General features: G+C 34.5%; 1 protein-coding gene and 1 long non-coding RNA gene across 2 annotated transcripts; both read right to left on the bottom strand.

Annotated features, from left to right (window-relative positions):
• Nucleotides 1–82,481: 82,481 nt before the first annotated feature.
• Nucleotides 82,482–123,273, bottom strand: LOC144364863 (uncharacterized). Its single transcript, XR_013422963.1, has 3 exons — nt 123,090–123,273; nt 106,065–106,141; nt 82,482–83,682 (listed from the first exon to the last, which is right to left on the bottom strand). It is a non-coding gene; the product is annotated as an uncharacterized LOC144364863 (long non-coding RNA).
• Nucleotides 123,274–135,848: 12,575 nt separating this feature from the next.
• Nucleotides 135,849–282,134, bottom strand: Adamts20 (ADAM metallopeptidase with thrombospondin type 1 motif 20). The gene is made up of 39 exons (XM_078014858.1): nt 281,964–282,134; nt 281,042–281,403; nt 264,777–264,936; nt 250,785–251,044; nt 243,126–243,209; nt 242,296–242,420; nt 240,932–240,972; nt 233,966–234,071; nt 231,892–232,038; nt 229,190–229,331; nt 227,145–227,249; nt 220,812–220,957; nt 219,231–219,412; nt 218,993–219,129; nt 218,430–218,547; nt 215,717–215,812; nt 212,830–212,996; nt 212,549–212,678; nt 207,596–207,722; nt 205,872–206,082; nt 205,554–205,718; nt 204,922–205,086; nt 204,097–204,216; nt 203,350–203,457; nt 202,478–202,642; nt 202,073–202,363; nt 201,153–201,314; nt 199,657–199,833; nt 174,395–174,562; nt 162,792–162,965; nt 162,546–162,716; nt 159,836–160,036; nt 158,986–159,115; nt 158,682–158,776; nt 158,500–158,594; nt 157,836–157,969; nt 151,856–151,947; nt 139,726–139,830; nt 135,849–137,273 (listed from the first exon to the last, which is right to left on the bottom strand). The coding sequence occupies exons 1-39, from the start codon at nt 282,052–282,054 to the stop codon at nt 137,184–137,186; spliced, it is 5,745 nt and encodes a 1,914-aa protein (XP_077870984.1). The 5' UTR covers nt 282,055–282,134; the 3' UTR covers nt 135,849–137,183.
• Nucleotides 282,135–288,358: the final 6,224 nt, after the last annotated feature.

The raw sequence follows: 288,358 nt of genomic DNA, 5'->3' as shown, positions 1-288,358 counted from the left end.
TTGATTCCTGGAGAAACAGTCTACAATATTTTCCTTTCACTCCATTGGAAAGGATTATAATTACATAGAAATCTGTGATAATCTATTAAAGATCTCATGTCACTACTCTACCAAGCACTTAGAATGGAGTAACATTACTCCATACATGGCAATTAGAGTGCAACTAATTAGTGTCACTTACTGTGAGAAGCAACTGATTAATTATGTTTAGACACCGCCGCTGAGAAGAAACTCAGAGCCTCCAGTTCTAAATTGCATGCTCTGCCATTCAGCTAATAGAACATATCTGCTAGCTCCATAGTTACTCAGTATTTAATTCAGATTCACTCTTTGGCTAACACAGGCACCCTTGAAGTTCTTCACTAATGCTATGTTCATGGAACGACTGTACATCAAAATTACAGTGTACTTTTCCCTCTGTCATGTTAGGAGCGTAATTAGTGAGGCAGCTGTGCAGCTACCAACTTCTAGACTCAACTCAGTGGGCACTAATGAATTTCATCGTCATAGAAACAATATCCTAGCACCACTATCACTTCAGCAACTTTCTTCAACGTGGAAAATCAGAATTACTAAGGAATCAAAGAAGAATAAGCACCTTTGTCACTGTCTGCAAGCTATTGTGTCCAGAAAGCATTCTTAAGAATACAAAGCCACATGACAAATTTTACCAATTTCCCATTTACCCTCAAATCTCCAGTTTTGCTTTCCCAAGCTGAATCTGATGATCGTTCCTTCTCTGTCATCTCCATGTTTATGCCACATCAGGGTGGAAAGTGAGACCAGATGGTTATTTGAAAGTGTTTCGGCCTGCTTTGCAGCTGTTCTGAAATTTGTTCCTGAGCTGCTAAGGAGAGAATCCATATTCCATATCTGCTCTATGCAGGGAGCACAGAGCGAAGGTTCAAGGTGAGTATTTATTCCTTTTTTAAAATGCACTGAATTCTGCCCTAGGAAGCAAGGAACAAGTCCCAGAGGTATCATGAAAAATGACCCACAGTAGTAAACAGAGGCTGGTCTACTGCAGTTATGACAAGGAAAAGCCTCTATGGTCAGTCTCTAGGTTGACAACTATTCAACTAGTACAACTTCTCTCTCTTTTAAAATTTGTTCTAATTAGTTATACATGACAGTGGAATGCATTTGGACACATCATACACAAATAAAGTATAACTACTCATTTTGGTTGTACATGATGTAGAATCACACCAGTCGTATATACAAAAGGTAATAATGTCTGATTCATTCTATTGTTCTTTCCACTCCCATACCCCCTTCCTTCCCTTCATGCCCCTCTGCCTAATCCAAAGTACCTCTATTCTTTCCTAGCCCCCTCTCTCTCTTTTAATATTCTCTGCGTTAAGTCTTTCTTTTTCTCAAATACTGTCCAATTCTGAGCTTTTATTAGCTTCCAACTGCACTATCAGTATTATAGGTCATTGATCTCGTACCTCAATATACTTATAAATAATCTGTGAATCTTGTTCAAAGCAGACTCTAGTTCATAATATTTTTGCATTTGGCTCGAGATTCTATCTTTCTACCATGTACCTAGCTCAATGCTTCTAGCTGGCCGACCACATTTTGAGTAACTAGCTTCTAAGTAATCTCCTTGTGTCCAGTTTCTCCCCTTCCAAAATGCTCTTTCATGTAACATTGGATTAATTTCTCTAAAGTGGTAAATTATGAAATGTGCCCTTAGGACTTTCTGTAACAGAATCAGCTGTATCCAACATCAGACCTAATCAATCATAATTTCTCAATGAGGTCCCCGCATCTGCATTTTTAACTATCATTCTGTCGTTCTCATGAGAATTACTATTATAAGGCAGTCTGAACCAGGGTTATTTTTCTTCCTGAAACATTCTGAATGGTCTCTTACTGATTTTAAAATAAAATTCAAAATCACTTACCTTGGCACTTAACATCTTTTCCCCATATCTTCTTTTTGTAGCTTCCACATACTTAGAAGGAGAGAAAATTGACATAATAAAAATGATAATGATAAAAACTGTCATTACTGAGGGTCTATTTATATCTCATTTAACCTATTGCAGTCTTGCCATTTATGTGTGCTAAACATACTTGATTTCATTTCATTATCTTTTAACCCTTCCAGGTAAGTGATATTCCCTCCATTATACAGGTGATAAATCTACATCAGATATGAGGCTAGCTTGAAAAGTGTGAAGAATTCAAATATGTATGTTGTTTGTGGTCTCCCATATTGACTAACTTGAAATATCACTCATATTTGGCTTTATAAATCTTTCATTCTCAAATAATTGCTTGCAATAGTAAATAATTATCATAAGGCTTCTGCATTTTTCTGTTACTAAATATACATGACCATTTTAATACACAAAATGAACATATATGCCAGACAAAAGTAACAGAGTTTTGCTAGGCTGATGAAATAAAATGTTTCTACTTTCCTTTCTGCTTTCTAAACGTCTATTCAATTTCACTTCCAATATTCTATTATCTCAGAATAGCTTTCTAGACTATCTACAATAAATAATACTTGAAAAATATACAGGCAACAAATCCATTATAAAAATGTAAAACCATCTGTGCATTGTTCATCTAACACAGAAACTACTCACATACTTTCTGCTGTCATAGAATATCAACTAATCATAAAGAACTGTTGATAAATTTGAAGTAGTATTTACTGTTGTTTACAAAAGACATTACAAGGAAAATGTAAAAACTATTTTAATTGGCACATGAGACTGAATCTGGCAATATTTTACATTAACACCTTATAAATGGGGTGTATAAATCAACCATCAGATAGCATGTATTAAGAATCCATGTGCATTTGGTGCTATCTGAGTAACAGCATGAATAAAGAAGACACATATCTGTGATCTCCATTCCTAAAATGAAAAGTGGGGTATGGCAGAAGGTGCCCAAGCACAGTTTTATATTTCTTAATGTAATTGTCCCATTTGTCATATGAAGGATTAAAGAAAAGAGAGAAACCAATTTAGCACAAACCATTAAGAATTTTTTTTTTCTCCTAGTGAAGTATCTCTAGACTACTTGGAAAATGACAAATGACTCAATATTAACTGGATATCATCAGCATCAAGTGAAGGATTTTGAATGGTCAGTTAGTAATATGTTCTGATTTTGAGAATAAATTAAGAAAAGCAATCAATCAGAAAGAAAATTTTAATTTTCTTCTTTAACATAATACACGTAAAACAAAAGCATTTTTTTGTAATCAAAGGAGGCATTATCTTCCAAGTATTTTAATGAAAATTCCAACCAAATAAGGCAGAACACATATCTATATGTCTATACATCAAAAATCACAAGTAATATGGTCACATCATATGCCATCTGGGACACAGATGCAAATTATAAGTATCAAGAAGAATAAGAAGAATGGCAAAAACCAAGGGAACAGTTAAAATACTACTTCTATGATTTCTGGTTTAGATTATTTTCTGTCTTCTCATTAGCTATGTTGAGCAGAACAATGAGTGCTGAGAGGCAATATGCTCATTTCTTAAAATATTATACTGCTCCTTGCAGTTCAAATACTCCCTATTTTCCATAGGAACTTCTCTTATGAATCTTTCACCTTATTGAACAAAAGGCAAATGAGGGTTATACTGCTGCTTGAATGGCTGAGGCGTCGTTCATTATTTTTAAAACTTCACAGTGAAACTTTCCAGGTAAAAATGTTTTTAGACATTAACCCATGCTTTAGACTCAAGGATTTCCTATTAGGAAACAAATGATACAGCCCTATGTGGTTTTCCTCTGTATAACTGAGTTTATTTATTCTACAAATTGAGAAATTAGTTATCTTCCAAATTTTCTGTCAGTGACCTCCAATATTCAAGTTGAAATGACATGAGATACTAGAGGCTTCATCCTGTGAAGACTGTCCATTATCCAACAGGCTCCTGGAACCTGAACATGAGTAGTCACCTTTTTTGGTGGTAGCCACCTCTTCTTCTTTTCCAGATCTAGCTCTTCTTAAAAATTCATTTATGATCATTAGAAATGTGTATGCCATGTCACTGGCAGAGGTGACCCAGCTTCATCATTCTCTCGTATTCAAAGTGTTATATTTTCTCTGGACAAAGCTATTAAATTTCATAAGCCAATAAAAATATAGATTTATTCAAAACAATGTTATCAACTTCTGCTTTCCTGTGTGTGCCCTATTGAAATCAGATACTCCCTCTGCTCTCCAACTCCCCCAATTTATAGAAGAGCACCCATCAATTCATCTCTAAATCTTTAGTATTTCTCTTCTGCTCTCCTTCCTTCCCTCCCTCTTTTCTTTTCTTATTTTCTTCATTCATATTCCCTTTAGGTTTAAATACTTTATGATATCTTTCTGTGGAAACTAACACTAACAACTTAATAGCGTGTTGTTCTAGGTTCTTGGGTGTACATGAACTCATAAGAAATCCTATTATATTTAAAGAACCCGAAAGGCTATGAGTCATCAACAATTGCTTTTGATCTGAGCATCATTCTTAAGGGGAGAGTATTCAGGGACTTGCCATTTAAGAAAAAATAGAATTGGAGATTATAATGACCTAGGAAAGGAAATGAAACAAGAGCTTTCTTTGTAATTCTTCCCATATACCAAAAATGCATGTGCATATACCCGTGAATATAATTAGAGGTACAGTGGTCTATATGATACTGATCACAAAATTAACAATAAGTTTCAGCTATTGGAACTGTGGTAGCCATTTCATAGTGTCTAGCAAGAAGTATAATGCTATCTTCACTTTTATTCAGTGCTTGATCAGTTATCATTTCAAATGAAATGAATGAAATGTTATTTCTAGAAGTTTGAAAACACACAGCAGTGACTGAGTAAGAGAATCTGGAAGCAGCAGACCACAGGAGTGATTAACACAAGAGAGACTAAAAGTAACTTGCAACCGTCATTTTACAGTATGAACATCCTCAGGACTGGCATTGATAAAAGTCTTTTTTTTTTAAAAAAAAATCACAATATTATTTGCCTTTTGTTGAGTACATGTAATGGTGCTTTATTTCTTTGGTACATCTCTTTCTTAAACTTAACTTTTCTGTATGTGTTTAGAAGATTTACTTTCAGAATTTTAATGGTTGAAAATTTCTTACCAATCCACTTCCTCCTGTGTCCTCCTCTGTGCTCACTGGTGGACTTCTGTCCCATGGCAGAAGTACAGGGACACTGCAGAGCCAATAACTGCAGCAGCAGGTGGTTTGGCCTAGGTCCTGCTTGGTTAGCTGCTTCTGTTCTCTCCAGCAGCCTCCAAAATCCACAGCAGTCACAGCATTCTCTCATCTTTCAAGAGTGGAGGAGTCCTACCCTGGCCCCGGGGTTCCTGCTAGGAATTTGGATTCAGTCCCCAACCTGTGTATGATATTTTTTGTGTTTGTCACCCTGCAGGAATACCACTCTCAGGATTCAGCAGGCACATAGCTTTTGCCTCCAAGCAGCTCATTTTGGTTTTATTTCTGATTCGCAGAAATTTTGTGCATTTCTGAGTTACAAATATTTTTAGTTTGGGTTTTCATATTTTATTTTACTGTTTCTGGGTGTTTGGATTAGGATGGGGAGATTTTAATGAAGATTTAAAGCACTACCATGACCTGTAACCTTTGAAAAATTCTTTAAACTCAATTTAAATAAATCCAAACCTGTCGCCAAAAACGGTGGCCTGATACTCCAGATGCTGTAATAATTGGTGTGAATCTCTGTGAGGTTTACAGTGAATGACAGAAGTTGTCTCTAATAATTAGAACATATTTTTTTCTTTTTTAATAATCTAGAAAATAGAAAATTCTGGGTCAATATTACTTTATTAGGATCTCTGTGTGTCGCATGCTGCATGCATTCACATTCTTCTAATATCAGAATCTGTTCTATATCACCAGACTTTATTCTTCATGTTTTAATGCAAAGAGTTTCTAAATATGTTGTGTGACTATTTCCCAGATAACAGAAAAATAACCTTCTCTAATAACAGTACAACTTCCTAAGAAACAGAATCAATTCTGAACGGAAAAGTCATCTTGAAAATGATCATGGACTCGAGTTCCTGGAGCAATTGTCCCACTGGTCATTTAGTTGTCGTGAAGTGATGGGAAGTAGTGATCTTCTGCCATGTGATGGGGAAGGGGCAACATGATTGGAACCAAAAGCTGGTAACCTAAAGAAGGAGCCTTAAAAAATCACAGTCTTCTAAACTCAGTGGCAGAAAGTTCAAAGCTGCATTTATGGTTACAAAATAAAACGCGTGTGGTTATCCTCAGACAGAAAACTCCAAAGAATACTCCAAAGGCTCTGTAATTCACTGAACATAAAACCTGCCAAAGGTGGCCAGGGGATTTTTGGCTCCCATGATAATTGCTGGAGCTTTGTCAGCTTGTGTGTCATGTATATGTCATTGTTCTTGCAGAGTGAGCAATTGGTTTCTCAATGCCATCTGGGATTTTTTGGTTAAACACAGATGCAATGCCATAAGGCAAAATACCAATGGTAAGAAATAATAGTTTGTATTTATCATAATGTACCAGCCTAGAACCAGAAGCCAAAACCTGCCTAATATTAAAAAAAATGTGTCTTAATATTTATTGTTTGGTTGTGCTTTTGTTTTGTCTTCTTTTTTGGTATTAGTGGGCCATGTAAGGGTTCAGCAGTCACTCAGTTTTGAGGAGGAAAGGGTGGTAGGATTTTGGAATGAATCAGAAATCGGCACACCTTTTTAAATAGGCTTAACGCATGGATGCGGTAGTCTAAATAATGATTTTGGAAACTCAGTTCACTTTTGATCACATAGCCAAGAACTGATTATTGGCTCGGAGATACAATGATGAACATCACGGACATGAAAAGCCCTGTGTGTGTGTGGCATCCAAACGCCCTGCACTCCTTTAGGGAGGTGACTCAGATGACAGCCTGATCAAGACATTTTAAAAATACAGCATCATAATTGTAATCTTAGGAGGCAGTGTTTCATTTGTTGTTTTCCCAGAGTCAATTAAATTCTGCACTGAAAGAACTCAGATTATTGCTTTTCTATAGGCGTTGATGAGGGTGTATGGAATCATATAATGAAAATCAATCTTAAATATACTTGGTCATTTGACATGTATTTCCCCCACTTAAATAACAGCAACCCATTGACTGAGGGTAGGCAGCGTAGGAGAGGCAGCTGCTGTGTCTAATTCAGAGGATGGTGTTTTTGCAGTCTTTCCATGAGGTCTTCATGTTGACAGCAGGGGCACAATCCTCCAGATGTGCCAAATGCTTAACATATTTTTGTTATTAAAAACTGAAAATTTTCTGCACATTTTTCTGAAGTTTTTCCTTATAGAAAAAGGTAAATTAATAGCTCTGAAGTGGTTAGAGCTAGATGAAGTGGCAGTCGTAATCTTTAGTACCTTAAAGTTTAACTTGAAAAAAATCAGTTTAAAAAATTCTATATGTGTTGATTCTTCTGATATGAATATCTTGATATCTTGAATATAAAAGGTAAGCATAAACAAAGTTCTTTTTTTAATAACTTTTTAAACAGCTCTGGGACATAACTTGATTTTGCTTGGCTTTTTTTTTTTTTTCTTTTTCCTGGTGCTAGGGATCAATCAAACCTAGGACCTCACACATGCTAAGGAAGCATTCTGTCACTAAGCTTTACCTGAATGCTTTATCTCCTCTCTTCCTCAGGTCATCACATTCTTGAATACCTGATTCACAGTCGTCTTGCGCGATATGTAACATTCATCAGAATCCAAGGAAAATTTGGTGATCATTCAATCAGCACATATTCCCAACATCATCATTTTCTGATCTTATTCCTGGACTTGCTTTGTCCCGTGTGGTAGCTACTATTCACATTTGATGGCTGAACATTAGAAACATAGCTAGTTGTAAATAGAGATGTGCTAAGTGTGAGATACCCATCTGATTGCACTTACTTAACCTGAAAATGAATGGAAAATGCCCCACGATTGTTACATATTGACAACATGATAATATTTTGGATATGTTGGGTTAAGTAAAATATATGTTTAAACATCACTTTGCCTGCTTTCTCTTCATTTAAACGTGGCTACTAGAAAATTTAAAGTTAGTTATGTAGCTCACACTATGTTTCTAATAGGTAATGACATTCTACAGTGTTTCACCTCATCCTTCCCTTTAGGTCACCCAGTCACTCAGTTTAGAGTAATGGTTTCTCTAGAGAAATCTTGAGCTCCTGTGATATATGTTGTGCTAAGAAATAGTATAAAAATAAGAAGTTGTGTGTGTGTGTGTGTGTGTGTATGTATGTATGTAACATTATATCACTATGCAAATGGAAACATCTATAAGTTTAGAACAACAACATGGACAGAACCCTCATTGTTGCTGACAATTGTAACTTTTTGGTCAGCACCCTTTTTCTTGCATTCAAAACAATGATCTCTCTTCAATCTCATCATGAATTCCTACTCTCTCTGCCCCAATTCTCAGAAAATGGGCTTACCTCATATGTTTGTGCAAATATTGAGTTCTTTGATATAATTTTTTCCCACACCCCTGCAGGTCACCAGTAGAATTGTTTGTATCTTTGCCCACATCTTTCTCTTACCAGCCAGTCTCTGAATACAAATTTCCTCTTCTATTCCTTTTTCTTACCTGTCCCTGTTCTCATAAGTAGAACCCCTCCTCCAATATACTATACCAGACTTTCTCTGGCTTTGCCAATTTTTCTTATACCACATGAAGCCAGAACCCAACTTACCTTCAGTGTCTCTGCAACATTACTCCTTAATTATCACATGTGTACATTTAATGACATCTACAAACTCTTTTCTGTAAGCCTGTAGCAATGATCAGGCAGTCCTTCTCTGTCTTATCCACTAATAACCTCCTATTGAGTGCTTTTTCTCTTATTCATCCCAAAGAAAATAAACAATACTTGCCCTCTCCAAATTACCATTCTTTAAATTACTCTTCAGTTCTTTTCTTTCCATAAAAGCCAATCTCACTAAAGTCAGTAATGATCACCTAATTGATAAATCAGTCATCAATTTTCAGATCTCTGCTGATCCTTACCTCAACTAACTGTTGAGCACTTACTCCTGTGAAAACACATTTATTTGGTTATTTCTATTAGTCAGCAATTTAGTTTTCAGCTTATCTCAGGGTGTCTTTGTCTTTGCTACAGCTCTAAATGTTGGGGCTCCCCAGATTTTAACATGTTTTGTTTTTCCACGTACACTCACTTTGTGGTCTCACAACCACAAAAATGTCACAAAGGTTAAGTCAGTGTTCTATAATGCATAATTAAATCACATGGGAGAATTTTTAAAACTTTAACGCTTAGGCGCCATCATGGTAACAACTAAATTAGAATTGTTATGTGTTCAAAAGCTTCCCAGATGAATGTATCAATCCGATGAGTCTAAAACCATTGATTCATGTTATTATCTATAATAATAATTCATGTTATTATCTATATACTTTTGTCAAACAATAACACAAAATATTTAATTATTTTTGAACAAATTATTAAAAACATGTTTATTAAAAACATGTAAGAGATTTGGTAGATGAGATGGATAAAGATCTAGAAGTTTAAACTGTGTAATTGAACCATTTAAAATAATTACTGAATTATTTTCATAAGATATGGAAGAAAGATTAATTTTATAAGACCTAAGAAATTTTCCAAAAAATATTTCACTCTCAGATTTTCTCTTTACCTATATACATGTACGTGTGTGTGTGTGTGTGTGTGTGTGTGTTCTTTTTTCTCACCTGTCCCTGTTCTCATAAGCAGAACCCCCTCCTCCAATATACTATACCAGACTCTCTCTGGCTTTGCCAATTTTTCTTATACCCCATTATTCTCATATTCATAAGAAAGGCTGAAGAGCCAATCAAAGCAAATAAAGTTCTTACATTCTGAGGAGAGGGAGGATTAGGATACTCACTTTTTACTGTAATGCATGCTTACATCTGTCTCTCTCACAAAAGCAGCTCTGACTTCCTGGAGGTAATATTTTTTTTTCATGTCGTGTGCTATCATGCTTGCCTATAAGCATGATTTAAATTATTTGTCACCTAATAAACAAATAAATCATATTTCACTTTTACTACCCAGTTACAGTCACGTTCACTGTATGCACTTATTAATTTATTTCTTTTTTTTCTCACAAAACACTTATTGAATATCCTTTGTATGCTTTGCAGTGGAAGATAAACAAATTTTTTCCTGTTTCAATGAATATACAATCTCATATAGTATATGGAAAGAGTCAGACACTATTTGCTAAAAACATAAAAGTACTTATTAAACTAAAATAAACAGTGACTACAATATAATCCCTACTATAATTCAGAATTAGAAAAATATTCAGAATAAGATAAATAAATTTGGTTATTTATTGGAGGGCATGGTGCTTATGAACTTTCTAGATGAAAATGACTATTTCTAGGCATTCAGAAAAATGGTTCTGGAGGTGAGAGCTCAGAATAGAGGGTTGAATTTAACAGGTAAATGTAGAAATTTTCAGATTTAAGTCATATTTAAATCTTTGAGGGCTGGGGATGTGGCTCAAGCAGTAGTGCGCTCGCCTGGCATGCGTGTGGCCCGGGTTCGATCCTCAGCACCACATACCAACAAAGATGTTGTATCCTCCAATAACTAAAAAATAAATATTTAAAATTCTCTCTCTCTCTCTCTCTCTCTCTCTTTAAAAAACATCTTTGACAAAATTATAAAAAATATGAAAATGAGAAGAGAATCAAAGGGAAAGTCCTGGGGGCTATTAACAAGTCAGTACAAAGAAGGGTTTTTCAAAGAAAACAAATGAAAAAGACTGGTCAAAAAGATGAAAGAAGAGCTTGCCAAAATGGCTTCTACTCATTGCTGAAGGCTTAGGTTAATGTCCCCTCTTCAATGAGGTCTGTTACAACACCAAATTAATACACACGCCTCCCAAGTGATTCTCTATTCCTGTCCCTGTTTTTATTTTCTTCCTAAAGACGGAGAAAGGGAAAGAAAGAGGGAAGAAAATAGGGGAACAGAGAAAAACAAAGGGAGGAAAGAAAGGGAAACTGAATGAGCAGTCACTATGTGACAGTAGCTATTTGGGGCACGTGTCTTCATAGATCTCCTGTGGTCAAATCTTTCGATTTACTTAAAGAGAGGATGAGGAGTAGCTCGGTGGTAAAGTGTTTGTCTAGCATGTGTGAGGTCTTGGGTTCAAGCCCAGTACTGAAAGCAAAATTGCTCAAAGAAGCCAGAAATTCAGATATTTACCATATTTTGGTGTTTCTAAAATATGTGTTTTTCAATTTTCACAACTCTGAAATCAAGACGTGTCTTGGAAATGGCAACATCTTATATGAAATTAGAGATGTGACATTTTCTGTTTTAAAATCACAAAACACCATTTGCGTCAAACAATACATTCTGTTGCCTTAGTTAGGAGGTTCCCAACTAAGAAAATTGACCTGAAGTTTTCACACAATGCCTTCTTTGCATCCCTACACCCTCCACCCAGCAATTAAAATGTTATACCTAATTTGTGTTCATACATGAACATTAGGAACAGTGGCCCAGTCTTTATTGTAGTTGTATAGTAAGGGCAGTATTAACTAGAAACAAAACAACCTCTCATTCTTAACTTTTGGACTGCATACAGCGTGTGCCAAATGCTACATATTGCACATATACAGATGATCAGTCTGTGACTTGATTTTAAAAAAGAAAAAGAACAAGGAAAAGGAGAAGGAAGAAGAGAAAAATAAAAGAACCCAAGAAGGAAGGAGAACTATAGGCAAGGTGTCTTTGTCTGGCATTCACATATATGGCTGATGAATAAAATCTTGGTTTATTTTCAGTCTCTTTTCCATTGAGATTATATAAGCTGTCTCTTTATAGCCTTTACCAGATGTTAAGAAATTATATAAATGAGACTTTATATAAATAAATCCCTTTATGCAAAGAAAGTGAGTAATTGAGAGGAAGAGTGGAAGTATATTTTAGGTATTCTAAGATTTCAGGAGAAGAATGAAAAATCTACATGATTTTCCTTCTATTTAGGACAAGGGAGCCCAATAAATACAATTTTTTATGAGGAAAGAAATGTTGTTTCCATCTTGCTTCTTTCTTTTCATATCAAGATCTATTTTTAGTAGAAAACACTAGGTGAGTTCTAGTTGATGCATGGTACTCAGAAAAGAAATGCAAAATGCCTGTTATTACCTTTCTTAAGTACAGGCAACAGTTTTATATTCCCACTTAATATGAAAGAATAAACTCTCCTGCCATTTTGATCTCATAATGTGTTTAATAAAAAGCTCTTAACAGTAAATGGTAGTGTTTGGTTCGTGTGTTGACATAAATCAATTTAAAAACTGCAGGTTACATTTAATAGGTATTTTACATTTTGCAAATAGCACACAGAGAACAGTTCACACATTATTGCTTTTTATTTCATCACATTAATGTCAACAATGAGCTTTGATGTTCTATGATGTTAAATCACCTTTAAGGCCTTAACTTATCAGAGAAAAAATCTAGAAGTCCATTTATATAGAGATGAATAAATATGAGAATGATTTATTGACTGGCAAATTCTACATTCTAAATTTTTAAAATGCAAATATAAAAGCAAGGATTTAAATATAAATGCATTTCTTAAGGGATCAGAATTTTAAGAAATGATATTTTATGTCTTAAAGGTGTTTGGGGTTTTTTTAGTTGTTGTGTTTTTGTTTTTGTTGTTTTTTGAATCCAGGGTGCTTAACCACTTAACCACATTCCCGGCTCTTTTTACTTTGTATTTTGATAGGGTCTCGATAAATTTCTTAGGGTCGAAGTAAGTTGATGAGAAAAGAGTGCAAATTTAAAGGAGTTATATTTTAAGCAATATTTCAATGTAAATAGGAAGAATGACAAAGAATTAAGTATTTTATTACACAGATTAACATATACTCCTTAAATATGTATATCTGAAGACCATGAAAAGAAGATTCAAGGATAAGCAAAGATTAAATTAGATAAGGCCAGGACTTTAGATAACAAAATTGAAATATAGAGTCTATCTTTAATATGATATGGAGTTTTGATTGTAGAATTTATAATGCGATGTATTTGAATTCAAAACCTACTTTGATATATAATTTTCTTTTTTCATATTTTTGGTGAATTACAATTATACATAATGGTGGGATGCATTGTTAGGTATTTTTATATGTACACAATATAATGAATAATTTTGTCAATATAGTTCCCCAGTATTTCTGCTGTTCCTTCCTTCTATTCTGTTGGTCTCCCTTCAAATTTGATGAGATTGCCCGCATACCTTTCTTTTATATTTTTTCCATTCTAGATTGTATTCCTCTTGCTTGTATTTTTGAGCTGCTATTCTAACTGGAATGAGATGAAACATTTTGCTTCATGCTAAAGATGTTGAATATTTTATCTTATGTTTGTATGTTTGCTGTCCAATTATCTTTTAAGAAATATTTGTTTACTTCAATTGCCCATTAATTAATTGGGTTATTTGTTTGTTTCTACTGTTAAGTTCTTTGTGATTTTTATGCATTCTGGAATGCAATCCTCTCTCGGAAGAAAAGCAAGTGAAGATTTTCTCTCACTCTGTGGGTTCTTTACTTTCTTAATTGTTTCCTTTGCTGTACAGAAACCTTTTAATTAGATGCCATCCCATTTGTTAATTCTTGATATTATTTCCTGATCTTTAGGAGTCCTAGTGAAGTAGTCATTGCCTACATCTCTATGTTGGAGTATTGACCCAACATTTTCTTCTTGGAGTTGCATAGCTTCTGGTGTAATTTCAAGGTCTTTGATTCAGTTTGAATTGTCTTTTATACAGGATGAGAGGTAAAGATCTAGTCTCATTCTTTTCCATATGTATAACTGGTTTCCCCAGCACCATTTGATGAAAAGTCCATCTTTTCTTCAATACTTACTTTGGGCAACTTTTTTAAGGAACAGATGACTGTTTCTGTGTGAGTTTGTCTCTGCATATTCTATTCTGTTTCATGGTCTGTTTTTATGTGTGATTTTGTTACTACAGCTCTCTAGTATAATTTTAAGTCAGGTATCATATTGCCTTCAGCATTGCATTTTTGGCTTAGAATTGCTTTGGATATTCTGGGTCTTTTATTTATCAAAATTAATTTTAAGATTTTTTTCTAGTTCTATGTAGAGTGTCATTGGTATTTTGATGGGATTGCATTGACTCTGTATACTGCTTTTGATAGTATGGCCATTTTAAGAATATTAATGCTGCCTATCCATGAGTATGGGAGCTCTTACTATTTTCTAGTGTCTTCTTCAATTACTTTATTCAGGATTCTGTAGTTTTCACTTTCTTGGTTATATTTAATCTTAGGTTGGAATTTTTAAAAATATTTTTAGTTATTGATAGACCTTTATTTTATTTATTTATTTTTATGTGGTGCTGTGGATCAAACCCAGTGCCTCATACATGCTGGACAAGAGCTCTATCTCTGAGCCAAAACCTCAGCCCTGGAAACTTTTTTAGGCTACTGTGAATGAGATTATTTCCTTGATTTCTTTCTCAGAAAATTCATTATTTGTGTATAGCAAAGCTATTGATTTTGTATATTGATTTTTTAATCTGGCATTTTGCTGACTTTGTATATTAGACTAGCAGTCTTTCAGTGGGACTTTCCAGGTCTCCTAAGTATAGGATCAAAACAACTGAAAGTGGTGATTATTTGACTTCTTCTTTTCTTATTTTTATCCCTTTTACCTTCTTCTCTTGACTAATTGCACCAGCTAGAATTTCTAGTACTATATTGAATAGGAATGATTAGAGTATACATCCTTGTCTTGTTCAGGATTTTAAAGAAAATGCTTTCAGTTTTCCCCCATTCACTATGATGTTGACTTTGGTTTTGTTGTATATTGCCCTTATGATAATGAGGTAAGTACCTACTATCCCTAGTTTTTTTTCAGTGTGTTTTTTTTTATAATTAATGTGTGCTGAATTTTGTCAATGTCTTTATCCATCTATTGAGATGACTGTATAATTTTTGTCCTTAGTTCCATTTATATGGTGAATTAGATTTATTGATTGTATGTTAAACCATTTTTGCAAACCTGGAATGAAAACAATTTGGTTATAATGTACAGTCATCTTATCATATTATTGAATATAATTTACTAATATTTTGTTAAGGATTTTTGCACCCCATTTCATTAGGGACATTGGTCTGCAGTTTTCTTTCCTTGATGTGCCCTTATTTGGTTTGGGTGTCAGCATAATCCTGGCTTCACAGAATTAATTTGGAAGCATTCCACCATTTTCTATTTTATGGGATAATTTGAGGAACATTGCCATTAGTTTTTCTTTAAAGGTCTGGCAGAAGTCTGCTGAAATTCTATCTGGTCCTGAACTTTTCTTTGTTGTTATATATTATTACTTCACCAATCTCATTGCTTATTAGTGGTCTGTTTAGATTTTCTGTGTGCTCTTTATTTAATTTTCACAGGGCATGTGTGTCTACAAATGAATCCATTTCTTTGTTCATCTTTCTGTTTCATTGATCCTTTGTATTTTTTATTATCTACTTCATTGATTTTGTTTCTGATCTTAATTATTACCCTCCTTCTACTGTTATACTGGTTTTGAAATTGGTTTGCTCTTGCTCTTCAAGGGCTTTGAGTACATGGTTAAGTTGTTTATTTGGTATCTCTTTGATTTTTGTTTTTAGGCACTGATTCATATAACCTTTCCTCTTAGAGCCACCTTTATAGTGTTCTATAGGTTCTGTTATGTTGTGTCATTATTCTTGTTTGATTTTAAAATTTTTCAAATTTTTCCTGATTTCTTCTATCATTTATTCATCATTCAAAAGTTGATAGTTCATTCTCCATATCTTTACATCGATTTATAGGGATTAATTTTATGTTTATTTCTAATTTCATTCTATATGACCAAATAATATATAAGGAATTTATTTGCATTTGCTAAGAGTTGCTTTTTGTTCTAAGATGTGGTATATTTGGGAGAAGGTTCCATGAACAACTGGAATGAAGTTGAATTGGCTGTTTTTGGATGAAAGATTCTATAGATGTCTATTAAGACCATTTGATTTATAATACTTTTTTAGGTTTGAAGAGTATTTATTAAATTTGTGCCTGGATGACCTACCTATTCATAAGAGAGGTATGTTGAAATCACCCAGTATTATTGTACTATAAGTCAATTATGTAATTAGATGTACTGACATTTGGGGTATAAATATTAGTAATCATTATTATTAGTAGTAATAGTAGTAGTACTGGAGATTGAATCCAGGGGTGCTTATCCACTGAGCCACATTCCCATCCCTCTTTTGTGTTTTAATTGGAGACAGAGTCTCTCTGAGTTGCTGAGGGTCTCAAAAGTTGCTGAGGTTGGCTTTGAACTCGTAATCCTCCTGCCTCAGTCTCCCAAGCCACTGAGTGTACAGGCATGCACCATAGCAGCACGCTCATTATATACTCTTGTTGAACTGTCTCCTTTCATCAGTATAAAGTGAACGTCTTTTTCTCTTCTTGTTAATTATGGCTTAAAGTCTGATTTTAGAATATGTGAGTAGTTACTCCTGCCTGGTTTGGGGCTCTATTTTTCATGACACATGAATTTTCATCCTTTCACTTTCGGCCTGTGGCTCTCTCTGTCTCTAAGGTAAGTGTCTTGCAAATACCATTATACTTTGGCCTTGCTTCCTGCCAGTCTACGTCCTTTAATTGGAGAGTTAGAACCATGTAAATTCAGCATTTTTATAGAGAGGTTTTTTTAAAAAAAATCCTGCCATGTTGATTTATTTCTGATGTTTAATTTGGTCCTGTTTCTCATTTGCTTAACTACTCTTCAAATAAGATTTGCTCATTTGGAAGCACTGGAATTTGTCTTTTATTTTTTCTGTATGTAGTATTTACGTAGGTATTTTTTGTACTGCAGATTAATATTGAATTCTTTTAGTTTCATGAAATTCTTGTAGTTAACATGGAAGATTTTCCCCCTCTTCTTTGATTATGAAGGATAGCTTTGCTGGCAATAGCAACCTTGATTTACAGTTATTTTCTTTGAAAACACATAATTCCAAGCCCTCCTAGAATTTAGTCTTTGCTGAGAAATCAGAAATAATACTGATTGGCTTGCTTCTAAATGTTACCTAATATTTTTCTCTTGAGGCTTTTAAAATTCTGTCCTTTTTCTATGTTTGGCATTTTAATTATAATGTATCATACAGAGGTTCTTTTTTGATCTTCTCTTTTTTTGGTTCTGAATGCCTCTTATAATTGGAAGTTAATCTTATTCCCAAGATTTGGAAATTTTTCTGTTATTATTTCCCTGAAGAGATGATCCATTTCATGAGTGCTGAATCTCACAACCCTCTTGTGATTCTTAAATTTGATTTCTTAATATTGTCTCAAATTTCTAGTATATTCTGGTCCTGGTTACTTATTCTCTTTAGTACTGTTTGAATGTTCAAGGTCACCTACTCTATCTTCTAGCTCTGATTCTGTCTTCTGCATGGTTTACTGTATTAGATTTAAAACTGAACATTTTATTTGATTTCTTGTGCCTTTTATTTCTAAGATTTATTTCCAGTATCTCTTTCTCCTTATTGAATTTCTCATTCATATTCTCTACTGACTTCCTTAATTTGTTAAATTATTTTTCTCTGTTCTCTTAGAATTCATTGATCATTCTTATAATGATTATTTTAAATTACTTATCTGGTATTTCATCCTCTTCAATACCTTTGGAGCTAGTAGCTGTGAATTATGAACTTTAGGAGGTGTCATGTTACCTTTGTTTCTTCATATTTTTTGTTGGGGTTTATGCATCTGTTGGAATGGATTTCTCTTCCACTTTTGTGTGTGGGCCTTTTAAGAGCACAGCCTTCTCTTAGCGAAGTGTTCTGGGATATCAAGTCATTGTGCATTTTTCAATAGATTTCCAAGAGTGTTTTGTAGTTTAATTCCATGATGGTTCTTTGGTGATGACAAGCATATTTTGATAAGTGTATGGTGTCATAGCTTGAGGATTCTACTTGTACTATTGGTATCATAAGAGTAGGGTCCTTCTTAAAGATATGGTCATTGTGCTGTATACAGCAGGGTATGTTGGGGGTAATACTTTGTGATTGTTCTTCTTCACTTAACAACCCTACATATTCTAAAGAGACAGGAAAGCAATCTAGATTGAGAACACTCGAAGATGTAGTTTGGACTGTCTTGTGTTAATCTCTGTTTTTGCTGTAGCGATGTATGACCATGAGTGTGACCTCAGGATATACCTTACTGTTCCTGGTGCCTAGTCATTGATTTGGGGTTTTTATCCACACTACATTTTTGTAGTGAAGTGTCACTGAAGTTTTAGCATGTTTAACTTGTGCATGAGCTTTCCCTTGGCTCGGTTAGGATGTAGTTCAGCAGCAGAGTTTCTATATCTCAGTAGACTCCCAGAACCTCACAGAAAATGGGGAAATAAACAACAGCAACAATAGCAACAAACAATATACACCATGAAAATAAATACTCAAGGTCTATGATGACATATAAAAATACTAATTACCATAAAAAATAGAATGGTAGGGCAGCAATTGCCAACAGTAATAACAATAAATAGCTATAAACTAGATATGGTATTAAAGTAAACAACAGTCCACCTTGACATTCAAAGTACTAATAACTGCAACAACATAAGTGGTGGGAAATTATGTAAATCAAGCAGTTCAAAAAGATGGTAAAAGTCAGTACTTTAAGAGTAATGAAAATATGAGAGGAGAGTAAAGAAGTTTAGAATGTTCAAAATATGAACAGATAGAGCACTAATCTCTAGGATACATAAAGAACTAAAAAAACTTAACACCAAAAAAAAAACCCAAATAATCCAATCAATAAATGGGCCAAGGAACTGAATAGACACTTTTCAGAAGAAGATATACAATCAATCAACAAATATATGAGAAAACGTTCAACATCTCTAGCAATTAGAGAAATGCAAATCAAAATTACTGTAAGATTTCATCTCACCCCAGTCAGAATGGCCTCTATTAAGAATACAAATAATAAGTGTTGGCAAGAATGTCGGGTAAAAGGCATGCTCATACATTGCTGGTGGGACTGCAAATTGGTGCAGCCAATATGGAAAGCAGTATGAAGAATTCTTGGAAAACTGATAATGGAACCACCATTTGACCCAGCTATCCCACTCCTCGATCTATACCCAAATGATTTAAAAACAGCATACTACACGGACACAGCCACATCAATGTTTATAGCAGCACAATTCACAATAGTTAAACTGTGGAACCAACCTAAATGCCCTTCAGTAGATGAATGGCTAAATGTGGTATATATACACAATGGAATATTAGTCAGCATTAAAAGAGAATAAAATCATGGCATTTGCAGGTAAATGGATGGAGTTGGAGAATATAATGCTAAGTCCAACTTAGCCAATCTCAAGAAACCAAATGCTGAATGTTTTCTCTGATTTAAGGATGCTTATGCATAATGTGGTGGGAGCATGAGAGGATTAGATGAATTCTAGATAGGACAAAGGGAAAAGGGGAGCCAGGGAGAGGTTGAGGTATAGGGGTAGGAAAGATGGTAGAATAAGATACACATCATTACCCTAAGTACATGTATGAAGATACAAATGATGTGACTCTGTGTACAACCAGAGATATGAAAAATTAGGCTCTATATGTTTAATATAAATTGTAATGCATTCTGGGGTCATACATAGCAAATTAAAATTTAAAAAATAAAAAAATGAAAAACTATGAACACAGAGAAAGCAGAAGATATGTAACAAGTGATGACTCTAAAGAAGAATGAAAAAATAAATAAGAAAAACAAAATAAGAGAGAAAACAAGTTAATTTATTCCTATTAACAGGAGAAGAAAGGAGAGAAAAAAAAAACAAAGACAAACATACCAAACCAAAATAAACAAACAAACAAAAATTTCTAACCCTGAAAAGACAAAATAAAAAAACAATATTCATAATAATGAGAAAAAAATAAATATGTATATGTAGGTATATTCATGAACCAATCAGCACAGCAAAAACACAAAAGGGGAATTTTTACTGAGAAATTAAAGAATTATCTCTGCTGTGTGTGGTCAAACTGTTGGGTAGTCACCACCTATGCCACTACCTTTCTTTCTGTTTCTTCTTGGGCTATGTAACCCTTAGAGAGAGCAAAGGCTGTGATGGTTAAACACATTCCTTCTTTGTTTTGTTACTGTAGCTATAATGGCCTGAAATTGAAATGGTTTTCAGCTTCTGTTATCACCACTATGTGTTAGTATGAAAAGGCCCGTACTGGAATTCTATTTTTGTCAGTATGGACTAGATCAGTGCCCTTCAAAATTGAGACTCCTGCATAATTCTAAAGGGGAAATCCTTGTGGTTGAGGTTAGATATAATCAGGCCTTTGGGACTTTTTTGGGGTGGTATCTGCTTTGGGAATATTAGATCAACATACATCCAGGTCTGGGCTGATGATTTCTTCTGTATATCTAGATATCAGGGACCTCCTGAATATTATACTTATAGGGCAGGGGAACCAACCTTTAACAGGTCTCTCACTCATGAATATAGCCTTCCATCCCCAAGTGCAATCATTCTCACCTGTTCAGTTTCCCAACCCTGTTCAGCTGGTCACATGAGCCACCAGATGGAAAGGGAAAGAGTTTCACTTCTTCCCTTATCTCTGAGCACAGTCTTCCCTTATCTCCTGGAGCACAGTCTTCTCTGTGCCTGTGTCAATCACATTTTTCTAGGTACACTGCAGGGCCACAATAGGCACTTGCTGGGGTAATGTGGCAGTGTTTGCTGTGATCTTCTGTGCTCCTGAAGCAGCAAGCTTCAGCATGGCCTGTTCAAGATGGCTCTCCACCTCAGCAATCTTCTTGCCAGTTGAGAAACACAGAGCAATTTTCAAACCCCAGCTTGCTGTGCAGCCTCTGGTTCAGTTAACTTCAGGCTGCTTTTCTGTTTCACAAGTTTTTTTTTTTTTTCTGTGCCAAATGAATCTATTGTGTTTCTTTCTCTACTTTTGTTAATTCTCCCCTCTGTAGTGAACCAGTGCTGTCGCTGATGCTACTGCCTTAGCTTCAATGTACTCTTTCTTGTACTTTGTTCAATGCACCTGAATTGTGGGTTTTCTAAGGGTCTCTAGCTGTCCAATATTGAATTTCAGTGTTTCCCTCTTCTACCCACCTTCCTGAGAAGCAGTACTTCTACTACTTGAATTCCAAACCTTAGAACAAGGCAGCCTTCCTCTAATCCACCATCTTGAATCTGCCCCAATAATGTAATCAGACCCATTCTTTTTTTTTTCCCATCTAGAACAGTAAAATATTTATTTCAAAGGGGTGTTGTGAGAATTAAATGAACTAACACCTATATTCTGTTGTACTCAGTTAGCACATAACTAATCAATTGTGGTTTAGTTACAAATAAATATATAGTGCTTTCTTTGTGCAAGATAAATAAAACATAAGCTTTTATTTTGAGAGGGTAAATCTGGGAGGGGAGAGATGTAATAAACAATTACAGTAAAATGTATGCTAAAGAATCAGGAGCCATAAAGGATACACTTGGCCTTGAGGCATCAAAGCTGCTTGAGAAAGGACTGTTTATACCAAAGTAATAAGTAAGAGTCTGTCCAGTTTTTAAAAAGACAAAGATACTCATGGGAATCCAAGGGAATCCGTAGGGTCAATTTCCAGAGAAGCAACATATGAGAGGTTTTAAACTGGTTTATCTTATGTTAAAGGCAATTGTTTCAGAAAGATTAGAGTCTCCCAAGGTGAATCATTCTTAAACTCTGTTGTGAAGTGAGATGTTGCTTGTACAGATAGTAGTTTACAAGTCACTGTTTCATTCATTAACTCAGCAACTATTTACTTATTGAGCACCTATTGCATGTCAGCCTGGAATCTCAGAATATAATCTTGAGTAATTATGCATATAGTTCCAGCCTTTGGGAACCCCAAGTTACAGCAGGGGGAGATGAATATTAATTGGATTCAAATAATTGCCTTCAAAGAGGTTTGATGTTAAGAGGAGTTGGCCATGTTTGATTAATTTGACCTATGTGAAACCCTATGGAAAGATCTATGGAGCTGGAATCCAAAGAGTGAGTAGTGGAGGAAGAGGAGATAATTCTACTTGGAAAGTTTGAAATACAAATGCCTTATCAAACAATGAGTCGGTGATGTGGAAACTTACTGGAGTGATAATTTTAACAATACATGTGTATAAATAAATGAAGACCAACTAAATGAGAACAATTAAAAGGCTATTTATTCCAATGTTGCTATATCAAGGAAATCAGCCGCCATTACTTGCATTTTGGCTGAAACTCAAAGGCAGGAAGAGAGATGAGAAAGCTTGAGAGCAGAAAAAAGGAGAAGGCTTCAGGGATGGTTTGACTGGAGTTGTTGACCTGGGGAAGCTGTGGGCACATGCATTAAGTGCAGGACATTCTATGTGATTGATAAGGGCTTTCTTAGGTTGGTTCTAAGTTGAAAATGTGGACAAAAATGAAAGATGCTATCAGTTATTAATCATATCCTGGACATTTCTGAACCATTGTTACAAGGGTTATTATTTTGCTTTCTGGACTTGTAACTACAAAGAGTAATTGAATTTCCTATAAATTTGACCTATATTTGGGCTAGTTACTGTAGATAAGATGTTAGTTTCTTGGGCTGGTTGCTGCAGGTTGTGGTTTAGGATTTATTTATCTATGGTTTGGCCACTCTCTGTTCATATATTCAGTTCTCACCCCTATTCCTTTTCAAAACTATAAGCCAAATAAAAATGGATATCAAATCCAAAGGGCTCTATGAATCAGCAGAAGTACATGAGTGCTACAATTAACATTGTTTTAAGTATGTAATTTATTAATGCTAAACAAACTAAAATTCAAAATATCAAGAAAGAAATCATTTGAGTCCAACTAGCTGTATGGTGACAATGTGGATCAAAAAATGGAAAACTTATACACCAGGAGAGCAAAAATATTTAGAACAAACATTTTATTATTTTATTCTCCCTACTCTGTTTTTCACAAATTAATGTTTTAATGAAAAGTTTAAGAATAACTTAAAAAATAACAGAGTACATAAAGGCCTAAGAGACACTTGTAATTGCTGCATCCTGACTTAATTTTAATTCAATAACCAAATTGGTTTTTACACAGGCATTTTTTTCTACAAAGTGAAAAATACTGATTTTATTTTTGCCTAGTTTAAAACATTCATCTTTGTTCCACACTCATCTCCAAAGCCATCAGCACAAGCATCAGATTTTCAACTTGTTTCTGAATTCTGTTTTAACACTTCTGGAATGAAAAAAAATTAAATACAAGATGATTTTAGAAATTTCTTTGGATGGATTTGTACTTTCAAGTATCTCTTTCTCTGGATCTAGACTTCAGATACCTTTCTTAAGCCTTCTTCCTACCCTTTCTTCTGACAGTTTTCCCATGTGGTTTCCAGGTTGGTACTAGAAATCTCTCAGCTGTAGAGTTACATCCATGAGGAACTATGTGTTCCATATATGGTTTTTTTCAATAGATTATTTTCTGGGACATCCAGGAGTTTCTACAAAGTGAATAATTTGCCTTTTTTATTTTTTAAGAATCAAATGACTATGTTTGAATGATTATGTTCCTCACAAGGAAATTACTTGGACGTTATCCAGCTAAAATTTAAACTCCATCTAAGAAAACTGAAATGATTAGCATGGAAAGATCATTATGATGATAAAATCCTCAAATTTCAAAACTCATCCAACATATTAAAGATAAAAATAAATTTTCCTAACATACATTATAAGTTATGTCTTCTTGGGTGGTAATGGAGAAATAGTTTCTTAAGTTTGAGCTATTTGAGGCACACAACCTAACCTGTTCTTATTTCTGTGTGAGATAGGCTATACCACCCATGGCAAGAATTCATTCCAGACCACCATGATTAGGTTTGAATTCCCCAAGGAACAGATTCTTTGTGCCAAGGAAATAAATTAGGTAATGTATTATTCTTCCCTTGATTCTAGAGAATGATTCTCTATTTTTTTTCCATTGGAAAAAACTTGATCCTTAAAGTGAAAAATATTGTTGTTGATTTTGTGGAAGTCTACAAATTTACTTAAGGTCCACAGATCTATTGCCACCATGATCAGATCTAAGGACACACTTGGTTCTCCATGATCCAGCTTTGTTCTGTCTTCTACCTGCCCTTCATCTTCAGAACCATCTTGTCTAAAATGGTCCACACATTGTTTTTTCCTTCTCTTAAATTGAAGGAAGTATCCCTCTTCTATTAAAGACCAATTCTTTTTAATGTGAGTGAGGCCTCCTGTCTGGGACTTCATTCCCTTGAGGATATCTTTTAACTCATGCTTCTTCAGCCTTTACCTCAGAGCATCCTGCTCATGAACATATAAATAAGAATTAGTGTAGCAAGTATTTATTTTTTAAAAAATCAGTTCTTTTTATCATCCTTTTACTAATGCTACTCCACAACCAAATTTTTTAAAGGTATAATTTTATTCTCTTACAAAAAATATTGAGTCTCTTCTATTTAACCATGTACTATTGGAGGTTCTGAGTGAAAACAGCTAGAAGAAATTCTGCCCTGGGTTAGGGGGGAGAAGAAAAGAAAAGGGGAGGGGAGGGGAGTTCAGGGGAGGAAATAGAAGGGAAGGGGAGGAAGGAGCTGAAGGGGAAGGAAAAACTGTAAAATAAAGCAAAGGTGAGCAGTGCTTGGTGGTTGATAGAGAATTTAAACTTCAAGCAAGATTTCATCAAGAAGGAAGCTTCTTAAATTGTCTTTTGTTTCTATTTTTTTCAAGGTTTTGTTTTCTTATGTTTTCCTAAACAATAAGGACTAAGTGTTAAATTACACATAGTTCTCAGTTTATGGCACAATATCATTGGTCATCTATGCTTTTACTGCTCCTGATTTATTTCATTTTGTTTTCTTCTCTGTGTCCCTGATTCTCAATTCCCCTGGAGAAAGACTCACTCTGATGTGTTTGGTGTATGTCCTTGGAGGTAACATGGTGGGTAGGAGAAGGTGGAGGAGAGGGAAAATAGGCAAAGACGGAAAAAATGAATATAATCATAATAGTTACTATGTGTAGTTGTTTTAAATTTTTATCCATGATTTTCTACTGTGGATTAACCATCTCTACCTGAGATAGTTAACTTATAAGAGAAAAACATTTATTTAACTAATGGTTCCAGCCCAAGATTGAGTGCACCTTTTGCTTTGGGCCTTTGGTGGTGATGCCATTTAATGTTAGTGGGAACATGTGACAGAACCAACCTGTTATATATCACAAGCCAGGCAGCAAAAGTGATGGAGGAAAAGACTAGGTCTCACAATCTCCCTTGAAGAATGCCCCCAGTGACCTAAATAACTCCTACAAGAAGATACATAGCACCTCCCTATAGAATCATTATTCGAACCATGCCTTTCCATATGGACCACTAAGAGACACTCATCCAAACCATAGCAGAATTTTTTCTGTTCATAAAATTTGTCGTAAAATAAGGCATACAATATATATTGCATATATATGCAAATACATATATGTATAGAGAATAATAATGTTTTAATGAATATTCATGAATTCACAAGAAATATAGAATTAACAGGAAATAGAAATTCATGTACACTCCTTGGATTTATCCCTTTCCCTCCTCAACAGAGGGAATAACTATTCTCAGAGTTATATCAATAATTCCCTTTTCTTTACAGACCTGAGAAACCCTGTGGATATACATAATATACTATTTAGTGTTGCCTGTTTTTAGAAATTTACATTGATTTCTAAGTTATAATAAGATTAGAAAATGAGGTCTATGTGTTATGTATTTGGTGAAGTCATTTCAATGACTTAACACACAGTTAACATTCATAAAATTCCATGTTTTTCTGAAATAATGTACAAGCAGAAATTGTTAGTTCCTCTTGCCATTTTCCAGTTTATTTTTTATTCTGTTTCATTATATATAAAATAAGTAGTATTACTGTTATATTATGGTTTACCTACATTTGTACCAATGTATTTAGCCTCTTTTCTCTTTGTATCCCCAATATTCTATCTGGAGTCTTTTTTTCTTAGGCTTAAAATGTCTTTCTAGTGAGAATCTTTTGGCTTCCACTGTTAAGAAGTCACTCATCAATATAATCATTTTTTAAAAATTATTCCTTTTTGTTTTGATTTTACTATGATTTTTCCAGGTGTATATTTGTTTATATATTTTATTATATAAGTTTCATTGGGTTTCCCATATCTAAAATCAATGATTTTAAACAGTTCTGGGAAACACCCAACTATTATAAAACAAAGATAAAAGAGAAAAAAGAATAAGCCATATTTAAACATCTTCTTCTGGATCTCTAATTCAGTGTATGCTAGAATCAGTTCATTGTCTTCAAATCTTAACTCCCATAGTTTACTTTATTTCTATTTTGTTTTATGAATAACTTCAGGCACAACTTCTAGCTCTGTCTCTAGATTTAACAAGCAGTCTAGCAATCTATAAGTTAAATATTATTTTACAATTAAATTTTTACATTTCTAGAAAATTTTTGTTCTTTTCAAAATTTCTTCATCATTTTAGAGATTGTGTTCTTGCTCATATATGCAAACTTGCCTTTATTTTATTTGACATATTAAATAAGTATATGTCTAATAATTTCAATATTAATATTTGAGCTTCAGATACTCTTTTGTTTTTTCTATTGCCCTTGTTCTCAGTGATTTATTTCCTTCTGTGTTTTGTGATTTGGGGGTGTACTCCATTCATTTTCTTAGACATTTTTAAACTTTAGAAATTGTATTCCTCAAAATAACTTTAGCTAACCATCTTGAAATTGGCCTTACACCAAATCAAAATGACTTTTAAGTGAATTTTAGTCCTGAGCATTCACAGACCACACAGATAGTATTAATTCAGGTCATAAGCTTATTTGAAGGCTGCCTTCTGGCTAGGAATTCTAAAGGAGAATTTTTATTATCCTCTTGAAAGCATTTAAGTATAATAGTGTGATATTTCTCAGTATGTCTTCTGGACAGTTGTTTTATTTTTGATATGGAATATTTTGTTCTCTTGGGCTCCAGATTTATGTAGATGTCTCTGGTAAATATCCTAACTCTGGAAGTATCATGATCCTTATCACTCATTCTTTTTCCTTTCTAGTTATCAGTCTGAAGCTTAAGAATTTGTGAGCTTTATTGAAATACTTAGGGTAAGATTGAACTTTGGTATTTAATTATCTTATACAGTGTTCACTTTTACTTTAAATTGACTTTTGAAGATTCCTTTGCCTTCTAATTCAGCAATGTTTTTTGGAAGTTCTTCACTTTATTTTTTCCTTCTATTTTACTTTTAATTGACACATTATATTTGGACTTATGTATGTGGAAAAGTTTCATAGTTCAGTATACATATGTGATGTATAATAATCCTAACAAGGTAATTAAGCTTTTACAACTTCTCAAATATTGTTATTTTTACTTGTTGGGAAACATCAAATTCTCCTCTAAGTGAGGCAATACAGGAACAGGAAGACAAACACTGCTTGTTCTCATTCATTTGTAGAAGCTAAAAACGTTGATCACAGAAGTAGAAAGTAGAATAGAATTCACTAGAGACTAGGAGCTGTAGAAATAGGGGGACACTGAAGGGTAGTAAATGAGTACCAAAACCCAGTTAGAAAGGAAAGTAGTTCTAATGTCCTTACAGACAATAAGTAATTATGGTCAGTAATGCAAGTAAAGTAAAATATTTTCAAGGCATTTTTATCCATTATTATTTTTTTATAATTGGGAAGTTTATGCAGAGGATTTTTTTTTTTTTTGGTTTAACCTCAGAGTACTATTCTGGTTCTTTCTTGTTTCAGCTAGTCAAAGTTTTAAGGTCAATCCAAAAAGTTTTAGGCTGTAATTCTTTTAAATATTTTCTGACTGGAATGCTTTCCACAAAGGTGCTGAATCATCTGGAAATCCCTATGGGGAAAAAATGAATGTCCACCCTGATCTTTCAATGTGTACTAAAATTAATTGAAGATGGGATATAGGTCTAGATATAAAGCCTAATAGTATAGAACTTTAAAAAGAAAATGTAGGATGTAGGATGCAGAGTATCTATTTTTTTTTTTTACTTTGAGGTTAAAAAAAATACTACAAGGACATATAAAGTGCAAACCATAAAACTGAGAAAAAAGTTTAGATTTAACAAATTTTAAAACTTCTGCTCATAAAAAGACACTAAGAAATCTTTATGATTTCTAACCCTATCTTCATTCCTCCTCCCAAAATGGACTGTGTTACTTAGATGTTTGATAGTGACTATGGGTCAAAATTTCTCACATAAATGAAGTTAATTTATCTAAAATACTCAAAACACAGGGTTTCAGGTTTCCCTCTTTTCCCAACATTCTCCCTAAACACTGCAAGTCAGAGACCTGAGTCACATGACTGTTGCAGATTCAGGCTGACCTTCCAGACCACTCACACCTCATTTTAGGCACAGTCGGTTAACCCATCATTTATCATAAGTAATGACATATTTTGATCTTTCATCTGCCTCATTAATTTGTTTTTTTATTATATAATAGAGTTTTAGAGTGGAACTGAAGATGTTTTTATTGGGCTTCCTTTAAAATGTTGCATGTAATAGATTTCTTATACATCAATTTAAAACCAATGAACTTCAGATATGCAGTACAATAAATAAACTTCAAAACTTAATTTTGACTCAAAAAGAAGACTGTGAAATGTTATAACATGGTACTATATATACAAGTTTTTAAAGCATAAAAATGTTGTATATTGTTTTTAGTACATAATCAATCATGCAATAAAATTATGAGACAGTACATGGAAGTGAAAAATAGTAACTTCAAGATAGTTGTTACATTTGGAGAGGGGAGAATAGAGGGACCTAAGGAACCTCGACTCTACCAGGTTTATATTTGTTTATCAAGATTTGTCCAAAAATGTGGGTGTATGCATAAGTTCTCATAGATTATTTTACAGTCTTGTCATTATGTTTGAAATATTTCAAATATAAAGCAAACAAAACCAAAACATGAATAGAATCATCTAATTTCCCGGTTCAAAACTTTATATACCTTCCAATGCTACTTCAGACTAAATCTAAATTGCCTATTTGTCCAACTATTTTTCAGGGATTTACCAAGTATTTTTCATTGATTTATTTTTAGTTCTTTGAACACATCATACTCTCATGTATCAGAGGTAGTTATGCTGTTTCCCTTTCTGAATTTTTTTCTTTATTTCTTGGCTCTGTGTTACTCCTACTTCACATATCATTTTAGACATGAGTTCTTAGCAAAGTCTCTTTTTTTCCAGTCTAAATTGGTTTTTTCAGTTATATTCTCTTAAAACACTTCAAATATCATTTCAAATGTTACTTTTTTCTTTTTAAGAATTCCAACAATTATATATGGAAGAATATGCACGTGCATGCACGCACTCACACTCACACAAAATCTGTATTCTGCTTCAGACTATAAAGAACAGAAGAACCATAGGCTATAGCATAGCTATAGCCTGTGGTCAATACTGCAGCAGTATCACAGGCTGCTGGAATACAATAGCAGTAAGAAGAGAAGCCTACATGGCAATCTATCATATCCCATACAGATAAGGGTGATCTCTGGTTAACCTAAGCTTTTGTCTCTTAGGAACAGAGATATATCAGGTTGGGGGTTAATATTTATTCCAAGCATGACTCAGGAAGTTAGGGGCATTCATCCTTCCCTCCCTCCTTCCCTGCCCCTTATCTTTTCTCCTTTTTATTCCTTATATATGTATTGAGATCTTACTATATGTTAATACTTGGAAATTTGTTAGCGTAGGAAATCCTACCATATAGGCATCTAATCCAGGTGAAATGGGGGAAATTCTGCAAAGGTCATCCACAGTGTGTATTACTACATCTAAACGAAGTTACAAATACCATTTGAATATAATGAATAAATCATACAGGATTTTCAGTCATCTATATAGATATTTTTTCCTAGGACTGCTTCTTTATTAATTGATTAAAACAAAGTACTTGTGCTTTTGTAAAAAGTCGCTATAACTTTGCAGCAGGCACTCGCTTGTTAGAGATCTTGTAAAAGATGTACCCATTTTGCCTAAGACATCATCAGTGACAAGTGTTTATCACAGTTCAGTTCAATAATGATTAAACAGTTGTGAGTTCCTGGCAATATGAAGTTGTTTAAAAAACAACACAAAAGAATCAGTAAAAGCCTTGCTTTTTAAAAATATCTAAGTACCTTAATGAATTGCTTTGTTTGAAGCCAGATGACCTTAAAAATTGCCTCTAATCTTTACAGTGCACATAGACATAGACCATATCTAATTTCTAACATCAGAACACAATATTGAAAGGCCAAATAAAAGCAATTATGTTTGTATTGGGCCAAAAATATTAATGAACCACTTTTGTTCAATTGTAATACTCTGATTTTCCGAAGATCTGTTATGTTTAGTTAAGAATACTAAACTCTGCTAAAGGGTACTTATCAAGTTGAAACATATCATTTTATACATAATTTAATATATTATTCCTAAAATATTCTTAGAAATAGAGCTTTATAGTAACTTTCCCTCTAAATGGTGACCACTCTTCTATTGATGTTTGAAAAGTATATATTAGATTGAGAAATGTATGTGTGTATGTATATATACACACAGTGTATGTGGGTGTGTTTATATTTAATTTAACTAGAAATATTGAAGCCACTAATATATACCAACTATTTTTCAAAGAATATTTTTCAAAGAATCCTTATAATTTATAAAACTTAACCAGGTGGAAACAATACATGCCCCATAGGATGACAATGTAATAAATAATTCCTACTACTTTAGAGAGAAGTGGAATCTTAGAAATCATCAGAGTTAATATTTCTTCCAGCCAAATAATCATCAAAATCAGAATTTCTAGGTATGCAGCCCCAGGAAACTGCTTTGTTATGTTTTGTTTGGTCTTTAATTTCCTCAGAAGTTTCTGATAACTTTCCAGACTGCAATTATTGACTTCTTTCATTTTATAGAAAAGAATACCGAGACTAAGAAACAATGAGAAAAGCAAGTATGTATTTATATGGGTTTGTCTTTGTGTCTTCTAATCTATTACATTGGTCTTCATATCTATTTTGGTACCAGTACCATGCTGCTTTTGTTTCTATAGCCCAATAGTATACCTCTTTTATTTGAATTTCCAATTAATTCCTAAGATTTGGAAAATTTTCTAATATTATTTCATTGAAAAGAACATGCATCCCTTGGTTTGTATTTCAAAATATTCACCTCCCCTACTGCATTGATTCTTACCTTCCTCATTGATTGTCATATTAGGTCTCCTGATGGTATCCCAGATTTCTTGAGTATTCTGGTGATGGTCTCTTAAAAATCTTTCATTTATAATCAATTTTATATTCAAGATTATATACTTTCATGTATAACCACAAAAATGTCAAGTTATACTCTCTATATATATGATATGTCAAAATATATTCTACTGTCGTAACTAAAAAGAAAAAAGAAAAAATCTTTTAAAATGTTTTTTAAAATCTTAAAACAAAAAGAATATGTACTTTGTCTTCATGGCCTGAAAATCTATCCTCAAAGTGGTCTAGTCTAAAGTGATTGAATATTGATGATTATTTTCATTGATTTTTTAATTTGGTTTATTGAGTTTTCATTTCCAAGATTTCCAATTAGTTTTTCTTCAGGATCTCTCTCTCTTTATTGAAGCGATCTTTCTCTTCCCATATTTTCTCTGTAATTTTACTTCTTACATCTTCCTTTAGCCCACTGAACATTTTAACTATGCTTTCTAAATTCTTTCTTTGACATTTCCTTCACTGTGGTGTCAATGGAGTTAGTCGTGGAGGAGTTATGGGCTGTTCAGTGTGGTTTGCTCCCTTGCTTTTTCACATTGCTTATAAGACGACCCATCTGTTAGGATGGTTATTCCTTCTTGTAAGCAAGAAACTATTTTGTGAGCCTCTTTCTCTTAGGAGTCCTGGGTTTGGTGACTATCCAGGTATTGATATTTTAGCCCAATTTGTGGCCTCTGCTGATTCCAGTATCCGCACATGTTTGGAGACGCCACTGAAACTTATATACTACAAGTCACGTCAGAACGAAGCCACGCACTATTCAACCCTTATGAAAATCAGAAAACTTGTTGATATTGATCTCAACATCCTTTAATCCAGGTGTAACTTGTAGATAAGTTCTGAAATAGGTCAAAAACTCAGCTATTATATATAGTAAAATTGTTGTAATATTCTATGAAGGTTAAGAGGAGAAAGAGAGAGTTTAGGCAAAAGGGAGAGAAGAAGAAGAAAGATATGATAGAAAAATAATAATACACACCAAGATAAAAAGGCGGGGGGAAGATGGATGGTGAGGGGGAAGGTTGAGGCTGTAGCAGACAGTGTAAGAGAGAGAATAGGGGTTACGAGGAACATGTGTAATTGGAGTTAATAAGAAAACAGAATGATTTCAATTTATACTTAAAACCATTAGAAGAAATACATCCTAACGGGTTGAAGGTACAATGTTGGCTATTAGGGTAATTACCATCAATCAAGATAAAGAGAAATATATATGATCAAAGTTGACATCAGAGTAACTTATAGTAAACCACACCAAAAGGAAGACAAGTTCCCGTTGAATCTTGGTTTGGCTTTCATTAGAATGTGGGTCATTGGAAGAAATCCATTATTCTTGGCTTTCGATCCCTCCAGAGGTGCTGGAGTTGAGGAGCCACATCCCTAGTTTCTATGGACCTCCTATCAGACGGTTCTGGTTTGTCAACTCGAGGGCCTTGGCTGACTGCTCAGAGGGTGCAGTGTTGGATCTCTTGGTTGTTTCTGTTGTATGCCATAGGTCAGTAGGCAGGGCTCTGGGTTATAGCTGTGATTGCTGAGGGTCACAGTATACCTGCTCCCCTATACAGGATCATTTTCAAGGTGGCCAGGTGGCTCTCTATAAGCGCAGGTCCTAAGGTTATGAAATTTTCATGGATTACCCCCTGTGGTGCAGAAGCACACCCCCTGACCAGTGCAACTCACTACTGAATAAAGAGACTTGGCTGGTTCCCCTGGGTTCTAGCTTCCACGGCCTCCGGTTGTAAACAGTAGCCACTGTTTTCCTCTCCTGACTTTATGATTGGGGAAGTATCCAGCCAGTGCCTAGACACTCACCACTTGTGATCATGTTGGGGGTACTTTCTCTTTGTGGCCTTGAACCTGGGCAACTTTCTACCTTGACCAAACTTCCTCTGGTTATGATCATTATCTAGGAACTTTCCTTTTAAGTTCCCTAAGGCTCAGGCAATTTCTAGTCCTGACCATCCACTAGCTGCTGCCATAATTTGTGAAAGTCCCTCTATGCCACTGGATATGGAGGCAGCTTCCCCTCAGGATGAGCCCCACAAAGACAATGGCCCTGATCAGTTCTTCTAGGCTCCTTAGGACTCAGGCTACTTCCTGCTGTGTCTCTCCCCAGTGTCAGTGGTCAACAGTAGCAGCAGTTCTTAGGGTTTTGCTTTCTTCTACTTGGGGCACAAACTGCCTTCCCACTTGGATTCAGCTCTCATTTCCTGCCTCTTGGGCTTGCAGGTGACCATTGGTCTCTGCCTGGGTTCCGGTGGATGCTGCATGGCGTGGGTGGAGCACTCCTTTTCTGCCCAGGCTTCTGGGATGCTGGGTGGAGCACTGGGCTCACATGTCTGAGGGAAGGTGTGCTCTACTCCCCTGATTCCTAGGGATGCTGACAGGGTTTCAGTGATTTTTGCCTAGTGGCAATCCCTCTATGAGTTCTTTCCAGATGTATTCTTAAAGAGATCCCTTTCAAGAGGGGCTGCTTCCTCTCTCTGGCTTAATTTGTTGCCATATGCAGGTGGGAAAATGCTGTGTGGACTGGGTGACTGGTCAGCTGTGGAATCCACAAAATGACCTCTGAGCTGGGCATGACTTTCTGTTCACAATTTGGTTTTAAACTGCTTGATCTGCTTCAAGGACCACTGCTGCTCCTATCATGTTTTAATATGGTCTATTTTTCTTTACTAAATGTTGTTCAAGGGGTGACATTAAGAGCGTTTCCTCTCCCTCTTTCTCTCTCTGTTGTCCCTCTTGCCTTCCCTGCCCCTGAGCTGAACTTGAGGTTAGGGAACTCTTCACTTATTTTCTATTCCAGTAACCAATCTTCTAGTCTCTCCAGGTCTCAGACTTTGTCATTTTTGGATCTTAGAGCATTTATTCTGTCAACCGTGTCTCAGGTCTGCTGTTCCTTAACTCTCCTTTCTGTGTTATGGGGAGAACAAGAATCACTGTCTAGTTCCATTCTGCCACCTTCTCATATTATTCTCAATTTATATCGTAAGACCTAGACATAATCAATTGACTTTCTATTCCACAAATAGGAGGAATTTCACTACCTCTCTGAAGATGTCTATATATTTGTAGGAAGTACTTATTTTCATCTTTACTAGTTGGTTGAATTCCTGTTTTCAATAGCTTGGCTTAAAGGCCATTCATAACTCTGCTTATATATTCCTTCTTCTGTTCAGGGTCAGAACATAAGTCTTTTTTGAATAGATTCAAACATCTTATATGCACAAAAATCATTTGTGTGAAACACTGAAGGTCTGGTAAGGTAACAGGACTTGATCATAGCAAGTCCACATTTTATATTACATCTCCATGTTGCTAAAAATCCTTTGGCCATTTCTTAAACTCTTGTTCTAGCTTCTCATCATGCTCTCTCTCCAAGTCTGTACTCCAAATTCACTGATTTGCAATGCATGACAGATGGTTATTTCATTGTGAACTTGCCCCTCCTGCCCCTGACCAACCAACTTGAACGGGTTATTATAATGTTCTCTGTTAGGCAGCTCCTATTCTTAAAGGATAAGAGATTACTTTCAAAATTGGCACAATTATTTTCTTTGGGTTAATCAGTTTTCACAGTGATATTCATTTTTTGGCACTTGGATGCTCAACTTCTAAGGGAAATTTTTAGAGTTGGATTGCTGTATAAAGGGCTATTTTTATATTCATAAATGAACTACTCTTTGAGCATTTGAACCAATTTTATAGTATTTCTCAGGTTAGCATCAAAGAAGCAGGCTCTGGGCTGCCCTAAAACCAAAAAATCTACTTAGTGATCTAGTAGATTGAATTTCAAAATCAGCCTTTTCTCTTTCCACTTATTAAGAATGTAATGAAGTGAAAGTAAACAAGTCTCTGCTTCAACATCAGTTTTCCCATATATAAAACAATGTATCTGTTATAGTATTTTTGTAATATTCAATTAGGCAAGACTCTGAAAACAATTATAAATGTCTTTGTCTTTCAATACATAGAAATTTCCTCTCACCTTACTTTGCATGTTTGCTACCGATTGTATTTTTATTTTAATTTTACCAATGATTAAGTGCATTCAATGTAGAACAAAATATTTTAGATGATGTGATAGAAAGAGTAGAAATAGCATGTGTGAAGTCACATCTGGGTTGACTCTGCTACTTAGCTCTGTGACATTAGATAAATTATTCAACCCTTTTATAAGATTGTTTCTGGCATAGTTATGAAAACACTTCCTATGGTTGTTTTCAGAATTTAATTTTAAAATGGCCCAGAAAAAGTTATCCATGGTTACCAGCTTACTCCCAGGATAAGTAATCCCACCTACCTAATTGAATAGATAGATGGTAGAGACTTTTCCTCTGTGTGTGTAAAGTAGCTGTCACTTAAAACTTGAAGATATGAATTTCATCTGATCTATTAAAATATCAAGTCCATAAAAAAGCATTTAATTTCTATCTTTACTTGATTGTATGTGTATCAGGAACAGGAAACCAAAATCTCTCAAAGATTTAATTTCGCAGTAGAGAAATTCACACAAAATTACAGGAGAATCAATGAATGAGCATCTAAGTGGTGACTCCAATATTTATTTTAGGGCCCTGTCCCTCTGACATATTAGTTTAAAATCTGTGTAATCCCTTACCCCTGTGTTTAACACACTAACAAAGCCACAACAACTGATTAGCCACTTGATTAAATACAGGAAAGAAGACTAAAATGAAATACTTCAAAACAAGCTAGCATTATAAAAATGTTCTCCTTTACTCTATTTGTTGAAGGAAAGCAAAAATTTTCCAGTGGTGACACATATGGACCCCATCTGCTCATTTAGGAATCATTCTTATGGGAAGAACAGAACCCTGCTCTCTGTTTTTGTTAGATAAACATGACCCATTAAATGAGTAAAGCTAAAAATGATTAGTATAGAGAGCCTCCATTCATTGTTGAACTGTTTTAAGAAGGTCTGTGTGCACATGTGCATGCATAAACATGTGTGTGTGTGTGTGTGTGTGTTAGTTTCTTCTTTCTCCTGATCCTCCACTATCAAATGCCATTCATTGTGAGAAACAATAATGTCTTCATCCCTACCTTAGCCTTTGGGACTCTGTCTTGAATCCCCAAAGAGCCTGTAAAGAGTGCCCGTTGTCTGGATGGATGGCGAGCAGGTGTGCAAGTGTTATTCTCATGGGCACTTTATCCTCCAGCTGAAAAGTGCTCAATCTGTTCTCATGTCACTGGTGTAAACCTATAAAATTTGAGAGTGCGGGTTCTACATGTTCATGGAAAATGATTTAGGCCTTGCAATTATGTCTGAAATGATGACGATGAGCTGGATCTCAACATTGGTAGGCTATCAACTTTTAGGTCCTCGAAAAGTTAATAGTCATTAATATCAAAGATGGGTTTATGTTGACAACTTCCTCCCCTGCAATGACAACAAATTAGTTCGGGCCTCAGTTAAAAAAACAAGGTGACCCTGGAAACAAGAACATTAAAACAGATGACAGGAAGAGCTACTATTTATCTCTAAGCAGTAGTCAAAGAAAAACCACCAGGAATTTTCAGAAGTGAGTAGCTTGTTTTGCTTAATTTCAGACCACCTACTGAAACAATGAATTTTTTAAAAATTGCTAAATTGTAAACTTAATTTATTCGTACTCATTTTTATTTCTCTTTTAATAAGGAATCTAAAACTTTCATAAACCAGAAAAACATATACTGTTTCCTGAAGGACAGCACCCCAACCTCTCAGCATATGATTAAAGATACAATATTTGCCAAATATGATTTAATAATTACTGTTACTTCAAGTGGATTTGTGCTTTTTCAGATGTACTAGATTATTTGACTTTAAATTTTACCCATATTTATAACACAGAGAAGCTAACATGAACAATATAAATCACTGTTTGAAGAAGATTTGTTATAAATTAAAATGAGCTTGAATTAAAAATTTACATTGAGTTTATCAGTACAGTGAAGCAGAAAATAAAAATCGATACCAGAAAACTGAAAAACAGCCACAATACACCCTTTTTTGTTCATTTAGCATCTTTTTTTATGTGGTGCTGGGGATCTAACCCAGTACCTCACATGTGCTAGGCAAGCACTATACCACTGAGCTACAACCCCAGCCCAATTATACTCTTTTTAAAAAATAATTATTGGAACAATAATATTTAGGAAAAATGTTTTCAAATAAAAAGTTGTCATACTTAACAGAGTCTGAAGACAACTACCAGAAATTGACTCAGGACTACTTAAACAGAAGGTAATAGAGTAAATGAAATCTAGAATGATGCCCAAATCATGTGGAAGGCTGGAACACTAGGCTCCCAAATCAAGGGGAGGCTGGGTTTGTTAGAACCCCAGACAAATCACTCCACACTGGGCCAGGAGGATAACATGGTTGAGCTGCTGAGTTCTGGATGTCCAACTTGCCTCCCTGATACAGCTGGCGCTGGTCCCTGGACCTCACCGTATTCTACCTTACCCTAAAATGGAATGCTGCATTTACTTCCACTGCCATCAAAGGAATTCTCTGTCATCTCGGTAGAGAGACCCAAGAAAGTATGTAGCAGCTGTTTCAGATTCTACAGTAGAAGACAGTGGAAATAACAAAGGAATAACCATTTTGTCCATGCTAGGATGATATTAAGATCTTCCTTTTACTATAGTTCAGATTTTGAAAGTGATTTCTTCATGAGAAAATGCAACTATTGATTATTCAAACCCAAACCCTCCCATCTTCTCAATAAATGGAGCACCTCAATTCCTTTTTAGGGCATGTGCTCAATTCCATGTTCAGAATTTGGGAGTGATATCTATTCCTCTTCTGTCTCAGTCGAGATACTGATTCAATATTTTACCAGCTATGAACAAAATTTAAAAAAACAATCTCAATACACATCACATATATAATTATGGTCCAGAAGAAAAAATTGCAAAGATGTATGTATGCACATGCACTGCACACACACACACACACACACACATATGTTGTTTATAAGCTTTGTACACAAACCTAAAGACACATGAACGTATAATCTATCTACATAGATATATGTATACATGTATAAACAGACATAGATACATAACAAGCAGTTCCAATCATCATTTTCATAGTTTGTCATAGATAACTGTATAACTTCCCTTTTCTACTTTATATTCCTTTATATATACTCCTTAAATTTGACATACCCTTCAGTTGGTTGGGTATCTAACCTCTTATAGTATTCTTCGACTTTTAGTATCAGAATTGGCAGTGAAAGGAAATATTCACAGAAATAACTGTGGTCTATCCACAGTCTTGCCATCCCTCACTGAATGACAGCAATCCCATCTCCTTTGATGGTAAGAGTCAACAACCTCAACCAGCATAGATATGTGTTTGCCTATTAATTCTTGGTATGAAAAATACCAAAAAAATAAGTTGGGAGTTTTTTTCTATCTGTTAAGTGGAACAATTGTTGCATTACTTGGTGAAGTGTAAATCAACAGAGCCAATAGTCTTGGGAATAGAAAAGAGACATTTTGTGAGTAGGTTATTTGGTATAATAGAGAGAGCTTCCCAATTCATCCTCTTTAATCTGACTTCTACTTTATGTCTACAGAAGAAATAGTACCATTATACTGGTCACTAGTTCAGAACATATATTGTTTCCTGAAGGACAGCACCCCAACCTCCCAGCATTGTCCCCAGATGGTGAGATAAATGAGACTTTTACAAAGCACTCAACCATTCTGCAAGGCCAGCTGCTTGTGGGAAATGGATTCTTCATAAGAACATTAAATTTATGAACATTAGCTCCAGGCTTTGTATCTTTAATTGTAAGTGAGAAAACATGTGGCAGGAGATGTTATGATGGCATATAAAGCATTAGTGAGTCTACAGATAATGCTGAAAAAACTACAGTAGACAAGCAAAACAAACTCAGATTCAGAATACATACCTTCCAACAAGAACCAATTGAATAAGGCACAGGTGGAGTATGCCTTATCAAAATGCTCGGGACCAGCCTGTGTGGGACTTTGAATTTTTTAAAGTATTTACATATAAATAGTGAGACCTCTTGAGGATGAGACCTACCCAAGTCTAAATACAACATTCACTTATGTTTCATGTATACTTGTTTAACTTAGGATTCTCTAGAGGAACAGAACCTACAGGATATGTATATGTACCATTATAAAAGGGAATTTATTAGATTGGCTTACATGATCAGAAGTTTCTGGTCTCACATGGTGTCTGCACCAGAGACCAAGAGGAGGCTGTAGCTTCTCAGTTCAAGCATCAGAACAAGAGGAGCCAATGATGCAGACCCAGTCAAGACTGAAGGCCTAGGAATTCCCTGGAGAATAGCTGGTTGGAGATCACACCACAAGGGTGAAGTGGCTGAAGTCTGATATCCTCATGGGAATGGCAGCAGCAATCACAAATTCACTACCCAAAAAGAATCAACTTTGCCTACCCAGGGCTTCCTCCTTATTCTGTCTTTTGCTCCATCTGGGCCCCAGCCTATTAGAGAGTCCCACCCACATTCATGGTGAGTATCCCCACTAACTTTGTTGTCCCACCTGCCAATCATCTCTGAAAACATCCTTATAGACACATCCAAAAGACTCTTAATCCTAGACATTTCTTAATCTAAACAAGTGGTCCATCCAGATTAACCATCCCAATACCTATACACATCGCCTATAAGTAATTTGATACATTATTAATGTGCTTGTGTTTCAATTATGTCTCCATAGAAAGTCAAGTATGAAATATTTTCATCCATGAAGAAGTATTCCATTATAATCCATTCGTCATTACGTAACTAGTTGCCTTAAGAGAATGGAAACTCAGGATAGTCTACTACTTGCAGACTGGGAATTTAGTTAAATCCATCTTGGTGAAAGCCAGTCTATTTTACTAAGTTCATGCCATTCATTCATCCTTGAGAATATGACCCTTTTAATCAGGGCCCTTTGCTACCAAGAGATATAATAATAGATGAGCTCCTTTGCATTTTGGAAGCAATGTATATTATATGGAGGTGTCCATATAGCACTTTTCCTTTGACCTGAAAACCTGACACTTTTAACTGAGTTCAGAGTAATAGAAGAAACTCCATTAAGTCCAAACTTTGACAAATACAGTTCTGCCACTTAGCTGTTTCTCTGCCAGAAACTCACCAGGCATATATTATCAATGACTAAGAAATAAGGCTCAAGGACATCTACAGAACTTGTCAGCATGTGTGGGTTTTGGGGTGGCCGCTCTCATGTGACACATTATAAGACCATTCAAGGTATTTTTACTCTGTATCTCTTACCAAAGATTCATTAGTCACAGACTTGAGATTTTTATGTGTCCTTGATTTAGACTCTCATCTCTCCTTTCACTTTAAGACAAAAGTGTGATATTTCACGACATTTTAAGATCCAGTCAAATACTCTTCCTTCATTATCTACTATGATTGCACTTTGGTGGAGCTCTAAAGCATTCACAGACTATCTCCAACTAGAGCCAGAATATCATGACAAAACATTTGTAAAATAGGTAAAATTTATTCTTTTCTTAATTAATTTCATGAGTCATCCCACAAAGAATGCTCGGTGAAACCATAGGTGGTGTTGAATTGGGTTGTCAAAGCAGCAGATAGAGGAAGACAAGACGAACACGAAACTGGCTCATGCAAATTATTTGTTTCTGCAGACCAGATTCACAATCACTTCCATTTTTTCCCTTCTGATTGCTCATAAAGTACCATTCAGAATGCTGACTTTGTTGTTATTTAGATTAGAGAGCATCTGGTTCATCTTGGGCACCTTGGATTTTACAGCCATATAATCTTCAATGTCTATGAATGGAAGTTTTTCAAAGGTATCTACCAAAACTTGTAAGGCTGTGCTCCGAAATGCTAGGTGCGCCCGTGTCATTATTCTATTGATCCATAACTCATGCTCCACATGGTCATTTAATCTGCTAAGCTTACTGTGAGAACCATTGTGACCACTGTGTCAAGTATATTTGCCTCAGCCTTATCCAATTGGTACACTTTCTCTTTTATGGACCTCATCAAAACTGACAGCCTTTCAAGACAAAGGTCAAAATGTTATGTTGACACCTCACTGTAATACATCTTGACTTCAGAATGTGAAGAAACTCACTATGTCTCTTTCATAGTACTATAGGGCACAACAGCAACTTCCTCACTTTGAAGGGGACATACTTACATACTCCAGTCCTACAGAGGGATGGTTGGCAAATAATAGCCTGCAGGTCAAATGTAGCCTACCATTAGTTTTAACAGCCTGTGAGCCCTGCCTGAAGGTCTCACTGTTAAGTCATACGTACTTACATAATAACTTCGATTTTTGCCTTTTTACTCTCAAGTTCCAAACTATTTATTAGAAACTGGGATGTACAACCTGTATTTTTTTCCCCACTCTCTGGCATATGCAGATATCTATCGATCTGTCTGTCTAGCTCATACCAAAGCATTTAGAATTCTCTCAAAATTCTATCAGGATAAGTAGGCCTTGATGATGCCCTATAGAATCACAAATTAGAGAAGGATCCTGAAGAGTAAATTACGCGACTGGCAGGTAAAAAGCAGGCTACTTAAGAGAAAAAACACTTGACCATCCCTACCTAAGTTGCATTGATTTGCCACAAGCTGTATTGATTTGCTCAAAAATCATGGCCCAATTAATTTTGGGATAACCTACTGTCATTTTCCTAGTTGAATGTGTCTTTTGTACCATGCAAACTGGAGTTAAAAGATGATATTATAGAGAAATGGGATTGAGGGTATGAGGAAATACTGCAGAATAAAATCTACCAAATCATGCTATCCCCATGTATAAATATACCACAATGAATCCCACTTATGTATATAATTATTATGCACTAATTAAAACAATAACAACAACAATAATAATAAAGAGAGATCAGTAGAGTAGAGCCAACAGATCAGGGAGAAGGAGAAGAGGAGGGAAAGGGAAGGTGTGGAGGAATGAGATTGATCAAATTATGTTATATATATAATATATAATAAATAATAAAATATATAATAAATATAATAAATACTAATATATATAATAAATAATAAAACTTGATATTATAGAGATGGACATCCTTATATCTTTCTAGTCTTGGATTGTGGCTTTAGTCATTATAATTCCATCAAGGGTGTAATACTGGTTTTGATTTGCTCTTTTCATAAGGTAGGTAGCTCAGAGGACTTCCACTTGACCCTTCCTTTCATGAAAGCTCTTGTTACATACAAGGCCAAGTGAGGTCACAAATATTGGGGAAACATACGTTCAAGAATTGAGTGAATAACCACAGTATTGGTTCATAGGAACACTGGGTATGATGAACAATGGGTATGTGATGTATATTGTACTTGCTTCAAAACTCTAATTTCCTAAACACCTCGATTTCTACTTTGGTGGTAGACATCCTGCCTTTTATTTAAGGAACTTTATGTCTTTAAACTAACTTGGGTATGAAAATTAGCTAAGAGACACCAACACTCTCTACTAAAATAGTCCAGATTAGATCTCCCTTTTCCTGAATTGGAAGTATTCTGGTATTATTACTCAAGTAGAACTTCACTAGTTGTGCTAGGCAGAATAACAAATCTGGAAGATGTCTATATCTAGACCACTAGAACTCTGAATATGTTAAATCACATAGCAAAGGAGAATTAAGGTTTCAGATGGAGCTAACATTGCTAATTAACTTATTTTTAAGTAGAAAGATCAATCTGGACTGTAACCAGATGGGCCCTGTGTAATCATAAGAGCCCTTATAAGTGGGAAAGGTAGAAAGATGAGTGGGTCAAGGTATGTGGTGTGATAACAGTTAATCAACCCACTGTTTTGAGGATGGAGTAAGAGGTCATGAGCCAAAGAATGAACTTGTCCTCTGGAAGCCACAAAGAGCAACAAAATGGACTCTGCCCAATCTCCAGAAGGGAGTGCATCTGAGCCAAACCTTGATTTTAACGTAAAGACATTCATTTTAGGCTTTAAAATACAACACTATGAGATAGTTCATGTTGTTTTCTGCCACTGTTTGGTATTTTGTAGTAACAGGTGTAGAGAATTAATAAATTAATAAAATTAATAAGTAACTTGTATTCTATTGACCCATTCCAAATGTTTCTGCAGGTTGAACCTTGTGATTTGCCAGGCTGGCTCTGCAATTTCTCTAGTAATCACACCCTCTTTCTTTAGTATTTCTAGGCCTCTGCCATCTAGGAATCCTGCCACCTTCCTTAAAATCAGGGAGCTCACTTAAATGCAACATCTTCTAAGAACTCAGAAAAAAAACTCACTAAAATGGGATTTTTTTTTAATACTGGTATTTTTTCTCACCAGTGGTGTTTTCAAAACCTAAAGTGAAGAGAGTGACTTCTAGATCCTCCAGAGACATACCTGGGAGGGAATGGTTTATTCCTTATCAACATCAGTTTTTGTATTTATTCCAGAACATTTCACCAAGAAATTGCGACACTGCAACCTGCTTCATATATCACAGTTTTGAATGTGGGTTTAATGAACTGACTAAATATCATTAAAAGTGTATCTCTGGGGGCCTGGGGTTGTGGCTCAGCAGCAGAACACTGAGCCACATAAAAATAAACAAAATAGGGGTATTATGTTCAACTACAACTAAAAAATTAATAATTTTTTTTTAAAAAAAGTATATCTTGGAGGAAATCTGATTTCTCTAATTTTCAGTATCAAAAATGCAAATGAAGATTTTTTTCAAATATATATTTTGCCAATTCCTTAGCAAACTTCCTCTCTTTAAATTCTGTTGGATAGGAATTAGTTTAAAAGTAATCTATTCCACTGGTAACAATGTGCTTTGACTTGTGAGATAAGCACCTTTTAAACTCATAGGACAGATCACTATTTAAAATAACTGAACAATCAAGCTTTCATTGAAACAAAACATATTCTTGAAAAGCTAATGGTACTCACCTAAACTTTTAAAGTCTAGACTTCAAAATTCTTTTTTTTTCCCCTCTTTCTTATAACTGTTTGGAGCACCTCGCTATTGTGTTATTTACTCACTTAAAAGAAGGACAAAGAATTATATCCTTGTTACTTATTAATTATATCCTTGTTAATTATTCCATCTTCCTTAATGTATTTATGAATACATTAAGTTATTTATCTTTGCAATATTTATTACTATCAGTATCTTTGATTCTCTCTTAAACTCATAAGCTATTTGATACTCTTGTGGACATCAGATTCTGTCAAGCTACTGGATTCAGGTCATATATTTCATGTCAAATATTTCATTTCAAACTCTATTTTAAGCCAGACAAAGTCCTCATCTTTTTCTGAAAATCTTTTAAATCTTACAAGAAAAAAGATATATCAACCTACAGAATTTTCAAGATTAATTTCTAGTCAGGTTTTCCTTAAAAGATTTATTTCCTCAAATGAAGAAAGTTCTTAAATTAAAAATATGATGCTTTTGGGGAAAGCTTAGTGGTGAAAATGTGTTAATGGATTAATGGTTGCTTCAGGGGAAGGTGTAATTCACATTCTGAGAGGAGCAGCTGTTCCATGATAAATGAGCGAGGGGTTATGCTTGTGGTTGTGGGTACTAGGTGGAGCGTCTGTCTGATTGACAGCTAGCAAGAGCTGATCAGATGGTGGTTTTTTGTTTGTTTGGTTGGTTGGTTTGGTTGCGTTTCTGTTGCTATCATTTGTTTCTTAATATACTCTAGAACATGGCTATCTATATTAGACTGAAGATCCGGATCATTATGCCCTTCACATACCAGTGGTATTTCAGCTGGTATTAATTTTGTTGTCAAAAATACAGCTGTTGTAAGAAATATTTTGAATTTTTAGTACCATCTGGTGTGCTGAAGGAAGAAACAGTGCTCTGAGCATTGGCATCAATCCACTTTCTAAGTGGGTAATACTGGTACTTTGAAAAGGGGGCTGTCAGAATGGGAGATGAGAGAGTCATTAATCTGTACTGTTTTCATCCTTGTATGGCACTACAAATACTGCAATACACCAAATTCAAATAAACACACTTAGTATGTGTGCATGTTAAATTTTTTAAGAACATTTGATTACTTATATATAACGCTGGCATTGTTAATGGCTCATTTTGGGAAATTTAAATATTGATAAAATAATAAAACTCAAATTGAGAGGACGATGTATCAGGGTTAATCTACACCTTGTTAAGGGAGGTGACAAATTAGTATTAGGCATAGTTAAATTGTTTTTCTCACCAACCACTCTTTTTAAAGTTTATATCTGGTTTTCTATAAATATAAATTTATAATTAAAATACATAAAAGTAGCACTGCATTTGATACATGTATACTTGTGTAATGTTTCGATTGGGTTAAGCTATGTCTTCAAACAATCATTATTTTTTAATGGTGAAAACACTGAAAATCTTTCTTTTCAGCTTTTACAGATATACAGTACAGCATTATCATCTAGAGTCACCCCACTGTCCTTGCAGAACTCCTTACTAGTATCTAAATGCAAATTACCCCAATGTTCTTTATCATCATATATCTTATTCAGATGTTCACTGAACTCACATCTTTCCCCCAAAATAAGTATTCATTGAGTTGGCATAAGTTAAAAACATGCAATAACTTATGACACAATGTATTTTGCTTCAAAGATTTGGGATTTCATTTTTCAGCTTTAGCTCCTGAAAGTTCCCCCAAAGTTAAAAATATAGTAGAAATAAGATATCCTGGCACTTTCCCAGGGCACACATCTAAGTAGAGTGCTAAAATATCATTGGTGTATAATAACATCACAATAAATGTTAGGAAATAAAGAAAATGTGTTTTCCAGAAATCATTATACAAAGACGTATAAGTGGTAGGAGGGAATACTTAAATAGGAAAGTTGAAGTATAAAGTGGTGGAAATCAGGATCTCAAAATAGAGCACCGACATTTGAGAAAACAGCAGAAGCAAGGTCTCTCTTCACTTCCCCTGGCCCTTCTCACATGAAGCAGATCATGAAGAATTCTCTGACCTTCCTCTGAAGTAGATCATAAGGCTCTTCATATGAGAGGTGCCCACTGTATAACCCAGAGGAAAGGAACATTCTCATTTCTGAATGAGGGACACAAAAGAATCTGAGGTGTTGCTGAGTTCTCCCTGTTTATCACCATGACATTATACCCTCCTTGTCCAATCATGTCTCCAAACTATCCATTTCTTCATCAAACTGAGCATAAAAATACGCAGATTTTCCTATTTCTATCAGTCTTTATTTCCTCACAAACTTTCCCGTAGAACTTATTAAGTAAATTTGCATTCTTTTTTCTTGTTAATCTGCCTATATTACAGGTGCCTCAGCCATGAACCTAGTGGCATGTGAGAGAAAGAAATGTTTTCTTCTTTGCAAGGGAGAGAACTGCCCCCCAAAGGCATTTTCATCATCTGATTAAATAGTAACAAAATCTTACTAAAGTCTTTTCCAAGATAGTTGTATTATCTTTTGTTGACAGAGTGAGAGATGATTTGGGGATCAAGGACTAAATTTCTAGAGAGAATAAGCTGAATCATGGTGACTTACATCTGTCCATTCCCCTGCAGCACTCATGTTCTTTTCCAAATAGATAATAAAAAGTACTAAGTGAATGCATTTCTTAAGAAGCAGAAAATGAGAAACTCCCTAGAATGCCTATAGGTTTCAAAATAATTCTAAACTGGAGCCACATTATATAAATTGTGAAGTTTCTATAACACCCAGAGGATAAAGAGAAAAAGTGAAGTTTAACATGCTATGGAGGTTCAGAGGAAGGCAGAATTTTATTCAATTGATCAAATGAACTGAATTAAGGGGAGAATGTCTTAGAAGAGCATTCCAGATAACCTTAAGAAATAGGATTTTAATTGCTGATTTGAGTGAGACAAGATGTCCAGTCCAAAGGAAAATATGAGCTAAGACTCGAACAGAAGAAAGTTTGAGGTATTTTTGAAGCAGCTAATAGTCATTGAGCATGAAGGCCTTGTAAGAAAAAAAATGGGAAATAAAATTGTAAAGTTTGAATGTTACTAAGTAGAACCTGCAAGGGCTTAAGTGGTGAGTTTGACTATTCATTGGGAAACTGGAGGCTTTGAAATAGTATAACAGACAACATCGTCACAGGTGGAAGGACAGGTGTTAGCAAGGGAGAATGAGATAATAGAAGTGGGGAATCCAGTAGGTGGCTACTGCAGTTGTTCCAAGTTGCTGATGGTAAGATGTTGTTGATGAATTTTTTAAATTGAAAACAAAAATTCAGAGACAAATAAAAGCAACATTTTAGAGATTGAAGCACTAATACTTAGCAACAAAGCATCTGTTGAAATTGTAGTGAGATGGGCAAAATCAAAGAATGATGGAAAATCTCCAACGTTACCTAGCATAAAACAATCAGAAAATGAAATTGTCACACAAAAAAATGTCAAGGTGATAACAGGCTGAGAAGACTTTGTTATATCTTAACTTGATTGATCATAATATGACTTCATATCATTTTCTTCCTTGTAGCCTATCTTGGTGGAAGGGGATCTTGGAAAAGTGCCATTTATCAATCAACTGTGTGCCAGTCATCAAGTAAGATGTCTTACATGATCCCTTTTAAATGCCAAAAAAAACCCCTGCAATATAGGTGGTTATCCATCCCTCCTTTAAGACAGTGAAACTGAAGTTCTGACAGGTTAAATTATCTGATCGAAGTGCTATGGAGGTTCAGAACTGAAGGAGGAAATGTAGAACTTGAATTTAATGGTATCTGATTTCACTAAATAGAAGAGCTGTAATCTGATGGATACAGGAGGAGTTGTATCTACAGAGGACAGGCAGACCTTAGGCAGGGAAGTTTATCTTTCTAAACTAAAAAAGGAACTAATAGAGAAATGAGGGAGACCAAGCAATCTTCCTCAAAGACAGATTTGTTCTATGCAGTTAAGATAGCAGACCATAGGCTTCTCATTGATGGTCAGTATTGTTTAAATTTTCCAGTGATTATAGGACTCTGATTTCTGAAATGTTAAATCCTGAAATAATAGAATTGAGACTATTGTATGATATAAAGCAGGCTATTGCTCAATGATTCACATTTTCTGTCACTTCCTTCTACTTAATACATTTTTTTTTTAAATAGGAAGAGATGTTGGAGCAGATTAAATAATTTACTTATGGGTCTTAAATAGCAATGTGTTTATCATTCTCCTCTTTTACTTTACCTACTCTGTCACCACTTACAGTCGTCAGATCTTCAAGGATGCTATATCATACATACCTCCTCCTAGTTATCTTCTGAAGCTCCCTGCATGTCCCAGTTCCTATGCTGTCATCCTCCCCAATCTATGACTGACCTTGAACACATTCTTGCTGTTTTACAAAACTCCCTAGACTGCAGCCTTTGTTACAATTTAAAAGTGTGACACTCTTTCTAAAATCTCTCAATAGACTCTCACTGCACCTTAGATAAAAGACTAAAACCCATAGAATGACCCAAATTAAATTCTGCTAGTCTTTGTGTGGTCAGGCATGGACAGTGGGTATGTCAAAGCCATTTGGGGCTGACTTTCCTATTCAGGATCATGATGTTGGCCACATGAGTAGATTGGGTGGGCGGGGGGGGGGGGACCAATTGCCACCCATTTCACCTGGATTTTTTAACACGTTGTTTTTGTTTACCTTTACTTCATAGGTTTGAAGTCAATTTTTACCTTTTTTGTGTACAGATATGGACATTTTAAATGGAAGTCAAGGGGAAAAGAGTTGTAGTTGGAGTCCTGAAACAGTATTTCTGATTTGCTATTTTAAATTAGAAATCCTCGTTGTTGCTTCAGAGACCTGTGATAAGTTTCAGTCTTTGGTGAGCAAGCATTAGATAGTACTCAAACAAAAGAAGTGGAGGTGATGTTTGCCAGGGGGTGGGTGACTTCCTTCTCTCACCATATTTATCTCTTTGAATGTTTTGAGAGTCATTCAGGCCCTCAGGGTACACAGACTGGAGACAATCATATTCCAGAAACAAATCAACATAAAAGCTTTGCTCAGCTAAGACTTGCATCTGTATCTATCAGACTTTAGAGCTCAGTTTTATAAACAAGGATGTTATAGACTCAGGTTATTTTATTTTATTGTACAGCTTACATCTAACTTGAACCTCAAAGCATGAAAGCATCTCATCTTTTATGTACAAATACTTAAGATATGTACACCCAAAGATGTTTATTTTGCTCCATAGTCAAACTATTTTCTGAGGCCTAAAATCATCAGGACATAAAAATAAACTGTTAGAGAAACAACTGAACAACCCTAAGAGAGGTGGTAAGAAGTGATGGGGACTAACAGAACAACTTAACCAAACTTCAAGCATATTTTGGAAAGAAATCCAACACTGAATTGAATGCAACAGAAGGAGGCCAGAAAAACATTGACTTAATTCATTCTTTAATTGGGCACCACTCTCTCAGGAAAGCCACCACCCTTGCACTTTCTGGGCTGGGCAGAGATGCATGCAACATCCTGTCTGATAATATGCAATATCCCAAACTCTCTTTTCCCCTTAACTTTGTTTTGTGTCTCATTTGTTCTAAATGACTATCCACTGATCTTTTAAATTTAACGTTAGAAACATTTTGATTGATAGCAATAGGTTAATATTATTCCTTTCGTTAAAATTGCATAGCCATAACTCAAAGAAGTCTCTCTAATGATGTTTATTGTAGGCACCAGGGCAGGGCAAAGGGTGCCTGGGCCTTCAGTCTTAAGTTAGGTACATAAGCGGTCACACAGGCTATGGAAAGACACCAGACCTCTTTGTTCAAACCTCAGTTCTAAAGTACACTTGGGCAAGTAAATAGATGGAAAATAAAGTAGTTCCATCTCCAGTACAGAGGAATTGATTTCTACTGATGGTGAATAATTTCAGGGAAATTACAGATAATTTCTCCTTTTGATATCTCAGATATAACAATCCCACCCAACCTTCCATGCTGTTTCTGACTCATTTTCAATCACTACAGTTGAAAGTCCATTAAATAAATATGCAATGAAAATTCAAACCCCTATTTAAAATTTTTAAGTACCTGGGAAAGACAATACATCAGATTACTAACAACAGAGTTGAATTGTGAGATAAATAGGAAATTCTTGGAAAAGAATTTGGAATACACAGACAAGGTATAAAATGAGAAGAAGAAAAAATATGCAACATGGGGTATGTCTCCATTTTCTTCTCTGAAGTATTTCTCCTCTCTAAAACTTTAAGCCCAATTAAGATATAATGAAATGTCCTTAGTTCCTTAGAGTCATTAGAGGTCCTTAGAGAACAAAGAAGAGCTGTGTATGGGGGTTTGAGGGTGCACAGGAAGGAAGAGGAGAAATGACAGCGCCTGTGTCTCATAAAGCCACACATATCTGAATTTCTGCTATCCACCAATTCACTTTGTTTCTTAATGCCAGAAAAATAAGAGACACCTCCAGACAGCGCACACAGAAGACCTTTGTAACAACATCCTAAGAAAGCTCAGACAGGGCTCAGGGACAGAAAAATAAATACAGACGCTTAAGTGCAGTTGGTTTCATCCAGGAACATCAGCTCAGCAGGAACAAGACATGAAAGAGACCTATGGTTCAAAACACGCCACCAAGTATCTAGACTATTTCCTGAAAAGAGCTTCTTGGATATAAATACCATGGAAATACAAATATACATACCTTTTAGTAATGTCATTTCAACTGTTTCTGGACTTTGCTTTGTAATGACTCTGAAAATACAAAACAATTGGGTACAGAGAATTGTTTTTGACTCTTAATGAACATGTGGGTTAACGGGACAGTGCATTACAGTCCCTTACAGGGGTGAACTAATATTCTAAGATGTGATGCTTTTATTGATGACCCGTTCTAATTTTATTTTTTTTTATTTTAACTCATAGTCATTCACAAATTAATGTAGTAAGAAAAAATAAACCATAGCTAAATAAAAACTTGGTCCCCAATTTAAACTGGATTAAATTGGTCTTGTTTAACAAATCTGTCATTAGTTTAGTGATGATAATAAGTGGTTGCAACAGCCTCTTGTATCTTAGTAGGAAATTTGAAGAAAAGATGGCATGAACGCATAATTTTAAAAACCTTGATTTTTCCACAGAGAAGTATATATTGTTAGCACTTTAATATAGTTCCTTTGAGAATTTTTTCTTGTGACTGGGAGTGTAAAGTTTTCTGCATGTTTTTAATATTCAGTCATCCTGATTTGAACAAATAAAAATTTTTAAATATTATGGGTCAATTAGGGAAATTTAATCACTGAGAATATATCAGATCATGTTTAGTAATCATTGTTAATTTTAAAATGTAATAATGTTTTTAAATTGTTTTTAGAGATAAAAAGTGAATGTTAATAGTTGCAATGATATGATTTCTTGAATTTGCTTAAAATTATCCAGAATAGGATAAAATGCTACAGGTTATGAGTTAATAATTATTGGAAATGAATGATAGATACATAAAGGATTATTACCCTATTCTTTAATAAAAAGTTATCATATTTTAAATGAGTTATAGGCCATGAGTTGAGGTTGCAAATATACATATATATAATAATATATACACATATGTATATACAAATATATATATGTAGATATACAAATATATTATTTACCATTTATGTATCATTTATATACATACATATAGGTATATACTTTTTAAGAAATATTTTTATTAGTTATTGATGGAGCTTTATTTATTTATATGTGGTGCTGAGAATCAAACCCAGTGCCTTGCACATGCTAGGCAAGCACTCTACCACTGAGCCACAGCCACAGTCTCACACAGGTATATACTTATATATATAGATATACAAATATGTAATATTTACCTTTTCATTATACACATTCAAAAACACCTTCATTTGACTTAACAAATTATATTTAAATTAAATTTTAAATTTTCTTAAATTTTCTATATCCTTATTTTTTTCAGTTTGACGTATTAAAATCAGGGAGAGGTATGTAAGGTTACTCAAAATAATTATGCTTGGTTAATCGTTTTTCTAAGTATATTTTCCTCTTTATTTTGAATCGAAGTTTAATTCTATTAAAATATGTCATTACCTTTATGTGTATACATTTTATTGACCTATGTCTCTCTAGTTCTCTCTAACTACTTTGTCTTGAGTTTCAACTTTCACATTTATCATTTTTTCTTTTCCTTTGTCTTTGCTTGACAATTCTTGAGCATCTCTTAGTTATTGTTTTGATGGTGGGTGTTCAACATTCTTTGACATTTTACGTCTGACTAAGAAGCATATAGTGTTTTTTGAAATGTGAATATCTTTTCATTTAATTGATATGTACTGAAGTATATTGACTTTTTTCATAACTTTTTTGTTTTAAATTGTATTTCTCATCTTGAGTTTTTTTTGTTTTAAGCTCATTTGTATGTATGTATGGTTTCTTTCTCTCTCTCTCTCTCTCTCTCTCTTACACACACACACACACACACATACACACACACACACACACATAGAACATATGGATCATTTTTGTTTCCTTTTGTTTTTTTTTACAAAATTTGGTAATTATATAAACTGCTTTTAGTTCTACTAGTCGTAAAACTTAGGCATTGTGAAAACATTCTTAAACATTGTTGTATGTATTTGAAAGCCAGTAATGAAAAGATTTAGTTTCACTCCACCCTACAGAATATGAGAAATTCAGCTTTTGGCTTTAATTTTTCCCTTCCCATCCACATCCTGACATTTTCTACTAAAAGGTTTAATTTTTTTAGATAGTTATTAAATTATTTGCAAAAGAGCTCATCTTTCCAATTGCTTTGATTCCGAATTAATTCCTATAGAATGCATAATAACAAAACGTCTTCATGTTATCTACACGTTTTGTTGATTTTCATGTTTGTAATTTTAAATTATAATATCTTTTGTATGAAACATATGATGTACATTTTGTAAGCCATGATATTATAAAGCACAGAACTCCAATCTCACTTCAAAGTTTTTATTCCTAAATCTATAGTACTTATATAGTTTACTTTTTCAAACAACCCTATGAGAAACTATAAAGGGAGGAAACATTCCCTGTTCATTCTATGAGGGTGGAAGTACCCAGATACGAAAGCCACTGAAAGATATTACAAGAAAAGAAAGCCCCATGAAACAATTCCTTTGGTAAATATTTTGATAACTTAAATATAAAATTCTTAAGTTTAGCAAATAAAATCCAGAAATAAGTTTTAAAATATGGTATATCATTATTGATTGGGCTTCATCCAGGGGCTACCAGGCATGTTATCATTTGATAATCAATCAATGAAATACCATATTAAGAAACTAAAGAAGAAAAAAAACATATTACCTTCTCAGCAGATACAGAAAAAAATCATCTGACAAAATTCAACATTCATTCATGAAAAATATTCTCATTAAATTAGGTAGATGAAGCAACTTCCTCAAACTCATGAAGGCTACCTACCATAATCTACAACAGAAACTCAGTGGTCTCTCTTTTAATCAGGAACAAGATAAGAAAGTTGGTTCTCATCTCTTTCATTCCACAATGTACTGGAAGTCCTAGATATATTAGGAAGTTCAACCTAAAACTTTTTTAATCATAAATAATATGATTACTATGCAGAAAATGACAAAAAGCTGCAAGAAATAAAATGAGAATTTAGCAAGTACATAGAATGTAAAATCAATATAAAAACACTATTCCTATGTACTAGCAAAAGTTAGAAGTTAAAAAACTTCTATCTAGAAACGAAACACACACACACACACACACACACACACACATACACACACACACACTTTGGTCTTCACCTCACAACATACCTAGAAATTAGTTACAAATACATCATAGATTTAGATATACAAGCTAAAACTACTAAACTTCTAAGAGAAAACAGAAGAAAATCTTTTGACCTCAAGCAAAGATTTCTTAGTGCACCAAAACACAAACTATAAAAATGAAAATTTATAATTTAAACTTCACCAAATCCTAGAGATTCTGATATTTTTTAAATGGCACTTAAGAAAAATAGAAGCAAGCCACTGTTTCTAAGAAAATGTCATTTCAAAATATATATCTGACAAAACAAATATTCTAAAATGTATAATGGATCTTAGAACTAAATCATATGAAAACAATTCAATGGGCAAACAATTTGAACAGATATTTTTCCAAAAATACATGAAAAGATACTTAATTCTTTAGCTATTAAGAAAATGCAAATTTAACCCCAAGTGGGGTACAATTTCACATCCACTAGATTGGCTAAAATATAAAAGACTGACAATTTTAAATGTTGACAGGGATGAGGAACACCTGGAATTCTCATACATTACTGGTGGGAAATGCAAAGTGGTATTGCCACTTTGTAATACAGATTGACAGTTTCTTGTAAGATTGAATATTCTCTTAGTATATGATCCAGTAATTCAACTCTTGGATATTTATTGAAGAGCATTGAAAACCTTTGCTTACACAAACATGTATTATTGCAATATTTGTAGCAGCTTTATACTAGCCAAAAATTTTTTAAAAAGGACTATCAATTTTTGAAGGGACAAATTATAGTGCTTCACAAAATGCAATACTTATCAATGATCTCTGAATACAAATAATAAGAATCCCAAACGCTTTATGCTAAAGAACAGTACATACTGTATGTTTTCATTTATATGGTACTCTAGGGACAGAAGCTGTTGAGTGGCTTTCAAAGACCAGGGCTGAGAGGAAGGGATCAACCACAAAGGGCATACAGAACTTTTTGCAGCAATAGAAATTCCCTATATCATAAAAATGGCAGTGGTTACACCACTGTGTACATTTGTCAAAACTTACTGAAATGTAAAGTGCTGAATTTTATCACATGTAAATTATAGCTGATTTTTAAAAAGAAACAAGGAGGCAGAATAACAGATTTGCAGACTAAAATTCTATGGGGCAAGTCAAATACAACATGAAGAGCTTGAGTAACTGTACACAGAACTACAGCAATGGAGGCAGAACTAGAAAATAAGAATACCAAAACAACTCATTTATTAATTTTGGAGAAATGCACCAAATATTCATCTAATAGCCACTGTGTATGGATAGCATTGTGCAAGTTAATTGAGATATAATAATTATTTAATCATAGCATTTATCTTCCTGGGCCAGAAAAGTAGTTGAAACACAGACCCATAAGCTAATAATAATGGTTTTAACATGAGGGTAGATATAGAAAATGTTTCAGAAGTGCTGTGTGAGAATAGTGGACAGAGTTGGGACTTAACCTTGGCCTCTTCCCTAATTTAGTAAATAATTCAATAAATATTTACTGCTCTATTGATTCCATTCAAAAGCTTTTCACCTGAATATCTGACTTGTACCTAGCATGGTCCATGTGTTGCTGAAAGGAAAATGCCCCATGAAACAATTCCTTTGGTAAATATTTCATTTTATCTGAAATCATTTGGCACTCCCACTATTAAAATCATGTCATCTTTGTCTCTTATTTAGTAGGACAGAATTGACAGGGAGTGAAGGTGGAAATAAGACATAAGTTGCCCTTGAATGTAAACATCTTAGTTTGCCTTGGCTCTTGGTGCCAGCCGTGGGCCACTTAGCTTCCCCTTCTTGGAAGGGGGAGGATTGGCTGAAGTTGGGTTCCATCAGATTCTTCCCTTTGACCACTGCTCTCAATTCTCCTCCTTTCTTCTTCCCTCTCCTCATCTGTATTACATCCACAGAGCATTTAATGTGGAGTCTGACCACCTTTTTGTCTCTCTGAGAAATGTATCAGTGCTTTTCTCTTTGTGGAATATTCTTCAGAGATTAATTGCTTCCTCTTTTATTGTAAAATTTCTTGGAATGTCAAATGTATTGAGAAGCACAAGGTCTTTAATTCCTTTCTGTCCCAAGGAATTAAGATTCCCAGCAGACTTCAGACTTCTTCCCAAAGAATTCTCTGCTTTGGCAAAAAAAAAAATGCAATTTTTTCAAGTAGTTGAGTGATGATCCAGCAACTCTTATAGCAAACAGGAATCCAATATTTCAAAATCCATATTTTAGACATAAGAAAATTTTAACCTTCCTCACAAAGATACGTTGGAAACTCTTTCTTCCCTCTCTTCAGGTGAAATTTTAATGAGCCCTATAATATTATTTTCTAACTGTTGCTAACCAAAAGTAAACACATGCACAATCCATCTCCCATAAGAATAGCTTTGTACATTTAGTTCCAAACGCAATCAAAGTCCTTTTATTGTTTAATTAATTTCTTTGGTTTTTACATATCCTATTAGCAGGAAGTCCAGTATTCTGCCCACATCTTAATTGTCTAAACTCTCTGGAGACTGTTGTAACAGGCTCCATTTTACTTGCAGCAAGAGAATGCCAATCTGATCAAGTCACCATTTCTGGGTTTTTTTGTTTGTTTGTTTGTTTTGTTTTTTGTTTGTTTTTACTGTGCTATTTTATTCTGAAAATCCTGACAGACAGTGCTTGCCCACTGCTATGCAGGATGATTCTGTTTCCTTACAGCCTAACTGTAAAGGGTGTCCCACACATGAGCTCCAAGGTGCAGCCTTAAGCACTCATCACTTTCAGCTCACATCTTATAAACCTAGAATCCTCATATTCCTTTCCATGCTGGCAACCACATGCATTCCATTGAGCCACTCCCTCCCTATCCTCAGAACTATTAGAGCATCCTTCAGAGGACTCTTGCCTCAGAAATCTCAAAGTGATTTCCTGTCCTCATTTGCACCTTGACATTTCTGGCTATTTTCCTCATTAAGGAAAAAATAAATCATACACACACACAGAGACATACAATCTCTGATGGGAAAATGTCTTTAAATATGCCATTATTAAATTATTAAAATACTTGTATATGATAGGGTATTATACATGTATATATATGCATATGTATACATGCATTTATATATTATAGTGTATTTTATGTACTGTGTATCATATATGTTTGTATGTGTTGGTCTGAGTTCATTAATAGAGTGAAAAATACCTGTTAATTGAATACTATTATGTACCAGCCACTGAAGTCAAGAGTTAATAAAGTATAATCTCCCTTTTCAAGAAATCTGAAAATTAAACAAACATGCAATTAAAATGGTGTAACATAAGTACCATTTCAGAATTACATACACAATATAGATTGTAGGGGCAACATTCAAAGAAGAAATTCATAAGAATAAAGAGGAAGAAGAAATTCAATAGAATCATGTAGCTAGCAACAGATTTCATTCTATAGCTAGTCCATGAATATGGCACCTGATTTCCTTCTGTTGTCTTGGATTCCTGACATCATAGAGTTGTTTCGATTTTTTTGTTTTGTTTTGTTTGCTTTTGATTAGGCTTTATTTATAGCAGTGTAAATCATATTACAGTTTAGTTAAATGCTTGTATCCTTATTTCTGCTATGGAGAAATAACATGAACATATAGTGTATTCTTAGGAAATATGTTTTTATAAAGTTCGAATGAATAGAAAATAGTTTTATTGGCAATTATGACATAGAAAGCCTATTTATTGTACATAAGGGTTTTTTGATGCAAGTGTATCAAATTTAATTAAAACGCCTGGCACAATCAATTTGTAAAATTTGACGAGATTGTTTGTGAATAAATGAACTGAACTCCACTGGACGTACACAATTTAAACAGATTAATTTCAAGCAATGAAATAGAAGATGCCATTAAAAGCTTACCAACCAAGAAAAGCCCAGGACCAGATGGATTCTAAGCCAAGATCTATAAGACCTTCAAAGAAGAATTAACAGCAATACTCCTCAAATTTTTCTGTGAAATAGAAATGGAGGGAGCCCTTCCAAACACATTCTACAAGGCTAATATCACCCTGATACCAAAATCAGGCAAAGACACATCAAAGAAAGAAAGCTTCAGACCAATACCCCTGGTGAACATAGATGCTCAAATTCTGGCAAATCACATATAAAGACATATTAAAAAGATACTGCACCACAATCAAGTGCAGTTCATCCCAGAGATGCAAGGGATGCAATGGGTTCAACATGTGGAAATTAATAAATGTAATTCATCACATCAATAGACTTAAAGACACAAATCATATGATCATCTCAATAGATTCAGAAAAAGCATTTGACAAAACACAGCACCCTTTCATGTTCAGAACACTAGAAAAAAATAGGGATAGTAGGAACATACCTCAATATTGTAAAAGCTATCTATGCTAAACCCAAGGCCATTATAATTATAAATGGAGAAAATTGAAAGCATTCCCTAAAACAACTGGAACAAGACAAAGATACCCTCGATCACCACTTCTATTCAACATAGTCCTGGAAACTCTAGCCTGAGCAATTAGACAGATGAAAGAAATTAAAAGGATATGAATAGGAAAAGAAGAACTCAAACTCTATTTGCTGACATGTTTCTATATTTAGAAGGTCCAAAAATTTCACCAGAAAACTTCTAAAACTAATAAATGAATTCAGCAAAGTAGCAGGATGTAAAATCAACACTCATAAATCAAATGCATTCCTGTACATCAGTGATGAATCCACTGAAAGAGAAATTAGGAAAAATGACTCCATTCACAATATCCTCAAAAAATAAATAAATACTTGGGAAATAATCTAATAAAAGAAGTGAAAGACCTCTACAATGAAAATTACAGAACACTAAAGAAATTGAAGAAGACTTTAGAAGATGGAAAGATCTCTCATGTTCTTGGATAGGCAAAATTAATATTACCAAAATGACCATACTACCAAAAGCATTATATAGATTTAAGGCAATTCCTATTAAGTTTCCCATGACTTTCTTCATAGAAATAGAAAAATCATCATGAAATTTATTTGGAAAAATAAGAGACCCAGAATAGCTAAAGCAATCCTTAGCAAGAAATGTGAAGCAGGAGACCTCACAATATTAGACCTTAAACTATACTACAGAGCCATAGTAATAAAAACAACATGGTATTGACACCAAAACAGACATATAGACCAATGGAACAGAATAGAAAACACAGAGATAAACCCACATAAATACAGTTATCTCATATTAGACAAAGCTGCCAAAAACATTCATTGGAGAAAAGATAGCCTCTTCAACAAATAGTGCTGGAAAAACTGAAAATTCATAAGTGACAAAATAAAATTAAACCCCTATCTCTCACCCTGCACAAAACTCAACCTAAAGTGGATCAAAGACTTAGGCTCCAGAACAGAGACCTTGTACCTAATACAAGAAAAAGTAGGCCCAAAGCTTCACCATGTTGGCTTAGGAACTGACTTCCTTAACAAGATTTCTAAAGCACAAGAAGTAAAATTAAGAATCAATAAATGGGATGGCTTCAAACTAAAAAGCTTCTTCTCAAAAAAGGAAAAAAAATCAATAATGTGAAGAGAAAACCTATAAAATGGGAAAAAAAAATCTTTACCACATGCACCGCAGATAGAGCATTAATCTCCAGGATATATAAAGAACTCAAAAACCTCAACACCAAAAACAAAACAAAACAAAAACAAATAGACAATAGACAGTTGACAGAAGATGATATATAATCAATCAACAAATACATGAAAAAGTGTTCAACATCTCTAGCAATAAGAGAAATGCAAATCAAAACAACTCTAAGATTTTTATCTCTAGTCAGAATAGCAATTATCAAGAATACAAGCAACAATAAATGTTAGCAAGGATGTGGGGGAAAAGTTACACTCATATGTTGCTGGTAGGACTGCAAATTGGTTCAACCATTATGGAAAGCAGTATGGAGATTCCTCAGAAAACTTGGAATGAGACCACCATTTGACCCACTCCTTGGTTTACACCCCAAGGACTTAAAATCGGCATACTATAGTGACACAGTCACATCAAGGTTTATAGCAGCTCAATTCACAGTAGTCAAACTATGGAACCAACCTATCAACAGATGAACAGAGAAAGAAAATGTATAGATACACAATAGAATATTACTTAGCCTTATAGAAGAATAAAATCATGGCATTTGCCAGTAAATGGATGGAGATGGCAAATATCATGCTAAGCAAACTAACCCAATCCAAAAAAAAAAAAAAGGCTGAATGTTTTCTCTGGTATGTGAATGTTAATTGACTATGTGGAGGGCTAGGCAAAAATAGAGATACTTTGGATTTGGCAGAGGGAAATGAAAGAGAGGGGAGGGTAATGGGAGTAGGAGGGATAGTAGAATAAATTGGGCATTAGTATCCTATGTACATACATGATTACATGACTGATGTAATTCTACATCATGTACAACCAGAAGAATGAGAAATTATACTTCATTTATGTATAATATGTCAAAGTGTATTCTACTGTCCTGTATAACTATAGAACAATAAAAAATCAAGTGTTATATGACTTTATAATAATAAACATTGAGAAAGAATTGAGCTTAGACTACTCTTTCTTTCCCTCTTCATATCAACATCCATAATTCCATGTAACACACTTGGAGTGACAAACACAGCCTAAGAAGCAAATGTCATCAACCCTGTGCATGAGCCAACGTGAGATTCTCCCAACAGATTTTGTCTATCATTGAGTTGTTTTGACACATGAAATTTTGATTTAAAAAAAAAAAATGGAAACTTCAGCCGGGCACAGTGCTGGACTCCTGTAATCCCAGCAGCTTGGGAGACTGAGGTAGGAAGATCAAGAGTTCAAAACCAGCCTCAGCAATGGAAAGATGCTAAGCAATTCAGTGAGACCTTGTTTCTAAATAAAACACAAAATAAGGCTAGGGATGTGGTTCAGTGGTCGAGTACCCCTGAGTTCAATCCCAGTATACCCTCTTCCCCCAAAAAAGATATGGAAACTTTGGTATGCTTTAATTTATTTTTTGGAACAAAATAATTGTTATTGATTTTAAATATTTTATTCTATTTCTTAAATTTATCATGTACATTTGAATCAAATGGGGGGAGGAGAAATGGTGGAAAAAGCATTATATCAGTTTCATTACTATTCTTGGCTATTAGGGTGTTCCGGGGCCTTTCCTTCATCAGATGCTGAGCAAGACCAGACATACTGTGGAAGATGTTTAAACCTATACTATTTACATGCAATCAGACATGAGCAAGTCTCAACCACTACACAGACAGAACTTTATACCTGAAACTTAAATGACCATGTTATTTGAGCAAAACTTGGATATAATTTTGAACTGAATAAATAAATTGATGGATGTCAGTGACAGTCTACGTCATCTAGGATGAGTTTAGGCAGGAGTTTGGGCAGAAGTCAGGTTAATTTTGACATCTATGATCCCTGATTTAATGTCTCAAATTTTCAAAACACAGGAATGAGATGTCCTTCACTGATTGTGGTTCCCCTTGAAAACCTCAATCTGATGGGTACCTGTTTTGCAGGAAGGTGCATTTCTGGGAAAAGGAGCCGTGTTCTAGTGACCAGCACTAAGGGAACAACCAGGTGGAGTGGATGTGTATAGACGGCCTTGAGGGGCATGTGTGTGTGCTCCTGTTTACAACAGACATCTGTGTAATTGAGCAACTATTGTGCATCATGCCTATAGGACCTTCAGTAGAACCTCCAGGAAAACCCCAATAAGCAATATTGGTCCAATATTACTTTGAAAAACTTTTAATTTTTTCTTCCAAAAATAAATAAACAAAAGACATTTGACCTTCGTTTTGTTTTAAGGTAACAGCTACCTCGTTAGATAGGGTTGGCTCATTTGTCAGATTGTATTAGTTCAGCTTTACCCTGGGAAGTAATTCATGTAAAATCCCCAAATTAAGCTTGAAGTGAAAGCAACTTCATCCCATATCTAGAAATACTTTCTCAAAGGGAAAAAAAATGATACAATTTATTTTGCCCACCTTTTGGAATTGTATTAGTTCTATTAGTGTTAAAAATTGTAGTTACGTCACTTCTGCTGCTGATAGTGGTTGGGTTCAAACCAGAGTCAGTGGCAGCTGCAAAAATAAGGAAACATCTTGTCTGTTGCCATGAGAGGATTAGTGTAACTAATAGCAAGCCAGCTTTCTGCTAATCACCTCAGGTTTATCATGTCACAAAGTCACATGTCTCTACACGAGCTGTGTCAGCTGAGAAGCTTCCAGCCTAACCAGCAGAGAAAGGCAACCACCAAAGCCATGGGGCTTTCTACATTTAAAGGACAGATAAGAGGGACACTCTCTTCTGAAAGAGCCGTTCCCATCACAGAAGTCCGCGCCATTCCTGCAGCTCTTTCTTGCCTCCTAACCCCCCATCAGAGTCTCTGAAGAGAGATTGGTTAGAGGGTGGCTTCCAACAACCCAGGGCTCCCCTCCAAGAACAGGGCCGTCTGCTCTTCTCACGCCTCCACTGCCAAGTCACAACCCTTAGTCGGGTGCTTTTTAAATGCTGTGAACCCATAATCACAGTAAGGAATTCATGTTCACCCAGATGGGTATGTATATAAAGTGCATTCGTGTGCATACACATATACATAGATCTCCATAGGTATTTTAATATTATAACAGAAGAAAAAAATTATAAAAAAATATTCCTCTCGATACATGCCTTGTACTCTGATAGTTTTTGTTATTCTATTGTTTAATCTTTACATGATCATTGCAGCCTGCCAAGTTGACTTCATGACAACCAAAACATGTAATGACCCTCAGTGTATAAAATGCTGCCAAAATTCATTACTTCTTATGGCCAACCCGTCACCTGAAGAGTGTTCTCAAAACAAGAAGCCAGGGCTGGGAAGAGGGAAGTTAGAGGTAACTGCCAGTTGAGGAAGGCAGACATTTGCCAATTATTTACTATACAGCCTTGGTCACTCAACCTTTCAGTCTCAGTTTCTTCATCTGTTGAATGATCATGATAATAATAAAGTCTTCCATACAGGATCATCATGTGCATGAAATGACATAATACATGCAAAACACTTTGCTGTGAGTCTGAAACATGGTAAGAAGACACCAGTGTTCTTCATGAGTTGTAAAACCCTACTGTATTTATAGTTGGGTTGTATTACTGTATGTCTAACAGGGATTTTCCCAACATGTCCTGATCTGCTTTAAACTCTGTGCCTTTGCTAGAGCCCAAAGTAGGTTAGAACTCAGTCACCTCATTAGTACCTTGCTGGCTGCTAACTGGAGATGCCTAAACAAGGTACTAATGAGATGACCAGGCTGGAACCCAATGTGGGTCCCCATTAAAGGCTATAATGAGGTGACCAGGTTTTAACCTGTACTTGGCCTTATGTCCTGTAAATGTTGGTTTCCAAAGCAGGTGAGAACTTGCTTTTAAAAGACTATTAATATATCAAATCACAAGCCAATTTGAGTTTCTTTTTTTTTTAAGTATCAGAATGAAGGATATAAAGGGAAGAACAGAGCAAGGTTAGTTAGAAACCCAAGGTTAGTTAGAAACTATCCTATGCCAGTTTTCCTGAAGAACTACAGTAGATTGCATTTCACATTATTTAAGTAAACATAGGGACTTTTCCAGTGAATTATTCTCAATTTAATATAATAATATCCTAAAACTCTAGGTCCTAAATTGAATCAAGTAATAAGTGTTTATTGAATAACTAATACAATCACACTAAATTAAGCACTGCAAGAATAACAAGAAAATGCGGTATGATCCCTTTCCTCAAAGTGCTTGCAGTCTGGCTGGAGGAAACTGTTTAAAAGATAGTATATTGATAGAAAGTTTGAAGTATATGAAGGCAACAGGTCAGGAAAAGAGTTCCAGTTACAGTTTCCAAGAGAAGGATACCCCATGCCATGGGGGCCACCTGCAGAAACCCCTAATCAGGAGGCACACGTAGGATAAGACTTTTCATTGTAGTTTTTATGGGAAAAGCAGACAAGGCAGGGTAGTGCAGAGGGTTGGGTAATTTGAATAAGTTTGGCCTCTTTAGGCCATAGACTCATTGATTAGAACTAGGCCCAGGGTGATTGGAGTAGATGGATGGTGGCCCAGAGTTTGAGATCCTGATACAGGACATGACTGGGGTGTGGGCTGTAGGTTGGCTGGTTTGTAGTTGCAATGCGTTCTCCTGGGCAAGTTGTTTACCATCTCTAGGAACTGAGAGTTCTGGCAAGGACAGCTCTTCCTCTCCAGTCAGCAATAGCCCCGATGTCAAAGTATCAGAATTCGGAAACTAAAAGACACAGTCAATTTAGAAACGACCCAAAACTTGGTAAATATTAATAACACAATTTACCACTAATATATGCATTGTATAACAAAAAAAAATTAAAGGATTTAGAGAAATTATTCTTAACCTTGTGATATATTGGCATCACCTGGGGAATTAAAATGGTACTAACATTAAATCTCCGTCTTACATCCTGACTTAATTTGCCTACCAGGAAGCCTGGGAATCACAATGTTGAGGAACTTCGCCCAGGTGATTTTAATTTGTAGTCCGGTTTAAGATCTGACACAGAGCAGGAGTGAGTAGGACAGGTGCAGATGGGGTGCACTTGTACATTTCATGCCCTATAGCCAGCTAGCTTGTGTCTCATCTTTTTCAGTAGAAAAGAGGAAAAGGAGGAGATAGAAATAATAATACAATAGAAAACAATGGATTTAAGATGTACATATTACCTAATACATGTCAGGCCATTTTTAGTTACTTCAAATATATTATCTAATTTTCTCCCTGCAACATAAGAGAAAATAAATAGTAGCCTCATTTTCCTGAAAGGAAACTGAAACTCAAAGAGGTAAATGATTTGTTTAGAATCCACAACTAATAAATTGGTAAATTCATACCTTTTCTCTTCAAAATTAAAATCTATCTAGCTAATGTTTTAGGAAAAAAAAAGAGAATATATCTTTTTTTTTTTTTTTTTTTTGCAGAAAGCTACCCATGAATTACTTGAGGGTCTTCTCTTGGTACAGCAGCCAGGGAGATTTTAGGTTTAAACTTGGGAACTATTCAGGGCTCTCCCACACAATAGATTGCCCAAGGCACATGACCTTTATCTCTGCTCTACTGGGAATATACCTCATAGTAGCTCAGGAGATGGGCGTGACCCTTTGGGAACTGGACATCCCACCTATAACCTTTTTTGGTGAAGAACATTGTATGGAAGGCCTTTGATGTTCCCCAATATAAATAAAGTCATTGTGGGCTCCATTTTGCTTTTTAGGATAGAAGCTGGATCTATATGATCAGCTAGCCCATCTTGCCCCTGCTTTCTGAAAGTATTTTCTGTGTCCTATGGTTTTTTTCATTCTATTTTTCTTAGCTTTTATTTCACAGCCAGACATTCCGCTGAGGGGAACCCCATTTCCATTGCCTGTTTGGGACATGGGTTAGAATTTTTCTCCTAATGACCAATATTTTCCCTAATAACCCAAACATAATATTATTACTTTGTATGCAACTATAAATTGTATTAACCAAATACAAGTTGGATTGAATATCATTATAGCACAATCTGTGAGCCCTGACATAATTGACATTTATAATCGTCCCCATCCCCCAGTATCTCAGTTTCTATTAAGCTTTTGCCCAAGCCCCATCCCATACAGTTAAAGTTAATCTGTGAATGACAGCAGTCGGCATAGGACTGGGTTATACAACCATTGGTATTCCAGTGTTTTATCTTTAGTGATTGGTACAAGAGATGATCATGTGAACAAATCAGAATGATCACATGAAGCCAATAAGAGTGTTTCCACCAAGATTTTAAACATAGATTCTGGAGAGATAATGTATTTCTATCTTATTGACTGTAGGCTCTAAAACACAGAGTGGAGCTTCTTTGAGATCATGTCTAAGGCATGAGAGAATGAGGCCAACAGGAAGAGAGATGCAAATACAAATAGAACCAAGAGATGAAGAAGCTGATATCATTGTTTAAGCGTCTGGATTTAGTCAGGCTTAAATGCAAACATCTCCACCCATGGATTCTACAATTGTATGAGCCAATAAATTTTGTATTTACTTAAGCTGTTTTGAATTGAGTTTCTGTCTCTTTCAACTATCCCTTATGCATTCAGACTTTTCCAAAAAGCACCCATTATTTGGGACACAGGCCTGCTCTGCTTAACCAAGGCATACTCAAAAGTTTGAACTAGAGGGTGCTTTTCTTCTGGTATGGACTACTGCCTTGTTATATGAGCAGATTTTTCAGATCAAAGTTTAAAAGAAGGCTACACTCAAAGTTAAAAATCAATGATAGAATGTTTTTTTAACAGTCTTTTAGAGAAGAGGACTGAGATCTCAATGATAAAGAGTCAATCAGTCAAAATCAATGACTAAGGTAAAGGAAGACTCCAAAGGTGGAGATGACAGATCACTACCCTCCAGAAGTTCAGTGCTTGTGGGGGAAATATGGAATAACCAGAGCGAGAAGGTAAGCTGCCAAGTGAGCCCGTATAAAAGGAATTTAGGGTTACAGGTTATGTATGTTTAAAGAAATGAGCAATAGCTGTTGGATGGAGGTGGACAAAAACACTTGTTATTTTTTAAGGAAGTGTAACCTGACCTGTGCCTTGAAGAATGGAAGATTTACCAGGCAGATTTCCTTTCCCTACAAAGAGAAAATTTCATGTAACATATATTGAATTCTTAGTCCCTACTAGACCAATGGCAGAACTTAATACAGCAGAAAAACCATCTCTTTATCTCTCTGTATCATTATTTTAAATTTTTTATTATCTAAGAGAGACATTTATTAAAAATAATGTCACAAACTATTTGAATCCATCATGGTTCTTGTCCTTAAGGGGTTTTAATGTATTCAGAAATGTCAAATAAACAAGTCATTGTTTTGAATAACAGGAAACATGACCCAAATTAAGGAAAGTCAGAGCAGAATTCTTGGAAAAAGTAGCATCTACACTAACATTTTACTGAGGGCTCAGTAGAAGTTAAAAAAAGTTCTTAAATGAGAAAAAGCACAATATACACGTTTTTCAAGGAAGGTCAAAGTAATGACAGCAAGGTACTTCTGAGAATAGAGAGGACAACATGTGAATTTAAATACTGTAGAGAAGAGAATGCTACAACGATGCCATAGAGCAGCTGTTTCCTAACAACAGAGACCATTGCAGGTCTCTGAGACACATCCATGGAGTTTTTGAAGATAAATAATGTTAAGTAATTTAAATAAATAATGCTAGTACACAATTTGCCTGTAAAAGCTCATTTTCTCATGAGCACATAGTGGAGTTTTCTGCTATACTTTTGAAAGGTCTACATAAAAGAGTGGATCGTTATGTTCCAAATAACAAATCATGATATTACAAAATCATGCATAGGTTAAAAAATTTATTCAAGTTGCAAGACAGGCCAATGTAACTGACATTAAAAATTACATAAATATGGTTTCAGATTTCATGTTGCAACTAATCTCTAAGAAAATACCACTTCTTAAATTTTGGTGTAGAATGCAAGATAAATATTCACTAAAAATTATCTAAGATGGCTATTAAATACTACCTTTCCCAACTGCGTATGTGCATGAGTCTAGGCTTTCTTCATCTCATACACAATCAAAACAACAGCAGATTGAATGCAGAAGCAGAAGGGACAGTCTAGGTAACTTCCATAAAGCCAGACCTTAAAAAAGAGGTTCAAAATTATAGAACAATTATACTCATAACTAATTTGGGGGTAAATAAATATAGTTTGTAATAAAATGCTTATTACTGATATTTTTAAACAAATTAATATTTTATTTTATTTTAAATGTTAACTTTGAATATAGTAAGTAAATAGGTATAACCCTTATTTGCTCTTTGGGATCCTTATTTTTAAGAATGTAAAGGGATTCTAAGACAAAAATATTGAGAGTGACTTCCACAGAGAGTGCCGTAGAATTTGGCTTCAAATCTCTTTGAGATTTTTTTTTTCCTGGACCCTGTGTGATTGGTGAACACTGTATTCTCTCACTTAATGTTGAGTTGTTTCTCCTCTTCCATTCACTAGTGTTCTCCAACTATCTGTTGTTAAAGCCTGGATGAACAAAGGGATCTTGCCTTCACATCACTACTCCACAATAAGACTAGTTCCTTTCATTTCCCATTGATAATGTGTCATGAGTAATAGCTGTTATTAGGACAATTTAAGAGAATCATGTAAGGATCAATAAGCAACAAGATCAAATTCACAAATGTGCCTACCTCTCTGCCAAGCACTCTCAATAAAAACAGAAATTGACTGAGGAGACTATTCTGTTAAACAAGGGATACCCAGGGGGCTTCGCATGTTTTGCATTATGAGAGGAGAAGCTTTAAGGCCACAGAGCACTAGAACATATGAAGACAGCAAAAAGTTATGACTTTTGCTGAACTAAACAATTGGGGAAATGGTTATACTGAATAATTCCTTATATTTAGTGCAAAAAGTCTGATTTCTTCCTTTGCTTTGAAGCTTCTGATAATTTCTGGCTGTTCGCCATCCCCTCGTTTTGATCTTTGGATAAGGATGTTATCACCCAAGCATCTCTCCTTCTAAGATCCACCGGGGAACTCTTTCTGATGGTTTTCACTGGGACTTTCTATTTTATTCTTGGCTACTGAAAATTTTAGGAAAAGGAAGCATCCATTCAGTTACCAAGCTCTAGAATCCTCTGGAGGTAAATGATGTGGACATGGAATCCAGTGGCCCTGAGAGCCAAAAATGAGAGAAATAACAAGGACTCAGAGCAGGCCCTGACTCCTGGCCTGCTCCTGGCCCTTGGCACGCCGCTCCTCCAGTCCCAGCCTCCCTTCACACAGGCAGCTTGTGGGATTGGCTCCCAGGGTCACCAGGTTGCATTTGTTTCCATCTTCCTGGAACTGACTGGAGCCCACCATTTTTTTTTTCCAATTATAAGTTTTGGCAAATTTGATTCCATACTATACGTTAGAGGACATCATTTTTTTCAAGTAAAAAAAATCTCGCTTCTCCTAAATTTTAATTTTTTTTTTAAAAAAAAGGTCTTTTTCATTTTTTTGTTCTTTTCAAATAGCATTATTTTTAAATAGTTGCTTATTTCAGATTAAATCGAGCCTGGTAGAAAAGGATTTTTATTTCTGTTTTATTTGAATTTGCTTGTCAACATCCCTTGAAAGCTATCTATATGGTAATCTTTCAAAAACATTTTTTTCTGCCTGATTTTCCTTATAAAACTATCTTTGTATCAATGTTTTATATTTATTTTATATTTTTCCAATCATTTCTTAAAAATCACTTTTCACTAGTCGATCCTTCAACAGCTGGAAAATTTATTCACAACCGTATATGAAGTACTTGAGTGCCCTCTCTTGTTCACCTCAAAGTAAAACAATTTTATAATCAATGAATTTTTTTCTCTTTTAGTGGAAGCAAATAAAATTAGCTACGTCTAATAATATGATTCAAATTATTTGTCTTCTTTGAAAATTTGAGGTATAAATGCATATTATATTTCATTGAGAAGAAATGGAGTTATTGAAAGGATATCAACTTAAAGTAAAAGACAACTTCTTTTATAAGTAGAATGATAGATTTTAAAATATAACACTGGTAAGAGTTTAATCTTTTTAATTCAGAGCATAAACTGCAAGTAAACTTATAAATAATAAATAATTATCAATAAATAATCATATTCTAATTATTAAAATTTTAATTAAAACAATGTGAAATAAAAACAACACAAATGTAAGTAATTTCTCCTATTGCTGCTAAGTAATATGAAGCCATACAAAAGATATACTATGCTATTAATTTTTTAAAAAGTTCATATTCTATTTCTAAAGCCCTGTCTTTAGGGAGTTATTGAAACAGACAGAAAAACATTGGTTTTTGTGCTTGACATGAAAAGCCAACTTGGTGAAAGATTTCTGGATAAAATGATCTTAGAAGTAATAGGACTAAAATTCATGCAGGGCTCTATGACGGTAACAGGGAATGCTCTCTGCTATAGGTTTAAGAATCCTATGCCATTTCGATTGCAATCCCTGAAAAGTTTGAGTAAGTAAAAAAAGCACTGGGCCCTATGTAGATGTCTTCTGGAATCTCCAATGAGGCAGTTTTCAACCATAAATCCTTCACATCCTATGAAAAATGTTTCCTGAAGGCATGGAGGGAAATGATATTTATTAGAGGGATTTTTGAAAAGAAGAGCACAGCAGAGGTTTCTAAATCTGAGAAGATCTCCCTGCTCAGTTCCCCAGCTCCACGTGTTTTCCATTCTCAAGTGTGCTGGCTGCCAAATAAGGAACCTAAGTGCCACTACCGCTGCACATGTTAAGATTACTTCCACCAGTGACAGAAGTACTGCTAAGCACCCCTATGTGCACACAGGACCCAGTCTCTCAACAGGGGGCTATAGCTGTTTGCAGAGTTGAGGGTCATGTGTTCAAGGACCATGTGATGTCTGATTCCCTCTGAGCCATGCTATGGTGATGCTTCTGGATATTGCCAATACTGCATTTTCCTGAAGAAGTTCTGCTCTTGAGGCGAGAAGTAGATAGATCACCAGTTACTAGAAATTGCTCTGCTCTGATGTTGAGCCTTAATAAGGAAAATCCAAAGACCAACTTGAGTGAGCCTCACAACTCCCCTGAAAGATAGAATCTATTATCATCTTTCTTTTACCCAGAGTGATTAAGTAACTTCATCCACAGCCCATGACCAAATTTACTAGACAGAGGTAAAATCTGAACCCAGTCCAATCAGATCAAGTCTATGCGGATCCTTTTTCTAACCCTTCTCACCACGCAAACTCATACTATTTTTCAATGCTCTGTTCACTAATGACCTTCTCTCAGAAGCTTTCTTGATATTTCTAGTCATCCATTGTCTCTTTCTCTCCTGAACTCCCACATACTATCTTTAGTTTTTCTCTAATGTTAACTTTGTGATAATGTTTTTAATATTTATTACTTATATCTTTGCTCACCAACTAAACAGTAAGTCATCAGGCAGTATATACATATATTTACATACACACACACACATACACATACACACATTTTTTGCAGGAGAGGGTGCTTACAACGTTGGTGGTGAGATATGAAACAGCATTTTAAATAAAGTTATTAGCTTTATATGCTTTTATGAATGCATTCATTCATTCTACTGGTTCTCATTAAGACCATTGATATGGCAGGCCTGTATCTACATACTAGGATTACCAGAGATTGATAAATAAGTCAAACTGATGACACAGTTTTATGACAGAACTATTGGACTATATGCAATGGGATTTCTAAATATGAGTCTGTAATGCACAATATTTATTATTAAAGGTCAGTTACTAGTAGAAAAACAGCTCATTGATGTATTGCTCATTGTTATTGACAGGGAACTCAGAATGAACAGGGTATGTGAGGAGGTTTCTGTGGAACATCATGTTATAAAACTTAGAAGCATTACAGACAAAAAAAAAAAAGGAAGTACATCACTTATACAATAGCAATGGACCAATGTGGGAAAAATGTGGGATTTTCTCATGTTTGAATATGGATAACCATTTGAAATAAGTTTCAGATGATATTGCTATTTTTTTTTTGGCAGAAAGCATGAAAAGACTTGGAATTCTTAACAAGTAAAAATGAACCAGGATCTAGTTCCATTTCACTTAGCCAGAAGATCACATATCCTCCTCCATGGGTTCAATTTTACTGGGAAATGTCCAAATTATTTAGCATCAGTTTCTAGGTAAGGGGTTTTTGTTGTTGTTGTTGTTTGTTTTGTTTTGTTTTGTTTTTGTGTTTTCCCAAAGAATTCTCATTAAGATGCTATTCAGACCTGACCCTGATTATCAGATATATGAATGTAACCTCAAGTTGTTTGACTACTTATGGATGAGATTGGAAAATGACAGGCTGCAGTCAGTCCACAAAGAACTGTATTTGCATTAAGTGACTTGTGATTGTGTGTGGTACCCTACTGCTAGCCCATCTCTATGGATAACTTCTAGCAAATTCAGACTCAAAACAAATAAAGTAACCTGACAGTTCGTAAGGGTGGGAAAGGATGTTGGTTCATATCCCTGAAGACTAATCTCATAGGAAGGCCATATATTATATGAAAAAGAAATGTAACTTAACCTTTCTTTGCCAGAAAAGGCAGCCAAATTTTTTATATTGTTCCAGGAAGAAAATGATCTTTCTGCGATTTCCATTTACTCCTTCCTCACCAAAGCTATGATTTGATTCTTTTGGAGATGGAAATGGTATTGCCACATTTTCATGAAGTGAAGCTTTAAATAAAATACAAAGAAGTTTCAGTGCACAAACCCCCAACCTCTCTCTTCTTTCCCAGATGAGACTCATTGTTGTCTTTAGCTTCTCTTGTTCATGGTTTGGGCTTCCTGATTACTACATCATTTGTTTCTCTGTCTTGTCTGACCCTTCACCACAACACTGAAGTATTCACTGTAATAACATGTGGGCCAAAATGAGCTCATGCTGATTAGCATAGAGTATGTAATTCCATAGGAATTTTATGATAATTGAGCAATAATTCTTATATACCTATTAAACAATTTATCTGGAAAGCATATTAAAGTAACATATTTCCCTGAGGCTTTTAACATTATCAATTTTATTATAACATTATCTATTTTTAAGAATTCTCCCTCCTTGTTGAAGACTTTCAACTTATTAGCTCAATAGCCTTGACAACAAAAGGATAAAAGAGATAGAGATGTTAAAAAATCTATTTTTAGTTTAAATCTAGGTTTATTACCAGCAATATGTGCCTATTGTGCCGCGTACAGCAGCCCAAATAATCCAGAGTCTAATAGATAGATAACAAAACTGAAAGATAATTATTTGCTAAATATACATCTATCATTTTCCCTATCCCAGTCTTCTTTATATATGTATTAAGACACAGATACAGTGTTTAGTTCTGACTAAGCATTTTGTTTTCCTAGTTAGTAGTCTATTGTGGATTTCTGTTTTTTCCTGAATAGGTTGCAGAAGGGGGTCTCTAGTCAGAGTAGGTCTCAGAACAGTGAAAAAGGAATTAATATGCATTTATTCCCAAATATAGAATAAAACAAGTTTTACATACATCCTCTTACTCAATACTGATAACTACCCCCATGAGCTGGTTCGTGTGGCCTCTTAGAAATGAGCAAACTGAGGCTTTCAGAGGATAGTATATCTAATCCACTGTTAATAGTTTTATCTGCTTAATTCCAAACAAAGCTTTATGCAAAAGAAATTCTTACTTTCTCCACTCTACCCTTTTATGGAATCATTGCTACATGCACATACACAAAAATACAAGCATGTGTTTGCACATACTTAGGATACTGCACACTTATACCACAAAGCTTAGGGAAGCCATCCTGAAATGGTAATGCAACTAAGCATCTCAGTTTAGAAATCTTTAATAGGGTAGTTCAGATATCAATGTGATTAACCACCTTGCCCCCCTCCATGATGTTTCTATAGCCCCTCAGGCTAGGTGTGGTCCATATTATTTCTCACTGCCCTTCATGCTCTCATATCATCAGCTTTTTGAATGAGTTGTCAGGGCCACTTGTGAGGATCTTCCTATGGATTCTAATAATAGGTCAATTAGAGAGCCTGATGGTTGGGGAAATGACTTTGGTAACTCCCTCCTGCACAGTATGAGCGCAGCTGATGAAAGAATAGAACATTTGCTTTCTTTTCTTTGTTCATTCTGTTATTTTTTTCTGCAATCCAATGAACCCTTTCTTTCCTAATGAGTTTTCTGCTCAACAGCTTATCAAGTTTGTCTCTTCCAAACTAAACAGATCAAACAAGCCTAGATCGTTGTCAGGAGACAAAGTTAAATCATTTGGGGAGGGAGTAAAAATAGCTCTAACTGAATCTCTACTGGCCTTTGGGGAAATCTAAAATATGTTCATTTTTCTTTCAAATTGGCTGGCTGGCTTCTTTCTTCACTCTCTAGCATGACAGTAAAGTGCATTATTTTTTTTATCAATAGTGTGGCAGTATTGAGATAAGGCAGGGGCAATCCTATTTTCCTCTCCTGGATGAAGACAAGCAAAACAGTGTGGTTTGTCAGGATGGATATTTCTCTACTAAGACAGTCCCCGGCACGGTGCTACATAAATGTTATTAAACTCCACATTAAACAGCCTGTGTGTGTGGGTACTGAGCCCAGAAGTGCCTGACAGCTAATGAATAAACATATACTGCATTTTTAGCAGGGCTTTTTGTAAGGGGCTGTCTGTACTTTTGGTAAAAAGACCCATTTATTTTTTGAAAGAACACATATGCTTATATGGAAACACAAGTAAACCAGGCAGAGTGTTTCCTGAGTTTATAAATAGGTAGATCTCTGATGGATTTGCCTAAAGAATGTCCAAGGGACTCAGCTTCATTCAGTTCAGAGAAATTGCTGCTGCTCCAACCCCACACTCAAGATCAGGTGGCATTTACCCATCCCAGGCCCTCTCCAGGATGCTTATCTCCTTTTCAAAACACATGGACTTTTGAATACAAAGTTCAAAGGACTTTCTAAAGTTCAGTCCATTTGGTCCCTATTTGTAAAGAAAAAAAAAAACAAAAACCAGTAGATATTCCCAACATAGAGTTTGGAACTGAAATGTTCATTCAGAGTGGTGGGGGCCTATGTGTGTGTGTATCCTTATTTGTGTCTGTGGGTTTACATTGTCATAGTGCCTTACAAACATTTAATACCTAGATGGAATACCTTACTGCCACCTTTTAGTGAAGGATGAAGGATGGCTTCTTACTTTTTCATCTCATGTATAATAGTGAATTTATTATACATTTTATAAAGTTTTTCATGATTTGTCTATGGGATCTCAGGCCATCAATAGCCAATGATATAACACAAAAAGCTCCTCATTCTAAATGAGTAAAATAGACATTTTATATATGCAAATAGTATATATTGAACTAATAAAACTAGAAAGACTAGTTTGTGATATAAGGACACATCTGCAATAAATTTTCAAGAATGAAAGCCACTTCTCACCACACTGTGGTGTCTCTGGTTTACCAAAGTGAGAACTATTGTGAATGGCTGGAACTTACATCACCCACCAAGCAACAATGAGGCATTTGAAGGCTGAATGCGTGTAGTGATAGAGACATGCTGAGAAGGAAGTTAAGGGCAGTCAGGTTTGGTGACAGCTCTGTGGGTAACGTCTTGGGCTCATCTTTGCATCATCACCTTGGCACTGGAACAGTGATTAACAACGGTCAGTCTGGGACTTTGAGCCTCTTGATGAACTCTGCTTTAGAACAAAGCCATCCTTCTAAGGAGGAGTTTATTGTGCTATAATGAACTGGAAGAAAGCGGAACGTAAAGGAAGGGAGATACAGGCACTCTGCTGGGAAGCAGGGTTGTTAAAAATAATGAGCAGCCTTTCACTTCCTTCTCTTTATTAACTCTCTGCAAAGGACAACCCGACACTTGATTTTTTAACACAGTCTCCCCTTTTAGTAATAGCCATCAGCAGATTGCTAAAAATGTTTCCACAACATGCTCCATGTGCCATAATACTTGGAACCACACTGCAAAACACTCAGTCTTTTCCTTCCTTTTTTTTTTTTTCCTTTCCCTTTGTACCTCTCAGAATTGGCTTTTCTATTAACTGCCTCTATGCTAAACACAAATTTGTCATCCCTCCCACCTCTAAAGTATACAAAGCTAGCATTTGAGGGGAAAGTTGAAAGCTCATAGCAAAGGGAAAGAAAATGACTTTAAATACCCAGCCTAAAGTTCCATTCATTCCAAGTTTCTCCCTTGAACTGGCCCTGCAGGACGAATTCACGTCCAGGAAACTTTAGGAAAGGTTTCGACACCTAATTGTTGGCATGGTTTTGCCTTCAGATAGGAGAAATCTGAATGAACCAGATGGTTGGTAAAAGGCCAGAATTTTAGTCTTGAAGAGATTTCTAGAATGAATTATGAAGCTAACTACCCAGAGTTAGTACTTTGTTCCCTCAGAGAATGCTGCCTCAGTGCCAAATAACAGAACTGAACTCTTGACTTTTTCCCCTTGTAGTTAACAACTTAAGCCAAGCTTTTGATCAAAGGGAAGGAAGCACAACTGCTAAGACCCAAAGAAACTGTCAGCTTGACCATAAGTCTCTGAAACTGGGGATCCAAGTGACCCAGCCTTCCAGTGATCAGAGGGTGAAAGAGGAAGTAGTGGTATTGGGGCACCTATCAGATTGTCAAGACCCTGTCAGATATTTTATGACATGATTTCACAGAGTCCCCATACTAACCCCAAGAAGTTGTCATTTGTAGCCATGAGTGAATGACACATAGAAAGTTAACATCTATTCACTCACTCGTTTAACAAATATTTATTATACAAATAATCATCATCCAGGCGCAGTCCTGGATGGTGAGGCTACAATGATAAAATGGAGAGAAGCAGCAATTACATTCATAAGGCTCACAGTTTAGTTAGGATGATTGCTAAGTGTATCTATAAACCTGGGAGTGTTACACAAGGGGAAATATAAGGTGCTAAGCAGCTATCGAAAATAGGCCATTTACTCAACCAATCAACACATGACTATTGGAAACACTAAGATACCACTTGGCTTTTGGCTTAAGAAACCAAGTAGTACTCTTATCAAGATATAATCCTACCTCTCCTGAATGCACCCTTGGTTAATACATTACTTACTAATGGCAAAACAAGAGAGAAAGATGTGTATTGTTAAAATAACCACAAATATGAACGCTCACATAGGTAGAGCAAAACCATACTTCAATGAAATATTGGTGTCTATGAATATCTGCTAGAATTTTCTGTGCTAGTAGAAATGTGTTATATCTGTGATATACATGGACATATGGTTAGGAGCACATGAAAATCTCTCCATGTGACTGAGGCACTGAATTATTTTAATTAATTCAAAATTTAATTTTAAGAGTCATTTGTGGTTAGTAACTATCATATTTGAAAACATAGTTATAGGTAATTTCCATGGGGCATGAAGCACTCTGAAACTTGTTTCCTCCCCATTGTATTTGGAGAGGTTTGGGCATGCCAGACTGGGAAGCCTAGGGCAACTTGTTTCTGCTACGGTCATACTGAGACTCCCCATTCCACATATCCCTTGTATTTGGGGGATAGCTCCAAGGAAGACATTAGATGGCTATAAAAAAAACCAAGTCTAATTTAGAGTCCAGTTAGATTCAATCTGAACTAAACCTGGATTTGTTTTTAAACCGAACTATCCTCTTGGTGTTGGTGTTAGTCAATCTGGAGAAATTCAGCATTGGGCCATTTCAGGGAAAAAGAAATTTCTTTCTGGTTCCCTTGCAACAGCTCAAATGTAGAGGAGAACCGGGATCCCAAGGCCAGTCAGAACAGGAAAAAAAAGAGTGGATTAATCTTTAGGTATCTGGTCACATATGTGGAGGTGGATTCAAGTTCTCCTGAGATCAGAGAGGTAGCTATAAGAAAAAGCACCCCTCGTCCCAACACAGTCACATTCACATGCCTTTGGGTGCTGGTGTCTCTTGGTGACTATGTGTTCTTGACACTGTTATTTTGCTAGGAGTCCTAATCAGAGAACAAAGTAAAGAAGAGGTGATTTAAACCTAAAAAAAAAAAAATGGAACTTAATTTGCTTTAGATCCTTTTGTCAAAGCAACTTACTCATTACACGAGTTTGTTTTAAATAAAGAAAGGCTATCTATCAGGCAGTAAATTATAGTAGTCCTGCTGGATATTAATTTATTCAATGACAACATCGACTCCACTGCTGATGACTTCAGCTTCTACTTTTGGTTGGTCCTGTGGCCTCAGAGACATTCTTTCAGCTCTAGACATTTTTCTTAGTAACATAGGTATAGTTTAAATCCCTCTTGGATGGCAATGAATTGACCATTCTTTCTCTCTGCTTCAGTCTCCTGGCTACTACCACCTCAGCCAGCTACTTGACCTCACCACTCCCCCTTCCCCACTGTGAACTGATGCACACTTTTCTGACATGACTGCAGTTCATTACTAATTGGGCATTACTGACAGACTGCTGCCTCCAGGCCTGCCATGGGTCTGGCTGCCACCTCAGGAAGCAACATGAATCAGCATCATGATTATTGCTTGCTTTATTCTTAAGGAAAGGAAAGGAACCAGACCTTTAAAAATATACTACGTGTTGTATTTCAGCATGCTGTCCAGTTGCCAATTCTTCTTTCGAAAATTGGTCCTATGCAAACACTATTTAAAAGAAAGTTGGCTTGGGGTATGACTGATATCAGGTCATTTCATGAGATAATAGTAATAAAAGTTTCATTTATTGGAAGCCAGTAATGTGCTAAGTATATTTATTGAAACATTCATTGTTATATTCAGTTTTCACAATAACCAGTAAACTTTAAAACTTTTTTTTCTGTTTTTTTCAGATGAAGAAATAACATTTATGAGTCTAAACAACCTGTCGAAGGTCACAGTTTGGAAGTCACAATCTCATCTAACTCCTGTAGCCAGTGCTGTTTCCATCCTGGTGGACCAACTTCTGGGGTGCAAGGTTCCAGAGAGGAGATAGAGATGAGAATGAAGAAAGGAATATGTCAAGGTGTATGTCAAGGTGTCTAACTTCACTGGGTCAGTTGAAAGTGATAAAGTGTCTATCTTTCACTACTGATGTCACTTAATTTTGCCTCACACAGTACTAGGCACAAATGAGGCACTTGCTGAATGAAATAAATGTTTAAAAAATCTGTCCTGAAAATATATTTTCGAGTAAGATTTAGACACAAACATTGTACTAAGCTTGTCCTGGAGAGAGCAAGCATGCAAAGGTCTTTCTTTTTGTGGCCTTATTTTTGGGGGTGGGATAGAATAGAAAACAGTAATCATAGCAATGAGCAAAATAATTTCAGATGGTGTCAAAGTGCAAGGGGGAAAAAAAGGCAGTGTAAGGTGACCCAATGCTCTGAGTGCCTATGAAGGCACAGGAGCACTAATTTAGACTCAGTGGTCTGCAGTGTTCTACAAAGAGGCCAACACTCAAGGAACCTTCAAGATCTGTAAGAAGACTGTGCCAAACAAAGGGAGCATCTCACTAAGTGGGGAGTACAGAAAGAAAAATCAAAGGTGCTTCCTGGGGTTTAAATTCAGCAACTGGCAGGACCTTGATGATTTACTGAAATTGGAAGACCTGGAGAAAGCAAATCGTGGAGGGGGAAATGTAAGAGTTTTTTTTTTAATTTACAAAAGGCATTTTTATAATGCTTACTTTTACCAGGTAGACTCTAAATACAATGTCTTATTTCTGCATATTTCTATGAAAAGTCGATCAATTCAATGAATCCATCATTTTCATTTTAAATAAAAAAGATACAAGTTATATTCATAATTATTCTTTTTAAATTAGTTCTATTTTTACCAGTATGAATAATAGAAAAAAATGAAAATCTTTAGAAAATTATTTCTAGTTTTTCAAAATCTGCAGTGTATTTTTTAACTACCAAATTATATTCTTAAGCATATTTTTTAAATAAATGCCATATGCAGCCAAAATTCAAGTTTCTGTGAATCTAATCAAAAAAGGTGCATAAAGGCTTACAATAAAATTTCCATTTTTTTAATGCCAACATGTTCCTTGAACTTGAAGATTATGAATTAGGAAAATATTTCATTTGAAAAACCTAATGATTTTATAAAGTGAGTCCTAGGAAAAACAACATCATAGGCACATTATTACAGTATAATTGTATGGTGAAATTACTATGAAGGTGCAAGATAAGACAATTCTTTATCCTTTGTAGGGAAAAGAGTTAACTTTCTTAGCCTAGTCTTGCAAGAAGAAAGGTTTAGAAGCAAAGATTAGGGCTGTTGGAAGGGAATTCCAGGCCGATACAGGTATAATGTATCAATTGAGAACTTGACTGCTATGTGACTAGAAAATTTAACATCTTCCATCTTAAAAGAAAAATAACAATTCATTTAAAAGTCTTAGGATCTAATCTATTTTGATGTTTTGTTTCATTTCACATAAGTATTTTTGCTCTCCCCGTGTTACCAAATGAGGCCCATTTTGTCCACAATACAGAATGCCCATCACTGAAACAAAACAAGTTTTGCAAAAGAGATTTTACTCATGCAGCACCTGTCCTGAGACAAGGTGGCAGCTCCAAATCTCAAATCCAATTCAAATCCACTTCAAATCCACTTCCCAGTAAATAGACTTTAGTGGTGTTCATGGGATGAAGAAAATAGGGTTACCTAAGGTAGGGGGTGGGGTAAAGATGCCTGGAGTAAGGAAAGGGGTCGTAATGGTGGTCTACACATGCCTGAACAAATTTATAGCTTTTCATTGGCCTTGTTCAGAAAATGGCTGAGTAGGTGTGAGATAGGGTTAGGGTTTTGGCCCTCTGATGTCAGAAAGTTACCCACTGGATAACACTGGACCCAAGTCAAGGGTAGGTGTTTTTAACCAGTTTGAGATAGGCTAAAGCAACCTTTGAATTTCTAAGAAAATACTGAAGCAAATACGACAATAAGTCAGAGATGTTACCAATAGCAACACCAATGGAGAAATACTGCTTAGCTCTCTGACTCCCAAAATTGGCAATAAAAGCAAGTAACTGAAAACAAAAGAAGCTAGATGGTTTATTCAGGTTTTCCCCTGGATTCACCAATTTTAAAACAACTTCTCAACATCAGAAATAACAGCAAAATTTTAAATGTTGATTGACTTATAAAGCCATTATTTATTACCTCAACACTATTCTGAAGATATTAGTTGAAAATTATAAAGATAACTATCTAAGTAGTTGGAAGAATAATCGTGCATTTGTCAGAGTTCTAATACTTGTATAAACAAAATAACTGGGCCATCCACTGAAGCATTTATTATTTAAGGAGATATTTTAGTGCTTTCAGCACTATCTCCTATAAATATGTCATTTTAGCATAAATGCCTTGTAATTTATAATTTTCATGTTCTTGGAGATTCTTATAAGTTAAAAGCATCTTCTGTAGCAAATTAAATTTGAACATAAAGTATGTCTCAACTAGTTCTTTGACCTAATTATTTACTCTTCACAAGTGCCTATGAATACTGACTTCATTCAAAGATGATTATAAAATCTAAACATTTTAAAATGTGAAGGCTGTATAACTTGGCAAATTTGTACTGACTAGTCAGTTTAATAATTTTTTAAAAATTTCGTTAATGATGGTACTCTAGATATCTAACTTCCCTTCTATACTAGATTCAGCTGTTAACCATTGTTTATAGCCTTTGATGATTTCTCCTCTTAATCCTAATTGTGAAGGCAGTAGATTATGCAAATTACTAACAAATCTCCTACTGATAAGCTATGCAAATGAAGCACCAAGTGAGTGGCTATATTCTTTTATCATTAATCAGTTGATTTAACTCTCCTAAAAAATGCAAGATGACATGATTGACCCCAACTTGCAAGCCTCCAAAGAGTCGTTTATGTTGTCAATAATGCAGCCAAGAAAGCAAATGCATATTATTTGCATTTAGTTTTTAAAAGCCTGGAAGTTTTCAGTTGTCTTTGCAAGGGCTCCAGATTCTAGCCTCTCTCTGTTATATCTGCACCATCTATAATATCATTAGAATCCTAAGCAAACCCTGAGGAGGGGGAGTTGGACTTACTCAGTATGCAAAGCAACAATAGATGAGTTTTCCAGACAAGAGTTCTGAGAAAGAAAACCTGTTGGGAAAGAAAAGAGGGAAAGGTTTCAAGTATTGTTTGTTTTCTTTTCCAACTTGGCTTTTCCACACTCCTTTTTCTGAGAAGCCATTTGTATGTACAAATCACTTGGGTTTATTTTTAAAACCCACACACAGAGAGATGTTGTTTTGTTGTGGTTACATCCTGGTCAGTAGAGGCCCAAAGCTTCCCATCGTGAGAGGAAATGAAGGCTGGCTGGATCTTTAAGGAATCTCTTAATGCGCGTGGCTCCTTTCATCTCATGCCTGCGATCGCTGTGATTCAGTCCCTGGTTTATTTGCAAAGGTAGCTTACCGAGAAAATTGAACACAGGCTAGGAGGTGAGCACCACAAATGGAACAAAGTTGGCATGTTTATTAAGAAGAAAAAGGACAAAGCAATTTCTTCCCTCACATGAAGAAAACCAATCTGCTATGTTGCAGGAGTCCTACGACTAGTAGAACCAAGGCACTTGGATGGGACCACAGAACATCAAGATAGATCAGATTCCAAAGTTGACAAATAAAAAATTTTGAGGTGCATATGCCCAGAGAAGACCAAATTTTCCAGTTGTGTGGCAGACTACGTTCTCCAACAGTTTCATGTTTTTGTGCCTATGTTGACCTGGAAGGCCCTTCCTGTAGCTGGAAGGACTGCCTGAGAAGAAAAGACATTTTCTTCCAAGACTGAGCTAAGACTCTCCTCAGCCTTGATTCCCTCCTCCTAAAGGGCAGAGGGTTGTCTTTTCTGGCCACCTCTGGTAGCTCTTGCTGCATGATAGTGTTACTGTTGGACAGCCTGGCCTCCAGATTAAATTAGAATGAGCTTCTTGAGTTGGAGATCTGTGTAGATACTTGAAGAATCGAGGAACCATGGTCTATCCAGGTATCCAAATTTGGGTTCAGAAAACTAGATCATTCTAAGACTGGTTTGAATCTCTCCCTCTAATGATACACTTTCTGCCACTTAGAACTACTGACCAAGTGCAAACTTGTCAACCCTGAATGGGAATTGAACCACTTTAGTACTCGATATGGGAAAGGGAGAGATAATATTATCAGACAAAGACAAGTTATGTGAAAATTTTTCAATAAACTCACTGTGGTTAATCTGAATTGTCAACTTGATTGGATTCAGAGATGCTCAAGATTAAGAGGTTTCTGGGTGTGTCAAGGAGGGTGCTTCTAGGAATCATTGACCCTGACACGAGGGACAGCAAACTGAGGGAAAGACCCACCCTAAATGTGGATAGCACAGTCCTATATGTTAGGGGCCTGGACAGAACAAAAAGGTGAAAGATCAAGGAGGCAGCAGCAGAGAGGATCCCCATCCTTCTTTGGAGTGGGTTCCATTGCTGCTGTGTTGGCATGAGGACATGAGACTCCAACTTCTTTACTCTTCAGAGCAGGTTCTCACTGGTGACTCTCCAGGGAGTTTCCAGGTTTTCTGTCCTGGACCAGGACAGCATCATTGGTTCCTCTGGTTCTGAGGCTCCAGCTTCTTAGACTGAGCAGCTACTGGTTCCTCCAGTTCTCCAGCTTTCCATCATTGTCAGTCTGATATATATATATATATATATATATATATATATATATATATATATATATATAGAGAGAGAGAGAGAGAGAGAGAGAGAGAGAGAGAGAGAGAGACAGATAGAGAGAAATGATTTTATATATATATCACCTGTTGGTTCTGTTTCTCTGAGAACCCTAACAACTAACAACTCACTATCAGCCCTTGTCAATTTTAGAGTATTCTTTGAAGCTACAGATTCCTACCTTGCTTGTTTTATTCAATAATTTAAAATGACGTTCCCATTATGATATAAAACCAATTTTTCTTGCTGTATTTTTAGGGTTTTTTTGTTGTTGTTTTACTTTTTACATACATGACAGCAGAGTGCTTTATTGCTTTCTGACCAGTACTTCCACAAATTGCCTAAGAAACCATTAAAGTTCTGAGTTTTTTAAAGAGATTATTTTAAAGAGATTATTCTTCTTTGAAGAAATGTGTTTTAAACCCATATGAGACATGCTAATCTTGCATCATGGTCTAATACCCATATTTAGGTATATGCAAGAATATTTAACAATTGGAAATAAAACTTTAATATAGTATTTTTCAATAAATAATTTTAAAATATTCCGTCACTCTCTTTTGTCAGTAGTTTAAAAAGATGTCCCTGTCTGAACTATAAGACAGAAATCTTGCCTCTTGCCTTATTAAACTGATAGTCATTAGATTCACTTGTAGTTTTTGACTGCCAGCAAGAGTCTGGGTATGCTGAGTCTATACCCAGACAGCCTGAAACTTGGACCCACCCAGCATTCTGTTATCATCACCATCTGGCCAATCTCCCCTTATCACCCATATTGATGCTGAGCCCCACTCCCCACCCCTGCCAGCATCAGGAGATGTGCACACAGATACAAATGCCCCTCCTATTTGAGACCACTCTGCATCTAGCTAGGGTGACCCTCATTTGCAGAATGCTCTAAGCCCCAATATGTACTTTATAGACATTTGGGTTCCATACAGTAAACCATTTACCATCTGGTACTGATGCCTTATATTTCAACTTTTTAATGAAAGATATGTTCATAGTAGTGGTGAACATCAGCTCTGCCTAGAAGGTTCTGGTCTTTATAGATGACTAACAGTAAAAGTCTAATTTTCTTCAACTAGCCAAATAGCCATCTGGTACTTATACCATAATTTATAGGAACTTGGTTTTGACATGAGGTCAGAAAGAGAATAGATACTACTTGTACCGTTCAAGTTTTTTAATGAATTAAAAAAAAATGAGCACTTGTACAAATTAAATACATTTTATCTCATCCAGTCTTTATATCAATCCTGTTTTCAGGTAAAATCATCATTTTATAATTGGGAAAGCTGAAGCGCAGAGAAATTAAATTGCCCAAGAATTCATATGCTCACTTCAGAATTCAACCACTATGATATACCACCTTCCTATTCAGTAAATGGCTCTCTAAATGACCAGGTTTGTGTACTGAAGTGAACAGAAATATGGTTTGAATTATGATTTCCTCACTTACTAATTGAACCTCTGAAAAAATTACTTTATCACTGTAAGCTTTAATTTTCTCACCTCCAAATCAGAAAGAATAAACCTTCTTTGACATAGTTATTATGAGAAATAAACAATACAATAAACAGAAAATGATTACTATTGTACCTGGAACATAATAATTCTTTCATGAAAATCAATTCTGCTCTGTAAAATATCTCTCATTAGCACTATATGGGCAGGAACCATATTGGGCTCATCCTCATAAACAATGATAAGGATAATAGCTAAGTACTGTAGACCGAACCCTTGGCACATGGCAAGCACTGCTCTATTCTTTTACTTACAACAACTCATTCAATCCTTTCAACTACCTTCTATATACATGAGATTAGTATTATCTTCACTTATACAGGTGAGGAAACAGGAGCAAGAAAATCATGTAACTGACTCAACATCATCCATAGATGGCAAGTGGTAGACCCTGAATTAAAATTTAAACCAGGCACACTGGCTCTAGAATTTGTGCTTTTAACCACTGTTCACTCTTAGGGCTCTAGAGTTTCAATAAATATTTGTAGAGGAATGTGTAATCCTGAAATTACACAATTATTATTTCTTGTGTTAATTTTTAGCTTTCTAGTCCCTAGAAATATGAAGCTGATATTAGACCACTAATATGTTTTTTCATTTGAATGTTGATGAATTTGTTTATTGGTTATCTCAAAAGATAACAAGTTTTGAAAGGACAGGGAAAATTACAAACAACAAAAGCAATAAATATGGCTAGGAAAGAGATACAGTTAAGAAGCCATACCAAACATGAGACCCCAAGCTGGGGTTCGAATTCTGTTAGCCTCATGAGAATCTAATACTTATCAAGTCTTAAATCTTAGCTATAATCTTTTTAATTAAAAGACACTATTTGAGTATGATTGGAAGAAAAGATAACAATGGTATTTCTTTCTAGAATAGTTATAAACATTTTAGCAAGTAAAATACAAAAAATAATAATTTGATTGTAATTTTTCTTTCTGTCTGGATTGTCTCCAGAATACATAAAATATGTAATCCTAGTCACTTGGGAGACTGAAGCAGGTGGACTTCAAGTCCAAGACCAGCTTTAGCAACTTAGTGAAACGCTGTCTCAAAATAAATAAATACCCTCACACATCAAATAGAGCACTAATCTCTAGGGTATATAAAAAACTCAAAAAGCTAGACACCAAAAAAACAAATAACTCAATCAATAAATGGGCCATGGACCTGAACAGATACTTCTCAGAATAAGACATACCATCAGTCAACAAAATATGAAAAAAATATTCATTATCTCTAGCAATTAGAGAAATGCAAATCAAAACCACTCTAAGATTTCATCTTGCTCTAGTCAGAATGGCAGCTATTATGAAAACAAACAACAATAATTGTTGGTGAGGATGTGGGGAAAAAGGTACACTCATACATTGCTGGTGGAACTGCAAATTGGTGCAGCCAATATGGAAAGCAGTATGGATATTTCTTAGAAAATTGGGAATGGAACCCCATTTGACCTAGCTATCCCTCTCCTTGGACTATACCCAAAGGATTTAAAAGCAGCATACTACAGGAACCACAGCCACACCAATGTTTTTAGAAGCAAAATTCACAACAGCTAAACTGTGGAACCAACCTAGATGCCCTTCAGTAGATGACTGGATAAAAAAAAAAATGTGGCATATATACACAATGGAATATTACTTAGCAATAAAAGAGAATAAAATCATGGTATTTGCAAGTAAATAGATGGAATTAGAGAAGATAATGCTAAATTAAGTTAGCTAATCCCCCAAAAAACAAATGCCAAATGTTTTCTCTGATATAAGGAGGCTGATTTGTAGTGTAGGCTGATTTGTAGAGGGAGCATGGGAGAACTCTAGATAGGGCAGAGGGGTGGGAGGGACAGGATCAGGGCATGGGGTTAGAAATGATGGTAGAATGTGATGGACATTATTATCCAAAATACATGTATGAAGACATGAATTAGTGTAAATATACTTTGTATACAAACAGAGATATGAAAAATTGTGCTCTATATGTGAAATAAGAATTGTAATGCATTCTGCTGTCATATATAAATTTTTAAAAAAGCAAAAACCAAACAAACAAATAGGCCTGGGGATGTATCTCAATGATACAGAACTCCTGGGTTCAATCCCCAGTATTATCAAAAAATTACATAAAATATTATCAATAAGTTAAAAAAGTATGTGCATCTTAGAAAAAGAAAACCCTCTTGTATAAAAAAAGTTTGAAAATTCCATCTAAGATAGAAGCACTGCTTTAATAAAAAAGGATAATCCTCTATGACAAAAAACCTACTTTTAATACTTCATTCAAGTTATCTTTTAGTCTTATGTCAATTTAGAATTTGTTCATACACCATAATATAAATAGGCCATTTGAAAACTGAGACACAAATACTAGTAATCTTAGTTCTTATTTATTAAAACTTAGTGTTTAGTCCTATTGTCTAACCTCCACAATTGTTTTTGAAGGTTTACAAAAAGTGTATGATATATATATTTTATATATATATATATATATCTTCAAAGATTTTTAAGAGATAAAACTCTCATTTGATATATTTCTTTTATTAATACTATTTGTGAAATAATTCCATGCAATGAATTTGCCACTGTATTTTCTCATGTTTACTGTGATGGAAATTGTAAACTTGACTAGGATGATACAGGTTTAACTATGTATACTTTAAGGTGGTCAGAATCCTTTTTAGACCTGTGAGGTGGCCTAATTGACCGGTTACATTACTCAGCGTTAAAAAAGAACAAAATCATAGCATTTGCAGGTAAATGTATGGCATTGGAGAAGATAATGCTAAGTGAAGTCAGCCAATTCCAAAAAAATAAGTGCCAAATGTTTTATCTGATATAAGGGGGGTGACTCATAGTGGGGTAGGGAGGGAGAGCATGGGAGGATTAGATGAATTCTAGATAGGGAAGAGGGGTAGGAGGGAAAAAGAGGGGGAAGGGGATTAGCAAGGATGGTGGAATGTGATGGTCATCATTATCCAAAGTACATGTATGAAGACTTGAATTGGGTGTCAACATATCTTGTATACAAACAGAGATATGAAAAATTGTGGTATCTATGTATATTAAGAATTGTAATGCAAAAAAAGCGCATGTATAATGGCACAAATTGATGTGAACATACTTTATATACAAAGATACAAAAAAATTGTGCTCTATGTGTGTAATAAGGATTGTAATGCGTTCCTCTGTTGTGTATTTTTAAAAAATAATAAAATCAATTAAAAAATACTAACTTATGAAACTAAAAGTCTTAATGCAAGTCATCTCAATCCAATGTCTGCTGTATTAATCACAATACAAATAGCTAAGTATCAGGATATCTGAATGATATTTTGTGGAAAGGGAAGGATCTGAAGGCTGTCAAAGCTTGATGTACTATAACCTGAAAGCTGACTCACATCAACTTTGACACTATTGTTTTACAGGAAATGCTCATCTTTGATCTTATCTTGAAATTTTGAAAGTAGTATCACTACTTTGCATTTGTTTGAGAGTTAATAAATGAGAAACAAGAATACAACCTATTTTAAACTTAGAAAACATTCTCAAGTGAGAAATTCAGAAGACAAATAGAAACACAATAACCTATATATTATTAAGATCATTGACCTTATAGTCAGACAGACCATGCCTTTATCTTTATTATTTCTTCTTAAATTTACTTATTGTTTAAAGGATCACTATAAAGATTCAATGAAGTAATACATGTAAACCACTTAGTACAATTCATAGCAAAAATAAGTAAATAAATGAACCAACAACAAACTTCCTCCAAATCTCTCATTTCCCAATTGTTTTGCATTGACATTAAGTAAATTAATTTATTTCTCTGTCTTAATTTAATTATCTATAAATATGATATAATTGAAGGCTTGTTATAAGGATTATGAAGAAGATGTAAGATTTCTGACATTTAGAGTGAACTTAATAAATGGTAAGGGGTTAAAATTAACCTTCAGTTTTGCTATATATCATGAAACTAAACAACTAATACTGACTTCACAACCTGAATCCCTGTGTAATAAACTTATTAGTACATAGTCAAGCTAAAAGCTTGAATTTTTTTGTAAACATTAGCTGAGTCTCAGCCAATCACAGCAGAAGAGCTTCAACCAATCACAGGCTCAGACCATGCCCAAATAGTGCAATCGCCAAACTGGAATCAAAAAAAGCTGTGTCTGTTCCTCATTTCCATTTTCTGTCCATTAATGCTTCCTGCCTATGAACTCTACCATGAACTTTTCTGCTGCCTAATTTGGAAATTATACCTAACTCAAGTAAATTCTATTAAAGATACTTGTTGCAAGATTTTGTTTAACAATATATGGTATATGTATGTAGTGTGTTACATTTAAATTTTATTATACAATTTTAAAAACAGCTATTGATAAGGATACAATACAGGAGGTATAAATTAGTTAATACCTCTGAGATGTTGACATGTATTTGAATGGGGTAAATAGTTAAACAACCCATTATTTTAGCTTAAGTTTGTCAGATGAAATCAAACCAGAGTCTCAGCATAGAAGCAATTTTTAAGGTCCATCATCAAAATGATTTATTTAGATGCATTTTCAATAGTTTCTAATTTCAGAAAAGGCACACATTTCTCTTTTTGCGTTCCAAGCTAGTCAAGCAGAACCCTTTATGATTTGAGAAGCAATTTTCTCATTTGCATATTCTGGATGTTCCATTTAAATTTCTTGTCTTGCTTTTTGTCTGTTTAAGCTTTTATTAATATTACAACAATTTGCATTTTTGTCCCCATAAAGAAGAAGGATTTTTTTAAGTGTCTTTTTGTTGGTTCTGCTTTTTCTCAACACAATGGCATCTGAGCATGAGAAACTATTTTTTAAAGTTTTCTATTCAATTCAACATTATAAGAAAATATTTTTTTAAATTAACATAAAAATAAAAGCCTATGCATGTTTCTCCTGAATTTAAGCAAAGAAAAAAAATGTATGCAAACATCAAGCTGGTGAATTTAATTTTTGGTCCCTATGTCAACACAAGATGGCCACAGCAAAACCAGATCATTTGTATTCATCTCACAAGAGTATTTCCAAGGCACAAGATCCACTAAAATTGGAATTCCATTGATTGGTTTCAGTCACATGTTCATCCTTGAAACTGTTCTAGAGGGATGAAATTTGCTCATTGGTTTAGGCCTAGGTTATAACTCTATTTCTTAAATGAACCTTGGAGCCCACCAAGATTCCTGGTCAAAGGGTGAAAAAGTGTTGTAGCCTTAAAACCCAATTAGAAATGACTGCTAGAATGAAGAATATGAACCTCAAGATGGCCAACAATCAATGTTTTTTTTTAAATCAAATATTCACATTATTTTGAAAAATCAGTTCAAGTTTCTTTCCATGACTAGCTGGCCTGTCTGAGGGCTGGGTTACTATCACAATAGGCATTTAAACAGTGTATTGGCAGGCTTTGTCCTTGAGTTCCTTCTTAACATAGCAGGCAAAGAGACCCTGTATGGATATATCAGATGATGTCAATCCCTACATATTTCTATCTCATGTCTAGCAAAATGTGAATTCCTTACAAAGTCCAAAGAGCTTTTCACATTATGGTCTCCCCATTCCATTCCACTCTGTCTTCTTCTCTTGGTACTTCTTTATCTGGATCTCTGCTCCAGCCACCCTGGTCTCCTTGCTATTCTTCCAAAATGCCAGGCCTTCTGCAGGTGGCCTTCTGTCTGAAGTCCTCTTCTGTCAATCAGATCTGAGCTCACTCCTCTTCCCCCAGGTATTGCCTGGCTAGCCTATCTCAGTTGAATCCACCCTTGTATGAATTTCTGTCCGTCTTTATTTGTCTTTTCTCCATAGCATCATCTAAAATCCTTAGGGTAATTATTACTAATGCTTTTCTGTTCTAATCTCTAGAATATAATGTTATTAAGGCAGAGGTTCTGGATTTTTTTATTCATGACTATATTCCCAATTCTGTAGTGTCAATAAATATCCATTGAAAGAAAGAATATGCTTCTCTTATTCATCCTTCAATAACAGGTACACTCCAACTCTGCATTTCAATAACTTTCTCCATCATTCTTGCTCCTTAAGGTGGGTTAACTTCACTCACTCTCAATTCCCTGATTTCTAGCACAGAGAATATGCTCAATAGATAAGCAAGTAAAGGTGTATAATTTATTGAGTGTACATTAGCAGTGAATGCTCCGAAAGATTTCACAAAATATTACATCATATTTTGAAATTGAATTTTTGTTATGCTGATCTTGGAGCCCTTAGATCATCCCACACATGAGAAGTTATATACATGCCAAAATGAGCTTGTTCTAAATCTAACCACATCCTCAAATTTTCTTCAGCCATTTGTCTTTCAAGGCCCTTTCCCTAATACACACACACACACACACACACACACATCCAGACTTATTTTATCATCAAGTAGAGCATATTGCAGCAATAGATTTATTATCATGAACATGCTGGCAGGAAATGGAAGACTTCTGTTACTCTCACAAAGCTTTCTATAGAGTAGAATAAGAGGCACAGGCCTGCACTGACCCAGCAGGAGTGGGAGGGAGGAGGTGATGTGGCTGCTCAGGCTTCTGGGGCTTCCTCTGGCCCCAGTACACTAGGGTGGACCTACCAGCATGACTCAATTTGAAGCCTCCTCAGAAGATTTGGCCAACTTTACTTCCTGCTCCAGTGAGACTTGGCTCAACAACTGAACAGGCCAAAGCCTGCTAAAGAGCCCATTAGCAGATTCAACAATACAGAGATAGGGAAGAGAGGAAATAAGGCAAGAACTGAAACCTTCTGTTAAAACAACATCAATTCCCCATAATGTCATCCTTTATAAACAAAGCTCCCATGGAAGACTTGTGAAAGGTTTAAAATTCTCATGAGGTTTTTCTGACCCGAACACAATTTTATACCCACTGACAGGCCCAGAATAATGTCAAAGTTCTGGTAATTATGAACCTAAATATGTTAGAGCATCAAAATTAAAAAAAAAATTAAAAGAGGGCCCCAAATAATCTGATATAATTGCTCGAGTCTATTGAGAATATAAATGAGTGGTTTGAATATGTTTTTTTGGATGTTTGACTTAATTTTTAGAGGAGAATATGCCTTTATAATTGCCCCATGAGTTGGAATAAAGGCCAGATACATATGGAAACACTCTAAGAAACTCATTAGCCTCCACTTCTGGATTTTAGAGCTTCTAGGTAAATATTGACTTAAAATTTTTGAGTCCTATCAGGCATCAAGCATGATGGCACTTTCTAAGTTTCTTAAACACTAATAATTATACCACTAATATTATGTGCTTACTATGCTCCAAACAAGACATTCTATGCTGTTGTAGAGAACTTGCTTTATTTTCATGACAGCTCTGTGATTTAGGTATCACCATCTATTTATACAGCTAAGAAAATGGAGGCACAGGGAATATAAGTGGCTGTTTTCAGTCACACAGCTAGCAGCCTGCAGAACAGGATTTAAATCCACATCCTGTGGCTCCCAAGTACACACTAACCATTGTACTTTACTTCTTTTCAATGAATACCAACCATTCTTAGCAATCACTGAGTCCTTCTAGCCTGCAGACTAATGATCCTTGAGTTGGAAATAGAGGCTCCTAGATAAACATTCACAGTATATGCTCCATTCTCTAAAAGGAGATCCAAATGACATGTTTCTGCCAGCTGAAAGTGTGTTGAACCATCTATGTTTCCTTCCCAAATTGCCATTCTTGGCCTTGGCTCTTTCTGATTAGAGACCACATTTATTCTATCTGTCTCTTGGATCCTCCTGTCATATCAGAAAAGTGGCATTGCTTGGCACTTCTGATGTTTCAGACTAGATTTAGGACTTGCTCTTCTTGGTATAATCTAGGATTGGCCCTGATTTGTATTTCACTGTGCTCTGCAGCTGGAGTACAACAGTCTGGAGGCCTGGAATGGATATGAATATTAACAATTCTATTATCAAGTGCTCCATATGCTTGTGTCTTGAAGCCCATTTGGTCATAGCCTGTTTTCCCCTCGTGGGCTCTGACCAAGATTGCTTATCTTAAGAAACATTCCAAATGAAGACTTCAGAACATTTTCTCAAAATGATTGAATGCATCCTTAGGGCCTTTTCAGATTTTTCCAAAAAGTTATAATTGTGAGCCAGGCTTTGCAACACACAGCATGACAAATGTTATCCTCTGGCCTTTTAATTTAGTTGAATTGTAGGATAGAGGCATATTCAGATGCTACTTCTGTACATTTATCCTAAGCCAATCCGTGGATTGCTGTAGGAGATAGAGTAGCTACTTCTGTCAGCTTTTTTTATGTCTAAGCTGTGATTTCATGAGCAACAGCACACTGAATTACTAAATAGGAAGAGTCTCTCTCTAGAATTAGCTAAAAACTTAAAAGACAATTAAGAACTTTTAGAGTAAATTCAGTAATATTTGCTAAATATAAATTAGGTGTTATGTAGTGGAATAGACTACATAGACATAGGAACAAATAGTAACAACAATGGTTAATAATTTCTATCTCTTTCTATGCTAAGATTGATGCACTAAAAATTTATTTCATCTACTTGTCAGTACAATATATATATATATATGAGATAATCCTATTATCCCCAGTAAAGTAACTTGTTCAAAGTCATATGGGTAATATTTGGAAAAGGTGGATTCTAATTCTGACTTTAATGTGAATCCAGAGTCCTCAGCTTGAACCACTCCTAGCCAATATATTAACAGAATAAATCGATGTGATATGTAAATAAATTATTTTAATATTGTTTGTACTTACGCCTAATCTTTGGGTTTCAAAGGCTCCTCTTTGGTAGATACTCTCCTATTCCATCAGTGTGGCTAGGGTCCAGTGTTGAGCAGATAGTGTGGTACCTCACATTGAGCACCACTGGCTTTCCTCTCTGGTTGCATAATACAGGACAACTGACAGAATATCCTGCCCATGACCATATGACCTTGAGCTTTGTATGATAACTTCTGGTGATTAAAGCTACAAAGCAAAAGGAAAGATGGCTGTTTACCCCTGGGAAAACTGAAGTGTGGAGTCACAAGCTATTTCCCCTCTATCATTGTTTCACCATTACAGGTTCACAATGGAGCATCATCTTGATGCTCTAAAAAGTTTTCCCTAGAGACAGGTGAAGACTGACTACCAGAAAATACTGTCCTTGGTGGGGACTGCTTTTATTTCTTTTCAGTTCTTGGAGCTATTAGCTAATGAGCAAAATCCTGCAAAGTAGTCAAAAAATAAAGAATTGTGTAGGGCACGCTATGAAGTTTAGACCTTTATATTTTATCTTATTCCAACCCACGTGCTCCAAGTCCTGGCATGGTTTCTTCCCAATATCTGGGTGTCACACAGATGCTAACTTTTCACAGTCTCTCCTGGACCAAACGTGAATCAGACTCCCTCCTCTTAGTTCTCTTTTTGACTAGGCTTGGGCTTGCGCTGTGATCATGGACTGTTTAGTCTGGTTTTAGCAAGAATCCTGTTGTATCTGTTTATGGGATATCCCCACCTTTAATATCTTATTACCCTGCCTGCCTCCAGCAAGCAACTTGTCAAGTAGATCAGCAGGAATTCAATCCCCATAGCTTTATTCCTCCTAATTTTCTGGGTACTCACTCGCACCTTGTTCCTTGACTATTAATCTCTTTGTCCTCATCGTATACAGAACTGAGCCTGATTTCACTACCCTACTATGAAACTTCCATTACAGTACTCCATCTTGAGTGAAGACTTCTTTACCATCCTTAATAAGCATCAATTTTTCCTTTGACACTTTTTAATGTCCTTCTGCTTTTTGAAAGTATCTTTTGAAATCAACTCCTCTTGTAAACTTTGATTAATCATAACAGATGTGCCATTATTTCTGCAGAAATTTAAACTTTATATCATTTAGTTTTTACAATTTTCATGAAAACTAAAATCAATGTTTTTTTTAAAAAAAATTTTGATTTATACTTAGTAAAGTTGCCTAGAAATTTTTATAAATATCTGTCCTGAACGTGTCATGTTATCTGAGTGAAGTATAGAGATGAACTCCAGGTAATTTTCAGTTGTCTTTGATAATGAAGAAATACTCAATAGTATAGAAAAAAAAATAAGTCTACTAAGTAGAGTCAAAGTTAACAAATGCAGCAGCTTTAAATTCAAAAACCAACAAGAAATAAATGATGATCACAAACTATTAGGGCTCTGATCAAACTGTAAGCTTATTCCATTTTCCTAAACAAAACATGCCGTTGAAGGAAATTAGTTTTAAAATCTGTCCAATTAAAACACTTCATGGATAAAGGTGCTGTTTTGCTGGGTGTAGTAGGACATGCCTATAATCCCAGCAACTAGGGAGGCTGAGACAGGAGGATCCCTTGCAAAATAGCAAGGCCCTAAGCAACTTAGTAAGACCCCCATTCTCAAAATTTAAAAAATAAATAAATAAGGGCGGAGTGTAGCTCAGTAGTAAAGTGCCCCAGGGTTCAATCCTGATATGTTCCCACCTCCACCTCCTGCCCCTCAAAAACAGATGTTGTTTTGAAAAGCTGCATTTTTATAAAGTGAGGCTTATTATAAGTAAACAGAAAATACCATTTCCTGCTATTACAGTGAATTTTCATGGTTTTTCTAACTTCCTGAAAATGTGCTTTGATAGATTACAACCAGAGGAACTAAATACAGAAGATGGATCCAAACAGATGAATTGCTAACATTCCAACCTGCTGTCTTAATTTGATAATTCAAACCCACTCATACAAGTATCCTAAACCACATTTAAATTATTAATCATGGTTAATAAGATAATGCGATAAGCAGGATGTGTTAGTTGTCATTCTAAAAGGCTTGCAAAACTCAATGAAGATTTCTGGAAGTTAGCTTTTTAGACTTCAGGATCCCTTCTGTTTCTTCCTCCTCCTCCTTCAAGAATTTCAAGAACAGGAACAAACTCATGCTATTTAAACTCTATCTGAAGTCTACCTTTGATGTTGGCATAAGTTATATTGGATATTATTTTTCATTGTAGGGAACGGTGGCAGATTTTCTCCAGGGAAGCAGACAATGAGGCAGAAAATTCCAAAAGGTTTTGGTTTGCAAGTTTCTATGATTTAAATCTCTAGATTTATGAAAGATATAAAGCATCAAGTTTAAAATAAGCACTATTTTAAATATAACTCAATTTTATCAAATGTTGGCATTTTTGCCATAATTTTAAAAGCCTTTGTTGTTGTTGTTGTTGTTGTTGTTGTTGTTGTTGTTGTTTTGTACCAGGGATTGAACTCAGGGGCACTTTACCATTGAGCCACATACCCTGCCCTATTTTATATTTTATTTAGAAACAGGGTCTCACTGAGTTATTTAGCACCTCACTGTTGCTGAGGCTGGCTTTGAACTTGCAATCCTTCTACCTCAGCCTCTGGAGCCACTAAGATTGCAGGTATGCTTTCCATATTGGCTGCACCAATTTGCAGTTCCACCAGCAATGTATGAGTGTGCCTTTTATCCCACATCCTTGCCAACACTTATTGTGTTTATATTCTTAATAGCTGCCATTCTGACTGGAATGAGATGAAATCTTACAGTAGTTTTGATTTGCATTTCTCTAATTACTAGCGATGATGAATATTTTTTCACGTATTTGTTAATTGATTGTATATCATCTTCAGAGAAGTGTCTTTTCAGTTTCTTGGCCAATTTATTGATTGGGTTATTTGGGGTTTTTTGGTGTTAAATTTTTTGAGTTCTTTGTATATCCTAGAGATTAGTGCTCTATCTGATGTATGTGTGGTAAAAATTTGTTCCCAAAATGTAGTCTCTCTATCACCTCATTGATAGTTTCTTTTGCTGAGAAGAAGCTTTTTATTTGAATCCATCCTATTTATTGATTCCTTATTTTAATTCTTGTGCTATAGGAGTCTTATTAAGGAAAGCAGTATAGAGATTCTTTGGAAAACTGAGAATGGAACCACCATTTGACCCAGCTATCCCACTCCTCGATCTATACCCAAAGGACTTAAAATCTGCATAACAGGGCTGGGGATGTGGCTCAAGAGGTAGCGCGCTTGCCTAGCATGCATGCGGCCCGGGTTCGATCCTCAGCACCACATACAAACAAAGATGTTGTGTCCGCCGAAAACTAAAAAAAATTTTAAAAAATATTTTTAAAAAAACTGCATAACACAGGGACACAGCCACATCAATGTTTATAGCAGCACAATTCACAATAGCTAAACAGTGGAACCAACCTAGATGCCCTGCAGTTGATGAATGGATAATGAAAATGTGGTATATATACACAATGGAATATTACTTAGCAATAAAAGAGAATAAAATCATGGCATTTGCAGGTAAAAGGATGGAGTTGAAGAAGATAATGCTAAGAGAAGTTAACCAATCCCCAAAAAACAAATGCCAAATGTTTCTCTGATATAAGGAGGCTGATTCATAGTGGGGTTGGGGGCAGAGCATGGGTGGATTAGATGAACTCTAGATAGAGCAAAGAGGAGGGAGGGTAAGGAAGGGGGTTTGAGGGTAAGAAAGACAGTGGATTGAGATGGACATCATTACCCTAAGTACATGTATGAAGACATGAATGTTGTGATTCTGTGTACAACCAGAGATATGAAAAATTGTGCTCTATACATGTAATATAAGTTGTAATGCATTGTGCTGTCATATATAACAAAGTAGAATTTTAAAAAAATAAGATTACCACCAGCACTGCAGCTGGCTAAAGTCTCTTTTAAGAGAAGTCTTTCAAATTGTCGAAACCCACAGTGTACCCCTTCTTCAATTCAGATGTAACCACTATCTTAAATTTGTACTTATTACACTACAAATAATTTTATACTTCATCACAATTAATAATATATCTATATATGAAAATATATTTGAAATAGAATACATTTTCATCATCTGTTAGCAGTATGTTTTGTGTTTTTAAAAATTTATATAATCATTGTACATTTAAAAATAATTCTATGCTATATTTGTGATTCTAGTTAGTATTTTTAAGTTATATATTATTTTATACCCATTTTCTCCATTGATGGAGGTTTAAGTTGTTTCCAACTTTTTTCCTATGATAAATAGTTAGGTTTTGGTGCTCTCAAATGGAACATAAACAATTTTACACAACATCAACATCAAATAAGGCCATCTGTGACTATAATAGATCAGGACAAAAAGCAGGAGTTCTGTGTAATCATGTTTGGATATAGAAAAAAGCATGAATATTGTTTAAACAACGAAAATGACTAAACGCACCTCTTTCCTGGCAAACAAGAGTGCTGCTGCTTCTTTAGCAATTATAGCCTTAGATTTGCCCTAGACTTCTCTCCTTTTAGGTAAGATTTAATAAAATACCCAATTATACAATTATCCCACTTCTCAACAGTATTCATTTCCGAGCAAAATCAAACCTCCTAAGCCTCTCTCCATATTCCTCAGCACAGCAAACAAGCAACCCAAATGGTTATAGGAGCCCTCCTAGTGGCCGTTGGCTGTAGGGCCCCGATTTCAGTGAGTCTGAAGATCTTTTCACTTATGTATCAGCAAAGATAACCATCAAGGGTGCAAGCTGACTTTGACTCTGAGATGATCAGAGGGGGCTTCAACTCTGTTTCCTCTTCTTGCATTTACTTTCCTGAACTGCCTATTCCCTTTTCCCATTTCTCTATTGTTTTTTTAAATTTTGTTATATATTTATAAGGGCTCTTTATATTTTCAGGATACAGCCCCTTTCTGTGTGCTGTAAATATTATTCAAATCTATAGTTTTTACTGAAAATTGGTTTTTATACACTCATTTTTATTGCTTTTGCAATGGTTTGTGATTCTTATACCTTAAGGAATTCTTCCCTATTTAAAGGGAATAAATATATATTTAAAAGTCATAAATATATCCTTTTCTATTTTCCTATTTGTTTTTGAAAAATATTAATTGTATATATTCTATTTATGGGAGAATAATGTGATGTTTACATGTACACTTCCTTCTTCTATCCTATTTGCAATTTTGAAGTTTTGCTTTTTTCATATTTTGTCCACTAACATCCCAGAATTTATTTTGTCTATGGTGGCAGTACAAATTAAATTTTTTCCAGTCTGGATAGTGATAAACCTTACCGGACAGTCTTTCTTTCCCTAATCATTTATGAAGTTATTTCTGACAAATAGTAAGTTTCCAAAGAAATGTATGAGTCTGGTTCTTGATTCCATTATCCCATTATTTTTATCATTCCTCACACTAACATTCATTTTTTTAATTTAATTATTGTGCCCTATTCTTCTCCTTCGAGACACTTACTATTTGTGTTTAAATGAGCTTTTCTTTAATGTCTAATTTCTCATTAAACTAAGCTCTGTGTGGAAAGCTCAGTGTTCTGCATAGGGCCTCAATACAGAGATTCAGTACATATCTGTTAAATGACAGGATGCATGAGTAGAAGAGTAAATTAACATTTATTAGAATGTGGAATAATGCTAAGTCTAATGACCTGAACTTTAGCTGCATGTGGCCTCCCGGCATACGCAGTCACACTCTTCTGATTTGAACATGCTATTGGGATCCATGGGTCTTCTCTATTTACATCTCCCTGTTTGGGTTGTTCCTTAGAAGGAAGAGCGGAAAGTTTGTTTTTATTGCTTCACTTTGATCTCATCACACCTGTATAAATACTTAAAAATTTTCACATAAATGAACATTTTTTCTTGTTGTTTGTATTGCCAACTTTTCGATATATTCTCTAATATTTACATCAACTTTTTCCTTTCATAATAATAATTATAAGAGCGAATACTTAAGTACTGAATACCATGCACAAGCTCTGATCTGTAAGTCCTTTCAATATATTAGCTCATCTCATCTTTACCCCTCAGGGGAGTGTGTCCTTATTATAGAGGAGGAAGCTATCACTCGGAGTTTAAGCAGATCTCTAAAATCACATGGAGACAACTTCAAGTCTATTTATAGCTTATTTTACATAGACATTCTGCTTTGAAATGCATTTCAGATAATATAATTTGTATAAAGATAAGGAGGATATCCAGGGTGGTATCTTGCTTCACTGGAAACTACAGGGCTGGCATCTCCAAGTGTGCTGAGTTGTGGCTTGAAATCCTTAGGGAAGAAAGATCCTCCCTCTTTCAGGATCCATATACTGTAATAGAAAGTAGCACACATACACATGCACACATACCGATTCTGTTTTCTCCTCTGAATTATCTGTTTCCTCCAGAGTTACTGTGGAGTGCACAGCTGGCTAGCTTCCCTGTGCATCATACAGACCGGAAACTGGAAAGTCAACTTAGGAGAGGAACCTTGTCTCCCCTAGTGTAGCTTTTAAACTCTTTTAGAAGAAAACCCTTATTCACCGTGATGTCAATGTCTTTGTAGAGAGTCGGGTTTGGAGTTAGTAGATTTGGGTTGTATCCAATTATTTTCTGTTTCCAAGTATACGGCCACTTGAAGGAAAGTATGGGAAATTCATTTTTTTAAATGTTTTTTTAGTTGTAGGTGTATACAATAACCTTTATTTTTTTTTATGTGGTGCTGAGGATCGAACCCAGTGCCTCATGTGTGCTAGGTAAGCACTCTATCACTGAGCCATAACCCCAACCCCGGGAAATTAGTTTTTAATAAGTATTTTTACTGATTATAAAAGTAGCTCATATTCATTAAAGGAAAGTGTGGAACACATCCTAGCATAATGAATAAAATAAAACTAAACGTATCTCCTAATTCATTAGAATGAGGAACTTCTTGAATCTGATTGACCTCAAAGTATTTAATAATAAAACCAAGAAATGTGTCAAACATTTTCCTCATCTGATCTCACTGATTATCACTTAATAAGTTGCTTTCCCAGGATCACTCAGAGAACTACCTAATGAAGACTTTATAAATACTTTTCCTTTTCCAGGGCATAAGTTGGCTCCAGAAGATCTGTCACTCTTGTAATTTTTAAAACATATTCATATATTTTTTTCTTTTCTTTCTTCTTTTTTTTTTGGTAGAAATAGGGATTCTTTCAGTCATTATGTATCAACTTTAAAAGTCAGCAATTCCAAACCTGGTTTGTCTGTATTTTTCCTCTTTTTGTTTGTGCAAGTAAGATTTGAAAAATGCTTGTGGGTTTTGAAACTCCTGCTGCGCCAGCCACAATTTCCCATAAAAAGGGGAACATTTATTTGTGTATATGAAGTCCTGGACAGCAGTACTTGGTCAGACGTGAGACATGTGTATGTATGCACAGCTGTTTGTGTTTAAGGACAGAATACAGACATAAATAAGGTTAGATATTCTTGGTTTGGTGCTAGAATATTTTCATATACTATATTCAAAGGAATATCTGTCATAACTGAAAACAAGGAGAAATTTATCAGAAACAGAGCACAGAGCCCTTCCCCTGAGCCAGGATAAACAAAACCAATATGGGCCTATCAAACTATGGTCTTGTAAAATAAACTTCATTGTACAAAAGGAAACCATCTTATTTATTCTTAAAGATATTGTCAGATATTTTCCTAAGGTCATATAGTACTGTCTTTGATAAAATTAAAGGGCATAAGTAGATCTTTCTGGCTTGTCTATCATGATCAGAATGCAATCATATTAAAAGCCAATAACACTAAGGAAGAATGTTTTGTGAAGAACACTATTACTGTCTCCACTATTCAACTCCCTTCCTGAACTGAGAGAGACAAGCAATCTTTTATCTTTTCTCTGAAAAAAAGTTTATATTCCAATAATGCTGCTATTTCTCCAGTACGTTTCAATGGCAAAATGATTCCCAGAAAGATGTTTTTCCCCACCAAATATCAAAATCACAGAAAAAAATATTACAAATCTGACATCCAAGCTCACAGAGATTTCTAGAGAGAGCCTTGGAATTTGTTGCATGGCTTTGATGATCCAGAACTTTGAGAAGTATCTCAGGAAAAAGACTTACAGGAATGTTGCTAATTACTTTATTTATTTTTATTCTATTTAAGCCTATTCCGATTAAGAAGTCATTCACATTATGCACAATCTGGAAAAAAATTTTTAATCAGAATTTATTCAAATAAAAAATGTGTAATGGAAGTTATGTTTAATATTTATTTTCACACTTTATGTGCCAGGATTTTCACATAGCCTCTCTCTTCCCCTCTCTTCAGGTCTTTCCTTGAAGAACATTCCTTTAAAAGTTCAGAACAGACCTTCAAAGTAACTACCCACTTTGTTAGAAGGTACTCTTGTTTTGATGAAAACTCTAAAACAACTCCTTTAAAGGATTTGTTTAAAATAACCTAAGACATAGTGATATCCATAAGACTGAAATGCTATACTTTATTTACCTAAGTTTGGACTTTGAAGAAGTGTTTTGTTTTGTTTTGTTGTCAACCCAATAAATCATATTGAGAATCACGGGTGACTTACAATGTTCAAGACCCAAAGAAGACAACTAAGAAAAGTCTGTTCTTTTAACCTTGACTCTGGTAACTTAGCCATTATTAAAATCATATGATGAAAACAGAGGATTACAAAATCGAACTCCCTGGAAATAAAATATTCCATCCTATGTCTATAAGTAGAAATAACTGGCTAATGTTTTATATGTTTCAAGAATTATAAAATCTCTTTAATACCTATATGCAACATTTCTTTAATATGATTTTCAGAATTACATATTTGGACCATTACACATGGGGATAAATCTAAAAGTAAAATAATGGAAAGCAATGAAAAGTACTCTTCCTGTATTTTACATTTAGTTCTGTAACCCTTTCTTTCAACATTATATATCTGAGATTTATAGATGCTGATTTTGAATTATCTACATGGCTATACTCAGAAGTATAAAAATATGTGAGATCCTGAAATGTGTTTATGCATTCTAAAAGGCATACATAAATTATAAATACCAAACATTCCCCCAAAATATTGCATAAAACTACAAAAGCTCTTCAAAAGTATATCATATTACAAAACTGCAAAATTAAACTCCACATTTGCCTATTTTTCCAGTAATGTGATTACTTTGCAAGAAATATCCTCAAGAATGAACAAATAGTTTGACAGAGAATACTGAATGACATATGTATTCCTTATGTGATAAGATATGTGGATTCTGAACAACTGCTACTATTCATCAGAATAATAGAAAGAAGAATTCAACAAAATCGTTGCTTTAAGCAGGAAAAGAAGAGGCTTAAAATAATGCATACTCGTTGATACTGTTAATATGAATGAATTTCGAAATGAAAAATATTGACAATACTATTTTTAATCATTGAAATGCTGCCTGACACTCAAAAATATGACAAGCTTATCTCAATATCACACTTTTTAAAAATAAAGAACAAAATACTTAAAATGTCCTAAATCATTGTAAAATTTACAACCACAAGAGGGAGCTTTGAGTGAAAAAAGTCCAAAGATTCGCATGCCTTGTTCCTAAATTATAAACAACGTGGTAAAAACCCAAACAAAAGAAGAAAATGGATAGACAGAAATTGAAGTGTTGAATTAGCTGCTGTATATGTCCCATTAATGTGCTAAGTCAAAAAAATTATACGTTGTCAATTTCAACCCAATGTATTTGTTAACCAGGTTTCTAGCTCTTTTTGACAAGATATTATTAACAATGTCAATAACAATAAAAACTACATTCTACTGAGCTTTTAATATATCCCAGCACTACATGTAAAACAACTGCATTCAGGAATGCGTACAGTATGATTTTCCTGACAACCCAAATGAGGCAGGTTTGTGTGGGCATTTGCTTCTTGTTTTTTATTGTTACTCTTGTTCTATCTCACGGTTTGGGAAACAGAAGTTTAAAGAAGTGAAGAAATTTTTCCAAGGTCACTGAACTAATAAATGCAGATCTAAACCTAGACCTATTAAAATTCTAAAATAAGTTTGCTAATATAGCAAATAAGGGTACAGGATACCCAGTTATTTTGAATTTCAGACCAACAATATTGGACCAACATATGGATATTTGAGATATCCATATGCTAAACAGTTATTTGTTGTTTTTCTGGAATTTCTTATTCATCTAGGCATTGTGCATAAAAACTGCCAACCCTACTTTAACTCTGACCCAGAGTTTGAAGTCTCTGCTAGCCTGACTCTCCAAAGCCAGGAAGCCTGTGCTGGGATGAGGCTGGGATAGCCTCTCCTTTGCTTTTCTGGATAAGTGAAGCTCGGTGATAACTGTGTAATTGCACCTTGAGCATCTCTCAGTAGTTCAGTGGTTCTCAAAACAGTGAGGGTAAATATCATCTGGGGTGCCTGCTGAAATGCAGATTCCCTGCCAGAGTCTTTGAGGAGACTTTAAAATATGCATTTTAACAATACTCCTGATGTTTCTAATATAGGTGGTCCTGACCCAGTCCCTGAGAAATAGTGAAATAGTTGGCCTACTCAAGAACAATGTAATATAATTAGAAAAATATGCTAGAAAATTAGCTTAAGGATTATGTGAGGTTTGATGCAATCTGGAAAAATATAAGCTGAGGAAGATCCGACTGAATTTTATGTGGTCATCACCTAGATTTCAATAATATAAAAAGCAGGCTGATCAATTAAACTCAATATACTTTCGATAGTCTACTGCTGTTCTTCTAGACAATGGTCTTGGGAAATAAAGGCCAGTGCTCCTTAACATGCTATATACATTAAATTTTAATATTACCTTTCTCCTTACTAAGTCATTCACTTCCAATACAGTCTTACTCTTAAGTATTCAGGTTGGCATTCGGGTACAGGTGAGTCAAACATTTTGACTTTCTCCTAAACTTTTTATTATCTCATCGATTTTTACAATCTTCCTATAGACTAAGAAATTAAAGAGAAAACCAGTGTAACTAAATTTGTATAACTAATGTTTTTCTTCTAAATGTTTTAAAAGAGCTGAAGATCCTAAGGAATCTTGAAATGATATAATTAGGTCACTTGGGGATTTTTATCCACACTCTTTTGAACATTACCTGCAGTCATTTTAGTCTTCCTGTTCTTAACTGTTACACTATTTCTCTTTTTAAAATATACACAGTATTTTAAAATCTTATTTCAGTAACAAAATGGCTGATTAAAAAAAAATACGCACATGCAGCTATTGAACCACTGCCTCTAATTTGCTGTTTTCTGCCTCATAGGAAAGTCTGAAAGAAGCCATAAGCAGATATTAGCTGACTAGGACTTTTAAATGAACCATCTTTACTTTATATATTACCCACAGGATTATCCCAAGTTTCAGTCTGTATGCTGAAAGACAACATTAAGTAAGTTTGGACCAGAAGTAAATCTCAGAGCCTTGCCTCAGGTAAATAGGCATAGTGACTCTCCAGGGAGATTGTTAGGTATGAATTATTTCCAAGCCTCCTTTTAGAGGAACCTGTTTGAATGAATCAAATATATCTGTGCACATGTACACATGTGTATGTATACATACACACGCCCCTAGAACTGTATTACTTACATCAACATGCTCTGGACTGATTATGTGAGAGTGTCTTCTCATCTTTCATAACTCACAGCAGGAACACTTTACAGCCATTTCCTTCATATATAAAGATGATTTCTTATATGTCATTCACTTTTTCTATATAGCTGAGTTTCTGGGAAAATAAGATGAAACTATACCATCCTTGCTAAAACTTATACCCCCCTCCCCAGTAGATAGCATGTAAAACTCCTCTTACCAAGATAATTCTAGGTCCTTTGGCTTCTGCCTAAAGTTTTAAATTGGCTTATCATTTTCTGCAAAAATGTCTGCGAAAAGTTGGATACAGTGGCTCATACCTGTAATTCCAACTACTCCGGAGGCTGAGGCAGGAGCAGAGCAAGTTTGAGGCCAACTTCCACCACTTAGTAAGACTCTGTATCAAAATAAAAAATAAAAAAGTTCTGGAAAAGTATCTCAGAGGTAAAGCACCCCTAGGTTCAATCCCCAGTTAAAAAAAAAACTGTCAGGATTTTTGAATATGATTGCATTAAATCTATAGATCAGTTTGGAGAGGACCACCATGTTAACAAAACTGAGTCTTCCAGGATAACACTCTTCCAGTTTGTGGAAATATCTCTCCATTTGTTTAGGTCTTCTTTATTTCAGAAAGTTTATTTCTCTGTTCTAGAGTTCTCATTTTTATCTTATAATTTCCATTCCTCTGATTAATATGACATTTCTCTATGATTTTTATTCACTGAAAATATAAGTTATTGTTGTTACTTTATTGAAGATGAGGATATTATATGTTAAATTTTTTTCTCATACATAATCCATGTTAAACTCTCTCTTCAAGAAGTTTTCTTTTTGTTTGAGAATGTGTGTTTTGTTTGGGGTATTCAATTGGGGTAATCTTAGAGTGTTTGCTAGACAATAGGAAATTTAATTTGTGGGGATTCAGGATTCTGCTATATTCTTTGATGAGTGTTGTGGGCTTTTTTATTTCTTATATACATGACAATAGTGGAATGCATTACAACCATAATCATCCATTCACAGCACAGTTTTTCGTAACTCTGTATATAAAGTATGTTCACTCCAAATTATGCCATTATACATGAGCTCTCTTATTATTATTGTGGCATGTATACACAATGGAATATTACTCAGTACTAAAAAAAGAATAAGATCATGGCATTTGCAGGGAAATGGATGGCATTAGAGCAGATTATGTTAAGTGAAGTTAGCCAATCCCAAAACAACAAATGCCAAATGTCTTCTCTGATATAAGCGGGGTGACTTAAAATAGGGTAGGGAGGGAGAGTATGGGAGGAAGATTAGCATGTGGGCTTTATTTGGCAAGTAATTTTCCTGCCTGGGCTCAGGCTTCAATATCTTGTTTTTTGTTTGTTTGTTTGTTTTGAGTAGCATCTTCACATTCAGGCAGAGCTTTAACCTTTTACTGGGCTGCTTGGAGTCTGTTTTGTTTGGTATCGCTTTTATTCTTTCTTTCTTTCCTTTTTTCTACATGGTTTAAAAGTGAATAAAAAATATAAACAGACAGATTTAAGGAAGCCCTTTCTGGCTTTTAAGATTTACTTACACTCTGATTAATGTTTTGTAGTTTCATATTTCTGGTATCCCTGGGCATATTTCTTTTGTGTCTTATTTTTCATTTGTTTATTTTTAAGTTTTTGGTGTGTGCACTTGAGTTGCAGTTAACCCAGAAAGAAAACTGTAGAGAGGAGCATTTACTTAAGGACCTTCCCATGTTTCCTCTTCCAGGTGAGCATGGATTCTCCACCAGATCTCTCTTCTGTTCACTGCCAGTATCTTTATCATTGCTTCATGCACTACATCTTAGCTTTATAAATATTTTCTGTGGAGTAATTTTTCTGGTAGAGTCTTAAGTCTATCGTACCTAGAAATGAAACTCCCTACCTAAAAAATACTGATCTTCTAAACTGCAAAGATACCACTGCAACTATGAATTAAGCTTGTTGGAAATACTGTCATTACTGCACTAGAGAAAAATGTCTTTTTATTGCTGAGTTCAACATGATTAAAACTTCTCAACTATTCCATGGCAGCTATTCTTGAGCACCTAGCTTCTAGGGATTCTGTATCAATGAACTGAAGTTTTCTCTTCATCACTATGGCCCTAAGTCTATAATATAATATTAAATGGTAAAGTCGAAAGTGCCAGAAACTTGGTCATTGTTTTCAAAAGTCTTCTAAAAAATATAAAAGAAACTGGACCTTTTGGCTAAAATGATACTGAAAAAATTCCAGAGGAGCCGTTTTCCCACGCCCTGCCCATTTTAAATGTGATTCCCAGCACAGCTGGCTCTTCCAGGTCTCTTTGGAAAACTGATTTTAATCTCTCCCTTTGTGTTTGGTGGATTCACCAATTTACTGGATGCATATTTATTTTTCAAACCTTTACTTCTCTTTCCCAGTTGTAGTTTTTCCTCTGGCATTTATCTCTATTTCTCATGTTTTCTTTTATGGACCACCCACCCAGTTTCTGGCACGCCCAATATTCTTAACCTAACTTCCTAACTGAGCAGTCCTTGAATATCACTTTTATTCTCAAATCTTCACAGATTTATGACAGAGACAAGTTACAAAAACCTAAATTCCATTCCTTCTTTCACTTCATATGTTTTCTCCCAAAAGCTGACTTAGAGTTCTGCTCAAAATAGTGTAAATATTTACTTAGGCTATTGTCCTAATACCCACTCAGTAAGACATCAGTGCTAATAAAACAGCAGGGAAATATCACAGAGAAATTTCTACTTTCTACAGCTTAATGACTAAAGGGAATCTTTATTTAATTAAATTTTATTATATCTCTTTTCTGCTCTTAAATAACATTGAATTTCTCAGGAGACCCTTATTTGCATTTTCCATTTCCTTTAAGTTAAGGATTATCTTGAATTCTTGGCCTGAATTCCCTAGAGTGTGAGTAGCAGAAGGAATTTACCTCTTAGGCATACTCTAAAGTCCCTCACCAGCTTCAGGGTGAAGAAGATTGCTGGCTGGGGCCATCAACAGGAGTACCTAAAAGTCTCCAATAATGTCTAGACATCCAATCCTACAGATCAGGTAAAATATAAGGAGGTTGAAAGAAATGATTTTTTTAAAACAATTATTTTTATCTGTAGGGCAAAAGAAAGATAATTTGCTGATGTAACTGGATCTAAAATAGTTCAATGATACCTCCTCTGTGTCAAGTACTATCCAGAGTATTAACCCAACTCTAGTTGGTTCGGTTATCATTCTCATTCTACTAAAGTTCAGGATGTGTGTAAGACATTCACTAGATTTGGGCTTAGCTGGGGTCTGAACCCTGTAATTTGACACTAGAGTCCCTGTCCTCAATCACTATACAACACTGGGCTTTTACTGTATGTTGTTTATCCCGGCCTAAAGAAGAGTTCTCTCCAAGGGATTCAAACCTAATGGTAAATAGTTTATAACAGAGATGCCTATGTATAAGAAGGTGCTAAAAAAAGTAATAACTCATTATTATATTAAATATTAAATATAAAATTGACCATTTTGTATATCAAAAATGACTGAATATCAACAACTTCAAATGGGTCAGTCTAATATTAAGTCAAAATACTTGAAGTTGATTCTCAGAAGGAATACCAAATAATATTGGAATTTAAAATGTTAGCTATTTAACAAAGACCTAGGAGTTAGTGAGATGTGGCTGGAGGAGATGACAAAAGTAAAGTCTTCTTAAAGATCTCTTTGTCAATGGGGGAGTATGGGAAGTAGTAACATGCTCGAGGGCTTATCTTAGTAAAGAGAGAGTAGGGAGCAAGAACACCTTGGTGTGGAGGGCAGGGGGGTAGTCTCTTAATTTTAGAGCATGGTAGAAAAATGAGTATTTGATTATAGACATCGAAAAAGGAAGGGTGCTCCTGGGAAACTGACCTTCCCTGCAGGAATGTAGCCCGAATCCACAGAACAGGCTGCTCAGGAAGGGTGGTGGTCCTTCAGAAGAGAATAAATCCCTTGAGAATGGCAAGAGGAATGTCTCACACCTGGTCCAAGGCTAGCTCTCTGTGGGTGGCATCATCCACAGCTGTGCAGAATCTAAATATACTGGTGTTTTCTATGAGCCACCTCTGTTGGAACACAGCAATGTAAGAGTAATGTGTCCTAAGAACTTGTTCTACTTTGAACTCTGGGCAAAGTTCTAAACACTGCTGACATTTCTTCATGTTGAACAGGTAATGCTTTCTAGCACTCTTAATTGGGTTGACTGAAGTGACATACACTCACAGTTTTAGGATTCTTAATAATTACATCTACAATTGTCCAAAACTATTTATGAAAACTAGAGCACACAATCAAGACCATTTAAGAAAAAAATGTTGAAAATGAATTCAGTGCTGGTGAAAATGATTCGTTAGAAGATAATTTTAGGTGAAATCTCAAGAGTCATATTTGTTCCTACTTCCCACTTTATTCCCCTTGTCTGTAGAAAATGGTGCTCTTGGAGTTGTTGTATGTTCTGGGCTTGTGTAGCATTTAAGTACCTTTGAAGAAGGTTGGAATTTCATTTCCACTTTTCATACAGAATTAGCATATATAACGGAAAATGGCATACTTAGACCAAAACCAAGGTTATTGAAAGGGGAAATGAAGAACTCAAAATTATGGAAAACAATGTAATTTGAATACATTGCTTGATATGTCTATTTTAATAACGAGTACTAAATTAAGTAGAAAGGGGGAAATGCAATAACAAGCTTTTATATCAGAGCAAAGTACAAAGAAAGCTACTTGAATTAGAAATAATAGTTGAAAGAAAGAAGGCTAAAAGAAATAGGTCGAATGTATGATAGACTACATATCTATGAGGATGCTGGAAAAAGGCAAAAAGTATAGAATATGCTAAGAAAAGTCGTATCTGCTGATGGGAGTCCATGCTCAGTGCTCAATAATCACTAAAAATGAAGGGTATTAAGACAAATAATGTTTTTTACTAACAATGATCAGGTATTTTGAGCTGCTTTCTATTCTTCTCTGATTAGATAGCCTGACTGAGATGTGACAAGTATTGATAAAACCGGAACCAAAGAAAGAAGGAGAAAGGAAAGAGAGAAGAAAATTCCCAAAGAGGAGACACAAATTGAATTTTGGGTCCTAGAATGGGGAGCAAGAATAGACTTCGGACTACCTGAAGACTGTTTGGTGAAGGGTGCTTTGGTTTTTTAGGAAAGTGATCTTGACTTCATCCTGTATCTGGAAATGTTGTGTACTCCGAATGCATTGGGTTTGCTTATTTCAGTCACTTCTGGTTAGTGGGCCGGATTTCAGAGCAGGCAGATAGAAAGAGATAGAAACAAAGCCCTCCCCTCCATGAGAACAGCAAAGAAGCTTCTCATGTCTGTGAAGGGATCTCCTCCCTTGGGTGAGATCATTCACATCCCATATCCTCCCTCTTCCCTCACTACATTTTGTACACACTTTTGCTGGGAACTTCTTGTCAGTACCACTGTCATCCTAGTATAAAAAGCATGATAAAGTAACCACTAGTAGAATAGAATAGCAGAATTAACTTCCAAATTAGCAAGGGGAAAAATTTTTTTTAAAGTCATAAAAGCAAATACATAGCAATATTAAGAGAACAGAAAGGAGTAAAACCAAATATATAATGGAAAACTTAAAATGATCAAGATAATTTCTTCTTTTAAAAGGCAGAATTGGAAGATGGGGTTAAAAAGTTAGAACATGTTTTTAGGTGAAATATGCTAAAAAAAAACTAAGTAATAATAGATAGAGATAACAGAATGGAAAAAAATGATATCAGCAAAATATAAATGAAATGAAAGAAGAAGTGGCAATATTATTAATAAGTAAAGTAAAATTTGAGGTTAAAATAACTAAATGGGTAATGACATTATGTACTAAAAGTCATAACCCATCTGCATCAAAAAATAGATGAATATGTAAAGTGAAAATATCAGGAATGTATGTAGAACTTACTAGAAAATGAACTTATACTTTTTAAAGATCAGACATACTTAAAAAATAACCAGAAAAAGATAAAGGATTAAAATAAAGAATTATCCCTTTGATTTAATGCATATAAGCAAAAGTTTGTGTAGCGAATGAGCACCAGAGAGAAAATGCCACTTCCCAACATTAGACAATTTATGATTTTTAGATTTTACTGGTATGCATATAAAATCCAGATATCATTTTACCACAAAGGCAAACTAGATAGGATCAAAATAGTAAAGATTTCATAGGCCCCTTTTTTCTGATTTTATATCAATTAAAAATATTAAAAGATAGTGGGAAAACAATTATATGAAACTATCTAGAAATTAAGAATTATCCTTTTTGAGGATTTCTAAATCACAAGCTAAGATCCCAAATTACAAAACTATATTCATCATGAGAAAGTATTGCACCACAATCTATGGATACCAGCTCAAGCTGAAATATCTTCAAATTTTAAGAACATAGGATAACAATTAGAAAGAGACCAGCAAATTAAGTCAAGGGAAATACACAGAATTAATAAAGAAGTACATAGAATTCATAATAAAACTTGGAAAAAAAACAAAATATATAAGATATATGAAAATTCCATTATTATGAAATGTCCAATAAAAAAACAAACCCTGGGGCTTGGGGTTGTGGCTCAGTGGTAGAGTGCTTGCCTAGCATGCACAAGGCACTGGGTTCGATCCTCAGCACCACATAAATGTAAAACAAAAATGTTGTATCCACCTAAAAACTTAAGAATAAATATTAAAAAATAAAACAAACAACCTTAGCAAGCTCAATGAAAAATAGAGAAACAAAAATGATACAAGTGTAGAAATGAGAGGACATATGCAATTGGTAACACAAGAATTAGGAAAGAACCCCATTGTCATCAGCTTTTCATTGCCATAACCAAAATACCTGACAAGACCAACTTATGGGAGGAGAAGTTTATTTTGGCTCTGAGGTCTCAGCCCATAACCAGTCTACTCAGTTGCTCTGGGCCTGGGGTGAGACAGCACATCCTTATGGAAGGGCCCAGTGGAAGGAAGCTGCTCAGCTCCTGGCAGCAAGCAAGCAGAAAAGAGAATGAAGGAACTGCAGGAACACCAGCCCTGCCAGGGCATGCTCCCACAGTGACCCAGCTCCACCAACTACACCCCACCAGCCTATAGTTAGCACCCAGTCCTTCCATTAAAACTAGGAAGGACTGATTAGATGTCAGCTCTCACAATCCGCTCACTTTACCTCTGACTATTCTGGCATTAACAGGTAATTTGGCGGGCACCTCACATCCAACTATAACAAATACCATCCATCATCTATGGTAGCCATTTTTAAGGCCTAGAAGAAATTCTTGATTTATTTGCAAAAAATATGCAACAATTGACCCATGTAGGAATAGAATCCTGGCCTTTACTGATTATATACGGAATTTTAAATGTTTAGTAGATTTCTCATATTTTCATGTATCCACTCCCTAGTCATTGTGTAATTTTTCTCCTCCTGATTTTGGGCTTGGCCATGAAACTGTCTTTGGCCAGTAATACATGGGTAGGTATGAGAAAGCCAATCTGAGCCTAGGCCTTCAGAAGGTTCTGGCATTTCTGATCTCTTTGCCTCTGACACAGCCATGAAAAGGATTTGCCCTTCCTAACTGCTGCTAATAAGGAAACTGTGAGAGACATGTGACAACAAAGCTGCCCTTGGAGCCAGCAAAAATCCATGATCTGCAACAGACTTGTGCATGACTAAGAGAGACAAACTGAGATAAAGAGAGTTCTTCCCTATAGCTGCAGACTCATGAGAATAGAATGGTGTGTTTAAGTCTCTGTGTTTGGGGTTAGTGTGTCACTAAGCCTTCCCAGGTAAAAGCTGATGCATGCCAATGTTAGTTAAGTTCTTCCACCATACACTGCACAAATACGAGAAGGTCTCACTGCTGAGTTTTTCTCTAATCTTCCATGCAGATAATTTCAGAATTAATTGAATCTTAATTCCAAAACCTGATATTATAGTACAAAAGAGAAAGAGACAGAAAGAGAGAGAGAGAGAGAGAGAGAGAGAGAGAGAGAGAGAGAGAGAGAGAGAGAGAGAGAGAGAACAGACAATAGGAGAGACAGATAAAGTTGGAGGGAGGTACAAAGAAGAGGGGTGGTGAGGGAAAGACAGAAAAGTACAGACCAATCTCATTTCTGAATATAGAATAAAATGTACAAATTGTACAAATGCAATGCTAATTATGAATCTGATTAGTAACTGAAAAATGTGAATTTGTGACCAAATTTAGTGACAAGTATTTAATCATCTCTCCCTAAATATCTGTTAATGGAAATCCTTCCTGTGATTCAAGAACAGTTTGTCAAGGGATGCAACATGAGCTCATCTTTCTTCTGAAACACTGTTTATCTTAGAGGGAATGGCATTGCACCATGGCTTTTGACAGCTCCATTCTGTTCTTTTCACTCCTTTTTCTCTTTGGGTTTCAGTTTGGGTGATTTCTTTTGACTTACATTTAAGTTCATAAATTCTTTGCTCAGTCGGTTGAGTCTATCACTTGACCTTCTAAAGGCATTCTTCTTTTCTATTGCCATGCTTTTTATTTATAGCATTTTGTACCACAGGTCTCCTACTAAGATTGTTAAGTATTCACATTTTGAAACTGCTGCTGAATGTGTGTAGATTGAGAACTGTAATAATGTTCTGCTGCAAGATATCATTATGAAATTTTCTTAATCTCTACTCCTGGTTTGTGCATTACAGTCTATATTTTCTCTAAGTGTAGTTACATCAGCTCTTTTTGTTGTTGTTGTTTAATGTTTGTATAGTCTAGATCTCCCCCATAACTTTCTTGAACTGTCTGTGTCCTTATTTAAGAGGTCTCTTGTAAGCTGCTTATAGTTCATTTTTGGCTCTTTATCCACTCTGAAAATCTTACTCTTTCAACTTGAACTATTATTTAGTCCATTTACGTCTGTTGTAGGTGCATACATCTGTGAGAAAGACCCAATGCTCTGCTATAGGGAGTGTTATTGGCAGACAGTCTACTGTTCTCTGTTCCTTCCAGGTCTGCCCCAGTAGCACAGAGGAACTCTGAAACAGATGTTCTTATCTTTCTAGTGCAACATGCATCTGGTGATTGAACAAGTTCTAAATGACAAGAAGGCTCAACCCAAGAGAGGACAACTCTGATGGCAATGTCTGCTCCACAATTCCCTGCTGGATTTGCTGGGAATTTGCTGGACCTGAATTTCAGTTCAGCCTCTCCTTCTGCCCAATTCATCTACCTCTGGTTCTCTCCTGTTCCTAAAGGAAGACCTATGACAAAAGCCCAACAAGTTTTTGTCACCTCAAACCCTGAGTGTTGGAGGTCTCAGTTATCATGCCTGCTGTACAAAGTAGCTTTAAAATCTGCCCAATGTCTTAAACAGAGAGCGTGTGGAAGGCTTTGAAGCAGGTTCTTCATTCCAAGGTACAATACCACAATATATTTCACTCTGCCTTTAGAGTGAGCAGAATGTAATAAATAGGTAGGGGTTGGTGAATCTGAATCATCTCAATCTTCTAACATGTTACACCAAACCTTAAAGAAGTATAAGCTTTGCTGCCAGGATAAGCCCAAAGTTTGCCTGTGCCCAGGTTCAGAATCAGTAAAATCTCCAAGCAGAATAAGAGAAAATAGCTGGAGACCATCAGCTCAACTCAGAGAGCATCTTCCTCTTTCCAAGTTTCATTGTCTAATAGTCCTTGCTTACATGCTCTCTGATGCCATTTTAAACAGAAGTGGTGGGTTTTGTTGTAGTTTTTAATCTGCTTCCTCTAGTTGTTGAAGTAGGGATGTTGATTTGCTGTGACCTCCCATATCCTATGTGATGTGGAAATCCCATTTATCTACCAAAGATGATGCTTTTATTCTTCTCCCTCTTCCTCCAGTCAGTTCCCAAGTCTCTTAATTCTACTCCTGCAACGTCCTTTCCATCCTGCGCCATCTTTTCTTTACCACCAACACCACTTTAGTTACTCCCTTATCTTCAAAGGATGATTACAATGTCACCTAATTTTCCCAGCTCTAGTTTCTGTCTGGTACAACCAGTGCTCTACACAATTCCTTAAATTATTGGTGAACGCAGCTCTAATGATGTTGGTCTCCAGACAAAATATTCCCATGGCATTCTGTCCCAGTTAAATGTCAGATTTTAGTCCTAAAATATATCCTGTTTTATGACTCAGATTGCTTATGCTTCATCCAAACCTGACTACTTAGGTTTCCTTTGACATATTCCATACATTGCTACTATCTGCCCTTTGTCCATGCTATTACCTCTTCTTGACAAGTTAACATGACAAGTATTTAATCATTTTTCCCTAAATATCTGTTAATAGAAATCCTCCCTATGATTCAAGTCATTGTTTAAATGTTGCTTCTTTTATTAAAATCTCACTTATATTCCAACAGGATCTCATGATTTTCTCTGCTTCTAAGTATTTCAGATATGTAGTTTTATGTCACTTGGCATTTACTAAATTCTATCATCTTTTAAATTGACTTGTGTATACTCACAACTAAGAAGTAAAATTTTGAGGTCAGGAAACAGTTTATATTATCTGGTAAAATTTATTAAACATTTATTAAGCCCTTTGCACAAAAAAGAACAATAAGTATTTGTAAATGAACAGAAATGAGCCACAAAACTAATCAGAGTGACCTGATGTCTAGTCATACAGAGAGAGTTTCTGATGTGGAAATCTATTTTTATCTTTTTTCTCTGTTGCTTCTCAACATCTTTCTTTAATACTAGCATCAGGAACCATTCAGATTTCCTCTAATGAATGTTTGGATCAAAGTAAATCTCCTGCTTGGCTTTCTACTTTAGCTTTATCACCCTCAAAATCATTATATGGAGAGGCATGATTGGGTTCAAGTACAAAATATTTCTCTAAGCAACATTGCATATTTGCCTTAATTTATAATTGAGCCTTTCAGTTGAAATTATTCAAATATTTGTCCACAAAGTACTTTCAGCATCTCAGAAGAATAACATAAACACAAAATGCAGCTTCTCAGTTTATGAGGTAATATTTATAACTTCCATAGTTGGATACTTTACATTTGCACGAATTCTTCCCAGAAATAGCCCCACCCAAAATAAAACTTTTCAAAGTGCTGATACTTCATTTTCAAGTAAAAATAAATAAATGATGAAAGTGGGTAAAATGATCTGTCCAACCCCATTTGAAACAAAAGAGCATCAATGAGAAATTTTATTAAAGACGCAGAGAAACATTTATTTGTATATCAGCTAAACTCCTTTCCCCTTCGCCTGCAAAGTATCAACTGTCATGTTCTATAAAACTCTGTGAGTCATGTGGTTCCAACAAGTTCTTATCATTGCCTGTCATCAGCCTACGTGGACTCACAACTTGGAGAAAACAAGCATAAGTGTCTCAGGCTCAAAATGATTAATAATATAGTTGAAAGAGATTATAAAAGCACTGTTATTTCCTGTCACTGGATAATATGTTATAAGCTATTTTCGTTGTAGCAACATAAGAAAAAAAAACCTTAATTCAGTAAACCTGGTTTAAAAATGGGCAAATGAATAAATGTAAATCCTGTAAATAAAACAAGACATGTTGTGATTTGCATACTTTCAAGCAGAATTTTTCTAATCTCTAAACATCAGGAGAAGATTGAAAAGGAGCAGATGAAGAGCAGGGACAAGAATGTAGGTCTTAAAAACAGATGGCCTGGGGTCAGACTCCAGCTCCACAGTCAGCTAGGAAGCCTTCAGCAAGTTACTGGTGCTTCTTGTCTTACCCAGAGATTATATCCTGATTATGTCCACCATAAATTGAAAATACCATAAGACAAAAAAAAAATGCATTTAATACAACTGATGTACAAAACATCATAGCTTAACTGAGCAACCTTAAATGTGTTTGGAACATTTCTATTAGCCTACAATTGGGCAAGATCATCTCATACAATGCCTGTTGTAAGGTAGTGTGACTATTTCACAGGGTCACAGGGAGCTATGTCTTCATGCTGATGCTAAGTATCTTGAGAGAGTATCCAACTGGATATCACTAACTAGAGGAAAGATCAAAATTCAAAATTTGAAGTGGGGTTTCTATTGAATGCATCTTGTTTTCACACCATTGTAATTTCAAACAATAGTCAGTAGAATTTTCCTAATTATCTGTGTTATGATTTACATATGAGGTATCCTTCAAAAGATTCTGTCTGAGACAATGTAAGAAAGTTAAGTGGTGAAATGATTGGGTTATGAGAGCCTTAACCTAACCTGTGGGTTAACATTAATGGCCTGGTAAGAATTAACTGAGTGGTAACTGTAGACATGTAGGGTGTGGCTGGAGGAGATAGGTCACTGGAAGTTGACTTTGGGGCATATATTTTGTACCTGGCAGGTAGAGTGTCCCGCTGTCTCTGCTTCCTGGTTCCATGTCCCCAGATGTTCTCCTCCAGCATACTCTAATGATGTTCTGCCTCACCTTGAGCCCCAAGGAATGGAGCTGGCCTTCTATGGACTGAGACCTCTGAAACCATGGGCCCCCACTAAACTTTTTCTCCTCTAAAATTGCTCTTGTCAGGTCTTTTGGTCAGTGAAAAAAAATGAACTAAAACAATCTATGAATTAAAATCAAGGTTTCTGTATATTTTTTACTTTAGGGTATTGTTCAGTGAGTATATACATTTATCAATTTTATACATTATACATTTTATTCTATATAAATTATATCTCAACAAAAAGGCAAAACTGTTTAAAAATCAGCATTCCTGTCAGAAGGGGAAAATCACAGTAGTTATTATTTGTGTATGTTGGATAGATTAAATAAGATAATGCATACAAAATGCCCCACAAATCATAGGCATTATTATCTGAACAAATGACCAAAACATTGCAAGGTAAATGTTAGTATCTTTATTTGTTTGTTTGTTTCAAAATAAGGATAAAGCTGAGTTTCAAAAATTTATACTACCTTGCTAAAGATCTGAAGCTGAGCTTTAAATACTGGTCTGTTGAATGATTAAGTTTTCTGCACTCTAATAGAAAATTACAGTGTGGGCCCTTTAGGAAGCTGGAATGGAACGAGCAGTTTGGTACAGATCTTGTTCCTTTCTTGGAGTGTAACCATGGGGGAAAAAGCTGAAATGATTTAAATATTTTTTAAAAAATCAAATTTGTGATTTTACCATTGAGAATTTCGTAATTTGATACAGCAAAGGAAGGATACATTGTGGAAGATGGGAAATTCATTCCTGCTGTCTTTAATTGCTAAGGGAATATTTTGTTGTTTTCAATCTGTTTAGAACTGGTACTTTTCACACTGACAGCCTAATGGATGATATTACAAAGCAGATAAAAACACTTTGTGTATATCTTCTTTGGGCATGTGGGAAATATACATAAACATGGAATTGACTGCAAACATATTGCTTATGTGATTTGAATAAGAACAAACTCACTCTGAACTATATGGCAAATCTACATGAACATATTTCCAGATGACATTTCGTACATTATGAATTATTCTCCAAAAACTATCATTCCCACATAGACTGTTTATATTAAAACATTGCCAAATTTCTGCTTCACCACAGTTGAATTTAGTTCTACTTTAGGCTCATTACCTTTTGCCATTAAAGAAAGTGATCCTGAGAAATAAAAATCATTCTAAGACATAAATCATCAGCTTGATTTTACATCAGTATTGTAAACTCATTCATATCCTAAGACTCATTCTCTCTGATTTTGGAAATTCTGACATTTTAAAGAAATTATGTAAAAGATTTGACCATCATTTTGTAAACTTTATTGAAAATAAATTAACATCTTCATATCTAAAAATACAACTTTTATTTACTCATTAAAATAGTATGGGTGATTGCACTCAGGAAAAAAAAAAACCTGCATTGCGTAATTGGTATAAATAGGCAACCTCAAAGAACTTTCAATTTCAAAGGGAATTTTCAAAGGGAAATGGAATTATACTGAAAGAACCACATACGAATCTGTACTAAGGATGTCAATTAATCCAAGAGTAGAAGGAGAAAAGTAAAAAAGATATTTCAGAGAAGACATATTATTCTCATAATAGAAAGTTCAATTGAAAGGTTCTAATTGAAAATCTTACGTTTGATAGAGTAAGGACAGAGAAGATTTAACAGAGTATTTTAGTGAGAAGAACTAAAATGAGAAGAGACATAAAAACGCAAATCAAAAACCCAAGAGTAGGAAAATAAAAAGGAGCTCAATAGCAAGTGGCATAACTACTACTATAATTTGGATCTTAAATGTCCCCCACAGGCCTGTGTGTTAAAGACTTGGTCCCCAGGCTGGCACTATTGGAAGAGGGCGAGAACTTTATAACAGGTGGAGTCTGGTGGCAGGTCTTAGGTGATTGGGGAGCATCCTTTAAGGGGCTTGTGGGACCTTGGTTGCTTCCTCTTCCTCGTCCTCTTTTATTTCACATCTGGATCATTTCCATTTTCGTTCCCTCAACACAGGCTCCAAAAGCAATGGGCCAACTAACGCTGGATTGAAACTTCTAAAACTATGAGCCAAAATAAACCTTTCTTCCTTATAAGTGAATTACCTCAGTTGTGTGTTACAGCAACAGAAAGCCTACTAACACAACTGCATATTTCAGATAGTAGAGAGACGTAAGATGAATGTCAGAGAGGATGCTTGGAAACAGATGATAGAGGTGTGAAGATGCCAGGGTAGTTTTGGTTTTTATTCCTCAGACTCTGAAATCTTGGTTTTATCTTTATCCTAGTAGGTGGTCTAAGAAACACTGGGGTCCTCCCTGAGATTTTTTTAGAGAGTCCATGAGGTCACCACCATTTTCATAATAACACCAAGACAGTAACAGCAATTGACACCTTCATTGTGACACAGGTTTGCAATGTAGTTTTCCATAATGTGTACCATTAAGGCACACAGAATGCAGAGCAGATGTAAGAATCCTGGTGTCCTCTCTTCTGCCAGACACTATGAAGATTTGTGAAATACACAAACACATGCCATTCTTCTCAGTAGCCATCCTTTTGTAATATACAGTAATTTTCATAAAAATAATGATGTATTATAGGTATTTTAAAATAAATCAATAAGTATTTTTGAAGTTATTTTTCTTTTTTCTCTCTGTGTGCTGGGGATCAAACTTAGGTCCTTATGTTTGTGGGGCAAATGTCTACCACTGAGCTACATTCCCAATCCCCTTAGTTTTTATTTCAAAAACACTACATATCAGTAGATAACCCTTTCCCCACCCCAAAAAAAATTCTTCAAGATCTTCACAATTTTTTCCTTTTCTTCCCCCCATTCAACCCAAGGGTCCTCTACTGCTGAGCTACATCCTCTACCCTTATTATTATTATTATTATTATTATTATTATTTATTTTGAGACAGGATCCCACTAAGTTGCTGAGGCTAGCCTTGAAACTTTGGATTCTCCTGCCTCCGCCTACCTTGTCAGTGGGATGACAGGTGTGCACCACCATACCCAGTGGTCTTCACAAATTTTTCGAAGTTTAAAGAGATCCTAAGACCAAAAGGTTGGCCAGCCACTGCTTAAATAGCAATTTGGTCTTGATAGACACTCAAGCATGACCTCTAGTGGATGCATCCAGCCGTTTTTGTACACTTCTAGAAATCAGTTATCCAAACTAAAAGACATCATTTGAAACTCCACTGTTATTTCTTCTCGAGACTTCATTCAAGCTCTTCTATTATAGGCGCCAAATCTAGTTTCTGCTACATGGGTTAGGACTAGGTTTTTCCCTGGTGTCCCTGGGCCACTTGCTTCAGAATCTCTGGTGAAGCAGGCTTCGAAGGAAGATGCCCCGGTCTTTCTTAGAGCTTCCAATCAGAACCTCTATGACAGAGCTCATCTGCAGTCCATCAAGAGCCCTACGTTGTTCTTACAAATACTGAGATTCAGTTTCCTGTTCTGGTATATTTGTGGTGTCCTCGGGACATTACAAAGAGTCATCATAAAATGGTGTCTGGACTCCTGTGGAGTCAGACATTTTTACTCAGCTTAACTTGAGTTCCCATGGACTGGCATGCCTTTCAACACTCATCGGGCAGAAATTAAGAATCTTGCAGTTGATGGAGCTTGCTCAAGGAAAAAGAAATACCCATGAGTCAGTCACCAGTGAGACCCTAATTCATCAGAGGTACCACTCTACCCTCATGGTGGAGGTCAGCATGAGTGAAACCCATACTTCTGAGGTTTGTAATGTGCAGAAGAGTCACGGGAGACTGCCGAGCCTAAAATATTTACTATCTGGCTATTTATAGAAAAGTTCTCAGCCCCCTAAAAAATGTATGATTTTTTTTTTTAATGTGACAAAGAAACCAGCCTTCAGGGACCTTGCTAAGACATACATTCTGACCCTGTGGACCTGATGCTAAAATTCTTATTTCTAATTAGCAATTTAGATGGTCCTGGACCATCAGCAACCACCCTGAGCATGGGTTTCAAATGCAGAATCTCAGGCCGCAGGGCCATCTCATTGATTTTAAGGCTGCATAGCACCAGGATCCACAAGCATTCTCATGCCCATTAATAACGAAACCAGAAACATGGGTGTAAACTATACAAAGAGCATGGCTTTTGACTTCAGGCAGTGTAGGATTGAAATCCCATTCTCGTACATTAGGCAGGTATAAGAATGCAGTAGGTTCTCAAAAGTCTCCAGGCCTCAGGGTCTGCATCTCTAAAATGGGGACAAAAATTCTTAGTTTACTCACATAAGCACCCTGTTGTGAAAATTGAACTAGACGATGGAAACCTTTTTTGAGTAATAGGCAAAAAAATTAACACAACACTGGAGCTAAACTGTAAGGATCAAGGATTCACTAAATGTAAGACACAGTTGTGAATAATTTACAAAGGTCTTGAGGTTCAGAGTGGGAACACAGCTTGTTTGACTTCATAGAGTTAGCTGCAGAAATACAGATTTGGTCAGCTTCAGCCAGTGGCTGCCAGCTCTTGCACTCTGTGACCATATAAGCGTTTCCTTCAGTCCCTCCCAGCACTATTTGAATGTCTGTGCCAATGATTTGTTACTTTTTTATGAACATATTCCAAGACACATATTCATGCCTTGCAAAAGAAATCTGCAATCCGGGTCAGTAAGGAGAATGCTCCAAATCTTAACACATACATGTGACCTTGCCAGAAAGTCCAAAAGCAACACAGTAAATCCAAAATTTTCCTAATTTATATTCTATGTTAGAGCAACTTTGTGAAATGAACCTGGAGCTTACACAGTTGACCGTTATGATGACTAAATCACATATCGGAGGAGATAGCAGTATACAAGTACCTCAATTATATGGTTTTCTTGTCTTTAAAAATCACCTTCCTGTGCTGCTTGCAGGAGACCGCTTTGGCACCAAAGCCTCCATCTGCTTATAATCTCCCTTGCACATAAGGGGCCTTTTCAGAGTTTGTTGTTTTGCCCAGCAGGAAGTCCCCATTCCTGCCACTCACTTTCATTTTCCTTTCTTGCCCTTAGTGAAGGTCACAGACCTTGAAAACTTTCTGTGGAAGAGTACTCTATAAAAGATGCAACAGCATCCTCTACTGACCATGACTTATAATGCCAAAGGGGCACCAACTCACCAGTATTTGAGCAGGTCTGGGTCACTGCTGCTATAGCGCACTTATCCATGATTTTATGTTCTTACTTTATTTTATGCTAATTTTATTATTAATACAAAATGTTGATGTTTCATTTTTAATTAAATGGCCTTCAGCAGGAGAGTTGTTTTGATAAGCACATAATTCTTACCTGCATGTGGTGTGGCCTTACTTCATTCAGAACTGTAGGGACTTTCATTGTGATTCTCCCATACAGTCTTGTCACAAATTGTACACTGTGTCTTTCTGCCACTGCTACTCCCAACATCATAGGGTCTGCTCCCACGGCCACATAAACTACTGTCATCCAAGTGGCAAAGTTCCTTGTGCTCCAGCCTCAATGAGCCCATAAGCACTTTCCTGCCTTGGATTCAATGCACAGAACACTCAGACTGCTACATATCACCCTGTAAGGGCCAAAGTAATATCCTTAGCTGTGGAATTTGCTGTCTGCAGAATCCCAAGAAGCCCAGAAGATATTTCACTAGCTTCTTTGTGGTAGGAGGTTAAGATGTAATGTTTTGATTTTTAACAGGCAGTATGTCATAGTACACCTCTGATCACTGGACCTCTAAAAGCGCGTATTTGAACCATTCTCCTGAAATTTTAGAGTTCATCTCCTTCCACTAGAACATGTGTGTTTTGTCAAGACCTCCATGTACCACCTGCTTCTTGTTCACCCACCCAACTCTACAAAGGTCATCTATGTAATGGATAATGTGATGTGTGGCATGACCAGATTATCCATAGTTTTTTGGATTATGCCAAAGAAGAAGGTGAAAAAATTAACACAACACTAGAGCAAAACTTTATATTTTTCATTGTTCAATCCTTATGATTATGAACTATTTATAATCCTCTTTTCTTATTAGGATAGAAAAGAATTCATTTGGTAACTCAGAAACTATAGACCATGTATCTGAGGCCATACTAATCTGCTCTAAGAAAGATACCAAATCTGGCATGAAGACTCCACTGGCAACCATGATTTGGTTGAGCTTCTATTAGGCTATCGTCATTTCCTAGGACTTACCCAGTTTCTTCAGGGGACAGACTAGTGAATTAAATGGCAATAAGGCAGGAACACTACTCCTGCATCCATTAGAGTCTTAATATGGCACTAATTGCTGCTCTCTTTCTATAAGAATATTACTACTTGAATGTGATGCTTCCAGGTTTCCATCTTGCCCACTGTGATGGATTTTACTCCACAGTTCAAGGGTTTAATGTGCAAGTTACACTAACTGCCAGGTATTTCAATTTCAGTTATATATCCAGGGATGGGGAATGATCACCAGGTGGGCCTATGGACCTGTGAACTTAGGGGTCCACTATAAGTCAGAAGTTAGCCATGATTCCATTTATTATCTAGACCACACACAGTGGTGATGTCCCTGCGGGTCCTTAGATATTAGTATCAGCTCAATCCTGTATCCGATAGTCACTGAAATGTGTAGAGCATTCCCCTTTCCCTAGTGAACAACATCTGAATGAATGTTCATAGGACTTTTGCGGGGAGGACAAGAGGATTCATTACTATATATGTGGAGTTGAGACCCAACCACTCTTTCAGTCAATATGTGCTGGATCTGAAAACTGGCTCAAGTCCCAGAACTTGACAAGGGCTGACAGTGCTTGGCTTCTTTTGATGTCTTGTGCTTGTGCTTATGCAAACTGAGTAGTGCCCTTTCTGATTCCTCTTGTATTTTGCCCCTGGGGAAAAAAAGTTCTATTAACTTTCCATAACTCTTGGCAGGTCAGGACACCTTGGACACCATTTCTCCAGCTTCTACTAATACATGTTGGCTTAGTCTGGCAGCACATTTGGGATATAGTTCTTTTCCTTTGTTATTCGGCATAGGGAGTCCCCGGCTGCATTATAGAGTGACTTAATCCTACCTATATTTCCAATGGCCTACTGCCCAGTAGGGGAGGGAAGTCCAGACCCAGAGAGGGACATCAAAGTCTTGTGTAAGAGAGGCATCTGTATCATCTTCCAGGATGGGGGAAGTACTATATCTTACAAGAGAGAGGTCAGCTATTCTGCAGGCCCAGAAGATTTGGGAGGGTCTTTGGAGTCAAACTCTTCAGGGCCATAAGGTCCAGATGATTACATCTAGGGTTTCCCAAATAGGGTTCTACTCTTTCTCTTCTTGTTGCTTCCTAATATTGCAAACATTGACCTGACAAGTTGTGATAAATGATGTTTTGTTTTTATTCAGTTCTAAGTATTTTGTAATTATAAGTTTTCCAATCTAAAATTATTTGGAATTTTTTTGTAAATATTTTCTTCAGTTGTAGATAAACACAATGACTTTATTTTATTTATTTATTTATTTTTATGTGGTACTGAGGCCAAACCCGGTGCCTCACACATGCTAGGCGAGCACTCTATCACTGAGCCACAACCCCAGCCCAAGGGTTGTTTTTTTTTAATATTTTGATTTTTTTTGTAGTACTGGAGATCAAACCCAGGACCTTGTAGAAAGCACACGCCCAGCCTGATAAATATTCTATTATGTATGTTGCAAAAGAATATTTATTCTATAAATATTTGGCATAGAATTCATTAGTTTACATTTGCTAACGCATTGTTTGAATTTACTAATGTAACTTTAGTTTCTGAAAAAAATATTCTAAAATTTCCTGCCATCATTGTATTTTTACATTTCTTCTTGTAGTTCTGTGAATTTTTGCTCTTTATGCTTTGAAGCTATGAGGATGAATAATGTGGTTCAAGATTTCAGTGTTCTTTCTGATAAATACTTTTCCTGGTTGTAATAATGATCATTACCTTTTCCAATGCTTTAGCTTAAAGAATATTTGACTAATTTTAATAACATTCTCCAACTTCATTTTGGTTAACAGTTGCCTAAGGCATCTCTTCCCTAATCTTTCACTTTAAATCTTTTGTAGTTGATACATTTTTATATGCATATTTTATAGAGCAGGTAAACTGAACTCTTTTACAAATCCAAATTATGGATGCATTTTGATTCTGTTTTACCATGTATTTTGTGTTTTTCTTCATTGTGCTTTTTCTTGGTTTGCTTTCCTTCTTCCTTTCTCTCTTGATGAAGTTTTGTTTACCTGACCTTTCTCCTATCCTTATTCAGAAGTTAAAACTTTTAGAAGTTAACTTTATAATTTTAAATGTGCTTATTTGACTAAAGTCAAAGTTTTATCTCTCTGCCTTCCTCTCTAAAATGAGGTCTTTGGAGTTTTCATTGCAAATCACTTCCTCCACCATTTCAAGCTCCTTTAGTCAGCATTTGAGTTTCAAAAACAAGACATTATCTTGATTGTTAGTTTTTTTTTCAGTCAGTGTTTATTCACATCAACACAAATGGTTAGTAAAGTTTTGCCTTCACGTTCTGACATCAACATCCTCACTATTTATATAACTTCTTTAATGTTCACTAAGCAAGGGTCCGTGAATAGCAAATGTGGCCTTTGATAATAAATGTACTTCACTTTTATTATTAACTATCTGACTATGTGATATTAGAATGATCTCTCTTTTCCCTCTGCATTTTGAGCTTGGCTATGCATTTTGTGGTTGCTGCTGCTCTACCTTATTCAGCATCTCTGCAATAAGGGGGAGGCCCACACGACCCCAGGTCTATGGAATGACTATAACCACAGGCCTTTCTAATGATGCAGCCCTTGAAGTTGGGTTTTCTTTTCCTTCCAAACAAAAACATCCTAACTTACCAAGTTGGCTTATAAACCCAAATCTTTGGTTGAGATTGCAGAGAAGCTTTATGAAGTCTTTTCCTATGGCACAACCCAAGTTGAAGTAAAAGTGATTATTAGTTCTTTCTTCTTGTCCCCTTGTATCATGAACTGACCTGAATTATAGTACTGTCACACTCAAGGTCATCAACTCTGCATGTGGCAAGCTCCCACACTAGACTATAGTATCAGGAGTGCTGAGATAGTGCTTCTTAGATGTATAATCCCAGCCCTGCCTCCTTACAGCATGGCAAATCTATAAATGATGTTTCTTGTATGAGAGAATGGGTGAACAAGTAACTTTTTCAGGGCACAAGATCTTGGGCCTGTTTCTGAATTTGGGTGGCAGTTCAGATATTGCTCAGACTTCCTTACTAAGTTGAGTAGAGTGGAATCTCAATAAAATGAGCTTTGTCCTTGACAAATATATCTAATTCAAATAAAGACAAATTACTTATAAGCTTCTTTATAACAATAATAGCAGTGGTAGCAATACTAACATGAGGCCATTTTATAAAGAGCATGAACCTTGTGTTAGAGTATGCATCCTCCAATGTAGCTGTAGAATGTATCCTTGGAACCTACAAGGCTGTGGCTGTTGGCAGGTATGCTGTACCAGGAACGTATAATCAGATATTTGTATTTTTAAAAAATACTCCATATGTTTTTGACTTTGCTAAGCTATTAGTCTTTAGAGTCTCGAGTTTTTTTTTAATTTTACATGGTTGTGAAATTTAAGTTTTTATCCCCAGTGATATTTACAAAACTAGTTTAAAAGATTCCGGGAAGCCATGCTGGACCAGATTGACATTTAGCAGTTTTATATGGCTTACAACTTGGCATATGATTAGAATGAGAAACTGACCCACCCATTTCTGGTACGAAGAGCATTGCCTCTAGCAGCACTGATCACAGACTGATATTAAGTATTTATTCGCTCTTCTTTGTTTCAGAAACTGATTGGTTCACTCTAGACAATATAAATTATTAAAACGTATCTAGTTGGAGACAGGGGAAAAACCCAAATCATTCCCGTAGTTGATGCCATCAATATTTGCTGACACAGCAGGTATGGTTTGGGAGCTTCAACTTGCTCTGCTGATGCATGATGCTGCCACAGAGCTCCCACTGCTGCCTCTGGGCCCTGGGTGTAGCCATCTCCAAGGCACCATCTGTCACTAGTGCGGACTTCACTGCCTCTGTTTAGAGTCACCACCTTCTGAAGAAAGTGGAGATGGTGATTCCAGTTGAAGGAGCAGAGGTCATATACCTGTGTTCTAGCTGCAAGGGATGTCAGGAAAGCAAGTAGTGTGTTTGATCCTTGTAGCATCTGCACTGGGAGACATGGTCCACCAGATAAAATAGGGGATTCACAAAAGAAGGGTAGTTCCGATGAATCTCTGGCTAGATTCTGTTCAACTGTCCTTTTTAGTTATTTTCTCATACTCCTCCTCAAACCCCAAATCTGAGATTTTCCCTGCCTATGCCACATGTATTTTCCCCCCAGGCAAGGCCTAACTAAAAACAAAAGCAAAAACAAGCAAACAAACCACAACTTTGCCACTTGGTGCTTCAGAGGGTTCTGAAATACTGTACACCAAACTGCATACCCTGTGACAGAAGAAAGCTGTTTACTTTGTTTCTTAGTCTGCTGGTGACCAGAGTTGTTTTCAATAAATATATGCTGCATCACTTTGGGGAATTTATCTCTTCCTGTCTAATTAGGCCATAAGACTAGGCTCTGGAAACTTGATCCTTCCTATCTAGCTAGACCTGGTTCAGAGAAAACAAGAGAGATAGCCTATGGTGTGCCAAATTTGATATACTGGAAATGGTTACCAGGGAAACTCTACTAAGAGTTTTGAAGAGGTATCCAGACTGAATAGTAGGAAATGTCTGGAATGATTAATGCCCACCCTGGGTGCCATATGCAAGAGCATTGGCACATTTCCTGGCATGTACCATCTCTAACACAGATACAGAGAAAATATTATATATTTTTAATTTGATCAAAGCTAAATAAAATTTCTCCCAAAGTCTCCTTTTTATAAAATGATGGAAGGACAAAAAGACCAAGAGTAAGAACCAATACTAAACTGTGGAATAGAAAATAGTCTCCCTCTAAGCAGAGTCTGTGCTAACGTAACTGAAGTTGGCTATTCTCTGGCTTGGCTGGCACCTTGACAGACACGTCACACTGAGAGCATCTTTTTCAACCATCTGGGCTATACATTTGATGGAGCTGCCTAGAAAGCACTCACCATTACCTCCCAAGATGGTTTTTTTGACAGTTCATCCTATGGCACTCAATTTTGGGTATGTTGAAACAAGAAAAACCAAGCAATAAAAAAGAGCAGAGAATTAAAAGGAAGTCCAGAGTGAAAGGGGTGAGAAGGGCAGAAACAACAGACACAAAATGCCAATCTTGAGGTCTAATTCACAAATTGGGTTGTGATTAATTCTTCCCAAGGTGATTTCTAACTTGGAGCTGATCAGGAGCACAGCAGGGATGGTGAGCAGAGACCATACAGCATCAGATGGCTCAAGGTAACCTATGCCATAAGAAAAGGCAAAGAGCTTCTCCACTGTCCCTGGGGCCTGGGTGTCCCTCTGCCCTCTCCACACACGCATGGAGGTTTGTGTGCCTTCAGATGAGCTCACAAAAGCATTATCCATGACCTGGAGGTCATGATGGTAACAGAAATGAAAGCAAACATTCATGAAAACTGGATGTGCCTAGCCTAGTGCTAACATTTTACATATTAATATTTGAAGTAACAAAGTAAAATAGGTTCTACCTATATCTCAAATTTATAATAGAAACCATGAAATTCAAAACAGGGAGTAATATCTTCAAGATGACAGATGCTGATGGACTCTGGACCCTTCTGCTCTCTGGTAATGCTTTCAAAGATGTTTACATTACATTGAGGAATATAATTTGGCATTTTCAATTATTCACAGCATACAAATAATAACTCGTTCAATTCAACTTTTTTTTTTCTTTTTGGTAGTTGTAGCCAGACAGAATCCTTCATTTTATTTGTTTATTTTTATGTGGTCCTGAGGAACCACAGTGCCTCAAGCATGCTAGGCAAGTGCTCTGTCACTGAGCTACAGCCCCAACCCTCATTCAATTCAACTTTTAATGTTAGGAAGGTAGAAGGGCAATTTCATTTCTATCAGTTTTACAATTGACAATGTTGAGGTTCAAACGAAGTTATTTGCTATGAGACCATATGGCCAGAAAACAATCAAGCACCTCAAGAACTTTTTTTCACTCACATTAAGTACTAACTATATGAATTTAACAAAAAGTAACTGTCAATTAATATATCAGACACGAATTATACTTTTACACCTGAAAAAATACCTTAGGAGGCAGTTCTTTCAAATCTCTTATTTTATGGCTATGGGACAATCATAAGTTGCTGACTTATTTGATAATATCCTATTCCTTACTTCAGCTTGTTCCAGAATACTCCTGGACCCCTTCCAAGTATCCTCTATCTACCAAATGAAGATTCTTAAAAAAAAATTATTCCATGAAAAGCCATCTCTTGGTCTGCTTCTGAAGGTCAAGGAAGATTTTTATGTTGGTAAGAATGTTCTCAGATTGAAGTTGTAGAAAGCAACATGTATGAATGCATGATATAGACATGGGTATTATAGAGACATAAGGATCAGTGTTAAGTTGGCTTAAGGAAGCCTCAGAGAATTTGCCCAATGCATTCCAAGTGATCATGTCACAAGCTCTCCAGCAAAGTGAAGAAGAAAATTAGTTTGGCCACTTTTCTTTATCCTGCTGAAGAATAGTTATAAGCGGCCAGCAGATGCCACTGTTGTCAGTTGTATTTTTTCAAGTTTCAGATACGAAAGGGCGAAGTCATTACAGAAAATAATGGGATGAGTAAAAGGTAGCAAAAAAAAAAAATCAAATTATCTTTAAGAAATTATGTGGCAAAAGCACTGCAGTAATTGGATTTATTATATACACTTTAACAAATATTCAATTAAACTCTTGGCAACTAAAAACTAGGCACTAAATTATTACAAAAAATAACAGGAGAAACGGTGAGACTCTTAGGTTTGAAATTTTCAAGAATTACAAGTTCATACAATAGCCAGTGTTAATAGGTATATTTAATAGCCAATATGTAATCTATCCTGATGAGTGACATCAAAGAAGAATAAAACAAAAATAATTCTACTCCTTTTCATTATTATTATGGTATCATAAAACAATTTTATCAAACTTGTGCTTATTTGTGAGTTATTTATTACAAAACTTATTGTTAATTATACTACTATCTTTTATTTCTATTCATATTTCTAGGTATTCGTAAATCTTTTAAAGTATTTTAAGGCATATTAAAGAAGACCCAAGTAACTGATTCCTCAAACAAAACATGCATGGTGACTGTTGTCTTCTTTAAGATAGGCTCATAAATTGTACAGTGGGGAAAATAAGCTCCAATGAGCTTTTCAGGGACACCTGTATCTTCTGACAATATTCCTGGATTGTTTCTACATCTTAAAAATAAAATAAGTTCTACTGAGTATCTATAAAATACAGTTCATATAGACTTTTTCATAAATTTTCACATGGAATCAAATTCCTAAATATTTTATCTTAATCACATGAAATATTAAATACACACTGGGTGGTAGATATTCTTAGAGTTGTCATGAGGAATACAAAATGAATAGTTTCTGCCCTTAAGTGAACTTGTATAGGGTGGAGTAGAAGAAAAGCTTTTTGTCTAGACAGTTTACACTAAGCTAAATTGTTTCTACCATTACTAACAAATGATCCATAAAATGGTGATGCTTCATAAGGTTGTTGCAAGGATTAAAGAAGGATGTAAAGTGTCTCTCAGTACCTGGCACAAAACAGTAACTGAACAAGTGCTGATTTTTACGCAAATAACATAATCTTAGCAGGTAAGAAGAGTAGTCAAACTCCTGTTCACATAGAAAGTAGAAAACAGTAAGAGAAATAGAAAGAAATAAAATACATATGGAATTAAAAATAATGCATTTCAAACAAAATTGTCTGGGAAGGATTTATGGTAGAGGTCTCATTTAGAGACCGCTCAATGGAACAGGCAGAATTGTGGGACACAGTTATTTAAGATGGAGAAGAGAGAACAAATAAAGCATGGCACCCATCCTAGCCATCACTCCTACTCTAGCATACCCTTTTCAAACACTATTAGGAAATTAAGTGGTGACATTTCTGAATTTGCTAATTGTATCTGACAATATTCCTAGATTGCTTCTACATCTTAAAAATAAAATAAAATGAATTCTATTGAGTATCTATAAAATACAGTTTTTGTAAGTTTATGTAAGAGAATGTTCTCTTAAGAAATATATACTAAATATATACTAAAGTATTAAGGGCCAGAAAGTCCTGAGAAAACCAACCTATACTCAAATTATTAAGAATAAATAAATATGTGACAATAGATATGTATGTATGCATATCTGTATGTACATCTAAAGAGAAAGAAAAGGACAATGATAAAGTAAATATGGCAAAATGTTATAAGTTAATAAATATGAGTAAAGAACAGGTGGCAACTATTAGTACTTGCAATTATTTGTAAGTTTCAAATTATGTCAACATTTATAGATGAAGATGAAAAATATGAACGTGAATTAAGGCCATCCAGTTAAATAAATGAAAGCTGAATTTGTACCATCTCACTCACAAAATAAATAAATAAATAAAATAATTTTGGAGAAAGTTCTTTAAGTTGAAGGGGAATGATAACAAGAGAAACTCAGATCTATAGGAAAGAATGATGGGAGCAGAAAATAACAAATACATGGATACATATAAAGTAAAATTTTATATTACCATATTTATTTAGAAAGATACTTTAAAATGTACATAAAATGTTTTAGGAGTTTATAGATTTCAAAGTACATTATGATAGATTAAGCATATATACTAGAATTCCTATTTGAGCACTAAAAAATTTAAACAAAAGAGGCAACTATAAAAGAAAACATAAAATTGAATCCAGAAGAATCAAATAACTCAAAAAAACAAAACAAAACCAGAAAAGGAGTGTTTTAGTCAGCTATTTTCCTGCTATGACTAAAAGACCCAACTAGAACAATTGTAGAGGAGGAAAAGTTTATTTGGGGACTCACGGTTTCAGAGGTCTCAACCTATAGACAGCAGGCTCCATTCCTCCGGGCTCAAGGTGAGGCAGAACATCATGGTGGAAGAGTGTGGCAGAAGGAAGCAGCTCACATGATGATCAGGAAGCAGAGAGAGAGAGAGAGAGACTCCACTTTCCAGATACAAATATATACCACATAGCCCCACCCCCAGTGAATCACTTCCTCCAGCCACATCCCACCTGCCTCCAGTTACCACTAAGGGATCAATTAATCCCATCATCAAGGATCAATTTACTAATTAGGCTAAGACTATGGCCCAATAATTTCTCCTTCAAACCTTCTTGTATTGTCTCACGCATGAGCTTTTGGGGGACACCCCACATGCAAACCATAACAAGGAGAAATAAGGGAAGGAAGAACTTATGAGACAAATAGAAAACAAACAGCAAGAAGGTAAACTTAAATACAACCACTGCAACAATTGCATTAACTATATAAATGGCTTTAAATTCTTTTTTTTTTTCTTATTGGTACCACGAACTAAACCCAGGAGTGCTTTACTCATTTTTTTAAAAAAAAAAAAAAAATATATATATATATATATATATATATATATATATATTATTTAGAGACAGGACCTCACTGAGTTTCTGCCTTTTTCCTCCTGCCTCAACCTCCAAAGCCACTGGGATTACAGGAGTGCACCACCGTACTCACCTGTGACAAGAAATTTTTAAATGTTTTAAATCATATCCACATAAAACTGCTTTACTTTTATTTAGAAATGTTTGCTCCCCACCCCTTTTCTTTTGGTGGAGGAGTGGGGAAGGTACAGAGCAGAGGAAGAAGAGGCATGAAGTTGAAGGGATTAATTAACTTCCAATGGTCTTCTTTTTATTAAAAAAAGAAAGTAATGCTCCTTACTAAGAATTTGGGGCAAAAATGAGACAAAATATTTGAGTAAAGCAATAGTACTTTGAAATAGCTGCTATAAGGAAAAAGCAAGGAAATTATAATATCAGCCTTAGACAGAATTTTTCTTTTGCTTTTCCTCATTTGATCATAACTTTTAAAAAGCTCTTCAATTTAAAAAATCTTAAAACAAAATTTGACAAACATAATGAACAAGCAATTCTCAGAAAAAGAAACCTCACAGTATATATAAAAGGATCTCCTCTACTCTAGTAATCAGATAAATATAAATTCAGACAATGAAATATTATGCTATATACCATTAGATCAGGAAAAAAAAGTTATATGTCCCTGAGAATGTGAAGAAACTAAAATTATTATATCCTGCCAGTGGTCATTTAAATTGACTTAACCAATGAAAAATATTCAACGTCTCTAGCAATCAGGGAAATGCAAATCAAAACTACACTAAGATTTCATATCCCTCCAGTTGGAATGGAAATGATCAAGTATACAAGCAACAATAAATGCTGGCAAGGTTGTGGGGGAGAAGGTATATTTGTAAATTCTCCATGGGACTGCAGACTAGTACAACCACCCTGGAAAACAGTACAGAGTTTCCTTCAAAAAACTAGGGATAGTATACCACTATATGACTCTGCTGTTCCATTCCTTGGTGTTTCCCCAGAAGATCTAAAAGTAAATAGATGGAAATGGATACTATCATGATAAGTGAAATAAGCCAAACTCAGAAACTTATAGTAGGCAGAAGCTAGAGTAAAATAAAAGAAAGGGGAGGGAAGGGTAGGATAACAAAAAGTACCAATCAAGTATAAATTAATAGATGAGCAAGAAGAAGTCTAGTAGAGGAAGAAGAATGGGAGAAAGAAGAGAAGATGGGAGGGAAAAAGGAGAGGGAAAGGGGGGGGACCACAAACTGAAGTCCATTTCCATGCATGTATGAGTTTGTTGGGATGAACCCAACTACCACGTATAACCATAAAGAAAGATGATAGATAGATGGATGGATGGATGGATGGATGGATGGATGGATGGATGGATGGATAGATAGATAGATAGAAGATAGACAGACAGACACACAACCATTTTGGGGAGTACTTTGGCAATTTATATGGAGGTTGAAGATGGTCGGATATGTCACAGGGAAGACATGTGATAGATATGTCTGTTGCCTGGTTTGGGAAAGGATTGTAGGCCCCCTCCTATCTCCCAGCTTCTCGCCCTCCTGCCCTGAAGATGGGAAAGATTTCTGTGTCCTAGGTCTGATCATGTGATTGTGTTTAGTCAATTGAACCTACGTAGACATAAGCACTACTTGTGTGGACATACATATTGGAAGCTTTTTTCTGCCTTCCTATCCATAGACTTTTGTCATAGGAAGAGTGTGCACCAGGCAGAAGTTGTTTTCCCTACCCACTGCAACAATTTCACTAAAACAACTTCTTAGAATTCCTGAAGTGATTTTATGCATAGAGACTTGTGGTGAGAGATTGCTTTCTTACATGTGAGGGCAATGAAAACAAAGTGCTAAATCATCACACAAATATTTTTATTATTTAAATGTTTATAAATTACAAGATTTTAATTATGAATGAAAACATTTCTGGAAAATGTAACATTTCATATTAATGTTTGTTACTAGTTTAAGGCACATAGTGCATAATACTTCTTTTCTGATACAGAGATCCCCAAATGTTTATTTAACCATATTGGCACAAAATTGCTTTAGCACCTTACATGGTACAATATATCCTTCTTAAATGTTTGGGGAAAAACACTTTGTGGGTAAAATGAGTACACCAGTATCTTATAAAATTCTGTTAGTGAATTCTGTTTATTTTATTTTATTTTGGTTTACAGAGTAGGTTGTCATAGATAAATATTATTAGTAACCTGTCTTTTTAAGTTACATTATTACATAATACACAATTCTAAATTGTTCACATAAAATACCATAATGCCCAAGAATTTGACTCTAGACAGTTAATTTTTATACTTCCCTTTATTTTCTGACATTAAGAAACCTCCAATATAAAATAACTTGATATTTCTTATAAAATTTGGTGTCTTAAAATATAATTTTACTTTTACCAAAATAAGATCTTTAAACTTTCAAGAATTTCTACTTTTCTATTTGGTTAATAAAATATAGTACATAACTTTGAAAAAATAGATTTTTAAAGACTAGATATATAACATATACAAGGGTTATAAAGGCATAAGAGTATATAAACAGTTTTAAAAGAACATGTTGCTCTTATAAGTACAATTGAATTAGAGGTAGGTTTTAAAAATCAAATTCTAATATATCTTCTCTATTATACCCACAAAATTTTATGTTTAGTATTTAACCCAAACACAAATTCTTAACACAAAATTTGTACCACATTTTTAGGACTTTTTTTTTTTCCATTGACGCACCATATCCCCAATTAAAATTAAAGGAAAAATAAAACAAGGTGTCTAATCTGTATCAGCAGAAAGTATAGTGGCTATGTACTTCTTTGATATAACGATTTATTTGATATTCACCTGACAGTTTTAATAATGTTTACAGTAGTTTTGTATACATTTTCCTGAATTTAAACTTATTCCATTTTAAGAAATAGAATAAAAACCTCATTGTACAATAGGATATTGAAGAGGTTTACATATATGTTTAACAGTATGACATAATTGTGGTCCAGTGTAAGCTGTTAACAGCACCGTTGTCTGGCATAATTCATCACACATGCTTGGATTCCCTGTCATAAATTATGTTCTTCAAAGTGATCCTGATGCATTTATCTGTTCATTTTGAAAGCCTTGAAAAACTCAAGTGATTTGAATCCATGATGAGCACCTTGAATAAAAGGCAGACATACTGGACATGGAAATCTCAGGAAGAGAGAAATAAAGAAATGAGCACCAGTTGTTTGCATGTTCCAGAAAAATCTCTTTCCATTGGGGCATACTTCCTACTTCTGAATGTTCATATCACTTGAATTGGGAGCCCAGTAGTCATGTGAGGAACACACTTTCCACAGAACCCTCCACATCTACCGTAGACTTTGGTTCCATCCTGAAAATAGGAAGAGACAGAAGTACAGGCGAATATTATACAAGTTGGTATCCATGTGCACAAAGCAGAATATGGAAATGTTTTGTATCATGTCACTGAACTCATTAGTTAAGGTGTCTAACAACTGCCTTTGATATAAAAAATCAAGTCATTTCAATATTAGTTCAAATTGGTGGTCATGGCAAAGTTAAAATTAGATAACCTAAGTTAAATTAGATAACCTAAGATTCTGAAAGTTATATTAGATAATAAGATTCATTTTAGCTACTTGATGATTGTAAACCCCAAAATAGACACTTCATCACAATCCATATATTTTTCATCAAGGTATCTGCATCATTGAGTCATTAAAACCTTTCCCAATTTGCTATCCAATTGTTACATAATTTTATATAAGATTCTCTTAAGTTAATTAAAAGATATTATACAATATTGACCTTAAAGGTAAAGAATTCATATTCTACCCTTTTACTGCCTCATGTAGCATTGCCATGGAGAAAAGCACAGAAGGTGATGAAATGGAGGGGGGAAAGCTGGGCTGAGAGCAGTAATCACAATTAGAGAAGAACTTTAGAAAGAGATGCCTGAGTAGAGTAGTTCAACGAGTGGGTGAGGGACGCGCGGATGGGTCTAAGCAGAAGGTCCTCTCAGTTGACCTTCTGTCTTTGGGACCCAAAGTCGAAAGACTAAAGACGGTTTTTGTAGAATGAGACAAAAATAGATCGAACTCCTTTCATTTCTTGGGGAGGTAAGTTTTTGTTGTTGTTTTTAGTCTAGGTAGGAAGGGGAGAGTAGAGAAGGCAATTTTTGGTTCTTGGAACACATTAAAATGGAAATTGCTAGAGACCAGGTGTTTTAAAGTTGCCTTTCCTTTCAAAGGCCCATTTAACTCCAGAGAATCTGAGTAAGCAGAGAGCATTGAATGACTGTGAAACCTCAATTTTGTATACTTCTCTATTTCCAAGCAGATTGTTGAAGTAAAAACTTAATCTTGATTGAACTTACTGGCTAAAGAAAATATGTTTGCATTTCCATAAGTATATTTGGGTTTGATAAGGTTCGATTTTATACCAGGCCTGGGATTTCAAAAAAGGCTTTTATGTGGAACATTTTGATTGAAGTACTTCTCCATAAATTAAATAAAAAACAATCTTTAGACAAAAAGTTAAATAGGAACAAAATGAATGATTTTACTAAATATTTACATCTTCTGATGACTTCAGCCAGGATTCCAGTCTTTACGTTTAACCAAAAGATATCTAAAAGCTGCCTACAAGGTTAGAACATTTCATTGAGCTCTCTGCATTTATACTGCTCAGGATATACCTTAAATAAGTAATTAATATTTCCTATTCTTTTGCCCAAAAGGATTAAACCTAAATATGCTGAATAAATGATTAAAAATAGTCATTTTTTAAAAGCCTACTATATTACCCATAAAAGAAAAATAATAAAAAATTAAATTATTTAATTATTAATTAAAATATAATTTTAGAGTCTTCAGAAATAAAATATTTTAAAGGTTATATGTGAGAATATTGCATTTCATATTCAAATAATGTTCATATAAATAAAATATAACAGAAGTCACTTTTATTAAAAAAAAATAGAGTAAGCACGATTTGTTTCTGGTAAAGATTACATGCAAAATGGTGAAAACACTCATAACCTAGATCCAGATTCCCTGTGGATGGAGCCAAACTACCCAAGGCACTGTAAGTACCGGAAGGCATCTCTTGAAATGTACATGTTAGTATACCTACCAGCTAAAAATTAAGTGGATTCTACTTTGCATAGTACTTGTGCTATTGTTCAAATAACTATGAAAATAAATTATAAAAATAGTTACAGCTACATGCAGAAGTACTATATAATTTTACTTATATAGTTAAAATAACAGTGTTATCTATATAAAGATAGGGAAATATGAGTAAGACATAAATACTCCTTATTCTTGAAATCACTGTGAAGGATATTTGTTAGATGACAAATGGCTTCAACCCTTCATCACTAAATCAAAGCAGTGAAGTAAATAAACCAAAAATTTACCCTCACTTTGAAATATTAAACACTATAAATATCTAATAATTAAAGGGGAATTAAGACCACTATCTCTGACTGCAGTATCTGCATGTGAAGTCATTATCTTCAAGCCTGAAAAAGACAAAGTCTACATATCCTCACATTTGGTACTTCATGTTAAGATATCTGTACCCTGTGTATGGATGAATTTTTTTGTGTGTATGAAACCTACAGTTGTACCGCAATAAAAATGAACCCAATTTCACTTTATAAATGGATGTTGTACCCCATTGTATGTCATACACTCACTATATACAACAGCTCTCCAGTCATTAGCTCCATGAAATTTAAATTTGAAGTACAGGACCTTTACTGCTGCTTTGCAGCATAGAAATAGCTCCCATAGGCTCTTTGGTCGAGCAGGACTTACTTGGGATCTGTGTATTGTGACAGAGGCATACCTCCCCTGAGCAAGCCACTTCGCTGTGCTGGATATCTTCATCCCGGTTCCTGCCAAGTTAATGCTGAACTGTCCCTGGATTGTAAACAAAACAAAACAAAAATAGATGGATTCATAAACTATTTAACAATGTTCTGTTCTGGAAACATCAAATGACTCAAATTACTTTTTCCAAGGGTCTTCTTTTATAAAATGAAAAATATTGATGTAACTTTATTGTCTAGAAAATAAGCCAGTTAAGGATCTTAAAAAATTGATTACCAGTGTCTTCTCAATTACAAATGATGACAAAATTAATACCATAGTGTTTCTTTGCTGAAGTTCAACCTCACATAGGATTCTACAGCTCGACAAGCAGAGCTAATGGCTCTGTAGCAGTTGGCAAGTCCTGACACAGAGTTATCCACAGGGACTATCAATTGCTAGACTTCAGTACTCATCTTGTTTCAGTTTCTTCCCTCCCTCCCTCCCTCCCTCCCTCCCTCCCTCCCTCCCTCCCTCCCTCCCTTCCTTCCTTCCTTCCTTCCTTCCTTCCTTCCTTCCTTCCTTCCCCTGCTCCTTTAGTCACTTAGGACCTCTATAAAAAGCTGAGCCTGGCTTTGCACTTGCAGTAGCTCCTCTTGCCTCCATCTCTGGAGTTTCTGGGATTACAGGTGTGTGCACCACACCTAGCTCCTATTTCAGTTTTTGATTTCTCATCGCAAATTCTTGGATGTTACAACTGTTTCATGTATTTTCTGGAACCTACTGTTGTTAGACCCTTCCTTTTTATGCTAAGAATATTACTTCTTTACCTACCACACAAAACTATGGAATGTGGGATTTTCATCTTGGCCATTATGTCCTTTTAAAGTTCCCAGAAGGGTACCTGAATATGTGATGCCCTTATTTCACCATTGTGTGGGTCCTCCAGTGGCTTTGTGACAATATTATTTTCTAATACAAAGATCATTTTATGTCGAAATATTTCAAACTATTTTTGTTAAAAAACTTCAAATAACTGTGTGAAAAAGATAGATACTAAAATGAGTAACATCTTATTTACATTATCTTAATTCATCCAACTACCAATATTCAGTATTCATGAAAATTCAGAGAAATACTAAGGCATTCTTAGATCATGTCATAATATTCCAATGGCCTAAATCTCACAAATCTTGAGTAAGACTGTAATGGAATATTGAAGTTTATATTATGTGAATGAGAATATGATCTTGTCATGAAAGTTAAGGCTAAATAAACATTATATACATTTATAATAAAACATTAATATTGATAAAGCAATTAAATATTAGTTTATAAATTTAAATTTCACAGACCTATATTATATATCTCATTTAAAAATGAAACATTCAAATACATTTATAGTACAATGACACAAAATGGAGAATTTTTATAGCAGAAATAATCAATTTTAGACAAATTCCAAAGATTTATTAAGTACAACATCATTTGGTTATGAAATTTAGCATATGACTTCTCTGTTTGCTTCATTTCTATATCCCCAGAGCAAGACCTAGGTATTTAATAGTGCTTCTGAATGGAAGAATTAGATGCAGCATTATAAATATTAAATAGTAGCACCATAAAAGCAAATATATAAACACACATATAGACCCATCAGACTTCATCCTGATAGATTACCCCAATACTAGACACAGGAGCATTTTAAGTTGTAGATAGTTGAATTTGAAGAGATAACTCTTAGGATAGATTATACTATTTGGTACTTAATCTGACATAGGTTTTGCACTGGTTACCTACAGACCCCATTCTCTCACAGACAGACTAGTCTCTCAATAAAATTCAACAATGGAGATGTATTCAGTGATGTTGGGGTGCTGTAACCAGGTAATTGCTGAGGGCTATACAGTGTTAACACACCTGACACTCATTCCACACACACTTCCATCATTCTCTACCTCCTTGCTTATGAGGCCTGGAAGCATCCAAATGCGCACACACTGGAAAGGAAAGGAGAAAGTCCCAACTGACTGCTTAGAGGATTAGGGGGTCTTTAATCATTGGGTCTAGAAATATCTACTACTCCATTTCGGTGGGCACATTTTCATGAGCTTTACTTCTGTTCTTAGTCATTTAAAAAACTACATGCTACAATCTCAAAAAAAATCATTGAACAATTTATTTGAAATTTAGGGATGATGTTGACAGAGGTACAAATACTTTATATCCATTTGCTCAAAATAAGTTGAATGGTAGACAAGTGTCAAGAGTTCAAAGTTCTCACTTTAAATCTGGTAAGTGAAAGAGCATAAATATATAAATGTAATGCAGTGTAGAGAATTACAGGTGCTGTAAGAAGGTGGTAGAACATTCCTGTGGAACTCCAGAAGTAATATTTGAGTGAATAATATTAATTACTTCAATTACAATATTTTATTTAAAAGTTGAGCCTCCTTAAGCATGATCTTTAACCAAAAAAATAAAAATTCTGCCTGGGAGTTGCTAAATATGTATGTTATTTTAAAATAGATTTTATTGTGCATATTTAAAGTATACAACATGACACTGTATGGTACGATTGGATAGTAAAAAGGTTACGTATAGATAGTAAAAAGGTTACTATAGTGAAGCAAATTAACGTATCCATCATCTCTCGTAATTATCTTTTTTTTTTTTTGCTTTTGTTTTTGTAGCAAGAGCAACTAAAGTCAACTCATTGAGAATGAATCCTGAATACAATATGAGCTATTACCTATAGCTTGAGCTGAACATCAGATCGCTAGACCTGTTCACCTTCCATATCTGCTACTTGTACTTCTGGCCCCTGCCTATCCAACCAACCTCTCAACCCCCATCACTTGTGGTAACCACTCTTTTGTTCTCTGTATAACTGAATTTTTGTTTAGATCTCTATATAAATATAGTCATGCTGTATTTTTTTCTTTCTGGATCTAGATTGTTTCATTTAGCTTAATGCCCTCCAGGCTCTTCCCCACTGTAGAATACAGCCAGATCCTCATTCTTTTTTTTTTTTTTTTGGCATCTATCTATCATTTATCTTGCAGTTTCTTTATCCATTCATTTACTGATGAACACTTAAGTTGTTTCCATGTCTTGGTTGTTTTTTTTACAGGACTGTGATTTCATTTTCTTTCAGTATGTGTCTAGAAGAGGAATTGCTGAAACATATGACAGTTATACTTTTAATTTCTGTTGTACTTTTAATTTCTTTAGAAAATTTCATACTACTTTAGATAATGGCTGAATCAATATACATTCCCACCCAAAGTGTCAGAGCTCCCTTTTTTCTCTACTTTCACTGACATTTGTTGTCTTTTGACTATTTGAGGTAATGGGGATTGAATCCAGGATTTTACATGTAATACATAAGCACTCTACCACTTAGCTACATCTCTAGTCTTTAAAAAATATTTCATTTGGAGACAAGGTCTCATAAGTTGCCCTACATGGTCTCAAACTTGTGATCCTTCCTTTCTCAGCCTCCCAAGTAGCTGGGACTCTATAGGCATCTCCTATTGTGCCCAGTTTTATTTATTTTTAATATTTGTTTTAAATATTTATTTTTTAGATGTAGTTGGACACAATACCTTTATTTTGTTTAAGTATTTTTATGTGGAACTGAGGATCGAACCCAGGGCCTTATACATGCTAGGCAAGCGCTCTACTGCTGAGCCACAACCCCAGCCCCCAAGCTTTATTTTTTAACAATGCTAACATAAGAGTTGTGAAGTGATATTTCCTAGTAGTGTTGATTTGTATTTCCCTGATGATTGGTAATGCTGAGCTCCTTTTCATATGATTGTTGGTGATTAATATGTATTCTTTTGAGAACTGTTCAGATCTTTTGCTCATTTTATAACTGCATTACTTAAACAAGTAATTACCTAAACAGCTGTTGAGTTGTAAAAGTTCTTTATAAATTTTAGATATTACATTTTATTTTATTGATTGTTTCCTTTACTGCGCAGAAGCTTTTTGGTTTGACAAAGTCCCATTGATTCTATGGACTGAGATAATGTCTAGCTTTTTGGGTTCTAAAAGTTTTATAGCTTCTAGTCTTACATTACATTAAGGTATTTTATATATTCTGAGTTTTTTTGTGTGTATGGTGTAAGATAAGGGTCCAATTTCCTTTTTTCACTTGTTCAAAAACAGATTTTCTGTATCACTTATTGAGAACCCTATCCTTCCCCTTCATGTCTTCTTATTTCCCTTGTCAAAATTTGTTGACAGTATATGTTTAGATGTATTTTAGGACTCTCTTTATTCTGTCCTACTGGTCTATGTGTCTGTTTTTATACTAGTACTATACTGTTTTGAATATTATCATTTTGTAATATAATTTTAAATCAGGAATGTGATATATCCTGTTTAGGTTTTCTTCTCAGAACTTTTCTAACTATTCTGTCTTTCCTTTTTCTATACAAATTTCAAAAATTTTGTTTTCTCTTTCTGTGGGAATGCCATTGGCATTTTGATAGGGACTGTGTTGAATCTGTATATTGCTTTAAGGAGCATAGATATTTCAATACTAATATTTCTTCGAGTCCTTGAGCACAGGATATTTGTTCCCTTTCTTTGTGTCTGTATCAGTTTCTTTCATCAGTGTCTTATGATATTCAAGGATGAGATCTTTCCCCTCATTAATTAAGTTTATTCATATGTTTTTTTAGTTTTCTTTGATGCTACTGTAAATGAAATTATTTTCTTGATTTCTTTTCCAATTAATTCAATATTTGTGAATAAAAATGCTACTGACTTATCCAGATTAATTTTGTATCCTATAACTTAACTGAATTTACTTATTGGTTATAACAGTTTGTGTGTGTGTGTATGCATGCAGAACTTTTGAAGTTTTTTATTATAGAAAATTAGGCAATCAATAAATAAAGACAGTTTTATTTCTTCCTTTCCAATTTGGACCTCTCTTTTTTCCCCTTGTTTTATTGCAAACCACAACAACAGAGAATGGAGCAGTTTTTGCTAAGAGTTAGGTGGGAGGAGATGTCTAAGTCTAAAAGGGAAGTGGGGAGAAGATATCGGAGGTAAGAGTACTGTACTGTATTCTGATTATGGTAATGCTAACATGAATTTGTACATATGTTAAAGCTCAAAGAACTGTATAACAAAAAAGAAAAAGAAAAAAATTTTCTGTATGATATTTTAAAACATATAATAAAAAATGTGAAGAGGAGTAACATCTATTTTAAAAAAGGAATTTTTAATGGGTTGCCAAACAATGCCCAACTATCTGCTATATGCATGGAATATACCTAAAGCAAAGGGGAGCTAAAAATAAAAGGGTGGGTAAAATGAAAAAATAAATAAACAAAACAAAACATGAAAACAGATAAATGGACATAAAAGGAGAGCAGGAACAGATCCTGATATGAGTCAAAAAGACTTCAAGTTTTAAATTACAGTACCATGACAAAGAGCTGGTAAAAACCATGATCCATATAAAACAGTTCACACATGACTATTATGCATCAAACAATACAGCAACAACTTATGGCAGAAACTAAGAAATGCAAGGAGACATAGAGAGACATACCCTAAAAATAGGAAAATTTAATATACCAGTTTTAATACCAAGAGAGATCAAGTAAGGCAAAAAGGGAGAGAAAAGTTCTAAGCAATATAATTTAAAAATCCATTTTCTATATGTATATATAAATATGTTGCATGTACATATTTTATGTATATGTATATATACACACATATGTATATGTATGTGTACATATATATATATATATATATATATAACACGTGCAAGTATACACACATGTGTGTATCTGTGTATTTATCAGTGCAAGGGAATGAATCCACAGCCTTGCACATATTAAGCATATATTCTGCCATTAGGCTACACCACCCAGCCCCTGGCAGATCTTATATATTAAACTACTCACCTTGATAATAAATAATATATACTCCATAGATTTAATACACTGACTATACGCACTCAAAATGGGTACTACCTATGATCCACGGGTGTTGGTTGAATGTGATTATTTCTCTTGCTCTATATAATCAAATATTAATTATAAGTCAACTAAAGAGATGCACATTAAGCTTTTTAAAATTTCTGTGGCTTTGTGGAAAGCAAAGAACATTTACTTTTCTTCACTTTTGACATATGCATTTGAAAGTCACATTATACTCTTTAACTTCATCTCACATTGCAATGTTGCAAAGTTTATTTTCCCTAAAGAACACCATATGTGTCCATTCTCTTTTTATCATTCATGTCCTGAGGTATTCAGTCATAAGCAAACATAGAGGATGTGGTTTTGATGAATCCCAAACAACAGAATAAGTTCTTTGTAACATCAAACATCTGGAGGGTATTCATGCAAATGTTGTATAACTTAACACAGAACCTGGTTTATATATTTGAAAGAACATCTCCCAAAACACTGGGCAGTTTGTATTTTTGGTAACAGTAGCCTAAGGCAGATAAATACAAACTGAATATAAATGGACATAGCTCCTTTCGACAGCACACATCTATGCCCAATAACATGTAACCTTGTAATGGAGCTCTACATTCCAGAACTGTCTCAAAAACCACGTGAGGAAGATAACACATCTTGATGGGCAAAAAGAGGGCCTTTTTATTGCTGGTTCTGCCTATGATTTTTTCAAGGATCTTAAACAAATTGTTAACATGGAATGTCTCTCTGCAACTATAAACTGGAATTACACAGTTTATAGATACATAATTTTCTCAAGATATTTTAGGAAAAAAATCAGGTTACAATAAAATCAGAGAAAGGGAGTTAGAAAGAAATGGAAATGGTTATCTTATTTAAAAACCTGATTGTGAAAATGCCTTTAATCCAGATTCTACGCTCATCAAGAAATGATTTTTGTTTACAATAATTTATTTTGCACTAAGATATTTTCTATGGGGAAAGTTCACGAAGTGAGATAAAAAGAATTTTGTTTCCACTTAACAATTAAAGGATTTACCCTTTTATCAATCCCCTGTAAATTTTGTTGATGTCTCATTTGACCAGACCTTACTCAATTCAATATAAAATAATAAAGACCAGATTTCCAGAACTTGGTCACCTTTCCAAAGAAATAGGATCAGAGAAGCCTTGTATTAACATACTGTTCACATATCTAGGTTGTGTGGTCAATTTACTTCTCTCTAATCAAATAAACGAAATGATCAAATAAGGGATCAGAAGACATAGCTTAAAAGATGGATGGATTGTTGGACAAAGTTGAGCAGTCAAAGGATGAGTTGACCATTGGAGAATGAACATCCATTTAAGAGAATCAAGATGGAAGTGTTGTCAACAAAAGAAACTTATATATCAGGGAAAACACTGTTTAGAATGTTAAAAGTTTGAAGTTAGACAACTTTAACTTCAGAACATGAAGAGATATCCAAAGAAACAATGCCAGGCTTCAGAAGCAGAAGTGGAGTCATAGGAAGGACAGATCTAGGGATGAAACCGAATGATATAGATAAAAGATAAAAAAGGTACCAGCTGGGAGGCAGTTTTGATCACCACATGAGTAGAGTAGGAAATTGGGGAAAAGAAGCATGGATGTGAGTTGAGCTAACTAGTAATAAAGATTGAATGAGAGTGTAGGATTCTTCTGCAAAGTTACCCACCTTTCACTAAGAGAGGAAGCACTTTTAGAATAGCAATTTGAAGGAGCCCATGGGCATTCTCTCTGGCAATAGCTGGTGAAAATTAAATTGTTTCTCTGCAATGAGAGAAACAAGCAAAATGATAGATAAGGTTGAGTTTCATAGATGCAGCTAAGAAAGATTCCTCTTGGAGTCTTCCCTAAGCTCCAAGATTGACCTGTAAACCACCCTGGCCAATGAGGAGTAATTGGTGTCCCCAGGATGTTTTTGAAAGACTAGAGCAATTATCTAGCAATAGTAAAGACCAAGTACTGAGAAATATGTCAATAAAGATGGATCAGCAAAAATCTCAATGAAGAGTCAGGGAAAGACAACTGAAGAGAGCCCAGCCAACACCACTGTCATTCCTGGGGGGAAAAGCAAGATCAGGGTAAGTCTGTGAGCCCAAGGATGTACTCTCTGAAGTACAACATCAAAGGGGTACACTTCAAGGGAAACAGAATCCACTGAAACAGTTCAGCCAAGTAACTAAACAAATATACACACCAGCAAACAACATTAAGAATTCCTAGATGGGAGGGGAAAACGGTATCTACAATTTCTAAAGTATTGTATCTAAAATATTTAATTTTCAACAAAAAATTACGAGACTTATAAAGAAAAACTGGAAAGGATGACATATACTCTGGCGTAAAAGAAAACAGTCCTTGAGAGGTATGTGATCTCAGGTTGAGAAAAGATCAGCTATTATAAATATGTTTAAAAAAAGAAACTAGGCTTTAAAAAGTAAAAGGATGGTGATAATATCTCATCAAACAGAGAATATCATTACAGATACAGAAATTATGGGTTTTTTTTAATAGTTTTAGTTGTAGTTGTCACAATACCTTTATTTTATTTATCATTTATATGTGGTGCTGAGGATCGAACCCAGGGCCTTGCACGTGCTAGGTGAGCGCTCTACCGCTGAGTCCCAGAATTCTGTTTTATTAAAAATAGCTGAAGGATAATACTGGAGTTGAAAAGTTCAATAACCAAGATAAATTAAATTCACCAGGGGGGCTCAAGCAAAAGATTGTAGCTAGCAGAGGGACTGGAACATTTGAAAGAGATATCAATAGCAATGATACAAACTTAAGAACAGAAGGAAAAATGGAATAAAGAAAAATAAACAGAACATCAGAGAAATAAAGAGACACCATTAAGTGTACCAAAATATGCATAATGAGAGTACCAAAAGGAGAGAAGAAAGAGAAAAGAGCAGAGAGTTACATGTGAAAGAAAATAGATTTCAACTTTGAAATGTATTAATCTATACCTCCAGGACATTTAATAGACTGCAAACTGAATAGATACTAAAGTTTGACACCAAATATATCACAGAAAAGATGCTGAAAGACAAAAATAAAAAGAAAATCCTAAAGGACCACTAGAAAAATGACCACTTACATGGAATAAGGTAAATAGTTGATATCTACTATTTATCTAGCCTCTGCTCACCAGAGGGCAGTGGAATGACATATTCAAAGTGCAAATAATCATCTATCATCATCATCATCATCATCATCATCACTGCAATTATAACAGGCAAATCTATCTTTCAAAAATGAAGGCAAAATAAAGACATACTCAGATAAACAAAACAGTATTCTTATTAGCAGTATATGGGAGGATATGCACAGACTATATGCAAATACTATATCATTTTATATGAGGAACTTGAGCATACACAGATTTTGGTTTCCATGAGGCATCCTGGAATAAACGCTCCACTGAAATTGGGGACAACTGGAAGTACAAGTACTATGTTTCTATGTCACTGCAGTGGCCCCATTAGTATTGGACAAATTAGATTTTAAAACTAAAAACAAAAAAAGTTACTGCAGTAAAGAAGAACATTTTATAATGATAAAAGCCTATCTATTAGGAAGTTATGATGGTTATAAATACATAAGCTTGTACAACAAGACTCCAAAAGAAATGAAACAAGATTGAACTTAGAAATAGATCATTCAGCAATTATAGTTGCATAGTTTCAGTGGACAGAAGAATCAAGTAGAAGATTAACAAGGAAAAAGAAGAGGTGAATAACACTATAAACTAACAGGGCCTGTAGTCTATAAAACACTTTTTACCCAACAACATCAGAACACACATTCTTTCCAAGCACACATTGAACATTCTTTAGCATAAATCATATGTTATACCGTAAAACAAGTCTCAATAAATTCAAAAGGGCAGAGACAATATAGACCATGTTTTTCAGTGGAAATGAAAGTAGAAATTAAACAAAGAAAAGAAGAAGGAAGAGGAGGAGGAGATTTGGAAAATTCACAAACATTTGGTAATTAAGCACCATACTTTTAAATAACCAGTGATCCAAGGAAAATGTTCTATTGTCAAACAAATGACAATAGAAAATATTTTAGGATACATGAACATAAAAGCACAGCATACAAAATTTCTGAGATGCACAAATTAAATGCTTGAAGGGAAGTTATAGCTATAAATGCCTATATTAAAAAGAAAAATGTCTTAAATCAAAAACCTAATCTTCTACCTTAAAACACTAAAAAAGAAGAGACAATTAAATCTAAAGCAAGCAGAAGAAAAGAAATGATGAAGATTAAACTGAAAATTGATTGAATACAAAGCAGACAAATATGAAAGAGGGGATGTGACCACTGATCTTACAAAAATACAGAGGTTTATACATTCCATCAGGATGTATTGGAACCAATTAGATAACTTAGATGAAAATGGACATCCCTATAAAGAAAACTACCAAAACCAATTAAGGAGGAACTAGAAAATCTGAATAGATCTATAATAATAAAGTGATTAAATTAGTAACTAAATTTCTCAAAGAAAAGTACAAGGTCAGATGGCTTTGCTGAGTTCTACCAAACATTTAAAGAATGAATTCTTCATAAAGTTTTCCCCAAAAGTAAAAGAATGAACACTTCCCAGTTCATTTTATGAAGCCATTATTTCCCTAATATCCAAACCAGACAGACACCATAAGAAAAATGACAGAATAAAATCTTATGAATATAGACAAAAAATTCTGAACAAAATTTTAGCCTAGCAAGTCTAGAAGAATATAAGAATTATACACTATGACCATGTGGGATTTATTCTAGGAATTCAAGTTTGCTTTAATATACTAAAATAAATCATTATAATATATTTATTATATTAACACAGTAATAGACAAGAACCACAAAATCATCTCAATGGATGCAGAAGAATCATTCAACAAAACCCAACATTCCTTCTGGTAACAATACTTAAGCTAAAATTAGAAGGGCTCTTCCTCAACCTGATCAAGGACATCTACAAAACACTCATAGCTAGTATATCTACTGGGGAAGGACTGAAAGCTTTTCACCTAAAATCAGAACACAAGGAAATCTACTCTTCTATCCAACACTACTGGCAGAGATGACCAAGCAATGAGGCAAGACAAAAAAATTAAAAATACCCAGATTGAAAAGGAAGTAGTAAAAGTATTTTTATTCACAGGTAACATCATCATGCGTTTAGAAAATCCTAAGGAATCTACTAAAAACCTATTCTAATTTAAAAATAAATCTTCATTTTTCTTTTCAGCAAGATTGTGGGATAACAGATCAATCAAAGTTATGAAAGCAATAAAGAAGTTTGGAGAGAAATATGGAAATAAGAGATGAAAGCAAGAATGAAAATGTAATCTCTACATTTCACACAGAACATCATTTCAGGAAAGTATATAGTCAGTCTTATGTTACTACAACAAAATACATGAGGCAATTAACTTTCTAAAGAGGAAAGCTTTATTTAGGCTCATGATTTTGGAAGTTCAAATTCAAGATTGTGCAGCCCCATTTGTTGGAGTCTGGCAAGAGCAGCACATTAAGTTGGGTGTGTATGCCACAGCAAAGGATCTCATCACAAGCCAGGAAGCAGAGAGAGAATGGACCAAAGGGGCTCCACAATCCCCCTCAAGTGTATGCTCCCAATGTCCTAAGTACCTCCTCCCATGAGGCCCTGCCTCTTGAGTCTATAGCACCTCCTACTACTGCTATCTGGGGACCTATTCTTTAAATATGAACTTTTGAGAGACCCTCATCCAAACAATAACAGAGTGCCACAGACCCAAACAACTAATACTGATGATATATGATCACCATAATATCATACTGATGATATATGAAAGTCACATGTTTATGTTCTATTCCTTTACCTTTTAATTAATATCAAAATTATGAAGTATCATAAAGGAGAAATAGGATCTGAACAATTTAAAATTCTTGTTATTATATCTCTCAAACAAACCCAATATTTGTAAATGCTCTTCATCTAAGGTTTATCTATAATCTTTGAAATAAAGTGCATATAGAAACTTGTGCTTATCAATTTACTTGTGCTTCTTGCAATATTATGGTAAAGAAAAATGAAACAGGAGAAACATTTCAAATTTTTTCATAGTGAAGGAAAACAAATTAAATACATATCAAATACCTGTGGGCATCTGGCAGCACTATAGCAATCTCCAGCCGTGGCAAATGGAACTGCTTTACCAAATATTGTCTTGGAAAAAAGAAGGTCTGTAGCTAGAAAATAGATGAAACTCTTTAGTATTAAGATAACATTGCAATATTAATTGTCAAATGTACACAGAATTTGCATACTATTGTCTTCAGTGTATTTACATAATGAATTCAAAAATTTAAGCAAAAAGACACAATTATAGTACGTAGTGTAGAACAGTCTCTCAATGAATACATTATCTTTAGTATGAAAATGTTCATGTCATAACTTGCCCTAAAATTGGCAGGTACATCTGTAATTAAAACAGAATATTTAAAACTAAATAATTGCTTTATTATATTTTATATCAGAGCAAATACTAAAATAAGAAAAATTGAGATCAGGACCAAAATCACTAAAGAAAAGAAAAGATTAATTAAAGAGAGATAAATTATGCTGAAGTGCTTATGCACTGCATATGTATCAATTCATTTGGGAAATTAAGAACCACCAAGCTAAAATATTTGCTGTTTTCTTTGATATCTTACATTACTGCATTATATTATTCTTTTCATCTTAATTTTGCTGACACTATTAGCAGAATTTTCTGATTAGTAATAGCTGGGGATTCTACAATTATCAAAGGATCAAAAATAGAATCATGGGATCAAAAACAGGTTGAAAGGAATCCTAAAAGTCAGCTGCTTCAATCATTTAATCATGCCTGACTCACTTAAATAATATTCCAACCGAATTATCCAGACAGTGGCTATCAGCTCCACAGAGTTGTCACAAATTATTTCACTTTTAGAGAAAACTGCAAGATCATTGCATATCCCATGATGACATCAGTGCCCTGGAGGCAATTCTCAGAGATAGCCTTGCTGCAAAGAGCTATCTTATCTCCAAGAAGGGTTTCCAAAACTAAGAGCACTTCTTGGTGTGTGAAGCAAGCAAGTACCAGTGAGAGCCAATTGTGGGCATCTCTTCCCAACTCCACATATAATAAGGTCATGTTGGTAGCTTATAATTGGCTGTGTGCAAGTATAGATACCATGAGAACGGACACAATCCAACTTTTTCCTGCATATCTGGTCATTAAACATTTATACATCACTACTTATGGCTATTATGAGTTAGACTGGGGAAGAGCAAAGTATGTATCCAGTCCACTTGACTCTGATCAATTCCAGGATATCTACCAAACTCCCATAGAACAACTACTTGGGTGGCTCAACATCTCTCTCTAACTTAACACGTCTGAGATAAATGCGTTATCTATTTCTCCACATTTATTCCCTTGCATTATTCCCATCTCACTAAATTATACAACTATCCACCTGTTATTTTAGAAATCTTTCTGAATAGTCCATATCACTTATTCCCACGTCCCTCTGTGAGAAAATCCTATTGAATCAACTTCTTTAATATTTCACCATATTGTGACCCAAGTCCTTAACTGTGTACCTCATCACATGAGATTCCTAATTATTTTCATGGATATAAGTTGTTCTCCCTCCAAGCAAGTATACAATATGAGTTGCCCCTCCTCCTCCTGATACTTTTAGTCCAATGGCTTCTATGATGTCACAGATAAAATTCAATTACATACAGTAGCCCACCACTATCCATAGGGAATATTCCAAGACATTTCTCAGATGCCTAAAACTGAGATGGAAATGAACCCTATTTATACAGTATTGTTTTACACACACACACATACACAACACACACACACACCTATGATAAATTCTAATTTACAAATTAACCATAGTAAGATATTATCAAAATAATAATAATAATAATAGAATAAAAAATGTAAGAATATACTGTGATAAAATAAAATAAGGGTTTCTTGAACACAGGCACTGTAATACCACCAGAGCTAATCTGATAAAACAAAACACTGCCAAGTAATTGACAGGCAGGTAGCACATCCAGTATAAGTATGCTGGAAAAAGGGATAACTCATGTTTCTTGTAGGATGGAGCAGGACAGCATGAGATTTCATTAAATTACTCAGAATGGCATGCAATTTAAGACTTAAGAATTATTTATTTCTGGAATGTTCCCATTTAATAATTTCTGAACATGGTTGACCACAGATAACTGAAACCACACTGTCATTTAGTACACATTGTCCTTCATGGTCTATTCCATGGAGACTTCCTAATATGCTATCATCCCTCAACCTCCACTCAATTTATGGTTCAAGATAGCTGTCCTTAGAAGCTTCTTGGGGAAACAAATATTTATTTGTAGCTTATTTTATATTGGGCACTGTTACAAATACTGTGAACACAATAGTGGATGAAGCAGAAGCTGATGGAAGTGGAGTCCTACCAAAGAGAGACTAGTAGTAGAGTAAATTTTTCTATTATGTTAGGAGTGATAATTGCTATGGTTAAAAATATACATATACAGCATGGAAGAGCACTGGGGAGAGAGGAAGATTAAGAGTGCCCTAGTGATCCTTCATGGCATTATTGAGAAGCTGTTGGGATGAATCTTCCAGGTAAATGGAACAGTAAGTGAAAAGGCCTTAACTCAAGGACCTGCCTAGTGTTCAAGCAAAGAGCCACTGTGTGTGGAGTCCAGTACACAAGGAGGTGGGCAAGGAGTGAGAAGCAGAGTGGTAATGGAGGTGGGGAGATCATGTTGAGTTTTGTTGATCAGTGAGAGAATTCTCCATTTCACCCTAAGTTAGGTGAGAAATGTCTGGATAGTTTCAAGCAGAGTTTATGTTTTTTAAGAAATCAGATGAGAGAAACACAAGTCATAACACAACTGAAGTTTTATAGAATTGTTCTGGCTTATCTTTTGAGAAGAAAATCAATATCAGAAGTGATATGGACTTGGACCAATATGATAGCAAATGAGTCAGTAAGAAAGGAGATTTGGCATGCCTTAGATAGTTCAGGATGCCATAACAAAATTCCATAGACTGGATAACATAACTAACAGAAACTTACGTTTCACACTTCTGAGGGCTGGAAATGCAAGAATCAGGGTCCCAGCATGATTGAGATCTTGTGAAGGTGTTTTTGTTTTCTGTTTTTTGACTTGCAAATGAAGACCCTTTTGCTGTATTTTTCCATGATAGAAAGCTCTGATAGCTCCTCCTTTACTTAAAGTATGCTCCTCCTATTATGAGGGACCCTTCTTCATGTTTTCATTTAAACCCAATTTTGTAGAATAGTTCCACCTCTAAATATCATTGCATTGAGGGTTAGGGTTTCAACTTTTTAATTTTGGGAATGTGCAATTCAGTCCATTGTGGTATGCATGTAAAAGGTTCACCTGATATAATTTGATGATGGATTTCATATGGTTGTAGAAGAAAGAGAAACGTTAAAGATATTGCTAGTTTTTAGCTACAGCAGAAGGAGAAGTTTATAGTTGCCACTTTGGGCAATGGTTAAAATTGAATAGAAGGTAGAGGTTTAGCAGGAAGTAGTAGAAGCTCAGTTATGTTTGACATACCTATGACACATTCACATGGATATATTGAGCAGACAGGTAGATGTTCAGGGTAACAGTCCAAGTTGGAAATGTACACTTGGGACTATCATTTAATAGATGGTATTTGAAATCTATAGAGGGAATGGGATCTCCTAGGCAATGAATGAGTCTTAAATGTTCCAACATTAAATGTTATGGAAGATTAAAAGTAATTGGCCAAGTTAAGACATACTGAGAAAGACAAGACAAAAAGTGACCAGGAAAGGCACAAAGTCATAGTGTGGTGTCCTGGAAGACAGGTGCAGCAGTTAAAAATCATGGAAGATGAAAACCAAGAATCTACCATTGAATTTAGAGGAACAGAGGCCATTGATAATCTTAATTGAGCTATTTCCCTAAAAGTGGTATGAATAAAAAACTGATCTGAATAAGTTCAGGAGGGTATGGAGGAAGAAAAATGGAAGAGAGAGGAAATGACACTTTTAAGGAATTTACTGTAAGGAAACACACAGAAATTGGACAATGGCTAGAGAAGAAGAGAGTAACAAGGATTTTTTCTTAATTTTAATGGAAGAATCAGAGCATTTTCTCTGTGTGACGTGCAAATTAAAGCAGAGAGGAACAAGTGATGATGTATTGTATTGATGGGGATAATATAGTATCTGACAAATTCTGTTCCATGGCATAGGTACAAAATTGGTGAAAGGTTTCATTTAATCAATACTTGAGTTTTGCCACATTCATTGAGGAAGGAAAAAAGAAGAGCTAAAAATGTATGTAATTGATCTTGTACACTCAAGACCCAGCCCAATGACTGAAAATATGGCAACTTTGTTTGATAAATTTATGAAAAACAGCTAAATATGTAAATATATACGTAGCAGTACTAATTACCTGATACATAATAAAATAATAACCAATATTTTTAGTGCATTTATTACTTGCAGGACATTGACTATGTATATCATCTCTTAATCTTCACCAAAAGTAAGAAAGAAAGAAAAAAGAAAGAAAGAAAGAAAGAAAGAAAGAAAGAAAGAAAGAAAGACAAAAAAGCAGGAAAAAAGAAGAGAGAGAAAAATTGGGGGGGGGGCAATTTCTTATTTCACAGTTGAGGGAATTTAGACTTTAAAAGGTATGTTCAAGGTCATACAATTAATAAATTGAAACAAAGAATTTACACCCAAACAATATGACTCCAGAGTTTCACTGAAATCACTACTATAATTTGAATAGGATCTATTCTTACTAACTCATGCAGAAATTCAATCCCCAAAGTTTTCGTTAATTATATCAAGGGAATGGAAACTTAATTCTGTTATGGTGTTTTGTTTCGAGTTTTTTAGGAAATGATGAGATTATATTAGGTCAGTGGGGTTGAGCCCCTATGATTGAACTGTGGTGCTGCATAAGGAGATGGAGAGAGATCTCACAGACACAGAGATACCCACACATGGCCACCATGATGTGAGGCAGCCAAGGATGAGGACCTTGCCAGAGCCTGTGTTATGCCATTTGAATTTTCAGCCTGTAAAACTATGATCCAAAATAAACCTCTCTCCTTTATAGTATAGGAAAGAATTTCATTACGTTAGTGAAAAACAAACTAAACATCCACTGTAGTAAATGTTGAAGGTTTGGTAAATGGTAGTCATCAAGTTCATCATCATATTAACTATAATTTAGATACTACATATTAATGCAAATGCTGCTTCAATAAATATTCTCTTTTCATTTCTTTCTCTAGTTTATGCACTGGGCTAGACACAGTTGATCTAATGAGGACTGAGATCTGTCTCAGCTTTTGAAATAAAATCTTTGCCTCTTTATACAGGCATGTCACTTTCAAGACAGGAGGCTGCATCATGCTCAGTGTATTTAGGTTTCATAAATATGTTTTGACTTGATTGTATCATAAATTAATTTCTAGGCAGTATTATAAATTAAAGCAGTATGATTCATTATTTGAGGTCCATAACTAGGACTTTATAATCCCCCCAACAATTACTAACTAGGAAACGGACAAGTCACTGAACTTCCATATATATATATATATATTAATTTCTCATCACTGCTTACAGTGTGATATAATAGCTGCCCTAATACAGGATTGCTGACATATTAAATTAATACTGTATGGGAAAATAATTGATCAATTATAATTTATAGTTAATTTTCATTATTAATTTAAACCCTGAAAAAAATACTTACACGTATATGTCAATGAAGTTAATTTTCTTACCCTTTTATAGTTGGTTATTTTAAGGTAGAGGGTTTTGATTTGAAAGGGCAGTATCTTATCACTGCCACAACCATTACATTTTGATTAAGGGTATCCCTGATATGTCATTGCAGAGAAAGCAGATAGCTAATAATACTTTTTAAATTAAGTAATTGTTTTGCAGTGCTAGGTCCTTCTCTATACCCTGATTATCTTATATATCAGCATATTGCTAGACTTTCATTAGAAAATGGAGGATTTTGTTTTAAAAACAGAGTCAGCACTTACTTTTAATTTGCAAAGAAGTAAGATCAATTCTTATTTTGCTGAAAACAGTATATCCAGCAGCTAGGTAGTCATTTTTACATGCACAGTCTTGCCTCCTACTTCCATTAAAAGGGCATTCATATGGATTTTGTAGTCTGTAACAACATTGGAATATTTTTAATCTTAGATATAGTTATTGGACCCCCCAGCATGATGAATGGTAAGCTTTGAAAGTGGAAAAATAAAAAATACTCCTGTTCTTCAATATCATAATTCCAACAAGTTAAATGTGAAAGAAATAAAAATAATTCAATATACAAAACTAATATACAATTAATATACAATATTCTCGATGGGCAATTTAAGGATAGTTTGCAGAAAAATGATTCCTAATGTTTGTCACTGGAATTAATTTGATTTTTATGAAAATATACACAGATCTTTAGCTAGTTCCTTCTCTATTGTCCCACCATTCACCCACGTTTAAGTCAATCTCTCTGTGAGTACAGCTTAACACTCATGTCTTTCTTATTAAATATGCATGGAAACAGATGGCTTAGGTCCTCATATGTCCATCTGCTCTTAAATTACTTGCCCCATATGTGATCTATTCAAGTGTCATACAAAGGTTAGAACTTCTAAGAGTCATAAAAAATGCACAGGTAGAACAAAACACAGCTCATACCTAAAGCCATACACTTCAGAAAAGTTGTCTTCTTCACCTTTGACCAGTGATAAATATTCCTTAGGGTTCTCCAAGTGCATGTCTGCACAGTAGACCTAAAAGAAAAAATGCAAACACCTATAAAACTTTATCAATAGACAATGAACAGTGGTAAAGTCAACTAGGAACTGTTTCTGTAATACCTTTATTATTCTTCCCTTAATGTTAAGGTAATAGTCACCATCCTTGGTAGTGTTGCTTTTAACTTGGATTTCCTTGCAGGTGGTAAATGATTTACCTTCAAAGACAAGTTAACACATCTTATCAACAGTGAACAAATTACAAACACAGCATGAGCTTAATCCTATAGATACTGCCACACATTGAAGATCTGAACCCTTCAGGTTGTAGAGTATGTGACTATTAGGTACATTTATTTTTACACTTTACTAAAACTTCTTAGAAAAACTTACATACTAGGCTGATTTTTGAAATTTATTAACTTACAGTCATTGGCATAACATTTCCTTTGAGCATCTGGTTTTAAATGCTTCAGACACAGGTCACTGGACCCACCATTTTCAGCTATGCATTCTACTCTTCTCTCCATTATCCCACTTCCGCAAGTCACTGAGCACTGTGAACAGAGTATAATTTACAGTAAAACATATAACAAATACTAAAGAAGCCCAGTAAGTCCATGCCTTCTCAGAGTAGGTTTTTTTGAAATAAATGGGAAGTCAATAAGGGTTAGAACTACTGAAGATACAGAAATACACTGGAGACTGCACAGTTACAGATGGAAAAAGTCCTCAGTCCTGGGAGTAAGTCTATTATTTCTCAGTTACTGGCTTCTTTTCATTTATTTTGTATACTTATATCTATAGTACATTGTAAATACTTAATAAATATTAATTAACGAGGATATTAAGACTATTGAGAGTTTTTTTTTCCCACTGAGTTAAGATGCTATTTGCAAAGTAGCATTTATTTGCTTTCCATCAATTAAATTGGGAACATGATATAGTGCAAATAATATTTATTACTCATATATTAGATTTATTTATTTCTTCACTTAATTAATAAATATGTTTTAAATACTTCCTCAAAGTGTAATCCACTTTACAGGGTTCTCTGAGGAACAGAAATAAGTATTGATATGGCATCTATTATAAAAAAAAGTTCCAGAAAGCATAGAGGAGAGATAAGATTATATATACAAATAACTGATACTTTAGTTTTCAAACAAAAGGAGATGAGACAACTCCAAGAATCTAGCTAAACATGCAGATTTCCAGGCATTCTACCCCCTGGAAAATCTTATTCAAAAAGTTTTAATTCATTTTTTCACACTGACCTTGCTCCATTTTCCCACTTTCCAAGTGGCCACACGCAAACAGCCTCTCATATTGCATTTGTAAACCTGAGAGGAAGGTGGCACAGGGCATTCTCGATAGGATACAGGCCAAAGCTGATGGAGCTTATGTTTCTTAGTAGACGGGATCCCAATGCAATATGTAATCCTTCGTTGATAACTAAATCCACAGTTACCTGTACACTTAAGAATACATGATTGCAAGATGATAAGAAGATGTTTTGAAATTTAACAACTAAAATTAATCAATTGTTTAATATATACCAAGCTGCATTATCTCCACAACAATCTTATTTGATCAGCCTCATTTACACATGGGTAAACAAAGTTTCCAAGCCATTTGCTCAACTTTTCCAGAGTTGTACCAATAAATAGAAAGAACTTAGATCCAGGCTAGATTTTGTATTTTGTAAATTTTCTATTTATTTTTCGACATCAAGTTTTTTGAATTCTTTACATATTCTGGGTGTTAATCTTTTCTCAAAGAGTAACTGGCAAAGATTTTTCTTTTTTTTTTTTTTAAGTTTAGGGTCTTTTGTCATTTAATTGTTTTTTTATTTTTTTATTTTATTTTATTTTTTATTGGTTGTTCACAACATTACAAAGCTCTTGACATATCATATTTCATACATTAGATTGAAGTGAGTTATGAACTCCCAATTTTACCCCAAATGCAGATTGCAGAATCACGTCAGTTACACATCCACAATTTTACATAATGCCCTATTAGTGACTGTTGTATAAGTTGTGGCTCAGTGGTAGAGCATTTATCTGGCAAAGATTTTTCAAGGTTACTACAGGGCCAAAAGGGAGAGAATAAGAATAAGGCAAGACAAAATCCCACAGATGTAAAGAACTCAAAATACTTAATGTCAAAAAATAAATAACCCAATTAATAAATAGCAAGTGAACTAGACTGACATTTCTTTAAAAAAAAATGAAAAGGCTCCCCAAAATTGGAAAATCTGTTTAACATTTTTATCTGTAAGGGTAATGCAAAACCAAACTACATTGAGATTTCATTTCACTCTAGTTAAAATAGCATTCATCAATAAAACAAATAATAAATGCTGGTGAGAATGTTGGGGGAAAGGAACTGTTGTTGGGATTGTAAATTAGTGCATACAACCACAATGGAAGTCAGTATGAAAGTTCCTCCAAATGACCCACTGTATACTCTTTGGTGTTTACCCTAAAGAACTAAAGTCATTATACACAAAATCAATTCAAAGTATATGAAAGACCTAAAAGCATAAATGAAAATTATACATGTCTTAGAAGAAAACATCAATATTCATCTTTGTGACCATGGAATAGGCAATAATTTCTCAGGTGTAATACTTAAAGCACAAAACACAATAATAATTTTAAAAATTTGTCAAATTTGACTTCCTCAAAACTAAACACATTTGTGCACCAAAGGACACTAGGAAGAAAGTGAAATGACAACCCACAGACTGAGAAAAAATATTTAAATATCATATAACTGACAAAAGTTGGTACCTGAAAAGAATTTCCTAACTTAATAATAATACAAATGGGCAGAGGATTTGAATAGCTATTTCTAAAAATAATATATAAAAAAATAACACATAAAAGAAGCTAGACACAAAAGACCATATGCTTTATGATTCCATTTATACAAAATGTCCAAAACCAGGCAAATTAATAGAGACAGAAAGGAGTTAGTGGTTGTCAGTGACTAGGAGGAAAGTGGGAGAATGAGAAATGACTACTAATAGGTAGAAAGCCTTTTAGGTGTGACACAATATTCATGGTGATGCTTGCAAAAACTTATACTGAATTTCTCTAAATTGCAAACACACAGACTTTACAATTAGCATAGAAGGACATTAAAAAGTCAGTAATGACTGTTATATGCTTAAAATATTAAGTATAGACATGGAGGACTTCTTAAAAGATAAAATTGAGCTTTTAAAGACGAAGATGGTGACATATGGAATGAAAAGTAAACTGGATCAGAATTAAAGGCATATCAGACATCAGAGAAGAAAAGATAAGAAATCTTGAAAACATCTATAAAATTTATATGAAATATTACTCAACAATAAAAAAGAATAAACTACTGATACATATTGTGACTTCAATGAATCTCCAAAACTTGTATTACATCAGACAAAATATAATTCTATTTATATAAAATCCTGGAAGTTCAAACTAATACAGTGACACATAACTAATATAGAAAATAGTGGGGGTTAATTGTGGGGTGAAGGGAGTATAGGGAGGATTATAAAATAGTACAAGGAAGTTAGGGGCTGATGGAAGTATAATATGCTATTTATTTTGTATATTATACTGATCTTATGGATACATACACATGTCTAACCTTAAGCTGTACACTTTAAATATGTATAGTTAATTGTCAATTATACCTCAATAGTACTGTTTTTAAAATGTGAGAACCGTGCAAGACCCATTTGCTAAACTATTCCTAGTAGTAGTTGGTTTCATGGATGGTACCAATGGACACTTCAGACTTATACTGCAAGCATCACCATGAATATTGTGTCACACCTAAAAGGCTTTCTACCTTTTAGTACTCTACACAATCCAATGGTATCACTCATTAGATCAATATGCATACCCATTATCTGTCCCCACTTCCAAATTTGAGACCCAGCTATTGTGTACAGGAACAAAATTTCTCAATTCCTGTTTTTGGCCTTACCTGGGATGGATCTCCTGTTACCACCACATATTTGCAGGGAGGGTTTCTGCACTTTTTAATTGACAGAGGCCTGGTTGAAGGGTCACAGAAACTTTCATTTACTTGCATGTTCTGTGTATCAACACACTTCACAAGCCGATGGGTCTCTTTTGTCTTACACGATGTTGAACACTAGAAATGCAATAACAAAATGAACAGCACACTCTTATAGATATTGTCTTTGAAAGCTCACTCATCAGTACTCACATCCAGCCACTGTCCCGCTATCCATTGGTACTGCACACAGTCCTGGCGCCAGCATTGCCTCTGAAAATAAGGCCGGGTGGACCGATCACACCTTTCTTCAGCCACCCGACCAACGCCTCTCAGTCTGCAGTAGACATCTCTTTGCTGAACTCCAGAGCCACAGGTCACAGAGCACTGCAAAGAAGCCCAGATGCATTGAACTACACAGTTAACAAATATCAAATTATATAAAAATAGCAAAATTGAGCTATTGAATTTTTTATTTCCTTTAAACATCATTAATATTATATTATGCATTAGGCAGAAATTAAATGTGTTGTAGCGTGTGTATGTGGAGTGTGTGTGTGTGTGTGTGTCCTCTTTTTTAATAAACTGCCTGAAGCCTTCCAGAAACTTTGACAAGTGAATTATCTTATGCTAGACCACATCCAAATTCCCAATTGATAACCCTCTCTTTTGACTTAAATGCACTTGATGTCTATAATAATGACCATGCAGTCATAAACTATTCTACTACATTGCTTTTATGTTTCACTTAAATTCTTATACTATACACATTATATCCCAGTGAATAAAAGCTTCCAAGAGTGTTAGGTTCACCTTTTTACTTATAGTATTTCAGTTTGTACCTATTAAGGGATCCATACATTTGCTATTTGTTGACTCCCAATTTTATTTCAGTGGATAGGAGTTTGGGAAGCTACTGTATAACTTATAAATTTAGCCTCTCTCCAGGCCTCATTTTTCTTATCTGTATAATGTAAACTTTGTGTTATTTATATAATTTTACAAAACACATATATTTTTCTTGACAAGAGTTTTCTAAAGGAGGTACCATGCTGAAAACACCAAGACTCAGAGAGGTTCAGTCACTTGCTGGCCTCTGTAAGGGGCTACCTATGTGAGGGGGTTTCCTAGTCCACCCAGAATGTTAATTAGCAAAATAAGATAAGCCAGGTGACTTATTAATGATAAAAACTGATTTCTGACAATTCTAGAGCCAGAAATTCCAAGATCAAGGTACCAAGAGAATCAAGTGTATGGTGAGGTTCCCCTATCTGGGTCATAGAGGACACTCTCACTGTATTCTGATTGGACATGACATCTCAGAATCATGAGAGCAATGCCTTCGTGACCTAATCAATTCCCAGTTCCCTTCTTGTCTCATCACCTTAGGAGTAGGGTTTCAACATGAATTTTAGGGGAACATGAATATTCAGACCATAGCATTCTCTCCCTCACCCTGCCAAATTCATGTTCTTGTTACATGCAAAACATAGGCATTCATTGCATCCCCATAACCCCCAAAGTCTTAACTCATTGCAGCATCAACTCCAAAGTCTGAATTCCAGAGTATCAATATCTAAATCAGACATGAGTGAGATTCTAGGTATGATTCAGCTTCAGGCAAATGAACCTGTGAAATCAAACAATTTATGTGATGGGAAAAGCATAGGATAGACATCCCCATTCCAAAAGGGGGAAAAAAAAAACAATGGGGATGGGTACTAGGTCTTGAGCAATTCCCAAACCCAACGGGACAAACAACATTAACTCTGAAGTTTCCAGAATAAGTCTACCCTCAATGTCCTGATTTCTGGACACACTGGGGGAGAGTTTGGGCAGAGTTTGGGAAAGAGTTTGGGCAGATGCCTTGCCTTCAAAACTCCAGGCACCTCTATCTTTTGATAGTAACTACATTATGTGAAGTAACCACATTATCATAAGATACTGTGCATGCCTGGGAGATGGCACCACGTAGACGTTGTCAAAGCTAGCCACCTATGCCCCCTGGTGGGGCAGTGTACACTGCGCTGGGCCCTCTGAAGCCATACCTGAGGCAGCAGAAGAGTGCTTTTCTCCAGAATGTAGGGACTAGAGCTAATAATGTGAGTTGGCACCAGGTAGTTGTCACCCTATCCTTCCCCTCAGCTCTGGCACTGGGGCCTATGAGGGGAGGGGTAATCCTTGATAATCTCCAAAATGCCTTTACAGGTCATTCTTCCATTGTCTTGGACAATAGGCCATGGCTTCTATTTAGATGACTATGTGATATCCACATTGTCTTGATAAATAACTCACAGCTTTGACTGAAATGGCCAATCCAATTAATCTAATTATCATTAGATAATTTTCTAATATGATTATTAAATTTGGCCACAGCCTTCATATTATGTAATGAATAATCTTCCTCATTTTGTCAAATAGAATATTTTAAGTTTTCTTCCCCTTTGATTTATATTCCAATTTAAAAAAAAATCTTCTTAGTTATAGATGGATACAAAACCTTTATTTTATTTGTTTATTTTTCAAATAATCAAACTCAGTGCCTCATATATGCTAGGCAAGCACTCCACCACTGAGCTACAACCCCAGTCCCTACATTTCTATTTTAAGTCATTTCTGTGTCTTGGCATTTTACAATAAGCAGTCAGTAGAAATCGAGTTGCAATTTCAAAGCTTTGCTTTGTAATTTCTTTGATATCCAGTTTTATTACCTATCAGTTCTGCTTTCCACAAAACACAGGAACGCTAACACAATTCCCTGACATGTGAACACAAAGCAGCCAGATTCTTTGTAACTGTGTAACAAGGATGGTCTTTCCTCCTTTGTCCAATAACAGGCTCCTGATTACTGCCTGCCATCTCATCAGATTGGCCTTTACAGTTCACATTCTCTAAGACTGAGGTCTATCTTCAGCTCTTCTATTTTCTTTTTGAGCTCTCACCAGAATTGCCCTTAATACCTTCATGGCCACACAGGATTTTGTAACATAAACATCAAAACTCTTACAGTCCCCACACTTTACCCAGTACCAAAACTACTTCCACATTTAGATGTTTGTTACAGCAGCATCCTGCTATCAGTACCCATTTTCTCTTAGTCTGTTTAGACTTCTATAAAAATATACTCTAAACTAAGTGACTTATAATCACAGGAATTTGTTTCTCACAGTTTGGGTGCCTCAAAAGTCCAAAATTGAAGCACCAGAAGATTTGGTGTCTGGTGAAGACCTGTTTCTGTTCATAAATGATCATTTGCTTATGCTTCCTCATGTGGTAGAAGTATAATGAGGTCCATTTAAAATTAGAAATCCCAAATTGTTTATTATTCTTCATTTCCTGATAAAGCTTTCATCCATCCCAGCTTCCTATAAACCATCATCTTGTGCTGAGAATGGGAGCTAAAATTGCCTTCCCCCAAACCCCTGGCACCAACAAGCTCAGGGAACTTGAATTGTGATGGATCTATTGTAGTTTGGGTCTGAAATATCCCCCAAAGGTTCATGTCTGAAGGCTTGTTCAGAAATGAGCTTTTGGACTGGGTGTGGTGGTGCATGCCTATAATCTCAGCAGCTCAGGAGGCTGAGGCAGGAGAATCACAAGTTCAAAGCCAGTCTCAGCAAAAATGAGGCACTAAGCAACTCAGTGAGATCCTGTCTCTAAATCAAATATAAATTAGGGCTGGCGATTTGGCTTGGTGGTCAAGTGCCCTTTAGTTCAATCCCTAGTACCCATCCCCCCAGAGAGAGAGAGAGAGAGAGAGAGAGAGAGAGAGAGAGAGAAGAAATGAGCTTTGGGGAAGTAATGCATCATGAGGACTCTGACTTCATGACCTCATGAGTGGTTAATCCACTGATGGACTCATAGCTGAATGAACTATTGGGAGTTGATGGAAACTGTAAGAGGAGGGATCTAGTTAAAGAGAGCGGCTCTTGGGGGGTATGCCCTTGGAGACTGTATCTTGTCCCCAGTCTTTCTCTTTCTCTGCTCAGATGTTATGAGAAGGGCTTCACCAAGCCCTTTCAACATGAAGTTCTGCATCACCACTGGCCCAGAAACAATGGACCAGGTGACCATGGACTAAAACCTCTGAAACTGTGGGCCAAAATAAATCTTCCTTTTTCTAAGTTGATTTTCTCAGGTATTTTGTCACAGCAACAAAAAGCTGACTAACAATATCTTGGCTAGCACAGATTGGAAAAGTCTACATATGTATATTTCCTGGCTTTTTCCCACTATGAATCTAATATTTCTGTGGGACAGCACAAACAGAGAGTTGTCTTCCCAGTTTGGACCAGGCTATGATTAAATTCTTTTTTTTTTTTTTTTGGTATCATTTTCTCTTATTGATGAAGCAACCAAATCCAGTGGGTTCGGATCCCAGCAACCTCCGTGGTGACAGAAGAGACAAACTAAGTCTCTGGGGTCATTTTCATAAGAGAGTCAATTATGGGGATTCCACCCTCACGACCTAATCAGCCACACACTCCCCACCTCCTAATACTCTGGGGTGCAGGATTTGAAACCATGAATTTTGAGGGGACATAAACATTTGAATCACAGCAGTGGTAAAGCACTGTCAAAGCTCCATTCTTTCTGTTGAGCTCTTCTCACTCGCTGCCTCTGGGGGTGGAAAGACTTCAGTTTTGCAGCTGTGGGATATAAGTTTTTCTAAAACTAAGTGGTGAAAAATGATACAACAGAGCTTGACAACAGTGCAGAGTTGTGGTGCCTTCCTTAATAAAGTGCGGAGTCTAAGAATATTTATTTAATTTGTGAGTCCGGTGCTATATATTCCCTGTCATCTCAGAAGAGATTTGAGGTAATACTGGACAGTATTGTGTGAGGACCCATCAGTATTTCCAATAGCAATATTATAAAAAAGAAATAAGGTTGTTCTTCAAGTTCTCTATTTTTGCAGGAGTTGCAGAGTAACTAATTTCCTTTTATATTTATTTTAACAACATTAACACATATCTGCAAAATATAATTTTGCCATGAGAAAAAAATATGTAAATCCCACAAAATCTAAGAATTTAATTTACCGAGTAGGCTCCAATTCCTCGTACAAACTGTAGCAGCATTTTCACTATAAAGACACTGTAAAATTTAGTATTTCTATCTTGCATGTATAAGCAGCAACCGCTGACTTCAAAGAGAATTTGTATGCATAATTTTACTTATCTACATAATTCATATATACATTCAAGTTATGCTTACGCTATTGAATTTTGCCAACTCATTGAATGTTTTCACAAAACATATATACCTCTTTGTATGGAGACAAATAACTTAATATGTGCTGTGCTTCAGGAACACTATTAGATAGACTAAAACATCTGGAAGCAGTTTAGCCTCATCTGAACCTCTTATGAAAACGTTTAACCTATAAAATATGGCTCCTGCAAACTTTTCAGAGATAATTTCAAAAAAATAAACCATATTTGGAAAACATCCTGCCTCCAAACCTGAAAAAAAAAACAATTCCTGGAAAAAACAAGTTCACAAAACATAGCTTAGCAAAAAGTTCTAATGAACACATATAATTTCCTATAATTCACTAAACCACACTGCTTTATTGGTCCTTTGATCCTAAGACAAGTTTAAAAAAAAAATCCACTGAGACCAGGCATGGTTACTATATTTTATCATGGCCCTCTCTTCCCCAAAAGGAGAAAAAGTGGACTGCTTTGAAAAGAAGGTAACTCTTGTTTTTCAGTATTTTAGGGAGTAAATTGATATGGTTTTAGATTTGAATAGAGGATAATTATGACTTCAATTTAATATTTCTCAACCCTTGTGTCATCAACAACCTGCAAATTCAATAGACACTTTTCAAACCTCTTCTTGGCTAATTTCACCAACACATTTGGCACCACTAACCACTTCCAGTGCATTAGTCTTACTTCTAGGATTGAAATCTTTCTGGTTCTAGGTGCTCTCCTCTTTCTTCTTATATGTCTCCCTCGCAGGGTTCTTACCTGACTCCACTCTCTCTGATCATATTGTAAGCATTAGCATATCCTACTAAAACATATCAAAGGCTACTGAAGTTAAATGTTTTCGTAGCAGAACTCATCACCTTTACCTAAAGCCAGCTCCTCTTATGGTCATAGATGCCGTGAAGACACTGCCATCCCTCTTAAGTGGCTTATCAGTATGGCCTCCCAAGTACATTACAACCCCCATACACTCATCCTTATTTTAATAGTTTTATAGAACTACATATTGATATGCGTGTTAAATTTTATTTTAAAAATATCCCCAGATGATGTGTTTGAGGGCTTTGTGAGGCCATGGATGCAAGTATAACACAAATAATTGGAATACGCTAGGTTAGCAACCCTACATAACTCAATTTTGATAGAAAAATCATACTGACACATAAATATAACATTGCTTAGACTAGAACTTGAAAGGCTTAGTGAAAACAGAAGATGAAGTTTAGCAAATCCACAAGTTCTGTAGCTATTGTAGAACAAAGATAAAGAAGTATCACAATCTGCATTGCAAAATGGTTTCAATAATGCTGACTCACTTTGCCACTTAATAAATAATTACTTAAAATAAAAACAGTGAAGTCCTCTCTCAATGAGTTGGTTATAATTTTCATTGTGAATAAGTTTTTTGTTCCATTAGTTATTTGCAACTATAGTTTTTTCAAGAGAATCAATAACATAGCAGTAGTATGCCATTTTGAGTTAGAAACTCTAGGAATACCTAATCCTAATCTTTCCTTAATTCTGAAATCTCTTTTATAGTAATGGTGAATGAGAGCTTATCAAACTAAACATAACCAAATATAATTTCTTAACGCATTCACTATGTCTTCAAAGCAAACATTTGATTTTCAGATGCCTCCAATGTTAGCAAATACTCTCTTATGTTGACCCAAAATTGTCTTTCAACTTTACCCACTCTCCAGAATCTGTTCTCTTCTATTAATTTGAACAAAATGATGTCTACTGTCACATATAAAAGTATGAAGGTGTGAGGACTAGAACCGTGGAAGCCATCTAATGACCATCAGGAGCTGACAAATGAACTGGAGATATGTCAATCCAACTTCTTGATATCTTGGAGCTGCTAAATCAAAATTAAAACTAGCCATGCTGTTTTTGATGTGTAAAAATAAACATTAGTGCTTTAATCTACTAATAATCAGGGCTTTTGCTGCTTACAACAGAATACAGCAGGACTGATAAAGCAGTATTGTTGCCATTTGATTTGTTCTTCACTGGAAATCTGAAACGTTGTAATGATTTTCTTAAAGTATGGATCCCAGAGTATGCACAGGTCCAAATACCTGACTATTAGAGCCAAAAAGTACAAACATTATCCTTCTGTTAATATAGCCTAATGTGCTTCTAGTCATTTAAGTCATTACAGTTTATTTAACATATGTGATCAACTAAATCCTCAGTTTCCTATGCATATAAAATTACTATATATTTTTCATTTATGAAATAGCCATTTTTTACATGAATAAGCTTGCAATAAATTTAGCACAGCATATATTACATTTCTACTGAATAAATTATTATGTAGTATAGTAAGAGCCTACAATTATTGAAACTATGCCCTTCTTGGCCAGAGAGGACAATATATTATTAAGGAAATATAAGGATAAGCTAAGATATAATGATAATAGTGAAATAATTATGATAGCAAACACAGTGGGAAAAGCTCAAATAGGTCTGTGTTCAGATTTCTATCCCCCAGTATTTCCTGGCCTGTGACCTGCACACGCTACTTGTTTTTTTTCATCTGCATAATGGATGCATTAATACCTCCAGTATACTGTTGTGAGGAATAAAGAAGCTTCTCATACATTGTCAGGAAGGGTGTGACTGTCCCTGACTCCTCTCTCCCCCCTATATTTTTTTGCTTCACTTTTCTTGCTGAAGTACAATTATTTCTGCATTGAAAAGTTCATTGATACATACCTCATCTTAGTCATTCAGAAGCCATCTTAAATTTTAAGAAAAATGATAAAGGAAGAGAGTTGACAAGCAGCATTGAAATGCAAAAACAGAAGATTGAGAACCATAGCACCCAGCCCCAGAGGAGGGATGGCATCCATTTCTGAAATTGTACCCAGCCTGCCTGCCTTGGTGGACACATCACTGAGTACCCTGAAGACAGAGATGAAGGTATTCTGGATCCTTCCTTGATAGCACTAGGGACTTGAAAAAGATTAATTATTTTTAGGACTGGGGTTGTGGCTCAGTGGTAGAGCATTTGCCTCACATGTGTGAGGCACTGGGTTTGATTCTCAGCACTACATATAAATAAAATAAAGGTCCATCAATGACTAATATATATATATATATATATATATATATATATATATACACACATATATATATGTATATATATATAATTATTTTAAATTATAAAATATAAAGATAAATGCATATCTCAGAAATTTTTGAAAATATGGAAATAGACATGCATTTGGAGACATAGAAAATATAGAATTAAATACAAAATCACTTAAAAATCCAGCATTTAGCATATAGTTTTAATTTGTCCAATTTAGGGGCTTCAGGTGGGAGGTACTAGATAGATTCATGGGATTTGGGAACTTATTAGCATCTTTGGTCCCAGCTCTGACCTTAAAATGTGAGAGAGAAAATATGGATCTCAGAGAAGGGGAATGAGGCAAGTGGCTGATTTCATCTGGCTCAAGATTGAATAAGGTTGAATGAGACTCTCATTCTTTTCTAAATTATCCAGCAGGTTCAGCCTGATCAAGGGAATGTAAGAATTCAAGACATGTTTTTGTTTTTGTTTTTTGTCCCCAAACATAGGGACTATTCATTTTGTCAACATTTAACTTAGTAGGTGAGGCCTGAGACACTGAAAAATCTAGTGGTAGTCTCACCTTGAACTTAAAAAGGGAGCTGATATTCTCAAATACATACATGATAAAACATCCCCTTGCTTCTTTCCAGGAAGTATGTTTGTGAAGGTTTGTTTTTTTTTTCTTTTTTTTTTTTTTTTTTTTTTTTTTTTAGGACTTATTTGATTTGCCTCTAAAGATACACATCTGGACACAGAAGACAAATGGTCTTGTATAGCAGTGTTTGTTCTTGTTTAGCAATTGTCATTAAAATTCATTACATTAAAGAAAAAGGATATCAAACACCAAATGAAAAGTATCTCTTCAGACTCATTTGAGTACCTTTTTGATCAACAATTTACCAAATGAGCCTTTCCATTTAAAGCCTCATGTAAATAGTAATGAATGAAATTATTTTATAGCAGGTGATTTTATTAAAGCAATGTTAGCAATTTATACAAGCAGAACAAAGCAGCAACCAGTGATTTTCTTGTAACCACCTCTGAAATTACACTTCTGTTGAATATAATATTATATGTAGTGCAGTGACAGCCTGCAATTGTGACTTCATGTGGGTACTTTTTATAGAATAAATCAAAAGCCAAGGACTTTACAAGTGGTCATTTGTTTCTGGCAGAGATTTAAGGACTGTGTGGGTGAATGAAGCTAATTTCCATGACAAGGAAAACCAATGTAAAGAGGAGAAAGCAGACTCTGTACAAAAGCATCTCTCTTACAGTCTATGCATGTTCAAATCTGTATCTTTGAAATTTCTAAAATACATTCCTTTAGTGGATCTTATACAATTTCATGTTTGGTGGTAAGCCAAGGCCAATGTGTTAGGACTAATGATGGATGGATTCACTGCCGTGGGGCTGGAGGTCAAAGGCCAGAAAGTGTCCTTCATGAATACCAATCACAGCAGCTACAGCAGCTGCATAGCAGCAGAAGCACCCTTGGGAACCATAGGAATACTGGTCAAGAAGCAAAGTCTCTCCCAGTTTCACTGCAAACCCCCATCCCCACCCTTCTCTGTGGATCCTGCCTGATATCAGAATGTGGAGCTACCTGTTGGCACCTGGTTCATCTGCAGTTTTTCACATCCAGCGCCCTTTTGGCATTTCACTTCAGGGAAAGTTGCTTTAACATTATTCTGCCACACTGGTACAGAGAAAGTAAGGTGGCCCTCTACTTAAAGCACAACCACAATATGACAAAAATAATAAGAGATGTTGAGATCCTTTGCAATTAAATTGAAGTATTCAAAATAAGAAGTATTTAGCTATGTATGAAGTTAGGTGCTTAGTGAAAAAGATATCCATTGTCTCTAAGAGAGAAAAAGATAGTGGCCTGATGTAATTCTGAAGAAAAAACCACGATTAAGTTTGAGTCTTTCTGCTTGAAGACAATAAAGTCATAGAAGATATTAAGTGGCACAAGTATTTTCGAGTTCTGGAGTTCAAACATTATGAAGGCATATACTGGCCAAAGTATGTGGGGGAGGCCATTGGAGACCTGGGAACACATAAAGTGAGCCATTGAACTACAGCAGGGTGGTGGCCATAGAGATTCAAAAGTTGCTTTGACAAGAGAATTGAGACAACCTATTGAACCAAAGTGGGAGCAAAGTAAGAGAGATAAGATGGATCTAGTTCTGGAACAACTCTGTAAATATTAATGACATTAAATATAGCAAGTTAATTAAATGTAGCAAGTCAATGGGGAGAACTTTTTAAATCATAGCCTCTTCTAAAGAGTGAAAAATAATCTAGTTACTTGACCAAAATTTAATGTAGAAGGAAATGCTCAAGAATATGTCCCTTTTTGTGGAATGAAAAATGGAGGGTTCAGTCAAACATCAGCCACAATTTCCAGCACGCTAATGCTTGGCAGAGGCTGCATCTTCTACAAGGAAATTTGAGACTTTTGCTCACTATGAGAACTTTTTATTCAATATGGATGATGAACTGGCATAGTACCATTCAAAAGCTGAGTGCCCCATTAGCTCAGGGAAAACGGTGATGACTTGGGAGCCCAGGGGAACCCCATACCCTCTAGCTGCTGTCTTCTGTCCCTGTTCCCAAAGGACTTAACTACTTAACTTCAACATCTGACAGAAGGAAGTTCCGTATAGAGAACATAGGTTTCTTTTTTTTTTTTTTTTCAGAACTAGTCTTTAAGAAATGGATAAGCAATTGTAGGTACTCTGGGAGCAACCAGAGGATTCTGTTGAAAGCCCAGCCGAAGGCAATCAGCCCTCTGGAAATTATTCCATTTAACATTTTTATCTTGTTCATGGCCTTTTGTCCCATCAATATTTGCCAAGCTGGTGTTTGCTTGACAACCACTTTCAGAAGCATGACTCCTCCAATTCAGATTTTGCGCTCTCTTCCCTGAGGAAGTCAGGGCAGGTATCAATCACCCTTCTTTTACAACTGAATTCTCAGCCTGGGCCTCATTTATTTGTGAGCTTCACTTCAGCCAGGAGTCTTTCTACTCTAATCTCAGCCCAACCTGGGTTATCTAATTTTCACACCTCCCTAATTATCAATTTCCAATTGCAACTCGGTCTGCATTTTACTAGTCACTTCTACAAGATACAGTCTAAGCTCAAATCCAAGCTTTTGGGAATGGAAATAAGGTCATTACTAAATGCAACCACAGGAACATATATATCTTGCTGCTAGACTACCAAGATGATTATCAGTAGTTGTCCCTCTAATATTCAGAAACAGAATGTCTTGTAAAATTTATTGCCACAGACAAATCAAGTAACAAATTAGTTATTTAACTGTAGACTTAAAACAAATGCATTTAATACTGTACAGTGTTAATTGAGATTATAGTGCAGAAAATTCAATAACAGAATAAAGTACACTTTAAAGAAATAAACTTTCAAGGTTATAGGAAACAGAATAAATTAAGATTTTAAAATACAAAAAATAATTTTATAATTATAAAACTCATCACATACCTCCTTCCATCTATTGGCTTTCCATGAAGGGCATCTGATAGATCTACAAACTTTGTGAGTTCGAGGTTTCTGCAGATGGCTACAATATTTTTCTTCTAATTTCCCTTGGAATTTGTCAATGCAAAGCACATCACGGTACTTTATCCCTTTACCACACGAAACTGAACACTAGAAAAGAAACATGAATGCCCTTGATTTATTTTTCTTAAGTTTATCTTCAAGAAATATAAAACAAAATGATCAAAACATCATTGCTTTGACATTCGTATTAAGATATGCTCCAGTACTTCAAATTAGAATTTGAAATTCGACAATCTGCCCTCAACCATCAATTGATGCTGATATCAAAAGGTATTCATTCATTCTACAAAAAAAGAATTGCTTGTCTACAATATACCAGGAATTCTTTGACACATGATGTTTTAGATATTTTAAAAGACTTCAAATAACTCCTTTTATCATGCATAATAAAACTTGCTTTCAGTTTGTAGAGTCACTTCCTCCTATTATATTTTTATTCTCATATGCTTTTCCACACTGGAAAGTATGTTTTCCTTGTTAAAAACCAAAACAAACAAACAAAAAAACAATCCAATGACCTCTCAGAGCAGGAAACTGAAAAAATGGATATTTTATTTTTTAAAGTATAGTTTCATTTAAGTATAGTTTTATTTGCACCAATCCAGAAGACAAATCTCTCTACCTTCAATGTGTTTAGTGAAAAAAGAAAAAACTTGTGAAATATAAGTAAAACTCTATTTTTCAGCCACTTGCCTCTTTATGAGCCAGGATATTGAAATGTGCTGGAAAGAGCTTGGGCCCTGGCATTGAATATGGATTTTGTCACTCACAGATGAATGACTTTCAGGCACATTTCATCATCTGTCCAAGCAGCAGTTTCTTTACTTACAAAATGGGAATAATGACACCAATCTTATAAACTTTTTATGAAGATTAACATGAGATAAAGAATATGAAATATCTAATCCAGTTCTCTTACACCAGGCAGATTCTCAGTAAACATTAGCTTCCTCTTCTACCATTTTCGTTCGTGAAGTCTCAGAAAAGATATTGACAATTTCAGCATGACACAGGTAGCAGGGAAAGCAGGGAAGACATGGATCCCAGACAATTCTTATTCCTCTCAGACAGCTGTTGATGGTGTTTAATTTAGAAACATACTGAGCTCTGAGAACATTAGTTAGTATATTATGCATTTAATGGGTGTCATGAGTTCACAAACTATTATACTATCTAATGTGGGCTATTAGATGTTTAAAATTTTTTAAACTTCAAAAAATGAAATTTACCTTGTTACATTATCGGCAATACTGTATCTCATTTGTATGGGTAATGAACTTGGTGCCTTCATTAAGCCTTGCTGTGCTCATGTCCTAGATGTTTACTTCCCCCTTCACTAATACTTAGAGTCTTCCTATGCCACTTAGAACACACTTAGTTCTTTGAAAACCTCTAATAAATTTCATATTCATATACAGATAGCATTCTTTCCTTCTACTGATGATCTAGACCTCCCTATATGCTCCACTCTTCCTGGACACTTATCTTGGGCACAACTTTGATTCTTTCTTCATTGCTTATTTTTCTAAGAATGTAAATATTGCACATTAAAAATATTATCAGGGCTGGGGATGTGGCTCAAGCAGTAGCGCGCTCATCTGGCATGCGTGCGGCCCGGGTTCGATCCTCAGCACCACATACAAGCAAAGATGTTGTGTCCGCCGAAAACTAAAAAATAAAATTAAAAATTCTCTCTCTCTCTCTTTAAAAAATATTATCAATTATCTAGCATATACTGTCATGGAGTGTACTAATTACTTTGCATACATACATGTTCAAACATGGAAATTTTTCTCCTCAGATGTATGTAATTTTTCTAACATTTGAATTGTGATCTTTTGAAACAAAATAGCATTTATTGTTCTCCCTGTTAACCCTTTATTTAAAAAGTAATAATTATTGAAATGTGCAATATTCAATAATATTCATGTTCAAGTGCTTATAATCTAAAAGATATGTGCCATTTGTGAAATGAATTATGCCAGAGTAGGTCTTAAATAATGTAAACCCAGTGAAGATCAGAAAAACCAAAAATGCTACAAAACAATAAGTATCACTAAAATGGTAGAAGAAAGAATATGGTGAAATTAAGAAATTAATGAAAAAGTAGCCAATTCTTTCTAGGGTTTTTGGTAATTACTTAAGATAGTGACATTCACATTTAGTCTTGAAGGAGAAGCAATTTCCTGATGAACAAGGATGAATGGTCTACATATATGCTTTCTATACTTTATCTATATTTTGCTCATGTGTGTCTATTTGTAAAATTTCCCAGGGTTCTTTTTAACTATGCCAGGTATCCAAGAATCACACAGTAAATATGAAGCAAATTGTTAATATTTCTGGAAAGAATGCACAATTTTCAAAATACATAGGATGAAAAGAAAGATTAAACTTGAGAATCTAATTTAGAATTCAGCAATATATTTCCTCTATGAACAATATATATGAATGTAATGTAAATTCAGAAGTTCAGAGTACTATTAAGATTACTTTTCAGACAACTGAATGGTCTCCTACTCTTAACTCTAGTTCATCTTCTTTTTTTTCTCTTATTCCTTATTTTAATCTATTAGAGTAATCTATACTATTGTCAGTCTAATTTAGATTATGACCAAACATAATTTAAATATAAACCAATTTTATCAACTTGTTTAGTACATTTATATTTTCAAATTTAAGCATACTCTTATTATCATAACATAAAAACTATTATTATTAAATAACTTTATTTTTTTTAAAGAGAGAGTGAGAGAGGAGAGAGAGAGAGAGAGAGAATTTTTAATATTTATTTTTTAGTTTTTGGCGGACACAACATCTTTTGTTTTATATGTGGTACTGAGGATCGAACCCGGGCCGCACGCATGCCAGGCGAGCGCGCTACCGCTTGAGCCACATCCCCAGCCCCAAATAACTTTAAATGTACATTTTTTTTGCCCAAGAATTGACAATGGCTCCTTATTGTTTTTAATCCATTCTCTTCCTTGCTTTTGTGGATTTTGGTTGGCATAATTTCCCGGCTAAATTCTGCTACTTTTCATCATGCAAACTTCTCTACTGAGGTATAATGTAATTGCTTTCTCTTCAATCTTCAACAGAGTTTAACTCATTATCTTCTTTACCCAGACTAATCACTTCACCTAGTGCTTTCTCAGTGTTACTTCTCCTTAAAGGCTTATCCACCTTTCACTTTGTTGAGTTCTTCTGAGTCTCACCTGTTTTTTAGCACTTCATCATTTTCTATATTTGTCACGTGCTTTATCTATCCAGCCTCCTGAGGTCAGTTCGTTTTAGATTATTCACATCACCTACAAAGTATCAGGTATCATAAATATCAAGTGGATTAATTGATGTTGGATTTTGGTGTAAGCAATTTATTTGTTTTTATTGCACACTAAACTAATTTATTTAAAAATTTTAAATTCCATAAAATATATTTATTAGTTAATAAATTCAAAGTCCTCTAGGTAAGTTAGAAAAAATGTAAAATCAGATAATTATACAATAAACTATGTTTTGAACACATGTTTGAAGTAGAGCTCTTTTTCTTCAAGATCTGAAGAGGACTAAGTACAGATCTCTTTTCTTGATCTGAAGAGGAATGAGGCCATTATTTTATCATGTCTGGAATTCCTGGTGGAATTTCTCTGAAGTAAAAGGGAACATGTTATGCAAAGAATTGTGTTTTAGTTGCAATGAGGCAGCTATAGAGTAAACAAAGAATGAAATGTTACCTCTTTCCTCTCCCAAACCACAGTACATTCTGTGTTGTCAAGATTCCACAAAACAGCCATTGGTAGGGATACCAAAACATAGCAATTCTTTCCTCTCCTATCACAGCAATCTTTTCTTTTTTCTGTACTTTATATTTCTATGCCTTCCTTTTCCCCTGAGATTTTCATTAATGCTGCATAATTCATTTCTAGCAGTCTGACAAAAGTGGTATTTTTTTTTTTCTCAAAGGTAACCTCTATGTCCCTTAATAAGAGGTTAAGACATAGCCTTAAGGAGAATGTCTATGGAACAGCAGATATAGGACCCAACCCACTTTGGAAGTGATGATACTGAATAAACACAGAAATATCCTGAATTGACTATTCATATATTAGATAAAGACAAATTTCTATTTAAGACAGCATTTGAAACAAATGTACCACTTGCAAGCACTAAAACTGTGGTAGAATCTCCAGAGTCATTTGGGATAGCTGGTACTTTCCATTCCAAGAAAATTAATTAGTCCTCCTTAACTTTGGAACAAGAATATCCTTGTTTTTAGAGAAAAGTTGTCCATAATTATAGGAGAAGACTACTTCTGATATTTGAGGTGAGGATCATTTTGTTTGTTTATACATAAACGTACCACAGAAGAATGAATGCATTGACTTAATTTGGGGAGTCTTGATTAATTTAATTCTGGAAACTTAAATTGCTGAACAAAATTAAATAGGGAAGTTTGTTTATTTCTAGGAAATGGACGTCTTGGGATTTTTGGCTTTTAGAAACTGTTATGTTAATTTATACTGTATTCTTTCTGACAACAGTGAGGAACAGTATTTGTACTGGGGAATTAGTAGATACTATAGCTAGTTATGAAATAATCCTGAAATATAAGTGTTACATTCTACCTCAGTCATGCATGCACTCTTTGCAACGTATGCAAGCTAAGTAACTACAGGTAAATTTTTTACCCATATAACACTCCATTTCCATTAATAATATTGGTAAAATAATACTTTCTATATGGGTGAAGGTAAAATGAAGGGATTTTTTTGAAAAGACAGAAATAAAACTAAGAAAACTATAAAGATATTTTAACGGTATAGAAAAATGTTAAAAAGTTAAAATCAACAAAGAACCAAAAGAATATTGCATAACACCACATTGATTTCATGAGAAAATGCTTAAAAATGTTTCTTTTTCCATGTTGTGAATAAAACAGGGAAAATAACACAGAGAGAAGAGCAAATGGAAACCTATGCATGAATGTCATTTTCTAGAGTGTACTCTGCTTATTCCCAGCTCAGCACCTTTGCATATGCCCCCCAACTCAGACCAGATTAGGCATGACTCTTTCGAACTTTTTTTTAACACCTTGAGTTTCTCCTTTGTGACCCTCAATACACCTCTAATTATCTGTTATTCATCTGTTTTCTCTTCCAGACAGATTACAGAATCTACTAGGAACAGACATATTATAAGGAAACATGAAAAATAGAAGAAACCAGAATCACTCGTTCCAAATGAAATTTGTCATGAATCATTCTTCATTCCTTCTAAATGGAGAAAATAATTCTAATGTACCATTAACCATAGGAACTTGCATAGAGGAACATCCTCCAAACTGGTATATATTCCACTGGTAGCACATGAACTGATTTTAGATGGTATACTTCAAATTTAATGGTTACTTACATAATTATGATCAACCTCAATTTTATTTATAAAGATTAGTTAATATGTAATTTGAAGAAAAAAAAGAATCTGTAATTTGGTCTATAGGACAGCAAGAACAATCAAAATTAAGAGAAAGAATTATTTATTCATTGCATCTATTTTAATTGTTTAGAAAAGCAGAAATATCTATTTCATATGCCACTGAATAGTGTCACTTATAAATAAAATTATATACTTTTCCTTCCATGTCAACCACACAGATTTAAGCTAAAATTCTCTAAGAATATTGTTAAAACTAATATTCAACACTTAATATTAGGAAAGGGCTCTGATACCAACTCAGTTCTATGCTAAGATTTTTTGATGACTACCAAAATAACAAGTTATTGAGAAGAATTTTAAAGGTAAGCCTACTTTCCTTCATATGTAATTCCTTCATATATATTCTTGCTTAATAATTTAACATTTTCCAAACTAACTCTCTAACACAGGCTAAATTATTGCCAGTTTTCTAAATGGACTTTTGTGAGTAAATTTGTCAAAAATCCATTTTAAAATAACCAGATCATAATTCCAGATCAATTAATGAAAACAAAAAATACCTTAACAACTAACCTGCTGCTCCCTTAACATTTCTCCTCACTGCTGAGAAGTAAATTATTAACAATTAAGTATAATATTTCATAATTTTATAATTGTAAACATTTTGTTTAATAATCTATTTTTCCTCTGAAAACCATATTGGGGGTTGTGGATATGGCTCAGTGGGAGAGTCCTTGCCTTGTATGCTTGAGGCCTGGGGTCTATTTTGGGGCTAACTAAAAATTATGACAGTTTTTTAGCAACCATAAATAAATAATCTAACTAGACATAAATTTAATAGTCGTAACTTTTCTCTCAGCCATTTTATTTAATTTTTGTTTTCTAATGTTGTAATTAAGCAAATAAACATAACAAGAAAATATAAAACTGAATAAAAATAATAAGGTACTATTATTCAATTTCACTTCACCTACCAAAAGTTTTGGAATTTAATGGTTCTTTGCTTTTAAAACATACTCCTTAGAAATCAACAGATCATCAGATGAAGAACAAATTTTTACTTTATTACTAAATATCATATTACCTCTATGTTTTTTCCTGATAGCAAGTTCTCTAAGTCATTTGTTAAAGATGTAAACTCATAACCAGGTGACTGGTGTTATGTCTATCCCACTGCTCACCATAAGCCAAGTATTAATGACTTCTCCAGACAACAAAGAAATCCCACAAAGGGAGTAGGATTTGTAAAGTATTCATAAACTCTTCTTGTTTAAAGAGCTTGTCTTAGAAATGTACTTCTTATATATTAGAAATCAAAATCTATCTCATTACAAATAAAAAAATTATTGCCATCAAGACAAATGCAACAGCATAATAAGAAGCATCAATGTACAGTAAATAGAGTGATTTTGACTTAAACACCAGTATGCTAAAATAACTTAAAGAAAATCAGGTGTTGTAGTATCTCTCATGAAATAATTTGAGATGATTAGCTGTGCTTTCCTTAGTCTTTAAGTGACATTAAAAAGCATCAATGAAATTTTCAGTATTGGAGTATGAATCCTTTATCTCATTTATCTCATAACTAAACAGTTTTATACTTCTTTAGCAAAGTTAAATCAAAAGTTTGAAAGGGAAAAAAATCTGGGCCATACTATTTTGCTAGAGAATTTTTTAAAGTGAGATTTTAGTGATTGTTTTAAAAGTTTTTAGAACATTATCATGGAATAAAAGGTTAGCATATGAAATTACCTATTCAATACAGAATGACAGAATTTCCAGTAAAAATTGACCAGAAATTAGTTGTTTTGAAGAATAAAACATTATTGCATATATGTGTACATGTGACTTGTTTTTGTTTTTAAGAAGACTATTACAACACTCTAAATAAAATAGGTTGATTCTAAACCATTGCATGGTTAAACAGCATGGTTGTTGAGATCTTCAGAAAGCCAAATATTTCTGTATTATCTATGAGAAAAGTCCATTACAGTAAAATCTTAGATATGAGTTCCATACAACTACTTTATTATTATGTTCTCTATAATTGAGAGAACCTATTTCTAAACTGAACATCTCAGTTTATTAGAGAAATAAAACATTAAATTAGTTAGAGTACAGTAGTGTATCCTTCTATTTAAAACAGCTATAGAAAGGACAAAATATGCATATGAAGAGTGTCAGCTCTGTAAAATAATCCCACTACTGTTCTCTTAATTCACTGCACATGTGGGCCAAGGAGTGAGATACTAAATCCACCAACAGGGTCCCCATTCATACTGTTTCCTGAAAGATTATGCTTATAATTTAAAATTTCATGGAGTTTGAAAACTTCCTTTTAAACCTGTTACAAACATTCTTTGATAACACAGCATTAACAAACCAGGACAGCTTTTAGTTTCTAAAGTATTTACCACTAAAACATTTTATTCTATTGCAGTACATCTAATTATATTTAAAATTTGTAATTTTGGCCATTAAAAAAAATTTAAGTCAGATTGATTTGCAAAGTGTTTGACTCACAATTGAAAGCATAATAACCAAAAAATGATGAATAACCAACATATCCAGCAAAGTTACTTTATATTGGTTAATATCATCATAAAACTTATAACTTTAATTTCAATTTTGTGTTATAAGGTTTTAATTTTGAATGCATGGATGTGTATATTTATGTATATACATAGACTTAGAGTTCTAAGCTGATCAATGCAATATGTGTGATCTCACATGTAATTCATCTGGCTAACTCAATTATAAGTAACAGTTAAAGATAATTTGCTGCAACTGTTAATCTTGTCTAAATTATAACTCTGGAAAGTTTTGTGATTATTTTCACTTGCAATGTAAACATCAGGAAAAGTTTCAGTAATTGATGCAGTGTCTTATGTAAAAACACATCTGCGTAAATGACATACATATCATATAATATTGTTTACCCACAATTTAAATATTAGAAAATTAGAATGAAAAATTACCCCAGTAACTAATAATTAAAAGATTCAACTATTAGATTAGTTTCAATAATAAGATTTGATGAAGAATAATTGAAAAATCTGCAAAGATTAATTATTAAACTCAGGTTTATTTTACTGGAAGAGTAAATGTAATTCTAATTCAAAATGTAAGCATTATTATTATTCATTCTTTTAACTCTGCTAATGGCAAAGTTTCTGTGTGCCATAAAGAGGTAATGAACATTTCAGCCTCCTCTATAAAATTCATTTGCAAGTGGAAATCATCTAAAAATTTCCTGTTAGAAGTTTTCATTGACTTATTCAGTAACATGAATCTTTACAATTATATCCCAACCAAGAGAAAAATGGTATGGCAATATGAAACTGATGTAAATCTTGTCTAATTTTAAGAATTATTTTGGTGGCATTATTGTGAATTTACTTATTATTGCTGTTTCTACATGAATCACAATGACCTGGGACATTGCTGTTACAAGAATGTAGGCACATTCCATAATAAAAAAAAAAAAAAACACTTCCATCTTACTGCAGAGAACCTAAATCCAGAAATATGAGCATCTGCCTTTTTGGGTGCAGCAGAGCAGAGAACTCTTCAGTGTGGTTAAACCATACAAAGGTAAAGGGACAAGAAAAATAACCAAATCATACTTGCCTAAAAATTATGACTTTTAAAGCATTACTTACTATGGTAACATTAACCAAATTCTTAAAATCAAGTGCTAACAATATAGCAGGATTTACCATTCAAGTTTCTTCTTGTTTTATGTGCAGGCTGTGGGAGTTAACAGAAATAAAGTCAAGAAGTTTGCTTTTAAGTAGGGTTATAAAGGTCCAAAAAGGAATATGCAGAGAGCTGTGTGATGAGAAATAAATGAGCTCTTTGAGTGCTTGAAAAGGGAAAAGACAGAGTTGAGTTGAAAGGAGCAGCCCTCACTGCACAAATTAATATCTACTTACCATATGCAATAGAGGTCATGAGGGAAGAATGTGTTTGGAATTAATTTCATATATTGGTGAATTTAAGCTAATTTAAAGTTATTGCTTTAATCACATAGAAATGAATTATATATGTTAAAATTGAAGGTGAGTTTCATGATTTGCACTCCTGGGTGGTAGTAGATGGAATAATGAAAAGGGCACAGAATTAGGAGTCAGACACCCACATTTGAATCTCAGCTATCAGTAGTGGGGAAAACTTGGGATAGATGCTTAATTTCTGGTCCTCCAAGTTCACAACATAAAGTGACAATAATACCTATGCTTCAGTGAGGTTGTGATATTAAATGATCTATAAGTGAACCCCTAAAACAGTGCCTGAAATAATGAAATAAATGCATATTAAGCCTCTATTCCCTTTTCTTTTTCCTCCTTTCTCAAATACAGAGGGAATATAAAATTGTAAAAATACAGTGTCTGATGTAGATTTGCCAATTAAACACATAAATGCAACATGGGCGTTGTTCAAAGCTCCTAACATTTGCAACTCACTCAGTTATGAGATAAGGAGACAGTGAGCCCATTCGAATTCCAGGGAAACTCCATCTTGTTCCTCCTAAGACAAAGTATTTTAAAGGTAGGGATAAGGTAGAATAAACCCCAAACCAAGAGGGCAAATTTTAAACACTTGGTTTTAAGCAAAACAGATTTAGTTAAAAATGATAGAATGATCTTTTGTATTTATTTCCTCTCCCTCTTTTTTTTCAACCCACAATGTCCAAGAGCATAAAACCATACTTCAGTAGCTTAGGAAGATGCAAAGAGGATAAACAGAAAGGAGAAGACCAACATGAAGCAATACAGTTAGACCTGCAGAACCCCTGCCATGCTCAGCACCCAGAAGCAAAAAGTCAGAGAGAGGGCTTTTTCGCAAACAAATTAAACTGCATGGGGTTCTAGAAATGGGGCACTGGAAGAAGAATAAGAGGCTTCTATATATTGAACTCTCAGGTCTTTAGTACCTCTGCCCACATTCTACTCTAAGCAAGGAATTAGGGGGGTTCTTCTCTGGAGAATCTGGGTGTCCAAGAGAAAAGCTCTCAAAGCACTAGCTTTCAGGGAAGATCACTAGTTACTCAACTATCCCAATGCAGTTTCCAAACACTGATCCCTTACTCTAATGAGTTGCAGAGAATCATCAAAATTTGAAGAAAATTTTCAGTGGAAATGACAGAAAACCACTTTTCCTTAAAGAAAGGGTCTAATGGATAAAGATATGTAAGGGGAAAAATATCCCCTCAAAAAAAAAGATAACTGTAATTATTACATGTAATATAAGATGTCATCAAAACTGAAGGCAAAAGAAGAATATCAAAGAATGAGAGTACAGTGTGACAGAGGTACAGAAGGTTAAAATCATCCACCCTACATCAATGGAAGAAGATGGGAGGTGTGGGCGAAGGAGTCTAGAGAAGAGAAAATACCTGAACACTTAGGGAAAACAATTCACAGAGATTTTACACATCTGGACAAACACTTGAGAGGAAACAATGGTGATTGAAACATAAAAAATTGAAGGAATTTATGAATTAGGAAATGATTAACTTGAGAAAAAGTAGAGAAGTTGTACAAGACAGCAGGATTTCAAAGTATACTACTTGGCTTCATACTGACCGAGTAGCACCGACTATTGACTTGATCAAAATTTATTTGAAAGATAGACTGTAGAGCTCATGATTTTGCATAAGAAAACTAAATTCTCATGCTCTATGAGGGGACGTCAACAGGTAATTTTTTGATGCATCAAGAAATAGCAGAATAAGCCTTATTTGTAAATATGGAAATAAAGATAAGAAGATAAATGATTATTTCTAGAGTGGGAGAGATGAGCATGAGACAGCTCTTTTTCTTTACTGACTTTTTAACACAACAATATTTTAAAATGTTGTGTGTGTTACATTGGTAAAGTCGCATTCAGAATTTTAATCACAGATATTTGATTTATTAGTGGAAATCAACGTCTGCCAGTATATTCTAGAGTTTTGGAGCTGCCTCATGAAGGCTACTTAGTGAATACATGAAAAGCATGCTTCACTAATTTATTCATGTCATGAAGTTGGGAGGATTTGTTAAAATCAGATGTGAGTATTAATATGAAAGATGTATGCTACTGGGCAATCAGGAGAAAATAAATATTCTATTCTTTGGTTTAAAATATTAACTATGCTAAAGATGCATAAAATCCAATTTAATAATAGTATCTGATTCCATGTGTATAGGTTTATACTGATACAGAATCAGTGTAGAAAAACTGGATGACTAGTAAAAATTGAAATTTGATGCATTTTTAATCATTTTGATCATATATTACATACAGTACATATAACAAAGCTGGCAATATTCTTTATAGCTACATTCTTGATAGTAAGACCATTTTTTCTTCTACTAGTGAAAATTCTAGATATCACTTTTTGAGATGGTCATAATAAGGAGATTGAGAAGACTGAAGAATTGAACAAAATGTTTATATTTTACTAGGAAAATAGAAGACAGAAAACATTTGTCTTCAAATATTTGCCTGGTGGAGGAGGAATTTCATTAATTTTAACTTCAAGATGGCAGAATGAGAAATGGAAGTCAAAGTCTCATATGTGTATTTAGCTAAAGAATACTCCTAAAGAAAAGTGGGTTACATGTGCTATGGTATGGTCTCCAATTTTAGAAAGGCTTGCTAGGACATGGAAGGCATGTGTACTTCAATTAATACATTTGTTTAAATAATTTATGCTTTGTGTAAAAAGACAGAAAAGAGAAAATTTGAGAACTCTCCCAATTTTAAAGATACCCAAAACAACTAAACAGTATCTCAAAGGTATTTCAAGAATCTCAAAATTTTATTGTTTAGATAAGTAATATTTATGGGTCTATAAAAACATATTGCATCATTATTACTTACTTAAATGAGAAAAAGGTAAATTCTGTATACTCGAATTCTCCTTTGGTGAAATGGAACTTGTCATCCTTTAGTCTTAAAAATTATATTAAAGAGTCAGTTTGTATGGATTTCGGTATTCAAATGAAATTCTGAAATTATTCCCAGACCTTTATATTTCAGTTGCTCACAAAATAATATTTTTTAAAAAATCTTTCGCAATAGCAATTAGCCAACAATCTTTGTAACTAGTGTCTCTTTTCAACTAATTTTACTGAGCCTTATAAAAGGAAACACTTTCCCATTCTCTAAGAAACTGAGTTTTGTTCATTAGTTTTCTCAATGCTTTTACATTAAAAGTTATATAAAATCCTTGTAGTTTGAAAATAAAACACAAACTTTGGAAACCACATTTAATAAATTTTTAAAAAATCTCTAAAGCTCTCTCCTCAATGTAGAAAATAATCTTAAATGATCTCTATATAAATGTAATACCTTAGTAACATAATAGTAATTTGGATATTGGAATGATTATTATAAACAAGTTTGTGTGTCTCAAAAATAGCTGAACTTTCCACCGAAATATATCCAAAAATTAGTCAATAAAAAAAGAAATTATGCATAAGAATTCTAAACTTAATAAGGGCAGAAACCACATCTATAAATATTTACTGAATAAATAAAATAAATAAGTGGTGTAGAGAAAAAAAATATACTTGTAGATAAGAGATCCTTTGACTTACAGATACCATCTGTATTTCTATTTATTTTTACATCTTTCTTTACATTATGCAGCTTTACATTATCTAGTATTTTTGCCCCAGAAATTTAAGAGCTGATATACTATTCTAAACTTCGTATTTGGTAGAAAGAAAATTTAGTTGCTTTGGCATTTTTATTTCAAAAGGTACATTTTGCCAAGTATACATATAACAAAGACCTTTTAAATATAAATCTATTTTATTAGAAAGGGGTGGAGTTGAATGACTTTTAGCCCCACTGAAAATCCCATGGGAAGCAAAACTACATGTAATAAACTTCTTTGCTTAAGATTTCTTTTGCTGTTCTTTTTTTGGGGGGGATGTGCTGTGGATCTTTTGAGAAAAGAACCTATTCTTGGGTTCATCTATGATTAAGACTTTGCCCATGTTAGCAGAGTGAGGGAGAAGTCATACTTTTTGTCTTTCCTACTTCTAGATATAAAATTTTTTTCTAAGGTTCCAAAACAAACAGTGAAGAGGTTCAGTCTCAGAGGAAATGATGAGAACTCTCTCTGGTTGGCAAATAGGGCCTATTTTTCATTAGAGTAGAAGTATAAATTGCCTTTTACAATCTACTAAATGAACATATTAGCACAGTTTCACATTATCGTTTATATAACATATATTTTAAATCTTGCACTATATTTAATGATATCTCAATCAGAAAAATTAATCATTAATGACACCAAATGCCTTCTTGTTTTGTTCATCAAATATTATTATACTTGGATTTATATGTTTTGGGCAAACTCTATAGAGAAGCAAATTTTCTGCTATATTTAACAATAAAAATAATCACAAGATAGAAATAGAAATGGCTCTATTATACAAAAACCTGGTAATTTTAATGATTACATTGAAGTGGAACTCTGATTGCTACCATATTTTAAGAATGTTATTTATATTTTAGAACTGGTTTATCTTAAAGTATTTCTTACTATTAATAAACATCCCATTAAAAGAAATATTTTTCTTGAAAAAATAATTTGGTAGTTACCTAATTAAATAGGTATTTCAATAGTCTTTGATTAAATATCTCAAAATGATTTTTTTCCCCAGTGGTAGGGTTTGAACCCACATGCTAGGCAAGCACTTTACCCCTGAGCTACAGCTCTCACTCTCAAACTGATTTCATAAAACTGCTATTTTATTTTCTGGGAAATTTACTTTTAGTGCTACTTTCTACTGATTTTGAGTAGATTCTAATTCCAGAATTCTTTTTCTTTACTGAATATCAAAGTGATACTTAAATCAGCTGAAAAAAAAGAAAACTAACATTGGTGAAATTTAACTCTCAGGTGAAAGAAAATTCATTTTTCCCTTTCTCAATCCTTCAGGATTCTTCTCTTTCTGTGCCCCACCAAGCTCCTAAATTCCTTCCTTGGTACATGTATGTGGTTGAGTATGCAGGAATAATCATATACTTATTTTCATTTTACTATTTTTACTTGTTGTAATATAAACTGTTCCATGTCCTGATTCACTGGTATTTTTATTCTTCACATCTAACACACAGTGACTGCTATATAAATACCTACTGAGTGAAAAAAATTAATGGAAATTCATTAAGATTATAAATCAGGAATTTTACATTTTCTTCAAAAAAGAACTGAGGTACATATTAGCTAATCTTTCTTCTCTTAATCAAATTAGCGGTGTAAAGTAGTACAATTCGTCTCTAATGTTACACTTTCAAATAGTTTTAAAATAAATCTTTACTAAACACTTAAGTCATGAATTCTGCTATTTTTTCTATTTGTGTCCAATACAACCCCCTTAGAGTGTCCCATCCTTCTACTTACTGAGAAGTAGAAACCCCTTGTTTCTTTTCAGTATCCATGGCTGAGATTGGATGACAGTAGAAGACTGAAATGTTAGTGGATTTTCTTCACTATGTATTTCCAACATGGCACTTACATACAAAACAAAACAAAAAATAACTCCAATATACTTATAAGGTGAAGAATAAGAATCAATAGAAAGATGACCAAAGGACTTCTATCAGCACTTTACTAAAGAGGATATCACAAGGCAATAGACATATGTGAAGGTACTCAACTTAGCCATCAAAGAAAATCAAATTAAAACCACCAAGAAATTCCACTACAGACTCAATAGAATTACTAAAATTTAAAAGTCTGATAATATCATGTTGGCAAGAATGTGGGGAAATTGGAATTCTCTTTAAAAAACCATGTAGAAGACTGTCTGTTTAGTAGTATTTATTAAAACAGAACATATTCATACACTATCCTTTAATGAACTCCTGTCTACATATCCAATGGATATGTATGCAAAAATTCATTAAAAGACATGTAAGAAATGTTCAGCAGAGAATTACTTCTAAATCCCAATTTTTTTTAAAAACAATCTCAAATGCTTGTCAACTAGAGAATAAATATGCATTACAAATCATAGTCATTCAAACAGGTCATATAATTTTGTTTTCAAAGAAGTAATACTAGATGGCAATTGAAAACTGCAATTGTATACAATGTGATCAAATTTCATATATTGTGACTTTCACAAATTATCAAAATTCCATTCATCTAATGTTGACAAGCAGGCAAGCTAATTTGTGACATCTGAAGTCAGAAATGGAATAATATGGTGACTGTGAAGAAGTAAATGGAAGAATTTCTGGGGTGCTGATGTTCTTAGTTTAGGTCCTGGCTGTACATATGTGATCACTTTGGAAAATTCATTGAATGGCATCTTTGTGATTTGAAATTTCTCTGTATTTTTTTATGTCTATAAATGTTTACTTAAAGGAAAAAACCAAACCTGAATCCAAATTAATTTCTTTCTTATACTGGAGTATAACTTGCTTAAGTGGGTTTTGTTTCAGATTGTTTGATGTGTTATCAACCCTTTCTTCTGTATTTGGATTTTTAGTTTCTTGAGGAAAGGGAGTTTGTATTTACAGGATAAGTAATAATGGTTAGCAGAACACCAATCTTGAAATAGTAGGCCTTCTGATAATCCCTTTTGTATTGCTTCATTTTATTCTATAAATGTTCTCTTTAGGTAGGTATTATTCTCATTCCAACAAAATGAAGTCTTAGAAATGTTCAGTAATTTGCCAAAGATTATTCAGTAAAATATGAGTCTTACTGAACTCCAGGCATTTTAATACTTCTTACCCTAACCTGCAGGATGTAGGATAGATTTATTATTAAACATATTTCAACAAGCTTAAGAATGATGTTAGCTGGGTCAGTGGTGCATGCCTGTAATCCCAGCAGATCAGGTGGACTGCAAGTTCAAAATCAGTCTTAGCAACTTAGTAAGGCTCTAAACAACTCAGTGAGACTCCGTCTTTAAATAAAATATGAAAAAGTCTAGGGATGTATCTCAGTGGCTAAGAACACCTGGGTTCAATCCCCTGAACAAAATAATAATGATGATGAAGATGATAATAACAATCTCTTCATATTCCTTACATTAAAGTTTGCATTTTGTCTCAGTGAATATTATCTTCTTTATGTGAGACTATATAATACAAATCTTGTCTTCATCATCAAATGGATCCTTCACAATGCAGCTTGCAAACTCAGTGCCCTCAATTGGTTTCTTTGCTCATAGTTCAATCTTTTACTCTCTTCAAGTTTAGGTTTCATGATCCCTTCAAATTTATGTTTGTATATCCTCTACAAATCATATAATCACATTAGTTTATATATGCAATGTATAAATATATAAGAACACATGCTGAAAACATTTTATTGAGAAATATACACATACATACATAAGAATATGACCAAATAGGAAGTTAGCAAATGTCAAGCAACATACACAAACTTTTAATGTATGATTGTCATGATTATGTAGAATAGACTGCTGAAAACTGACATGTAAAATCTGTATAATAAAAATTTAGAATATCTTAATGTCCTAATATTAATTAATGTTTATGTATCTTATATAAGCAGTCTCATCATATAGCACATAGATGGAGAACTCTGGGAACAATTTCTTCTAACATCATCTAAAATCTATTTCCAGAGATGTTTAAACAATTTGAAGCATTATGCCTGGGAAATTAGTAGCATTACCAGAGACACACAGGCATTTTTACTTTCTTTAACATGGAAGTATAAAGAAAAAAATAAAACATATCATGATTTATGTTGAGATTTTTCTTAGAGTTATTTTATGCTCTACATTTGAACTTCACTAAACATCAAAACACACACAATCTCTTTCTTGTTTTATGATCTCATCATTGCTTCAAGTATTTGCTTACATTTTTCCTAGGTCATACATTTCAAACCTGCAGGTCAATTGTGTCACCTTTTTAAAGTTTTTTGTTTGTTGGTTGGTTTTTTTTCAGAGTATTATATCTAGGACAATCTATAAATCTTTGCATGTTTTCCTTTTTGGTAAACCATAAAATCCATATGTACAAAGAAGGAAGACTATGTAATTAAACCTAAACTATTCTTCTAGGGTAGATCAAGACACTATTTATCTTTGCCAAGTTATGATGGAATGTATCTTACTGGCTTAGGCTTTCTAGAAGGATCTGCTAGCAGAATTATTCTGTTGTCAACTACAATGTTCATTTCTAATTATTAGGTTATTTTAACCTATTAAGCACCAAATATTTATAGCTCCTCAATATTGTAAATCACACGGTTGTTACTGAAATAAAATAGGAATCCCGCCCTGCACTCTGATCATCTGTTTATTACATTCATTGCAAAATTGCAAACTCCTTGGACACAAAGATTGTGTCTGATTTATTTTTAGTAATTTGTAGTAGATATTCATGATTTGGGGGAGATCAATGAGTGTACTTTAGAAAGACATGGTAATACATACCTTATATATAATCAGAAAAATGATAAATTATGGTATAATGGTGTATTAAGAATTGTAATACAAAAATAAATAAATTAAAAATTAAAAAAAGAAACACATGGTAATAAACATAATACATGGAAAGACTATTTCAATACTTAGTAGATATTTCTGATACATTTTCTAAAAAAAATTTATTTAAAAATGTATTTCCAATCCACTTACTATGCTTGTGTATATCTTTTCCAAACTTAAGAAAATAATTAATAACTATGAATGTTTTTACTCAACACGCCACTTTACAAAGTCGAAATAAAGAATGGATGGGTTTTTGAAGCATTTCCCCACACATTACCTTGCCTCTGGGGCTGCTGCTGGTCAAGCTTCCTGAGCGAGTTGCTCCTGCAATGGGAACTACAGTGGAAGGAGCCACCCCATTCCACTTAGCCCCTCAGTGTTCTTTTGTTACGCACAACTGTTACATTGGCAAACTTTGGATTTACTAGGTGTGTACTATTATTTTCACCTCATTTCTGAAAATGCTTTTGTTTGTGGCATTCCATTGTACTGTATTAATATATATTTTTCTACATAATGATATAGGCATTTTTTAAAAAAGAAACACTTTGAGGAAAGTAATAGAATTAAGAAATGGTTCAAATGGCTATTCAAATGGTTATTTGAACCTCTTTTTTAAAAAAAAAACTCTCTCATATTTTTTGTAACAAAAATTACCTTTAAAGAAAAAAATGTATTTTCTTTACTTTTGTTGGTTAATCATCATTACCAGAACTCACTGGGACACAAGTTTCTGTTTGTCAAATATAATTTCTTTCTACATAGGAAGTAAAAACATCCTAAGAAAATGAATTAGATCATAATGTGGCTAAGTGGGAAAAAATATGTAAATATAAATTGACTTAAAGAGAATTTGCTAGAATAGTTCAATTTCATTATGTGTAACATCCCTTACCAAATATAAAAAAAAAGAAAAGTAAAGCTTACTCATCTTTTAAAGATTACCTTAGTCATAAGTACATGTTTTTAATTCACTAAATAAAATTGTTCATAATTTTATTCATTATTCATAATATATAAAAGAAAAATATAAACATTTTAGGATTTAAAAATTGATATTTAAACAATAAATCTTATACTTAAAATTCCAATGTTAGTGTATAACAGAAATATTTTCTGTAAAATAGCAGTAGCTTATACATATACCAAGTAAAATTATGAAAGCATACACTATTCAACAATTAAATATTTAATAAGAGAAATTAGCAGTTTGTTATTTAAGAAAAAACATAAAGGAGGCATCCATTACAACACACAATCTGTTCAGTGACTTAAAACATTTCAGATATTGATCCAAGGAGTACAAATGAGCATACATATGAATTATGCAAAGCACAAAGCCACAACAGATCATTAATAAACAAGAGTTAAAATATAATAACATCACATTGGGAAATCACAAAAATGCAGTCATTAAATTAACAGGCATAGGTTAAGATTTATTTATTCTTTTTGTTATTACAGCACAAGATTTCCCACAACATGGAGAAAAGTTAGATGTATTGTTACAACTTTCTTTCTAATAGTATTTTAAATGATTTTGCACTATATATTTTTATTTTCCTTTCAAATTAAGAGATTTCATGTTATTTGTTCACACACATACACACACACATATACTCTTTACTTTTCTACTTAATGAATAGGATCTTTTAAAATTAGTTACCCATGAAAGACTATTAATCTGATATGTTGACAAGAGGTATTCTGAAGTTTGGCTAATATGTAATAACATTGAAAAAGGCAAAAGATTAGATCTAGTTTTGATAACAAAACTTCAGATTCCCTAAGCCCTTTTAATATAAAAGGCTAATTTAACAAATAAATATTCTTCAGGTAATAAAGGAAATCCAGGCACTCTAATGATATATGTGTACTTTATACATATACAAAAGTAAATAAATAAGTTTGTAAAAATTCTAATATAAACATTTATTACAATAGTAAAAACTTCATTTTCAGTTTATCAAGAAAAAAAAATATCAAAGTTCTTTCCTAGTGCAAAGACTGAATTTTTAAAGAACTCCTTTTGGAACAGACATGGTAAACGATGAAGAATTCTGTACTTCTGCCTTACTATTTTGTAATTTTTTGTTACATGTTTTCTTCATTATTTATTTATATAAGATTGAAAAAGATGTCTGTGCACAAGATTTGAATGAACACTCAGGTTTTTGACTTATGGCACCATTTATGTACAAAGATAGCACAACACAAATATATTGGAATTCCAACACAATACATAAAATTATGCAAAAACCGAAATAGATATGTAGAAAAGATTGGTAAACCTAAAAATGTTTTTGAATGTCAAATGAAGGACTGAAAAATATCTACCTAAAATTGATTCAAAAGGAATAACTGTAATTTTAATGATCTGTACATTTTTATGTTAAACTTAAAATGTATTATATTGTTCATTAAATAGGACAGGGTCAGAAAGGGCCAAATAGTAAATATTGCAGGCTTTGTGGATCATACAGTCTATTGCAACTAATCAGCTCCACTCACTGCTGGAATGCAAAAAAAGCAGCCTTAGATAATACAAGAACAATGAGCATGACTGTATTCCAATAAAACTTATTTATAAAACTAGGTCGGGGGTGAGGTGGTGGTAACTAGATTTAGATCAGGGGCTATACAGAAAAATCTGACTCAAAACACTTTAGTTTCATTATTTCAATATCTACCACAAAGCAGGAATAACAAGTAAATGTTTAGTGCTTTGCGATTAAAGTCATGAATCAGTAAGGAAAATAAAACCTTTGTGCTGAGAAACCAATGCCATTACTACTCAGTCTCTAATCAGTGAATAGGATGCTGCTTTTTTAATTAAGGCAAAATTCTAAGAGGGCCTTATTAAGAACTATGCCTGACAACTAAAATCAATGAAGTGAAAGAGAAAGAAGAAGAGCTATAATAAGGAGAAATTGAATTTCCAATCTAAGATAGTTAATAAAAAAAGATGCCTTTTAGGGTGAGTTTCTATAGTATTTCTAATCCCCCTGAATGGACTGTAAAATCTAAATGGACAAAAAATATGTTTTAATTAACTCTGTAGCATAGTACCCAAGACATAGTAGATGATCAGTTAACATTTATTGAATAACTGTGTGAGTGCTTTCTATGGAAAAAAAATTGTTTTTCTTTTTAGTTCCCACAAAGGGATGGTGCTCTGAAGTCGTGATTTTATTTTAAAATCTTCTTATAAAGTTAAAATGTTCTGTTGTTTTGTAAGATGAGTCACACTTGGACTATAAAGATAAATTTCAGCCTGAACTAAAACTTGACCTATATCTCACTGTTAAAGTTTGTCTTGGGCAAAGCAAATGCATTACCAAGGGTTGGGTCTAGTCAGAGAGGATGGTGGAATGGAACTAGACAGCAATTCCTGACAATTCCTAACACAGAAAGAAGATAGTGAAGGATCAGCTGGCCTGAGACCAGATAAATGCTCCAAGATCCAGTATTACATAGTCTGATACCTGAAGAGAGTTGAAGCTTGAGTACTGGAGTAAAAAATAAGGACAGAGTTCCCTAACCCTGAACCTCGACTAGAGTGGAGGGAGGAAGGAGGGGCAACAGAGAAAGAAAGAAGGAGAAAGAGGGAAAGAAAGAGCACATAAGCTCATCCCCTTAATAACAACTGGAAAGAAAAGCAGACCAAAATAAAACATGGCAAGAGCAGTGGTGCCCTTGAAGCAGATCAAGCAGTTTAAATTCAAAGTGTAAAAAGAAAGCCAAGAAAGCTCAGCATTTTGTGGAACCCACAGGTGACCAGTCATCCCCATCATTACTTCATCTCCTCATCTCCAGATAATAGCAAATTAAACCAGAGGGAGCACCCCTGCAGTGGGATCTCTTATGAATCCGCAAGAAAGAACTTCTAATTGGATCTCTACTAATCAAAAGTTGCTGCCAACTCCCACACTTCACCTGGAACAAGGAGAGCAGGGTGGAGCAGCCCCACTCCAAAGTGCTAGCTTAACCCAGCACTCTACACAGCTTCCACAGGAGCCCAAGCAGAGACAGAGCAGTTGCCTGCAATTCATAGTGGCTGGAAGTGAGAGTTCAGATCCCAGCGGGAAGGTGGTTTTGTCCCAAGAAGAAGAAAGGAAAGCTGTCAGCATCACAGCCACCACTGGCACTGATGGAAAGCACATCATGGTGGGAACTGGTCTTAGTCCTGATGAACCTAAAGGGACTGATCCCCAGACTGCAGCCACAGTCTGCATGAAACAAATTCCAGTGGGAAGCTGCCTAGGTCTCCAGTGGCATAGAGGGATGATCCCCAGATCTTGGCAGCAGCCAGAGAAAGATGGTTATGGAAAGATGTTGCCTGTGTCCCAGGAAGCTTAAAGGAAGGGTACCTGGATTGCAAGCATAGACAGCAGGAGGTCAGTCAAGGTGAATAGTTGCCTGGGTCCAAGGCCGTAGAAAGCAATGGTACCTTGTCTCGACCATGGCCACAGCTGGAGAGTGTCTGGACATGGACTGCACACTGCCTCAGTCAGTCAGCAAAGGGAAGTAACACCCACAATTAACAGTTTGGGGCAGTGGAAGCTAGAACCCAGGCAAATCACTTGAATCTCTTTACTCATTCCTAAAGACAATATCCCAGTGAGCTGCACTGGCAATAGGGAATGCTTCTGCACTACAAATTACAGAGAATCTACAACCACAGGACCTGTGCTTGTAGATAGCCACCAGGATCTAGGTCATTTTGAAAAGGATCCTGTAGAAGGGAGTGGGAACATGGGACCCAAGGCAATCACAATGACAGCCCAGAGCCCTTGCATCCTGAACTTCTGCACACAATAGAAACAACCAGCTGACATAACTGCTGTACCCCTGAGCACTCAGACTCAGGCCCCTGAATTGACAAACCAGAACTGGCTGATGGGAGATCCATAGCAACTAAGGGAGGGGCTTCTGTGCCCCAGCATCTCTGGAGGAATAGAGGGATCAAAAGCCAAACAATGATGGACATCTTCTAACTGTCCAAATTTGAATGAAATCTAAACCAAGACTCAATAAGAATTTTCTTCAACTCAACCTGGTTTGCTATAAAGAAGATTTTTGCTACTTTCTCACCAGACAGGGGATTAATATTCAGAATAAAAAATAAATAAAAAACAAAAAAACCACAACAGGGCTGGGGTTGTAGCTCAGTAGTAGAGCATTAGCCCAGCACATGTGAGGCACTGGGTTTGATCCTCAGCACCACATAAAATGAATAAATAAAAGAAAGGTATTGTGTCCATCTACAACTAAAATGAAATTTTTTAAAACAAAAAGAACTCAACAAACTTAACATCAAAAAACCCAAATAATCCAACTAAGTGGGCAAAAGAACTGAAAAAACACTTCTCAAAAGAAGAATATAACAAATATGTGAAAAAATGTTCAACATCTCTAGCAATTAGGGAAATGCAAATCAAAAATCACATTGAGATTTCATCTTCTACCAGTCAGAATCACAATTATCAAGAATACAAACAATAACAAGTGTTGGTGAGAATGTGGAGAAAAACGTACTTGCATACACTGTTGGTGTGACTTCAAATTAGTGCAACCACTCTAGAAATCAGTATGGAGATTCCTTAAAAAACTAGGAATGGAACCACCATATAATTCAGCTATCCCACTGCCTGATATCAAAGAAATAAAATCAGCATTAGCAACACACCCACTAGCCAGACAATGGAACTAACCTAGGTGTCCTTCAAGAGATGAATGAATAAAGAAAATGTGGTATACATACACAAAAGAATATTACCAAACCATAAAGAAGAATGAATTGAGGCCTTTGCTGGTAAATGGATGAAACTGGAGACTCGTGCTAAGTGAAATAAGGCAGACCCAGAAAGTCAAAGGTTGAATAAGTTTTCTCAGAAGCTAATACAAAATAAGGGGTGGAGGTGGGGAAGGCTGGGAAGGGGTATTCCATCAAACTAGAAGCAAAATCAGTGAAGTAAAAAAAAAAAAGGAGAATGAGGGGGAAGGAAGAGGGACTGGATAAGGGAAGAATTGAGGAATGAATCTGACCTAAAGGTCCTAAGTACATATAAGAATAAACCACAGTGAATCTCACCATTATGTATATCCACAAGGCAGTAATTTTTTTAAAAATGCTATAAGTAAATAGCAGAAAGGTGACTAGAGGGAGGAGAACAGTAGGAGGGAGGGAGGAGGGAAAGGGGAAGTATTAGAGACTGATTTAGAGCAAATTGTATTCTGTGCTTTTACAATTATGTCAAAATGAATCCTAATGTTATATATAACTAAAAAGAACTAATAAAAATTATAAAAAAGGGTTAGTTGTAAAACTGCAGTTATGATTATTTTCTAAATAAAATATGATTTAACTTCATAAATACAATTATAAATATATTATAGACTCAAATCAATTTTTCATCTGAAAGAAATGAACTTAGTTGTCCATGATTTAAAAAATCAGAAGTGACCAAAAAACTAATTCAATATACTTAGGTATTAAATATTCTTCAGAGTTTAGATATCTGAAAACAACTAGAGAAAATAAACCATTCATGAGCAATATTTATGAGTTTGGTCTATGGCTCCAAAAAATAACAAAACAGAAAATTCAAATATTCCTAAACACAGTAACTCCACACAGTGGAGAAAAATGAAGATTCACATAAATTATTATATAAATCATACTTTTCTGTGATGTAACAAACTGTAAACAATTAATTTATTTTATGTAAGTAAATTTCTCTATCTTTTCTTTAATATAAATTTTCACATTTCCAAACAAAATAATGAGTTTTAACAATGATAAAAACAAGTTTTAAAAGATTGTTATTTGGTTTTGGATCAGTTATTGGACATTGACAGACAAAAGCCACATACAGTTATATGCTCAAACAAGACATAGCCTTGATTTGTCATTGTTACAAGCAAAGTGTTAACATTACATAAAAATGTAAATAGTGAGGGCAAACAAAAGATGTAATGAAGAAAAATATTTCCATGGGAATAGTGCTATCGTTCAAACTTCACATATAAAAATAAATACTTATAGAACTATTAAATATTACAGTACTTGAAATTGAATCAATCCTTCTTCCAACTATCAATTTTTAATAATATAAGCCAAGAAGGCCAATGGTCTGCTTTAAAAAAAAATCAGAAATCATAGTATGTGGATTTCATGATTTATAAAGAAAAGAAATTAAAGTGAAAGGAACCTAGTAAAATAAAACAAAATTAAGATTGAGAATACTATCGTACCGATTTCCATGGTCCCCGATGCCATGATACATCATCAGGGCAGGCATGAACATGACATTGTATCACACTAGGCGGCTTGTTTAGGATTTCACAGTTGTGCTCTTCTGACAGTTGGCCATTGGGAAACTGGCATATTACAAATCTTGATTTTATTCCTCCTCCACATGTTTGTGTACACTAAAAATAAGAAGAGGAAATATCAAGCCTATGTGACTTTACAGAGACTGTTATTCATTCTTGAAATATAATTAGTAATGCTAGAGCTTAAACATTTATTATTTCTAGTTGTCAACATTTCTCCCTGAATTTAAGAGTTTTAATCCCATGATTATAAAAACTGACAGTTTCTGCGACTTATTAGGAAAATATTTCAGTAAGGTATGAAGTCTATAAGATACTATTTGCAGGTTATGACAGAAACAAAACTGATTTACCTAAGTAAAGAGTATCAATTATAAAATGTATGGATTATAATCAATGAATTATTATGTAGCCATGAGAGCTAATGAGATAGGTCAAATTTTGGGCAAATTTTATAAACATGGATATATATTTAATACATTTTATATAAAAACCAGACAGAAAACAGCATGTATAATATAAATCTGTTTTTGTAATCTATACAGAACAAAAATCTAGCAGTAAATGTACCAAAATGATAAAAGTTTGTATTTGTTTATAGTTTTCCTATGATTTAAACTTGTAAAATGAGTATACCTACTAATACTGTAATGCTAAAGTTACTTAATTTTGGAAAATATTAAAGTATATATGAAACATGTACTTGATGTTTATTAGCACCTAGCCAAAAGTATGCCTTTAAGCAATGATTTCCAATAAATTCCCTATGAAGAAAATTACATAATAAAAACAATTAAGCAAAAACATTTGACTAATTAAATTAGCTGATTTATTTTATTCATCCCAAACTAACATACATCATTGTTTCTTATTCTTTCCCATTCAAAATAAGGGTGGGATTAATATTCAAAGTGACCATTTTAGAAATTATCTTTACATTTTCAGTGCCAAAGAGCACCAGGGCATGATGAAAGTGCTTAATAATTGAAAATTATCTAGCTTAAAGGAGAAAATTCATCAAATGAATGACTAAACAATAGGAGTTAAATATGGTCTACATATTCACCTTGTTTTCTGTGTTTATATCAATCCAATTTTCTAAGATATTTGAATAATAATGTACAAAAGTTAGAAAGATACCAGTAATTCACAGTCATACTGAGTAGCATAGCAGGTTCTATTTACAAATCTGGAATACATGCTTTCTGTCATGAGTGAGTGACTTACACAATGAGAGAACACCTATTAAAAGAACAGGGTTTTGATCTTTCAATTAAGAAAAATATTTCTTTCCATATATAGTGAAGTAAAATTATCCAGCAGTATGGGATAATGAGGTAATGTCAAAAAGCACTTTACTTTAGGTCTTCAGATATATAAAATTCTCCACAAATTTGGGGAATCTTATGACTTACTTCTCCCCAGCTTCCATAGTTCCAGCGTGGACAAGGTCCCGAATCACAGTGCTTTGACTCTGGGGGTTTTGAGGCTGCATCACAGTAACTTGCACTTTGTCCATTCTCATCCTGGCAGACCACAACCCTACGCTGGAGACCTCCAGCACAGCTGCTAGAACACTGGCCAGAATAAAATAGAAACACACATGAACTGCAGATTTTACAATGTGAATTTTCATGGTGGAAAAAAAAAATCATGCCTTGACTCAACCCAAAGCAAACTTTGAATCATGAAAATCTGACAAAAACACTTAAATTTTACTGAGGGCTTCATTAAAATTTGTCAATGAAAGGTAGGACTTTCAATTATGCATTAGGAAATAATCTTCCACCTTCATCCTGAATGTTAAGTAAAAAGGAATTACAGTTTTAAGATTAACTAGGAAGAAATTAAAAAACAAAAACAAAAACAAAACAGTGTTAAGTCACTTGATTTTTACCTTGGTATTTTTCTTTAATTTGTATCATTAATATCATGTAAAATATGAACTACAATCATACCTTTGGTAGTTTACCATGATTTTACCCTAGTTTATTCCATGGCTATCACAGTAAGTTTTTGTTTTATTTTTTTCATAAACATTTGTAGTCTTACTTCTTAAAGGGTTTTCTCTTATTTTTATTATAATGGACCCTAATCAGATTATTTTTAAGTGCATTCCTTTGTAATCATAATATCACATTAGTCTATAATTCAATAAGAACTCTGGGGAGTTGTAGTCTGCATCAAAAATGCTTAATCCATTTAAGATTTAAACTATTGATCTTCAGATAAATTTAGCATTAAAAGCATTTGATGTCATTATATACAGATCTGTTAAAGGGCTGAAATATAACAAAATTACAGAAATAATATAACTCAATAAAGAACAGCTTACTGATCCCCATGGTCCTGTTCTCCATTGGTTTCCTCTGATTGACAGATGGACCCCCTGATTTTGATTATCTTCGGGTTTGTGAGTTAATGGAAAATGCCTGCCTGGGAAATGACTTGGCTGCTCAGAAGAACTAGGAAAGTGGCTGTACATGGGTGGGCAGGCGGCCAGGTTACAATCTTGTTCTATCAAGGGGCGAACTTCAGGGTCACAGTAATTCTCATCAATTGGCTGCTGGTGGTTGATGCATAAAACTTGTCGAGTTGTTTTTCCATGGCCACAGGATGCTGAACACTGACGAGAAATTTAGTCAACATTTACTATGTAATATACTTCATTGATATTATATAAAATATCATATATTATATTTAAACATTTCACTTCCTATTTTTTCATGAGGATACTTACAGGTGACCAATTTCCTGCTTGCCATTCTCCACAAGGGCTAAAGCAGACAGATATTTCAGCAGGTCTGGGTAAGAGTGCACAGTATGATTCATCTGCTATTCCATCATGAGCATCACGACAGCTTACATAGCGGGCTTGATTACCTCTTCCACAAGACACAGAGCACTTAAGAAATCAAATAATATTGAAATGTTAGATAGTACCTCTCCCACTTTCCTTAACCATAGCTGTTACTCACATTTCTAAAACATCAAGTTTCTTGAGAAAACATAAATTAGGAATAACATTACCTGGCATCATTTCTCAATCAAATACAGATGGGGCAATAAATATTCCAGTTTAGATCATAAATTTCACAGATATAAAATTTGAATGAATATAATGTTTTGAAATACTTAGTTATATTTCAAAATTAAAAATGCTATGTAAGGGAATCTTAATATATCATTAAAATAATTTAAAAGACTTAATTAAAATTTAAGATTAAAGCAAATGATAATTCTAAATACATTAAAACTTTCAGTTCAGAAAAATAACATTAAAATGTCCGTAATTTAACTAAAAGTTAATAAATGCCTAATAGCACATCTGTTTCTTATAACAACCTGTGACATAAGTATCATTATCCTCATTTTATAGATTAGAAAATCTATAAAAGGCTCACATTTCCTGCACATAAACACAGGCTCTTGAAAGTCAGAGCATGAGTTAGCCATTAAATGACCTATTTCTAAACCCTATACTTGTTCCCTACCATCAAAATACTTGAGAATGAATACATACATTAACTTAAGCAAATCTGTCCCAAACATTTTGCTGGTGTCTAAAGACCTCCATAAGAAATACTATATCACTTCAATAAATTCACTTACTGGGGTCCAAGAACCATGTCTCCACTGTGCTACCTTTCCCATAGGAACAGCTGGTAACGAAGTAGCCCCAACATTGGGGACAATTGGGCAGGGAGTAACTATACAGTCCTATTCAAAAGAAAAATAGATCTCAAAGAATATCATTTAATTAATCAACCACATTTAAATTCATTTTGGCCTTTCATTGTCTCTATTAAATATCTAATTCAACAATAGTTGCATACTAAGTCGAAAATAAATGATGTAAAGAATTTTATTTTCAAAAGTTCAAAGTACTTCAAGTGCTAGCAGTGGACAGTAAGACTGAATATCAATATTTGGATCATTCCATCTGATAGTTGAAAACTGAAAGAGCAAAGTCCTTCAAAAATACCACTAGGCTGAAACATTCTGAAAGTACAGAACTCCACTTTAAAAAGGCAAAACACACTTCAAAAGTTCATAATAATAGATCTTGTTATACAAGCACAGTTCAAAAAATGGGAATACACAAGTTAAATGAATAATCCACAATAATACACAAGTTAATAAATAATGAATAATGGCAGATAAAGTGTAAGCTATGTCTTAAGAAAGCTGTAAGAATTTCAAAACCAAGAATAACAAATTCTATTTCATGCACACATTTTTAAGGCATAGAAGTTTAAGTGGAAAAAGTACATATAAAAATAATTTGAACATATTAGCAATCCTCCTGATAAATAATAAATATTTTTATTTATAATCCACAAAGATTGCTTCCTTTACCTGCCTATCACCTGGGCGACTGGCCCCTTGACATTCTCTGTCATCTAATACTGCACTAAAGAGCTCGCTGACACATTTAACAGCACGTATCTGATACCCAAGTCCGCAGGTAGCCGTGCACTGAAAGATAAAGATAAATAGATATCAAAAAACATTGTTTTTCAAAAATTACATAAACTTCCATTTTCTTAATAAATATATAGTTAATAATATACTTTCAGTAGATCTTCTTATACAAGCACTTTATACCAGATTCAAAAGAAATTATTATTCAAATTAATAAATTCAATCATCCTGCCTACTTATTTAAATAACTTATATAGACATTACTAAAATACTGAGGTCCACAAAATGTATATTATTAATATAGTTTTAAAAGTTATCATGTAAAAAAATATCAGTAAAGGCCTGATATTTTGGAGGCAGAGTCAATACAATTATAGAAACAAAATACTTTCAAACTCTATCTGGTGTATGTATGTCACTTAATACACTGAAGAAATTTCAAAGAGATATAGAAGAAAGAGGTAAGAAGGTTTCCATCAACTTTGGTAATCTTCACAGGATATTACACTACCCACACTCATCCAGTCTGATCACTGCTCACTTTGCAGCTTCCTGGTTGGCTATTCTAACAATGCCTATTCTAAATATGGTAAAGATGCCAACGTAAGCACAGAATGTGAAAATATTTATAGTTTAATCAAAACTAATAAAACCATGAGATTTGAAGACTTTCATTTAACTAAAGTGAATCCAAAAGCAAAGCTGAAATATTTACCATAGCAAAACTAACAGTAATGTCAAAATTTTGCATATACTCACAGAACTCCATGGTCCTACTTGCCAAGAAGCACATGCGTGAAGCTCACATGGTCTTAGAGATTCAGGTTTGGTACTTGGATTACAGAAGCCATCACTCAAGTGATCTTCATTCAGTTGACACCAAACCTGCCGCTGCTTTGATCCTTTTCCACATGTAACAAGACACTGTAAGAAGTCAACACGATACATTACAAAATGATGCAAGGATCAATTTACATATTAAAATACAGCTGTGAGACAATTTCTAAGTTCAGTGTAACCCAAATCCTCTAGAGACATCCACTGGGCAAAACCACCACCCCTAATATCTGCTCCCCAAGTATCACTGAAATGTCCACTAGTCCTAGAAACAAAGATACAAAATTAACCTTGGAATAAGTATATATCGAGGCCACTGCACTTTCTTATAAAAATAGTTATAGTTGTAGATTAGACATCAGCAAATGTTATTGATAATTTAATTTAATAACTGTAAATAGTTTAAGGATAGCCATTTAAAAAATTTTACTGCCTTTAATAAAAAATATTTTTAAATGATAAAGTTAAATATGTGTGAATTTTATAAAGTCTTTGATGCAAAGTTTCCTAACACAATATTATAATAGTTCTAAGCCTCATGTTTTTAATGTTACCTCACTCCACTCACTAGCAACCCAAATGGGACAGGAAAATTCATTGCAATTCTCTACAATCATTCGAGGCAGCTCTTGACATTCTCTGTCAGCAAGACGGTGGCCAAAGTTGTTCACGCAATAAGATTCTCGAGACCGTTCTCCTCCTCCACAACTCCTAGAACACTGATTAAAAAAAAAAAAGAAAAGAAAAAGAAATTTAAAAAGATGACTTTTGGAGATAAAAAAATTAAATTGTTTACAAATATGTATTTCAGAGAAATTTAATATTCAGTTAAGAGAAAGGAGACAACCTTCTTTAACCAATAATTATTATACCTGGGACCATTCTAAATAATGCCATCTTGTTAAGACACAGTCACCATGGCATGGCTCTCGGGTAGGAGGTTTAATCTGGTCACTGCAGTCGTGGTCATTTACTGGAACAGTCTGTCCTTTATGGATGGAGTACTTCATGCAGTGGACATCCAAGGATCTGTATCCTGAACCACAGTGGGATGAACATTCACTTTTGCCAATGACATGCCACCTAGAAAAAAAGGATAATGTGCTATTAACACAAATTTAAAAGTGAATTTAGAGAAACTCATGCATGAAATTCAATTTTAAGAATTCTAAGAGCTAACAGAAAGGCAACCTGAAAATATGTAAAGATGTAATTTCAAGAGATTATATAGCTCAAACTTTCAGATTACAGATAAAAAAAGCTTCAAAAAGATTATCTATTCCAGTGGTACAATGCTTGAAAATTTTTCTCTTTTGATCAGAAATTGTACTTTTTTCCATATTAAATCTTAAGTTGCTTCCAAAATATATATAAATGAAATATCTAGTTAAATTAGAGACAGGGCACCAACACTACATCTACTGATATTATCCTGACACTTGATAGTAACTTTGGAGGTTTGTCCAAGGAAGTACAAGTTTCAAAAGCATTTGAAAACACGGGGTTTAGATCAAGATGACTCAAGTAGTTAGTGGCAGATTTAAGACTATAACTGAAGACATCAGTTAGTCTGATGTTAGTCAATCAAATAGTCTCTCCCTTTGAAAACCTCTGAGAGTACTTTGATACATGAACAGAGAATATCTGGAAATCTGAATACATCAATAAAGATATAGTCCTTAAAAACTAGCAAAACCGTTTTTGTAAAGAATATCACACTCCCTCATTAATTCATTCCAATCTCTATTTAGACATGTTTGCAGGGAAAATATTTATTATAAGCAAAAATGCTAGTTATAGCCAAGTTATCTCAATTACAGTCTAGTAAGCAATCAAATTATGAGTATCACTGTATAAAGAAGCACAGAATTCACAGAGTTCATTTCTGATAGCTTCTCAAGAATGTCATTGTGTTTTATGTGACTTAAAACAGGCAATTCTACCACTGGGCTATGTATATAAAAAATAGACATATAAATTCGTATCCTTCAATACTGAATGCAACCTGCTACGATGCAAAAATAAAAAATGAAAAACTGGAAGATTGTTATTGTTACTGTTCTTAGTATTGGTCTGTTACCAATCATCCAAGGAGGAGGAAAGGATAAGAAATTTAGATTAGAACTACAAACTTTCCTGCCATGATCTACCATAATGTTGCTTAGTATCTAATGGATTAATTACTAAAATACCAGGAAAATTGATACAGTCTCTAATCCATAAAACTTATAAATTTAGTGGTTCATGAGTTCAATGCTAATTATAGAATCAGGCTACAGATATGTTGTTTTAGATCTTTAAACCATGGCTTTCAGACAAGAGTTTACTTATATTTATTTTACAGGCAAAATGACTTCTGTTTTCTAACACAGTGTAGAGACCTGGGTAACTGGTATTCAGCCAGTAATATGAATAAAAATTCAGATACATTTCTGAATTTCACCACACATTAGTGAATCTGAAATTTTATAATAGAGGCAGATGATGGGTATTAGTGATATGTCCACTTTATGTTAGGCACTGTTTTATATTTATCTCACTTATTAGTTTAGTTGCATTTATACAGTAGTTATATCACACATTATTTCCTTTTTACCTTAGTTCACAGTCTGTATTGCACTTTTCAGTCACAAACAATGGGTGTGGCAAGTGGTCACAATTTTGATCAGACACAATCACATGATCACTCTTACGTATGCAGATAATTTTTCTTCTACGAAGACCTTGACCGAAATCAAATGAAAATTAAAAATGAAATGAGAATTTACATAAGTAGAAGTTCCTTACTTATTTAATTCTACTAAAAGCCTAAAGGATGTAACTAAGAAAGCTAAATTTTCAAGACTTACATCTAAGATATGCTAGTATATTAATCTAGTCAGGAATGACTTTTTATAGTAAGTAAGCTGAATTCTAAATGATTGAGGAGTTTGCTTAGTGAAGAGGAAAAAGGAAGGTGGGACAGGTACAGAGTAGAGAGAAATTCATCAGGGCCAAGGCAGAGATTGGGGGAAATTGAGTGGCTAGGGACAGTGCTGATTCTATGTGGTACATGATATTATTGTTTCCCAGTATTTGCTTTCCCTATATATGAAGGGAAGTGCCCATTTCTGGTTGCTACAATGTCATGGTAACTTCCTGTGGGAGAAGATCCCTTCCGTCTGTCAATTGGCATCAGCCTTATGCTGATCAACTAAAGTGGATGAGACCTATTCCAGCGATTCTCAGGCAAGGGCTGCTCCTTCAGCCTGGAGTCATGAATGAAAAGACATTGACAAAACAATAAAAAGATCAGTGGTGTCACAGGTTGTAGGGGAGGAAGGCAAGATGAAAAGGTGAGCACAGGGGATTTTTAGGGCTGCGAAACTTCACTGGATGATACCATCATCCATATATTTGTCAAAACCTATAGAATGTACAACACAAAGAATGAATCCTAATATAAACTACAGGCTTTAGTTGACAATAATGCATAAAAATTGGCTCATCAATTATACACATGTGCCAAACTAATATAAGATGTTAATAATGGAGGGAGTGAGTAAAGGATGCACAGAGGGAACAGAGAGGGAAGGGACAAGGCAGAATATTCAGCCTTTCTATCCAGTGTTTTTCAGTAAACCTAAAGATGCTCTACAAAATAAAGTCCATAAGTTTTTAAAAAATGACATGGATGCAGTAACAAGTTATAGCAGAGCCATAACCAATTAGCAGCAAAACATGACATGGGCAATAAATAAACCTTCATTCTAAACCATTGAGATTGGTGGCTGGTTGTATGCAGCATAACAGCAAAAGTAAACTCAGAGAAATGGTTATAACATCCAGAATAGTCTGAATTTACATTTCCTGCAATGAAGAGACAGTAAAGAGTTTAAGCGGTCAGAGACATGATCAAATTTCTGTTTATAAAGTTCTACTTTGTAGTACCAGTTGACTGAAGATGAACAAATATGTTTATCTCTGATCTTTCCCAAATCCTCTTTAAAATAAAGAATTTTGAAAAGGCATATGTCTAAAAGAACAGGGAAAAAAGGAAACACAGTAGGCAAGATAAGAATTTTTTTAAATATGTAAAGCAGATGGGAATAGATTTTTGACTGTCGAGGAGATGAATCCTAAGCCTAAGAAGGTAGAGAGTAAATAAGGAAAAGCCTGTGCATGCCACAAAATCCAAAATCCAAAAGAAGTTCGGGAATCAGACACCAGGTTTCTCTGAAGAGGTGAATGTTGTGAAGTGTAGGCCAGAAAAATTAATAATTTATTGGAAGGTACTTATGAAGAACAGTTAGATGACTACCCTTCTAGCCAAGAGCGGCACTGGCTGACAGAAGCAACCTGTGTCACTTGACATTTTCTAGTAGTCACATTAAAAAGTAAAGAGAGGCAGGTGAGATTAATTTCAATAACATTTATATTTAATCCAATTATCTGGGATTTTAATATAGCACCAATTTGTAAATTATTAATAATACATTTTAAATTCTTTTTTCCCTATTTTTTCCAAATCCAGTAATAATTCACACTTACAGCACATGGACTAGCCACAGGTGGACAGCATAGCTCAAGGAAAGGAGAACTTGAAGGAATAAGACACAATACAGGGAAGACACAGCACAGCAGACTGAAATGGGGTGATGAAGTAAGTCTCCTTAGTGAAAGAACAGATCCCAGCCCCAAATCTCCATCCACTGTGGCCCCAAGATGACTTCTATTATTCCCTACCCCATCGTGACTGTCAGGAGATAGGAGAATTCATCTCTTGGGCAACTGTTTAACCCAGAAAAAGGATCAACTGACAACAACATTTGGTTCTTCACCCCACTGACAAACAAATAACAATCCAGTTACTCTACAACAAAGCCCCTGGTGGACGCATCTGACACATGTAGAACTTTCAATTAGCATCTTGGTACTTCCTAAATATGAACAAACAGCCAAAAATCATTGGAAATTCTAGGAAAGCCACTAACAAAAGAGAACAAAAGAAACAAAAACACAATAGAACTAGAATAAAACCAATATGTCAGAGCAGAAGAAAACTCAAAGACTACACTTAATACCCTCAGAGGCCTAATAGAAGATATTACACCCATTAAATAAAAGTTGTGAGAAGAAACCTCAAAACAGTGTAATGAATAGAAGAAATTAGAAAAGAAGTCCTCAGTTTAAGAGGTTGAGTACTCAAATAATAAAACTTTCAGAGAGAAGAGAAAAATGAGTGTGAGGAAATTATCAAAAAAATTAATGAATGCAACTAAATTTTTCAAGACAAAGAATCAGTGTTTCCAAATTGAAATGACATCTTAATTACTTAAGCAAATACAGAATAAGTAAAATAAAATGAAGCACCAACATCAAGGTATTAACGTTAAGGGGATCCACAAAACTTCCAGAACAGAAAATGCCCCATACAAGGGTAGGAAATTGAAAAACAAGCTGAGAAAACAGTCATAAAACAAGGCTTCCCAAATTCTCAAGGGAAATCGTCTGTTTCAGAATTTGTACCAAAGTACTGAGCAAGAATGAGAATGACACAATGCAATTTTCAAAGATGGGAAGCCTCTAACATTGCCTTTCTTTCTCAGTAAAGTACTGAGGAGCATGTCCACCTAATGAGGGAAGGAAATCAAAAAGAGGAACTCCTAAGACTTAGAAAACAAGGAATCCAGCCTAAGAGAAAGTTGAAGGAAATTTCCAGGATAATAAAGGAGGGACATCTTGAGGTGATGGTCACATAACAGCCCTAAAAAGCAATGCAAACAAATTAGTGCAAGAGAAAAAGAGGGTCACAGACAAAGATAAAAAATGTGAAGGAAAATTAAAGCTGATAATATGCTTCTACTACCAGTAAAATGTGTAGTACTGACAGAAATCTTGAGGACTGATGACTTTCAGCATACTGAAAAACAAGTCAACAAGCAAACAAAGTTGAGGAAATGAATGAAAGAAACCAAAATCCTATACAAAAAAGGAATATACTCCCAGCATACTGTAAGGTAAACAATTAATAGTTCCTTTTTTTCTTGCACATGATTCATTAAGGTGGTTTACCTGGTCTGGACACCCCCATCACTTCTTACCAAATTTTCCCTAACCTCCCAGAATCATATTATTCTTTATTTGGGGTGTCTACTGCATTTAAGAATGTGCCTTTATTCACCTGTTGCTTGGCTTTGTCCCCCTAGGTCTCCATGTCCAAGGCCACAGACCAGCTTATTCACTCAGCACTGGAATATCAGCTCCCCAAATTCCAATTCTCTCCTGTAAAGTACACCCAGGGCCTTCCTGTCAAAGTGAGTCCTTCCTTCTTCTGCATTATCAAAGCCCCTGGTTTCTACTTTAGCATTTTTCCCAGCTGACCTGGTGTCATCTACTATCAAAGCCCTTCTCTGAGACACTACTGCCCAAGCAGTCACAAGAATGCCTGATCTCATGCAATCACTCTGGGGGTCACTGTCCCAATGCAACAGGACCACAGTTGGGCCTCTTCCTCAATGAATCAGCACAGTTCCTTTGGTATCTGGTCACACTATTTAACTAAACTGTTCCTCACATTCTCATCATCTGGGGCCACTGCCTCTGGTCACCTCCTTTCTCCTATAGGATCATCTCCATACTGTCCTAAGCTTCCTTTCATCTGACCGCTGCTCTCCTGTATTTTTAAACATTCTCTATTCTCCATGAAAATGACTTCTCCATTCTATATAAACTTCTCTATATATACCTCAGCTTCAATCTCCTCATAACCTTTTTCTGTGATCATCTCTGATACACACAGAGATACAGTATTGCATTTACCATTTTATTACTATTATATTACTATTTTAAATTAAGATATCTACTCTTATTTCTTTTGCAACCACTAGACTTTAAAACCTGAATGCAGAACTGGAGTCTCATTAATAATCTAAAACAAAGCAGTCCCTAGATAATTGTCCTGAATTGAACATGATATTACACAACTAAGCATACAAAATTAAACATTACACAAAGACTCTAGTCTTTCTATTTGCTGTCCCTACTATAAATTTCTCTACCATTTCCTCTCTGCTCCTTTTAGTTAATCATGCCACTAGTACAAATATATTTTCTCAGAGCTGGGGAAGGTAAATGAAAGAATGGTTGATATCTCAACACTAAAAGAGGGAGACAGGTTTCTAAGAATGAATTTGTGGAGGACAGAAGATGAGAGGACAGGTATTTCACTAGGAAGTGGGATGCAAGTAAGTTAGAGAAAATTTCTGCAACTGCAAAACATATATAAAAATAAAAAAGGAGAGGGAGAGAGAGAGAAAGAGAGAGAAAATATGAGAATGTGAAAATGTACCAGGAACAGTAGAAAGAGGTAGTTTTAAAAACGGGATCTGTTGAGTGAGAAACAAAAAGAGTGAGAGGAAAAGTGAGAAGAAAATAAAGCTGTACACTTTTGTATGCCTGTGTGTTATGTTTATAGAAAGGAGGAGGATTCTATAGGCAACCTAACTCGAAGGAATCAAATGATAACAGCATGCACAGTTAGACCTCCATCTCTTTAATACCAAGGTACCTTGACACATTTTGGTGCAGTCTTGCCATGGTCCATGTGCATCCCATGTGAACAGGTCACTCCTCTCCTCCATAGGGATGTTGAAGGAATAGCGTACATCAGGGTTATATAAATTACCCACACATAGCACCTCAATAAAGATACAAAGGAACATACAACTTATAAAAGATACATTCTTCAGACATAATGTCTATCTTTAATAATAAATGCTAATAAGCACTTAACCAGTATAGATCACGAACATGAATAAAGTGAAGTCTTACTGACCACTGAAGAGTTACCTGTAAAACAAGTTCTTCTTCCAGTCTATCAGTACTGTTAATTCTTTCAATTGAGTTGTTTGATCCACTGTATTCAAAAATAGCTCCTTGTACGTTTATTTCCTTTTTTGACATACTTACAACAAAATTTCCATTTAAAAGAAAATTCCCTTGGGCATCAGATAAGGCTGTAAAAGAATAAAATATTGCTCATGAAGTCATAAAGCAAACCAAAAGTACATAAGATGGTTTTTTTTTAACTTTTTAAATTAAAATCCTGTTTTGAATTCAAAGAATGGAATTGTAAATTAATAGTAAGGATAATATTAAAGAAATAAACCTTATTTTGCTATACTGGGGTATCTATTCTGTAAGCAGGCAAACTTCAGCATGTCAGCCAAAGATGTTAGAATAAATTCACCCTACATTTTTCTGCCTGAAAGGGTCATCTTCCCCTATGGGGCACAGAACTTCAGGAGGGATATACAAGAAGTGGTCAGGCTGAATGAAATCATGCCCGAACCAGATAGATCAGCTAAACCAATTGTGGTCATCAACAGAAGGAGACAAAGAGCAACGGACTGCGGCAACACTCCATTTACACTTGTCTTGGAAAAAATGAATGAAGCTTTAACTCTAGGGTCAATATTCTAAAAGTCTATGCAGTGACTACACTGTTCTCTATACAGCTGTCTCAATCTTTTGGTAAAGAGGCACCCTATCACTGTTGAAATACATGTGAATATCAGCTTTTCAGAATAATATTCCTATCATCTCCCTCACTATTCATGCCCTTTCTCGTTCTCTCTCTCCCATTGATAGGTAATAATATAAGCCCATTAAATACATGCGTATTTATTTGTATAATATATACAAACATACAAAACAACAGTATAGTATATATTCATAATTTGTTGCTTTTTAAATTAAAATTGCACGGTGTCTACAATAATGTGATTGTAAAAAGACAAAGGAATTTAGTATTCAAACAGTTCAACTTGTATTAATTAATTACTTTGTGGTGTGACACAAACTTGTAGCTCAGTTTCCTAAACTGCATAATAAAATCAATACATATTTCTGCCTTAACAGGACCTTAATCAGGATTAAATTTGGAAAATGTTTATAAAATGTGTAAATGGTAAAATTTATGCTATTTATTTTTAATTTTCAAGAGATTATGTAATATTTAAAACTTTACAATAATAAAACTCTAATAATCAAGTTCTTCTCTTCTTGTTTTACTAGCATTATACTTCTCAGTGGAACAATAACCTTTTGGGGAAAATGTATTTGACGTCCAGGGAACTGTACCAAAAGTACACAGTTGACTTACAGATAAACTTTATAATAAATACAATACCCCTCTGAAAAAGCAATCTTGAAGGGATTATTGCAAAATCAGTTACATGTTTCTGTGTATATGTGAACCAGCTTAACTGCCTTTATATATTATACTGAATTCAATGAAAAAACAAATAACATATTCTCTAAAAAAGAAATTTCTCTGTGTAGGAATCTGCACTGGATCAAAGGTAGACAGTCCTATTTAAAGAACCAATGGTTACATTAAATCTAAGGAAAATAAACAAAGCCTTTGTGAGAAAAATTCTACACATTCTGTTACTTTTGTTGACAAAATTTCATAAACGTTTTAAAAACCCTTTCTAGTGACTTTATGTTTGTTTTGCTCACTTCAAATCAGACTTCAATATTTGCATTTGCAGTTCTCCTAGAAAGTAACACTTCTAGTCTTTTAAACTTGGGAAGAACCTGTGGTTCATTCCCGGGAAGACACAGGTATGTACATTTGGAACCTTAGAGAGACTTACTGGATTATTTATCTACAGATACTGTAGCATTTTTCTGTATGTATGCTCACAGGTAATATTTTTTAGCAGAAGAAAAAAGTTTCAAATAAATATAAAAGATTAATATATCAAAATATTTACATTTTATTCTCTTGGGGAAATAAATGATTTGCACTTATTAAGATGAAACTCAGAAAACACAGAATTAACCACTTTTAAGTGAACAATTCAATAGCAATTAATACGTTCATAATGTGCAACTATCACCTCAATACAGTTCTAAAACTTTTCTATCTTCCCCAAAAGATACCTTGTACCCATTATGCAATTGTTTCCTTTACATTTGATTTTGGTAATGCCAAATGTAACTCCTAAAATAATCTGTTCACAACAGATTCTCATTCCCTATTATAAGTTTTAGTTATCTGGGCCAATATTTCATATTTTATTAATGTGAAGTGGATGATTTCTCTACATCATCACCTATTCTAGCATGGTAAATTACAGGTAAGTCAATTTTTAAGATGTTTTTCTGATGGAAAAATTTTGTAAAATATCCTTTTCATGTTATAGCTAAGCAAAATTCTCTAAATTTCAAAGCTAATTTCAAAAACAAATGCCAAAAGTTGCATAATTACTATTAGCTAAAAGGAAGAGAATTTTATTCTAAACACACAGGTAACTTTAACTGAAGATGCATTTGGTTTTCTAAAATATTCTTATGAAGAAAAACAAAATAATTAAAAAAAAACAATTTTTCAGACTGGGGTTGTGGCTCAGTGGTAGAGTGCCTGCCTGGCAAGGGTTCAACTCTCAGCACCACATATAAATAAAGATATTAAATAAAGGTTCATCGACAACTAAATATATTTTTTAAAAAACCCATTTTTTCAGAATTTTGTTAAAAAAGAACATATTTTGTGTAGCTTAAGAAGAACATACGCACAGGGAGTTGAATGACCTAAGCTACATAGGAACTGAAACTACATGTTTGTTCCAGGGATTCTTGTTGCCTTCCAGGAATTCACATCAACCACAGACCTCCATGAAATTGCACACAAACCACATATTGGCTGCTGCTTACTAAAAATGTTTACCAAGGTAATTGTCATCTTCTGGTTTTCCGGAATAGCTGTGCTGAAGAATTTCAATGTTTGTTGCTCCTGTGGGAATCTTTACAACCACATTGTAACCTGCAATTAATTTTATAAATGTTAAATTTCACAAAAGCAGATGTCCTAGAGGACATTACTACTAAATGTATGATATAGTCAGTCTTAATTTCATTTTACCTTTAAAAAATGAAACTGGTCATTCCTTTTGAACCAATACCTTAATAAGTTACTGAGGACTGGAGAAAAGCAGCTGTGGTCTAGAAGCATATAGAGTTTCAGATTCTTAAAGTATAACTCTTCCTAATTTTTTATTTCTAAACTTCTTTTATTATCATTATTATTATTTTGAGTACTAGGGAATGAACACAGGGATGCTCTACACTGAGTTACATCTTCAGTCCTTTTTATTCTTTGAGGCAGGGTCTAAGTTGCTGAGGCTGGCCTGAAATCTTCTTGCTTGTCTTCCCAGTCACTGGAATTACCGGCATGCATCACCACCATGTCCAGCATAGAATTCTTAACATAGGATAGAATAAAATTAGTATATTAATTGAGCCCCTTAAATGCTCAATTGGGGTATTCATTTTTAACTGTGACTAATGCATTTAGATTTTCTCCTGGGAAAAATATGAAATTTCAAATGCTATTCACAAATCTGAAAGATATCAATAAAATTGGCCTTTGGTGTGATAATGTTAACAGATAGTAAGCAGCAAATTTCATTGCTAAGAAATAATAATAATAAAGAAAAAGCTCAATCTCTTTCATAAGCTTTTAGTTTGTAGTATAACCTGGAATCCCTATATTTATTTGCCCCCCAACAATCTGGATTCCCTATATCTATCTCCTGCCAAATTCTGCATTGATTTTAAAAGCCTATTAATAAACTAGATATGAGAAAAACTAAATGTTTACTGGGAGTAAATAAAAGTAATACCTCTATTGTACAAGACCAAATTCAATAAAGAAGAAAAAAAGGGGAATACTATACAAAACATACATTAAAAAAGAAAAAAAATGTTTTCTTGATACAGAAAAATTCATATTACACAGTTGTCCAAATACTCTCAGGGTAAGTATACAGATGATTATATTCTAGTTATATTAATCTAAGTTTTCACCACTTGTCCTTTCTTATTAGTATTTTCCCCACTTAATAAATGAGAGAAATTGTACTTTTTCTCATGCACTAAAATTTAAAAACTTGGGAAAAATTTAGGAAGTAGCAGTTTTATAAAAGCTTAAATTTGTGAACCTGATATCAGATTCCTTTGAATAATCTTGCACCAGCCTTTTTCTATCTCTTTAAGGCATCCCATTTTAAATATAATGTGATAGATGATTTAAAGAGTCTGCATAAACCATACATACATATTAGTTGTAGATTATCAATCTTCAAAAGTAAATTCAACTCATCTTCTCTTCACTATAAAATATTTCTGTTCACTATTTCACTATTTATGTCTGCTAGTGCAGTTTTTCAAGAAAGCAAGCTTGAAACATTTCAAAGGCAACAAGATGAAGGTGACCACCAGGGGGCAGAAACGCCGTCAGTGCTATTCAAAACACTGCAAATGACTTCACTTTTCTCCATTTTTTACTAACTGATTAATTCACAGTACAGTTTTTGCAGGTTAACTATTTAATACTAATTTGAAATATGTGGATTTTCTCCTTAAAAATAATACTTTTCAACAGATTATGCTAAGTATGTGTCATTGATACTAGAAGGAGAACAAATTGTATAGCTTTTGTGAAACAATGAATAAAAACAACCAGAAAAATAAATAGTATGTCAAACCAACTAATAACTAATGATCATAAGTACCACTAACATGGGAAAGTATAAAATGTACTACACTTACTGTATAAATAAAAATGTAAATTTTTGAGTTTTAAGTTATACCTCTATAATTGAAGTAATTCATAATAACCCAACACATATTTAAACACTTATGAACACAATTTAATGCTAAAAAGCATAGTAGTAAATAATACACTTTTACTGTGCAAGGCGAGTTTTAATGTTCTGCTTTTATTTCATAAAAAAGAAAAAAAAATGTTTGTCCAGAAAATTTTAGAATGGAAAATATTTGAGATATTCTCATAACAATTTTGAGTAAAAATGAAATCATGGCCAAATATCAATTATATCTATCATTCAGATACTGCTTAGGAAATCAAATGTGATGATAATTATGATTAAATATTATGTTAATGGTTTCATCCTTCTCATTCAATCAACATTTTCAATATTGATAACAAAAACAACAGACTGACCAGGTCAGACCAAAAAATAGTGTTTCAATGATAATAATTTAGAGCAGGTTTCCTGAAAAATAGTCATAAGTATATACATTTTAGATTACAGGAACAACACTAAAAGCACTTCATTCATCGGGGGACTATTCACACATTGTGGTCAAATAACACTGAATTTATTTTTTCTCTCATAATGCACCTAATTTATCTTTAAAAATTAGATTTGTCTTGGGTGGGTGAATTCATTGATTTAAAAGTGCATCTGGTGTAAGATGTAATTTTCTCATATTTAGGAAGTATTTCTTTCACAATCATTTTGAACTAAGGGTATAGAGTACACAAAACAATAACCAAGTGTTACTATTATACCTTCATTATATACTCACTACTAGATCAAGTAAAAGGGAAAACTTGAAGCAAATACACAGCTTACCATAATGGGCACTGTTGAAGACACCTGCCATTGTCCTGCATGAAGAGTTATCTCCACCACACACTCCACATTTGTCTCTCTTGGCCTTGGAGTTTAACACATGATCACAGCCAGCTTGCTTCAAAACACAATTAGTACAATTAAGACACTCCTTGAATGTAAGAAATGAGAGCGAGAGGGCTAGAGAGAGGATTTAACAAAGATGTTGACTAAATGTCACCATAGAAGGTCACAATCGAAGTAGCAAAAGTGGTTTACAACTTGTATGAACATTATGTTCTACCCTTTTAGGAAGCTCACATCATCTTTATCCTGATTCTGAATAGTACAAGCTAACCAGAATCAGCAAACTTAGTGCTTTATGAGTCATTATTAAATGACAGAGAATTGCTTAGTAACAAATCTAATCATATTCCTAAAGATAGCATAATATAAAAATTATTTTATTGGAATTCATAAGAATGTACCATGAAGCAGCAAAAGAAATATTTGGTTAGAGAAATAGAAAAAAAACTATTGTTATTAAATCACTATACATGTATAGAAACTTCTAGTTTACTTACCCGACACAGGCCTTGAACACAGATGTCGTTGGTTTCAGTTCCACAAGGGGTACCATCAGCAACCCTATCCTTCAACTGGTAGAAGTTAGTGGTTCCAGCAACCCGACAATAGAGCTTACAACGATCTTTTATGGCAACTGTAAAAATTTTAAAAAGTCAATTTTAGGGTGTACAATAATAAAGCCATGAGTTCTAAGGTCTCAAAAAAATTTACACTAATGACATTATAAATACTTACTCCCACTGTACTTTGGAAGCCACCTCACATTAGGGGAAAGACCATTGATGTTGAAATGTTTACCATCAAAATCAGAGCACTGCTTCTCTCGAAAGTCTTGCTTGCCTTTTGGACATGAATCAGTGTTACATGATCGAAATTTCATCCTGCGGCCCACACAGTACTTTCCTCCGTTTCTTGGCCTAGTCAAATTCATTACATTTTAAAGCACATCAGTACAACATTATTTCTGCCATTTACTTCTATAATTGTTCCATTCTTTTCCAGGATCAGGAAAACCACTGATGTTCCACTAACATAAGTTTTTAAATGAAAGTATGTAAAGGGGATTTTAAGCAATTCTCTGGCTAATGAACTATAAAAATATCCACCTTCACATGGATGCTGAGGCCTGGAAGGTAGAACCAACAAAAAACTAATGATGCATATAAACGAATTAGAATAAACAAATTAACTTAAAAAAAACTGATGGACTTTTTTTTTTAGTTGTAAATGGACACAATACCTTTATTTTGTTTATTTAGTTGTTTTGTTTTGTTTTGTTTTGTTTTTAATGTGGTGCTGAGGATCGAACCCAGTGCCTCACGCATGCTAGGCAAGTGCTCTACCACTGAGCCACAACCCCAGACCCTCATAATGAACTTCTTTTGTAAAACATCAAAATGGAATTTGTTTACTTTCTGAGGGGAAAAAAAAGACATGTAATAGCCAAAGACAATAAAAAAGGAAGACAGCATGTTCAAAAGGAAGTATATGTGCATCTCCATCATGTATATACTTCTTCCGACTCAGTTCAAGGAGTTTCATGGTATCAATCTATATCCCTCTCTATTTCAACTTAATGCTGGAAAATAAAAACTCTTCAGAATTTTAGATATAAATATTTTTAGTATAATGTAACTATTCTAAAGTTCAAATGAATTTAGATTTTATTTACAGTATGTCACATTTCTGCATTAAAATGCTTTTAATAAGACATTGAAAGAATGTCACATTGATTGCCAAATAATATATCATATATACAACAGAAACATTCATTTAAAAAATCTTTATGAGCTCTCTAAGCTCTTTTATATATTTCAATGAGGGGGGAATATGTTTACTTATTCAGCTAAATACAATGATGCATCTACAACATGAGCAGAGAATGAAAATGTGACACATAAAATTATATAAGACAATGAAAACTACCAACCAAACTATGAATTTTCTCCAAAAGAGCCAAAACTAAGTGAAAGGATCCAGGAATTTTCATTAGAAATACAGTAAATGTGAAAATGCCAGTGTAACTGTCATTCATATTCAAAACTATTTCCTAACTGATATCAAATCAGAAAACAAATTTTAAAAAAAAGAAGAAAATGATTCTGTATCAGTTCCAATTATAAAATTTTATCTATTTATGTTTTTTAAAGTCTGAATCCACAAAGATATATAGCAATATGGTTAAAATATTCCAGAAGTTTTCTGAATCTCAGAAACTTACAGACTGACCTCCAGTTTTAGAAGTGAATGAAACTGGTGTTTACTTTCTGGTGCCTTGAGTTAATCTTAATTTACAGTGACATAAAAAAGACATACTCAGGACGATTACAGAGCCTGGCTGTGCTTTTGATTCCACCTCCACATGTTCTTGAACAAGAACTGTAAGGTCCCCATGGTCCCCATTCACCATCTACAGGTCGTGTCTCCATTTCTTTGTTTACACACAGCCCATGGTGGCAGTGCTACAAAAATAACACACACACAGAGAAATGACTCATGTATATCTAGTTGGAACATCACAGTTATTATAGTAATATTATCAAGATTAATAGAAGGACAATATACAAACAATTTAAAGTAAACCACTAATAATTCAGAAATAGGATTACATTTGACAACAACTTATGAATATTTCCTGTCTACTGAGTAACCGTAAGATCTGTGGAATGCAAAAAGAATCTCTATCCTTTGAGACTTAGAGGCTCACTGGAAAGAAAAATATAGTAAAATGGAAAATGATGTTTTTTAAAAAGAAGTTACAAATATGAGTTTAATACTGTATATGTTCACGGTTTCATTATTTTACTCCAAGATATCAATCCTCTTTCCCACTCTTTTAGATAACTTTCTACATCTCATTCATCATCTCAGATGACCTTGTTTCTTACTTTCATTGATAAAACAGAAACTTAGAGAAGAATCTGACCACAATTCCCTCCCACTCCTTCTATCCAACCAACAGCATCTGTACCCAGATACTCTCTTTGTCATCTATTAGTGCACATGAAAACTCTATGATACTAAAAGAAGTTAATCCCTCCACCTATGCCCTTATTCCCATCTCTTCTCACTACTTAAAACATTACTCTAGCAATTCTCCCTGCCATCTGTCTTATATCATCATTGCTTGGTGACAGCTAATCAAAGTGTCCATGCACTGAAACCAGTCTTTACCAGTTTGGTAAGCACAGAACTGAGAGTTTAGAAACATTTTTTTAGACACATGATGCTGGAGACCAAACCTAAATCTTGCACATGCTATGCAAGTGCTCTACCACTGAGCTATTTACCCAGCCCCGCTTTTGAAACTTTTATAAGATTCTAATAGAATAAGTTTATGTTTATTGAAGTAAATAATTTGAAAATTGGCTTGTATTTATTTTTTAATTATTTTAAAATACACATAAAATTATGATCACAACCATTTTTATGTGTACAGTTCAGTAGTATTAAGTATATTCATCGCTGTTGCACAAGCATTCTCCAGAACTTTTTCATCTTGTAAATCCCTACACCCATTAATGACTCCCATTTGTCCCTTCTTTTGCCTCCTGGTAGTTACCATTCTACGTTTTACTGTTATGAATTTGACTATTTTGGACACCTCTTATAATGAGAATCACATAGAATGTCTTTCTTGACAGGCTCACTTCACTTGGCATAATGTTGCTAAGAACCATGTTGTTGCATGTGTCAGAACATCCTTCATTTTTAAGGACTATTAGAATGGAATATCATTCCTTTGTAAATTTCCATATATTAGTCCATTTGTACAAGGCTCTAATTCCCGATATTATTACATTGGAAATTAAATTTCAATATGAATTCTGGAGGAACACACATTCAAATCATACCATATGTATATATAGCATTTCATTTACCCATCTCCCCATCCATGCACTCTTGGGCTCTTTCCACCTTCTGGCTGTTGCTAATAATACTGCGATGAATATAGGTGTACAAATATCCCTTCAAGATCCTGCTTTCAATTCTTGGGAATTTAGTCCCACAAGTAGAATTCCTGGATTATAAAATGACTCTATTTCTAATTTCTTCAAGAAAGGCCATACTGTTTTCCACAGAGAATTTTGGAAGACACTTCTATTTTCTCTTTTTCATTTTATCTTTCTAGTTATAATAATTTTTATTTTATATAAAAGTACCAGTTAATAAATAACCAGAAATTTTGAACAAAAAATACAATCTTTTACTACAGATAGTTTGAGAAGTACTTCATTAGATGATTCCCATTAACATACACACTTCAAAACAATGGCAACAACGAAATCTTACTTAGCTCTCACTTCCCTCACCAGCTCCAGTACTTTTCTCCAGTCTTATTATTAACTAACGCCCTCTGTCTGTGTTCTCATAACATCACCCCAGCCAGGCTTTCATGGCCTTCATGAAATGGGACTTCATGTCCTATTTCTGCATGAACCTGCTCAGGTATAGGTCATGGATGTCTCTGCACTGCTATAACAAAGGGTCAGTTTTCATTCTCTGTTTTCTTTGATTTACCAGCAATATGTGACTCAGTTAATCACTCTTCCTATCTGATATACTTCCTTTCCTCTTGGTGTCCAGGACCATTCTTAGTCTTGGAACATGCTTGGTTTTCTTTCTTCTTTGATAATGAATCCATCACAAGTATCTTCTGCTATTTTTAATTTGTCTTTGTGCTCTCTTAATATCCGAACCAATAGCATTTGTACACAAGCTGCTTGCTCACTCGTGTTTAATTGATTTTCTAAAAAACATTTCAAAAGGAATCTGAAAATCAAAATCCTGCCTCTCCTCCATCAAAACCTGCTTCTCCTGAATTGATCTAAGTTGTTCAGTGAGAAAGCTCGTCATCCTGCCTCTTCTTCCTCATCAAATTGTCCACATCAGAAACATTAGCAAATGCTCTGGGTTACTTTTAAATACATCAAGAATTGAACTTTCTTCATCCTTGCTGCTCCCACTCTGGCTTGAGCTACCAGTGTCTATCACCTCTGTCACTACTATAGATACCCTGTTTCCACTCCTCTTCTCTACTGTTTAGCCTCAACATGGTTGCCAGAATGATCCTTTTTAAAACCAGTTTTTAAATTAAGTCAAATCAGATGATGACTCTCCTCAAATCCTTCAATTACTTTACTTTATGTAAACACTAAGTTCTTACAGTGTCTTCAAGGCTCTATATAATATTTCTCCAGTTAGTTCCTCCAAGTCTCACTCTCTGCACTTTACTCCAATGGTGAGGTGCTCTGTGATCTGCGCTGAACACTCCAGGTTTCTCCAGAATTAGCAGTTGAGCTGTTCTTTGTTTAAAACTTGATTATCCCAGATATCCTCACAGCTAATCCCCTTACCTTCTTTAAGAGTTCATTTGGCAAACTTCATGAAGCTCTTCCTGGACTACTAGATTTTGCATTGCAATCTATCTTCTCCTACTAGAAAACTTCCATCTTCTTCCTGCTCTGTTTCTCTTGTCTATGGCATTGATTAGTTTCGTGGCACTATTATATATTAATTATTCATAATATTTATAATTTGTTCCTAGAATGTAAACTCTGGGAAAGCATATGTTTTATTTGCTTATATGTCTTTAGCACTGAGAATAGTGCCTGGCATAGAACACCCTTGAAAAATCTTTGTTGAATGAAATAATCCTATTCTTAATTTTATCAGCAGAAAAAATTGCTTTGTGCCTTCCATTAGAACAAATTACCTAATAGCATAAGGCTGTTAGAGGTAAACAAAAACAAAGTATCAGAATAGACTGTATTATGTACAAGTGCATTTTGTGGGATCTCCCAGAAACAATTAAAATAATCCTCATGCTCTCATGTGCGCTCTCTCTCTTTCTCTCTCTCTCTCTCTCTCTCTCTCTCTCTCTCTCCTTATAGATATCTATAAATATCTATAGATAATATATGTATACAAACATATACACACACATACAAATACATATACACATACATACATAATTACATATAATGAGAGAATATAGCATTAAAAAGATAGGTAATACTATTCATCATGTAGTACAATTAACTCATATTCAGATGGATTCACAATGGCTTTACACAAATTGCTTTACTACCAAAAGTATCTAACACAGACTCATTTTTAAGACAGTCACAAAATAAAGGAACTAGAGGAAAATGTTATGGCACAATTTATTTATTTATAATGTCCCACCAATAAAAGCTTCATTTAATACTGAATAGAGATAACATATAGGGTTCACTATTTTCAATAAATAAATAAAGAGAATGTATATCTGTCATACCCCACATGTTGCAACCTAACTGCCATCTGTTTTTTAATCTTCACTGGCTTTAAAATACATCTCACTATCTCATCACTTTGACCTAGAATCCCAACCATGCCCACCTTTCGATCTCATACAGGAAATATCCAAATGGCTATTCAAATGGCTAGTAAGCAAATAGAATGATGCTCAAGATATATAATAATCAGGGTAATGTAATTAAAGTCACAATGAGGTTTCATTTTATACTTAATTAAATTGGCTAATTTTTAAAAAAAAGATTAACAATATCAAAATCTGGAAAGGAATGCAGAGCAACTGAAAATTTCTACATTGAGAAGCGCAGTGTTGCACATATTTTGGAAAATGGTTTGGCACTTTCTTATGGAGTTAAACACATGCTTATCCTATGACCCGCAAGTCTATCCCAAGAGAAATTCAAACATGTCTACAAGAAGACTTGCACAGAGATGCTCATAGAAGCTTTGTTCATAATAGTCCCAAGCCAGAAAGGATCCAAATCCTACAGACAGAAGAGTAAGTAAATTATGTGCATTTAGACAGCTGAATTTCACTTCTGTATAAAGGAACAAGTGCTGATGCACCCAAAAATGCTGATGAAGCTCAAAACATTATGTTGAACAAAAGAAGCCTGATCCACCCTCTCCGAAAAATCTACACTGTTTCCACTTACACTAAGATCAAGAACAGGCAAATTAATCTATAGAGATAGAAATCAAAACAGGAGATTTCTTTGGAGAGACAGGAAATGATCCAGAAACAGGGGAGACTGAACTTGGCACAGTGATAGGAGTGTTCTAATTTTAATTGGGATGTGTTCTAATTTTGATTGGGATGTTGGCATTTATATTTGTTAAAACTTATCAGACCATAAACATAAGATCTATGCATTGTACTCATATGCCTCTGTTTCAAAAAATAATGTTTATGTTCAAATTGAATTAGGCTACCCAATAAATCACCTATAAATAGTATATCCCCATTTTGGCCACACAACATTGTTCCTAAAGATTCATGACATACAGTAAACTGAAAGTTTGCTAAGGAACAGAATAAGGTCCAATCGCAGATTGAATCAGGTGAACATCTTGGAGAACATTTCTTATTTAATGGTCCAATAATCAATAGCCCAGCATTCTCACTTCTAAAAGGTCTTTGTCTCTGCTCAACCTCAAAGTCAGTAACTCTCACAAATACAACCATTTCCCTCAAAAAGTCACTTAAAGAGGAAATGAGAGGGAAAAATATAAAGTTATTTTAAATAATTCTTACCCCCTAAATAAAAATACCATACCAAATAAAAATCAAATTTTAAGATTCAGTGCTAGGTAAACTGAAAAATTCTACTAAAACTTTGATCCTAAAATTATAAAATGAGAATTAGAGTGTTACATCATTTCCATGAGTACTTCAGCTACTACATAAATTACTGAAGTTCCAAATAAAACTTTAGTAATCAATTTATTTGTGATGTGAGCAATAGTCATAGGAAACACATGCCTTTTGGTGGAAAAATGATTCCAAAGAAAAACAATAGCTGGTACAAGCATTTCCATGAAGCAACAGGTGGGAAAGATGCACTTTTAGCTACTGAATGGACTTTAGTTTTGAGAAGTGTTCAACCCTTGTCCAAGGTAAATGTAAGAGAGGGGCCGAATTAACCAACTCATTGCCAAGGAAATGTTCTGTCTATATGAGGGAGTCAGAAAAGACTACCACACCAAAACTTAATATAGACAACACTCTTTGCTAAATCTGAAAGAACATGACTTTATCTTGGAGCACAAAGCACAATTTGACGTCAGCCCCACCTACAATACATTTCCTTATCATGTTGAAACTTATCATTCAACACTGTATTGACAGATTTAGATGACTTCATGATTTATGTTAGAATAGTAGAGAAGTAGTTTGGTAGGCAGTTATTTTAGGGGCATAATATATTTTAATACATGTAAAACCAGAAAGATTTGACAATACCATTTAACACATTCAATTATACTTGACTGAATTTTATGGGTAAAGATGTATGTAATGGAAACATCTTTAAATATGGGGGATTTTCTGAAAGGTTAGGTTCTTGACATCTGTATTAATTTTAATAAAAATACTATTATATGTGTGTGTGTGTAATTATATGATGATTAAATCTAACTTTAATATTCATCTGCTACATGCTGAAAAAAGGGTAAAATTGAACATTCAATTCAGCTGACAATGCGTACATCCAAAAAACATGGCAATAACATTAATTCAACCAGCTAAACAAAAATTGACAGCAAGTAATGAACAGAGTGCTGAAATGCAGAGCAATCACATCCTTGGATAAACTCTTGATACAAGACTCACCCTTTGAGAAAACCTACCATCCCAGGACCACAGTTTGTTCCATCTGCCAGTGGCATGTGTTGAGTACGACAGCCCTTGTGAATTCCTTCTGCACTTGTGCACCAGAGACGCCGGCATTGTCTCTGCAGAGAAACCAAAGGCAGGCAAGCAAGTGTAAGCATATGATCACCCAGACCAATTCAGTATAATGCATATTATAAGTTCATCTGATCTATTTCCTAGTTTCAAAGTCAAAGCTGGAAATGGTTACCAAACATCCTTACAAAGTAAGTTCTAGTCACTGTTTTTCCTCTAAGCACAAAAAATGGCATCATTTACTTTTGAAGAAAGGTTAAATTTTATTCATTGATGAACAATGGGAGAAACGAACTGGAGTATAAATATTAAAATTTACATGAGACATTTTTCTTTCTTGACGAGATATTTTTCTAAAGGGACTTATTGTTGCTAAATGTTATTCATAATGAGTTTCCAAAAAGTCCTTTTTGATGTAATGGTGGAATGTATGAATAATGTGCATAGAAATGCTGTATAATGTACTGAAGTTTCCTATTTTGTGAATATAATGCATACTTTAAATTTTTGAACAAAGGGTTCTGAAGTTTGCACAAGAAATTAAAATCCCTGCAGGGCCATAGGGCATATACTCAAAATAATTCCTTTCTTTTTCTGAATTTAAACTTGAAGTTTATCTAGAGTCTAAATCAGATCAGGAAGCAATGTATATTTTATAATGAAATATTAAGAAAATCTTTCCTCCTACACAGTAAATGTTTAAAGGCTTATTAAGATTTTTTTATGAATTTAGGGTTTTAGGAATAATATTCCTATGTATAATAAGATTTGCATGTCCCTACTTTCACTGATAACTGACTTATCCATGCATTCATTCAACATTCAATAAGCATTTATTTTGGGACAGCCATTATTGTTGCAGATCCTGAACTGGACACTGAAAATATAAGTCAAGAATCCCATATCTGAAATGCTTGGAAAAAGAAGTGCTTCAGATCTTGTATATTTTCAAATACTGACACATATACAATAAGATAAGTTGAGGATGGGACCCAAGCCTAAACAAAACTTCATTTGTTACATAGCATGAAGGTAATCCCTTTTACATTATTTTTAGTGCACTTGTGTTTTGACTAGGACACATCATATGAGGTTGGATGTGAACGTTTCCATTTGGGGTATGACATCTATATTCAAAAATTTTAGAACTTGGGGCATTTCAGATTTAGAATTTTTGGATTAGGGATGCTCAACCAGTATATATGTGTTTAAATGAGTAAATAAGTCTGCATTTCTGGACCAATGAGCCTCACAATCTAGGAAAGCAGAAATCAATTTGGCAAAGTTGTGCAAAGGCATGAAGAAAGCAAAGTGCCTACTCTGCTTGGCAAAATGAGGCATGGATTTGCAAAAGCAGTGATATTGATTATAAATTACCTCCTAAATTTACCATAAAGTAAAAGAAAATCATAATTATAGATCCAGTAACAAAAGTGTTAGGATCAGTTATTTTAATGGAAACTAAAAGAAAAAATACCATATTAAAATCCTCAAAGTAAACAATAAAGTAACAGCTTAGTGAAAAATAAGTTACTGTATTTGATTTAATTCTTCTGTATTTGACTCTATGTAAAAGAAAATGTAGCATATGTTAGATTCCTGAGGCCTTTAAAAAAACTCAGTATCAAAACATCTACATTTCCCCTCACCCCCAAAAAATATCATTTGAAAATAAATATTTGAAGACTTTTAATTTTAAAATTTTACTACCACTCTAGGGCTCAAATTTCTAAATAAGAGTATTTCGCAGGAATCTGTGAGAATTAACAAAGATAATTTTAAGTATCTCACATGGTACCTAGTAAACAATAAGAACTCAACTAGTTTTAGTTTTTTATTTTTACCCACTTTCTTCCAAATTCCAGATTTTTCAGAGATTTAAAGACAGTTGTTCTCTTCCATTTAAGAGAATAAACATAAATTTTGAAATATATACTAACTATGACTTTATGGTAGTTCTTAAACAAAGGGACAGAATTTTTCTTACCAAATAAGGACACACTTGTGATCCAGGACCAAACATAAGCTCACACTGTTTGTTTACATCATACATTAACCCAGGCAGTTGTGAAGACAGGTCATATATTCTTCCATTCGGTTTATCAAGAAGGCATTCTCCATGGCCAGTGCTGTACCAATGACAGAAAATAACATGTTGTGAATACAAGTGGATACATTTCAGTACAACATTCATCACATTTGCTGTTTTCTCACACTTTCAAGAAGAATATTTTCCATAATTTAAAAACCAACGCATGTCAACATGCATAACGACAGCCTCACAGTTTACAAGGGATTTTTAGTATGATTGTTTGTGCTTGATTCCCAAGTTGCACAATACAAAACTAAAAAAAAAAAAAAAAAAAAAAAAAAAAAAAAAAACGGCTGAGAATGTAGCTCAGAGTAGAGAACTTGCTTCGATGTACAAGACCCCGGGTTCAATCCCCAAGACCACACACACAAAAATGTAATGACAAGAAATAAACATAAATTCAATACAGTATAATTTGTATCACAATGTTGGGTCTACTTTGCTATCCAGTAGTAATATCTTAAATATAATGCCCAAACTGTCAAAATGTGGAAAAAATAAAAATAGTTTTCAAATCATTTGAGAGCATGGTTTTAGTTCTAAACCAACAAAAATGGAATTTTAAAAAGTCTCATGCTATCTCCAAGTTTCATGTTTCTCAAGGAGAGAGAGCACAGCACAGTCAAGGTCACTGGCTTTGGGAGCATACATTTTGGTGTCACCACTTCCTAGAATACTTAATCTCCCTGAGCCTGGGTCTCCTTATCTCTGAATTGAGAGTGGTAATGTCTTGTCACTTACTATTAGAGTATAGTCACATGCCACATAACAATGTTTTAGGCAATGATGGGCCTCCTATGAGATAGTGGTGCCATTAAGATTAGAACAGTGACATCATAGTGCCCAGTGACATCATAGCTGTCATCATGTTGTAGTGTAACACATTACTCACACGTCTGTGGTGATGCTGGTGTGAACAAACCTACTGCACTGACAGTAGTATAAAACTGTAGAACTTGCAACTATGTTCAGTATATCATACTTGATAATAAGTGGTTTTATGTATTTACTATACTACACTTTTCAATCTTTATTTTAGTATACTCCTCTTTATAATAAAATTTATTGTGAAACTTTGCTGTTATGCTAGCAACAGCCTGACATTATATTCTGTTTACTGTGTTTTTGGATTACATCAAGGTTACATTTAGTGAATGACCTGCATCATACAGGTTTGTGAAAACATGTTCTAAGATGTTGACACAATGATGAATTGTGGTACTTCTCAAACTGTATCCCCATCACTAAGGAATGCATGATTATACATGATATATTTAAATTACTTAGAAAAACAGTAAATAGCATGAGAAATATGTATGTCACTCCTTTTTTTATGAAATGCCCAATCTATAGAAAACTCTGTGAAAATGTTCAGCTACTTCAACTGTGCTAAAAGCAACAATTTGTTCCACTGTAATAATAATTAAAAGAAATATTTTTTGAAACTTTTGCTGGCTAAAATGGCATTTTAATTTTTTCAATAAAATGAACATGTATAAAATCTCCATTGAAGAGAATAAAAATATTATTCCTTTCTGAAAAAAAGCACACTCAGTGGTATTTTTTATCAATACATTAGTTAATCATAGAAAAAAGCTAGATGAACTATGTACAAGTCAGAAACTATATGTTGGGCTTTTAAATTAAATTCCCATATAAAGATAAATGATTCTCTGCTGGTTGTAATTATAGATCATACTTATGAACATACATTCTAAAGCAAAGTTAACTAATTCCCATAGTTTTCATTAAGAGAAAGGTAGCTATAGAAAATACTAACACTGTTAAATTGGTGGTTAGACTGTATATAACAGTAGAAGAAATAAAGGAGCAATGCATTTATGAGAAAAGATTTTCTGTAAAGAGCTTAGGTTTGCATTTGGATAAGTTTCAGTGATAGAAACACCATTTAGATGAAAATAAAAAAGTGGAAAGTAGAGAAAAATAGCAGAAGGTAAAGAGAGAAGGCAAGAAAACCTTATCTGCCTCCTCTCTTCAGAGTTAGAAAGGGCCTCCAGAAGAGTATGTAAAGTTGGAGGCTCCACGTCTCTGTGCCTGTACACAGCTACATTAACTGTGTAACTCATAATTGACTTTAGAACTCTTCTCTGTTCTTTAGGAGCATCCAAACTTCAGCCATTCAACTCCTTCCAAAATATGACTAATAACTTCTGAAAAACTCAAAAGCACATAAGGAAGCTGTGATTGCCATTAAGTTTCTCCCAATTAGAGTTTTCATCATAATAAAGAGTTCAAATAAAAAACATGACAGGTAGGTATGAACTACAATAAAAAATATTTTTTAAAAGGAGTGAAATTATATGTATATACATGCTTTTCTTTTTTGAAACATCCATTTGTGTAGTTAAAGTAAGCTTAAGTCTAAAAAATGAAAAAACAAATTTTTCATAATTTAAAGTTAGGGCCATTACATGATACTGATGTTTAATTCCAATTTCTTTGCATTTAAAACTATCATCATGTGGAACATTAAATCTAAAAATAAAAACATGAATTAAAGAATACACCTTTCATATCTTGTAATCTAGTAGTAAATAACCAATTACTCAACTAAAGAAATATAAATTCAGACTTACTCTAGGAATTCAGTGATGTATTTCTGACTACATTTTGACCAGGTCCAAGGACTCGTGTGGTAATTTAAAGTTGGGGCCATTACATGATACTGATGTTTAATTCCAATTTCTTTGCATTTAAAACTATCATCATGTGGAACATTAAATCTAAAATAAAAACATGAATTAAAGAATACTATCAAAAATAAACACAACATTCGTAACATATCTCATATTTATACTATAATATAATGAAGAAATATATTAATCTGATTATATTGGATTTTTTTCACTCTTGATCACTCCATAAGACAGTATAATTTCATATTTGGAAGCCCAGGATTTCTGAGAAGCACTAGATTATACCTGTGATCAGTTGTACTGTCAACTTGGCATCTGAGTCTAAACAATAAAAATATTTGGAATCTGGCTCACCTCCTCACAACACAAGCATAGCATTCACATAAAAATGCCTGCAGGTTTCAACAAGGATATCCTAGAGATACATGTGGACATATTAGGTAAGGTGATACCACATTACATTCTAGGTCTTTGAATGTTCATACAGTATCCAAAAGACTTCTTTAATCCCTGACTCCATATCATTCTATAGTATTCATCTGTATTATATGAAACAACCTAACTACTGTTTCTGCTCTACAATTAATAAGTAAAATGGATTGAATTAGAATAATAAAAAATTTCCAAAGGACAACCAATACTTCACAGTGATAGCAAAAATTTTAAATATTAAGCAGGTTAACCACAAGTCCTACACTCTTTTACAGACTCAAGTAGAAACCCAAGTTTAGAAGAATCGCCAAAATCGCCTAATTCAGGTTTTTGCATGCTGAGACTTGTATTTAAAACACTGTTTCAATTGAACTACTTACCCTTATTCTGGACACCTAAAGTTTCTAAGGAAGAAAAGAAATTCTAAGCACTCTTTGAGAGAAAGGCTTCTATTTTTTTTTTATTTTATTTTTTTTATTGGTTGTTCACAACATTACAAAGCTCTTGACATATCATATTACATTTACATTATGTAAAAATGTGGATGTGTAACCAAATGTGATTCTGCAATCTGCATTTGGGGTAAAAATTGGGAGTTCATAACCCACTTCAATCTAATGTATGAGAAAGGCTTCTATGACTTGGCAGCTTTGGAGACCAGCAAATGGTACTTCCTGCTTGTTGCTGCAATACTTCAACAGTCTGTAGGTGCTCTCTTCAACAAACTTACAAAACTGGCTAAGACATAACTATGCTAAAAGGGAACTGAAAAGGTGCTAGTTAACTAAAAGTTATGTCCATTTCAAATTTTTCTACATAAAAGCTCTAATGATATCTTGAGAAATAATCAGAAAAAAAATGTGATAAAACTACAGGAGGTAATTCAGCCTCAGTTTCTTATGAGCAAAGTAGCAAAAGAAACTTCAGGATATACTCTGGGGGTACAGTTGAAATTGTTTTTCAGAGGATGAATTGTAAGGCCTTCTGATTTTTAATGGATGCTCAAAAGACACCATGGGAAATCATGGCCTCCATTCTTACAGCATAGAGCCCCAGCAGAATTTTAGTAAAGCAGGAACAGATAGCAGAATCACAAATTTTTATGAGAAAATATGGAGTGTTGGAGGGGGTTTTAAAATATTTTAACAAATAGAAATTTCCATGGGCTATGTTCACTGTTGAGACTCTGAGCTATAAGAGCAAGAAATGAGCACTATTAGAAATTGTGTGCGATTTCATCAGCACCAGGAGCCCCTACAGGCCTTCCCATAAGATGGTAGTAGACAATACCTGGTCGTGTAAAGGGTAACAAGGGATAGAGGCAAGAAGTGCTCGTCATGTAATCCAATAAAGTAAATTAAATAAAAGAATTGTCAAGTTCTAGTTCTCTGCTAAGTCTGATGATTTGTGCAGTCTGTTTGACCTAATATAGAACACAAAAGAGCTAGAGGTAGCACTGCAAGGATAAAAAATATTTTATAAAAGAATAAACGTGTTCACTACTCAATTGAAGATAGAGTTTTAGGCATTCTGTACAATGACAAATAGAAGGCACATTACTGAGGGAATAGAAGGTACTTACACATGCCCAAGTTCATGGGCTATAGTAAAGGCGGCACTAAGTCCATTTTCTTCACTAATAGAGCAGCTCCGTAAGGGATCACACAGGGTACCTAATTCTGCTAAGCCTGAAAAATTTTACATTTGTACTTCATCAAAATGGGAAATAACCATCAAAATCATAAAATAAGAATTAAATTTTAAAGCATTTAACCATTGGTATTACTCCTTAGAAATGAGTACAGGGTGAGCAGTTAATACCAAATAAATTTTCTTTAAAAGTTAAACAAAGGATTGATTTTCAGCAGCTTTTCAGGAAATTATTGGACTGTTTCACTTAAGAAATAATCCAAAAAATACAGGGTGATCATACAATTTTTAAAAATATAAGAAAAGAAAAATATAGTTGGTGTAGTGTGGGCAGTAGGAAAGGTAATGGATATATTAACTGGTAACAGAAAAACTAACAAGAAAAGAAAAAAATAGCACAGAACTCTACAAATATATGAAATGCTTTTAATTTTTAAATTTAAAGCAGCATACAAATATTTAATTATTGCCTGATAATTAAATGAGTAAAACTTGTGGCTAAGATAGTACCTGCCACTTAATATACGTTGAATAAAATAAAATGATTATGATATAAGAATTATTTTAAGTACTCAGTAATTTTGTAACATTTCAGCAATAGAAACTGTTATTATATATCAGGATCTACTCATTCCTATATAAAAATTAGTGGGCAACCCAAATATGCTGTTGAAAGATCAAGATAGTATGAATTGGTTGTATACCAAAGGCAGCAATAATTATGGACTAAATATAGAGTCCTCTAAAAGTAATATAGATAAGAAGCTGAGTACAGTGGTACATGCCTGTAATCTCAGCAATTCTGGGGGTCACCCTGAGCAATTTAGCAAGATCGGGTCTCAAAATTTAAAAGGGCAGGGGATGGAGCTCAGTGGTAGACTACTTCTGAGTTCAATCCCTAGAACCTCAAAATAAATAAATAAATTGGTTAAAACCATAGTAAGATATTCAAAATAAATATTCATTAGAATAATACATATTCCATCATTATTCAAGTTAGCTTTTCATTTCTTTTTCAATTTACATAATATTATATTCTTTACTAATGCTATCGTTCAATATTTAGTTGTAAATTTATATGCACTCCTATGATTCCTCTCACAAAAGAAAAGATTTTTCATATATAAGATTAGTATTTCTTATTGCAAAGTTTTTGCATTTAGAAATTTCTTAATACAGAATGAGTAGATTTGTATTAGCTACTGTGCTTTTAGCTCCCTTTTTCAAGGTAATCTTTTATTCACAAAAGTTAAAAATATGAACATCTTCCTAGCATTTTAGATAGATTTTCTAACAATTTAAAACAATAGAATGCTTGTGGTACACTAGAGAAATGAAAGTTAAATTAAGGAATCTAAAATGACTGGGAAAAAAGTCAAAATCAAATAAGTTCATTAGCCAAAAATGGAAAGATTTGTCCTCTTTCTGAACCTATTACTAAAAGGTCTTTTTCATATTTAGAATCAAGACCATAAGTAGGGAAAGGAAGAAAGGAAAGTAGAAAGGAAGGAAGGAAGGAAGGAAGAAAAAATTAAATTAATTCTTGGACAAACTTCTATAGAGAATATGAGGAAATTCCTATTGTCCTTAAGATCCTAAAATTCATACTAGCATGTATAATTTTTTAGCCAATTCCCATTTTATGTGTTTTTTGTTATTGTTGTTGTCAGAATAAATTCAATAGGGACATGTTTTCTTCATGGATATATTGCTGTTCCCATGCCTTAGTTAGTATTTCTAAAAATCTGCCCAGTGGCTCAATTTTAATATATTTATTTTCAGAGATGTATAGATATTTGAACACAATATCAACTATATTATCACCCAAACTTTTGTTTCATGCTTAAAAATATAAAATTCTAAACTGAACATTTTAGTCCATAACAGATTTGTGAGGATATATATTACATGTGACTACACACCAGGCTCAAACACTCCTGTAAATGGTCAACACCAAGAAGCACTGAAGTGAAGGATTAGTATTATGGTACCAGGCAGCCGGGTAATGGCTCATGTCTAGTTACACTCAAGCAGATTCTGGTTTTTCAAAAACTGTTTGAGAAGAATAAGTAAGCATGGGCCCAAACATGATACAGTTTCTACGTGTTTAGAAGAAAACACTCCATAGACATCTAATTCAGTCCTCTTGAAGAATGAAAAAAATTTTTGACATATTTTGTAAAACATGCTCATGGGTCAAGGCAACAATACACACAAAAGGAGATACACCAGGAAGCCTAGCAATGATTAACCAACGCTTCATGTCATCAAGAACCTCTCAATTTATTTTTGATATATTTTAGATGAGAAAATAAGATGAATAATTAACATAAGCTGAATAGCCTTGGGTAAATTATTTATCCTCATCTGTAACACAGGAATAATACTAGTACTGACCTTATAGTTTACTCTGAAGATTAAATAAATTAAATTATAAAACCCCTTTACGATGTAAGACTCATAGGAAGCATTCAAATATTGTAGCTATAACTATCATCATTACTACCTATTTAATGGATAACATGCTTTCACTTTTATAGTCTTTATTTCTAAATGGCAGTATAGTTTATTCAAACAGAGTGCCTGAAAACTACAAAAAACATAAATAAGGACTTGAAGACCACCCACTTCTACAGGAATAGTCAAGAATGTCTAGCAGCTAACAATTTAATAAAGTTTAATAAAATTTAATAAAGATATGATAAGACACAGATATAATAATATAATAGAGAGATTTTTATAAAATGATTGACTCATAAAATATACCTAATTAAGCCAGAGGACAGATTGTAGGGAGGGGGGAATTCAGTTGTATAAAACTTAAAAGCATCAGGCATTTAATTCCACAACTGACTAAGAAGAGAGTTTTTAAGGGATCCCCTAACATAAAGAAATTAGATGCTTAAGTACAAGTATTTTTTAGTGAACGCTGAGCTGCATGATTTACTAAGAAATAAAATCTTCACCTCTGAAACCAAACACAGACATTCTCCCTCTCTCTTGCTACCTGAAATAATTATGCAACACAGGCATATGTACATATACACACATTCATATTCTGAACTAAATCCTAAGTGGTAAGCAATAAATAGTTAAGAATAGAAGCTACTGTGGTAGCAAATACTGATAAAAGCAATATGGTTCAAAGAGTGAGAGCTTGCTATAGGAAGCTTCAAGGTGGATCTACATCCTGAGTTTCCTCAATTAATCCAAGGATCCAAGTAATGAAGATTCTTTGGATTCCTACAAAATCCTCTCTTGAGGAAAACACACACTTTTTGAACTGGCTATATCACAATCCCCTGGGTTAATATTAAGTAAATGTGAGCTCACAACGTATACAAACAAGTCAACAAAGAGAAAGCAGAAATGACATGTCTGGCTCTGAAAATTTTCATATGTGGGAGTTTTCAGGGACTAACATAAAATTACTCCATACAAAATGTTTAAGGAAACATGAAATTCAATTACAAATATGAAAAAAAAGTTTTAAAAATGTAAAAAATGAACAAATAGATTGCAATTAAGAATTAAATAGCATATTTTAAATTAAAATGTATGTTAAAATAGAAATTTTGAAGGGTTAGTAAAACATCTAATTAGATACAACCAGAGAGAGAGAGAGAGAGAGAGAGAGAGAGAGAGAGAGAGATAGTAAAACGGAATATAGAGCTGCTTGAAGAGATAAAGAAATGAAGGTATGGAGAAAAGAATAAGAATACAACACAGATGTAATCTGAAACCCAAGGTAAGAATATATAGAATTAAATAACAAAATTTGAAATAATACAATGAAAAACAGATGACAATTTTCAGAAATGCTGCAGGATAGTGATCAGCAGATACTGAAATCACAATATATCCCAAATGGGATAAATAAAAAGAGATCTATCCATATTAAGGCAAAATTTTCATGAAACTACATTATATCTGAGACAAGAAGAGGATCTTATTTAAAAAAACAAACAGTTCATCAATGAATCTACAACTAAACAGTCTGCAATTCTCAATAGCAAAATCCAGATGACAAAACAATGACATTAGAAATACTGAAAGAGGGGCTGGGGATGTGGCTCAAGTGGTAGCACACTCGCCTAGCATGTGTGAGGCACTGGGTTCGATTCTCAGCACCACATAAAAATAAAATCAAGATATTGTGTCCACCTAAAACTAAAAAAATAAATTTTTTTAAAAAAAGAAATACTTTAAGAAAATAACTGTCAACCTAAAATTGGTACCTACAAAACTATATTTTCAAAATGAGAGTATATTGAAGACATTTCCAATAACATTCATATTTTAAAAAATTTGCCACTTGTACATCATCACTAAAGAATAATTTTAAGAATATAAATGAGGAAAAAAGGAAAACAACTTCAGAAACAAGATTTGAGAAGAAAGAAGAAATTATAAAAATTTTATAAACATGGAACAGATTTAAACAAATGCTGAATATAGCACAATGACATCCAATATGCAGGCTATGAAATGACACCAATAAAATAGTGGACAAGAATGCCAGGTAAGTTAGGAAGAAGCTAAACAAAGTTAGTACAAGCATCATTTATTTAGGAGAGAACTTTAGACAGGTAAGGTATTTCTAATAAAAAGCCAGAGTACGTCCAAAAATAATAAAATAGTGTATATATTTTTTTAATCTGTAAAGGAAAAATGGGATAATAAGATTAATTTAACTCTTAATAAACTTAGAGAAAGACCATAAAAAGGTGGCTGTGAGGCTAGCATAGAACAAAATGTGATGAACAGAAAATGGTAATTATAACTCAATAATAGTAATAATAACAACAAAAAAAGAAATAGAGTAACAAAGGTTTACTATAGTTGATTTTTTTTTAAAAAAATCCTATGCTGCTTCCAAGAAGAGAAAAAAATAAATAAAACTAGTATGTAAGGACAACAAAAAGAAATTGGAGGATGGCTCAGGAAGCTGAGACAGGAGGATTGCAAGTTCAAAGCCAGCTTCAGCAGCTTAGCAAGGCCCTACACAACTCAGCAAGAACCTGTCTCTAAATAAAATACAAAAAGAGGGCTGGGGATGTGGCTCAGTGGCTAAGTGTCCTTAGGTGCAATCCCTGGTACTGACCCCCCTCCCGCCAAATAAAAAAAGAAAAGAAAGAAGAAAAATTGGAGAAAATGATGCACCTATCTATCAAATATCCAATAGGAAAAAGTTGGGTAGCAACTGTGTTATCAGACATAATATATTTTAAATACAGGATCTTGAAGAAAATAATATATATTGACATTTTTAAAGTCCTACTTAAATGAACAGATCAATACTTTATGAGGATTTCACATGCTGGTTCTAAAAGTTTTATGAAGGGTTTCTTAAGATACAAAAGTGATAACTGTAAAAGAAGAGATTTCTAAATTATCTGTTTTTACACACAAAATAAAAACCAAACAACAAATTGTTAAAGGTATTTTAAATACTTATATAAAACACAAAAAGTTTGATATCAAGAAGTGATTAAAAAAACAACTAAAAAACAGTGGGGCTGGAGTTGTAGCTCAGTGGTAGGGCACTTGCCAAGCACATGTGAGGCGCTGGGTTCGATCCTCAGCACCACATATATATAAACAAATATAATAAAGATATTGTGTCCATCTATAACTAAATTTTTTTAAAAAACTATAAAACAGGAAGAAAACAACACCACAGCACAAAAAAGTGGCATATTTCTTTCTCTTATTTCATTCCTAATAGAAAAGTAAACATCAATTGCCAATAAATATATGAATTGGTGTTCAAACTTGTTAACAATTAGGGAAATGAAAATTATGATTTTTGTGATATATATTATCTTTTGATTAGCAAAATTGAGAAATTTGAAGATAACCTGTATTGACAGGATACTATCAAATTGATGCTTGTATTCTACTGAAAATATGTAAATTGATATGACTACTTTTGAAAATAATTTGCTATGTCTTACAAAGTTGAACACAGGTTAAGTATTCCTTATACAAAATACTTAGAACACATGTTCTAAGATTGGAACCAAATGTTCTAGACTTGAAAAGTTTTCAGATTTTAGAATATTTGCACAGAACTTACAGTTGATAATTCCTAATCCAAAAATCCAAATTCTAAAATGCTTAAAATGTGAAACTTTTGGAATGTCACGTAGGCAGATTCAGATTTTGGAGCATTTTGAATTTGGGGTGCTCAACCTACATTAGCACACATAGTAACATCACAATTCTAATGCTAGGGAATATACCATAGGTCTTATGGCAAGATTCATAACAGGAAAAAAGCTAGAATTAGCCCAAATATCCACTAATAGAATATTGATATATAAAATGTGGATGAAATGTTTTACATTAGTGAAAACACATAAACTATGGCTACAAAGTTTAAAAAGAAGTAAAAGCAAATGATTTCTTGTTTAGAAACACATACATATGTCATGTTACTATTCTTCAAAAGATGAACATTCATGGTATTAGCTACCTCTAGGAAAGAAGCAGAGAAATGTAATAAGGATTGAGCACAGGCCATGTAATAGTACCAAATTAACCATTAAATCTAGTGATAGATTCTGGCCATCCATTTCATTATTTTGCTTTAAGCTGGCATGTAGGTTATCATTTATTATTTCTCATGAATCAAATGTTAAATAATAAAACACTTTAAATCAAGTACATCAAATTCATACAGCAGTTATCTTTAGTAATTGGAAATTAGTAGTTCTTGTTATTCTATAAAATTATAGAGGCAAAATTAAATAACTAACAGTGACAAGTATAATAATTTATTAATACAACTAATAATAATTATTGAAATTTCAAATAAAAGAAAAACAATCTAAATAATACTTTTGTTCAATTTAATAAACAATTATATAAGCCAAGTTTACTGCCCAAAACTTACCTAATGTGTCACATTTCTCTCTAGCTCCACAAATGTCTTCCCTTAAAATAAAAGATACATTTTTAAACATTTTCAAAAATACTTTTACAATTAGCCAAAACAAAAATAACATCAAAAAGCTCTCAAAATGTTTTATGCACATTCGTGAACATCAAAAGGCATACTCTATATAAGCATGTCAAAAAACAGTTGAGGCTTTAACCAAGTCCAATGAAAAACTTTCTGAGTAGATAGTTTACATCCCTGCCTTTACACAGTATATATAACATTACTAACCCTCTTCTCAATAATTCAATGTTTTATGTATTTATGTTATACAAAATAATGTTGTTCAAATGTTACCATGTTGCTTAAATTTTTTTACATCTGCGTTATTTAGTCCCTGACCATTCAATTTGAAATTTCTCTTGTCTCTTTTCTATGTTCTTTTTCCATGGCCAGTTCTTCCTCCCATTAAATCTATAATCCCCCAATCTTTGCAGCTTGATATCCAAATACAATGCAGAGCAGGACCATTGACTATGATAGAGTACTATGTGTAATTTAAGTCAATTCTGCTTTAGTTTTTAAAAAAAGATAAATTACATGGGCTATATGGCAGCAATTTTACATGAAGTAAAGATTTTTACTTCAAAATTCTAGTCAACCTCATTTCCTTGAGGTTGACTCCCAAGTAAAGGGTTTTCACTGGTAAACCAACCAACCAACCAAATAACAAACCTAGGATTTATATGATCTGATAGTATTAGTACTGCTGAAACAAGATGTGATTTAGCAGTGTACATTGGTACTCATAAAATGGAAACAATTTTATAATATCAGAACCTATTTTTATTATAAATAAATAGGATTAAAAACAACCCTAGCAAAGGTAATCTGGTAATTATGATATGCAGTAAGCATCAAAACAAGGAATAGATGGATGGATTCATTAATAAATGGATACATAGACAAATAGAAAGAAAAAGTACAGGTAGTCCAAAAAGGGGACAATCAAATAAATTTACACACTATTTTCTCGCAAGCAAAATAAGGAAACAAATAAAACCTACCCTGGTTAATTTAGGTTTATTTTCAGATATTATTCCTATTAATTTCCAGATATTATTATTAATTCTCTCATTCTGTCTTTGATGTAATAAGGTTTTTGGCTTAGACTAAACTATTATTCAATAACCTAAAATTGCTCATTTCCTAAGGAACTACCTAGCATTCTAGTCTGAAAGAAAAGATGATTTTATTATGTTTCCATGGATCAATTCCATTTATTATTGACAAAGAATTAAAGTAATGAGAAGTACCAGTCATCATGCAGGAAAGAGAGTAAAGAATTGCAGTTGGAAGGGTTATTTCCAAAACTGTACCTGGTGATAAGGACAGCAGTATCATGGTGGGAAGGGTGAGCATCATCAAGAACATTCTGAGTTTGCTGCCATAAACAAAAGTTGCGTAATGTGGTAGCTGCATTAAAACTGATGACTGGTCCTTCCTACACAAGATAATAAGCGATTCAGTATGATGTCAAAACATTTATATTCTCCCTCTTCTCCTCCCAAGCTTATTGGCACCCACACAATTTATCAAACAGTATTTTCCAATGAACATGTGGCATAATTTCTCCTTCATGGTTTTATTTAAATATATTTTAGCAACATCTAAAACATTGTTATCAAAATTGAATCTAATTAGCAAAATAACTTTAAAAATTAACACATTCAAAATCCTTCAATATTAGGATTGTAAAAATGAATTGTTTATTGATTTTTGTTACTTCCTTAGCTCAGTTCAAGACTTTTGTTATCCCATATTATTTCCAATCATCACAACAGAAAAGGGTAACATCACTCCTCTTCAAATTAAGTTTTTAAAGTAAATTTTTAGAAATTTCTAATAAGAGTTTTGTGGTCTACATAAAACCCTATTAAAAGACTACCACAGCCAGGTGCGTTGGCGCATGCCTGTAATCCCAGCATCTTGGGAGGCTGAGACAGGAGGATTATGAGTTCAAAGCCAGCCTCAGCAACAGGGAGACACTAAGCAACTCAGTGAGACCCTATCTCTAAATAAAATCCAAAAAATAGGGCTGGGGATGTGGCCCAGTGGCCAAGTGCCCCTGAGTTCAATCCCTGGAACCCATTCCCCCCCCAAAAAAGACTACCATAAATATAATTACATATTTTAGATCTGTCCTTACCTGTTCATTGTGAATTACAATTAATTTTACAATTACTATGTTTATAAGATTTCCAATACTTGAGTCCTTGTAGATTGCTGCAACCTGAAGTAAAAAAAAAAAAGTAGGATTATATGTCTAAAATGAAAATTTCTTCTCAAAACAAATTGAAACCAGTCCTAGAGCATCAATTCTCCAATTTAACTGCACAGTGAAGTCTCTTAGAGAACTTTTACAAATTCTCATGTTCAGGTCACATTCTTTCTTTCTTTTTTTTTTTTTTTTTGAGGTTGTAGATGAACAGATGCCTTTATTTTATTTGTTTATTTGTATGTGGTGCTGAGGATCAAACCTAGTGCCTCACACATGCTAGGCAAGTACTCTGCCACTAAGCTACAGCCCCAGCCCTCAGGTCACATTCTTTATCAATTAAATTAGGATCTCTATGGCTGTGAAATGGGCATCAGCTCTTTTTAAGGACGCTTTTTAAAGTCCCTATAGTGAAACAAAAGTTTGAGAACCAGTATCCTAACCTTGCTACTGAGATTGGTCCATGTATTGGTAGCGTCCACATCACCTAGAACTCGTAAGAAATATGAACTCTCAAAACCTTTTTAAACAAAATCCTAAGTGATTTGACCGCATAATAGATTCTGGAAACTACTGTTAGGGATAATTCAACAAAAAATTCACTTTATTCTGGGTCTTATCTACAGTTTAAATGACCACAATATTCCATAAAATTGTAAATTTAGTTTATTCTTTTCTGGTAGTTTTATTTTATATTCTTTTCTATAGTTGCATATTTTCAAATCTGATTATTTTTAACATTTAACACTACTTTAATACATGGAGGTAGATTCATCTAGAATCATACAAATAACTATAGAAGAGGCCATACGTAAATTAGAATCTAACCCTCAATTGTCCAAGACTGACATGCAAATCTATGAGGCACTCTGGATGGATTCAGTTCATGATTTATATTAAGGTGTTATCCTCTTTCCAAATTCATATTCTTTTCTTATATCCCTCAAAGAGGTTATCACTGATCAACCTAGGTGTCCTTCAACAGATGAATGGATAAAGAAAACGTGATACACACACACACACACACACAATGGAATATTATTCAGTGACAAAGAAGAATGAAATTATGGCATTTGCCAGTAAATGGATGGAACTAGAGACTATCATGCTAAGTGAAATAAGCCAATCCCAAAAAACCAAAGGTCAAATGCTCTCTCTGATATGCAGATGCTCACACAGAATAAGGGGAGAGGGGGAATAGAAGTTCATTGGATTGACAAAGGGGAATGAAATGAAGAGAGGGGGAATGGGAATAGGGAAGACAGTGAAATGAACAGGACATAACTTTCTATGTTCATATGTGAATACACAACCCCTGTAACTCCACATCATGTACACCACAAGAATGGGATCCAATTAGAATAAGTCATACTCCATGTACATATAATACATCAAATTATACTCTATTGTCATGTATATCTAAGAAGAACATATTGAAAAAAAAAAGGTTACCACTGCAAAAGAAATGCCTTCCACGGGCAATGCCTCTGCCTTGTACTCCTTCAGAGACATCACATGGTCTAGACACAAGCTACCTGTGCAGTGAAAACTACCTCTGATGCCTAGATCACCTTCTCATGAGCTACTGCCCAAGCCAGACAGCTAACTGCTTCAGGGAATACTACTTCCCTCATGTGTTTAATAAACAAATGTTCAGTATCTACTCCTTGCAATGTTTGCAGAAGACAAAAAGAGGACATGGTCCCTGACTTTGTAGAACTTACAGTTTGCTAGAAGCAATGGTACCAGGACCCTCACTCCATCAGCCAAAACTTCTTCTACACAATATATAATAACATGAGCATGACTGCTGTCAATGCCTCTAGTGCCAAAGATACCACTATCAGAACCCAGAGCCAAAAGCATCTCTGGAGCTGCTGACACTGCTGGGTCAGCATGGGCACAAATACACATTCCAGCACCTTTGTTGTTGTAATGGTGCAGCCACAAATACTTACAGGTTTGTCATCTATACCAGCAGTAATGCCTTTGGCTCTGGTGGTAGCAATTTTTGGCAACAGTGGTAGTAGCCCCAGTGGGGTTGACAGTAAGTTAAGGCAGTGAGTCAGATGATTGGTGATTTCAAGAAGGTCTGTTAGCACTGCAGTATTGCTCACTTTAAAATGAGAGCTGTGGAAATGTATAGTTGAATTTATAAATATTCATTTTATATGCAACTTTTAAAAATATATTTGCCATAAGAACCAGCATACCTATATGTCTGGCTTTAGAGACTTCCTTTGATACTATGAGTTTAAAAGTAGGTATTTTCTAAGTCAAATTACAGGGCAAATGACATATCTCAAAAGTATTTATAAAGTCTCTTTTTTTCTCAAATAATGAAAAACATGATTGTGTGTGCTCATACACAACAGGTATACCTTGTACTACATTTGGTGTTTAAAGGTACTGTCACTGAGTAACTCTATTCAATAATACTAACCTATGATTTAATCAATGGGTAGCCATATGGCTCACTTGGTATTCACAGAATTTTAGAATCAGTATGTACAATAATGTGCTTTTCTCATTCATAAAACCAGAGCCCTATATTAGAATGTCTTGATGGCAGTGTACTAGTTTCCTACTACTAATAAGTACATAGATGATAAGCAATAAATAAGTAAAGAACAAATACATAAAATAAATATTGAATGATTATTACACACCAAATGTGTTGTAAATTTAAATGTATTCATTCATTTAAAAAAAGTTCAATGAGATAGAAACTATTATAGGGTACCTTTTACAGGTAAGAAAACTAAGATACAGAGAAGTTCAGTAATATATTGAAGTTTAGGCAACTGGTAAACAACAGAACCCAATTTCCGTCCTAGGCAGTCTGACTTTAAAGCTCTATTTCATATTATCTTGCAGATTTTCAGCATTTTACCTCAAGTTCTCATCATTATTTCTTGGTATAAAAACTACTTCAAACCCTGTTTCAACTCATTCCCTAACCTCTATTGCTACTCTCCTGCAGGGTCACTTGACCATGGCATTGGAGAAGTTCTATGTAGTCAAGAGACTGGATTTAAATTTTATCTCTATTATTAATTACAAGACAGTTGGCTCAACCCTGAAAAATGGAATTACATATTTTTGTCTTAATATTGGCAACAATGTTGACCCACAGCATTGGGTCCCCTTGGCCACAACGCCCTTGTGTACTGAATTAGAATGAACCAGGTAATGTTGGGGGGTACGAATGATATTTTAGAACTTTTTATTATACTCATTAACACATATTATTTGTCCAAATATATGGTTTCCACTGTGACATTTCTACACATGCATGTGTCATGCTTTGATCATGCCCACCCTCCCTTCTACCCCCTACCCTTCCCCTCTCTCTCTCTCTTGTTTCCCCCAGTGCCCTTTTCCTCCCCAAGTAGATTCTTTCTTTTAGGGTCATCTTTTATTCTTTCTTTTTTATTTGGGGGGGGGTTCCACATATGACTGAAACATGTGATACTCGTCTTTCTGTGTCTGGCTTATTTTACTTAACATGATGCCTTTGAATTCCATCCATTTTCATGTTTAGTTTTTATTTTAGTGTGGCTGAAATTTTCCCCTTACTGAAAACATCAGGAACCCAAGGAATTGAAAAATATAAACTCAATATAATTCAAGTGAAATAAATGCCTCTAATAATAGCAATTACGTTTGAATTCTTGAGGCTCAAATGATTTTTCTTAAATTTACATTATTAAGTATGTGACAATGTGAATATTGTGAAGTAAGCCTTAGTAAACACAATGGCATGTGAAGCTTTCTGGCCTATAGTAAATACCTCTGGTATATTAAATAAAATATCACTGAATATCAAAATAAGCATGCTGAAGAAAATAATTGCTCTAGCTTACATGTATTTTGGTAGTTTAATAATATCTATAAATGCCATTTTAACTTGATGCTGTTGTCCAAATATGAGGATAAAAACTTTAGAGTAGAAGAGTGGAATATGACTGCTCATTTAATATACTTATTTCACTAGTTATACACATTTGTGTTCTTTCCCAGTGCTGCTAATTACAGATACCCTTTGAAAAAATAGAGATCCATGAGCTATATTCACAACATATTATGCAACTCTAAAACGTAAATTAAATCACATTCACTTTTCTATATCATTGTTTTCAGACATTTTGTTAAACTGTCAAAAAGTTTAACAAAATATCACATTTGTGGGCTGGGGATGTGGCTCAAGCGGTGGCGCGCTCGCCTGGCACGCGTGCGGCCCGGGTTCGATCCTCAGCACCACATACAAACAAAGATGTTGTGTCCGCCGAGAACTAAAAAATAAATATTAAAAAGAAAATTCTCTCTCTCTCTCTCTCTCTCTCTCTCTCTCTCTCTCTCTCTCTCTCTCTCTCCTCTCTCACTCTCTCTTTAAAAAAAAAATCACATTTGTTTACTTGGTACAGGATAGTAAAGGTAAATGATCTTCTTTCTAAATTTTGTGTCTATAGTCCATTAGCTTAATTCAATCACTTTTCCATTACATGTAGAACTCAATGCATAAAAACTTTTTCTGTACTTTGAGCTTTCCTTCAAATAGCTTACTATCACATTCCAAATCTCAATCACATTTTCCTAAATTACGATGATCCAATCAGAACATTACCAATAATCCAAGTATGTATGTTTGAATAATGTAATCAGTGCCTTCCAAAATAATGGGAAGAAAACATGCAAAACCTGCATGGTTCTTTCTTCAACCAGAAACAGCTGTTGACACTTAAGTGGAGGATGCATTCCTCTCACCTCTTTAGAGAAACTTTGGAAATGGACTTCACAAGTAGAGATAAAACAAGCTGGACTAGATTTGATAAACTCTGTGTATGTGACCAACTGACTTAGTTTGCCCAAGTGTGAAGGATTTGCAAAGAGACTTTATGAGACTTTCAATGCCAGAATTTTAAAAGTCCCACACAAACAGTAAGAGCTTTCATTTTTTTTCTAAGTTGCCTTCCATCTTCAACATTATTTATATCCAAGAATATAACTGTGATTGGTTTGTCACCAATAAAACAACAATGTGTATAGAGTACCTTATAATCTGATGACTTCTCTATATTCTCATTTGAACATTCTTTCAATGAAAGAAAAATGAAGAAAGCACCAAACCCAGATATTTAGAAGTCACCTGAAATCTGGCCTCTGAGTAAGAAAGCCGACATACACATACACAAAAAAAAAAAAAAGAAAGAAAGAAAGAAGAAAGAAAGAAAGAAAGAAAAGAAAAGAAAAGAAAAAAAAGCCTCAAAAAGAGACCCTTCTTGGGGTTGGGGATGTGGCTCAAGCAATAACACACTTGCCTGGCATGTGCGGGGCTAGGTTTGATCCTCAGCACCACATACAAATAAAATAAAGATGTTGTGTCCTCCAAAAACTAAAAAATAAATATTAAAAAAGTCTCTCCCTCTCCCTCTCTTAAAAAAAAAAAAGAGAGACCCTCCTAAATTTTTCCTCCTACTCCACCTATATTTGGAATGTTCCCCTTTTACTCAACCCTACTGCATCTGTCTCCCTGTAAATGAAAACTTAGTGCAAAACAGATGACAGCTTCTACAAAAATCCCACCTTCAGCTAAAATCTGCTATCATTCTAGTAGGACTAAAAATCTAGGAAATAACATGTATACATGCATTGGTCTGTTATTCCAAGCAAAATCAGACACAGGTCTCTCCATGAAGTCAGACCGTTGGCTTCTCCCTCTAAGAACTCTGCTTTAAAACTCACATAGCCAACTTCAGTTACTTCGTGACATGCCACAATATCTTCGTTTTGTTGTTGTTGTAGATGGACACAATACCTTAATTTTATTTATTTATTTTTATATGATGCTGAGTATTGAACGCAGTGCTTCACACATGCTAGGCAAGCTCTCTACCACCAAGCCACAACCCCAACTTCACAATATCTTCTTAACAGTGATGATCTTAATTGATTTGCATGTAAAATCAAAATAAATATTTTTGAGGGTGGTGATAGCACCAAAAATGCATGCAAATATTCCAAAATTTTTCTTGTGTTCCTTTACTTCTTCTAGTAAGTTTCTCCAAAGTACTGACATCAGTTATCTGTCTCTTATCAGCTTCAAAAACTGTTTCATTTGTAAAATCTAATATCTTCCTTCAATATCCCCCTTAACCCAATTTTCTTAATAAGTGTCACTACTTAAACCATTTCAATTGCAAAGTTGATTCCAATATTCTATTTAATTGGTACCATTTCCTACTTTATAAACTGACATCCTCCACATCTAGTTCTCATTAGAATTTCTTGATTTTAAGTACATCACACTCACATTTATAATGACACACCTAAATAATTATTTGGATTCAGAAGTGTAAAAACATGTCATCAGGATAAATATCTATAGATATCCCTGTGTCATTTTAAAATTTCAATTTCAATAGACAAAGTGAGTTTTGTATTACATAATTGCAGAAAATTACTTTGGATCATCTTTGTTTTTTGTTTACCAAAATGTACTACATTCAGAAAAAAATACTATTTTAATTTTATTCACTAATAAATTCTTTCAGTAATGTTCACTGAGCACCCACTTTGTAGATAACTACATTTAGGCGGCATAGAACATGATATAATTATAAAAATTTAATCTCATAAGAAGTAAAATGATAAGACTCTCAGGATCTTCAAGCTACAAGAAATATAACTGGTAATTTCTGGTTAAGGGAAATTGACAAGGTACTACAAATGTGTCTTGACCAAGTCTTTTCAACCACCTGGGTCTAAATTCCCTCTGTGTACTTCTAGCTGTGGTATATGTTCAGATTATCTGAATCTGCATAAATAGGTGACCGTATCATTTGTCAACTAAATCAGAATACTCATGACAATAAAAGGGGGTGCTTTTAGTAATAACTCTAAAGCAACTACCCAAATTCAAGAATGTTTCAGGAAGTATGACGAGTGTGTGTTTATATTTGTACACACATGTATACATGTGATATAGGAAGCTGCCTCTCACAGAGAACTGGTGCTTTTCACAAGCATTAGAACTTCAATCTATGAACAATGGCACCAACATTGCTCAACAGAGAAATTAACATCAGATCAAAGATTCTTACACCTATTGTGATCTTTACTCCAAGATTGCTAAGATAGCTTTACTGGCAATAATTTATCTCTTTATCCCTAAAAACATATTTATAACTTAAAAGATTGTTTGTCCAAATTTCTGATTTAGGGAATGTAGCAACAGTACAAATAACACACTCTCCCCTTGAGTAGGGTCAAGTTTTAAAATTCAGATTCAAAGATCAGTGTGACAAGGATATTCCCTGTCACTAGAGGGCAGAAGCTATGCATGTGATGCAGTAAAGAACAATTCAAGCATTTTCTATCAATGGTTTCACACATTTTCAAATATTTAGAAAGCTGTGCAAGTAACAGAATAGTATTACTGATATATATCTTTCTAAGCTAAACTTCAGTGAAGTCTAATTTCTAAGTACAATTTGTGTACATGAAGAGTTTGGGGAAAAACACATTGTTTTAATTATGTAAAGAAATTAAGTGCTTTAGGCAATATAAAAGTAATAATAAGTTACTTACAATTGACATTAGGGTTAGTACATAGTGCTGCAAATTCTGTCCATGATGCTGGACCATCTTAGCATCAGCTGTAACCATAACTTCCACATATCTTGGGTATGATAAAAAACGTTTATTCCTGGAATGTAATTGACTTCTTTCATCTTCTAATGATATATTTTTTGAAGTATATCTGAGAACTCTTTCCTTCCTTATATTAAGATCTTCATTTATGTTGCTATAGTTGTGAAAGCGTAAAGAAGTTTTCTTTATTTGATTTTCTGGGAGGAAAAAAAGAATACAATATAGAGCTATTAAAAGTTGGACAGGACTAAAGATATTTCACAAAAGTGAATAGCCAAAATATTTAATACTTACACATCTGCCTCCAATATAAAACAATAAAAAGACAAATTAAAGAGTAACAAAATGTTTGCAAAATGTTCAAATTTTTACAGAGTATACTAACAAATTTGTATGTATGTCTTATTTTAACAATTTTAAGTATTCAAAAATATCTATTAATTACTGAGTGGAAAATAAAAAGGGTCTTATAATTTAAAAAGCTGAGACCACATTAAAAACTATATAAATTAACAATTTTCAACATAAAATTGTTGAATAATAGAATATGAGACATGAGGCAGGATGAATTAGGTATATGTGTTTTGATAATGAAAAGATGTCCCTGACACATTTATAAATTAAAAATGTAAGTAGCATGTAAAACTGGCTCCCATTCTTGTAAAAAATATTTCTCAAAATATATAAGTATTATTCAAAAATTTATATAATGAACCAAAAATGTCTGGAAGCACACATGTCAAACTTTTAACATTGACTATACTGGGTAGGTAGGAGAGAAGGGAATAGAAAAGCTATTGGAGCCAAGCTAGATGACCTTCAGTGGATGGGTGAATGGATTAAAAAAATGTGGCGTATATATGCAATGGAATTTTACTCAGCAATAAAAGAGAATAAAATCATGGCATTTGCAGGTAAATGGATGGCATTAGAGAAAATAATGCTAAGTGAAGTTTGCCAATCACAAAAAACAAATGCCAAATGTTTTCTCTAAGGAAGCTGATTCATAGTGGGGTAGGGAGGAGGAGCATGGGAGGAATAGATGAATTCTAGATAGGGCAGAGGGGTGGGAGGGAAAGGGTGAGGGCAGGGGATTAACAAGGATGGTGAAATGTGATAGACATCATTATCCAAAGTACATGTATGAAGACACGACTTGGTGTCAACATACTTTATATACAACCAGAGATGAAAAATTATGCTGGATACATGTAACAAGAATTGTAATGCATTCCACTGTCATTTTTTTAAAATCAATTAAAAAATAATAATTTCCTTAATATCTCAATGCCCTTTAACTTAACTTGTTTTGTTATTATAATTTAAGAAATAAAATTTTATTTATAAAACAGCACCTATTAATATTTTGTAGATTAATATTTAATTATATTACATTTCCTTGGTACTTATACAAAAGTAGTAATACAAATGACAAGGTAACCTTTGCAAATACCCTATATATAAGTCATTACTCCAAATATACTTGCCAATTCAATTATATCACTCATTTTTGGGGAGAAGGGGTACTGGGATGGAGTCTGGAGATACTTTATCACTGAAATACATCCTCCAGTACTTTTTATTATTTATTTTGAGACAGGGTCTCACTAAGTTGCTGAGGTTGACCTTGGGCTTACAATTCTCCTGCCTCAGCCTCCCAAGTTGCTCAGATTACAGGCATGCACTACCATGCTCAGTTACATCACTTCTATGCAATGTTCTCCTTTCTATTTCTGTTCCATTAAGTAAAATGTTAAAATGATGTCTCCTCCTTTATTAATAACCAGTGTATTATGACCCAAAACTAATTTAGACCAAACCAAAATGCAAGATCATGCATGTCATGGAAAAATGATAATCTGCCTGCTCGAACATAAAATCCTTAAAAATTAAATCAGTGATTATAATACTTATACAATATAGACTTATAATGCCAGAAGAATATTAGAAATTAATAATACAAACTACCAAAATTTGTTAATGATAATGTGAATAGAAGTCCTATTGCCACCTGACAGTTAGCATGTATGTAACTAAATTCATCATTTTCCTCTCCCGTTATCAGTTCCCCTATTTCTATTGTGAATGAAGCCTCCCAGTACCCACGATTCACACTCAAACCTGTACACCATCATGGACTCTTTCACCTTCCCCTCATACTTAGATTCCAGTTGCCACATTTTGCCATTTCTCCTTCAAAATCTTCATTGAACTGCTCCTCTTATAATGACCTTTTCTTTAAACTCATACAGGTCTTTCTCAGAACACTCTTAGAATCAAGAATGCAAAATTAGACACAAAGAGCCCCTCAAATAGTTCTGCTGTTATCAATTTATTGTCTCTCCCAGTCATATTTTATTTATGTCAAAAAATGTTCACTTTTAGAAATATTCATTTTTTTCTCATCCTTATTAAGATGAGATAAACAGATTTTCATTAGAACATCGGCATAAGATTAAGTCCGAGTTCCATTTCTCATCAGCTCACCACTAAACACAGTCGCCATCACCAAACTGTAAATTCCTTAAAAACTGAGAAAACTGTTGGGCAATCTGTTCTAAGTGCTCAATAAATGTTCATGGGAAATAGAAAATAGGGTTAGGATAAAGAAAGGAAAATGGAGAATGGAGTTAGAAACCAGAAGGATAGAGAGGGAGGGAGATGTAAGAAAAGAATACACAGAGGAAGAAGATAAAAAGAGTTTATCAATCCAGAATTCACGGTAGGGAAAATACTAGTGTGATGTAACAATAGAAGCAGTTAAAAGATAAATTACCTTTGACTTTTCTAACACAACTTTTCTATCTATATATAGACTGGAATTGATAAGAGTGCTCTGCATTTGACCAGATGGAGAAAAAATATTTTCCCTTCTCCAATAGCACATAGCCAGTCATTTTTAAAATTGGGGCATAAAATCCAAGGACATATATTTTAGTCTGTCAACATTTGAAATCACTTGTTGAATGCCCTACAGCTCAAAGAACTGAGGGTTCCTTGGAATAAAATGACCACATCATTGTATTGTGAAATCTAACATACCTTCACAGAATTTTAAGTTACTGAGTTTTCTTATTAAGACTAATACTAACAATAATAATACACATAATACCACCAAAGAGTTTATTACCTACCATGTACTGGCACACTTCACATGTTAGCAAAACCTCTATGAAATAAGCACTGTTATTATTCTTATTTTATAAAGCAGGAAAATGAGGAACAGGGAGGGTAAATACACTCCCTGACCATGGTAATATAGCTAATAAGATATAAATCTGTAACACACTTATATTTTAAATCAGTGGCATTAAAAAACAAAAACCATGAAAAACTATAGTTCCCTATGATTTTTTGATATCATTAGAAATCTCAGCCACTACTTTAGAATTAGGGCTTATAGTTTATAAATTATTTTATAATGCTCTATTTCAAAGATTTTCATAAGTTAGAGTGCCTTCTAGTAATAAATGTGGAGAAGACTTTCCTTTGGCCAGCTAAAACTTGAAGCATAAAAGAATCATTACATCATCACTCTTGCCAGCGTCACTGAGTCAGCTACTATTACTGTGCCCATTTTAAAACAGACATGTGATACAAGTTAAGTGAAATTTCGAGAGCCACCAGCTGAGTGAGTGGCATAACAAAGAAATGAATTCAGATTTCCTCAACATCAATTATTACAGCTAAATACCACATCACATGACTCTTCCAAAGGTCACATGTAGTAATACATGCAGAACGTTGAGAATTTAGTAACCAGAGTCATGGGAAAAGCTGCTTCCTAAAAGACTAAAAGAGGGAACTAGTTAGTCATATTCACAAAAATATGGGCTTTTGTCCTCCCTGCATTACGGAAACACAGAGCCGAGCCAGGACTTGAATATAAAAGCTTGCAGCTCTACTTTGGATAAAGATTTGAGATCAATCTGGTGCTGTTCATTCATTAAGTGGCCTTGAAGAAAGATGGCAATACAGGAAACTCCCAAATAACTCTCATTAATGCTACACACAAGAAATTCCAGTTATTCCGTTATGTGTGCCGGCAGGACAATGAGGCACAGTGGTCATGTGTCACAGAATAAATGCTCTTTTATCTCCCACATTCTCAAGAAGTTTAAACCATAGTGCTTCCTCTGATGTCAAAGCCAGTATTGTGACTTACAGTGTCCTAAGTGTTCAGGTGAATTCACCATAAACTTAAAGAAGTTTACATTTCTGGCCTCTCACTTGCAAAGTCCCTTTGTAAGGCTTTGGAAGGAACATTAGAAATGTCGCAATCATAATTTTCTATTATTTTTCTTTAAAAAGTTTACTTTAAATTGTTTAATCTATAGGCTTTGAGAAGTGGTCATCAGATAATCCAAATTTGATAGATTATATGGCAAATTATTCAAATCATGATAATGGAGAAATAAGTTGAATGAAAATCCTAGTCAGTTTTGCACTGAGAATTTTACTAGTTCTTTCCTTTACCACAGAGTGTATTTTATTTCTAAATATCTCAATCCCCTACATAGTTTTGTCTCCCTAAATACAAATAAAGTTTAACTGTTAATCCATTTGTCAAAAATATCCCATTCCTTCTGAATCTCTTATCAATGACTCACATCTCCTTTTGCTCAACTGTATCCCCAAAAGTTCTTAGAATTTCAGTATCTTAACTGTCCCTCTTGTGTTTGTTCATGTTTTGGTTTTATTTGACCAGCATCTATTCACTAACTTTTCACCATTCCCTGGGTACCTATTCCCATCCTCTTTTTGTTCATAGCTACAAGCATTGCCCTGACCCCACTGGCAGGGTAGATCTGGGTGACTGGACCACTGCCTCCAACAACAGGGATTGGTAAAGGACAAGTCAGGGCAAACGGTAATCAGCCCCTTTACCAGGACCCTTGCTGGAACTACTCGCAATACCTGCTGGACAACTGTAGAAATAAAACCCAAGTCCCCCAATGAGGCTTACACAGACCTTCATGAACTTTCTTCTGCTTACCTTTGCAGTGTTACATCAACTTGCCATCTCCCAGAGTCCTGTATTTTGCCTTAATCAACCACCTTTAGCTCCCTAAATGGGGTAAGCACTGCCTCATCTCTATAGATATTTGCACATGCTGTTTCTGCCACACAAAATGCTTCCCACTCCCTCCCTCTCCCTAACTAATTCTTACTCATCTTTAGAGTCTCAGATAATAAATTATTTTCTCAAGTAAGTCTTTCCTGACATTCAAGCTGAGCTGGGTACTCCCTCTACAAGGCCTCAAAGCACCTTCTCAATGATTCTCATCTTACACACTTGTCTATAAGCAGAAAAGTTATTTTGGTACTCATTTGTCAACTATTTACCCAGTAGTTATCATATGCATAATATAGTTCAAGCTGCTGTGAAGAATGTGGTGAAAATAAAAGAAATTGTTACTTTTTACTTTAAAGGAGCATAGAGCAGAATCTTAAAACTGGTAGGTGGAATAATAGAGGCATATTATGTTTAAAAACAATGCAAGGTAGTGTTAATTATATACACTAAGTTGTGAAATATTCTATGCCACAGATTCTAAAGTCCACAATGTAAATCTTGCAAAATTATGTCAGGTACATTAACCATAGGAAAATGAATAAGACACTAATTATAAAACAATTGAATAGCAGTTTTTAAAGCAAGATCTATAATAATGCACAATTAGTAAAAGTGCTAAAAATTGATGACTCCACTATATATATGTATTTATATATGTAAATACACATATATATATAATTTCTATAAATGAAGAGCACCCTAAGAATTTAAATAACTCATATTTAGAGCAAAGGGATTTTTTTACATTTGAAAAAAGACACACTATGTCTCTGTAAAAGCAAAAAAAAAATAAGGGACTAAGAGTACAAAAATAGATGAAGGAAAAAGAAATGCAAATTGGTAGAGCAATCACGAAGAATGAGCACTTAAGAATACATAAATGGAAATGTGTTCAATTCTCATAGTGGAGGCTTACATTGCTATCAAGTGAAAACTCACAGAAACCATGTTGCAGAATAACTAAAAATCCTATATGCAAATTTCAAAACAAGATGTAAACCAATTTAAAGCAAGGATAGAAACATTCTTAATGGAGGTACAACAGAAAAATAGGAGCACAGTATATTTCAAAGGGTCAGTAATCTCAATCCCTTCTCAACAGTAGATTTGATCAACAAGATGACATGGGCCAGAAGAAATCATCCGTCTTCCTAGCAGTGAGCAAGAAATGCTAACTTTACAAACAGTGGAAGCCAATCAAATCTTAAAAGAACTACAAAAAGTGGTTTGACACCATTATATTCAAGATACTGGAGTAGTTTACTCTTTGATTAGGGGTTATCAGTATAAAAGCTTCTTTCATATCTCAAGATTCAAAATCCTCTCCTATTCATTTCTGGGCTAATAGGAAACAAATGTTAAGGAAAAAACCCTTGCCTTCCAAACTAGAAAACAGTGAATCCTTATGCCTGCCACAAAACCTTCTCTAGTTTAATAAATGAAATATATAATCCTAATACAAAGAAGGGAATTTAAAAAGAAACTTGTTATATTAATTCTTCAGAATAACCACATAGTCCTTCCTGGAAAGAACTACTGTTTTCACAGCATCTGAGGACTACATAAGTAAACTCTCTGGTTTATATCATATTGATTCTCTTAGTCATTTGTCCGTTTCACATAATTCACTCTAGTTGAGAATCTTTAACTTTATTAAAAGTAAAACTAGATAACATAAGATTTCATAAATAAATGAAATGAAACTAGAAAGCTTTAGTGATTATTGCCACAGAAAAAATAATGGCAATGCAAAATGAGTACCATATACAGGCAAACTGATCCTTCTCTTTGGAATATATTATTAATAATGTAATAGTACATTCACTGTAATGGCAAGAACACACAACTGGCACAACAGGTCAGATAATAGGATAACCCTCTACACATGAAACCAATATTCACACCACCTCTAGGTTTTACCTCAGATAGAAAACATCTGGAAGCTGAGGATGAGCATGCGTCACAGATACAGGATCAATGAGATTCAACTTTGAAGAAAGAAAGGGTATGTGTGGCTGTATAAGTGAAGTAGTTCTACTTCATAGAATTCCTAACCTTAAAACCTGATCAGGTCAAATTTCATCATGTATAATTTTGTTTGTTTGGAAAAAAAATTTAATTCAAGAACATGACGGTAACAATAAGACTGAAGAATAGCCACGTAAGAAAATAAACTACTTTCATGCGCTACGGAATACTGATTAACAAACAAAGCAAAAAGGGATATCCAAATGATTGAGGCAAATAGTTTGTCATTAAAATACAAAAATAAATCTTTTCAGATTAGTAGAGTAGGATCTTTTCTTAATAAAAGGTGTACCTGTTAAGTTTCCATTATAGCCTTTGCTGGGCTTAAACAGAAACTTGGGCACCAAAAGAAAAAAGGCTTCTTCTTGGGCATGTGGCTGAATTGGGAGCTAGAAGAGGGAGAGTACAGGAACTAAAGTTAAAGCATTTTCAAAAATTATGTATTGTTCAAATTAATAGTTAAAATTTGGAAGGCATAAAAAATAAATCATAAATAAATAAAAATAAATATAAAATAAAGTTTTATATTTATCAGTTGATCCTATAACTGTAAAGCATGCTCATCCTCAGCTTCAGATGTTTTGATAAATAAAAATAAATATAAAAAAATGGTTTAAAATGGTGGCCAAGAAGAGCACTTTAAAAAATGCTTAGCCAGGTATGGTGGTACACTCATGTTATCCCTGGGGCAGGAGGCTAAAGCAGGAGGATAGAGTTTTCAGAGCCAGACTCAGCAAAAGCGAGGGGCTGAGCAGCTCAGTGAGACCGTGTCTCTAAGTGAAATATAAAATAGGACTGAGGATGTGGCTCAGTGATTGAGTACCCCTGAGTTCATTCCCTGGTACCAAAAATAAAAAACAAACAAAACAACAACAATAACAAAACAATGCTTAACTCATAAAATGAAAAAAATAACAACCAGCAAGAGAAATGTGAGGAATAATTAGAAAGCAGAGAAGCAAAGATGAAAATAAAACATATCCAAGAACCTAAAGAAATGGAAACTCAATTAGGGGAAGTTGACTGAGAGTTGGGAAATGTACTCCCCAAACAGTAACAATAAGACTAAGAGTACTGCTCTTGACAAGTAGAAGGTCAAAGTCCCATGTGACCTTTGAGAGAGCAGATTGCAGTAAAACAGTGAGCAGGAGAATGAGATATCTATCCTCATCTCTCAGTATATGTAGAGCTTGAGCTGACCCTTGAAAACACCATTAACAAGTTATTAGTTCAAAATACCAGCCATGATGATAGCCATGTTTACAATCCTTCTGTAATGACACCTTCTTGGCCAATAAATTTTTTAAATGCTATAAAAGGCAATGATTTCAGAAATCATTAAGAGATTACAAACTGGTGTCTAACAAACCATGTTCAGCTCTCATTTTTAAAAAATCTAACCACAAGGTGTAGTAGCACATGCCTGTAATTCCAGCCGCTTGGGAGACTGAGGCAGGAGGATCAAAATTTCAGGACCATCCTCAGCAATTTAGTGAGACCCTAAGAAATTTAGCAAGACCCTGTCTCAAAAATAAATAGATAGCTAAATAAATAAATAAATAGGACTAGGAATGTGGCTAGGTACTCAAGCATCCCTGGGTTAAATCCTTGGTACCTCCTCCAAAAAAAAAAAAATCTAGATTTTTAACTACTCTATAAAACATAAAAGATCTGCCAATACTGGTCCCACATTACCAAAGTGCCTTTTGCAAGGAGCATGTGTGTTCACTGCCCTATGGATACTCAGTGTCCTTATGACACCTCCCCTCATCATTTCCAGTAATCACTTGGTTTCTATAGCTGTAAATTATCTAATTATGGCATTCATTTAAGAAGGAAACGGGCCAGATCTGAGAGTATCCAGGGTGATATGGCCCTAGATGAAAAGAATGAATTCCTGCCATTTGCAGCAATGTGGATGGAACTGGAGGACAAGATGCTGAGTGAAATGGTCACAGAAAGACAAATACCACATGCTCTCCCTCACGTGTGGAAACATAAAAGTTGACTTCATAGAAGTAGAGAATAAAACAGTTACCAGAGCCTAGGAAGGGGAGGGGGATGAAAAGAGCATTGTTAGTGGGTACAGTGTTGTAGCTGGTGAGGAGGAATAACTTCTAATATTCTACAGCACACAAAAATAACTATAATGGTTAACAATTAATTGAATATTTCAAAACAGCTAGTAGAGAGAATTTTGAATGCTCTCAACACAAAGAAATAATAAGTGTCTACAGTAAAAGATATGCCAATTATCCTAACCTGATCATTGCACATTCTGTACATGTACAGAAATATCACTCTGTACCTCGTAAATATATACAATTACTATATGTAAAAATAAAAATATTTTTAAAATAAATTAAAGGGGGCTGGGATTGTAGCTCAGTGATAGAGAGCTTTCCTTGCACACATGAGGTCTTGGGTTCGATCCTCAAAACCACATAAAAATAAATAAGTAAATAAAAATATATTAAAAAGTAATTAATTAATTAATTAATTAATTAAAAATAAATTAAAGGAAATAGATTAAATTCTCAACTATTTCCTACTCTGGCTACAACCAGAGAGGTGTAGGTCTCAAACTCAGAACTCAAACTCTGTTTCCTTACTTCCAGCTTATTAAGTGCATTTTTCCTTCCCAATTCACACATTGTTCAGAAATACTTGCAGGGTTTTCTTTATTTTAATCAGTGCACCTTCAGGAGAATCCTTCAAACAGGTGGTCCTAAACATATAAGTGCACTGTAGCCTCTGCTGACACTAAGACCATCTGGATTTTCCCCAGACAGATGCTGATTAAATTATTATCTTCAAAGGAAAGGGAAGTAATCTTCACAAAAATATAATTTTATTGAAAGGAGACTGACTCATAGTGGGGTAGGGAGGGAGAAATTGGGAGGAATAGATAAATTCTAGATAGGGCAGAGGTGGGATGGCAAGGGATTAGCAAGGATGGTGAATGTGATTGATATCATTATCCAAAGTACATGTATGAAGACAGGAATTGGTGTCCACATACTTTATATACAACCAGAGATATGAAAAATTATTCTGTATATGTGTAATAAGAATTGTAATGCATTCTGCTGTCATTTATTTTTAAAAATAAATTAAGAAAGAAAAAAAGAAAAAGCAATTCTCATAAATTCACAGAAATATGAAAATAGATTACTCACAAATAAAAATCTTTAAAATTTTATGTGAGTATGTAACAGATGTGATTCTGCAATCTGTATTTGGGGTAGAAATGGGAGTTCAAAACCCAACGGAGTCAAATGTATGAAAGATGATTTATCAAGAGCTCTGTAATGTTTTGAACAACCAATAAAAAAAAGAGCAAAAAAAATTTAAAAAAATAAAATTTTGAAAATGCTTAAGGAAATTATCTTCAATTTGCTTTTTAATATGCACTTTACTTGTTTGATATTTCAATCCTTTGTTGACAGATTGCTTCTTTTCAATTTTAGTCTCCCTCCCTTCAGTCTCCTCTCATTCAAATCCCAAACTATCATTTTTAGTGCATGATAGTTATACATGACATTGGATTCATTGCAGCATAATTATACAAGCATAGAATATAATTTGCTCCAAAACCATCTGGAAAAAAAAGCCACCATATCAATTGAGTAATACTATCTATCTATCTATCTATCTATCTATCTATCTATCTATCTATCTATCTAGAAGATCATGAGTTTTCTCTGCTTTAAAGTTTGTTTCCCCAATGCCTATGGGATAGCCAGCGAAATCCTGAAGTTCTTTCAGGTCTGTGGCCTTGTCAACCTCCCAGGACTTCACACACATCTGCACCCTGCTCTCTTGAAATGATAAATGGGTAACTCTTCTCTCCACACATCAGGATTCTGAAGATGCAAAATGCTATGTTCTCTCTTTTCTACAGCCCTATTCTAATCAATTTTCATATACTTTGTAATATTAAGTACTCAATAACTATACGAACAAATAAATTTAGAAAAATTCAAGAAAAACACAGAAATTTAAAAATCAGTCAACATCCTAAAAACTCACTTAAAGACATTTCACTTTTCACTCACATTTGATCCTCCTTCCCATCCCCAACACATTCAGATGTGGGGCAGGGGTTGGGGATCACAAAGTCTCTTGATTGGCCCTTGGAGGACAAGCAATAAAGAATTATACTCAACATAATTCAGAGACTTCTTTCATTCCCCTTCAGTTTTATTTATTTTATTTTGTTTGGGTGATGATGTGTGTGGGATTTTTGTTTGATATTTTTTTTCACACTGTGGAGTTTCTTATTTGCTTGCTTTGATATTTCCCCTGGATTTTTTACTTAGAGTATATCTGACATCTAGGAACCTGGCATACACAATGGCTAGGTCTGGCTACCAAATTTAATTTGTATAACTTCAAGACACACAGTGAATACTGGCCTTGGAAACAATTTAATCTAATTCATCAAGGCTGAAGCCACTATGAATTGTAATACGTTAGGTTCATGATGAATTAAAACCATCCATAGGAAAAAAAAAATCACTTTTCCTTCTCCATTTAATCACATTAGCTCATGTGCTAAATCCGTAGGCCCACCTATTTGAAGGATTCTCCTGAAGGTGTGCTGATTAGAATAAAGAAAACCCTGAAAATATTTCTGAACAATGTGTGAATTGGGAAGGAAAAAAAAAAAACACCTTGGATGACATTTCACTAATTACATTCACAACTCTTCACTTTTACTAACAAAATGATGATTAGTAGCTAATTTTAGGCCATTAATTGATTGCCTTTATTAGTAATTAAAACTGTACATGTTAATTGTACCAAAAAATAGAGGAATTTAATTATTGAAAAGAATGAATACCACTTCATACATTTTAACAGATATTGAAAAAAGTATATCGTGATTAAAATTAAATCCTATAGATTTCCATTCATTTTTTTATTTGTAGTTTTTAAAATAAATCTTTAGTATAAATATTTTTAAACAAAAGAACCCAGCTTTACTTGAATCATTTTCTTGCTGATAATTAACACTGATGATGAATGTGAAACCCTGCATATCATTATGTGAAACATTTATGCATTCAGAATGTCTACTTGGTGGTTTTCTTCTTAAGAAGCTAAACAATTCATTAAACAAGTTGCTCCTGAATGGTAGATCAGAACAAGCATAAGCTGCCTTCTGTAGAGTTCTATTGTGAAGCTGTACCCATTTGTGTTTTCTTTGAAGCCATAAAAATGAAACCCTTATGCTCATATTAAAAGCATAAGAAAGGCATCTATTATGTCAATAGATTTAAAACAGGGCCTTAGACACAGTGAGAACCACTCCAAACTGGCACCCTTATAATAGCAAAGGTTAAAAAGTGCATTCCCAGGGAAAACCTTCAAAGGCCTACATATCATTATATCCCAAAACAGATGGCATCACAGTGTTTGGAACTATAGTTTATGGACACCTACAATCACAAATAAATCCTTTCTAATCCCACTCTTTTGTCTAGATTTTGTACTTTGATGATAACTGCAGGTGCCTTTTCTCCACTATATTATAGTACACCATTTTATAAATAATGAAGATTCACATAGATATAAGGACACAACTCCATAAAAACAACTTTAATACAATGTATAAGTAAAGTATTTTAATGGTAGCAGATTTATACTTTGTAGTAATCTATGACTTCCAGATTCTAATCTATTATAAATCTTCAGTAGTCTGAATTTTACAGGAAAAAATATGATGAAAATATACTTCTCTCCTATATTGCTGTAACTATAAATGTGATTTTTTTAAAAAGCCTCTCCATAAAACAATATGGAATTATCTAGTGTCTATTTATATACCACAGAGAAACTCTCAAACACAGGAGATAAGGACAATAACATTCACAGTGGCATCTTTTGTATTAGCAAAAACTACAAAGAAGCCACAAGTTCAAGAGGAAAACGAGTGCAGGAACTCTACCAGTGTCTGATACACTCAGCAAATGCAGACTGTGCAGCAATGACAAGGGATGAACTGCAGCTCCACACACTCATGTAGACGAACCCAGAAACAATTCGGAGCAAAAAGGAAGAGTCACAGCTATGTGCAACTTATTTCCACTTGTGAAAGTTAAAAACCATGCAAAACTGAGCAATGTGATATTGTTATTTATGTTCAGTCGTACTTTTAATCTAAAATTCTGCTGAGAATAACCAAATCACACTACTGTGGATGACAGATGACATAAAATTGCGTATGATTTTTCCCTATAAATCCCTTTTTTTAAATTTAAACAGTTTACTACAAAAATTATCTACAAACAATTTCTAATAGACACTTACAAGTCAAATTATTGTTTAAAAATCATATACTTCAATATTAAATAACATATGCTCTCACTTACATATAAAATCTAAAACAGTTGAAAACATAGAAGTAAAGAGTAGAACAGTGGTTACCAGGGGCAGGTGGGAAGGGTTGGGGAGATGTTAGTTAAAGGAAACCAAAATTTCAGTTAAATGGAAGAAATGAGTTCAAGAGACATATTTACAACACAGTGACTACAGTTAATAAAAATGTATTAGAATCTTGAAAATTATAAAGTAGATTTTAAGTGTTTTCACCTAAAAAAAAAAAAAGCTATGTGAGGTAACACATGTTAATTAGTTTGATTTAGCCATTCCACAATGTATACTTGTTTCAAAACAATAGGCTGTACATAGTAAATCTATATGATTTTTATATCTCAATTAAAAATAACTAAATACTTAAGGAAATATGTAAAAGCTAAACCATAAGAAGATTTGAATTATATCACAACTTAACAGAAAAGTTTGACTTTATAGTTTACCTGAAACTTCACAAGGTCTGTGAGACTGTAGAAAAGAGCTCTTCAATTCCTGTCTATATATAAGATGTGGCTTATTGTGGTCTTCTTCATGTTCACTCCCATCTGCCTTCATTATAGGTTCTAAGAAATATTCACCATCATGTGCTTTAAATGTTCCCATCTGAAAATAAAGAAAACAAAAGTCAACATTTTTCCAACTGTAACTAAGAAGACACATTGCACCGCAGGTTAAAATGAGCACATAGGTCTAGGGGAGTGGCTCAGTGACAGAGTGCTTGCCTAGCATGAGTGAGGCCCAGTGTTCAATCGCTAGCATGACAAAAAAGTAAAATAAAATAAGCACACAGAAGTAAAACAGCAGAGCCTGTTCAAAACTACCACAAATCTACATAAAAATTTCCTTTTCAAGACTCATTCTTCTTTCTCCATTCTTATATATAAAGTCATGAAAAACTAAATAATATTCCAATAGGCAGAGCTGCGATAATAGGTATTCCAGATATAAAAAAATAGCAAAGCAAAGTCCTCAAATTGGGAAAAGATGAGTATAGAATAGTCTATAAATAGTAAAGGCTGGTTGATTTAATCTGTGTAAGGCAATAATGTGATATCAAGACTAAAAAGTAGGCTGGGTCAAAATTGTTGAATGTGGTGCTAGAAATTTGAATTCATCAGCAATGAAGAGCCATAAAAGAATTTTCACAAACACCTGTCTTCTGAATTCCAGAATCCAGCACCCAAAATGTTGTTGACATCATTCACACAACATTCCCAACCTTAAGAGGTCTAAGACCATACTCTTTTTCTTTTTTTTTTTTGTGCTCTAATTTTTATTTTAAGTAAAATAAAAATTGATACAGAGATTGAACCCAGGATGCTTATCCACTAAGCTAAATCCCGGCCCTTTTTATTTTTTATCTTGAGACAGGATCTCACTAAGTTGCAAAGAGCCTCAATAAGTTGCTGAGGCTAGATTTGAACTTGTGATCTTCCCATCTAAGCCTCCAGAGTCTCTGGCATTATAGGCATGTGCCACGGTGCCTAGCCATACTCTAGATTCCGGGTCCAAAATTGTTGTTTTTAAAAAACACTCCCTACTTCAGTAAATGGCCTAAATTTTTTTAGATTTCTGAGACCAAAACTTCTTTTAGAGAAATCAAGGATGGTTCTTTCCTTCAAATCCCATATTCAGTCCACCTGCAAATCCTGATGGCTCAACTGTCAAAATGTAACCAAAATCAAATGACTTCTCCCATTTGGCACTATATCTATGATCAAATCTAAAGGTCTTTCTTCCTGAACTAAATCGATAGCCTTCTGTAATCTAGCTTCTATACACAGTCATAATAATTGTTTTCAACAAAAGTCTGGATCATGTCACTCCCCAGGAAAAAAAATTTAAAAAAAATACAACTAAGGAAAGTCACTCAATAAAATCAAAAGTTCTTACAATGTTCTTCAATATTCTATGTGATGTGCCGCCCCTCTGTACCCCTCCATTCCTCTAAGCACACACTGACAACAATTAGACTCTGGCTTTCTTTTCTCCTACTTTCACCTTACCTCACACTAGAGCTCTCTCCTGGTGCCTTTGTTATTTCTCAAACATGACAAACAGAGTCCCACCTCAGGGACTTTGTGTTTACTAAACCTGCATCAAGCCCTTCTTCATGGGAGTTCCAAATTATCATTTCTTTGGAATCTCCACTCAACATTCATCATCCTATATAAAATGAACTGAATCACCTCTCTAGTCCCTATATCCCAGTTCACTTACTTAATATCACTTATCACCTGATACATTTGTATTTATGCTTCTTTGTAACTTGTCTGATACAATCCACTGAAATATAAGCTCCATGAGAATACGGCTTTGCTTGTACTCTTCTCTGTATGATTGCCACATTCCAGATATTGAATAAATATATGCTAAATGGATGAATACTTGAGACCATAAGCTATGAAATTTAACTTAGTAAGATTTAATGTTAGAGGTGATAGAAAAAAAAAACTAGCAACTACAAGACAGGCTATAGCCCAGAAGAAAAATCTGAATAATGGTAATGGTGATAGAGATGGTTTGGCAGCTGGAATAGATTGATTACAAGATATCAATGCCAGAAGAAAGTAGAAAAAGAGACAGTGAGAGGAGTGATAGAGATGATTTGGGGGGAAGATATAATTTACTAAAAAGAATCCAAAAAGATTAGATATCCTAACAGATCCCTTTCTACCAAGAAAAAGATGTCCAAGTTACATCACATACAAAAAAACCCAGCCTTGATGGTTTCACAAAAGAATTCCACAATACCTTGAAAGATCAGATAATTCCACCATTATTGAACTGTTCCAAAATATGAAAAAGAAGAAATAATCTAAATTATTTTTATGATATTAGTGTGAACTTAACATCGAAATCTAGAAATGACAACACTAAAATGCAACAAATGAATACAGAGCAAGCTCATATGTGAATATCATAAGGTAAAAGTTCAAAATTATATTATCAAAAGGAATAATAAAATCCAGCATCACATTAAAAGACTAATACATGGAGCTTATCATAGGAAAGCAAGTATGATTCAATATTAGGAATCCATTAATAAAATCCATAATAAATAATAAGTCACAAGGCTTTTGATAAAATTAATAAATATTATTTTTTAAAATGTAAAATAGATGGATGTTTCCTTAACATAATAAATTATATCACAACCAAAAAGACAACATCAAGCATAATGAAGACATAACAAAGCACTTCACATAGGTCAGGATTACAAAGATTCCCTTTACTATATAACAGAATTAGATAAAAGAAGAATAGAAGTATAAAAATTGGAAAGGTAGATGTAAAACTGTCATCTTCTTATATTACACCAATATATACTTTAAAATAATAATATTAACTGAAAAACTACTGCTAACCCAAAGTAAATTTAGTGAGATACATATATCCAAACAATTGCCCTCTCTCTCCCTGGTCAGGTGAGGCTAAATCATCCAAGGTAGGCATATATAATAAAAATGGCTTTACTCCAATACAGAAGTCAGATATCATATTCTCATTCTCTCTCTCTTTCTCTCCCCCCTTCTCTCTCTCTGACTTTATCTCTCTCCCCTTCTCTCTCTCTGACTTTATCTCTCTCCCCTTCTCTCTCTCTGACTTTCTCAGAGAGAGAAATATATATATATATATATATATATATATATATAAAAGGTAGACGTGTGTGTATACCTCTATATTGATATATATTCATCCATACATAATTCATATATCAAACTAACAATAACTTTGAAACATGTTATGATATACTCCTCAATTTACAGGTAAGACAAATAAGGAGCAGAGGGGTTAAGAAACTAGTCCCCAAGTCTCACACTTAGTAAGTAAGAAGAGGAACAGCCCAGCTCAACAATTTATGCCTTAACTCATTACACTACAGAGTCATCATATGCCAATTTTGATAAGTTCATGAAATAATCAACAAATATTTCATATGTACCTACTATGGACCAGACATAGTTTTATGAGCTAAAGATACAAAAGTGAACATGACAAAATCCTTGCCTTCAAATAACTTATATAGGAAAAGACAGACAACATGTAAAAATGTAATACACCAATAAGTGCAATAAAAAAAAAACTAGATCAAAAAGATAGAAAACAACAGGTGGGGAGACCTTCTACAAAGGGAGGGCAAGGTTGAAGTTGGAATAACAAGAAGGTAGCCATGGAAAACTTCCAGGGAACATTCCAAACAGGAACCAAATAGCCTAGAGACAAGGAAAGTTTGACAAGTCCAGGTGACAGAAAACGGTAAAGCTAAAGCTGTGCCAACCAGGAAAGATGGACTAGTAGGATATGAGGTTCAATCAGCAGAGGTCAGCACTGCTTGACTTTGAAAAGCATTCATTATCATACCTCAGAATATACAAATATATATTTACCTATACTTGAACTAAACATTTTTCCACTTAGAAAAGCATATTTCTGCAAAGAACCACTTCAGAAGTGATTTACTGAATTATAGGTAATACTATAGGCACAGGTTTAGTGAATGACACTCCATTTCTTAATTATAAATATGTTAAGATAATTTATAGACAACTTTAAAATGGTTGTTTTAAATTCTATTATAAAAAATAAAGGTATATTTTAAATTGCTATTTTAATGGAAAAAACACTAATGCCATTTAAATACTTATGGCAATTGTAGGCATAAAGTTCTCTTTACGATAATTACAAGATCAGTGATTTTACTCTCTTTACAGTTCAAACATTTAAAACATTGCCTGAAACGAACACTAAATATTTCTGTAGAAATTAAAATTATGAGAACCAAGATAGTATCTGAGATTTTTCTCATATTCCCTTTAATAATTCTTTGATTTTTCTTTCTAAACATTCTTAAGTTATGGTAGCCTTGAGACTTGTCTGGGATATATTTACATGATAATTACCTTTCTTTGCTGAAAACTAAAATATTTAGGAACTCTTAATGTGCTATTAGGATTGTATATTTTAAATGGTTTAAAAGTTAAAGCTATTCCATCAGATATACTAACTATAAATTAGTGTCTTTTGGGTAAAAAGCAAAACAATACATATTAAGATGTTTTATCTTTATGTTTATTTCCTGGATAGTTTTCTAGTGACCTGTCCCCTAGCATATTTAATTAATGCTACCAATATATAACCACAAATATTTTCAGTTTGTACCAAAATTCTAGCATTCTCTATTTTATCATAAAACTAATTTCAACTGTAATTATAAGAAGTAACAAAGACACTGGTTTTGAAATCTGAGTGCATGGATCCATGCAAAAATCCCTTTCTGCCTTTTAAAAAAAGCTTGCTGAAGAGGGGAAATGTGATATCTAGGAAAAAGATGCAAATAGACATGAACTAGCCTGTTACTTAGCTAACTGCAACTACAAAACCACTTTGAAGAACATCATACTATTCCCAAGTAATAGTGAAAATATTTATACCTGTGGAATTTCTTTCATGCTCTCCGGGCTCAAAATCTGACTATAAGGTACTTCTATTTTAATGTTCCAATAAAACTGCACATAGATCCAGTTCATGCTCCCATAGCAGAAAAAGCAAATATAGTTCAGTCCAGACTCATCAGCACCTCCTTTTAGTTGTGCTAGAACAGCTTGCGAAGAATAGTGCCTTTGCAACTAAAAGGTTCTTTCTTAAACAAAACCTTCATGTTTTAAAATATAAAATTCGGGGAAAAATGTGAAATAACTTGTTTTTTTAAAATGATTTCTCTTTTGAATTATCAGTGAGGGACCTAGAAGTATTTTACTTCCATGAGTTTTTCTATAATCCATCCCACTAAAGGGAATTTCCTGTTCAAATAATAAAAATATTAAGGTTTTGCCGACAGGCTCCTAAGGAAGCACTTAATTTTTTAAAAAACTTGGAAAGGAACCTGGTAAGGAATTTGAGGACTTAGAAAAACAGGTGGCTCATAGAATTACATTTAGATCATGCCATATTTTTAGAAACCTATCTGCAGATGAGCACTACAATTCGATTTATGAGAAATGTCAATCGGATTCCAAAAAAATACGTTCCTTCAATGACTATTAAGAATCTGCAAAAGTAAATTTCCACTTGGGCAAGGGTACCTGATTTCTTAGAATAAGGATTATCTATTGGCCAAGCTGCTTTGAAAGGCAGTAAATAATTATACAACTGGTTCCAATTTATTCCCATAGGCCAAAATTCTTATGTTTAGAAAATTTTTATACAATTGTTTTTCCTAAAATATTCTTATTTCAGCATTGTGGCATTCATCCATGTATTTTTTTTCAAATACATGGCAAACACATGTACTGTTGCTACCAATAATGTGCTCTCAGATTTCATTAAAGGGTAAAAACAAGCACAAGATACAAATCCCTTTAACTCTCTTCCCAAATCATTACAGTTTTCATATTAAGCAGTAGCAATTGGAGAACAACATATGAAAATAAGGTACTGTTGAAACTGTTTTCTAAAATATTTAATGATTTCTCATCTTTAATCATACACCATATCCTAAACATATTTATAAGAAAGCCAAGAAATGTGTACTATGTTTGCACTCATGGAACTTTGAGTAAGTTATTTCATATCTCTGACCCTCACTAGAATTATCTATAAAACACTATAAAGTGCAAATATAGATCTTTATCACTTGGCACTATGTGAATTAAAAAGACAAATTATCTGCATAATTTTATTTATTCCATTTCCTACAAAATGTAATATACATTAAGATAATGTTCATAAAAGGAGCTCAATAATTGTCTTAGAATTGAACATATTTTCAAAAAGGATGAAAAATTCTCCATTAAATACACTTATGTTACAGTCACCCTTTGCACCACAGGCAGAGCACAAATGTTGCATAATAAAAGATCCCAACAATAACTCTGAGATTCATTTTTATTCTGGAATAATAGTCTGTTCAATGCATAAAGGGTTCTCTCCCTGACAATTCCTCATTGTAACACCAATGATCAGGCCTAGGAAACAGTGTATTGAATAAATGAATGAATCAATATGAAGAAAACATCAGAATTGGATCTGGAAGAACAAAGCAGAAAATTTATGGTAAAGTTTACTTTTCTCTCTGACAGCATTCTTTACCTTCCCCAACTCCAGATCTTTAGTTGGGGAAGGTAAGAATGCTGTAAAAGTGAGAAGAGACAATAGAAAGGAAATCCATGGCTGACCCCTCAGCTAAAGAGAATGGTCCTTTACCAAGTGCTGGTCCATCAGGATCAAGAAAATAAAAACAACTGAACTCATCTACCCAAGATTTATTCAGCCAGAGGACTCAAGTTCAAATACTGAATCCCAGCAACCTCAATAATGAGGAATAAATTCTGTAATATTTCTTTCTTTGAAGCACTAAGGTGTTTTTGAAATCATATGAACTTCAACAAAATAGACAATTATCAAGGAAACAGCCACATTCTTGTAAAGTCTGGGTAGCAGTCCTCAGGTCAGCCTCTCCCAACCTCTCCCTAAAACGTCAACAAAGACATAAAATCTAAAATCACCATAACAGTGAGAAATTACAACAATGACAAAAAAATTTAGATATAATAGAAATTTTAAAAATATTTTAGATATATAATAGAAGTATGTTCATGATTATATTGTCAAAATAGTATAAAGCAATATTACTTAAAAACAAAAACAAAAAATACATATATTAACTAGAGGGAGACATGCTATAAATATGCCAAACCATCTGTCCTATTAGTAGCATATATTTTTCTAGCTTATTTTAAATTTATTCATAATTATCTTGACATGTAATTCTCTTCAATTATTACTTAGGAAAATCTAGCTATTTTTTTATTTGTATATTTCCCTTTGTATTTTCCCCCATCTAAAGATTATAAACATATTGTCATTCTCTTGTGGTGCTGGGGATCGAACCCAGTGCTTTGTGCATGTGAGGCAAGCACTCTACCAACTGAGCTATATCCCAAGCCCCTTCTTTTACTTTTGTAATAGAGCAATAGTTTTATTTGTCTTACTAGTAGGCTGAGAATCCAATACATGTTTTTCCCTAAAATAGATTCTTAGCATTATAAGATTTAATATAAATGTCTTTGGCAACTGCCACAGGAAAATAGTTTAAAGCAATTATCAAAATTTGATCTGCAATGAGAAGCCAAATCAGTTTCTGACAGATTATATTAGCAAAGAAACCACAAGGCTGACTCAAAAATTTTTGACGAATTTCATTGTAAAACAAACTATAAGCCCTCAGAACTATCCCAGCATTCCTGAAGCTTCCCTCCTTTCAGTCAGCAGTGCCCTCAGAACCCATTTAGATAAATAATGGAAGAGAAAGGACAAGACTCTTATAGAAGGCAGGTAACTGATGACTTTCCCAAAAAATGAATCACAAAATATAATGAGGAAACCAACCAAATGGTCTCAACAATTCCTCCCCAGAAGGAGTAAAAATTTTTTGTAGATCAGTGACTACTAGGTGCCTCGCTTTCTTCCTACAGAAAGTTAAGGTTAGGATACCACCCATGCTGGTCATGCTGGGTTTGCAGGGGGTGCAAATAATTGGGGTTTTTTTTTTTAATTCACAAAGTGCCAAGTACCAAAGATCTACATCTGTACTTTGTAGAGAATATTGTGCATTACTCAGAGACCACAGAATCTCAGTCAGAACAAGTGCAACTGTGAGCATTCATAGACAAGAAGAGTATGTCTGCTGTGTAGCAAGAGAACAGCAAAGGGCTGTTTGGTAAATGGAAGGGCAGCCTGTGGTAGAGACTGTTAGCTATCTCCAATATCTACGTTCCTGTCTTCTTCATGGGAATACTACTACTCCCCATTTCCCAGACTTTTTGTATCATGGTGAAGCCAGGAAACAAGTTCTCATCAACAGAATATACAAAGAATTGTATGTGTCTCCTTTGAGTTGAAAAAGTCAAGACCCAGTATGTCTTCTCTGTGCTTTTACTATGGTATTAGATCATTTATCTAGCTTATGGATAAATTTTTAATTTAAAAGTACAATATTGTTCCAACTGGAAAGGTAATCTATATGACCAATACCCAATAGTGGTTGCTAGGTACTAAATGATAAGTATTTATTGAAAAGAATGAGCATTCTGTTTCTTCCTTTTAGTGTAAACTGGAAAGCTGAAATATATTTTATAGAAAAGTGTAATTATGATAAGAAAAACAAGAATAAAAACACCAGGGTGTGATGTAAGGCCATATGAATAATGTGACAAATGGAATGCAATTAATCTAGGTAATATCTGAAAATATTTAATCATACACAAATTATAAAAATGTCCAAGTACTTCAAGTAAAATTTCTAAAATAATTTTCCTGCATTGAATGGCTAATATGAAGCAGAACTAGCTAAATATTTGGCACATATTAATGAACGTTAACTATTTTAGCATATTCATTCACACACATTAAGCATTTCTATATAATGCATTAGCCGCTAAAACAAATGCCTATATTTTCTGCCTTTAAAGTCTTTTAATGAGATAGAAATGTAGACAAGTAACTTCAATTCAATATATAATGAAAACATTCTATATTGCATAGTAGAAGAGCAAAGGCCTGATCAACACTGACCCGAGAAGATTGGGAAAAGGAAAAAAAGCTCAAAATAGATCATGAAGAATAGGTCAGAATTTGAAATAAAAGACATTCTAGACAGAGAGAAGAGCAAATACAAATTTAAATAATTATGAAGACTAAAGGAAATCTGTGATTGAATCAAATAAATGTTCCAGAATTTTTCTTTATCACCTGCTCCTTTGTCACTGCCTTTTTTGTTTAATGGCCTCGAGACCACTAATTCATCTCAGCCCCATCATTAGAATCATTTTGGTCTCCTTCTCTTACAGTGCAAATTCTAATGGGTCAGTGTTGAGAGTCACAGCCAAAGGGGCCCCAGCAAACTTGCAGCTGATTGGCTCACTGTGGCCCCAGCAAACTTCCAACTGCCAGCCGATTGGCTCCTCTGCAGTGCTGCTCATTGGGCTGTTTCCTGGCCCTTTCAGACCATGGAGCTGCTCATTGGAGGACTCTTTTGGCTCCGCCCACGTGACCCAGCCAATTGGCCTCAAGAGCGGGAGGAGTAGGGGTTGAGAGGCTGGCAGGAAGAGCTGGTGGTGGCAGTTGGGCTCTGAGGGAATTCCTGAAGAGCTCCTATGGTGTAGTGTGTGTTCTAAGAATAAAGTTCATTTCTGCTTGACAAGTGGCTCATGAATTGTGTCCAGCCAGACTGCGGCAGGTCAGCTGCAAGATTGTCCCCTTCAGCACTACTCTTTGTTATAATGGGGCTTTTTAAGGATTGTGGGATGTTTAGCAACAACCTTGGTCTCTATCCATTCTTGGCTAGTACCATGCTTCTCTCATGTTCCCATTGGCTATGAAAACAAAAACACCTCCAAACATTGCCAAATGACAAAACTACCCCACAGTTGAGAAAGAACAACTGTTTATAATAATTCACCTTCCATGGATACCTATTCTTATTCACTACAATATTACTCAGGTAACCTTTCTCCCTCAGGTAGACTACAACAGCGGTTCTCAGTGATTCACTGCCTTCTCTGTAGCTTGCACAATGTTGCTGAGGAGAGACGTGCCTCCTATCACACAGAACTATCCTGCAATATACAGTTAAAGCATCCACGACTTTACAATATATTTAAGGCTCATGGTTTAAGAGGTTTCAGTCCATGGATGGATGGTTCCATTACTCTAGGACTGAGGTAAGGAAGAACATCATAGCAGAGGAGGAATGCAGATCAGAGTATCACCACCAGGATGCTGAGAGGCTAAGCTTGGCTTGCCAGGGACAAAATAAATACCCCCAAAATTATGCCTCCCAGTGATCTCCCTCCTCCAGCCACACTCTCTACCTGCTTCCAATTATCACCCAGTTAACCCATTTGAGTGGATCAATGCACCAATTAGATTAAGGCTCTAAAAACACAATCACTTTACCTTTAAACATTCTTGCATTGTTTCTCATATGAGTTTTAAGGACATCTCATATCTAAACTATAACAGAAGCCTTCCCCAGCACAGACCTCAACAACTTCCTTAACACCTCCTTCCTCAAAATTCACATAGAACTTTTTATACACTCTTTTAACAGCACTTAATAGATTGTGTCTTAAGTGTTTATGTGCATGGTGTCACTGCTCTGATAATGTCAAACATAAGTGGACAAGGGCACTTTGAAACCCATCAACATTTGCTACCTCACCATTATTTCCCCAAACTACTCCCAGTTAGTAACCAAATGTAACAGGAATACCAAATAGACTTATTTTGAGGAGGTATGAGATTTTTCTCCCAGCCATGTCTGGCTCAAGGGCTTTGTTGGATCGCTTGTACTTCCAAGGGGCCAAGGGAGTTTCTACCCAACATTTTCATCCTCTAGCTTCACCTGTTTCACACTTACATGGCTCTATCCCCAAGACTCCCCTTAGTTTCTCTAGCACAGGCACTTCCGTTGAACAAAACTCCATCTTTACATTTGCTTCTTGAAAACCTGAACCACAACACTCTAGAATGTTGAAAGTAGATGTACAGGAAATTCTCTCTACTGTTGTTTGATCAAATATTTGAGCAAGCACATGAATAACTAAAACCATTATGAGTTTTTCCAACAAAATATAAATGAAGAATGGCATATGTAATTATCTGGGACTATATTAGTTCTGGGAAAGTAGGAAGTTTGGAAACTGATAAAACTTAATTTTTCCAGAGCAGACAAAAAATAGTACAGACACCATTGATACTTTCCATACTTTTATTTCCTGTCTGAACAAGAAATTACTAGAGAAACTCAATAATCAGTCATCCAAGAGCAGGAGAGCCTGACAGGCTGCAGAATGGTTCCTATGTGAAACTTCAAATAAGTTTCACATCGCCACTGCAAGCTGCTCTCTGAGAAAACTGTATAAGCCAGATGCAGTTTCTGGTTTTATGACATCTGGAAACTGTTTCCTTCAACCAAAAAGACTGCATTGCTTCAAATCCCACCAAGAAATAGTGAAGTTAGCTGACTAGGTGGTCAAGTTAGTCCCTACAGGACTTTGGAAGAAGGGAACCCCTAGGTAATATAAGAAGAGAGCTACCAGTGACAGAGGGATTGTCAGGAATAACCTCTGGAAAATGTATGCATCACATCCTGGCAAGTACATGACAATAACACTGCAATTTACTAAATATTGACCCCAACTCTGGCAAGAGCATTTGTCAATGTTATATATGTTTACAGTTGAATATAGGAATATTAAGTCCTGATAACTATACATTCTATCAATTGGTTAATAATGGCATTTGATTAGCTATTACACTACTCATAGGTAATTTTAAGATCCAGCTTCATTTTCATATCTACCATAGATTTTGAAGATGTATAAATAAATCTCCGTTTAGAAAAGTGTATATCATAACATAAATAAATACTCATAGTTGTGGGAAAGAACGACTATAGAGAAGGAAAGACTAGGAAAGCAGGAGTTACACATGTTAAACAAAGAAAATTTCTGGTAGACTCAGCCCCTTCTGGTTGTTGTGCCCAACACTTGGGAAGAAAACTAAACAACAGTAGTTATGGTTCAGTGATTCAGTAAAAGAGAAAACGTGTAAATACAAAGACTTCAAAAAGTGACAAGAGTAAGGATAAAATATAGAAATTGAAAAAAAAATAGTTCACATGTTTTAGGTCAATTCAACAGTGTCAGTTTGAACAAATGATTGGACAGAGATAATATTTAGAAAGTATTATCTGAATTTTTGTTCCTTTCCTTTAAAAGTCACATTCCCCAGCAGCCACCAGAGGATGGAAGGGTAGATGCTACTCCATATGGGAAGACGGAAAAGTGATGGGTTAACTAAAAAAAAAATACAAAAGAGTCCTCCATAGAGTTTAGGAAGAAAAAGGCAAGAGAAGCCAAAGAAAGAAATGGTAAGATATCTATGTGCTAATATCTCTTATGTAGGTTAAAATTCCAGAATCAAAAGGCATATTAGATTGTTGAAATAGATGGCCAAGAGAAGTGCTCTAGCATGCTTCATATGTAGGACTCAGAAGAGATCTTCTGAAACAGTTCTCCCCACACAGAGAAACTGGAGGTGTAAAAGAGTTTGGCAAAGGGAAAACTCAAGCTATTATTAATGGCATTAACTCTCAAATGCCATAGAAGGTTTCACGCCCTCAGGGAGATCTGGAAGATTACCATAGCATCACCAAACTAGCAAAACTGGAGAAGGTACTGCACCAGGAATAAAGTAACCCTGTGTCTTAGGACAATGCATCAGCCTGACCAGAAAGCAAACTGGTATTACAGCCAGAACTCAGCAAACAAGACCAGGGAGCTGTAACTGAGCAAGAAAGGGAAGGCCATTAATTTCTCAGGCCCAGAATTCAGTTGCTGGTACCAGAAAGGTTCAAACAGAAGGATATCACCAGGAACTTGAAGAACAAAACAGTACAATTTCCTCGCCTTTCTCCCAAATAATCTTCTCAGAACATTTTATGGCCCTGTATATGGTCAGTTGTCATCAATGACCAATGTATGCTTGAATCAACAGTGTATAATATACATTGAGCCAGGCTCAATAGCTCACGCCTGTAATCCCAACATCTCAGGAGACTGAAGCAGGAGGATCACAAGTTCAAAGCCAACCTCAGCAACTTAGTGAAGCCCTAAGTAACTTAGTGGGACCCTGTCTCTAAATAAAAAGAGAATGAGCTGGGGATGTGACTCTGTGGTTAAGCACTGGGTTTGGTACTGGGTTGAATCCCCAGTACCAAAAGAAAATAAAAACAACTACAACAAAAGAAAACCAAAAATAACAAAACAAAAAAAAGCAAGAAAAAATAACATCAAATGCTCATTTCAACATATTCAGGAAAACATTTAATACAATGCAACATCACACTTTGAAGCAAAACTAAAGCAAAGCAAAAAGTAATTAGAGAAAGAAGAGATTTCTAAGTTAATAAGACAACTCCAAAAGTCCCTCAGCAAACTGCAAACAGTGTCTAATGGATTAACATTGGTCAAGCTAGATCATTATTAAGTACACAAGGAAACAAAGGAAAGTTAGGAAGTGAGGAACAGGACCAGAAGGTTGGTTTTATTTAGTTCTTAGACTTTATATCAACATCTATCTACAAACACCAGGCCCAGGCTGTGGGTACCACAATTTAATCCAGATATAAAGATTAAAGACTAATCTGACACTAAAAAGAAGAATCTGATATAATGTTAAATCGATTCTAAAATCTGCCAAAAGTTCTTCTCTTTGATGAAACTATTCATCTAAAGAAAGTTAATGTTAGATCAGGTTAGAAATATTCACAATTACAAATAAGTAGTAATTAAGTGTTTTAGTGCTAATATCAGAAATAGAAAAACTCAAAGAAATGCCACTAAAGTAATTCTAATAATTCAGACTTAAAATTGGTTATGATCACACTACTGAAAAGTTATCTACTTAGATCTTGATACCTCTCGTTATTTATTATATCATTGGAAAATTTTTATCTTTTTATAGGTATGCAATTAATTTTTAAATATTAAATAAAAAAACTGAAAGTATCACTAAATTTATCAAAAGCAAATAGCATTTAAATACAGGATTAATAATCTAGGATGATGACTTAGGCAACTATATCTAAACTGGCACAGTGACAAGAAAAGATGAATTCTAAAAGGGAATATGAAAAAAATAATTTGAATTACACCAATATTGTGAATCAAAATGAGCAAAAACATCATTCCTAATACTGTTTTCCATCTGGACTGTTTTTCCCAAAAGTTCTAAAATACTGAATCAAGAAAATATATTGACCATGACAAATTTACAGTAGTAAATCTAGATTTTCCAGACAAACTAAACATTATTTTAAAAGGCTGTAGAAAAGAGAATTTTTTCCTTTGAAGTATAATTGACTGTGTAAATATTAGAGTATGTTTCTGCCATTCTGATGTTGCAGATATTTTACGTTTATCTACAGCAGAAAGGAAGGAAATTGTTCAAGGCATTTTGTGTAAATACAACTCAAGATAATAGCTTGAAAAAGAGCAAAGAATCCAAATTTACTTAGTAGTGGCCAACACTCACCCAAGAAGACATCTTAAACCTGCAAGGAAGTTATTCATTTGGCTTGGAGAGACCTTTTATTAATTTTTTATTCAATCACATAATAAATAGTGAAGAAATTCTAAAAATATCTTTGAATACCTTTCTAAAAGTATGGTTGTTTGGGTTTGTTGATTGGTTTTTGCTTAAAAATATTGACAGTATTTGAGAACACTAGAACCCTTTAACCAAATTCTTAGTTCTTTTTTAAAAAAAAAAATATTTATTTTTTAGAAGTAGCTGGACACAATACCTTTGTTTTATTTTTATGGGGTGCTAAGGATCGAACCCAGGGCCTCCCATGTGCTGGACGATCGCTCTACCACTGAGCCACAATCCCAGCCCCCTTAGTTCTTGATTCTTCTTGAACATACATTTTTCAAAGGAGTCACTGATGAAGTGAGCTAAGATCTGTTTTAGAGTAAACGTCCTTAACCTGGGGTTCCAAGAAACTGGATGGAAAAAAAAATTATGGCTTAATTCTCACTAACCTTTGATAGCTGAACATTTCTTCCATTTATGACTATAAGTGAAATCACAGACATTGTGGCTTATTAACAATAAATTGACACTTTCATGTTACATTAGAGTTCATGTAGCTATCTGAATTGCTTACGTTCATCAACCACAAAAGTACAATAGTAAATAGACTAATAGCTTTTATTATTTAATGTGTTAATAAGAAAGTATATGTTACTATATCACAAATTGGCTTTGTAATATTTTGACTAATGAATTTAATTGACTTTCTTTTTAATATTATGTATGTTATGTTGTATGTTTAAAATAATTACTGAAAAGAGGTTCTAGGCTTAAGCAGACTGCTTATGTTCACAGGGAAAAAGTTGAGAATATGTTTTAATGGGAGAAACAAATCAAATAGTTGAATATTTTATTTCATTTCCTTTCTCCTCATTAAAGTTTTAAAACTATCTTTGTCCTTTATTCTTCTAACACTAATGATCATTTCTCATTTGCAGGATGCAGGTCTTTTTAGATCACTTGAACCTTGCAGGTACAATGCATTTTAAATAGATTCTACCTCCTCCCTGTTCTGTACTTCACAGATGAATGGTCATCCCTATACTATCAACCAAAGTTCTTTTCAAACCTTGCCAGTGTGAACCTTTTCATTCCACACATATTCATTCTCTTATCAATTCTACATTCCAGTTGATTTACTAAATTCAAGTAAATGTAGAGGGTTCTGCCTCAGCAGGTGACCAGGTACAGGTGCATTTAAACAAAATAGCCAGCCCTGCTGTTGGAAACCAGACTCCACTTATAGCACTACCCCCACAAGCCATACTACCTGAGGCCTATCACCACTCCATCTTCTGACACTTGTAGTAAAGATGCTCTCTCAGCTTTGCTCAGAGGCGTGATTTTACCCTGCAGGCAGGGACTTGCTCATCCTGGCATTAAAGCCTTCCAAACTCCTCTCCCCAACGGAGTGGCCTTTAGCTTGGCTTTATCTATATGTTAATTCCTCTGGTGGCCCCCTATGAACTCTTAAGTCATCAAACGTCAACTCAAAACCCCACTGCCCGGCTCCCAGGAAAATGCCCAGGGATCAGAGCAAGCTTACCAGTCCTCCACATAAGCTGAAGACCGCTGTTTGATCCTCCCGCGCGTTGACCTGACCACGGTAGAAGCAGTGGCGCAAGTCTGGGGGCGCAGCGCTGTGCTCCTGTGCGCCGCGCTCGGGGGTTCCCAAGTGCACTTCGGTGTAACCCGCAGCAAGGAAGGTCGAGTCCGCGCTCAGGTTCAGCTGGAAGAGCTGCCCGTAGGCGCTGATGCGGTAGTGGGTCCTGAACGGAGTGGGTTCCAGAGCCTCAAAGCTGCGTTTCTTCCGGCTGAAGTGGCGGCTCTGAGGGAACACTTCACCGAACTCATTGACCCGCGCCGGGGTCACCACTTCGTAGGAGGCTAGTGTTTTCACCAGAGCTTCTGCAGCCACAGCGATATAGCCATTGAAACCTCAAGCGCTCCCAACCCCAAATTTCTTCAACCAGTCATCTCCGCTAAAAGTCCCAAGATCCTGGTACACCCAGGGTTGGGAGGGATGCACTCAAGCAGGCGATAGCGTACACACCCACACCCTCAAGCGCCTGTTGAGACTGTTCATGATCTGCTTTCCCACATCCCAATTTGTTCTAAGCAAAGACCTTGCCACTTATTGCCCTGGGCAGCCCACCTCCTTCCCCGATCCCTTTTGGCTTCTCTGCCGCCACCCACTTGTGCCCCCCCTGGGTTCCAGCGCCACCCTGCCCCACGCGCCCCAGCCGCGTGGTCAGGGGAATAAGATGTGTCCCCAGTGCGCGCGATTCCTCGAAATCCGGTGCAACCAAGATCTCTCGGGATGCTTAGGACTAAACGGTCCTGGAGTCCCAGGATTTCCTGTAGCTCCAGCGTCCCTCAACCCACAGAGTTGCTCGCCCCCTCCATACTCTTGTCCCACTCTGGCCTCGGCCCCCACTGCTGCTGAAGTGCCCCCACGGTAACCTTACCTTGTCTGGGGTGGAAATGAACTTCCCAAGACCTGGTGATGAAGAGCGAGAGCTGGTAGAGCAGCCCGGTCAGCCACTTGGCCACCCGCATGGTTCCACCCAGGGGATCCCAACCAGGGAGACCAACCGGAGCCACAGGCCGCCCAGCCGGCTTTCCCCTGCGCTCCGCTGCTTCTCCTCCCTCGCGCCCTCCGCTCTCCCGCCGGCCGCCCCGGCGCCTCAGCAGCCTCCCGAGAAGTAGCCCGGGCCCCGCGCCGGCCAGTCTAGCCACACCGCCAGCCTCTTCTCCCTGAGCCGCAGCTTCATCGCACTGCAGCCCCACAGCCCCTGGCTCCCTCTTGGCAGCTTTGCTCCCTTTCTGCGCCCACACCGCGCTCAGAATCCCTCTCCTTAAGTCCAGCTCAGCGCGGGGAAACTACTCGACCTAGCAGGAACCGTGGCAATATAGCCTCCTCCAGCCAGGCAAGCGCCGGGGTAGAGCCCGCCCCTAGGGGTTGGCCTGGCCAATCAGTGTGAGACGCGGTCCGCTCCCCCTCCTCCCCAGCTCCCCCAGCCCCACTAGGACTGAGATCCTCTAGAGCTACTGCTCATACTGAGGCTAGAAGAGTGATGCAGGAGGCATCACAATATCTTATCAGAAATTACACAGGGCTGTAGTAACAAAAGCAGTATGGTATTGGCATCAAAATAGACATGAAGACCAGCTGAACAGAATAGAAGACACAGAGACAAGCCCATATACTTAGCCATCTGAGACTCCACAATTGTGCCAAAAATATACATTGAAGAAAAGATAGCTTTTTAAACAAATGATGCTGGGGAACCTGGATAGCCGTATGTAAAATAATGAAATGAAATTGTAAATGGATTTCAAAAAATAATGCTATATGCATATATAAATATACCAGAGGGCATTTCACCTTTATGTAAAGTAAAGAGAATCAATCAAAAATGAATAAATAGATGAGCAAAAGGAAGACCAGTAGAGGAAAGAGATTCAGAGGAGGAAGGAACGGAGAGAAAAAAGTGATAACTTGAACTGAAAATGAATTCTACACATGTATGATTTTGTCAGGTTGAACCCAATTATTATATGTAACTATCTTATTCTAATGAAAGAGAGAGAGAGAGAGAGAGAGAGAGAGAGAGAGATGGAGGAGAGATAATGCTGTGAGCATGTAATGTGATGGGCAGCAAGAGGCTTGCCTGGACAAAACCCTGAACTTAAAAACCTCAGCATGATACAAGCATCCAGAGAGATGAGAGGTGCTGGCAAGTATTAGGTAAGTATTAGATTGAAAGTTTTTCTACTCCTTATATTTCACAGTAATTTTAGACCCTTCAAACAAAAAAAATAATAAAATAAAATAAATAAGCTATACTAGAAAGTTCTGCTAGGTAGAGGGAGCCACCAATGGAGCTTGGTGACCAGGCCTCATTTTCAAGAGCCTCTGTGTACGCCAGGAGTCTCTGGACTTAAAGAGTTATGGGGGTGGGGGCGGGAAAGAAGCTGAGTTTGCAATAAATAAGTACCTCTGAATGAAATTCATGAAAAGGATTTAGTCTCCAAAATTCCAGCTAGACTTGTTTTTATTTCCTTCTAAATACTCTTTTGTGTGTGTGTGCTTAATTTTGTATAAAGCCCTCCTCAAATTTATATAAACAATAAGATCTACAAAATTATTTACCCCTGCCTAGAGGTCATTATTTTTTAGTTTCTCCTGGTCATTCCACAGTATTCAAATACCCCAATGAGTCCTGGTATCCACATTCATTCTCCTCAACAATTATTGTAGCTCTGAATCCAGTTTTGTGGACAGCTGTCAAATTGAATAAACCTCAGTGGAAGGAAAAAGCAATCATAATTTCAGGACAAGTTGCCCTTGTTCTAAATCCACCTGATTGACTTACAGATTCAATAATTACTTCTCTCTATAACCAGAATGAAAACAAAAAGAGAAGCAGTGGTCAGAGTGGCTTGAAATCCAGTCAAAGGAGACAAATAATATGAGAGGAAAAAGTAAAGGAATAAATGGGTAAATCTTCCAAAGAGAATGGAATGCACTCTAATTTAGAACTTGGTTACCCCACCTTCCTCTACGCTCTTGACAATGGAAATTCTGGTGTCTTTGGATTGACATCTGATGACATGCCTCTTTACTTTTATGTGGTATTCTTGGTCCATTTGTTGTTCACCACAAAGGTGGATCAATCTTTTTCAGAGACGGAGAGTTTAATCTTACATCTCCCAAGGAAATCACCCTGCTTGGCCATGGTAATTCTTTCACAATTGCTATCCTCCCTTTGTACCCCTTTCTCACAAATACCATTTCATTCATGAGAGAACTTTAGACTGCTGGTGGAGGTTTTTTCCCACTAAGTTAAGCTTACTGTTGCTTTACACAGAACAAAAATTGATTTTTCTTACACCTGTCTATTCAGTATATTATAATTTGGTCATTTTAATTATATTGCAATTCTGAATGCATCTTTACATTAGGAGCCAGGCTTTTCCTCCTACAAATAACAGAAAACTGCACCTGTTTAACTGGCTGTCTGACTGCTGACTACAGACAAAGCAGATATTTCATTTCCATCACTGAATATTTGTCATTCAAACACTATTTTCAAGGGAGCATTTGATTTTTTTTAAGAATGGGAGGACAATGTGTATGCTCTGTGTCATTATAGTCTTTAAAGTGTTTAGCAAAGAGTATTGTGTTCCTAATTTTTTAGAAAATTAATGTTATATTTTATATAGTATATAAGTAACTAAGTTGAATTTCTTCCAATCCTTTCATATTCAAATGCTTTCCAATGTATTAGACTATTAATATTATATTCCTTCCCTATTAATGAAAATGTCATGAATAAACTAATCTATGATTGTTTAAATCAAGCTGTTTCCTCAAATTGTGCATTAATTAGAGGTACCACTCATGGAATTCTCTGCCATACTAGGCATACTATAGCAGACTTTAGAAAGGTTACCTTATTTATATTTACCTATTACCCCCATGAGAAATTAAGTAATTCACTATGGATCTCCTCTCATATTTCTTTGGTTTCAAATTCCATACTTTTCCATAGAATAAAGCTGAATTATTCATACCAGCTCAAAACTTATGCACAGTTGTAACCAACAACAAATCAGAAAATGAAAGCCATATTTATATCAAATATAATTTTGTTTGACTTGTAATTTAGATAATTATCCTTATAAATACAGCAATGCAGCCAGGTTGACATGCTGAAAATATTTTCACTCTTGAGAAATATGAATATGCTTACTATTCTTGGGGGTTATATATACCTTGTTTTATAATTCTAATTCTGTAACCAGTATGTAAGTTGGACAATTTACCTAATGTAATCCTACTCTTTTCCATTGTAGAATAAAGAGATGGTAATTTATATAGTTTTTAAGATGATTTAAAAAGATAATACTGGTATTTGGCATAATACTGGACAAAATACGGTCGTACTGATTATTATTTTCATCATATTACTATAGAAGTCTGAATGTTCAAACCAGAAGGAACAACTGCAGAAAATCTGGTTTTCTAATGCTAGTGGTTAGAAGTTGAGAGTGGACATTTTCAAAGTTTACCTCAGACTAAGAAATGCAAGACCTTCAGTACCAAAACTTGGAAAGTCTTGAGAAGATCGAGATGAATTGGTTGTCCAAATTCAGAGCTTATCAACCAAGGCAATATTAAGTTTTTGGGCTGAACGATTCTTTGTGATTTTGCCCTGCACATTGTAGGATGTTTAACAGCATCCCTTGCCTGTACCACTAGCTGTCCAGTAGCATCCTACCCTTGTTGTGACAGCCAAAGTATTTTCAGACATTGCCAAGTGTCCCCAAGGGAAAAAAATTGGCCTCATTTGAAAACTACTGCTATAGTGGGTGAGAATCGATAAATAGTAAATGCATAAAAGTGTGTTTGTGAATGGACACTGCTCCGTTCTTAACTACAAATGACCAATTGCTTAGCAGAAAATCTTTATGTATTTTAGCAGGTGTGAAAATGATCAAATGATCATCAATGCAAGCAAAGCAAAGTAAATTGTGGTCATTTTGTGGATATTTTAAGAGAATTACCATTATTTCCAGGTATGCAGAGAAGAATCAAACTTCTCTGCTCTAATACATATCACACTCTCTTCTAATTGTCTTTTGACTTCGCCACTTTCAACACTTCATTATCAAGGTCATGTGAGGAGGGATTAAGAAAAGTATTTGAGGCAATATCACCAGTACTAAAGGTGTGGGCCCCTTGGAATAGGAAACAATTAAAAATGTTCACTAAATATATAAATACTAGCATTGAATTTTTATAATCTAGTGATAACTAGGCAAATTACTATCCAATCTTTCCAGCTCTGTCTTTTAATTGAAATATTTACACCAGTCACATTTAGCATAACTATTGATGTGGTTATATTCAAGTTTATCATCTTGCTGTTTGTTTTTAATTTGTACTATAATACTTTGTTTCTTTTTCCTTTTTTCTATTTTCCCATCTTCTTTTAGATGGATATGTTTTATGATTCTGTTTAATCTCCCTGTTATCTATAACTCTGTCTTTTGTTATATAAGTGGTTACTTTAGGATTTGTAGTGTACATCTTTATCTTGTTCACCTTCAAGTAAGAGTGTGCCAATTTGATTTCTTCCTTCCCAATTTTTGTTCTGTTGTTGTTATACATTTAACATTTACATGTTACCATTCCCAAATATTGTTGCTACTTCCATTAAATACTCATTTCCATCTTGTACAATTTCCCTTCTACCTGAAAGACTTCCATTACCATTTCTAATAGGGAAAGTCTGCTGGTAAGGAAATCTTTAAATTTCTGTGTCTTTAAAAGTCTCCATTTTACCTCTTTTTTGAAGCCTGGTTTTCCCTTCAGGTATTATATGTTGGGAGTTGTAGTTTTGTTGTTGTTGTTGTTGGTTTATTTATTTTGTTTTGCTTTTAACTTTAAGTATTTAAAAGATATTGCAGTGTGAATAGCACTGCATCAGGACAGTTCACCTTGTTCTGTAAATTTCTTTTGGTAAAGAGAGAGAGAGAACTCTCAGCTCATATAACAGTTATCATAAATAAGGAAGAAACCATGTAGAGGAAATAAAAAAAATATTTAGAGAAGAGCAAGAAGGCTCAGCAGGAGCAGATATCATGTAGCAACAAGGAAATACATGCTTTCTGAAGTTGAGAGCTGACTCCGCTTTATGGAACACTATATTCCTTATGTGGAACTTCAGAGATTGAGTATCCGATCAGGTAGTTAGCGGAAGTCAAATTTTTCTCGGAGACGCAGAGGAAGAAGGCTACACAAATAACAAAGTCAGCGCTTAGGATACAGTTTGCCTCTGTAACAGCTAAAAATGAGAGAGGCTAGAAGGCTGCTGCACACCTCTCAGTCCAATATCTATTTTCTGAAAATCACCAGTCATCAAGGAAAGGAAATAAAAACACAATGAGATACCACCACAAACCCACAGCATGGACAAATTTTAAAAATGAAGAATGTCAAAAGGTGGGAAGGATATGGTGCAGCTGGAGCTCTCATCCTCTGGTGGTAGGGATGCAAATTGCTATAACCGCAATATATCTGAAAGTTGTGCATAAATTTTGTATGTAATTTGTAAGTATATCTTCACATCCATAAATATAAGAAGTAGCATATGTAATAATGTGTGCATCAACACTATGTTTATAATAGCCTACACCTAAAACCTTATCAAAAAATATTAATTAGAGACAGAACTACACCCTACAGGAAAGGCTGGTATTGCATGATTCCATATCAGTGCAATATATAAAATTAACAGGCAAAAAACAACTTTATATTATTAGAAGTCAGGGTAGTGGCTAATCCTTGGGTTAGAGAGAATAAGAGACTGGAGTAAAAGTGAGTGGGTTCTTAAGACTAGTAACCTGATCTTCCTTGATTTGGATTCTAGTTGTACAAGTGAGTTGTTATGCATCTGCCTCCCTTTGTTAATTTTTCTGCATAAGTGTTTAATACTATAATTTTTTTAATTAAGGTATTTTAATATTAATAAAACACTCCTTTAATGGTGAAGTTGTGGCTCTGTGGTAGAGCACTTGCCTGGCATGTGTGAAGCCCTGGGTTTGAGCCTCAGCACCACATATAAATAGATAGATAAATAGATAGAGAGATAGAAGAAAAGATCCATTGACAACTAAAAAAATATTTTTAAAAATACTCCTTTAATATGTGAAAAGGCTTAAAAGAACTTCTGGTAATTAAATATTAAACTAATCTTTTGAGGTGAATATATATTTTCAGATATGATTTAATCCAATAATAGAATCTCCCAAGCCAAAAATATGAGAGAGACTCTGAAAAAAATATGCCCTA

The sequence above is a fragment of the Ictidomys tridecemlineatus genome, chromosome 6, assembly GCF_052094955.1.
Source record: "Ictidomys tridecemlineatus isolate mIctTri1 chromosome 6, mIctTri1.hap1, whole genome shotgun sequence".
NCBI classification, from domain to species: domain Eukaryota; kingdom Metazoa; phylum Chordata; class Mammalia; order Rodentia; family Sciuridae; genus Ictidomys; species Ictidomys tridecemlineatus.
The sequence above is the reverse complement of the archived record's forward strand: the minus strand, read 5'-3'. Positions and strand labels throughout refer to the sequence as shown.

Excerpts from the sequence above, each read along its gene's own strand:
- Adamts20 (XM_078014858.1), bottom strand. The coding sequence starts at position 282,054 with ATGCGGGTGGCCAAGTGGCTGACCGGGCTGCTCTACCAGCTCTCGCTC. Across the intron at positions 243,210-250,784 it reads TACTAACCCTAATGTCAATT|GTTGCAGCAATCTACAAGGA; the intron begins GTAAGTAACTTA and ends TTTTTACTTCAG. Across the intron at positions 227,250-229,189 it reads CACAAGTGTGTCCTTATTTG|AGACAATGCCGGCGTCTCTG; the intron begins GTAAGAAAAATT and ends GTTTCTCTGCAG.